The sequence below is a fragment of the Muntiacus reevesi genome, chromosome 6 (genome assembly GCF_963930625.1).
Source record: "Muntiacus reevesi chromosome 6, mMunRee1.1, whole genome shotgun sequence".
NCBI lineage: Eukaryota > Metazoa > Chordata > Mammalia > Artiodactyla > Cervidae > Muntiacus > Muntiacus reevesi.
In genome coordinates this window covers 4837292-5058022 of record NC_089254.1, presented here as the reverse complement: position 1 = coordinate 5058022, position 220731 = coordinate 4837292, and the positions used below count along the sequence as shown (strand labels likewise).

Genomic DNA, 220731 nt, shown 5'->3' with positions numbered 1-220731 from the left:
CAGCAATGCAGCAGAAAACCACCGATGTTATGAACGACCTTAGAATATACTTCAGTCCTCCCAGAAAATTCCATGAAGTCATATTTTATGTACAATAGGAGTAGTGCAATGACAAAATATTAATGTAATTTCACTTTTTGTACAAAATTTAAAAATGTTAGTTTCCTTCCTCCAATAAAAAATACACGAAGCATTGCATATTTTTGAATCTGGTTGGCTGGATGAATCCTCCACTATGCTTTAGTTCATCCACAGAAACTCCAACACTTTATCCAGATTGGTTTTGAATTAATGTCAAAGTGTCAAGAATGATCCCTGTGTTCCGTGTAATCACCGTGGACAAAGCCATCTCTGCGAGGTCCCACGTGGCTCTTTCTTACCCCTGCAGAGACGTGGCTGTCCTTTCAGACGCACAGCAACACAGTCCCGGTACATTGAGAGTCATGTATAAACACAAGCACTTTACATTTAGACATTAAAGCTACACTCAGTCTGGGGAGACGCTCACAGTAGGGGTGATTGTTTTGGGAAAAACAAAAGGTAGAGTTTCTACCTCTGGCTCACTCCAGGAGATCTGGTCACTGGATAGGTTGATGTCAAATTGGGAAGCATGAGTTTTCTCAGTGGAGTCTTGTTGGTGGGGGTGCTAAGTGAACATCACTGAATTTTGTATACAGTGTATGCCTATGATGTGAAACCATTCAACTATAATTGGAAAGCAAAGTGTACCCAAATAAACTGGAGACAGTGGATGGTGTCACCCTGTTCTGGCAAATGAGAAGTTAGCATTGTCTTACCCATGGGGGTGAGGCAGAGATGCCCATGAGTGCAGGCGCCCTCAGCCTTGGACCTGGCTTCGTTAATTCAGAGCATCACCCAGACACAGGGAGAATGATTCTCAAGGGCACTGCCCCCTCCTTCCAACCATCCATTCCCATGTCTATAATTTAGCCTCTCATTATGAGTCCCATAAGACCAGCTCTGTCCAACAAGACTTCCTGTGATGACAACGTCCTCTCAACTGTCCAGTATGGTGGCCGCTGCCACACGTGGCTATCAAGGACTTGAAATGAGGCTGGTGCAACCAAGGAACTGAAGTTTTCATTTTATTTTTTATTGCAGTTTAAATAATAGTCACACATGCCTAGTGCTATCGAATTGGACAACACACACCTGGATAAGGGCACATTCTCCATCCTTTTGTGCTCAGACCCACCGTTGTCTTCATTCTTCACACACCTTCCAGACGAATCCCCAAGCTGGGCCCAGGTCTTCCCTAGGAATTCTGTGCTATAGCCCTCGTAGACATCCATGCTCATGTGTGTGCACGAGTTTGTCTAAGAATGTAGAATTACAATAGGGTTTTTTTTTATTTTTAAGAGACTTTTTCATAATTTTTATTTCAAATGACAAAACTCCATAATTATCAAAAATGACATTGCATAATTTTCCATAGAACAATCAAGGGGGAAAAGTTGTTGCATTGCAAAATAATATGAAATCATATGGGGACATTTGTCTGGAAGGTGTGTGAGGCTGAATGAAAAGTCAGGTGTGACCCCAGGGAGGGAGGGGAGTTGGCTGGAAGATCAATCTTGATGACTAAAGTTGTCAAGGTCTTGGAATTCACATCCATGACACTTTGTGTTTATTGATAAGAAAGCTGAGTGCGGAAGAATTGATGCTTTTGAACTGTGGTGTTGAAGAAGGCTCTTGAGAGTCACTTGGACTGCAAGGACATCCAACCAGTCCATCCTAAAGGAGATCAGTTCTGGGTGTTCATTGGAGGGACAGATGCTGAAGCTGAAACTCCAATACTTTGGCCATCTGGTGTGAAGAGCCGACTCATTTGAAAAGACCCTGATGCTGGGAGGGATTGAGGGCAGGAGAAGGGGACGACAGAGGATAAGATGGTTGGATGGTGTCACCGACTCAATGGACATGAGTTTAGGTAAACTCTGGGAGTTGGTGATGGACAAGGAGGCCTGGTGTGCTGCAGTTCATGGGGTCGCAAAGAGTCAGACACGACTGAGCGACTGAACTGAACTGAACTGAGATAGCATTCATTTACTTTGTCCTGCTAGCATCAGGCACAATCCCTGCTTTCTTTACTACACAAACTTCCTATGAATGACTCAGTCAAGAAGAACCCACATTCTTCAAGGAACCATGAAGATGCCCAAGAGAAAAGGAGAAAAGAGTAGGAAAAAAAGGTAGTAAGGAGTATTCAGTAGAAATACATTGACATGGAGATTAAACTGGCAACCAAGCCTAATACCATGAAATAAAATAAAATAACAAAACAAAAATCAAAGCAATCAGTTCACCAAAGTGTAAAGCAGTGATGCAGGAACATATGCAACAGAAGCCAGCATGACTCCAAAGAGAAATGGAGGGAAAAGGAAACATGCTTGTAGAGGTGCAGGTTGGCGGTGGCTCAGGGAGTAAGCAGCCCGCCCAGAGACTGTGCGTGACCTGGGGCACAGACGGGATGTGCACGCCAAACGGGGTCAGCTAGTTTGAGAAAAGGTAAATCTGAGGAAAGGCAGGTGAGAGAGACCCAACACACACATTATTGCTGTCATTAAAAACAAGACCTGCAGTGATGGAACAAAACCAGATTTAGACGTGATTCAAGAAAACTTTCAGAGATCAAACCAGACTTGGATCTACTCACAGGCTGAAAGTACATGGCAACCCCGGGGTGGGGGAGGGCAATGACACCCATGCCTCCACGGCAAAGCCTCCTGTCCTCAAAAGGGTCTGCGGTGCCCGGCCCGCGGCCGTGCCCCCTGGAGCACCCTCTGCAGGCCTGGCTGAGATATGCGGCCATGGAGTCGCTGCCCGGCCTGGAGCCTCCGCCGGTCTGTTCTTGCAGAGGAAGCTGGGGAGGAGAGGCCGGTGGAGCCGCTCTGTGGCCAGCACGGGGCCCACCCAGCAGGGTCATCTGTCTGCACGTCACACCCGCTCGTCTGTAACTACCGTTTAGCCAGGTAAGAAGCACATCACTAAAATATCCCACATCATCTCCCTAGGTGTTTAGTGCCAGATCAGCCGGACATTTTTAAAATATAAACACACACCACAGGCAAAATGAAGAACACTGTATTAATGTTTATTTCTAATGACAAACAGAACATCAGTCCCTTATTGTACAAAAATACCTGAATGTTTACAATTAGGTTCGTGAGCCGAGGAGCTATGTACAGAAAGGAGCAAAGCACATGGGACAAAGGTTTTGTCTCTTCGGTTAATCCGTTCTGCTTTCCCTGAAAAAGTCTACACGTCGGGCGATGCCATGCTCACCACGCTGGCATCACAGCCCCTGCGAGCCAGCCCCACCCCGGCAGAGGTGCGTCGATTGGTCAAACCCTCAGGTATTCAGTGCAGAAAAGAGAAGACAAAACATCTAGACTGAGGCACATATTTCTCCAAGGTTTAGCAAACAGAAAAACATTCTGAAACTCTAACACATAAGGTCACAAAGCTCTCCTACTTAGCGTTATCCCCAAAGCATTTGGCGTTTTCTTTCTCAATTCAGTCCAGGTTGCTACATGGAGTTTCTGTTCACAACAGAAAATCACAGGAAGAGATAAAAAGTCAACAGGCTCCGAAATGACCCTGAGCTGTTCCGTTTACATTCATGTCATTTAAATACAAAAATAAAAGTCGAATGTCCTTCAGCCCCTGGCTTGCCTGCTGGACGCCCACCTCCTACAAGCGGCTGTCCAATGGCAGGTGGATCCCCAGTTGCCCGGTACAAGGGGCCCCGGGAGGGTCACACTCTGTGACAGTTCACTGCGGCCAGGAGGTACACACAGAACCGTGCGTCAGAGTCAAGCTTTAGTTCTCTTTTTAAATACAAGGTGTATTTATAAATACGCAATACTGCAGATACTAGCTGTCTACTGAGTGAGTCTCATCTCACTGGTGGAGACTGGTCTATGTAAACAGAAAAAAGAAACTGGAGAGGTGGCTTTTTTTTTTTTGCTGGATTTTTTGTTTTTGAAAGGCTTTACCTCCAACTGGTAAAGAGAAAAATGTCTACTAGTGTAACTGAAGCATCAGTCCCTCCAGGGGAAGCAGGCTGCCAGGTATGAGTTGAAAATTACCTAATTGTCAACTGTTGGAAAGATTAACAGGCTAGAAAACAACCAAAAAATCCCCCCAAAACAAAACAAAACAAAAAAAGCCATTGAACGTTCATGGTTAAAAACATATTTTACTAAAAATTCTTCATTTGTCTAAGTAGACACTTCATGGAAAATAAGTAGAGTGTGTCTTGTCAACTAAAATACAGTGTCTATACCACGAACTGAGGTACAGCGGGTACGCGTCACTGTGTCCTAGGCCGCACGTCTCCCTTGGGAAGTTCTGCAGTGGGCAGTCCAGGGATCTGGCAGCCAGCCGGTCCAGAGGGGCCAGGGAGGCGTGGCTGCTGTGACCTGGGGGTGGAAGTCATCTTCAGCAAGCGGCATGCATGCTGTCAGGGGAGCCCTTTCTGCTCTGCAGGGATCAAAGGCAGAGGAACGGCCGCCTGCACGCCGGAAGACTTGGCCACTGAGCAGGACGGAGGGTGGGGACATCTCAGGCCACCGTCTGACTCAGCTCCTGGAGCAGCACACAGCGCTGCGCTGCTAACCTGTCCATGGCCAGCCCCGCCGTGGGGGCCTCTGGACCTGGGCCAGTGGAGGAACCACCTGCGGCCTTGCAGGGGATGGCCCCTGGGCTGCCAGCAGGATGGAGGCCACCAAGAGAGACCGTCCCCTGTGGGGCTGCCCTCTGTCACCATGGAAACCCGGCCACGCAGGTGCCACCTCCTTTCAGATCCTCAGAGCCCCCAGGGCAGGAAGAGCAGCCCTGGAAGGCTGGCACCACTGCAGAGGGGTAAGGCAGCGATGGTTCTAGAGCAGGCTGGAAGGTGGGGCAGGCGGGCGACGGGCACTCGCTGTAATTAGGAAGGCTGGCCTGTGGACAACGAGGGGCCACCACTCAGCCCCTCCGTGTTGTGGGACAGCGAGTTTTCCAAAGAAACACGTGTCCAGCAGTGGGGAAGATAAGACGACACGTGGACGGAAGGTGGGCAGCACGAGTGGGGGATGGCCAGAGTGGGGGTGGCAGCCTGGGTCGCCTCTGGCCATGCAGCACACCATGGGCCTACCTCAAGAACACCTTTTATCTCAAAACGCTTTCAAGTATACTGGGGGGCTGGGTGCCTGCTGTCTGGGAGTGACGTGCAGAGCGTACGCACTACCCTCTGCAAACACGGTCAACCTCTGGGGGCCGCCCCCTTTCAAGTGTCTCCACATCTCGTACACACGGAAAAGCCACGGCCCCTCCTGCCATAAGCTGAATACAACATTGAAAACAAGGAGTGCAAAAAAGGGAGCAATACAAAAAGTAAACATATCGGTTTTAATTGTCAAGATTATTCCAGGGCAAGCGCTCACTTCCAATCACTTCTCTCTGGCTAGCGCTCCTCCATGGCCCAACCAAGACCATCATTCCAGTTTACTCTCGAATAATCTGCTCTCTCCTGCCCTCCCCAACGAGGCCAGGGAGAGAGGGGCAGCCCTGCTGCATCTGCAGCAGCGAACCACCGTCAAGTCCAACAGATGAGTCGATTGTGGTCAGCCGGCGCCAAATGCACCGTCTTGCTCCGAGCCCTAGGGTGCAGACAGACGTGTGCTGAAGGATGCACAGGCCGCTTCAGTCCAGTGTCAGCACCCAGCGGCCTGCAGCCAGGCTAGACCTGAGGTCATAAGGCCACTCGGATGCAGTGGTGCTTCAGTCTGCAAGGCAGGACCCCTTTGTTCAGCTGGTAAAAGTCAACAAGCTGGATCAGGTCAGAGAATTTGGTGTTCCCATCGTCAAGGCTGAAGAATGTCTGCCCGTCATCCTCGCACTGGAGAGATACAATAAGACCGGCTAAGTGAGAGGCCACAGCTCGGGGGACGAAACAGACCCCACCGTCAGGATTAGTGTTTTCCACCCCTGCGGAGGTTCTAGGGCGACACATGGAATCAGTGAGGTGCGCTCGAAAATAACAGGGCAGGAGGTCGCAGAGCGAGTTTTTTGTGTGGAGGCAGGTTGGGAGAGGTACTGCCGAGTACCTAAGGCTTCAGGGCACAACTGCTCCCCTACGTCTGAGGAGGGTCCCAAGCTCCTCCCAGTTCGCCTTGCTCATAAGGGCAAAGTTGGTTAGTCAACCTGTGAGTGTCCATGCACTCAGCACACCCCATGGAGGAGGGGGAGGTTGACCAGTTAACCTGAGTATCCATGCATACAGCATTCACCATGGAGGAGGCTGATCAGTTATCCTGAGTGTCCATGTGAGCACTCAGCACACCCCATGGAGGAGGGTGAGGTTGACCAGTCATCCTGTGAGTGTCCATGTGAGTATTCAGCACACCCCATGGAGGAGGGTGAGGTTGACCAGTCATCCTTTGAGTGACCATGTGAGTATTCAGCACACCCCACGGAGGAGGGTGAGGTTGACCAGCTGACCTGAGTATCCATGCAAATGGCACGCCCTATGCATAGAGGAAGCTCCTATAAAGATCTCACTAGTAGGCTTGAAACTGTCCGACATTTACTGTTCTCTAGTGTGGTTAGTTCAAAAATTGCATGAGGGACAAAACCAGAACACAAAAGAGTAAGAATGAGTGTGAAAATGTCAACACTTACAGGTAAGATCTGGAAATTTTTAATTTTCTGATGATGACACAGTGTGAGGACAAATGCCTTTGGATTACTCTGGCTGTCACGGAGGAGAAAAAGCCTGGGAAGGGAAAGAATTAATTGACTGTTAATTCCAGACTGAATATGCATGTCTTCTGCATACGTCAACATAGACAGGCTTCAGGAGGTGAAGTTTCAGGAAGCTTTGGGAGCTGAGTGAGCTGTCGGGCGAGATCACCCTCCACACCTAGACTGTGCTCTGGCTGGCACTCCCCATCAAAAGGAACCAGGGGACACGGCTCCTTGGGGACACGGCTGCCTCTAGGGCTGAGGCAGGAGAGGTACAGGGTGAAGCTGGTACACTTTGTGTCAGAAAGTAAGGAGGTACTCAAAGAAAGCTAACTTAGGAGGCAGTGTGGTCACACCCAGGCATCTAAGTGAATAACACTGGTGATTGATTATGACCTATAGCATGCAACAAGAATCCTGAGTCCACACTGGTGTGATAAATAAATGAACAAATAAATACCAGAGGAGAAAAAAAAGCTCTTACTAAGAGCAGAAGGCCAGCTACACAAGCAAAGAAGATGGATTAGAAAACTACCATCTATCTGGCAGTCACCAGATATCACCATTGATTAAGCAGATATTCACGGGATGCTGAAACCAGCATCAAAGTTTGATGAGAATAACAGTATCTCCATAGTCTCAAAGATCTACCCACTAATGTTTACGACAAAGGAACCAACAGTAACCTTCCAACAGAGAAACCAGTGGACATCACCTTCAGGTATTCGAGTGACCACCAACAGGAATGAGACAACCGCCCCAGCACCTCCCAACAGTGTGCGCTGAAGACTCGGCATCGCCTCCTGGGAGCGAGCAGATGAGCCCGCACCTGGCACTACTGCCCTTACGGCTCCTGCAGGTGCCGAGACACAAAGGAAGACAAGGCCTGTGCCGCCCAGGGTGGTGCTGCGGCCTGGAGTTCCTTTCCTTGGCAACAAAGGATACAAGTCAGACCCCTGGTAAAATGTGGGAAAGTGGCATGGCTGGGGACAGAATCGAATTTGTGTTAATTTCCTAATTTTTATAACGAGCCTGTGGTTGCCTAAAAGAAGTCCATGTTTTCAGAAATTTTATATTGAAATAATTACAACTCACTCCTAAACGGTTCTGATAAAAAAATGCAAGAGAGAACATGACAAAAGGTGCTGCAACACTCATGACTCAGGGCACCTGGGTAACATGTGTCCCGGAGTCTGTTACATGATTCACGCGACTCTTCTACAGTTTGAAATCACATCAGAAAGTCTACAAACAACCAGTGATGGCCAGGATGTGCAGAGAAGGGAGCACTGTTGGTGGGAATGTAAATTGGTGCAGCCACTACAGAGAAGAGTATGGAGTTTCCTTAAAAATTAAAACTCCCACATGAACCTGTAATTCTACTACTGAATATACATAAGTGGAAAAAAATGAAAACACTAATGTGAAAAGATACATGAACCTCAGTGTTCACAGCAGCACTAATTATAAGAGCCAAGACACGGAAGCAGCGCAGATGCCCGTCAACAGATGACTGGATTAAGCAGCTGTGGTACATACACACGATGGAATGCTACTCAGCCATGATAAAGAGTGAAGTCCTGCCACCTGCAGCAACATGGGTGGACCTAGGGAACATTATGCTCAGTGAAATAAACCAGACAAGCCCTGGATGATACCACTTATATGTGGGACCTAAAAAATAATACAAATGGATATATAAGCAAATCAGAAACGGACTCGCAGGTGCAGAGAACAACCTGTGGTTACCAAAGGGGAGAGGGAAGCGGGGAGGGAGAAGTCAGGGGCATAGGATTAACAGATCCAAACCACTGTGTATAAAATAGACAAGCGAGAAGCATTTACAGTGCGGCATAAAGATGATACCCACCATCTTGTAATGGAGAAAAATCTGCAAAAATGCTGAATCACGACGCTATACACTGGAAACTAACACAGTACTGTAAATCAGTGATACTTCAACTAAAAATTAGAATAGCAGGAAGAAGTGTAAATCATCACTTTTACGTGAACAAATCTGGAATCAGATGTTAAGACAGAGTTCTTTAGAAAGGAAAAGGCCCTAATTCCAGGGACAAAGAAGAAATTGGCCTCAGAGGAGACACGTTTTAAAGGCATTAGACACCAAACTGTGACAATCAGATAAACCATCAGTGTCTAGATTGTAAATTCAGATGGAAGGCAAGTCAATAAGCCTGGGAAATTCTGTTATAAAGGTGAAAACGCTTTATTTCCCCACAAGACATCTCAGAGCCTTTAGAATGTAGATATGCAGCGTGACTCCCTTAGGGCCCCCGCAGGTTTCCTATCTCACCTGACTCTTCACAGCATCTTTTGTTATAAACCAGCCCCTCTGACGGCATTCTGTGGGATGCATGCTCTGCAGGATACATTTTGGAGATGCCAAGCAGGATGGGACTGCAGCGTGGGGCTGGGAGGGCAGGAGGGGAGTGGCTGTGAAGCAGATGTGTGTGTGACGTGTTCGGTGCTGCCGGAGCCGGGGGGACGGGAAGGCCAGCTCCTCTCCTGGGCAGGGCTGTGTGCCTGTCCTTCCCGGGCTGTGCTCTCTTCTCCACGTGCTTCCCTAGAAGCAGCCCAGGGACTCGATCTTCCTGGAGGAGAAGCTGGGGCTGGGCAGTCTCAGCTGAGCTCTCAATGAGCCCTCAGCTGTTTCCTTCCGAGCACCAAGGAACAAGGCAGGTACGGATGCTGTCCGTCTGCGGCCCAGTTTGGGGTGTGACCGGGAGATGCTGAGGCTGCCCCAGCAGCCTGTGCCTAATGGTGGTCTACCTGAAATGACCTCTGACAGGGAGGCATGGGGGTAGGGCCCAGGAGTCAGCGAGATTCCTGGATCTCACACTTGGGAGCATCAGACCGTGATCTGCCACCTTCCCCGGCCTCTCCTGCAGGACCGTGCACGTGCTGGGAGCTGTGGTGTAGACGCTGTACGCACGGGAGGCAGTGCTGACTGCCATCAGCAAACTGCAGGCGCGGGGATTTCTGCTGGGGCTGGAGCATTGCTGAGACGGGCTGGGGGCCGCCGCGCCCAGAGACATCTCTGCTTGGGACTCAGGATGGAACACGGAGCGAAGGTGCTGGTGCCCAGGGCGTCCTAGCTGCCGTCAGGACTCAAATCAGGGGGCTCGCGCATCTATTCAGGGCCGAGCAAAGGGCTGCTCATGTCCGGGGCTGACGCAGATCAGAGGGACAGCACAACTCAGGCACGCGGCCCAGGCACGTGCACACCGCCTTGCTCAGGACTCAGGGCGACCCTGTCACTGTCCTCATTTTACAGCGAGGTGAGGGGGCCCAGAGAAGTGAGGCAAACTCCCCGAGGCCACACCACCAGCAGCAATCACAGGGGAGCCCGGGCACAGCTGGAGCAAGTGTGCAGGGGCTCCTCCGTGGCTGGCGAGGACGCTACACTCTGCTGAGGGTGCCGTGGCAGCCCTGAGAGCGCCCCACTCTGCCTGTGGGGAGAGCCGTAGAGAACACAAGTCTCAGCAGAGTCACGGCCTTCTGCCCAGTGGAGGGGCCTGGAGCGGAGACAGAGGGACCAGCTCACGAAAGGCACAGAGGCCAGGGCTGTAGATGGCAAGGGGGCAGTGGTGTGGACCCCAGTGTGGACACGGCAGGGGCAGGACAGAGCCTTGCAGGCTGCAAGTCCCAGCATGAGCCCCGGGCTGAGCCACAGCGGGACCTGCAGAGCAGGACCGGCCCCTGGGAAAGCTCCTTCCATCTTGGGCTCTGGCACGGGCTGCAGGCGGCAAGAGGGGCAGGAAGGAGGCAGCCAGGCAGCGCTGGGCTCTGCAGGGCTGGGGGTGTGAGTGCAGATGCACACGCACATGTGTGTACAGGCTCAGGTCCCGTGCGTACACAGGTCACCCGTGGGGTAGGGCGTGGGGTGGGGCCTGCATCCAGGTGGCTTCAGAGGCCCCTCTGGGTTGACTACAGGCTCCGCTGTCTCTTTGCACCCCCTATGTCATCCGTGATTGAGGCTGAAGGTCTCGGCAGCAGTGTTTTATAACACCTGTCATCCTGGCCTGCCTTTCAGGGTGGTTTGTTGTCAGACTCTAAATTGGCTTCCTCCATTACCTCTGCAGGGATTCATGACGATTTGGCATTGATTATTTAATTCACCTCGCTTTCCAAGCACATTTCCTCCCTAAACACGGGAGTGAGTGGATGATGTATACCACTGTGATGACACCTGAATGGGTCCCCAAATCCTGCCTTCGGTTTTTGCTAGAGCGCCAGCAGCCGGAGGCTGGGATTGAAGGATCTAACAAACAACCTTAGAGGCAACTCAGACCCGGGGAAGGATAGAGAGGAACACAGCCACTGGGGGTGGGAGGACAGCTGAAAGGTGTCCTCACTCCTCACCAAGGCTGGACAGAGGGAACCTTGCCAACTGGGGCTCGGCTCCAGAAAAAGTTGAATTGCAAGACAAATGGGGTTTAAAAAAAAAAATGAGCCGACACAGTGCTGTGGGCCCAGCATGCTGGCCCTCCCCACCCCGGGACTTCTCCACCCTAGGACCGCTCCTTTTAATGCAAAGTGGGCCGGCCTGTCAGCCTCTCAGGGATGCGGGTGCCACCATCACCGCCCTGGGCCCCAGTAAGGATGCACGGTACCCAGTGATGCCTCCCGTGGAGCCGGCACTTCTCTGGCAGTGCTGAGAGCAGCTCTTTCCTGTCTGCCCATTTCTGTCTCCCTCTAACCTTAAAAGAACCTAATTATAGGGATGAATCACTAGGCAATTGAAATTAACTCCTGACCTATTCTCTCCCGAACGAGTTATGCCTTGTCTAACCTGCTGATTCTTTTCCTAAATACAGTAAAAAGAAGTACAAATAAAAAGGGGAATTAAGCAGTTAAAGAATGGCTACCTCTCTACCCAAAACGGCCTCCCTAAGCAATCCTGCAGGCAGTCCATGTGGGCAAGATGACATTTCGAGTCATCCAGTCTGCACTCAGCGGAGAATGGTGTGAATCTAACCTCCTGCCTTCATGATGCACTGAGACCCTCAACCCCCACCCCCCGCCCCTGCCCCGTTGCCCTGTTTGCCTTTAAAATCTGTCATTGCTGAGCAGAATCTTCAGAGTTGGCCTCAGGACATGAGTTCACCTTCTCCCCAGGTTGCTGGCTTTTCTGATTAAGGAACCTTTCCTTTCTACTCACACTTGTCTCTTGAATTACTGGTTTATGAGTGACGAGTGGCTGAACCTGGCTTGGGTTACAGTAAGATGTCACTTGGCAAGGAAAACCACTTGACTTCTGAAAATGAACCCCACATACGAAACAGTAAATGGGGCCCCATGAGAACATTTGGGGGCTTAGTTTGGTTGGGGTTTAGGGCTGCAACAGGTAAGCATCCTATCCTTGAAGCCCCTGGAAAACACACAAACCTACACGCAACCATCACTAAGAGAGGAGGGTAGGCTTTTCTCTCTTAGGCAGAAAGTTCAGAGGAGAAGCATCTAGTCTGTAGTCAGGATGGGCCACTTCTAAGGCTGTAAAAGGACTGTTCTATGATCAAGTGACATTTCAGAAAAGCTGTCTGGAACAACTGTACACCCACATGGGAAAAAAATCAGATCCATCTTTACACTGAGAACTAGGATAAATAAATTCTGAATGTACTTGGGATCTAAACATGCAAACAAAAATGAGTAAACAGAAATGGAAGAAATAATCATGAAAAAAAGGAAGGGAGTGTAATCAATAATACAAGTTCTAGACTATAACATGAACAAACTCCTTTATGATTGAGGAGTGGAGAAAACTTGTATGACTAGGGCTCAAAAATCTAGAAAGATACAGGCTGAAGGACAGAAAAGATAAATGTGACCATATTTAGAAAAACTGTACAACCAAACCAAAAATCAAAACAAACCCCCCTCAGCTAAGTCACAAACACAAAGAACAACCTGGAAAAAAATGTTTGTAAAAAGTGTATAGAGAAAAATCCGGCAAAAGAGACATCAACAGTTCAGCATCACAGAAAGGATTAGAAGTGAAGCTGGTCCTTACACATACAGCAAGAGACAGCCTCCTGGACAAGGGACCCACAGGTGGCTCTCAGGCAACACCGGGGAGGAGAACCGGGCATGTTTTACAATATTCACTGCTCAACACTCCCTGTCTACGAACTCACGAGCAGAAACAGAAGATGGGGCACAGTGCGCCACAACAGAGGCTTGTAAAAATGAAGCTGGAACAATGTGTGAAAGCGAATACAGCAGGGGACCAGGAGGCGGCCCTCCTTCCCAGCCTCCTCAGGATGCAGCTCAGCTCAGGCTTGCTCCTCCATGGACGGCACACACCCTTGTTAAGGAGAGGCAGATTACAAACATAAATGTGTTTTGCTTATATTTGAAAAAGGAAACAACGGAAGGATAAAGAAATGCTGATGAAAATGTTTACCAACGGTGGAGTTGGGGAGAAGAGTCAAGTCACCAGGCAAAGTGCCTTTTTTTAGATTTTTGACTTTGGAATCAAGGCAATGTTTCAAATAGTTTTAAAAGCAGCATTAAATGGAAGAGAAAAGAAATCAGATCCATTTAACTAATAATCAAAAATGAGGAAGGAACCTGAGACATGGCAGTTTGGTGGTGGAACCACAGAGAATTACCTTAAGGCTAGTATTTTAACGTGGTCCTGCCTGGAATGTTCCTTAAGGATAAAAGGGTTATAAAGAAGTGTGAATTTAGTAATCTTACTGAAGTAATATTATGAATATTTTTATGGTGTGATATGGGATACAGCTCACAAATACAGAGTGAGCTAAAGCAAGTAGCTAATGACATTAGATTTTTCAGAGGAAGAAAAGAGAGATACAATAAAGTCTAAGATGTAGAAATCCTATAGCTTTCCATTGGAACTGGGATATCAATGTGGACCTGTAATCTATTTAAGCTAGGACATAGGCTTTTTAAACTGTAATCTATGTAAGTTAGGACATAGGCTTTTTAAACTGAAAAAGAGAATTCCAGAAAAATATCTACTTCTGCTTCATTGACTTATGCTAAAACCTTTGAAGTGTGGATCACAACAAACTGTGGAAAATTCTTCAAGAGATTGGACTACCAGACCACCCCACCTACCTCCTGAGAAACCCGTATGCAGGTCAAGAAGCAACAGTTAGAACCAGACATGGAACAATGGACTGGTTCCAAATTGGGAAAGGAGGACATCAAGGCTTCGTATTGTCACCCTGTTTTTTTAACTTATATGCAGAGTACATCATGTGAAATACCAGGCTAGAGGAAGCACAAGCTGGAATCAAGATTGCTGGGAGAAATATCAATAACCTCAGATATGCAGATGACATCACCCTTGTGGCAGAAAGTGAAGAGGATCTAAAGAGCCTCTTGATGAAAGTGAAAGAGGAGAGTGAAAAAGTTAGGTAAAAGCTCAACATTCAGAAAACTAAGATCATGGCATCCAGTCCCATCACTTCATGGCAAATAGATGGGGAAACAGTGGAAACAGTGGCTGACTTTATTTTTTCAGGCTCCAAAATCAGTGCAGATGGTGACTGCAGCCATGAAATTAAAAGATACTTGCTCCTTGGAAGAAAATCTATGACCAACCTCGACAGCATATTAAAAAGCAGAGATATAACTTTGCTGATAAAGGTCTGAGTTGTCAAAGCTATGTTTTTCCAGTAGTCATGTATGGATGTGAGACTTGGACCATAAAGAAGGCTGAGCACCGAAGAATTGATGCTTTTGAACCATGTTGTTGGAGAAGACTCTTGAGAGTCCCTTGGACTGCAAGGAGATCAAATCAGTCAATCCAAAAGGAAATCAATTCTGAACATTCATTGGAAGGACTGATGCTGAAAGCTTCAAAACTTTGGCCACCTGATGTGAAGAGCTGACTCCTTAGAAAAGACCCTGATGCTGGGAAAGACTGAAGGCAGGAGAAGGGGACAACAGAGCGTGAGACGGTTGGATGGCATCACCAATTCAATGGACATGAGTTTGAGCAAGCTCCAAGAGATAGTGAAGGACAGGAAGGCCTGGTGTGCTGCGGTCCATGGGGTCGCAGAGTCGGACACAACTGAGATGACTGAACTAGAAAATCAATGTGAACCTGTAATCTTTTTCAGTTTAAAAAGCGTATGTACTAGCTTTGTCCATGGAAAAGACCTAGGGATTTGGTTTCTAGACACCATTTTCCATTCCAAAAAGTTAGGGCATCTGAGAGAATGTGTCACAGTTAGAAAACAAACCCTATTAGTTTTGAATCAAAAGAACTCAGGAACCAACTTAAGAGAGGCACACCCCACGAGCCCAAAAGCAAGCATCCAGAAAATCAAGAACATTAAGCTTGGATTGAAAGAAGTCGAACACACAGCATCAAGCTCATCACCAGAGTTAAAATACAAAATACCACACCTCATTTGTCAGCCTTGGAAGATGGCAGGATACCAAATGATGACCCTGGGAATGGACACTGCTCTGTGATGATCTAGCGGGGTGGGATGGGGACGGGAGGAGATCCAAGAGGGTAGGATATATGTACATAAATAGCTTACTCACATCATCGTGCAGCACAAACTAACACAATTCTCTAAAGCAATTATATACCCCCCAAAAGAAAAAAAGAAAATGACAAATAAAAGGGGAAAACCAGGCTGCCCTGGTGGCCCAGTGGTTGAAGGTCTGCCTTGCAAAGCAGGGGGCATGGATACGGTCCCTGGTCTGGGAAGATCCCACATGCTGCAGAGCAATTAAGCCCTTGTCCCACAGCTACCGAGCCGCGTGCCCTAGAGCCTGTGCTCCCAACCAGAGAAGCCCCTGCGATGAGCCGCCAGCGCACCGCAGCTGGAGAACAGCCCCTGCTCGCCGCTGGGGAAAGCCCACCCCAGCAACAAAGAGCCACACACACAGCCAAAGTAAATAAATGGACATGTTAAAAAAAAAATCAAGCACTTAGTTACCTCTCCCAGAAATGCAAATATGTGACGGGGGAAAAGGTTTCATGGAAGGGGCTATGAAGGAATAACAGAATTAGAAAATGACGATTTTGTAACCTCTAATAAGACGATGACCCTGGGGGCTGGGAGCTGGGTTGGGGTGGGGGTGGAGGGCCAGGCTGACAATAGACACCCCTGCCCAGCCCAGGATCAGGGAGCAGGACAACTTGGGGCAAGGTGGGGGTGCGGGCCCGGGCTGACAGTACAGACCCCTGCCCAGCCCAGGATCAGGGAGCAGGACAACTTGGGGCAAGGAGTGCAGACACACAGCGACCGCAGCTTTGTCCCAGAAGGAGCCTCTGCCCACACTTCACAAGAAACCAGGGAGACAGAGGAACACAGTCAAAGAAACCACAAATACACAATTAGCCAGTGACCTCCTTCTTCAACAATGTGGAGACAAGGGAAAAAAAGGGGAAAGAAAATGCAGTGGCGGGAGACCTGTTCTATTTAGGGAGACTCAGAGACACAGCAACCAGATGCCATGGATGGCTCCCCATTTAGACCAAGTACATTAAAGGGCTTTGTGCATGAACATGACAGCACTTCTGAGGACACTAAGAAATTCCTGTTTATCTTAAGTGCAATGATGATATTGTGGTTGTGTCGAAAGACATAGAGACACTCACTGCAAGTTACTGGTAAAAATTCTGAGTGTCTGGGATTTCCTTTAAAAGACTCCAGAAGAAGAAGGAAGAAAAGTCGGAAAAGTTGGAAGAAGGAGGAGGAAAAAAAATAATAAAGATGTAGGAAGGGGAAGAGACAGGCTCAGGTGAGCAAGTTCTGAAGCTGGGCAAGAGGCGGATGTGATTTGTTATACTCTCCTCTCTCGGGTGAATTCTCAGATGTCCATAATAAAACTTTTTAAAGATGAAGGATTTAAACAACAAAAGGTGTGTTCTGAGTTGAGCAGCTTCTGAGGATCTGTTTTTTAAGTAGACTCAGTGAGAAGCAGCTCTGACGAGGATGGACCAAGGCCTCCAACCAGCTTCTCAGGGCCTCTTTTTTGGGGCATGGAGACAGAATTCTGGCTGAGCTCGGCAGGGACCACTCCCCTGGGCCCTCATGCATCTGTAGCCCCACTCTAGGCAGATCCCTGCATTCCCTTGATGCTGAGCCTGGCCACGTGGCTTGCCTTGTCCAAGCAGGTGTCAGCTTCAGAAGTGTTTGTGCACTGGGGTTTGACCTCTTACCCCCAGGACGCCCAGGATGGCCACAAAGTGCATGGAGCCAGGCTAGCATGCCAGAGGCCTGCACCCAGCCGCCTCATCACCCATCCACAGCAGCGCTGGCCACTGACCACTAAGTGCAGCCATCCTGGCCCCAGCACATCAGGCCCCAGTGCGACTAGCCACCCAGCCTGCCCCAACTGTGAATACTGACACAGCTGTGCTGCTTTAAGCCACTGAGGTTTGGACTGATTGGGGCAAAAGTCAAAGGACATAATGTATAAAGTAAAAGGTGGAGGCAAAAAGACAGTGTTCCATTTGCTTATTGCCTTATTAATTAGAGTGTGTTCTTTGGCTGTTCCAATTGCATCAAACAGGTGGAGGAGGATTATGGGGTCTGGACAAATGGACTGCCATTCTGTCCACTTCCTAGCCGTGCAAACCCTGCACTAGCTTCATACTCCTGAGCACATTGCTCCGATTTAAAACGAGGCTGCCGCACCACCCTCGCCCCCCCCACTCACACACGCACGCACAGACACACACACACATGCACACACACACACGCACACGCACACACATGGACACACTCATACACACGCAAACACACGCACGCACGCAAACACACGCACACACACACGCGTGCACACACGCACACACACGTTCGCACACACGCACGCATGCACACACACGTGCGCGCACGCACACACTCACACACACACACGCAGGCACACACACTCGCACACATGCACACACACGCACGTGCGCACACACGCACACACAGAGACACGCACACACACACACATGCACGCACACACGCTCACACACACATGCACGCATGCACGGCAGCACGCTCTGAGCAGCTGGGCCCTGCAGGCCCCCGCCCGGGCCGCGTCCCTTACCCGTCCACGAGTCCCTGCTGTCTAATGATCCGGTGCGACTCCTCCCTGGAGATCCTGCCGTGGAACCAGTGCTGCGTCCTGTGAATCACTGTGGGGACCAGAGAAGGAGGGCAGCCCCGGCTCCGCGCACGGCGGCCGCCTTGCCAAGCGCGCTCAGGTCACATGGGGCCCCGACTCCTGTGGTCCCGGCTTTCGTGCGCTGCACCCCAGGCCCGCCGTGAGGCCGGGGAGGGCGGGGAGTGCTTTTACGTTATTTACGTACAACAATACCAAGCCAACATGCCGTGTTTACCTGTACTGAGGGCGGAAGGGTGGAGGGGGCTTTGGCTACCTAGGATATTCATCCGCGTGCTTCGTTTCTGCAAAAGAAATCCCCGCGTCAGCGCCAACGGAGCCGCAAACACAATCACCGCGCCACCTGGGACACACGGGGGCAGGAAGCTGGCCGGGTGCACGACCCTTGATGGCGGAGGAACTGCCGCCTCGGTCCCGTGTGGTCACAAGGACCCCTCCCGTGTGACCAGGAGGGCAGACAGCTTATGGGTCGCAGCTGTTAAAAGCAAAACCAGAAGCGCCCCACCCCGGTGTATTGCTAACGATCCCAGTGCTGAAGCCGGGCTGTGTCTGTGCGCAGAGACTCGCAGTGCGCTTCCCGATACCCCTCAGGAGAAAACCAGGGAAGTCAGGCCTGTAGCTTTGGGGACATTCTCCTTTTCCGAACACTGAAGCTGAAGGATGGGGAGGCTTTCTCAGTCAGAGTTGCCTGGAAAGCTCAGAAAGGCTTGGAAGTTGGGTGAAATTCTTCCATCTGGAGATTAGGAACTTGAGTCTCAGGGTAGAGACTGTTCGAGGCTGGGAAGCTGGTCGGCGGTTGAGCCACGATGGAAACGACTGGCCTGGCGCTCTCCCCGGGGCCCTGACGACACGTCAGCAGGGACAGGGATGTGGGCGAAGAGGCCTCAGGGCTCTGCTCCTGCCCCTCCTTCCAGGGAGCCCCGAGACTGCCCGGAGGGGTGGCCGAGTGCCGGGCGTGGAGGAGCCCAGGCTAGCCACAGCCTCCCTCAGGTGAGAACTCAGAGCCGCGCCCCCTCCCTGGCTCCGCATCCCTGCCGCCAGCACAGAGCTATTTCTCTGGGGCAGACCAGGGATGGGACCGGGGCCACAGTCTTACCCTCCAGGCGTGGCCTTCTTCCAGGGCTGCGCTCTGGGCCTCAGCTGGATTCTCGATTACTCTTCCCGTTTGCCCAGAGAAATCCATTGCCACAAGGGAATTCTCAGAGACGCTGCGCTGCAAAGGAGAGGCCATGGATTCTTACGATGCAGGGAAGCAAGTGGAGCGGCGGGTGGGGACCGCGGTGTGGGAGAGCTGTGCAGACCCAGGGAGGGGCGGCAAAGGACGGGCAAGGACCCTGCCACCAAGGATCGGACAGAACACTCAGCATCTGAAGGGCCCTTGGACGAAAAATGGCTTTGGTTTTTCTCAAGAAGAGGAAAGAAACCTTCCAGTTCTCTCAAGATATTCGGAAGCTGCTGGTTGAGGCCACTGGGTCCACCCATGTCGTCGTCCACAGGGTCTCTAATGTGAATTAAAACTCATCAAAGGAGGGCACAGTTCTTGAGGACCTAGCCTGCTGCGGTCCCCCTTTGCCTGGCAAAGTAATAAAGTCATTCTTTCTTTCTCCTCCATTACAAAAAAACACCCACAAAAACTCATCAAAGAAATGGTAACATCACAGGCGAGTCAGCCCTCACCGGCAGCCAAATCCCTTCTCAGGTGTCAGTTCACAGAAACACGGGCACCCCTTCTGTGGGCACTTTGACATCTCTGAAGGATGGACACTGAGAGATTGTTAACTCATTATCAACTGGGGGATTTCTGCAGAAACGAACACCTGTGGTTGGTGATGATTTTTATTTTGACTGGCCAAAAAGTTAATTCTGTTATTTCAGTAACACTTTGCAGGTTATCACATTCAGTAGTTACCCCTGTAAAGTTCTCGAGCACTATGAGTTTCATTTTCACTCTCCGCATCAGAATCAATCAGTAAGGTTTTCTGTCTTTTTGTTGGCCTGATATTCACATCGTCTGAATCAGAATTATATTCTGAAGAACTACCATCTTCTGAGACACTAACATATATGTGACTTGGACAATCAGAGAAAATATCTGCATAAAATTCACCAAAACATTTTTCACTCAAAATTTCTTGATGTGTCATTTTTGAAATTTTCACATTTACAATACACACAGGGTGCAACAAAAACCTAATGTAGCAAAACCTGAGTGATAACAATAATCATAAACTGTATAATGAACCTTTGATCAATATTAAGATGTAACAACTTCTCACAGTGATGTTAATTCTATCACTTTCTAAAAATGTATTAATACTCCTGGCCAATAAACATTTGGATAACAAAAGACGTGTTAATACATCACCCAGTCAATAATGTGTTAAGATCATATTTGGGGAGGATGAAGTGTTTCTGCACCTCTGGGATATAAAGTCCATCCTGAGATGACAGGAAGACTCACTACAATCTCACTTTTTGCAAGGACTCAAGCATCATGGTCAACAGCACCATGGACCCCTTGGCTGAAATGGACAGAAGCAAAGGTGGTGAAGGCAGCTCCTCAGTAGACATGGGCACTGCTGTCAACATTTCTAAACACTAGAATACAGCTCTCAGTGGGAGCCATTCACCAAAGCAACGCTGCAAGGAGATGTGGGAAAGGGGAGAGGGTAGAGAGGAATCTGCTCCCAGCAGTCATACTGCTGAGATGACAAAGTCCATCTTCTGGGAAATGCATGCTGGTGAGATATTGATATTCTGGCTCCTCTGGGCAGCCTCATCTGAGAAAAGATGCCCACAGCCTATGCTGATGCAGCAGCTGAAGACGAATGTGGCTTCAGAGGTGCAGCTTGACTTACCACTGGAGTCGAGAAGGAGGACAGCATGGCCTTCCTCTGCTGTGGGATTCTGTAGTTCTGGTAAAGGAGCATCCCATACTGAAGAGGTAAGGAGGGCCAGAGTCAGTCACCAGGGCATCCAGAGCCCCCAAAGCCCCACACGGGGCAAACCCCTGGCACTCAAGAGCCACACTCATATAGAACAATGGCCACGACTGGGTGGACTTAAAAATAAACACCCAGCAGAGCCCTGTATCTGGGGTCTGCCACCACCAACACTCCACGGTCAGTTACCACTCTCTCTGGGGGTGCTGGGTGGGCAGGGAGCAGTCAAGGAAGTGACAACATAATAATGCGTAGCAAGAACAGTTAGCCTTCCTGAATGTTGCTGTGGGCAAAGCTCTGAGTGCTTTATGCTGCTCTTTTATTTAATCCTTTCCATTTTATGAAATATATACTTTATCCTGATTTCACAAACAACACAACACAAACACGTGAAGCAAGTTGCTCAAGGTCACAGTAAAGTAAGGATTTGGGTTCTGAATGTACAATCCTGCTTCCAAACCAGCACTCTTCCTAACCACTAGCCTCCCTGCCCAACCAGCTCAGCAGTTTGGGCTTGATTTCCTCGGTCAATAAGCACTGAGTGTCCTGCAAAGCCTCCTACACTCCTGATGTCTCAACCTGCATTCCTCAATTACACCTTCAAATCACACAGAAAAGAAAAAAGGAAGAGGAAACAGGCCTCAAGAGGGCTGCATCTTCCTCTTCACTGCTCTTCATGGATGTCAGCTCATTTCCAGCTCAAGGACCAGTGGTATGTGCTCACTTCTAAACTTAACATACTTAGAACATGACAAAAAGGTCTTCCATAGATACAATCTCACCCCAGTAAGACAGGAAGACAGAGAACAGATCAAAAGAAATGTTGGAGATATAGTTCAGTCACTAAGTCATGTCCAATTTAGTGACTCCCAGGCTCCCATCCTCCACTATCTCCTGGAGTTCATGCAAACTCATGTCCATTGAGTTAGTGATGCTATATAACCATTGCATCTCCTGCCACTGCCTTCTCCTTTTGCCTTCAATCTTTCCCAGCATCATGGTCTTTTCTAATGAGTTGATTCTTTGCATCGGGTGGCCAAAGAATTGGAGCTTCAGCATCAGTCCTTCCAATGAATATTCAGGGCTGATTTCTTTTAGGATTACCTCATTTGATCTCTTTGGATCACAGTCTTGTTGTGGAGAAGGGGCCTGTGTAACTCAGAAAAGTTAAGAAGCATGCTGTGCAGGGTCACTCAAGATAGATGGATCATAATGAAGAGTTCTGACAAAACGTGGTCCACCAGAGGAGGGAATGGCAAACCACATCAGTATTCTGGTCTCAAGAACTCCGTGAACAGTATGAAAAGGAAGTATGTTTGTGATGATGGCCAAGGATTTTCCAAACAAATAAAAATACGCCAAGCTACAGAATCTAGGTGCAGGATAAAAGCAAAACAAAAGGAACAAATAAACAAAACCAGCCAGGAACATCATGCAAAACAGAAACGGAGAAAATGTAAAAGCAACCAGAGAAAGACTTGCTATTTTCAAAAGAAGCAATGAGAAGGAGAGTGGACTTTCTTCTAACCTGCATGATGAGAGTTAGAAGACAATGGGATGGGAGACGCACAGGATAAAATAACCCCTAATCTGGGACTTGACCAACTGTGAAAAGTTCCTTCAATAATGAAAGTAAAGTCAAAATAAACCAAATAAACATGGAGAGATTTAGTTGTCAGCAGGCCCATATTCAAATGGCTGCTGAGTGGAGTTCTGGTCCCAGAGAGAAGAATGTGGACTCAGGAAAAACGAAATGCAATCTCTGTGGCCACATCTGACTGGTATCCGAAAGGACAGCACAGGCCCTGATGTATGAAGGTGACCAAAACTTCAGTGTACAGTGCTATTCCTGGTTCTGTTACAGTTTACACAGCACAGAGCTTGAATATTTCTCAAAGTTTAAAGGAATTCATTTTTTTAAAAAATGGGAGTTCAATTTCTCCCTCTGGGTTTTCCAGTTAATTTTAAGATTTTTCTGTTTTGCAAAGAATGTCCATTTCATCTTGATTTAAAAGTACAACGTAGGTAGAAATGCAAAGTCTGTCTTCACTGTTCCCATTTTTAAAATGACTGAGTTTTACACTTCTTCCTTCCTTTCTGCTTTCCATGTACTTTAATTCCTGTTTCCATCTGTTCATGTAGAAAAGACATGTGTTTGTAGCTCACACAGGCATGAACTGGGGCTGCTCACACACCATGCAGTGCAGCAGGTGGGCAAGAGGCAGGGAGGGATGGGGCAGGCAGGCTTTCAAATTGTTCCCAGGTGGAAATGCGCTGCAGAGATGCTATGAGTGGTGGCTGTTTCTAAAGAAAAATTGAAACTGCACCTGCGTGCTAGACACTGGCCTGTCGGCTGAGAGCTTCTGGCTCTGCTTTTGAGTCAAGAAAGGGGTTTGGCTCTTCTCGGAGAGACCAGGGGAGCAGTCTGGACCCTCGACTGTGAGTGGGATGGATACCTGTCATTTCTGTGGATGGGAGACCCCTGGCTCTGCCTCCCTTCCCCGGCAGTGATCAGAATGGGGCTGTGCCACCTGCCACATCTGAGCAGGATTGATCTTTGCTCTTATAGCTGCTGAGATTAGGGACTATTTGCCACTTAGCAATAACCTGATATGCCATGTAATCCATTCAGTCTTTTTATCTATTCCACATATTGAGGAATTATCCAAGATTTTGCCTGAGGAGGGAAAATAGGCTCTGCTACATAAAAATAAAATTTGGGAACCAGTAGACTTGAGAGATCCTCTTGCAGGGAAGAAGGTAAAAGGGAAGGTCTACATCAGGGACTTTCATTATTTTAGGTTTCATGAAGTAATCAGATTTTGGGGAAAGAAAAACTCCGTGACTGTCTTAAGCCCTGGCAACTAATTTTCCAAATAAGGCAATATAAACACACACACACCAAAAATTAATTGCTGATCTACCACCATATCAACAATATTTTATAAAATACTGTTGATATAACAGTAGATCAGACAATCAGAGTTTTATAGTTTAAATTAGCTAAGTTTACACAACCTCAGATTAAAGAATAAAGTCATCACCATGAACACAGCTATTAATATTACTAGCTTTGTGGAAAGCTGACTGCACTGTCCCCATTTGTTTTGTTTTGCTGTGCCCTAGAGAAGTTGTTGTTTAGTCACTAAGTTGTGTTCAATTCTGAGCCCCATGAACTACAGCCCACCAGGTTCCTCTCTCCATGGGGTTCTCCAGGCTGGAGGAGGTTGTCATTTCCTGTTCCAGGGGATATTTCTGGGGCAGGGATCAAACCTGTGTCTCCTGCATTGGCAGGTAGATTCTTTACCGCTGAGATACCAGGGAAGCCTGGCCCTAGAGAAGATGTTTCTCCAAATGCTCAGTAGTCAGAGGACTGGCTTTTGTGAACCATAGTTCTGAACTCTGGGATCCAAAGAGGCAGTGAGCTTGGCTGTGTGTGCTGGCAGGTGGCACCATCAGATGGGAGGCTGGAACACACCTGACCATTCTCCAAGGCCCCCCTGGGCTTCCTAAAAGAGTCCCCCAAGGGACTCGGAGCCTTGGCCAGCCCAGCTCCTAGCACTCTCTCCTCACCAAACTGTGAGGGCTGAACTTTCCTCCAGGTTCTTGTGATGATGAAATGGGGTAACATGAAGCTCCAGCCGGTGCGTGGCATGTGGTGAGCATGCCGCAAGCCCGGTGTTACCGCCAGAGCTGGGATGTTTTGCCTCGACCCGACACTTCCCGGCCCCTGCACTTGCGTTGCTTCCACGCGCTGTGAGCACCTCTGCTCCGGGGGCCTGTGCCAGCAGGAGGCACCTCGGCTGCCTCTGTGCCCAGCATCCACTCTAACCGCCTTTTCCACGTCAAGTAATTCATTACAGAATTCTGTGGCAGTTTTTGTTTTGTTTTGCTGTTGTTGTTTTAAAGCTTCTCTAAGACCTTCAGATTAAAAAAAAAAAAAATTATATGTATTTTTTAGCCCTGCTTGGGTGGCTTGCAGGATCTTAGTCCCCCACTAGGACTTGAATCTGGGCCCTGGCAGTGAAAGCGCTGAGTCCTAATCACTGGACCACCAGGGGATTCCCGAGAGCAGGGGTCCCCAACCCCTGGGTCACAAACGTGCTGGTTCATGGCCTGTTAGGGTCTGGGCTGCATGGCAGCAGGTGAGTGGCAGGCAGGTGAGTGAAGCTTCATCTGTACTTACAGCCACTCCCCATCATTACTGCCTGAGCTCAGGAAAACAAGCTCAGGGCTTCCACTGATTCTGCACTGTGGTAAGTTGTAGAACGATTTCATCATATATTTTAATGTAATAATAACGGAAGTAAAGTACACAATAAATGCAATGTGCTTGAATCATCTGGAAACCACACCACCCCGCCTCAGTCCATGGAAAAATTATCTTCCAGAAAACTGGTCTCTGGTGCCAAAAAGCAGAGGGGACCACTGCCCTACAGAATCTTGTGCTGATGAAGCAAGATCTCCCTCTTGGGGAAGAATTGCAATAGCAGCTTAAGAAGCTCCTAGAAGGTAGAGAGTCACAGGAAGGATATGGTAGGTAACTAACATAGTTTTCATATTCCCAGCATAGCCCCCAGAATCTCTATGAAGTCATTTAGGAAACACTGTAGTAGGAAGGTAGAGGAACAAAAGCAGATACTAGCCAGTTTTCTCCCCAAGAGGTTTGAGCTATATATATGTACACACATATATTTTAAAGGAGGCGTAACTGGGTTGGTACTTAGGAGAAACGGGAAAGTCCTAAGTTAACTCAAAAGAAGGCTTTCCTCTCAAAAAAAACCCTGGGATTTTTATACCATTCAAACTGCTGCTGCAATGTCACCCAAAGCCAGACACAGGTATTTGGGTCAGTTGCCAGTTTCATTCAATGCACATTTTCTGAGCATCTCTTATGTTCTGAGCACTAGGTCATCCCAGCTCTGAGGATCTGGGGGAGCCAGGCAGGATGGAGCCTGGACATGAGAGCAGATGCAAGGAAAAGTGAAGGGAGCCTCGAGCCTCTCCAGGTCAGATCCCTGCAGCCTGAGGGACTGGTCTCCCCGTGAAGAAGACAAGACTGACCACTGACTAAACCGCTGCTCACAGTCCAAAAAGTTGGTGACGCAGCAGGGCCAGGGGAACAGAAGGCGTTGGGGAAGGTTCCCCAGCACTTTTGAAGGGTGCAAGTCTCCAGAGCACAACACATCCTGTTCTCGAGGCAATGTGGGGGTGCAGGGTGAGGTCATCAAGGAGGACCTTGTCTTCCAATTATGCTTCCCCACAATGAGCAAGATGAACAGCCTCACACCAGAGGCTGACGGTGTCCACTGTGTAGAGGCAGGAACCCCAAGGTGTGACCAGCCAAGATGGGAGGATATGACCCCACTGCTGTCACTTGAGAAAGGCTCCGGCCACCACTGCCTTGCTGCAGTGACCGGGGCCAGGGCCTGCCTCCCTGCAGGACGGCGCTGAGGGATGTGAACTCAGTGGTTCCCTCGGGGCAATGTGGCTGGGACAACAGGCTCGCGTCTGGAACTGGATGGATCTCGGTTTCCCGGAGACTCTCAGGGATGCAGTGAGAGTGCCAGTTAGGGGTGGAGTTCTGGGGCCAGCGGGCTGGGGTCCTGCTGCTGGCTCGGCCCCATGCCAGCACCATGTGGGGCATGTCATGGGCTTCAGGTCCGTCACCTGTACTCTGCAGATGTGAGCAGTGAGGTCGCAGGTGTGAGGTGGTGCGTGGCCCGCAGTGGATGCTCCGGAACGTGCACACTGTACCAGCACACACAGAACGTGTCGTTGGCACTAATGACAGCCAGGCATCACGGCCGCTGCAAGCTCGGCCGCCCCCTCCCTGCACCTGGCTAGGACAGCACAGAGATGCCCACCCTCCTCACGTGTGAGACCGGGTCAGAGGCAGGGCCACATCACTGCCTGTCACCCACGGAACATGACGCCTTAGTATCACTTCCTTCTGCACCTCCTGTTTGCTTTTTCCAAAAGAGGTTATATTTTTGCAGAGAAAAACATAAGTGAAATCCCTCAAACACGAAACCTTGAAGGCCTCCCTGCACCTCTGCCCCGTCTGCCCCGCAGGCCCCAGGCTCCAGTGAGTGGCCTCCACCTTCGCCTGCCGCCTCACGATTACACACCAGCAAATGTGAACATGCACCTCCAGCCCTCACCCCACAAATGCAGTGATCTCTCTATACATCCTTCTGCACTGTACTGCTGAATTGCTAATAGTACATCCTGGAACATTCTCCGCTGCAGAACCCTGAGAGGAGCCTGTTGCTTCTCCGGCCACATGGGGGCTCTCTGCATGAAAATCCCTTAACTCAGGGAACCAGCTCCCTATCGAGGGACACTTGGCTTAAACACCAGCTTGTCAGGACAGAAATGGTACGGGCCTAACAGAAACAGAAGATGTTAAGAAGAGGTGGCAAGAATACACAGAAGAACTGTACAAAAAAGATCTTCATGACCCAGATAATCACGATGGTGTGATCACTCACCAAGAGCCAGACATCCTGGAATGTGAAGTCAAGTGGGCCTTAGAAAGCATCACTATGAACAAAGTTAGTGGAAGTGATGGAATTCTAGTTGAGCTATTTCAAATTCTAAAAGATGATGCTGTGAAAGTGCTGCACTCAATATGCCAGCAAATTTGGCAAACTCAGCAGTGGCCACAGGACTGGAAAAGGTCAGTTTTAATTCCAACCCCAAAGAAAGGCAATGCCAAAGAATGCTCTCAAACTATCACACAATTGCACTTCACACTCTTGCAAAGTAATGCTCAAAATTCTCCAAACCAGGCTTCAACAATGTGTGAACCGTGAACTTCCAGACATTCAAGTTGGTTTTAGAAAAGGCAGAGGAACCAGAGATCAAATTGCCAACATCCGCTGGATCATCCAAAAACCAAAAGAGTTCCAGAAACACATCTGTTTCTGCTTTATTGACTACACCAAAGCCTTTGACTGTGTGGATCATAACAAACTGTAGGAAATTCTTCAAGAGATGGGAATACCAGACCACCTGACCTGCCTCTTGAGAAATCTGTATGCAGGTCAGGAAGCAACAGTTAGAACTGGACATGGAACAGCAGTCTGGTTCCAAATAGGAAAAGCAGTCCGTCAAGGCTGTATATTGTCACCCTGCTTATTTAACTTTTATGCAGAGTACATCATGAGAAACGCTGGGCTGGAGGAAGCACAAGCTGGAATCAAGATTGCCGGCAAAAATATCAATAACCTTGGATATGCAGATGACACCACTCTTATGGCAGAAAGTGAAGAAGAACTAAAGAATCTCTTGATGAAAGTGAAAGAGGAGAGTGAAAAAGTTGGCTTAAAGCTCAACATTCAGAAAACTAAGATCATGGCATCCGGTCCCATCACTTCATGGCAAATAGATGGGGAAACAGTGGCAGACTTTACATGGGCTCCAAACTCACTGCAGATGGTGATTGCAGCCATGAAATTAAAAGACATTTACTCCCTGGAAGAAAAGTCATGATCAACCTAGACAGCACATTAAAAAGCAGAGACATTACTTTGCCAACAAAGGTTGGTCTAGTCAAGGCTATGGTTTTTCCAGTGGTCATGTATGGATATGAGAGTTGGACTATAAAGAAAGCTGAGTGCTGAAGAATTGATGCTTTTGAACTGTGGTGTTGGAGAAGACTCTTGAGAGTCCCTTGGACTGCAGAGATCCAACCAGTCCATCCTTATGGAAATCAGTCTTGAATATTCATTGTAAGAACTGATGTTGAAGCTGAAACTCCAATACTTTGGCCACCTGATGCCAAGAAATGACTCATCTGAAAAGACCCTGATGCTGGGAAAGACTGAAGGCAGGAGGAGAAGGGGATGATAGAGGATGAGATGGTTGGATCGCATCACCGATTCAATGGACATGAGTTTGAGTAAACTCTGGGAGTTGGTGATGGACAGGCAGGCCTGGCGTGCTGCAGTTCATGGGGGTCGCAAAGAGTCCTACAAGGCTGAGCGACTGAACTGAACTGACTGACTGTCAGGGAGCAGGGGGCTTCCCAGGTGGCGAGAGTGGTAAAGAACCTGCCTGCCGATGCAGGAGACTGGAGACAAGGGTTCAACCCCTGGGTTGGGAAGATCCCCTGGAGGAGGAAATGGAGGATCTCATGGACAGAGGGGCCTGGCGGGCCGCAGTCCGTGGGGTTTCAGAGTCAGACACGAGTGAGCGACTGAGGACACCACCGCGTCAGGGGCAGCCTGTGACACAGGACGTCCTGCACTGGCGCAGCACTTCCTCCTCTATTACAGAACAGTAAAATGTATATGTTAACTCTTCTCTGTTTTTCAGTGACAAAAAATAAAACAAAGTAAGGTTCTGGGACAGAAGAACACTGGCTGCCTCTCGGGAGTCTTCAGAGCTCAGTCTCCCCCATCTGTCTCCCAGGGACGCCACCCAGAGTCTCGGAGTAGCTGGAAGCCTCAGGACAGCTGGGGACTTCTCTAAGAGACGGTGGTTGCATGTGGCGGCCGCAGCTAAGCAGACACGCGTCCCTTCCAGCCCTTGACTTGGGCCAAGTCTGTTTTATCAGCTAACCTGTAACTCAGGGGGACTTTCTATACCAAGGAGTTTCCAGCACGTGGTGTGTGTGTGCGGAGGAACACTCTGCCACATTACAGGGCGGTGCACGGCCCTGCGCTTCTACTAAAGGGCATGCAAGGTCACCTGGGCTGTTTCTGTGAAATTGCTGTGGGGTGCGATCCCATGAGATGGTCTGAGCAAGACATTTCCTTTAGAATTATTGTCAGGAGACACTATCTCCCTTGAGACCCTGTGAGGAGCCAGACGATCTGTCATGTTTCCTGCAAGGCCCTGGCATTTTGGGAATTCCGGAGTGTGATGCTGTCAGGAAAACCATCAACCTCCTGATGGGGTGTGCCCACCCCACCCCCATCTGCTGACTCCTTGGTCCCGACCTTTTGCTCCCCATTTCTCTAAGGCAGTGGTTCTCAACCCACCCCACACACCCAGGGGACGCTTGGGGCTGTCTCAGCTGCGAGGGTGCTGCTGGCATCTCACGGGAGAGATCAGGGCAGGGCTGCTAAATGTCCTGCAAAGCGCAGCACAGCCTGCTCCCTCCCTAAATGCCACCAGCTCCCTCCCTAAAAGACACCAGCTCTAGGTCAGGAACTGGCTCCGGCTCCACTGATACAATGGCTCTGTGGGAGCTTCTCAGACTCTGAAAACACACGTGAGGACCCTCAACTCCTAGAGCCCAGTGATGGGACGCAGAGGGGAAAGGCATCATCCATGGAGAGGTGTGCACTGTCACACGCTATGACCTCGGGGTCTTATATGCAGTGACCGCCGCATGCATAGTGACCGTGGGCTCACACACACACACACACACACACACACAGAGTGACCTTGGGGCCGACACACCCAGTGACCAGGAGATGACCCACACCGTGACCTCGGGGCTGACACACACACACCCCGCAGCCACGGGGACCCACCTTGAGGAGCCTGCAGGCTGTCACCCAGCACGTCCGGCTCTGCTCATCCTCGGCACAGAGCAAGCGCAGCTCCTTAGCCTCGTTCCTGACTCTGTTTGGCTAAAGGCGGAGAAGAAAGACCTGTGAGCGTGACAGTGAGTCAGGACCAGCCTTCGTCTCAGGGCAGAGCTGAGCTCCACCCGCAGCACAGCCCAGCAGGTGGCAGAGGCGGGAGCACGGGCAGGTGTGTGCGTCTGGGCACTGGGCATCACTCACGGCGCTGTGAGGCACAGGCCGGGCCTGCTAGCTGGTTACACAGTGCTTAGCTGAGTGGCCAGTCCTGCTCCCGCAGTGGGTGCTGGGGACACAGACAGGGATGCAAACCACCAAGGTGGTGGGGCCCGGGAGGGCGGGCTCCTGGAAGGACAGCCACTCCTGGGTTTTGCAAGGAGGTGCCTTCAGTCACCTCCGAGGGAGAGGCAGCCACAGGAAGGACCCACAGGCTGAGCAAGGCAGAGAGAAGCCTCCAAGACTCAGGGCCGTGGAGACCAAGGACGCACGCTGTGGAAAGGTCCGGAGAGGGAGACCCACGTGGCCGCAGAGGAGGCAGAGGAGCTGGCAGGTGCCTGGCCAGGGGCAGGGCCAGCTGTGACGGAAGAAAGCCTGCAGGCACAGGCTGGGCTGGGCCCTCTGAGCCCAGACCCGAGGGGCCCCGCGGGGTCAGATTAACCCAGCTCTCTGCCCTGGGAACCTGGATGCAAGGAGGGTTGAAGGACAGCCCTCCGTGTGGCGGATACATGGGTGAGGCAGAGGCCGCAGGGCTGTGGGCTGGCGTGTGGGCCAGAGGAGAGGGGGTGGGAGGTGCCAGCCCGGAGGGCGCCAGCCCCTCCCCACCCCCCACCCCCCAGACGCTCTCCACCAGCCGCCTGTGCACCATGGCCTTCAGCAGGTTTGAGGTCGGTTCTTACCACTTGTAACCAAGGCAGCTTCACTAAGTCAAGCAGAAAAATGGTATTTTTGGATGGAATAGGCTCCCTGTGCCCTGTCTCCTCCTCTGGCTTAGAAGACAGCCCAGCTGGGGGACTACGGGCTCGCTCACTGATGTGGGCAACAGGGCTGGGCAGTTCCCACCCTGTGAGCACCCGGGAAGACCCAGGAAGATGATGGAGGTAGAAACCTCAGCAGAATATCTCGTGCACAGTGGGTAATTCAGTAAATATCTGCTATTATGATGACTGAATCACAGCCTCAGAGTAGGAAGGACTGTGTGTGTGTGCACATAAGTGTCCACACATATGTCTACATGTGCACATGTGTGCATGTGCTTGTTCACACAGGTGTGTGCAGGTACATACATGCACATGTGAGTATATGTGTGAGCATGTGCCCTCACACACCTGCACAGTGAGAAGCAGAGTTGTGGTCACCCCTAGTCTAATGTCTTGGTTACTGGAAGCCTACACAGAAGGCATCAGCTCACTCAGTACCCTGGAGGCCACTGAGGTAACAGGCTGGGGGGGGTCCCTAAGTCACAGGGCCCATCGTCCCTAAGCCATGTGGCGTTGTCTATCATGGATTCTGCTTTTCTCTGAGCATCTGAGCTATTCAAAGACTGACACATTGAAAGCACACATGAAATATTTTTATATCAATGCATAAATCCAATGTGAAATTGTTTGTTATTTTAAAAAAGCAACAACCAAGAGAGGAGGTCGTTGGTTTAATTTCAAAGTTCACAGTGGGATGCGGTCCATGAGTCTTGGGGTGGGCGGTACCTTTATGCAGAAGCCATAGTCTGTGGGGGCGCCGTACTGCTTCCTGCCGGCAATCAGGGAGAAGATGCTGCTGTCCTCCAGCTCGGCCAGCAGCTGCAGGTGTCTGGGCTCCTGCAGGAAGGTGGTCAGGTTTATAGGGGGGAACGTCTCAGCACTTGCCAAGAGCAAGTGTTTCCTGTCCTTGTCAGCAGAGGGCAGTCTACGCGCGCTCTCAACACCTCTCCCCTTTGACAGTCTACATGGTGTAACGTAAGTTCCAAGTTAAAATCATATCCCCCAGGGCCCGCTAAAAACCTCCCAATATTCAGACAGATGGATACAATGTATCTGATATTCCGCCTCATAAGGTAACATTCAAAGTGGTAACCAGGACATCTGCAAACCCTGGTGAAGGTTAGGCGCACACACTCAAATGCAAGACCCCCACCACCTTTGTTACGCTGAGTGTTCAGCGGCCAACTGTGCTTGCAAAAAACTGTTAATGGGAGCATCAATAGCTTGTCCCATCCTGTGCCTTAACTCTCCATCCTGCATCTTTTTCCTGCTCCAGGCGACAAATGACCTGGGGCTCAGCAGCAATGAGGAGGACGCATAAGCCACACAATCAGGGCCGGGAAATTAGGAAGTGGACCTCCCTGTGACCAAGGAAGACCTGCAGCCTCAGAGGAAGGGCGTGCAGCCAGGCCCCTCCTCTGGTGGCCACGCCCTTCCCTCCAGCTCACGCCCCCTTTCCCTGGTGGCCACACCCTCCTCTCTGGTGGTCACGCCCCTTCCCTCCAGCTCACGCCCCCTTTCCCTGGTGGCCACACCCTCCTCTCTGGTGGTCACGCCCCTTCCCTCCAGCTCACGCCCCCTCTCGCTGGTGGCCACACCTTCCTCTCTGGTGGCCATGCCCCTTCCCACCAGCTCATGCCCCCTCTCCCTGGTGGCCACACCCTCCTCTCTGATGGCCACGCCCTTGCCTCCAGCTCACGCTCCCTTTCCCTGGTGGCCACACCCTCCTCCCTGGTGGCCACGCCCTTCCCTCCAGTTCACGCCCCCTCTCCCTGGTGGCCACACCCTCCTCTCTGGTGGCCACGCCCCTTCCCTCCAGCTCACGCCCCCTTTCCCTGATGGCCACACCCTCCTCTCTGGTGGTCATGCCCCTTCCGTCCAGCTCACGCCCCCTTTCCCTGGTGGCCACACCCCTCCCCTCCAGCACACGCCCCCTTTCCCTAGTGGCCACGCCCCCTTTTCCTGGTGGCCACACCCTCCTCTTTGGCGGCCAGGCTCCTTTTCTCCTGACTTCCCAGAACCTGAGGCTGGGCCAGCACCCTCCCTTGGCGTCCCCAGCTCCTCCCCTCTCTCTCCTGCAAGAACAGAAGAGACTACAGCTCTTGGATAGTATAAGCATGGCCAAGGTCAGCTGGATATGTTCCCATGGCAGGTGCCCTCGGATGTTACAGGAAAATAGATCAGAAATGCAAAGACACCAAAAGAGACCCCAGTAAGGCCAGCCCACAATACCCCAACTCTCTTCAGAGGCCTGCAGCCATTTGCAATCCCTCACCTCCTCTTCTTAGTGTGGGTACACACAACCTGCAATTTATTCCATAAAATATCTACAATAACATTTATTAGACTGGCATCAGGGTGACAATAATCTATTGAATATCCTCATGGCTATCCTAGACACCAACGTCCAAATTACAGACACTAAGTCAGCATCTTCCAAGGGACTCGGACCGCCATGAGGTTCTGCTGCCAACCCACAGAGGGAGCGCAGGCTGGCCCGCTTGGTGGGGGGGGCGGCACACAGCCCCTGGGTCCCTAGGTCTGTCATCATCTGGCTTCCCAGGGAGACCTGTGCACCAGGATCTCTGAGTTTAGCGGCTGCACATTCAGCTTAATAAGTCACGAGCTGGGAGGCGGCCACGGTGTGCACCTTTACTCGGAACCCTCCCAGCCTTGTGACTGGCAGTTGCGGCTTTAAAACTCACCTTCGAAGCTCCCTTTGTGGAGCAATAGAGGCCAGATCTCCGCAAACACACATAAAGCTTCTTCCATGATTTCCTTCCCAGCTCCTTCACGTGCAAAAACCCTTGAATCTCAGGACAACTACTGGAGTTTAAAAAATTCTGTTGAAGAGCAAATTTTAAAAGTCAGGTAATACTGATGTGAAATTATGAGAACAGATATACTATGAGCATCATTGACATTGGGACATTTTATGAATTACCAAAATACTCTTTTTGTGTTAAATTGATTGTTTTCAAATGTTTTTCTTTTCAAAAGTCTTTAAAATTCCCATCTAAATTGGTGGTGCCTAAAATATAATTCATGTTTAAACACACACAAGCAAATAGATCTTTTTAACGTTGAAAAACAGAAGTCAGAAACCTCCTAATAAGACCATATGTTTAAGCATCCTGCCCTTTATTCTATTTTTCCTTAAAAATCCCAGTCTGATCCTCAGAGTTGGGGCAACAGAAGTGCCAGAAGCACTAATCAGGAGCGTGTGGGCTGAGAGAAACCATCTGGCCATCACTTTGACCACATGTCCTCTGGTGAAAGCTGCGTATCCTGTGTCTGTCCGTCTCCTGAAACAAGCACCCTGGTGGCAGCCCACTGTCCCCATTAACGCCGCCCACTGGCAGCGCCTCTTTCTTTGGGAAAGAGAGGGCAGGAGCCAGGTTTGGGGTGACCCTTGTAGGTCCCCTCCACTGAGACAGACACTTCTCCTCCTGCAAGTGGGACAGGCCAGCTGGACAGGTCCTAGTGCCCCCAGGCAGTGCTTCTGGGGTTTCCAGAGATCACTGTACCCACTCACCAAGCACCAAATCATCTCAAATCAGGCAACTAAGAAGCAGGAAATCATTTGCCCCTCATTGTGCATAAACCAGGATAAGTAAGTATTGACAACTCTAGCCCAGAGCAGACAGATGCTCTGGTGGGAGGGCCCAGGACAGAACACAGAGGCTCTCAGGTTCCAGAGGCAGAAGAAATAAAGCAGGAAAGGGAGGGCTCAGGGGAGAATTCTATAGGAACTACATTCTAGTACTTTCTCTCATATTTGGTGCCACCTAGAGAGTGCTGGTTCAGAGAAGGCAATGGCACCCCACTCCAGTACTCTTGCCTGGAAACTCCCATGGATGGAGGAGTCTGGTAGGCTGCAGTTCATGGGGTTGCTGAGTGACTTCACTTTCACTTTTTACTTTCATGCATTGGAGAAGGAAATGGCAACCCACTCCAGTGTTCTTGCCTGGAGAATCCCAGGGACGGGGGAGCCTGGTGGGCTGCCATGTAGGCAGTCGCACAGAGTCGGACATGACTGAAGCGACTTAGCAACAGCAGCAGAGAGTGCTGGTTGCGTTAGCGAATTGTTTATTCCCTCACTTAACACGCTGTTAAGAGATACCTTTTTAGGGGTGCAGAGGAATATTCTGGCCTCCTAGAAGAGCATGAGTCAGCACTAAATGTGGAGAGGCAGCTGGTGGGGGAGGGAAAGGCCAGGTGTAACTTGGAACAGACTTTAGGAAGTGAGGAGACAATGAAGATAGGTGTGTTGGTTTTTTTTTTAAGAGTCTAACAAGTAACTTGTTAAAGGTTTTAGAGCAACCTAATCAGTTCTGGGGGCTTCCCAAGTGGTGTTAGTGACAAAGAACACACCTGCCAAAGCAGGAGACTTAAGAGATGCAAGTTTGATACCTGGGTCAGGAAGATCCCCTGGAGGAGGGCATGGCCACCCACTGCAGTATTCTGCCTGGGGAATCTCATGAACAGAGGAGCCTGGTGGGCTACAGTCCAAGGGGTCGCAAAGAGTTGGACATGACTGAGTGACTTAGTATGCATGCGTGAATCAGTTTTTACTATGAGACAGACCCAATCTTTCTGTAGCGATTTCCAGGGCCTTGTGCTTGGAGGTTGGGGGTGGTACTCGCAGGGAACATGGGAACTGCAGCTTCTCTACCCCACCCTCCTGCTCTGATGGCCTCTGCCAGTTTATCCTGTTTCCAAGTGCTTGTTTTGAGGGAGCCTAGCTGCATGCATGCTAAGTCATTTCAGTTGTGTCCAGCTCTGTGACCTCATGGACTATAGCCTGCCAGGCTCCTCTGCCCATGGGATTCTCCAGCAAGAACACTGGACTGGGTTGCCATGCCCTCCTCTAGGGGATCTTCCCGACCCAGGGATCGAACCTGAGTCTCTTATGTCTCCTGCATTGGCAAGTGGGTTCTTTACCAGTAGCGCCACCTGGGAAGCCTGGCTATACACAGCTTTCCCAAGTAAGCATTTATTCCTGGATACTCTAAATTCCAACAGGAGCCAATGCTCATATTTGTGAGGAAGAGCTCAACTGATCCAAGTTTCTACCAGGCCCCTGGGACAGCCCAAGAGCATCTATGCAGAAACTCCAGCAGAAGCCTCTGTACCTGCAAAAGCTGGGTGTGACTGCCGTTGGACTGCTGGCACCACGTAACCATCTGTTCTGGGAAGAAATTCTAGGATGTGGAAAAACAAAGATGGTAAAGGTTAGCTTCCAAATGGGGAAAACATACTTACAGATATGCCAGAACAAAAAACATCCCTACAGGTACGATTATGGACAATTTGTATTTAAAATGACGGTCCTTTTAATTTCTTTATTACACAGTGGAAACACTGTCTTCAAAAGGCTGCATCTTCTGTTAAATGCAGGATCAAGTCTGAAGTCCGTGATGCCCTCTCTGACCCACGCCTCACAGTGTACTTGGGCAGCGGGTTGCCCCGGCCCCTAACTCAAGGACACAGGTGGGTGCAGAAGACAAAGAACTCTTGAAACCAGGAAATGAGCACAGGGACGTGAAGAAGCCTTTTCTGGTGCATTATCCAAAAGCAGTTCTCAAATCTCTTCTTTTCAATAAAAAAGCAGCTAAACTATCAGGACCAGAAGTAGGCACCGGGACTTCTCCCCACAGCTACCGCTGCTGTGACTCAGGATTGGGGCTCACGCCACGGCAGGTACAAGGTTCCCCATCCTGACATCCCACAAGGCACGGGCCCCAGCCCCCCAAATAGAAAACTCCAAGAAACTAGCTCATTATACCTGGATGTTGATTTCTCTACTGATTCTTCCCCGAATAATCCCAAAGCAATATTTGCAACTTGCCGAGAGTAATGAGTTTTTACTATTTGACCAAGTGGCTCCAGTTGAACTAAGAACTTCCAAAATAACTGAAGAAGCCCACCCCAGCTCTCTCTCTCCATTTAGAGACTGACCTCCTCACCCGCTGTTACTTTTGGGAAAAGGCAATGGTTACCTTGGTCAGAACAAAGGCATTCAGTTACGCATCACAAAGACAGTTTTGAGCCAGTATTGCTGGGTTAACTGATTCTCAAACCATCTGCCTCCCACTACATCTTAGTTAGTCATTTTGTGGTCAGCTACAATGAAACTCAAGAAGTTTATACTTGCAATACTTCCAGAGTTCCAAACCCCAAATCCAAAGGGATAAAACTCACCATGGGATTTTTGAAAAACTCGTATTTTGCATAATTCTTCCTGAATAAAAATTTACTTTCACTTGCCATGGTGCTCTCCACCTGGACCACCAGCTCATGGTCTTCCAAGCACCGCTCTGCAGGAGAAAGTATTGTGGGAGATGAAACAGGCAGAGCCTTCAAGGCAGCCTCACAACCAAATACAAAACCCGACTTTTCCATCCTTTAAGCATTGTGGTGAAGGTGAGACTGAGAGCTAAAGTAAACTGAAATCTCACTTTAGTGCATTATCAAGCGCATGAGAGGTCTGAGGACTCAGAGTATAAGGAACTCAGGTCAGTCTTTGCTTTTGCATACTTCTTTTCAATTTGGCATCAACAAAACTTAAGGAGAGTCAATAGAGACTCTTCATAGGACTTCCCTAGTGGTCCAGCGGTTGAGACCCTGCTTTACAATGCAGGGGACGTGGGTTCGATCCCTGGTCAGAGAACTAAGAGCCCACATGTGTGGGGCAACCAAGACCCATATGCCACAACTCAGACCTGGCATAGCCAAATAAAAACTATCTTTAAAAAGGACTCTTTGTAAATGGTTTTGCCTTTAAATTAAGCAATGGCAACTCTTGAAAAGAACAGGGACTCTAACAACTGGGAAATACCCAGAGACAGAGCGGGAGGGCTCTGAGCACGGAGGATGCACAGGTGCGTGGGCAGAGGGGCAGCACACGGGTCAGCACACGGCTTTGACTGCGTGAAACTCAGCCGCCGGGGTGAGCATGGGGCAGGGAGTGGCCAGCAGGCAGCCCGCGCCACACCTGCCTGAACGCCAGAGCCCACGCGAGCCACACGCATCCTGGAGCCGCTCCCACAGCTGGGGCGGGTTGCTGGGAAGGACACGCGCATCGCACGGCCCTCGTGCGAGCGTGCACACACACCCTCCTCGGCGCAGGATTCGGCCGCGCCATCAGCCGGGGGCGGGCTCTCCCGCGTCGCCTGAACTCTGGCTCCACGGGGCCATAAGGCAGCAGTCTGCTCCGTGGTCCGGCGCCCTCCGCGTGTCCACACGCAGCCTGCGACGGGGCGGCCGGGCACCAAGCCCATTCCCTAAGGCGGCACAGGGCCAGAGGGAACCCAGGGCAGCTTCGTGCGTGAGCCGAGGCCAAAGTGGTGGAGAAGCAGATGCTATGAATCGACCCCAAAGGGCCGTGTCAGCCCTTCCCAGCCCCCACCTCCTTTTACACTGCCAGCCGGGAAGCCCTAGAAAGTCTCATCTTCAAGGAAGGATGAAGTGGAGGGCGAGAGCATTCCGAGTCAAAGGCATCTCAGAACGTGGGAGAACTCCTGTCCATGAAGGACACAGTCACCAGGGCGCTGGCCTGAGCCAGGTATGATGGCATGCAGAGCACACTCAGCTTTGGTTTGATATCAGGGCAGGACTCCTTGGTAGAGACATACCCAAAGCCTGAATTTCCTCCCCCTGATGGACAGAAAGCTCGGGCACCTCAGCATGGGCCAGACCGGGCAGTGCCAGGGACCCACCCACAGGCCCCGGATGTGAGGGGAACTGGCCAGCAATTCAGGAACCACACGCACTGCGCGAGGTCTCCCCAGGACGAAGAGAAGAACCAGGGGCAGCATGGCTAAAATAGCTCCGTCTGCCTCCAAGACAGGGGTCAGCACATAGAATAAAATAAAGGTAGATAACAACAACAACAAAATAGGAATAAGCACATGTCTTCCATTTAAAACAAACTCATGACTTTCCTGAAGATTTTAATTCAGAGAAAAATATTTCTATAGTTATGGGGGGGAAACAACTACAACCCAATAGGCTGATAATGGTTGGTTTATAGAATGAAGGTTTTTTCCACCAGGTAAAATATGGAGAAGGAAATGGCAACCCACTTTAGTATTATTCTTGCCTGGAGAATGCCATGGACAGAGGAGTCCGGGGGGTTGCAAAGAGTCAGACATGACTGAGTGTCTAACACATGCACATAACAGGCAGAATAAGGAGAAATAAAACAGCAGGTGGCCATGACCTGGTCCTCCTGACACGAGCTACCAGCTGCATGGGGCACCCAGACGCCACGTCTGGGCAGGCTCCTCTCCTCCCGGCCCAGCAGCCTGGGAGAGCCACACACAACAGCATTAGCAGGCTGTGAAGGGTCCCAGCAGCAGATGCGTCTCTGCCCGGGGTCACTCTGCTGACTCCACGAGCCCCAGACACGGAAGCAACCTAAACAGCCATTGACAGAGGGATGGGCAAAGAAGATGCGGCACGTGTACACAATGGAAGAGTACGCAGCCATGAAAAAGAATGAAACTGTGCCATGTGCAGCGACACGGATGGACCTGGAGAGTACCATATCAAGTTAAGTAAGCCAGAAAGAGAGAAACGAATACCACACGGTATCACTTCTGTGTGGAATCTAAACTACGACACAAGTGAACGTGTCTGTGAAACAGAAGCAGACTCGCAGACACAGAGCGCAGACTTGTGGCTGCCGGGGGAAGCGGCTGGGGGAGGGAAGGGCTGGGAGGCTGGAATTAGCAGATGCAAACTATTCCATACAGGATGGGTGAACAAGGTCCTACTGTGCACCACAGGGCCTGTGACAGACCAGAATGGACAAGAATACAGAGAAGAATATATATGTGTGCATGTGTGTGTGTGTGTGCGTGTGTAGGACTGAGTCACTTTGCTGGGAAGCACAAACTAACACAATACTATAAATCAACTACACTTCAATTTTTCTTTAAAAAGCCTATTTTACTTCTGTGGCCATGCAGCAGACACAGGACTCCTCGGCAGAAACCTGCGCAGCCCCAGCGGGTGGGGTGGGGCTGGCAGACCCAGTGCCCAGCCGACAGCACTAGGAGGTGTCAGCATCCCACTTCGCTGACCCCCGCGGCCCCACAGCACCAGCACCGCCCACATGGCACAGATCAGAGCACCGAACCGCTGCCCAGGGCGTTGCCTGGCTACACAGAATTGTGAGAAGCAAAACAGACCCTCAGAAAGCATCCTGATGTCTAGATCTGCCCAACAAGCAGCTTCCCGCTAGGTGTATCCGTTAGTGGGGAAAGGGCGTCATTTGGTGCCTTTCAGATGTAACAGACACAGGGACAGAGACAAGGATCAGCCTGCAAAGGCAGCTGTGAGCACCAAGGCTGAAGGTGGGCAGCTGCTCCTCCCACGACCCCTGTCTGCATGTGCAGACGTCGGGGTCCGGATGCACTGGGCCCTCCAAAGGGCGGTTGCCATACCCTTCTCATCTGACCAGGAACATACCCAAATCAGGGAACTTGTGACACAGTCACCCAAGACCACGGATCACTCAGGGCTCTGCCCCAACATTTAAGCCAAAGTGCCGCAGGACCTGTAGGGGCTGCCAGTAGCACCAGGAGGTGTTCCTGGCTGCGGCAGCAAGTCCAGTTCAGGGGGAGGGCAGAGAGGGTCCCACCAGCCAGAGATGCCGCCCACTCATGCTGGCAGCTGCCCCTGCTCCTGTGCCCCCGTGAGCATGATGCTCTGCTGAGGGTACCCTCAGAGGCTGGAGACCCCACACATACGCATGGTCTCTGACTAATGGAAAGGAAGTAACTGTCCCACATCTCCTAAATCACCACTCATTTCTGAGTGTGAAAAAGTTTAGTACTGTTAAGGTTACCATAGCTTAGCTGCAAAGACTGGCACAGTAATTGTGGCTGAGCCTACACACTGACTCAGCCACTTGCCTTAGGGATCAGCACGCACCATCTCCCTTTGGCCTGAGCCCCCAGCCTTGTACACATGCAGGTCCCAGGAGCATTCCCGCCATACACTTGGCAAGATTGTGACCTTTTGAAGGGGGAGTCAGTGACCGGGGAGATGGGGCTGGCGGCTCTGCCCTGAGGATGGTGGGGCAGAGGTGGCAGATGCATGCGGCGGGGGTCCTGGGAACACAAGAATGCATCTAGCATAGAGAACATCTCATGTGAGGGGAGTTATGCTGAAACACCCCGCTTCTGTGAAAGGTGCTCCCATAGCCCTGCCCCACAGAAAGCTTGAGACAGGCTGCCAGACCTTCCTCTTCCCGCTGCTGGGCGTCTGACTGTTAAATGCTGGGGGATAAATGGTGAGAATAGGACTTTCACCTAAAGAGCAACAGGTCAGAAAGAAAATGATAGGCTCAGATTACAAAGAGAAGAACTGACAGGGACGGGAGTGGGTAAGCTCCCTGCGGACAGTGGGAGGCTTCCCCGGAGGCTGCTGACTTGGTGGATGTAAGCCTGCAGAACCATCTACAGAACCCGGGCACGAGGGCGACGGGCCCACTCACTGCTCCTGAAGGACCCAGTGGGAGAAAGCGAGGAAGAGCCTTCTGAGGGGACTTTCTGTGTCTGTAATTCAGCTCACTGACTTCTTTTTGTCAAACAGGGTCCAAACAGTCTTTGTCATTTTATGATTTTACTTGCTCCTCTCCTTCTTTGTCCCCCCTTTTTACTTGGTTATAATGAACTGTTGTTCCCTAAAGGGCAGTATGTCAATCCATCTGTGACTAAGAGTAAGAATAAAGAATAAAACTTATGACTATCACATCCCTGAGAGTACTGTGTATGTGAATGTCATTTCTTATTCCCTCAGAATAAATTTTCTTCATGTGAGGAATCATTTCCCAAGTTTTAACATATATCATGTCTCTACTATGTGATGTTACAGGAACCAGGTGCTATGAAAAGAAATACTTGAACAAAAATTTCTCAAGCAGTCCTTGAATGCGACAATGTTCTGTGTATCTGCATCCACTGCATATATTCTCTGTGTACAGTGACAGTCATGTATTAGAATATCTGCTGACGATGCTTTCATAGTTCCTTGTAACTTAGAGGTGGTCAGACTCTTGAATAGTCTTTCAACAATATTCATTATATTTGGATCTAATTATGCAGATACATCTTTAAAATTAATTCTCTGTGCATGTCTGTACACATGTACATGGATATATATGCACGTGTGTACATGCATATGTATACATGTCCATATACACGTGTGTGCAAACACACTGCAGGGTTCCGACACTATCTAGTTTCCAAATTGCTTGCGTGTCAGCAGATGCCTTGGGTGGCCCTATCAGAGCACCAGGGTCCATTCACTGATGAATCACACTGGGGCTTTCAGTCAGCTGCCCTGCTGAGCACCACTGAATGTACCCGCTAGGAGGCTGCTGGGGACGAAGGAAAAAGCCTCTGATGACACGCAAGTGCACTGCACATCCGCAGTGACAGGAAAGAAGTCAGAAGTTCGTAGTGCTCACTTTAAACCACACACCGTCTGTCTGACAGCACAGGGAGCCAGAACATGTGGCCTCAAGCAATGCCAACTCAAACGGACCTGGTATGACGTGGGCTTAGACTGTATAATATGAGCTGCACAAATGCCCGTTAGTGAAAGGAATATGCCAGACCTAGGTTTAATTTCAATTTATTAATTGTTCTAAAAGGTTATGAAAAGACTTTCAGCTGTGGGAAGAAGTTTGCAAGCTGTGCAGTTTTTCTCTCCTTCAAGACATGGAAAGAAAATAGAGCTCTTGACTCACAGAAAATTCTGGTTTTAAATACTTGCCTATGATTTTGGAAGCACCATCCATTATCCAGTAAGAAATTAAATGCAAGTCTGAAAAGCTTCCTTACCTGAAATAAGCCACCAAACAAGCAAACCCCAAACTTTAATAAGTTCTGGAAATAGAACACATTTCAAAATAATCTCTTGCTCTCTCAAATACCCAGAGACACTGCGGGAAACTCAAACTTAGGTGACATTGCCCCCTCGACTCCTGGGGGCCTCCTTGTGCCCTTCTGCAGGCGGTCCCCACAGCCCCCCGACCCCGTCGGGTGGGGGAACGGCTCTGCAAAGTGATGCCAGCATCTTCCAGGGCACCTCTGGCTGACCCCCGAGCACAGGCGTGCAGCAAGCCCCGGGTCTCTCAGCCCGTCGTCCTGGTGAACCAGAGGGACCCCCCTTCCTGCTGTGTCTAAGCCCGTGAGAACTACTGCTCTAAACATCCAAGAGCGAGATTCTGAAAGCACCAGAGGGGAGAGGGCCGGGAGCGAGGAAGCGGAGAGTTCAGAAGCAGAGCAGCAGCAGTAGCACGCACAGATCACCTGCTGCACTGGCAGGGGGCCCTGCAGGGACAGTCTGGCATCCGGGGGTGGTGGTCTGCAGCTGACAGCACCCTGAGCAGCCCCCTGCTGCTCCCCACCCGGAGCTGCTCCCCTTCCTGGAGCGCCCCCACCCAGAGCTGCTCCCCACCTAATCCCAGGTGTGGGTGGTGCTCCACCAGTGTCCAGCTGTTGTCGTCCACACAGTGACTTCTGTAAACCAGCAACTGGCACAGGTCCCTGGCCGTCATGTCTGCCAGAATCTCCACCACTTTGCTCGTCCCGTCTTCACTGAAGACTTTAACATCCTGCAACACAAGAAGGGGACACTTGCGGATGAACAACTATGGGTCTTCAGAAATACACTCTGATACAACATACAACGGGAAAAGCGTAGATGATGGCGCTCCAACATGTATTACTGCTTTTCCAAGCAGCAGGTGGCCGCAGTCTGCACCCATCAACACTCCCCTCTCATCCCCCTGTGGATGCATAGGGCACACAGGATTCCACCACAGGCTCTGAAAACACCCAGGAGATCTCGGGGACATACAGCCAAACCAGTGTATGAGCTGCACTGCCATGATCTGTCTCGGGAAGCGACAGAATTCCTTCTAAGTGATGCTGGTGGTCTTGGGGTTGGACAGGTTACAGCTGAACCGACTGGGAAAACAAAGCAACAGACGCCCTGCAGTAACCCTAACTCCGGTGCCTCCAGCTGTTCTCCCTCCCAAGGGTCCCCATGCAGCAGTTGGCACCCACTGCCTCCTCCTGTCATCCCCTACCCACCTCATATTCACTGTGGCTTCGGAAGAAGATGAGGAAAAGTAATATGCACATGCCAAAATTTAAACTACTAAAAAGGGCAGTCCCAAAACTCTTTGGCCCCTCCCCGCTACAAAATTCCAAGCCAGCTTCGTTTTCCCAGTGCCGTTCAAAGCCATGACCTAGGAACAGCTCCCAGACAGGGGGATGGCCAAGCAGAAATCCAGAGGATGAAACACTCTCTCTGCCCCAGCTGCAAAATCAATAGGGGTGTAGCCTTGACAGGAAACATGAGATTCTTAAAGAAATCTTACCTCAACAGCGTGGAAGAAGCAGTCAGAGGAACAAGATGGCATTTTAAACCGAGACTGCGTCTTCAAGGGCAGTGTGTCCCCAGCCTCTCCCACCGTGCCTGGCAGGCAGGACCCCCACTCCAGGCGCTGGCCCACCGACAGAAGCCTGCTGGGCAGGCTGTCTCTGGGCGCAGGGCAGCCGCTACCAGGCTGTCTTCGGCTCGGTCCTCTAGCTTATGAATCAAGCCACGGGGGCAGACCAATCAGGACCTTGCCTGGGCCTGATGCAATCACTCTCCTACTCAGCGATCCCGCCGAGTGGAGGTGATGACGACAGGCAACACGAGGCTCAGACCAGGGCTCCAGCAAAACCCCCGCTCAACCCCCCACGGCAGTGAGCGCCAGGCAGGATGCCTGGCCGGAGTGTGCCTGGCTGCCAAATCTCTCAGCAACCTTGAGCCCCGCAAGGCATGCTATCACTTGCAAGTTTGGAGCTGGAGCTTTCTGCGGCCTGGGTGTCAGCTGGCCCTGAGGGGCTGGCTCCACTCCCTCCCTCCTCGCTCCAAGGCCTTTTCTCGCAGTTTGATTAAGTGCAGACTTTGAACATTTCTCTCCACTGCGAGGAGTCCCGCAGGGGATGGTGAGCTGCTCAGATGAAGTCCACAGGGAGGGTGCGTTCTCCCGAGGACTGTCCACAGCAGAGTTCTCACAGCCAGAGGGCAGATAGGACCACCCCGGGGACTGAGTTGTCAGTGGGGCAGGGTCACTGTTCCCACCACCTCTCCACTAGCCCTCCAACCCGGGGTGGGGTGGGGGGGGATCAGGACCCAGTAGCCTGCTTATAACTCACATTCACCTTAAATGAAACCCACTCCACGTCTTTTCTGGAATTGATGTTTCACTGAAGGACAGTTCGACTTCTCTAAAACCAGTTAAATATTCAAATACAGATAACATGACTGAGTTTATGAAAACAAAATGGAATTTCAACAAAGAAAACACGTCTCTGGTGTACAGGTAAAAGCTTTGTAAGAACAAAGAAAAACAAACCTAGAAAAAGAATTCATACAACTGATATATATGCTAATTACATACAAGTACATATGTAATTATAAATATGTAAATTATAAATATATAAATCTTCCATAGCAGTGCATACATACAAATCACTATGTTCCTAATTTTCCTTCTTTCCTAAGTTTCTAAGTGAACTTATCTGTGATTACAACGAATATTATCTTCCCTAGGAAATTTACATTAGGTTGAAGTGCATTTCCCATCTCTCTCCAAGTCTTTTCCTGCCCAAATCAGCTGTAGCAGCAGCTTTTAAATCTTCTTTTCAGTCCTACAGCACTTTCCTTTAAACTCTTTCTTCACTTCCCTTTGCTCCAAGACCATGCTCCCAGAGGCCTAAATATAGACCTAGTATTAAAATCTAAGATGTGCTTTGTCATATGGCCACGTCCCCAGCTTTCAGATCCCCAGAGCCAGGGGACCTGCTGGGGGTGGGGTGGGCGGGCTGCGGCCTGTGACACAGACAGACACAAGGGTCACAGGCTGCCGGGACAGGGCTTCAGATCCCGTACTGCCAGCTCTGCTCCCAACACAGCGCTATCCAGTTATCTCTCCAAAGCCACCAGGGCCTGCGGACCAGATGAAACAGACCCAGAGACAGAAACCCAAGGAAGCCAGCATACACACCGAGTCTCACCCAGGGAGCATGGCGAGCTAGAGAGGAGAGTGTAACCGACACAAATGCACAAAGGAAGATGCTGTTGGAACTGCCAGCCTCTAACGCCAGCAGCTCTAGAAGGGGCATCTCGCCCTGTGCCCACCACCCCTCCAGTCAGCAACTGGGCAGGGCCGGGCTCATTCTGGAAACAAGTGAGGGTCTTCCATCTCTGCGTTTGGTGCAGCAGGCCTGGCTGAGGGATGCTGGGGAGCAGGCTAAGTTCCCAAGTGAGATGCTCATGGTCCTGCGAGGGCAGGATGCAGGAGCTTCTTCCCTGTCGCCCACCAAGGCCTCTGCTCCACCAACTCACAGTTCAGCCAGGATGAGACTGACGCCGAGGGCACACAGGTCTCTGGGGAACACACGGATCTGGGTCCTGCGAGGTGGCGGGGGGACTCGGGACACAGACCTGCAGCGCCAGTCCAGCCCGGTCACTCCTTGGCTCTGTGACCCCAGTGATGGAAGGGGAAGCATCACTCACGACCCCCTGACGAGGTGGGGGTTCTGGGGAGAATAGACCCACTGCAGTCCGGCCTCATCAGCAACTAGCCAAGGGGACTTGGCTGAGCCTGGCCTCTCTGTGCCTGTGAAGCGGGGATCTGGCAGCGGCAGCAGCCTCACGGGTCAGCCTGGCTGGGGCTAACGGGAGCCTCTTCTGAACAGCTCCTGGCTCCCTTTGCCTACCCCCGGGGTGCCCTCAGATGCGCTGCGGAGCTGGGGACAAGGCAGGAGCTCGCTCAAGGCCTGAGACACAGGCGAGGGGTGGGGGACCAGACCTGGACAGCCGTGACCGACTCCAGTTTGCAGTTAAGACAGCAGAACTCATGATCGCTGAGATTCAGGGGGAACAAGTCAGTCAGAAAAGCCAACTGCTGAGTTTTCCGCTTTTGCACTGCAAAGGAAATTAAGCAGCTAATTGCTTTTAAAGACAAAACTACCATTTATTACAGAATAACCTATATGGGAAAAGAATCTGAAAAAAGACTAGATATGAAAATGAAAGTGTTAGTTGCTCAGTCATCTTTGACTCTTTGTGACCCCATGGACTGTAGCCCGCCAGGCTCCTCTGTCCATGGAATTCTCCAGGCAAGAATACTGGAGTGGGTTGCCATTTCCTTCAGGGAGATCTTTCCAACCCAGGGATCAAACCCAGGTCTCCCACAATGCAGACAGATTCTTTACCACCTAAGCCACCAGGGAAGCCTGGAATAGATCCATGTATATGCATTAACTGAACCACTGTGTTTTACACCTGCAGTGAACACAACCTTGTAAATCAACTATATCCTAGTGAGAGGGTAACAGGCAGGAAGGCCAGGGGTCTCCACAGGGAGGAAATAGGCTGTAAGTGTCAGATGATTTTATCTCTCTTAAGTGGCAGGAGGAAACAAACTAGCAATACTTTTTTCCTTCTCTATACAAATTTAAAAGGAGGTTTCTCTTAAAATACTGTGTTGCCATAATGACACCTGGTTTCACCTGAAGCTAACTACTCTCAAACCCTGAGTTAACCCATGCATTTTTCTTATGGAAATGTTTGTCTTAAGCTATGTTAATGTGCCATGCATTTACCACAGACTCTGTCTTCAAGTCATTCAGCCAAAAGGCTCAGAACCTACTTGACAAACCAGTATGTTATACTCAGATATTGTTCCCCTAGTCTATGTAAATGAAACTATTTGTATGGTAATCTGCCCTTCTACAAGATTCAAGTCAATCATTTTATGGCCTGGGATGAATCATCTGGTGCCAAGATTATCCCAAAATGCATCTTATGGCTGAGGGGCCTGGTGCCATTCTGGGTTTTAAGACATTCCTTTCTTTTCATTAACAGACTACTAGTGACTATATAACATCCAGCTGAAGACTGGCAGGGGGATACTCTTTCTGCCCCCTTCTGATGCATATGTCAGAAGCTTTCTCTGTTTCCTTTATACTTTAATAAAACTTTATTACACAAAAGCTCTGAGCGATCCAGCCTCGTCTCTGGCCCCGGATTGAATTTGTCTCCTCCGGAGGCCAAGAATCCTGGCATCTTATCATTCAGCAACAACCTTTCACTAGTATATAAACTATCTAAAGTAAAACAATTTTTTAAATGTCAAAAAACGAAAAGAAGAGCAAATCATGTCCAACGTAACACCTCCTTATATACTCAGAAAATATGAGAACATATGCTATCTGCATGGCAGGATTCCGATTCTGAAATTTGCAATAAATTCTTGGACTGCATTGCTTTCTTGCTGTATAAATGATAAAAATAAACAAACTCTGAATTAAAAAATAATATTAGAGAGGGATAATTATGTCAACAGCTTGAGATTCTTTCATTTCAGGGTTAATGGGGGGAGGAAGGCTCTACCACATGCAGTCCTCCGACTGGTTTGGTGTTGCAGCCCGTCCTAAAAGCCTTGACGTGGTGACAGAGGTTCCATCTTTCCTGCAGCTCTGCTGACATCTTTCCTGCATTCATTTACAGAGAGGGGTGCAGGAGCTTGGATCTGTGCAAACTTGCAGGAAGGCGTTTAAGGAGAGTTGGGGTTGAAGCTACATCATGTCCGCAGCCCCCAACAGGCAGACAGATGGTGGACAGCTCGCTCCTGCCACCCTTATTTCTGCCTCAGGGGCCAGACATTCCCTGCTAGGGCCTTGCAGGTCGGAGTCTTGTCCGAATCCTGCAGACTCTTGACACTGGCAGAGACCAACTGGTGAAAACAGCAAACAGTGACCTCTTAGCACTTTGTCCCAGGGTCAGCAGAGGGGCTGGGCATCCCTGGGGGGGTCGGTGGCCTCTCAGAGCTGGGGCTGAGCCAAGTAGATAGACCATCCTTGGCATGGGACCCAGAGAGCCTGCGGGGTCTGAGCTGAGCACCTGTCTCACTTGTTTATCACCCAATCTTCTTCTCAGTTCAAAGCTCTCTGGGTCCTGTTTAAATGCATTTTCAAAGTGAGGATGAAAGCTGGGCTTCTCATTACACCTGAAGCCCCCTGTAAATCCTGTGGGTAAACCCTTAGGGAGTAGCCAGGCTGTACCCAAGGGCCACCGGGGCGTCCAGACAGGAAGGCCAATAGCAAAAGGAAGGCCACACCAGAAGACGCTCAGCATCGCCAATGATTATGTGAATCAAAACCACAGTGAGGGGCCACCTCACATGGGTCAGAACGCCAACATCAGAAAGTCTACAAACAGCTAACAATAGAGAGGATGTGGAGAGAAGAGAACCCTGCTATCCTGTGGGTGGGAATGTAAATTGTTTCAGCCACTATGGAGAACAGAATGGAGGGTCCTAAAAATATCTGAAAAGAAGAGCTGCCATATGATCCCGCAATCCCACTCCTGGGCGTGTATTCAGAAAAGATGAAAACTCTAATTTGAAAAGACACGTGCACCCCAATGTTCGTAGCAGTACTAGTCACATGAAACAACCTAAGTATCCATCGACAGAGAAATGGATAAAGAAGATGTGGTACATATAAACAATGGAATTCTCCTCAGTCATGAAAAAGTGTAAATAATGCCATTTGCAGCAACATGGATGGACCTGGATGTTGCTGAGTGAAGTAAGTCAGAGAAAAAGAAATATCACATGATATCACTTATATGTGGAATCTAAAAAAATGATACAGATGAGCTTGTCTAAAAAAAGAAACACTCACAAAGAAAACTTCTGGTTCCCAAAGGTAAAGGGGGGGGTGGGTTAATTAGAAGTTTGGGGTTAGCAGATACAAAGTACTCCATATAAAACAACAAGGTCCTACTGTACACCAGTGAACTACATCCAGTGTCTTGTAATAAACTAGAATGGAAAAGAGTCTGAACAAGGAGATACATGTACACCTGCATTCTGTGCGCTAAGCTGCTTCAGTCGATTCCATCTCTTTGCAATCCTATGGACTGTAACCTGCCAGGCTCCTCAGTCCATGGGATTCTCCAGGCAAGAGTACCCGATATTCTTGCCAGGCCTTCCTCCAGGGGATCTTCTCCACCCAGGGATCTTCTCGACCTTGGGTCTCTGGTGTTGGGAGGGGTTTCTTCACTACCAGTGCCATCTGGGAAGCCCATATTATACACATATATCCATATATATATACACACATATATCTACACACACATAGAACTGAATCAGTTTGTTGTATAAATGAAACCAACATATTATGAACTAACTATATTTCAATTAAAAAAACATCAAAAGGGAGGGAAGATGGGGGGATGAGGGTGGGAGGTGCGGAGGGAATCCTGGTCTGGCCCGGCCTGTGAGGAGGGAAAACGGCAAAGCCAGTGGCATCTGGGCAGCGGCAGGTACACCCCTGAGCATTGCAGAGGCCACAGCGGGGCCCCATGTGAACTCCCTCCAAGGCCAGCATCCCTCTGTTCCCACCAGACACAGGGTGGAAGCCAAGGACGGGAGGACTGCCCTCCCAGAGGGAGGAGATGGGGCCACTGGGTCCCAGCTCTGAAGCAGGGCCTCTGTATGCCTTTCTCTCTGTCGGCAAGAGGCCTTCCAGGAGCTACATGAGGCTGTAGACTCCGGGGGCCTCAGAGCCCCCACGTAGGGCAGGCCTAGCAAGTGTGGGCGAAATCAGACGTACTTCAGATTAGGGCAGGGCCAGGGCTGGGCTGGGTTTGTTTTAGTGAAAAGAATGTGATTCTACTGACTGCTGTTTTCAGTTCTATTCTAAACTGCTATTCCTTTGGGCCACAAGGAATGATAACTGAAGCTGCTACAGATGATCACATAGGCCCACCACACGCGGTAATGACATTAGCATCATTCTCTTCAACAACACGGACCCAAAGGGACTTCTAAAAAAACAGGAGTCTGTGTTATAATCTATTGATTTCAAGGTTTCAGAGACAATTAAAAATATTTTAAGTCCTCACAATCCTTTCTAAAGGAGTTAAAGTTCTAAAAACAACTCACAAACTAGTTCTGGAAGTCAGGCACAGCCCTGGAGCCCCCCACGGACCCCCTTGTTGCCTGGTGCTCACGGGCAAGATGCAGGGCGCAAGGCTGCCTGCTGGCACCTCAGAGTCACCATCTGGAAGAATTGATTTTGACTGGCTCACCTGTATTTCTTTTCAAGTTTTCTAGAATAGATACATACAGCCTATTACTTTGACAAAAGCAATTTGTACAGAGTGGCGTCTTACAGGAAACAAAAATAACAGCTGTTTTAAAAACATCCCAGGGACGTCCCTGGCCGTCCAATGGTTAAGACTCTGCCTTCCAGTGAAGGGGGTGTGGGTCTGATCCCTGGTCAGGGAGTTAATATCTCACAAACCTCAAAGGCAAAAAATCAAAACATAAACAACAGAAGCAATATTATAACAAATTCAATAAAGCCTTCAAAAATGGTTCACCCCTGCATTCTCTTCCCCCAAATCCTATTCTCCTTTGTTGAGGTAGAGAGGACCCAAGAGGCCCCACTTCCATGGAGCTGAGAGAAGATTCCCAGTGCTTCTCTGGGTGTCAGAGTCCCTGCACACACAGGGCTGCTCTGGGGGCCCCCCTGGCCCCCCATTAGCAGAGTCCTGAGCTGTCCTGGGAGCGTCTGTTCCCATCTCTTCCTCTGCAGAGCGCCTGGGGTCTGGCCAGGCTTGCTACTCTGTCTGTTCACCTGGGGAGGAGCTACCCCCTTCCTGCTATACCTGCCTCCCTTCTTCCTGGGCCCCAGAGTCCAGGTGAGGCTTCCACTCCACTGCAGTGACCTGCTGTGATTCTGCAGCCCTGCGCCAAGTCATTCTCATCTACAAGCCTCCCCTCACCGCGAGCTTCCAGGACTAGGCACCACGGCTGGGCTCCAGATCGTGCAGGCGGTATGGAGTCTGTGCCGAGAGATGCCCCGTCCCGCCTGCCCGCACTGTGACCCTGAGAGCTGTGGAGGGTGGCTACTTTACAACATAAAGCAGAGGACCTCATTCAGGGTACAGGCGGCACGGGTGTTCCCACACTCTGAGCTCTGTGTAAGGACAAGGGTATGCCAAGTCAGGAGCAGACGGGATCATATACAATGGACATTCCTGATACATACACATACATTTTTATTGTTGTTCAATTGCTAAGGCATGTCTGATTCTTTGCAACTGCATGGACTGCAGCACACCAGGCTTCCCTGTCCTTCATATATATGTATAAATATACACACATGTATATACACACAAATGTACACGCACAAACACACATGCACACACACACATACACAGTTGACCCTTGGCCAGCAGAGGGATTGATCTGAGTATAACTTTAGTTGGTCGCCCAGCCCCATGCCAGCGACAGTAGCGCTGTCCTGTTTGCACTGAAAAATGCCCACGTTCAAACCCAAGGCGTGCAAGGGAACACAGATACATTCATGTTTTCTTACAGGTTTTCACTGCAACATGTTTGGAAAACGCACAGAGGACAAAGGAGAGAAGGGGGCCATCGCTGACAACTCCCACATTCACAGTTGCAGTTCTCCATGTGTCCTTCCTGTCGTCTCCTGCACAGCTGTTATAAATAGAGGCATGCACACCACTGGGCTCAGATGGCGTCTGAGCTTTTGCAATCGCGGTGTCAAGCTTCACGTTACAGCAGCAACATCACGTTACCCCCAGGTCCCTGTGTTTCTCTGGCGTTAGTGCTGGGGGGGGGGGGTTTCTGCTCACGGCTGTGGGGAAGGTGGTGCTGCCCCAGGCCGCCCACTCAGTGGCTTCTCAGTGACCCTTCTCCTCACAGAGCTCCCTGGCACATCTTTGTACATGACTCTTGGAGTGTGGGATGAATTACTTTCTCAGGATAAATAGCTGAATGTCAATTTTCCCAGAGTCCCACCTCTAATAGGGGAAATATTTCCAAGAAAGGAGATGACATGTGTTTGGCAGAATGCGTACTATTCCTTCAAGCACAGGCCTCCTCTGAGCATCTCCGAACCTCTAGCCCCCATTGAGCAAGCACTCATCAAGCACACGCACTGTGCTGGCCCCCCTCTCCTGGATGTCCAAGTCACCTCACTCCCCACCCCCAACCCCACGCTGTCTTAAGTGCATCGTTACGGAGACTGTAGAACCTGCCAGCATGGGATTCAAGCTCCTGCTCTCCACTCCCTGCCCGAGCCATCCCACACCAGACTTTCGACATCCTCAACCCCAAACAGAGGGATATTACATAGGCTGATGGTGAGTGTCACTCACAGAAATGCATGCAGCTCCACAGCCCAGAGCAAACGCTCCATATATGATCATTCCAGACACACTCCTCTCGACTCCTCCTCCTGGGGCATCATGTGCCTAAAAGATCCCCTCCCCACGGGTTGCAGGACAGAGACTGTCTACAGCATCAGTTCAGGAAGAGGGAGCACTTGGCAGGAAGCTCACCCTGGGCTTCTGCTAAGCTCAGACACTTCTATGGGGCTTTCAACTGTGTCTGGCCTAAGTAGTTGAAAATCCAAGAATTCAAAGTTTGCTTTGTATTTCAAGCAGCTGAAGCCCACCATGAGAGGCAGTGATGGTCCTGAGAAAAGGGGCCCCTATCATGGCCCGTCCATCCTGGTGGGGTGGAGGCTGTGCTTTGCCCAGAGCACGGGTTGACCAGATGACCTGTAAGGGGTCTGCTGACTGGGTTCTGTCCCTAGCTCTGCTGGGTGCAGGCGGCCCTGCGCCATGAATGTGGTGCTGAAACTTGCAAGGTGGCCTGGGACTGGGTTTTTCAGTGTGGGTCAGAGCCCCTGGGGGAGCAAATTCCCATGGCCAAGCCCTTCCCTGGGGTGGCAGTGTCTTGTAAGGGAACTCATGGCACTAGGGTTGCAGACATGCAGTGTAAATGCAATTCCTACTTGAGGACAAAGTTTTTTAAAAGTGAGATTAAGGAATTAGGTGTCACAATGGTATTAACAGTGTTGTTAAGAAAACAGTCTGGATCTTTTATAGAAAGAGACTAAAAGATTTATAGAGAAATGATACGATGGCTGGACTTTGGGTCAAAACAATATAATATGTAAGGGGGTGTGGTTTGACAGTTGTGTGGTCTGGATGGGGGGGCATGTGGGGTTCACCACACTATTCTACTTTTGTACAGGTTGTATTCTTCATAGAAAAAGAAGGATAAAGAAAGTCACCAGGAGAAATAAAGCAAATTTGAAGACTTCTCCTGGCTAATCTATTTGAAGAACTGAACCCACGTTTTCTCTTACGAATCTTAAAATGTAGTAGAGAAAGCAGTACCCCTTCCCACCCTGAGTGGTTCCTGGCGGGGGCTGGACACTCCCCCACCCCCTTCCCCCCACTGAGGCACATGTGGCCACGTCTGAGATATTTCTGCTTGTCACAGCTGGTGTGCGTGTGGGGGGACTATTCTCTGTGGGCAGAGGCACGACTGCTGCTAAACATCATCCAGGGCCCGGGACAGCCCCGCATCCGAGGACTCTAGTCCCAAACGTCACGTATGCAGAGCAAGGGGAGTCCCGGGCTCGGCAAGGACGCACTCCGACGAGAGCATGTCACAAAGAAAAGGGGACAGCCCCAGCGGGACAGCGTGAGGTCAAACCAAACGAGGACTGCAGTGGTAGTGAGTCACGGAGTCCAGTGACAGTTAACCCGCTCTTACTGACAGCTGACCCGCTCCACACAGCTGGGAGAGAAGCACCACTCGTCCTCACGGCTGAAGGCCGCCTGGTAGACGCAGGATGACAGAGCGAGAGTCATCACACGGGAACTGGCAGTATTTGACCAAACCAGCCAGAGGAGGTTGGAGGAGGGAGCATGGGACGTGGTTCCAAGCTCTCTTCCTTTAAACTACTTTCTAGTTACAAGGGCAAGATGCAACGTCGCAATGGAGAAACCCAGCTGACAAGAGCAAAAAATACCAGCTTTAGTGAGAAGAGACACACGAGCATCACAGCGTCCTCAACTCCTGCCCCGAGAAGGAGGCAGCTGCCTGTGGTGTCCCCACCACGGGCAGCCTGAAGGGGCCCCAAAGAAACCTCCTACAGAGCAAAGACGGGGCTCTAGTAACCGCTTACGTGACGGAGGACATGGAGTGGTCAGATGGGGCCATTGGGAAGCAGACCAGAGAGGCTGAGACCAGTGCAGGGGGCTCCTGTGTCGGCTCAGGAACCAGAAGAAAAGAAGCCATAAAGGCCACTGGGAGGATGTGTGGATGCCGGGGCGGGGGGAAGGCAGGCGGGCGATCTGAACTGGGAGGCTGGACTGACACGTACACACTACGTATAAAACAGGTAACCAATGCGAACCTGTGTGTGACACAGGGAACTCTACTCAGCGCTCTGTGGGGCCTTAATGGAGAGCAACCCAGGAGAGAGGGCATATGTATAGCTGATTCACTTTGTTGTTCAGCAGAAACACAGCATTGTAAAGCAACTATATTCCAATAAAGTGTTTTTTTTTAAAGGACAATTAGAGACTCTGACTAAGGTTTGGATCCCTGCACTTACTAGTGGAACATCCTGATTTTGCTAACTGCTATTGCTACAGTGCGCCCTGTTATACACACATTTATACACAGTGGCAGACACCTACGGGAGCAAGGAAAACGGTTTAAACCGGGCAGCATGCGGGCGACTAGGGACTCTGAGCCAAGAGCTACAGGGGTGCAACTGCTCTGTAGGTTGGAAGTTACTTCAAAGCAAAAGTTTAAAAAACACATCGTGCGACAATGATGACACGCAGGTGCCTCCTCAGTCGGCATCTCATGGCGTGCCATCGCCGACAGGGGGCAGCGTCACAAGGACCGCGCTCTGCACGGAGGCTCCTCCCCCTTCCCCATTAAGTACCTGTCTTCACCGTCCGGAGCGTTAGGACCCCAAATCCGCAGCCACGGTCGGGGCCAGGAATATGTGCAGAATGCAAAGACGGCGCTTCGGTTCACAGAGGTGTGCGGCCGCACCTGCCCTCGGAAAGCCCACATCCCCGCCTGCGCCCCGCGCGGCACCCCCGGCGCTGCCTGTCCCTCGGCGCTGATGGCAGGGCAGGCCGCCCCACAGACCAGCCCCCCAGACCACCGGAGCCGCTCTGCCTATGGTGGCTCTGCCCTCGGGCCACTGTGCTATCTTTATCTCAAGCTGCGCAATGTATTTACCAGCATCCAGTTTCAGCGCACGTCCGGCCTGAGAGGCAGGGCAGGTCTTACGGGTCTTTAGGGGCGAGGGGGCCTCCAGCTGCGCCCCAAGCAGCATCCCCGGCTCCCTCAGTGAGGGCGGGATATCAGATTCTATGCAGACCTCGGCTGGCGCCTACCCGGCCAGCACAGGCGTCCCAGCCGCTGCCCCGGGAGTGCGGGCAGGGGAGGACTCACAGCCGGATGCAGAGAACACAATACACCTGAAGGCTGACAGATTTACTGGAAGTTTAGAAAAAAGTGAAACTCAAGGAACTGAGAGAGAGAGAGAGAGACATGAGTGTCTAGGTTATAAAAGGACCACAACCTCTAGACCTTCCTTGGTCCAGACCATGCAGACAGTGAGCCCCACAGTCTAGATCGCAGCCACGGGGCTGATGTGCCGGGTTACCTTTTTACTAAGAGTCAAGAATACGTATCTGTAGATACAATTCTCACTCTCAAAATCCCAACTCCCCTCTAAGACATATCTGCTAGGAATGACCTTATACGTATAACCTTTTAACGACCAATAACACTTTCTTTTTGGGAAAGTCAACTTATCTACCGTTACAGCGAGATTATATAGTAAAAAGAATACTGCTAAGATCAAGAGTTACTAACAGTACATACTGAGAAGTCCCTTAAAAAGCAGAACATGTTCATTGGTATCAGTGGGCATCCTTGTTTGCTGCATTTTCGTAACTAAAATCAGGCAACAGCAGGGAAACCCTTTGCTGAGGGCCGAGGCTGGACCCTTGGGCTGCAGCACCGTCCATCGGTACGACCAGCGGGGCTTCTCAGTTCTGCTCACCTTAGACCATGGATCCGCAGGGGAAAAACGTAAGCCAGACACCAGTGGGACCAACTCCTCAACAGCCAGGAAAGCACAAGGTTCTACCCAGTGAGGACTCAGAAGATGCAACGCCAAAGAGGGAAGTGCCTGAAAGCGACAGCGCGCACCTTATCCCGCCCTCCAGCCACCGGGGTCTCCAACTCAGAGGTTTCCAGGGCGACGTGTAAGCAAATGCCCCTGCTGCAAACCTCCCTTTGGGTCTGTCTCTTTGCTTCCAGACGGGCTCAGTAAATACCTTCTAGAGTTTCCTGAAGCTTCGGAAACAGCCAATGAAAATGACGGATTGCTTGGAGTCAGCTTCATCACGGGGGAGTGACTTAGCTGCTGCTCCGGGGCCAGTGAAATGAGACACAAGACACCCATACCGGGTTCCTCTGCTCCTTAAACAGGGGTCAGCCGGGCTCCAGGGCCTTCTCGTTCTACTATCAGGGTACACAGCCCTCTGATGGCAATTATAAAAATGAGCTTCATACAGAGAGAGAGAGTCATAAACACACGCAGCCTTTAGTCAGCAATTGCTGTGCTGAGAATCTATCTAAGTTTACGAGTATATCTATCTATCTACCTACCCACCTACCCATTATCTATCTAACCACCCAGCTCTCCACCATTAAGTGACCAAAGACCCATATGCAAGAATGTTCGTTTCAGCTTTGTTTACAATAAGAAAGAACTGCAAACAAGGACACTGTTTGTCATAAGAGGGTTAGGTTAAACCAAGTATGATCCCCACTCAGTGGAGCACCAGGAGGTTTTTGGTGGAAATGTGATTAACACAGGTAAATTCTGGACAAGATAGACAACATTCATCCACACTGCTTATGCCTGAAGAATGAGACGCGAGTTGGGAAATGAAAAAGGGAACCTTACTTTTTATTGTAGACTGCCTTGTACTATTTTTCACTTTTTGATCTTACTGTGAGCATGTGTTACTTTTTCAATTTAAAACAATTCACTTTTTGTTTGTTAGTTTGGCCCCTGGTTGAGCACAGGTGACTTGGTAGTAAGTCAGGCCAGTATAGGCCCTACTCTTACTTCTGTGTTCAACACCACCATTTGCCAAACTGTGTGGTCTATCTAAACAGACTAGCTTCTCTGGAAGGATGCAGATGGGGGAGAGAAGCTGCTTCTTTGTGAAGACCTTTGGGGGAAGGGAGTCAACCTCTGGTGGTCTCACTTCAATGCAGGACTTTTCTCCCATGGAGGGGATGGCTCTAGGATCAGCTGGAATAAAGACCCAAAGTCTCAAGCAAGGGGGTCTCAAGCAAGGGGAGTATCAAGCACGGGGAGCTCCCACCAGGAGTTGAAGTTTTATTAACAGTTTATGCCACCTAGAATTTATTTCAGTCTATGTACATACAAGGGCTTCCTCAGTGGTTCAGCGGTAAAGAATCCGCCTGCCATGCAGAAGCTGTGGGTTCGATCCCTGGGTCAGGAAGATCCCCTGGAAGAGGGCACAACAACCCACTCCAGTATCCTTGCCTGGAGAATCCCATGCACAGAGGAGCCTGGTGGGCTACAGTCCATGGGGTCACAGAGTCGGATGTGACTGAAGCGACTCAGCACACACATGTGCACACAAATGGGGTGGCTAACCCAGCAGTACTACCCTACAGTTCTGGACACTGGACATCACGGACAAGGTGGTCCCCTCTGAGCGTCATGAGTAGGGTTCTGTTCTATGCCTCTTTCCCAGCTCCTGGGGATCTGCTGGCCGTCTCTGGCATATAAGCATCACCCTGATCACTGCTTGCATTTTCAGGGCTTTCCCCTCTGTGTGCGTCCAAATGTCCCTTCTTTATAAGGACGCCAGTCCTACTGGGTTGGCCCATCTGCTCCAGCATTAGCACATCTTAATTTAACGACTAACATCTGCAACTACTCTATTCCCAGAGTTACAGTCAAAGGTCTCAGGGGTTTCAGGACTTCACCTCTGAATCGGGGAGGGAGGTGCCATACAGTTCACAATAACATGCAGTAAAGGATAAGACCCTAATTCAGCTCTTCCATCCAAAGAGCTGATAACTGTTGGAACACAGTAAATTAAATCATGATGCCTTGTTCACGATATTCTGGTGCCTGGAGTTGTTGGCTCTTTCTCTCAGTGCCTGCTGCAGGGCACAGAAGTCTCTGCTTAAAACCAGAACCACATGGTTTCCGACAGCAGTTTTATAAGGTCAAAACCACTCTTCTGAAGGGGGAAACTCTCACGCTCAGAGGTGAAATCCGGTTGGCTTCTTCTGGGTTCCCATAAAATTCAACCTTTCAGCAGCCTGGAACCCAGTGACAGCCCCTCGCTGCCCAAGATCCCAGGTGCTGAGGCTGTACTTGCTCTGACTGTGCCACCTTGGGGGTCTGCGTGAGTCTCTCTGGGGAAGGGACCCTGCCTATTCTGGAATCTTTACGTAGGAGTTTGGATTTCAAGTTTGTGAATCTGATGCATGCTCCTGGTTGCATATCAGGTTGATTCAGTGACTAAGACAATATAAAACTAAATTAAACCAAGCACCCCACCTATAAAAGTAAGTGGACTGGTATCCAGGGTAAACAGAAGACAGCAGCACACAGCTGGGAGCTCTGTAGACATCCTTCAGGTCCCCGAGACTTGGCCCGCTGGGCAGCAGGCCCCCACGGGGCCACCAGGGCCTCTGCCGCAGCAGGAGGGCATCTGTTCTGGTCTCTGTGACAGTCACCTGCCGTGATCACCTCAGTGTTACACGCGCTGCTTGTCTTTATTAGGGGAATTCCAAATTACTCCAGAGAAGATGGATACAGAGAATAAGAGATGAAGGGCCTTCAGGGGGTTGGGGTCATGGACCCAGCTGCTCCTGAAAGAACAGGAACAAGCAGCTCCTTTGTCTCTCAGGTGAGACAGAATAGCCTCGCCTGAGATCCAGAGAAAGCCACGCTCAGCAGAGCCCCAAGAACCCCCCAGAAGGGTGAGATGGATTTGGAGATTTCCACTGCTTCTGACCAAAACACCCTAAAAATAATCAGAAGTCATCGCAGCACGGTACCAGTGAAAACTGACACCAAAGAGGCCATGTTTACACTCTGCAGGTTTCTCTACCAAAATGGTTTTTCTTATGCATCGCCGACATTGTCTTTGCTTCTCACTCTGGCTTAGGACGCCTGAGTTAGTGTATGACTTGGAATTATTAGCACTGAGATGCTCCCTTTGGTTCCTGAAGGGCCCGCATCCCTTCCTTCCTCAACACAGTTCACAGTTTCATCATCACACGTCACAGGCTCATGACATTCTTGGTACATATGACAGTGTGCATGGAATCAAGTGAAGGCTTTTTCCCTGCTTGGTACCCGGTTACTAATGACAAGTATCTGCTGAGCTCAGATCACGGGTCCTCCTTAAACTCAGTCCTGGCAGCTGCCCCGAGCCAGGCCGGCTGGGAGGCCCTGGCGGCAGGCTGCAGCCGCCGTGGCTCGCCCTCCTCCAGCCGGCCACTGCCAGCCATGCCCTGGGCACCAGTGTGTGCCCCCAAGGGAGGCTCGGGCAGGACTGGAGAGGTGCCAGAGCAGGAGGTCGGAGCCCGTACCACACAGCCACAGGCCAGGGTCACCTCTCTGCTGACCTCTGGCCAGGAACCGTGTCTGCGAGGGCCACACGGGCACCAGTGAACATCCTGTGGCATCCAAACCAGGTCCCCTCAGAACCTGCTGAGATTGCAGACACAAAACTTCCCTTTCATAGAAGGAATAGCCTCCCCACAACAGCTTCAGTTTTGCATGGCTGCTCATGGGTTTCCAGGCAGAAAAGCCCTCAGCAGGAAGGGTGCTGTCTGCTGTCTGAAGTTCACACCCTGGCCCAACACCCCCCGAAAGAAAAAGAAAAACACTGGAGGCCACATGGCTGCCAGCTGCCTGCCCAGCTGGAGCAGCAGCAAGTCAGGAAAAGGTGCTACAATGTTTACAGAGCCTGCTGCTCAAACCCGCAGAGACCTGCACAAAGAATCTGCCCAGACGGATTACAGGCCAGAAGGGGGCATATAAAGTCAGGCTTCGAGCGGCACAGATGTGGTGACAAGACCTTCCTCCTGTGGGTTCTGGACATCCTGGTACAGAATCCCAAGGAGAGCAGTCAGTGGCATCCCTCCGGGGCTGGCGCAGCCTTGGAGGAAAGCGGTGTTTTACTTATGATCCTGCACGTTTTCTGTATGTGAGGACCCTTCACAGTTTGAGGCTCTGACACTCACACGGCAGGAATTTCTTTCCCCTGGTTGCGATTTATATGAATTGGCATCGAGGCTGAGCATGTAGAGACAGACCCGCTCAGCACATCCTGCTTTGCCAATGGGACTGAGGCTATTCCGTTCCTGTGAGAGGAAGGGAGAGGGACCAGTGTGTTCTCCCTGACGCTCTCCCAGGACAGGGCCGCGCCTCGCTTTGCCAGCAGCACCAGTCTGAACACTCTGATTCGGAGGTCGCAGAGAACCAGCTGGGGGCGGCCGCCTCAGCCCTCGGGGTCGCTGGCTGGGGCAGGAGGGCCAGAGGGTGTGCGGTTCGTCTCCCCTGGTCCTGCACTGCCTGTGGCCTTTTGGAGGATGAACGTGATGGACTCCTGTGATGTTTTCTAGGATGTTGCTCCTCTTGGGGAAAAGCACCCTACATAAATCTGTGCACAGAAGAGGCATATTTGAGTTTTTCACATTGTTTTTCTTTGTTCAGTATTTTATCTTGAGAACATGTCAGGCTAGTAGAAAATGTGTGAAACCTAGTACAAGGACTTTTCTACATATTTTCCATCTAGGTTTATCTGCTTCCCAGGTGGCTCAATGGTAAAGAATCTGCCTCCAGTGCAGAAGACGTGGGTCGATCCCTGGGTCAGGGAGATCCCCTGGAGGAGGAAATGGCAACCCACTCTGGCATTCCTGCCTGGGAAATCCCATGGACAGAGGAGCCTGGAGGGCTACAGTCCATGGGGTCTTAAAAGAGTCGGTTACAACCGAGCAACTGAACAGCAGCAGCAGCAGGCTCCCAATCGTCCCGTCGGCTTCATCATCTTCTCACCCTCTGTCCCTGCCTGCCTGTGACAGTGAGCTGCAGACAGCTGGCCCTGCAGCCCGGGACAACTTGATGTCTCTTTCCTAAAAACGGCAACTCTAACCACAGTTCAAGGACTGAAATCAGGAAATCACATCAATACATAACCATCAGCTGACTGCATACCTCAATCAAATTTCGCCGGTGTCCGAGTAGTGTCCTTTAAGGAGAAGGCAACTTCTAAGAACACACGTGTGTGTGTGTGTGTGTGTGTGTGTGTGTGTGTGTATGTCTGGCCGCGCCGGGCCTCACCGCAGCCTGTGAGGTCTTCGTTGTGGCACGCAGACTCTCTCAGCTGTGGTGTGTGAACGCTCAGCTGCAGCACATGGCATCCAGTTCTCTGACCAGGGATCAAAACTGGGCCCCTGCATCGTGAGCACAGTCTTAGCTGCTGGACCGCCGGGGACGTCTCCGAAAGGCAGTATTTGAATTTAGGATCCCCTCTGGGCCCACTGGCCCCCTTCAGCTGCCCGGCGTCTCCTTGGTCTCCATCAGCTGGACGTCTCCGCAGATTTGCTTGTACCCGAGCTCTCGTTTCCTGGGGCCTTCTGTGACCTCAACACCGTTGAGGAGCCTGACGTTTGCTGGAAGGTCCTGGGTCCTGGTTCGAGTCTGGCCGCACAGAAGTGGACTCAGGACGCCCCCCTGGCCACTCCTCGTGATAGCACCCGGGAACCCTTGGTTGGGAAGGTGGCCCCTGCCAGGCTCTCCACGGCCCCGAGTTACCCCCTTGCTTTTGCCCTTCAAGCAGCTCCTGGTTCCCCACGACAGGACCCCTGCATCCATCAAGCATCTGCTGTGTGGCCCTGCCTGCTGAGTAGAGAATGGAATTTAGGCGCTAACACCCAAGGACAGGGTTGGACATGTTTTTAAAGGAGTGAAGCAGAGCTGCAAGTTATAGAGACAAGAAAGCTACAGAAAGGCGAGAAGTCATATGCGCAAATCCACCCAGTCCCCCAACTGCAGCTCCTGCTGTGTCCTCGTCCTACCTGGCTGTCCCCACATCTGCCATCCTGGGCATAAAATGCAACATGCAGACTCTTCCGAGGGGAAGGGAACGGGGGCCAGGATGGAGTGGGGGCTGGAGTTAGCAGATGCAAACTGGTACTGGGTTGGTCAAAACAGTGATTTGGGGTTTTCTGTAAAAAAATCTGAAAACAAACTTTCTGGCCAACCCAATGTAGATAACATGGATAAACAACAAGGTCTGCTAACCCCAAGGTCTTGCTGTCTAGTCCAGGAACTATACTCCACTGCCTGTGATACACCATCATGGGAAAGAAGATGCAAAAGAATGTACGTACACGTGCATAACTGAACTACTCTGCTGCTCAGCGGATGGTAACAACATTGTGAATCTGCTATACTTCAGTTAAAGAAAAAAACCTGCCTCGCATCTCTCGGGACACTCGGTACAGTTTGCTCTGCAGAGATGGATCCCCGCCAGACCTCCAGGCCCCCCACCCCACCCTGTGTCCCTCCTGATCGCCTTCCTTCCCTCTTTCTGGAACATTCTTTGCCTCCAACCCAGCTACCGTTTCCGTGTCCTCCAGTCCCGGCTGCTTTGCTGGCTGCTGCCTTTCCGGCATGTCCACCCGCTGGTGACTCCGGGCCCTGAGCAGTGGCCAGCACTTGTCTCTCTCAGCAGTTCCTGGGCTCCTGAGGGCAGGGCTGTGGCGGTGGCCAGGTGCGAGGAAGCCTCCCAAATCACCCTGGGGAGTCGGTCCCTGAGACGGAAGCAGCAGTGCAGGCTGGATGTCCCGGGTGGACCCGTCCCAGATGAGGGCAGGCAGCAGTCAGCTTCCAGGGGTGCCATGTGGGGATGCATTTGCAAGGGCCTATTGGTCACTGTCACCAGGGCGCTCCCTCCTGGTCATCCTTCCAGACTGGAGACCACGTGGGGGAGGTTTGAGCGGGGCTGGGCTGCAGACCTGCAGGAGATGGGCAGCCTGAGCCTGGGCCCCCGAGTCAGGATGTGACCACTGGACTCTGCTCTCCACGCCTGCATCCATGCCGTGGTCCCGCACAGCACCACACATGGAACGTTCCTTACATCCAATGGACCAGAATCTCCTCCTCCACCTCAGCTCCATGAGCGCTGCAAGGCCACACACCGCTACAGGCCTAGAAAGAGCCTTGGAACAGCCAGAGCCTCGCTAGGGCAGCCGTGGAGTCTGAAGACCCAAGAGATAGGGCAGAGAACAAGGTGTGTTCAACCAGAAGGACAGGGCAGGCGGGACCAGCTGGCTCCTTCTGTGTCCCCACCACAGTCCTGGCCCTACAGTCCCTGCGGCCAGCAGCTGCCCACCTGGGCAGGGAGATCACCCAGGCCTCCAAAGACATCATGCGCTCACAGACAGAACACGAGGGGTCAGGGCAGAGAAATCAGGAAACTTTCTGACCGGAACAGAGGCCCTAGCAAACACGCAGCAATACACGGCTGGAGCCGCAGAACACCACAGACTTGGGCTAGAAACTGGCTTCTGGGGAAGAATTAACACGTGACAAAGGCTACATCACATCACTCAGGGAAGCATCACCCACAGCACAGCCAACTAACTGGAAACCACGCAAATATCCAGCCCTTGCCCAGGGTCTGAGTGCAGCCCCCAAACACACTCCTTAGCAACTTTCAGCTATTAAGAGCGCTTTCCGCAGGGATCACGGAAGAGACACACAAAACACTTGCGGAACAGTAAATATAAAGTGAAAGTGGCAGTGTAGCTGCTCAGTTGTGTGTGACTCTGTGTGACCCCATGGGCTGTAGCCCACCAGACTCCTCTGTCTGTGGAATTCTCTAGGCAAGAATACTGGAGTGGATTGCTATTCCATCCTCCAAGGGATCTTCCTGACTCAGGGATCAAACCTGGGTCTCCTGCATCACAGGCAGATTCTTTACCATCTGAGCCACAAGGGAAATCTAAACAAATATAAACATATATACAACTAGATCTGCTTTGTCTAGAACCAAATAAAATGCAGGGGCCGGAGTGGAGACGCTGCTGTCTGCCACCGTCACTGACCATGGTCTGCACGGAGCCAGTGGTTCTAACACCGAGGTCCGGTCGGAACAGCACTGCTGCCGTCTGGAGGGGATGATGTCCCCAGCACAGGGCAGCTGTCTCCACCTGCCCTTCCCATGGAGCTGTCACACAGGACGCTGCCATCTGGACCTGTGCAGCATTTCCTGATACCAATGAACCCTGAGGGTCTAGCGCTCTAGAATCAGGGTGCTGAGACACTGCTACTTTGATTCCCAAGCAACTCCGTGTGGGATTACAATGAGGAAGCTGTTCTGGGGCAAGGGAAAATAAACCACATTCATCATTAGTGTTCGGTTCTAAAATAAAATCTACCAGTGGAGGCTGTCCACTTAGACTCTTTCCCAACGAGCTCACATCTGTCTTCTTTCTTCCTAGAAGTGCAGAGACTTGGCTGCGCAGCAGTCACAGGAGGGGTGTGGGCGGATGTTTACTGAACTCTCTCTGGAGACACTCAAAACGCCTTCACTTGGTTTCCTCCAGTGATTCTCGTAATTTTATAAAAAACATTTTTTTATTGCTCACATTGCTTTTCCTTCATGCTTGTTAAGAGAAGGAAATGAGAGCCCAAGAAAGGGATGAAACAGCTAAGGCGGGGAAGAGAAGGGCAGACTCCAGGCAGGCACCAGGCTGCACCAGGAAGGGGGGCCCGCCAGGCCAAGGCGTGGGCAGAGTGGCCAGGAGAGACGCAGAGACAAGAAAGGCCACGGCCAGCCAGGGGACGTGAGTATGGGAGGCTCTGCTGAGCGTCCTGCATGATCATGGAAAGGCAGGGACCCGGTCCTGCCCCAGCAGGTGGAAGAGACTTCGCCAAAGCATGGAACCCCTTCAACCAAGACCGAAAAGTCTGATGGATACTTTTCAACCTGTGACTTCATAAAACACTCTAAACTGCAAAACAAGACACATTTAAAGACCACAGAATGGAACCAAAGTTCCCTCTGTGAATGCCCATGGACTTTTACGAAAGCACAGGTGTTCACGCTCCATGCATGTGGCAGTTTCTGCACGGGATGAACTGTGAGGGTGTTTAATCACATGCAATTTATGACAGAGCCATCAGAGAGGGTAATCAGGCCAAAAGTTCATCTTCTGATTCTTTACCTTTTTTCCCTAAAGAAATTGCAAGTCACAGCAACAGCAAGAATTAGCAGATTCGTTTGCCAAGGGAATTCACTTCTCAAACCAGCAAAACAGGCCACCCTTTCTGAACCTATGTGCAGACCCCGGCAGCTGTTTGCTCTGCTCCAGCCTGGCCCCTCATTATGCAGCAGGACCTGATCACAAACACCCACAGTGGGGAAGGCACACACTTAGATTTTCAGTAAAAGTATGGGCATTTCCCCCCTGAAAGACACAGATAATTTAAGTGTCCACTGTTCCAATACTTCTGACAGCTACAGATACCAAGAGATGTTCAATGCTGTCATAAACGATCTCAAGTTGAAAGAATTAATATTTAAAAAGGTATTTGTAGTCCAGAGAAGCACTAGTGGTTGAGATTTCATGGGAGGCTCCTTCGGCCCTCGAAGGAGGCCCGACCGTCGGGGTCTCCTTCAAGCCCAGAGGTTGCAGTGCCAGGCCCTGCAAGGGGCAGAGAGGACCCCAGGGGTGAGAGACTCATCCAAATAAGCCAAGTTCACATCTGCCACCGTGTCTGGCCATGCTACTGCAGCTGGTGGGCTGGGGTCACACGCTATGGAAACAGCCTGCCCCTTGCCGTGGGAGACGTGCTGTGACAATTAAACGTGCAGCAACCCCCCTGAAACAGATGCTGGAAAACCCGGCCTTCCCGGTGGGATGGCAGGACCTGCCTGGGACCACCTGTCAACATCACTTGGATGACCGGCCGCCTCTGCTTATCTGTCTCAGACGGGAGGGAAGTGATTCTCGCGCTTTCCAGTGATCCCACTACAGACACACCAGTGACCCTCAGAGGATCTAATTCAGCCTCTGCCACTCCACGGGTCCCCTCCATGGTCCACAGTCATCTTGACTCAGCACACTTGCAGTTGCGCATTTTCAGGAAGTGCTTCTTTGAAATGGCACCCGCCATCCTGACAGACAAGGGCTGGGTCTGTCTCTGGGGCCGACGGGAAGAGCTGCACCCACACAGCCCAGAGGGGCAGGGCTGCTGGGACTCCATGGCTGCCCAGTCCCCACAAGGGCAAACACAGGCCTGCACGTGGGGCTGGCAGGCCGTCCTGTGGGCCCCGGACCCCTTCCCCACCCCTCTCCCCCACTCTGGTCCCACCACCTGGGGCTGGTACCATGTTCCAGGTCCTCTGGCCACAATGACTTGGGCTGGAAGGCTCTCGTTTCAAGTGGCTGCTCGAATGTATCGCTCCTTCCACCCCCTCTGTCCAGTGACCAGAAAGAGGCGTCCAATGCCCCCGCACCCTGCTCCTTCCAGAAGGCTTCCTCTTTCCCTCCTGACTCCTTCTTCCAGCGAATGGAGTGGCGTCAGGTGAGTCTCCTGCATCCAACGCGCTGCGTCCAGGTTCAAACCACTTCAGAGCTCCCGCTGGCTGCTGATCCCCACTTCCCCCGACTCGGCAGGAAGAGAGGGGACGTCAGGTTTCTCTTGCCCTCAGCTAGGTGACAAGGGAGGGCCCCCACTCCCGTCTCAGCCTGACACTGAGCTGAGGCAGGTGGCTTGAGACTGTGAGGCATCAACACCAGTGGTTCCAACAAAAGGCATGCTTCAGGAGATCAAAAGTCAGGACCCACTGTGGCAAAGGGACCCCTTTGAGCCAGCTGGCCAGCAAGGAAGGACACCAAGTCTCTACAAGTAGGGCTAAGTGTGGTGCATCCTTCCTGCTTGCTGGGCCCAAAGGGGCCAGCTCTCTCGGGAACAGAAACAGAGGCACTGATGCCAAGTGCTCGTGGGGGAAGTAGCTCCGATCCCAAGAAAAACAGCAGGCAAAGCCCCTGGGTGTCCTGGTTCTGCTTACAGAGTTGGACAGCCCATGGGGTGGAGGCCTGTTTCCTTGCCAGCCACGGGGAGAGCCAGGGAATACTTTCACGGTCTTATTTTAGGATGGGTAATGTTGTAAACAGCCTCCATGCCCAGTCCACAGACAGCCTGTCTAGACCCTCATGTGAAGCAGAAGGTCACCTGGGAGACAGATGTCCCCGACAGACTGTGGGCATGTGACGAGGGCTGCAGCCCAGCCAGCACGGCCGCGGAGGGGGCGCTGACCTCGGGCCCGGGGGGGCTCACGAGGCGCGAGGCCAGCAGGCAGCAGAGCTCGGCCGAGCCCTGGGAGAAACGCCTTCCTCCCAAGTGCAGAGCCCATGTGGCCTGGAGATAGGTTTGCAGAGGAAGAGGACGTGTGGTGCACGATGCCTGAGGACAAGGCAGAGGAGAGCGGCTCCAGCGGGAAAGGCAAAGAAGGTTCTGAATACGCTTGCTGCAAAGCAGGAACAGCGAGGGCCCAGGGGCACCCAGTGTAGCGGCTAAAATCAGAGGCGCCAGATCCTGGGGTCAAGTCCTGCCCAGCTCCACCACGTACACTGGGGGCCCCCAGCCCTCCACCCACCCTGGGCCATCTCAGCTCCCCATCCACAGTGGGCCCCCCAGCGCCCCCATGCACACTGGGGTTCTCCACCTGCCCCATCCCACTGCCCCCAGCGCCCCCACCCACTCTGGAGTCCCCCCACCCCCACCCCCACAGCTTGGCCCCAGTTTCCCAGATGCAGTACACAGCTGCTACTTCCACCTAATTCTTAGGTTTGTTCTGAGGAGTAAAAGTATTGTAGATAAATATATAAACCACTGAGAACAGCACTTGGTACAGAAACCTTCCTCTGAACGTTAGGTGTTGCCGTCACCTTTGCTGTTACCGTTCTCATTGGTGTTGTTACTATTATTATACCCCACAGCAGAGTATCACAGGGCTCCCCAGGTGGCTCAGTGGTAAAGAAGCCGCCTGCCAATGCAGGGGGCACAAGAGATCTAGCTTCGATCCCTGGGTCAGGAAGAACCCCTAGAGGAGGAAGTGGCGACCTGCTCCAGTACTCTTGACTGGCAAATCCCATGGGCAGAGGTGCCTGGTGGGCTGCAGGCCATGGAGGCACACCGAGGTGGACACGACCGAAAACACACACTGCATACCCCATGGGAGAGCGTCGCTGGTCTCCCTCCCGAGCCTGCTGGGCACACTGGCCCAGGCCCTGCCAACCGGGAGGGCGGGGCTGCCGGCCCAGCCCTCTAAGGTGGTGACCGGTGATCTGACCCTGACTTACTGAGGCTCAGCCTGCGTCCGCCCTTGGGGTGATGTCTATAAAATAGGCACCTCCCAGTCTCACTTTACGGCAGAAACTGCTGGTCTAAAAGGTGGCTGTCACTTTCTGGGTCAAGTAGAAATCCCCCGGCCCTGAGCAGATCCTACTCAAAGTCAGGAATGTTACAGACTCTTCAACTACCCTCTGGCCCAGGTACCTGAAGAGCCCAGGTTTAACGCCTCATTTATCCAGATGAAGACGACAGTGGTGATGTTTTTTTCAAAGAATGAAATTCATCTTTCCGCACCAAATGATTAGTATTCTTTTTATCATTTTTACGGGACTCTTTGTGTAACATATAAACATCTAAAATGTCCCAAGTGTTGTTTCTAAAAACCTCCCAGACCTAAGCAGCATTTTGGCTGACAGATTAAAAAGGCTTGCCAGGCGACAAGTGTGGGAGCTCCAGGAGCAGAACGGGGAGTGAAGATCCCACAGCGTCCCTCCCTCCCTCCCTGAGTCACGGGCCAGCTCGTGCGTCCTCTCTCCACCCACGAGCGGCCTGGCGCTCCAACCAAGGTTGGGCTCACCTGCTTCGCGGCAGCCGGGCCAGGAGGTAAGGAGCCAGGTGTGAGCGCAGGGGGGCTCCCGGGGCCGCAGAGCTCGGGGAAGGGGTTGGGGATGGCTGGCAGCGACGAGGTCCTCAAGTGGGGGTCTTCCTCCTGCAGGCGCCTGCGGAGAGAGATGACGCCCATCAGAAGCTGCTGCGCTCGGGACCCTGCAGCCCACATCAGGGGATCTGCCCAGAAACCCACGGGGGGGACTCAGAAGGGTGTCTGGGCACCTGGACCCACACCACACCCCGCACAGCTCGCCACCATCCGCAGGTGGGCGTCACGGCGAGCGGATGACGAGACGTGGCATCAACAGGCAGCGGGGTGTCACACAGCCGCCAGGGAAGGGGCTTCTGACACAGGCGGCCCGTGGAGACACCCTGCTGAGTAAGCGCGGTACGAAAGACTGACCCTGCAGGCCCGCACTGCAACGAACCACCTGAAATGAGCACACTCAGAAAGGGAGTGGAGGGTGGCAGCAGGGGACAGGGGGACGGGGAGTCAGTCTCTAATGGGGACAGGGTTTCAGATTTGCAAGATGAAAAAGTGCAGCAGATAAATGGACTAGATGAAAACCCTTCCTAAGATCACAGGGTCACGTGTCAGGGAGCTTAGCTAACTATTAACAGACCCCACCCCTCTGTAGCAGCCGCACGGTGGTGGCAGGGCATCCACAGAGCAAGAGTGCGGAGGGGCAAGCGGCCAAGGTCACCTTCAGGACCTCCCAGCCCCCAGTTTCCGAACCAGTGACTCACCAGCGAATGTCTGTCTTTGTTTTGAATAACTGCACAAGAGGCTGGCTTTCTGACATCCTAGTTGTTCACAAAGCTTCTCTCTTGAGGAGACTGTTGAAGCATTTTTAAAAGTTTTGCTTTTCAGGGTGGTGAAATGACTCCATACAATACTCTAAAACTGGACCCATTTCATCACACATTTGTCCACAGAGCATAGACTCCACATCACCACGAGCTGGCGCTGGTGGAAGCAGGGGCTCTGGTGATGGACGGCGCTGATGGTTACTGGTGCAGCAAAGGAACTGCACGGTGTGGATGCACGCTGGGGAGTTGAGTGTACGCTGGGAGGGAAGACGGGGAATATATGGGAAGTCTCTGCATCTGCCTCTCAACCCTTGCTAGGAATCCAAAACTACTCTTACAAGTAAAATCTTTATTTAGGAAAATGATGCAAATTGAAAGAGATCAAACACAGAAGGTCACATATTTTACAATTCTATTTGTAAAAAATACCCAGGACAGATCAGTCCTCAGCATGGAAGGCAGATGGTGGTTGCCAAGGGCTGGGGCGGGGTGGGGGGAGGCATGAGCTGGGCTCAGTCGGCTGGAGGGTCTTGGAGGGAGATTCTCCAAGACCAATTAGACTGGGGTGGGGGTGCTGCAGTCTTGGGGGTGCCCTGCCTGCCACCGAACATGTGCTAGGTGGTGATTCAGTCTATGCAACGTGCATTTTACATTAATAAATTATTTTTTTTTAAAGTCCCGTGTTTCCTTTACAGCAGTTCACAAGCATCACTCAAAGCAAAAAACCAAGTGGCATTAGAGTTAGCTGAGAAGAATTCCACTCAAGAGGCCTGTGGCCACGGGGTCCATCCCTCTATGATTAGCTGTATCACCGGAGCTGGGATGCAGGGGGCGAGGTCGGGGACGGGAGGAAGAGTGGGGCTGCGCCTGTCCACCCGTCTGGTGAGAACACGCCCCCGGCCCTGCCGCTCACTGCAGTCCCTCCTCCTCCAGCTGTCACCCCTGCACTGGCTCCAGCTTCTGCTCAGCACCTGTCTCCTCCGAGCCCTCTCAGCAGCGTGACAGTCCCGTCACCCCCACCTCACCACGGTGCCCCCGACCTCTCCCCTCCCCAGGCAGAGACAGAGCTGAGGTGACCCTGACGCTGTGTCTCCCACCCCTCCAAATCCAGGAGCTGGCGGGCTTCTCCTCAGGCCTTCACCTGGCTCTGTGTCCAGGGTCCCCACTCACCAGGCGCGGGCCTCAGCTTCCTCACCTGGGAATGAGAAGCCACCTCACCGCCCCCTTGGTGTGGCCGCAGTGACCGTTCCATGAGCTGCTTCTACACAGGAGGGGCTCAGCCCACACGGGAGGTACTCGTGACCCCAGGGAGTCCTCACAGACCCGTTCACACAACGAGTCTATGCACATCCTATACTGGTCAACTTATCCTTAACAAGGCACCTGACGGTTAGAAACAACAGGACTGCTATCACTTGAGAAAAGCCTGGCCTGGAGCCAGCGTCCACTCTCCAGCAACGGGCATGCATCCGTCCCGTGGGACTCAGAACCTGCAGCCCCCGGGCGGAGGGCCAGGCACGGCCGGGGTCCCAGCGAGGGTCCTGGGCAGCTAGCTGGCAGGAGAGCAGACCTTCCTGTACCACCACCGCCCTCGGCCCGGTCTGGCCTCAGGCACCGTCACCACGGTGGCTATTCCATCCTGGGCCTCCCCGAGGCCACCACACGTGGGCGGCTCCAGACCCAGAGAAGCTCAGAGGAGAAAAGAATGTCTCCCCCCAGACTGAGCTCACCAGCTCAGAACACGAGGGTGCTGGTGGAGGGGGCAGAGCGGCCCATCCGCTGGAAGGACAGATGTGACAAAGGGCAGGAAGCCGAGAGGGGAGAAGGCGACCCCAGGCCACCCAGGCTGCCGCAGACAGCTGCAGACAGCCCTGTATTTACTTTGTTCCCCTCCTCGAGACAGACCTGGCCGCCCTGGGCCAAAGAGTCACCTGGCTGCAGAAGACTTAGGAAGCTGGGCTGGAAAGAAGGCTCACAGAAGTTTCCGGGAGCAGAGGGAAAGCTCCCTCCCCAAAAGGAAAGGAAAGGAGACCCAGAAGGGGCTCCAGCCAACAGGTGCCTAAGACACAGCACAGTGCACACCTTCCCTTAGAGGCCCAGAGAGGCAGCAGGTGTCAGCTCCTCACCTGCTCCCACCTGAAAACCCACCAGAGCCGGCAGGGGCCTGGGTGGGGTCACAGAGAGCGTCTTTGCTGGATTTCACGGAGGTCTGTGAGGCTGCCAGGGTTAATACCATGACAGGCAGCCTGGATTAAGTTTTAGCTTTCCCCGAAATGGTAAGATTTCCTACCCCCATCAGGTAACCTGGAGCCAGCCAATCAATATGCGCCCAGTAAGAAACAAAGGGAGAGCTGAAAAGCCCGCAAATGCCCAGGTTTGAAAAAGCCCGCGAAAGTCTGTACCAATAGAATTGCTTTGCAAACATGTAACCAATCTGCTTAAGCCAGCTACTAATTGCTTATGCATATCTTATAAATTTGCTAACAGCTTGGGCTCGGGGCTTTTCTGACCCTGCACCACTGTGATGGGTGAGGCAGAAAGCCCTGGCTCGAGTCAGTAATAAACTTCCCTTTTTGCGAGTTGCATTGTCTTGGAAGCCTTCTCTCTTCCCACTTGGGGATTCGGACATCGGGAATAACATTTGGGGGCTCGTCCGGGATCCCTTGACCGGGAGAAGAGAACGCTTGCAGGACAAAGGGGGAAGGATAAATAATAACACTGGTGCTCAGGAAGGATCAGAGTAAATTCAAGGCCTTGCTGGGGAGCAGGAGGGTACGTATCTGGCGCAGAAGGAAGGCTTTCTATAAAGGGGGACTAGCCGGCGTAAGGCCAAGGCCAGCGGACGCGCTGGGAGGCAGCCGACTCTGCAGGAAGGCTTTCTATAAAGGGGGGGGCCAGCCGGCGTAAGGCCAAGGCCAGCGGACGCGCTGGGAGGCAGCCGACTCCGCAGGGAAGAAAGTTCCTCTCCCGACCCTGAGTCTGGTGAACAGCGGACGCCATTCAGTAAGGTGAATCTGCTACCGGGAGGCAAGAGAATTCAGGGGGCCCGAAAATCCAGCGCTGTGTCGTCGGCCGACGTTTGTCTGTCTGTGTGTTTGTCTTCGGCTCTCCGTGTTTGTGTGTGTGCCGGCATTGTCTCTGGTCTCCCTTTTCTGGAAGCCCAGGGAAAAGTCCCGTAAAGCCTGGGTGTCTGCAGGTGGCAGGAGACGTCTGTAAGTCCACCCCTTTTGCCCCCTCTCCCGCCTCCTCCTCCTTCTTTCAACCTGGCTTCCTTTCCTCCTTTTGAAATCTTTGAAGACATCTGAGGTTTTGTGTCTCTATAGAAGGTTTTCTGAGAGACTGTATTCTTGTATTTAAGAGAGTGTCTGATGAGGACTGCCAGGTTTATATGTGTGTGTGTCTAAATATGTTTTGGTATGTCTTTGTCTCTGGAAAATATTTTTTAGGTTAATTTGTAAATGAGCTCTATTTAATTGGCTTTAAAAAAAGGGGTAAGCGCTTACAAATCAAATAATTCTAAAATAAACAATAAATTCCAGGTTTAGGTGAACTGGGAAATATTCAGTACTAAATACCTGATATTAATGTTTGTTTGTTGACCTATCTAATATAGACATGTCTTAGAGTAATTAACATCAAATAGAATATTTTCATTGTACCTAGGTTTAATATAAGTTAAATATTATACCTATTACAAGTTTGTCAAAAAGGAAATTACCTCGAGTGAAAAAAACTTCTAAAAAATGTAAATGAGGTATGAGTTTGTATATAAACTCTATTAAGAATAATTATTCTTTAAGAATATCTGTCTACAATGGTCTCCCCAGATTGGCATAACTTGAATTTCTAAGGGTTGTGCTAAACTAAGTATTGGAAGTCTATTAAATAATTAGGTCATTTCCAAATGAAATAAGATTTTGAAACATTTACTACTAAACACTAATTTCCTTTTACAGAAAAACTAAAGAGATTTGGGACTATAAATGAATAATGTTCCATGCCATCCTAAAATGTTTTAAGAAAACAAGAGTTTTAAAAATTATCACTGGTATTTATGCTCACCAATCTATAAAATGCTAATATAAAAGTTAGCTCTTGATTGCTAAAGGAAAGCAAGAAGTGTGCTTTCAGTAAAGTATGAAAAAAATAGTAAAAAGAGTTATGCATGATCAAGATTTTCTAAAATTGAATTACAATTAGTTAGATAAGTAGATTTTGTTAGGAATGACCTGGTTGTAAGAAAACTGCTTAGAACCAATTAGGTCCAAGTGGCTGAGCTGACTTTCACTAGACCTTGAGCCTTGGTATTTACACCCATTGTGACATATCAACAAGCTAAATGATACAGCCATCAACATTGACTAAATCTGACCACATGTTCTAAAGCTTTTAATTGATCTTTTCGATAAAACTTCCTAAATTGAATTCTTTTGAAGTTCCTTTAACGTCTAGCTAACTTTGGGGTGTTTCAGAGGGCCCCTGAAACATCCCAAAGAGGAATATTAAACTGTTTATTTGGTTGGTTAAATTACATGAAAAAGATTATCAAATGAGTAATAAATCTGCTCATGTTATAATGTATGAAAAATTACTAATACAGATATCCTAAAAAGTATATGGAGTTCTTAACATTCTGATACGTCTTGGTGTTCTAATGAAAAACCTGATGACTTCACAAAAGTTCACAAAAGGACTGAATGAACCAGCGAATATGCTTATAACTTTTATGGTTTCTATCTGAGAAATTACAGGTTTAAACCGTGTGTTTTCCGGGAATAGGAAAAACCTTCCTCTCAAACTAGTTATAAAAATAATTTGGTCTCTTAGGTTTCCAGCAAGTTTAACAAATGAGCTAAGAAGGTTATCTCACTAACAGGTACAAAAATCTCAAGGAATTTTTGAGACCTTAAAAAAGAGTTCACCTAGATTTGTTAGGCAAAATCTGTGATAAGCCTTTGGTGTGAGTTTCCCAGCCCTGTTTTATATTAAAAGTTCAGTCTGAGATCCAATAAGTGTTTCAGCAAAATAAAAAGTCTATGATCAACTATGGTTATATAAATCATCAGACCAAAATTAGTAAAAACAGACCTACTCTGCAAGCAAACTAGCCTTTATTTGGTTGTACTTGATAAAAATGAGGGTAACTTTAAAAAAAAAAGATATTTCAAAAAAATGTTAAATCCCAGTTTGTTAATGGAGGTCTGCATGTAATAAGACTCATTTCTCAGATAGTTCTTTGCTGTTATGTGATATTAATGTAAAAGTTTGTTTCTGAAGCTTATCTCAGTAATCTATCTTTGGATGAAGATCAGATGCCTCATGACCTGCAACCAGGACGGAAAAAAGACATAATTTAAGAGACTGTCTCCAACCTGGATGGAAAGACTTTTTATCAGGTACTCTTAACTAGCTCATGCACAATGAAACTGAAGAGAAATTAACTCTTAGATTAATTCCCACTTTCAAAGGCTCCTACACTGGATTAGTCTATAGAGAAGACAGCTGACCTGATCTCACCTTAAAATGATGCTCAAACAAAAGAAACTACACCAGGATGAGAAGACAGCAACATCAGAGGTAGACAGCTTGCCCAAGATGCTGGATATGCTTTGTATGATCATTTATAATGTTTTCTTGACTTGTTAGACCTTTGCATATAAATCAAATGCTTTTCAAGCAGAGGCCTGATTCTATGCCGGTTTTAGAAATCAATCCAATTGTTGGGTTTGTGGCCAATTACCTGTATCTAGTTCTGGGTTACCTTGGTAAATTTCTCCGCTACAAGACTCTTAACTGGTTGGCCCTGAGAAAATTTAGATCCCTTCACTGGGCCAATTAATAATGCCTACTCTGACTCTGGCCATAAATTTGAGCCTTTTTCTATTCCTCAAGCTCAATCAGAACAACAAAAAAGTTTCAACAACAACAACAAAAAAGTCTCCCACAATTATAAGAGGTTTAAAGTCTCCTCTGTGTTGAAAACAATTATATCATGCTAAAGATAATCAGTCTAGTAACAGTAAAAAACTGGGCTATGTGCCTTATAGATGGTGGTGCCAATGTATAATTCCCCTGAAAGATAAAGATTCGTACAGAATAGACTAAGTCAGACGACCTGGGATATATACTGGGCTACATCTAATGAAAGCTCTTAAGTCTTACTTGTGACTTTACTAGTACTGCTGGCTATGTTCTTTGTATTTCACCTGTTTTACAAAATTGCTATTTCTTACAGTGCCAAATGTGTGACTGAGGCCTCTGATAAAATAATATATAGTTCCCTATGAGATCAATGATGATGGCAGTGTAACTCTAGATATGAAAAAAAGCAACAAGAGGGAATGTTTTCCTGGACCAAGAGGCTAGTAAGACAGGTGGTCCAGAGAATTTTAGATACTGTTTTATGGCCTAGTCCAGTAACAGCACGTTGAGTGGCCTGTCAACAAAATCTTTGCCAAACCTGAGAATGGACATTCTCAGCACCGTGAGATAAAATGGTCTTGAAATGCCCCCCTCAAAATCATAGTCAAGTTTATGAACAAAAAGGGGCTCTGCCAACTGAAGATTGACACTTGCCATCTACATCTACAGAGATTAAATCACGGCCACTGCAACTGCTGACTTTTAACGGCCCTGAAAAGAGTTCAGGGTAAAGACCAGGAATGAGGCACTCCGTGCTCTGGAAAAAAACTGGCAGAACAGGCCTTCAGATAGTTAGATCTTTTCAGGAGATTTTATGAGTCCCAATTCTTGCATCTTCTCATACCTAGAGAAACACTGACAACATTAATGGTGCCATCTGCTTTGGCTATTAAAGAAAAATTTTACAATTAAAAGTCAAAATAGAGTACTCAGCTATGGTTCAGTCATCCTGAGAAATAACCAGGTGTTACTATGGGTATAATTTCAGATTAGACATTGTATTGCTAAACACTTGAGTTTTCTGAGTCGTGTCAGGCTTAGATGCCACCATTCTCAAAACAATGTCTGCTGAAAGCTAGTAACTTCTACCTTACTTCTTATAAAACTAGACAACTGGCCACCTGGCTACAAGTCTCCCTGAAGTGCCAGGTCCAGACTGGGTTTCAGGCCTATTCTTCTAAAAAAGGAGATTTATTTTGTCTATTAAAACTCCAGTTATCCCTCCTCTAGCTACTGCTAACTGGGTATGTTACAACAAAATGGCAGACCAAGGGATTGAGATTTTAATCATACAAGGCTCAAATCTAAGACTTAGAACTCAGGAATACTTCCAATTCAGTGTCTCTTCTCCAGGCTGAGGCAGTCCTATGCCCCATTTTGACAAGAGATTATCACAGTCATAGTTGCCCTGTTCCCTAAATTAAAGCTGAGCAAGACTCTGTGGGGTGGTGACTCTGGAGTACAGACCTGCTGTACTGTAAAATATAGGCTTTATTCAGCCTCCTTGACCTTCCCTGAGTTCCAAAGCATAGATTCAAACAATTGCTAATCAAAAAAAATATATATATATACAGAAACAGAGGGAAAACAATCAAATGGTGGTACAGCCTTGAGACAGGTCTTGGTTCCGACTCAAAAAAACATGCATAACAATGTCTTTTGAGTTCTTCTCCAAAACTGGAGCCCCTACCCAGGTAAAAGATGGTAACTTCAGGCTAAACACAAGATTCCTAGAACACAGCTCTGTTGCTTGACCACCAGCAAATCACCCCAAATGTTGCCTCCTGTTTCTGGAGACCAGTGATGACCATCCTGTTAAGTCTCCTGTTTGGCCCCTGTCTATTTTATCTCTGAGAGGCGCCAACAGTTTCAAACTAAGTTGCTGTTATTACAGGAATAAAAGCTGGTTTCAGATATAAGACACCCCAACTTAGGTCAGGTATAGAGAGACTTCTGCTCTGCTAGGCAGGCCTACGCCCAGGCACAGCAGGAAGAAGTTACAAAAAAAAGAGACCTCCGCCCCAATTCCCAAAAAGCATCTTGAGTATGAAGTCTCTCTCAAGAGAGAGTTGTTAAAAAAAACACACTGCCTGTCTGTCCACCTAATGTTACTCAGATCTCAATATTCAACTGCCCCCACAGATAGATGACCCATGATTGGGCCTTCCACAGAAACAAAAAGACAGGGGGGAATGTGAGGCTGCCAGGGTTAATACCATGACAGGTAGCCTGGATTAAGTTTTAGCTTCCCCCTAAATGGTAAGATTCCCTACCCCCATCAGGTAACCTGGAGCCAGCCAATCAATATGTGCCCAGTAAGAAACAAAGGGAGAGCTGAAAAGCCCGCGAACGCCCAGGTTTGAAAAAGCCCACGAAAGTCTGTACCAATAGAATTGCTTTGCAAACATGTAACCAATCCGCTTAAGCCAGCTACTAATTGCTTATGCATATCTTATAAATTTGCTAACAGCTTGGGCTCGGGGCTTTTCTGACCCTGCACCACTGTGATGGGTGAGGCAGAAAGCCCTGGCTCGAGTCAGTAATAAACTTCCCTTTTTTGCGAGTTGCACTGTCTTGGAAGACTTCTCTCTTCCCGCTCGGGGATTCGGACATCGGGCATAACAGGTCTCCACCCGGAAGGTCTTCCATCACCCCCACCTCACGGCCGCTGGCCCCGACGTTCCCCCTCCCAGGCAGAAACAGCCGAAGTGCACTGACACTCTGCCCCCACCCCCTCCAAATCCCGGAGCTGGCACCCAGGAGCTTCCGCCTCCTCTACCACCCCTGGTCGGGATAGCACCACTCCAGGCTGGTCCTGAAACGGCTTCTGAATCCCCCCCATGAACCGAGGCTGCTGCAGTGACCTGCCAAAACCCAAGTCCAGCCGCACTCGCCTTTCCCACCTCTGCCCTGGGAGCGGCTCTTGCAGGCTCCGGATCTCACCCCACCTGTTGGGATCTCTTCTAATCCACCCCTGAGGTCTGACGGATGCTCGAAGCTGCGTGTATTCAATGTGTACAAGTAGATAAGTTTAGAGAGAAGAACGGTCCCCGTGGTCTGGCCACCACCTCCGGACGTTCACGCCCACCCTCTTCATGTGCTTATTATCATTGTCTTGTGTGCATGTGTGTAACACGGACACGTCACGCAAGACCCAAACCCCTCGCTGCTATCTCAGGTGGCTCTGCATAGCACGTCTGCGGGCCTCATCCACCCGGTCAGACTGCCCCTCTGGCCCTCCCACCAGCACCTCCCGTCTCCACCCCAGCCTCCGGCAGCCCTCTCCACTACCTGCGTCCTTCTTCCGGACGCTTTCACTTCTCGTGGAAGTGGAATCACGTGGTAACTGCCCTTCTTTGTGGGTCCTATTTACTGAGCACACTGTCCCTGTTGTCAGTGATGGAGGAGTAGAAAGAGAAAACATGGAGTACACACGTGATGGAATATCACTCAGTCACAAAAAAGGAGGGGCCGGCCACTTTAGACACCAGGGATCATCTCTCTTGCTCAGGAAGTCTCTACCTCCACCCCCCCCCCCCCCCAGTTCCTACTTCCCCTTAACATCCAGTTCAGAAGTCTGCCTCTGTTAGGGAAATTAAATGAATAGTCTTGTTTAGGCTTCAGAGGCAAAGCGGAGCAGGCCTCTGGCCTTGCTTCTAACCTGCCTGGACACTGCCCTGACTGTGAGTGGCTGCCTGCTGTGAGTGCAAGACCTGCAGCATCTTAGATGAGATGGGGGAGGAATCTTGAGATTGCTGAGCCCCTGGGTGGGGCCTGGCCAGCCAAGCCCCAGGCTTAGCAGCTTTCCAAGTTTTACAAGACAAAACAAACAGCACTGACATGAAAGCAGAGCTGCAATTTGCTCCCAGATTGACTATGATATCAGTTTGAGTCCGTCCTAGGATTATAAGTGGGACCCCAAACTTCAATCTTTGAAGTCTCACCCAGGAGCAGACGTGCTGCCTGGGACCCTTTCCCAATTGTGACTCCAGAGGTGCTGTGGCACGGGACCTCCCAGCGCTGTTTGAGTCCGGATGTTGGTCAGAACCTGATTGGGTGATATATCCTCTGCTGTCTCTTCTCTTTTAAAGTTAGTGTATTGAAAGTAAGCTAGATAATTCTTTAATAAATACATAAGATTATTTATGTATATAACAAGTGGCTTATTTTGTTAACAAATCCTTTGAGCCTGAGATGAAAGTGAAACCTTTCAACGAAACAGCCTCCTCCAAGGAGCCCTCCTCCACTCCCCAGAGTCCTCTCCGTAAGGCTGAGCCTCTCCACGTCAGCCCCTGGGAAGTGTGACCAGGCTCGAGGCTGCAGGCTTCTGTCCCCAGGCCCTGTGTCCCCAGGCCCCTGTGTCCCCAGAGCCCTCCAGGGGCTGCTTGGCAGTTCATTCATTTTGGGCTTTCCTGGTGACTCAGTCGGTAAAGAATCTGCCTGCAATGCAGACCTGCGTTCGATTCCTGGATGGGGAAGATCCCCTGGAGAAGGAGATGGCAACCTGTTCCAGTATTCTTACCTGGAGAATCCCATGGACAGAGGAGCCTGACGGGTTATAGTCCATGGGGTGGCAAAGAGTTGGGTAGGACTGAGCAAGTACACAGTAATGTTCTTGGATGGTGTTTTTGCACACACCACCGACCTGGCACAGGGCAGGTGCTCATAAAACTGATCTGAACTGAACTGGGTACCAGGTCCAACCCCCAGTGGTCCTGCTGGGCAGAGGGAAAGAAGGGGTCTGCCAAGCAGAGCCCGGCACCGTGGCCCTACCACCTACCCTTGACCCCCAAGGGGAGGCGGGGTGGCACAGTGACCTCACCACCCACCCTCTGGTCCCCAAGGGGAGGCGGGGTGGTGCAGTTACCTCACCACCTACCCTTGACCCCCAAGGGGAGGCTGGGTGGCACAGTGACCTCACCACCTACCCCTTGACCCCCGAGGGGAGGCGGGGAGGCGCAGTGACTCCACACCCACCCTTTGATCCCTGAGGGGAGGCGGGGTGGCGCAGTGACCCCACCACCCACCCTTTGACCCCCGAGGGGAGGCAGGGTGGCACAGTGACCCCACCACCCACCCTTTGACCACTGAGGGGAGGCGGGGTGGCACAGTGACCCCACCACCCACCCTTTGACCACTGAGGGGAGGCAGGGTGGTGCAGTGACCCCACCACCCACCCTCTGGTCCCCGAGGGAAGGCGGGGTGGCGCAATGACCTCACCACCCACCCTTTGAGCCCCAAGGGGAGGCAGGGAGGCGCAGTGACCCCACACCCACCCTCTGACCCCCGAGGGGAGGCGGGGTGGCGCAGTGACCCCACCACCCACCCTCTGGTCCCCCGAGGGGAGGCGGGGGCCCACCTGACGGCGAGGATGCGCACGGGCTGGGACCGCTGCACCCTCTGCCTCGGGGCCGCCTGTGGCTGCAGGACCCTGGCTCCGGGGGCCGGGCCGCGGCTGTGCTGGCCGTTGTGCAGGAGGGGCGCCGTCTCCGAGGCTGCGCACAGGCTCTCCAGGGACGCGTCCATGTCGTTCACCAGTGCTTCCAGGTCCACGTCGTCCTCTGCGCATGGGAGCGAAAGACAAGCGTCAGCAGCGGTCAGCGGCCACGGCAGGCGGCGTCCCAGTGACCGGCTTCCGAAACTCCTGATGCTTAAAAATGAGGAGCAGACGGAGGCCAGTGCCTGAGACAGCAGAGCATTCTGGGAAGACATGGATGTGTCACATGTATAACCTGCTGATCCGCCAGAAGCAACCCTGTAATACAGCCCACCCACACTTCCTGTCTGTACAGAAGACGCTGTCAGGGCATCTGCTCAGCTCACACTCCCCTCGGGGTCGGGGAGCTTCACACAGCCTGGGCCCTCCGCCCCAACCCCAGCTGGTGGGTCCCAGGTGCACACGGAGCCCCAATAAGGCCAATCAGGGCCGCTCCCTTCCCCAAAATTCCAGAGATGGAGCAGAGAGACGGGGACAGGGCGCACCGACCCTGACCGCAGTCTCCCCTGCAAGGCCAGCAGCAGGGCCGCGCGCAAGGCAGAAGGGCTCCGAGGGTGAACACTTGCAGGGCTTGGGGTGCCCAATAACCACAGGAAGCCTGCCCGCATGCAAGAAGGCCTGAGGTCGTGAAGAGAGAGGACCACGGAGAACGCCAGAAAGAGATGCGCACGGAGGCACCCTGACAGGTGACGCTCTGCCTCAGCGAGGCTGACACTGGTCCACCATCATCCTGGATGTTTCTGTGAAGCTGTTTTCAGATGATAGTGACATGTGACTTTGAGGGCCCTGGATAAAGCAGGGCCCCATCATGTGAGTGGAGATAAGGCCGAGGACCCCCACAGAAATGGACGCAGCCTCCACGGGTGTGCATGCCAACTCCTCAGTCATCATGCGCAGATGCTCAGTGAGGTCCAACTCTGTGACCCCATGGACTGCAGCCCACCGGGCTCCTCTGTCCATGGGGTTGTGCAGGCGAGAATACTGGAGTGGGTTGCCATTTCCTCCTCCACGGGATCTTCCCTACTCAGGGATTCAACCTGAGTCTCCTGCATTGCAGGCAGATTCCTTACCACTAGCACCACCCAGGAAGCCCAACTCCCCACAACAAGCACCCCAAAGGCAGCAAAGGCACATCCTGCGCACTCAGTTTCTGGGGACCTGTCACTTTTTAACGATGTGGCCAACACAGCTGGGGCTGCCTCCAATGCAGGAGGTCACACGTCACCCGATTCACAGTCCATCTGCTCCCAACAACCCGGGGTCACCCAGGAACAAACCAGAGCTTAGGGCCCAGCACAGTCAGGCCTCTCGGCACCGAGGCGGCCTGTCCCGGCCCCGGCCCCGCCCTGCCCACATGGCTCAGGGCCAGGCCTTGGTCTCAGATCCCCATCTCCCACACCTGCATCTCTGACTGGAGCTCACAAGGGTACCTGGCCTGCAGCTGGGCACAAGGTCAGTGAGTGAGTACCCACTCTGCGACAGAGCCCGGAGCAGGGCAAACGCTCAGTCAGTGCTATTTATTTGCTCTATGTCACTTATTTGCTCTATTTATTCACTCTATAAGTGACAACAGGGCGGTGACTATTAACCTGGTTTAACAGCCAGGAGATGTCTGGGGCGGGTGGGGAAGAGAAGGTGGAGCTGGGCGGGCAAGTAACTGGCCCCAGATCACACCAGGAGGGAACCTGAAAGCAAGTTTGCAGCTGCTAAGGTGACCTCACCAGGTGTGCGCCTGATCAATGCACGCACAGATCTTTTCGGAACACTGATCTCCCCTGCCTCGCTGCCCCCTCCTCCATTCAGCCTCGCTGTCTCGCTGGGCAGGAGGGCACAAGGAGACAGAAACAAACCAAATGGAACAACAGAAGCCCTTCTAGAAGGCATGGAAGCTGCAGGGCATGGGGTGGGGGTGGGGGTGGCACAGGCTGGAGGAGGTTGGGTTGGGAGATGGAGGGCAGGCACGGGAGGCCCAGGCAGAGGTGGGAAGACCGCAGAAGAGCCTCCTTCCAAGGTTCCTTAACCTTGCAGGCAGTGGTGCCCAGAAGAGGAGTCTCGGGAGGGCCTGGGTCAGACGAGACGCTACAGGCAGCAGGTAGGGCCCCAAGGAGGACAGACAGACACACAGATGGATGGAAAGATGGGCAGGAGGCTGCTGAAAGAGCTGTGATGAGCATGCAGTCCTGCTGGAGCCAAGGACAGTGGCCCAGGCAGGGTGAACGGAGCAGCGTTGGGGGAGAAGGAGGGTGCTTGGGGGGAGTGCATTGTCAAATATTAATCCCAGAGCCAGATATTAGAGAGACAATATGCTGAATCAATAATTAATAATAACCATGAAATCAAAATGAATCCATCACAAGGGAGAATGTGGGAGTCAGCAGGCAGGGCTTCTGCACAGAGCCTGGGCAGCAGGAGGCTGGTGCAGGTGGGGAAGCACCCGGACAAATCAGAAAAACCCCTGCAGGGGGTCCCTGCGTGGCCAGGGGGCTTGGGTCCTCAAGGGTAAAGTGGGAGCAGCATCTGGCAGCTGGACAATGGCTGCTAAACAGCCAGCGCTAACTCTGCCGCTGCTTCCGGAGCCCTTGGCTAGACATCCGACAAGGAAAAGTGCATGTTGTACCGGAGTTCTCAGGTTGGAACTTCTGAAAGTCCTAGAACGTGTCCATCAGGGCGGCCACTCATCTCCTTCACTGACACGCACATGAACTGTAACCGCGGCTCATCTCAAACTCTATAAAACATTAAGTCCACGTGCTACCCTCACCTTATTAACAACTCAGAATTTCCAGCTTAACGAACCATTTCAGAATCAACAGGATGACATGCCACGTCCACTGGAATTACCGAATCAGCCTTTGCTGGGGGCAGCGGCCTCTGTCAAGGACGGGAGGCCCTGGCGTGGATGGGCAGCATGGAGCACAACGGGGATCTGATGGTATTTCATTACCAGCGGGGTAGCCGACTTGATTAACATGGGGAGGAAATCCACCAGAACACAAAGGCCACTGTTCTGCTGGCTTTCATCCTGCTTTAGAAATCAAACAAGAATAGTGTTCTCACTCTGACAGATGTCTGCCAAGAAAATCTCCCCTTAAGTAGACTTTCCTTCAAGTTATCATCCTTACACGTTTCCGAAATGACTTAGCAGTTGAACAACACTCTATTTCTGAAAGCCCTGGCTGTGCCCACCGAGGGCAGTTCTCCGAGAGTCCTGTCCTGTCCTTCCTGCTCCTTCCCCCACCAGCCAGGCCCCTCCTGGGCACCCCCTCCGTGAAGTCAGGGCGTGTGCTCTCAGGAACACACAGTGATTCTGACGTCAAAGTAAATATAAAGGTAAAATGATAAACACAAAGCTAAAAGGTATATGAGCAATGCATGCCCTTCAAGTGCTTTATCTCTCCTCCAAGGTCGGTTATTGATAAAACTGCTTTCTACTTTAATAGAATACATTCAACTGTGGATCTATTAGAGCCAGCAGCCTTTGCAAAGAGTCGGACACGACTGAGCGACTTCACTTCACTTCAGTCATTTAACAAAATACTTAGTAGGTTACAATTTTCATGAATAGACTCTAACTGGCATATTTCAAACTTGCCTATTTTCTACAGCCCAGATGAATGGATAAAGAACACATACTACATACAGTCAATGGAATATTACTCAGCCATAAAAAGGAATGGAATTGGGTCATCTGTAGTGATGTGGATGAACCCAGAGTCTGTCATACAGGGTGAAATAAGTCAGAAAGAGAAAAACAAGCATCGCTTCTTTAACACTCATACATGGAATCTAGAAAAAGGGTACTGATGGATCTATCTGCAGGGCAGGAACAGAGATGCAGAGGTACAGAATGGACTTGAGGACACAGTGGGGGAGGCAGAGGGTGGGACGAGATGGACAGTAGCTCTGACATTCACTCACTAATGACCATGTGTGAAATACACAGCGGGAAGGTGCTGCATCGCAAATGAAGCTTGGTCTGATGCTCTGTGATAAATCAGAGGGTGAGACGGGAGCGGGGAGGGAGGTTCAAGGAGTGGATACCTGTGAGCCTATGGTTGATTCACTACACTGTACAGCAGACATGAACACAACATTGTATAAAGCAACTATAGTACAAAAAAAAAAAGTCTAATAAAATATCCTAATCTAGGGCAGACTTCAAAATTCCCTCCAGGATCATTTATGAATAGCATTTTGTCTGGTTAGATAATAAAGTCACTTTGGGTTGTCTGATTTTACTTAAACTTTGTCCAACTCTATTAGAGTAACAATTAAGACTAACAATTAAATCTTCCAAGCAGGGGTTTTAAAGGATTGATTCTAAAGAGGATATGGCCATATGATATGGTACTTTTAAAAAAATAAGTACACTGAGATTTTTCTGGGTTGACATTCGGTCCTTTCGAACGTTTCATGATCCAGTCTGTTGTGAAGGGACGTGGCCCATGTCTCCTACATGTGTTGCAGCCTGTACGCATCCCTGGGGGTCAGCACTCAGCCATGTGAGGAAGCCTTTCTATAGGTCAGGCAAGTGGCAGAATCAAACGCCAGGGCATCAACAAAGTAGATGCTTCTGTAAAGGACGGTTATCGCTGCTAACTTGAGGCCGAAATACCTGCTGTGAGCCAGGATCTCTGAAAGAAATCCCACAAGGGGGACGAAAAACAATTTTATATGTGAAATTTCACTCCATTTAGATCTTTGAGGGTATATTTACTGGACAGATGCAGGTCAAACAATACAGTTTAAATCAAGTTATTAATATAGTTATTTTCCTTCCTTAAATAGCCCAGTCCTTAGCTGGGCACTGACTTTTGTTCCAGATGTCTGAGTTGATCATCTGATAATAAACTCACAGATACATCTGGTCTCACTGTCATTAGCAAACGGAGGCACAATGAGGTCTAAAATGAGTGCTAATTCAGTGAAACAAATTCATGTTCGGACTAATAAATTATTCTGGGGGAATATCTTCCAGAAACCAAGCCAGGAAGAGGCCAGGACGCCGGCAGAGGGGAGAGTAAGTCATGTGAGGACCTGACTGGTACTCCTCAACCTCCTCCCAGCTGCCCCCTCCAGCTTCACTGCCCCCTGCTTGGTTCACAGCACCCTCTGGTGGTTTCTTTAATTAGATAGTCAACATGACACTGGATCCACTTAAGGAAACCATTTCTGCACCTTAAAGAAATGCTATTTGTGCCTTGAGTACAAGATGCGTCCTTCCAGCCCTTCCAGGTCTTCCTCCCCGGCTCCTGGCTCCTGGCATGCAGCTCCTAAAATCCCTGTTACTTCCTAAGTGGCAACAGTAAGGGGAGGAGCATCTTTTCTTTATCTGGTCTTCTGCTGTCCTTGCTCCTGAAATAGCTCTCGAGCTACTATTAAAGGTGGAAGAAGTGCTTTTTGTTAACCTTAACAAGACCCCTTTGACTAGATCTGAGTTTATGTGATCAAGTTGACTTCTGGCAAGCCCCCAGACACCTGATGGAGACTGGCTGTCAGATGAACCAGCTGTGTGATTAGAGAGCTGGGACTTTCAGCACCACCCGTGTCCTCCAGGGAGGGGAGAAGGGATAGTGGTTATACAAACAGCCAATGATTTCACCGATCATGCCTGTGTGGTGAGCCTCTACAAAAACCTTAAAGGACTGGACCCTGAGAAGCTTCCAGGTCGGGGTGCAGGTGGGGTGCTGAGAGGGTGACCCGGAGAGCAGGAAGACCCACCCCCGCCCCCTGCCTCCAGGCAACCTGCCTCGCATCTCCTGCCTGGCCATTCCTGAGCTGTACCCTTTATAACTAGTCAGGACACTGTCTTCCTGACAGTAGGCTGCTTCAGTAAATCGGGTGGGAGATTCACTTTGAGTAATTCTGAGAACAAGGTATTCAGCAAGAGAAGAAAAGGAGAATTCTCTTGACAGTACTGTACCTGAAAATTCCCCAATGCACGTGCAAAGGCCAAAGTTCTAACCCATTTCGGCCTGGACAAGAACTAAAGGTCTGGCCTGCAAAAGCACTTTCAACTTAAATCATGTTCCCCAGGAGTTACTTCTGTTGACCTCTAAGCAATCAAAATCTTGTACAAATATAATTCAACATGCTGCTGAAATACCTTTTTTTTCATACCAATTCATCTTCAATTCCCATGTAATTCCAGTCACATGTATTTAATTTTTAGTTTGTAGAGTTGATTGGACATAAGTAAGCATAAAAAGAAAATCTAGTATTCCACCATTAGAGCTATGTAGAGCATTCTTTTCTGCTCTGATCATGATATTTAAAGATATTCAGCAAATATAAAAGCAAATCACCTAACCACAACTCCAAACAAAAATACAAGGGGAACTCCCAAATCCTATCACTTAAAAAACAAAACAATGCTTTATTTCAGTGGTTAGTATGGACAGGCGGGAAATAAAAACCCTGAGAATTAGTCTGTCCGGCATACACATGGAAATAAATATAAACACAGCATTGGAGTGATCCACAACTCCTCATGTTCTCTGTGTCAACAAGAGAAACATTTTCACAACATCTGGGACAAAATAGCTTCTTATTCCTCCCTGACCCTGCAGACAACAGTAATTGCCAAGTTCAATGTGTATTAATTGAGAAATACAGGTCAACAAATTGATTACTTTAACAAACTGTAAGAACCTGCATGGTATTTTTTTCATTGGGGTCAGATATACTCTAAAATGTGCTGCTTGCACGTCTAGGGCAGTTGTGGGGCTCAGAAGGCCCCCTCTTCCAGGACCCAGAGGCCATGTGGTTGGAACCATCACCCAGAGCATCGTCAGGATTAGCTGGTGACATGAAACTGGACAAATACACACACACGGACACACATCCTGGGACCAATCCAGTTAGACAGAGTGACCATGATAACACCCCTCCCAATCTGCTGATGCTGGGGAATCTGTGTCTCGCTTTGGATTGACAGCTGGGAGCCTAATGATTTTTCCTGGATAGTCTTTCCTTCTCCTAAGCCAGATGCAGGACTGTGCGCTCAGGAAGGAGGCACCATATTTAGTCGTGTGCCTGGCTCCTTGAGAGCTCCGGCCCTTTCTTCTGTTATTAGGAACTGCACCCAGAACCCTCCCTAGAGCACCCCGCAGCAAGTGAGAGTGCCAGCATCCACCAGGCAGCTCTGTCAGCAGACGACGCAGACCAGCGATCCTCTGCTTTCATGCAGTCTATAACCAGCTTTCCTCAAAGCCACGTTTAGGTCTACATAGTCCATCCAAGGGCTTCCCTGGTAGCTCAGCTGGTAAAAAAACCTATCTGCAACGTAGGAGGCCCCGGTTTGACCCCTGGGTCAGGAGGATCCCCTGGAAAAGGGAAAGGCTACCCACCCCGGTATTCTTGGGCTTCCCTCGTAGCTCGTATGGTAAAGAATCGGCCTGCAATACGGGAGACCTGGGTTGGGAAGATCCCCTGGAGAAGGGAATGGCGACTCTAGTATTCTTGCCTGGAGAATCCCATGGACAGAGGAGCCTGGCAGACTACAGTCCATGGGGTTGCAAAGAGCCAGAAACAACTGAGCAACTTTCACCTTCACATTCCATTTAAGGGGCTTCCCAGGTGGCTATAGTGGTAAAGAACCCGCCTGCCAATTCAGAAGGCATACGAGACGCCGGTTCAATCCCTGGGTCGGGAAAATCTCCTGTAGGAGGGTATGGCAACACACTTCAGTATTCTTGCCTGGAGAATCCCATGACAGGTGAGCCCGGTGGGCTACAGTGCATAGGGTCACAGAGTCACGCACAACTCAGCATGCACACATGCATTCCGTCTAAAGAAGCACCAGCCCTTAGGACTGCTTAAGTGTCTACAGCGGGGACTCGGATTCAGTACCATCAAGAAGTGATGGGCTTCCCCCGATGGCTCAGCAGGTAAAGAATCTGCCTGCAATGCAGGAGATGCAGGCTGGATCCCTGGGTTGGGAAGAACCCCTAGGGGAGGAAATGACAACCTACTTCAGTATTCTTTCCTGGAGAATCCCATGGACAGAGGAGCCTGGTGGGTTACAGTCCATAGGGTTGCAAAGAGTCGGATATGGCTGAGCATGCACAGTAACGATAACACAGATGAGAAAGTCTGTGGGCGCTGCTCATGGGTTAGTGACTGTTGGGAGCAGAGGCAGAATGATGAAGGGAACTGACCAGTCCTGAGAGCTTTGGGCTCCTCCATCCCAGAGGCCACTGCATTTACAGGGACCCTGGACTCCGTCTCTGCCTTGGAGTCCAAGGCTCTCTTTGCTCTGACCCCAGGGGAGACATTGTAAAAGACCGCAGCTGCACAAATCCCTCCATCTTCAGTTCAGTTCAGTTCAGTTCAGTCGCTCAGTCATGTCCGGCTCTTTGTGACCCCATGAATCGCAGCACGCCAGGCCTCCCTGTCTATCACCAACTCCCGGAGTCCACCCAAACCCATGTCCATTGAGTCAGTGATGGCATCCAACCATCTCATCTTCTGTCATCCCCATCTCCTCCTGCCCTCAATCTTTCCCAGCATCAGGGTCTTTTCCAATGAGTCAGTTCTTCGCATCAGGTGGCCAAAGTATTGGAGTTTCAGCTTCAACATCAGTCCTTCCAATGAATATTCAGCACTGATTTCCTTTAGGATGGACTCATTGGATCTCCTTGCAGTCAAAGGGACTCTCAAGAGTCTTCTCCAACACCACAGTTCAAAAGCATCAATTCTTCAGTGCTCAGCTTTCTTTATAGTCCAGCTCTCACATCCATACATGACCACTGGAAAAATCATAGCCTTGACTAGATGGACCTTTGTTGGCAAAGTAATGTCTCTGCTTTTTAATATGCTGTCTAGGTTGGTCATAACCTTTCTCCCAAGGAGTAAGCGTCTTTTAATTTCATGACTGCAGTCACCATCTGCAGTGATTCTGGGGCCCAAAAAAGTAAAGTCTGTCACTGTTTCTCCGTCTATTTGCCATGAAGTGATGGGACCGGATGCCTCCATCTTAGGCTCCCTCAATGCACGAGGGTTAACCATGGATGGAGAAAATCAGAATTCCAGGGATGAGTGGCTAAAATCATATCCCTCTCAGGGAAGATGAGGACTCCAGCAATCCCAGAAACCTGACACCCAAAACTCCTACGTCACCAGCAGCACCCAGGTGTACTGGGTCCCCTCCTCCCGCGCACAGCCTACCCTCAAGGGTTACAGCCCCATCTGGGCAGCAGGACAGAGTCAAGTTAACGCACTTCTTGCAACAGCTGATGGCAGAACCTGGACACGTGTCATGTGGGTTCCTGTTCGCTCCGTGAACCTGTTTCCAACATGCTGCACCTCCCTTCCCAGCACAGTGGGGGGAGCACCCCGGGGAAGCCTCCTGCGTCGTCTCTTCCTCCCTCCCCGACAGAGGGCGGTGCCATCCTGACTTAGCGAATTGGCGCTGGCCACGTGCCCTCACATCTCACATCCCTGACTTGTTTAATCCTCCAAACACTAGGGATAATAACAGCTCTCTAGCAGCGAGGCAAATAATCTGGCGTTCAGGGGAGTGAAGGTCCCCTGGATGCAGGAGACAAAGCCCACAGTAGAACTCCAATTTCTTCTCTCAAAAACGTCAAAGTGCTCATTCCAATTACACAGCAGCTGCTCTGTGACGCTCCTGGAAGGCCAGGCCCCGGAAACTCAGCCCAGGCGAACCCTACAAACAGGGTTCTTAGCTGAGAGCTTGGCACCTGAGCACGGCTCCTCTGCGCATCTGGCAAGTCTCAGCAAGCATCACTTTTTCCCAAAATTCAGGACTTTGAGAACTTCCTCTAAAACATGGACTAATGCTCCGACTGTATTTCTTTGGTGTAAATGGGAAAAGTGGAAACCCAATGAGAACAACAGCAAATGAAATTAACCCAGGGACTTGCAAACTCGGATAAACCAGGTCAAGATAGCAGCTGCTGCAAAACAAGTGCAGACACAACGTAGTACATGCATTAACTTTTGATGATGTACAAAGACTTTTCCGGAAACAGAAAAGGCACGAAAAATACAACCAAAAGTGGGAATTGTCCCTTTGTTAGGATGACATTGAGCCTACGTGGGATCATTGCTTTCTCATCAGTGTCACGAACCCTCTTCCACCCTTGACCAAAGGAGACGGATGGCAGACACGCTGTCTCCACCTTCCTGAGGGGACATGAGTGGGGTAAGTCCCATTTTGGTCCCAGAGCCCAAGGGAGCCCAAGTTAGCAAAGCTTCAGACCAAAATGGACAGAGCCTGGTGACCCACTCCAAGAGACATGGCCCTGGTCCTAACACCTGGACATCACTGCATGCAGGCAGAGGGGCAGGCTGGTCCTAGTCAGCCTGCCAAGTCTGGGCATTTCTGGGAAGACCTGCCAGCCGCGACCCTTCCCAACACCTCAGCCCCATGAGAAGCCAGCCCTGCATGGGGAGTGCAGAATCCTAGGGTGAAGACAGGAGGGTGACCACAGCTGAAGGAAAGCAGAACACTGCCCCCTGTCCCAGCCAGGCTGGCAAGATGTTGTTGACACCTCCTGGATCCATCAGCTGGGGCTCAGTACAGCACCCACTCACTTAGTGCTAGAGACTCCACCAGCTGACACTTGGGATGCAAAATTAAACACACGCAATGGCACACTGGGCAGTGGTTTTAAAGCATCATGGGTCATTGTCCTCTTCTATAACTTGTTTTCTTCTCCAGTTGAAAATTTTCTACATGAACAAGCCTTACTTTAAGTCAGAAATGGGTATTTACACTTGAAAATATATCTGACTCTGAGGCTGGACGGCTAAAGGAACTGGAATTAGAGCTCAATATAGAAAATGGTTTTAGTTTGTTTGCAACTATCACTGTCTCAGCCTAATCAAAAAGGGAGTCAGGGCAGGGAGGGGGTACTTCCTTGGTGGTCCTGCAGTTAAGACTTTACCTTTCAATGAAAGGGATGTGGGTTCAATCCCTGGTCAAGAGGCTAAGATCCCACATGCCTCATGGCCAAAAAATCAGAACATAAAGCAGAAGCAATATTGCAACAAATTCAAGAAAGACTGAAAATGATCCACATCAAAAACATCTTAAAAAGGGAAGGATGAGAAACACAAATCAGGTATACCTCAGTGCTCATCTTGCAATGAAAAATCTGGGTTTATTAATGTTCAATTAAGAAGCTTCAATAATTAGGTCAAATAATTTAGATAGAACCTGTTTTTTCTTCTATGAGCTGTTTATAAAAAATAAAAGCAGGTACAGTTCAGTTCAGTTCAGTCGCTCAGTTGTGTCCGACTCTCTGCGACCCAAGAATTGCAGCACGCCAGGCCTCCCTGTCTATCACCAACTCCCGGATTTTACCCAAACCCATGTCCATCGAGTCGGTGATGCCATCCAGCCATCTCATCCTCTGTCGTCCCCTTCTCCTCCTGCCCTCAATCTTTCCCAGCATCAGGGTCTTTTCCAATGAGTCAGCTCTTCGCGTGAGGTGGCCAAAGTACTGGTGTTTTAGCTTCAGCATCAGTTCTTCCAATGAACACCCAGGACTGGTCTCCTTTAGGATGGAAGGTTGGATTTCCTTGCAGTCCAAGGGACTCTCAAGAGTCTTCTCCAACACCACAGTTCAAAAGCATCAATTCTTCGGCACTCAGCTTTCTTTATAGTCCAACTCTCACATCCATACATGACCACTGGAAAAACCATAGCCTTGACTAGACAGACCTTCATTGGCAAAGAAAGGTCTCTGCTTTTTAATATGCTGTCTAGGTTGGTCATAACTTTCCTTCCAAAGAGTAAGCGTCTTTTAATTTCATGGCAGCAATCACCATCCGCAGTGATTTTTGTACACACCTCCCTAAAAATGGAAAGTGAGACTTCACAGATGTTCACACATCTGTGTTCAGAGCAACACGATCCACGAGAGCTGAGAGGTGAGAAAGTTCTCGAGTCCAGCTATGAGCAGATACACCAAATGCATGAGGCTGAGCCACATGACCAGACTGCACTTATTACTGAAGCAGAAGGAAACTGACACCCGCGACCACATGGGTGAACCCTGAGGGCACCACGCCGAGAGAGACAAGCCCGTGAGCACGAGCGGACAAATACTACGTGCTCGTGATCGAACTTGTATGAGGAAACTCATACAGTGCAACTCATGGAGACAGGAAGTAGAATGGTGGGTTTGCCAGTGACTGAGCTGGGGGTGGGGAATAGTAGCAATTATTTCCTGGGGGTAGAATTCCCGTTCTGAAAGTGATAAGAGTGCTGTGCATGAACGGTGGTGATAGTGGCATTGGGTGAATTTACTGAAAATTACTGAGTTGCATATTTAAAAATGGGTAAGATGGAGATTTTATGTTAGGCATGTTTTAACACAAAAATATAATAATAATAGAAATGTAAAAATAATAGTAAAAGCATTTTTAAAATTGGAATGTTTAATATTCTCAAATGGTGCTGGTTTAGTCACTAAGTCATGTCCAACTCTTGCAACCCCATGGACTGTAGACCGTGGGACCTCTGTCCATAGGATTCTCCAGGCAAGAATACTGGAGTGGGTTGCCATTTCCTTCTCCAGGGGATCTTCCAGACCCAGGAATCAAACCTGGGTCTCCTGCGTTGCAGGTGGATTCTTTACCACTGAACTATAATGTGGCCACTTAAGGTCTTTTTCCGGCTAATGCACTTGGGCGCCGTTGGGAAGTCCTTGACCCTAAACCTGCCTGCACGGAACCAATGTCCCATACTTGGACCTCACAGGCAAGGGGTCGTGGCTTACACCCTGCAACACACAGCACATTCCAGGGGACACCCGGCTGGCCCAAAGCCTCCAGCCCTGCCCCTGGTGGACAGACGCCCCTGGCCTCCATTCTGCGTACCTGAGGTCCTCACTTCTCCCAGCAGAAAGCCACTCGCTTCCTGCTCCCTGTCTGCATGCATGTGACTTCCTCCACCAGCAGAAAGACACGGCCATCACAGGGGTGGGCTCTGGAGGCCAGCGAGCTGGCCGAGGGTGACCAGTGGGGCCAGGAGTTTAGTGCGAAGAGTCCAGGGTCCATCTCAGGAGAGAGGTATTTCATCTAAGAGATGGAGGACCTTGCCAGGAGGTAAAATAAGATTTGGGACGCGTCCAGGCCGTGGAGGTTGAGGGCCATGTGGGAGCCCCTGGGGCTGGCTTCTCGGGTGACGGGTTAGGGAGACTGGCTCATGAAGGTACATTAATTTCCCAAGTTAAACGAAACTTGAACTCCTCTTTCCAATTAACACTAAACTTCAGTACATACTTGTATACTTCTCCACTAATGCTGCAGACTGTGACAGGTACGTATTCAACTGTATCTGTGCACATCCCCTAAGAAGGTGTTGGTGTTATGAGGGGCTCATGCAGAGCCCAGCCAGCAACAGAGGCTGAACAGACAGACCTGCAGAAACAGCCAGTCTGCATCCTCCCACACAGCCAGGCCTCAGCCATCTCACCGGAGCAGCCGGAAGGGGCCTGGATGCTGACTGCAGTGACTCTCAGGGAGAAGGCCAGGCTGCATCTCACCATCAGGTGTGTGCCACCAGGAGGCTGCAACACGCGGAGGACAAGATGTGCACAGCCTCTGGGGCAGATAAAAAGGCAAATAAAGACATCCTGGCAGCCGGACACATCGGCCCTACCACCAGAGCAAACAAGCAAAAAAGTGATGAGTGATTTGACCATTCTAGACTCTGACTCCTGTGAGATGCACTCATTCAATCTATGTCTTAGAGACTGCAGAATGATTCCATCCAAAATATAGATCAGGAGAACAAGGAAAGCTACGCATTCCACTCAGAGTTCCCACTCACTGACATCCCAGAGCTTGCCTGATTTTCCCTGAAGAGTGTAAGTTCCCTTTCTTTCTTGAACTTTTATCCTGCCATACTGTTGCCAGGAAGGGCCTGGACATCACACAAGTTTCTTTCAGGTCTTTTAAGACTGTTCGTGCTCTGCACCAAAAGGTTACACCTGCCACGCAAGGACCAAGGCCTCGGGCTACAAATTGCAGGGAAAAAAGTACAGATTCTACTGTGCAATCTCTATTTTTCCTAAGAGGACAACTGGGGGGTGGGGGTGGGGAGAAGAGAAACATACAAAATATTACACAAAAAGGGCAAATGATTAATTGTACCTTTCCCAAGTCTGCCTCAATGATTTGTTTCTTTTGAGCCTTCTGGTTTTGAGTCCCAATTCTTCTATTACATCATAAATCAGGCAGAAGCCTGGGTGCAAGAAATGATGCAATAACTTGTCATTCCGTAAGGTTCCCATTCTCCATTAATCCTAAAAATATTAATCCGAGAACAATGGAATTGAACAGGGAAAATCCAGGTCCCAGTCCAAAAGTCTGTCAACTCACTGGCACTGTACTCACAAACTGGGCAAAGTTTTCAAGATAAACTAAACACCTGGAGATCCTGATCCCACTTGACATTAACTCTCTATGATCCTGAGAATTGATCTCCATAAATGCAAATTTCCTTCAGGTTGTAACCCATGTTTTTCTTCATTCAACAAATATTCCGTGAGCACCCACTGTATCTCTGACACTGTTCCAGTAACTGGAAATACAAACATTAACAAAACAGACAAGAATTCTGCCACCTGAACATAGCACACACTCTGGAAAAGAATGACAGTGCAAAATACAAACTTGCAAAGAAAGAGCTGAAATTTCTTTCCGTGAAGAAGCTAAAACAAGCTCTGGGGTAGGGGGTGAGGGGATGGAGACATTCTGGAGACTGGGCTCCTCAGAGGGGTGACCTCAGTCCCAACAGAGCATCTCACAAGAGGGCTTAGGGACACGGGGGCAGCTGACGTGGCAAGGAGGGCAGTCCATCCTCGGGTGGAAACAGCCTTGGTAGAGTTAATGAACTATCTAAACCAGAGAAGGATCCCAGAGGCCAGCTGCTCTCCCAGGACTGTTGTGCTCACTACTTGGCAGAGAGGCTCTTACAATGAAATCCCAGTTATGTAAGACAAGACAGTGAAGAGGAGGGCACTCAGCTTCATGAAGAGGCCAACTTCTTGGGGATGGGGAAAGTCCTTTCAGGAGAACGTACTGGGTGATTCCAAGAAAGGGCACATCTCCCAGAACTGCAATGCCCAGGAGAGAGGAGCTGTCCTCCCAGGAGGTGATGGAAACGGGGCTTAAGTGGAAAAACGGGACATTCAGGATGGGGCAGGAGGGGTTGTGGAGATCCTCCCCTCTGGATTCTGTCTGATGAGCACGCCCCCGAGGAAGCTTGCTTGTGAGAACAGGTTCCTGGGACTCGCCTCGATTCATTCTGAATCCAAATCTCTGGAGTGGGATCAGGGGAATAGACAGAGTTCCTAAGTGAGGGCTTATGAGTCTTGTGGTAAGAAAAACAATAGCACAAGTATAAGCGGCACCTTCTGAACAACGTCCCAGGAGAAGGAAAACTCATGATGGTCTGTTTTGGAATTTGGGCTCGATGGATAGGAATTCTGGAGAAGCAATCCCAGAGAGAGGTTGCATGTACTGAACCCATGAGAGAGGGTTTTGATTTTTACTTTCTGCACATATACCATTGCACTTATTAATGATGATGACACACAAGAGCTAGCGTGCTTTGACCACCTATAAAGCCCCAAGTTTTATGCCAGGCACGGCTTGTAGCTCAAGCAATATTCAATCTTTCTAGCAAAACAGCCAAATAGGCATATTTAAGATTTCAGAAGAAGAAGCTGAGGTGCAGGGTCACTCAACTCCCAAGATGGAGTTAGTGTTAGTTGCTCAGTTGTGTCTGACTCTTTCATGACCCCATGGCCTGTAGCCCGGCAGGCTCCTTTGTCTGTTCATAGGTTTAATCAGGCAAGAATACTAGACTAGGTTGCCCATCCCTTCTCCAGGGGATACTCCTGACTCAGGGATCAAACCCAGGTCTCCCACATTGCAGGCTGATTCTTTTACTGTTTGAGCCACCATGGACGGACAGAGAGGTTAAACCAGCTTCAAGGGTGGACAGACCACTGCCCTGGTACACTGGAATTTTAACTTTCTTCAGCTGTTTTCCTATCAAACTTTAGTTTTAGCTTTATTTCTTAGTGACATCATTCTTTGTCACTAACCTTGAGTTTCTAGAGGCTGGACCTACATGGCCCCCTACCTGACTTCACAGTTGGCACACAGGAGGTGGTTAGCGGATGACAGCTGAGGATGTGGAGTGGAGTTACCAAGTCTCCATAAATCACACTACAGAACTCTACAGGTCAGACAGGCAGAGTTCCCAAACCCTCTGGGGTTTGCTGAGTCCCCAGTCCCTTCATTCCCTGGAGAAAGGCCTACCAGACAGGTCACGCCCAGGCCACCAGGTGAATAAAAGGCAGAGGCTATAATTCCTTTAGGGATGGAGGGCTACATGAGGCCTGGGATGTCCTGCAGGAAGCATCACCAGTCAGGTCAGGCCTCTGCTGTCCGTGTGAGCCTCCCTGACCACAGCAGGCCCGTCTGGCCATCCACAAAGTTGCAGGAACCACAGAAGGATCTGCCTCTCTCTCAGTTCAGGACGTGCAGCTGCCGCCATGGGCCCCTGGTGGGCACCTTTCTTGGCGCGTACGTTCTTCCTGGCACAGAGGCACTGCCCTGGGCAGAAGGCTCACTTCCCATCACTGCCGCTTCACTCCAGCACCATGTAAGCCAAGTATGGGTCCTTCGAGGTACCAGGAGCCTCACTCTCTCCTTAAACCACTGCCTTTAGTCCAAAGCTCGGCCCGCAGATCACCCTGGAACATGAGCAGCTGGCATTTCGTGGGATGCTGGGTGCTGCCTTGGGCAGGATTCCACTTACAGATGGAAAGTGGAAAAAAGGGAAGGTTTTATAGGTCCTGAACTCACTGCTCCCAGCTCCAAGTTCCCACATGACAGAGCCTAATTCAGGTTTTCAGTTCAGTTCAGTCACTCAGACAAGTCCAACTCCTTGCGAGCCCATGGACTGCAGCACACCAGGCCTCCCTGTCCATCACCAATTCCTGGAGTTTACTCAGAATCATGTCCATTGAGTTGGTGATGCCATGCAATCATTTCATCCTCTGTTGTCCCCTTCTCCTTCCTCCTTCAATCTTTCCCAGCATCAGGGTCTTTTCAAATGAGTCAGCTCTTCGCATCAGGTGGCCAAAGTATTGGAGTTTCAGCTTCATCATCAGTTCTTCCAACGAATATTCAGGACTGATTTCCTTTAGGATGGACTGGTTGGATCTCTTTGCAGTCCAAGGGACTCTCAAGAGTCTTCTCCAGCACCACAGTTCAAAAGCATCAATTCTTTGGTGCTCAGCTTTCTTTATAGTCCAACTCTCACATCCATACATGACTACTGGAAAAACCATAGCTTTGACTAGATGGACCTTTGTTGGCAAAATAATGTCTCTGCTTTTTAATATGCTGTCTAGGTTGGTTATAACTTTCCTTCCAAGGAGTAAGCGTCTTTTAATTTCAGTCACCATCTGCAGTGATTTTGGAGCCCCAAAAGATAAATTCAGTTATTTTATTTAATAACTATTCTCTGTCTCTGGGCTTCCCTGATAGTTCAGTTGGTAAAGAATCCATCTGCAATGCAGGAGACCCCGGTTTGATTCCTGGGTTGGGAAGATCCACTAGAGAAGGGATAGGCTACCCACTCCAGTATTCTTGGGCTTCTCTTGTGGCTCAGCTGGTAAAGAATCCACCTGCAATGCAGGAGACCTGGGTTTGATCCCAGGGTTGGGAAGATCCCCTGGAGAACAGAAAGGCTACCCACTCCAGTATTCCGGCCTGGAGAATTTCATGGACTATATAGTCCATGGGGTCATAAAGAGTTGGACACAACTGAGTGACTTTTGCTTTCACTTCACTTTCTCCATCTCTCTGTCTGAGCCACCAGGGAAGTTCAAAGCTATGGTTTTTCCAGTGGTCATGTACAGATGTGAGAGCTGGACCATAAAGAAGGCTCAGCGCCAAAGAATTGATGCTTTTGAACTGTGGTGTTGGAGAGGACTCTTGAGAGGCTCTTGGACTGCAAGGAGATCATACTAGTCAATCCTAAAGGAAATCAACTCTGAATATTCCTTGGAAGAACTGATCTGACGCTCTAATAACTTTGGACATCTGATGCAAAGAGCCAACTCATTGGAAAAGACCCTGATTCTAGGAAAGATTGAGGGCAGGAGGAGAAGGGCGTGACAGAGGATAAGATGACTGTATGGCGTCACTGACTCAATGGACATGAGTTTGAGCAAACTCTGGGAAGCCTGGTGTGTTGCAGTCAATGGCATTGCAGGGAGTCGAACACAACTCAGCAACTGAACAACAACAAATTCTCTGTCTGCTGTGACCAACACACTGCACAGAGGTCAGCAGAGTGATTTTCAGAAAGAGTTGGGGGAGTCACTACAGGAGATGTGCTGTGGCATCTCAGGTCACCCGTAGTACACCCCTGAGCTCTCTCTCCCATATCACAAGTTTAGACAGCCGAGGTCCAGAGAGGTTAAAAACACACACACAACCTCACACAGCTATTAGCCAAGTCTTGATTTTACTTCAGTTTGGCTAAAGAACCAACAGTTTCTTAGTTTTCCCCAAAGATTAAAAACAAAAACAAAAGATCCCTGATCTCAAGGAACCTAGAAATACATAAGAAAGACACATACGTGTTTGGCATGCCATGAAACAAAGGGTAATAAGTTTGGGCAAGTAAAAAGCCACAGGAGAAAATCCAAGAGGAAGCAGCTTATTTAAGAGGCAGGTGCCCTGGAAGGTGGTCACGGCATCTGAATCAGGATGGAAGGAAGGAGCAGGGTGTCAGAATGGAGAAGAACTGCTGGTGTTAGCAGCGGGGTGGGCTGAGGGTGCACAGACGGAGGGAGAGGCCAGAGTGGAACGTCTGTGCCGCTGATGCCCAGGCGACACGTGTGCAGGGACAGTGTGAGCAGAAGCCAGAGGGAGAGTGAGGTCTCGCCAGGCGGGTCCCTGAGTATTGCAGCAACAGCAGCTGGCCATTCATTCTGTAGCCACACCGGGATCCAAAAAGGCCAGAGAGAAGCCCAGCAGCCACACGGCAGAGCCAGATGGTCGATCAGGGAGAAAATGCACAGAAAATGCAACGCACACAAAGGCTCCCGACGCTTCATCAGCGGCACGAGAAGGGAGGGGCTGTGCTAACTGGTCTTTGTCGCTGCACATCTGGAATCAACACAACTCCCCATATGGGAGATTCACACAGGCATGGAGGATCCTTCTGGGACCCACGGGTGCCTTCGGAAATCCTTTAAACCAATATCTACAAAGTCCAACTATGGACAAAGCACTTCAGCAGAACCTTTGAAATCAGTAAGACATGCTTCCTGCCCTTAAGATGTGCATCATCTCAGGGGAAAGGGGAAAACTACGAGACACGAAGTAACACTTAGAAGGCGGCTTTTCTGTACAGGCCTGTGTTACGTTTCCCCTCCATTATCTCAAAAGGCAAAGCAGGAGAGACTTGTGTTGATTCCAGCTTCACTGCCGTGTGACTTCTCTGTCATTTCTGGACGAGTGCTGACCTCGGTTTCCCCTTCAGTGGCTTTGATGACTAGATGACAAAATGCGACATGCACAGGACTCCAAGTTGTCATCATCATCACTATTAGTAATTTTCACAATAATTATGCAAGATGGGTGTATGCAAACGAATAATCTATCCTGCAAGGTGCTTACTAACTTGCGCACTGTCACAGGGCAAGATAAACCAAGAGGCAGAGTAACTGCTTCGAGCCTGGCCGTCCCCATCATCTGGGGACATCAGAACGGTTCCTGAAGGGGAACATCCAAAACAAGATGATCTTCATGGATCTATATTACCAGCTCTGGGAAATGACAGTCTTTTTAAATTTTGGTCTTTTCTACTCAGCAAACAGACTACTCCATGACATACTGGGGTTTCTGAAATGGCCCCACTCTACATCTTTCCTCTGCACTTACACTGCCCCTAGAAAAAAGCAACCCACCAAATACAACTGTGCATTAAAACTGCACCCTAATAACAAGACTTGTGGTCTAAAGAAAACCCAGAGAAGTAACCAAAGCAGAAAAGAGCTTGAGACGGGGTGACAGGACCACTGGAAGCCAGAGTCCAGAAGGCATTCCTTGATTCTGGGAGACAAAGGCTGGATTTTGGAGTCTCCTTCTCAGTCAGGGAACTGATCCTGTTTTTGAGGTTCAAGACTCCAGGGATCATGGGTGATGTTTTGGTCACATCTCGGGAGGCTTGGCCGTGTGCACACATGGTCCCATCTCCAAAGAGAACGTGGTCACAGCGCACGTGCAGGTGGATATCAAACCTCTCTGCTCCTCAGGGCATTTCCGCTCATCTTCCAAGTGGAGCAAGACATGGCTGGACCACTCAGCTTCAGTGCTGGGCAAGTATTCTTGCTCAGACACAGCTGTTTAAAACGAGAAAAGGCCAAACTTCCAAAATGCATAATTTTCTGAAAACTCACATCTCAAAAATATTGTCAAGAAAGAGCTAAACAGAATCCCCATAGTATTAAGAAATTCCACTCCTAAGTATGTACCCAGAGGAATTGACAGCAGAGACTAGAACAGCTATCTGCACATCCATGTTCCTCAGAGTATTACTCACAGCCGCCAAAAGGCGGAGGCCAACCAGGGGCAGGCAGGCAGATGAGATGATAAATGCGTACAGTCTATAGACAACAAAATATGATTCAGCAAGAAGAACGAAATTCCCACACACGCTGCAACCAAGATGAACCCTGACAATATTATACTAAGTAAACAAGCCAGACACAGATGGACAAGTGAGCCCACTCACAGGAAGTACCTAGAAAAGGCAAACACAGAGCGACACAGAAGTGCCAGGAGCTGAGGGACTCCCACTTATCGGGTACAGAGTTTCTACTCGGGATGATACAGAAGTTTCCAAATAGACAGTGGTGAAAACTGCACAACACGATGAATGTCATGAAGGCCATTAAAACGTACACTTAAAAATGGTTAAGATGGTAAACGTTATCCTATGGATATTTTACCCTAATAAAAACATATTTTTAAGATACTGTCCAGATAGTAATTCCAGCTATTGCAAAACCACCCACTGTCCAAGGAAGAGCATCCCTTCTGTAGCCTGCTGCTGGGAAACGTCTGAATCGTGTTTAGCAACCCTCACACAAAAATAAGCTGCTTATGTTAGGAATGAGCTAACAGAAACCAGCACGTAAATCCTCTTTGCCAGAGGGAAGGAACAGGTCAAGGAAAGTCACAGCAAGTCTTTTAGTCTAAACATCAAGTCCCTTGCAAAGGGCCAGATCAAACACATCACAGACACCTGAGGCCCAGAGGCAGAGCATCTGGGTGCCTGAGGATTAAGGAAGCACCAGAGAACAGCGCTCTGTCTCTGTCACACGATGTCCTGGGCCCCGAGGCGTCTTAGGAAGAGCTTCTGGAGCGGAGGTACTAAGGGAAGGAGGGTAGGCTCAGGAACGCAGGAGGGGTTCCCCACAGGCAGGCTGCAGAACCACCCCATCTGGGGGGGCTCCACCTCTGTGCTGCACTGCATGACGGCTGCAAACCCCAGCCCTCCCCCTACACACACACACACACACACACACACGGCACATGCACACAGACATACAGGGCTGTTGGGGCGCTAGACGAATGCTGAGCATGTGGTACTGGGATGCACTTGAGAGAGAGAAAAAGAAAGAAAGCGTCAGTCACTCAGTCATGTGCCACTCTTTGTGATACCATGGACTATAGCCCGCAAGGCTCCTGTGTCCATGGGATTTCCTAGGCAAGAATACTGCAGTGAGTTGCCATTCCCTTCTCCAGGGGATCTTCCTGACCCAGGGATTGAACCCAGGTCTCCTGCATTGCAGGCAGATTCTTTACCTTCTAAGCCACCAGGGAAGCCCTGCCCTACTCCATATCATACGCCTGGAGAACAGGCTCCCTCCAGCCCTGCCAAGCCAACCTCCACGTTTCCATGTGAAATGAGAATCTAGCATCAGATACACAGCATGATGGCCTTTTCTGCAAACTGCTCTTGCTTTTTGCCAGTTTTTCTATTTGACTGTTTCTCTCACACATAGGACTTTTCTTTTTTTCTTTCTTTTTTTTACAGTAACGAATTATGGCCAACCTAGACAGCATATTAAAAAGCAGAGACATTACTTTGCCAACAAAGATCGGTCTAGTCAAGTCTATGGTTTTTCCAGTGAGAGCTGGACTGTGAAGAAAGCTGAGCATCGAAGAATTGATGCTTTTTAACTGTGGTGTTGGAGAAGACTCTTGAGAGTCCCTTGGACTGCAAGGAGATCGAAACAGTTCATTATAAAGGAGATCAGTCCTGGGTGTTCACTGGAAGGACTGATGATGAAGCTGAAACTCCAGTACTTTGGCCACCTCAGGCGAAGAGCTGACTCATTGGAAAAGACCCTGATGCTGGGAGGGATTGGGGGCAGGAGGAGAAGGGGACGACAGAGGATGAGATGGCTGGATGGCATCATTGACTCAATGGACATGAGTTTGAGTAAACTCCGGGAGTTGGCGATGGACAGGGAGGCCTGGCGTGCTGTGATTCATGGGGTTGCAAAGAGTTGGACACAACTGAGCGACTGAACTGAACGGAACTGAACCGTGGTCCACTGAAGAAGCAAACGGCAAACCACTCCAGTATTCTTGCTGTGAGAACTTTGTGAAAAAGATGAAAGGCAAAACGATAAGACACTGAAAGTTGAGCCCCCAGGCTGGAAGGTGTCCAATATGCTACTAGGGAAGAGTGGAGGGCAATTACTAATAGCTCTAGGAAGAATGAAGTGACTGAGCCAAAGCAGAAACGATGCTCAGTTGTGGATGTGTCTGGTGGTGAAAGTAAAGTCCAATGCTGTGAAGAACAGTATTGCAAAGGAACCTGGAATGTTAGGTCCACGAATCAAGGTAAACTGGACGTGGTCAAGCAGGAGATGGCAGAGAGTGAACATTGACATGTACTAAAACGGAAGGGAATGGGTAAGTCAATTCAGATAACCATCATATTTACTTACGTGGGCAAGAATCACTTTGAAGAAAGGGAGCATCCCTTATAGTCGACAAAAGAGTCCAAATGCAACACTTGGGTGCAATCTCAAAAATGACAGAATGAGCTCAGTTCATTCCCAAAGCAAACCATCCAACATTACAGTAATTCAAGTCTATGCCCCAACCATAATGACAAAGAAGCTGAAGTCGAATGATTCCATGAAGATCTATAAGACCTTCTAGAACTAACACCAAAAAAAGATGTCCTTTTCATCATAGGACATCTTAGTTCTCAGAAAACTAAGATCATGGCATCTGGCCCCATCACTTCATGGCAAATAGATGGGGAAACAGTGGAAACAGTGTCAGACTTTATTTTGGGGGGCTCCAAAATCACTGCAGATGCTGACTGTAGCCATGAAATTAAAAGACGCTTACTCCTTGGAAGGAAAGTTATAAGCAACCTAGCTGCTGCTAAGTCGCTTCAGTTGTGTCCGACTTTGTGCGACCCCATAGACGGAAGTCCACCAGGACCCCCCCGCCCCCAATCCCTAGGATTCTCCAGGCAAGAACACTGGAGTGGGTTGCCATTTCCTTCTCCAATGCATGAAAATGAAAAGTGAAAGTGAAGTTGCTCAGTCGTGTCCAACTCCTAGCGACCCCATGGACTATAGCCTACCAGGCTCCTCCATCCATGGGATTTTCCAGGCAAGAGTACTGGAGTGGGGTGCCATTGCCTTCTCTGTAACCAACCTAGATAGCATATTAAAAAGCAGAGACATTACTTTCCCAATAAAGGTCTGTCTAGTCAAGGCTATGGTTTTTCTAGTGGTTGCGTATGGATGTGAGAGTTGGACTATAAAGAAAGCTGAGCACCAAAGAATTGATACTTTTGAACTGTGGTGTTGGAGAAGACTCTTGAGAGTCCCTTGGACTGCAAGGAGATCCAACCAGTCCATCCTAAAGGAGATCAGTTCTGGGTGTTCACTGGAAGGACTGATGCTAAAGCTGAAACTCCAATACTTTGGCTACCTCATACGAAGAGCTGACTCATTTGAAAAGACCCTGATGCTGGGAGGGATTGGGGGAAGGAGGAGAAGGGGACGACAGAGGATGAGACATTTGGGTGGCATCACCGACTCGATGGACATGAGTTTGGGTAAATTCCAGGAGTTGGTGATGAACAGGGAGACCTGGCGTGCTGCAGTCCATGGGGTTGCAAAGTCAGACACGACTGAGCAACTGAACTGATTGAACTTCATCACAAGGGACTGGAATGCAAAAGTAGAAAGTCAAGAGATACTTGAGAACAGGCAAGTTTGGCCTTGGAGTACAAAATGAAGCAGGGCAAAGTTTAACAGCTTTGCCAAGAGAACACACTGGTCATAGCAAACACCCTCTTCCAACAACACAAGAGAAGACTCCACACATGGACATCACCAGATGGTCAAGACCGAAATCAGATTGATTATGTTCTTTGCAGCCAAAGAAGGAAAAGCTCTAAACAGTGAGCTAAAACAAGATCAAGAGCTGACTGTGGCTCAGATCATCAGGTCCTTATTGCAAAATTCAGGCTTAAATTGAAGAAAGTAGGGAAAACCAATAGGCCATTCAGGTATGACTTAAATCAAATCCCTTATGATTATACAGTGGAGGTGACAAAGAGATTTTAGGGATTAAATCTGGTAGACAGAGTACCTGAAGAACTATGGACAGAGGTTTGTAACACTGCATAGAAGGCAGTGACCAAAACCACTCCAAAGAAAAAGAAATGCAAGAAGGCAAGTGGTTGTCTGAGGTTTTATAAATGGCCGAGAAAAGAAGAGAATGAAAGGCAAGGGAGAAATAGAAAAATAAAGCTAACTGAATGCCGGGTTCCAGAGAATAGCAAGGAGAGATAAGAAAGCCTTCTTCAGTGAACAATGCAAAGAAATGAGGAAAACAATTAGTGGCAAAGACTAGAAATCTCTTCAAGAAAATTAGAGATACCAAGGGAACATTTCATGCCAGGATGGCCTCAATAAAGGACAGAAATGGTATGGAGCTAATAGAAGCAGAAGAGATTAAGAAGAGCTGGAAAGAATATATAGAAGAACTATACAAAAAAAGTATTAATAACTCAGATAACCAAGATGGTGTGATCACTCACCTAGAGTCAGACAACCTGGAGTGTGAAGTGGGCCTTAAGAAGCATTACTGTGACGAAGCTAGTCGAAGTGATGGAATCCCAGCTGAGCTATTTCAAATCTTAAAAGATGATGCTGTTAAAGTGCTGCACTCAATATGTCAGCAAATTTGGAAAACTCAGCAGTGGCCACAGGACTGAAAAAGGTCAGTTTTCATTCAAATCCCAAAGAAGAGCAATGCCAGAGACTGTTTCAGCTAATGTACAATTGTATTCATTTCACATGCAAGCAAGGTTATGCTCAAAATCCTCCAAACTAGTCTTCAATAGTAAGTGAACTGAGAACTTCCACATGTACAAGCTAGATTTAGAAAAGACAGAGAAACCAGAGATCAAACTGCCAGCAATCATTGGATCATGGAAAAAGCAAGAGAGTTACAGAAAAACATCTACTTCTTCTTCATTGACTATGCTAAAACCTTTGACTGTGTGGATCACAATTAACTGTGGAAAATTCTTAAAGAGATGGGAATACCAGAGTCCTTTACATGCCTCCTGAGAAGCCCGTATGCAGGTCAAGAAGCAACATAGAACCAGACATGGAACAACTAACTGGTTCAACATTGGGAAATGAGTATGACAAGTCTGTATATTGTCACTCTGTTTATCTAATTTTTATGCATCATATATCATGCACTATGCGGGGCTGCATGAATCACAAGCTGGAATCAAGTTTGCCAGGAGAAATATCAATAAACTCAGCTATGCAGATGATACCACTTTAATGGCAGAAAGTGAAGAGGAATTAAAGAGCCTCTTGATGAGGGTAAAAGAGGAAAGTGAAAAAGCTGGCTTGAAACTAAACATTAAAAAGACTAAGGTCATGGCCTCTTGGTCCCTCCCTTCCTGGCAAACAGAAGGGGAAAAAGTGGAAGCAGTGAAAGATTTTATTTTCTTGGGGTCCAAAATCACTGTGGATGGTAACTTCAGCCATGAAATTAAAGGACATTTGCTTTTTGATAGAAAACTATTACAAATCTAGACAGTATATTAAAAAGCAGAGATATCACTTTGCAAACAAAGGCCTGTATACTCAAACCTATGGCTTTTCCAGTAGTCATGTGCAGATGTGAGGGCTGGACCACAAAGAAGACTGAGCACTGAAGAGTTCATGCTTTCAAACTGTGGTGCTGGAAAAGGTTCTTAAGAGTCCCTTGGACAGCAAAGAGATCAAATCAGTCAGTTCTAAAGGAAATCAACCGTGAGTATTCACTGGAAGGACTGATGCTGAAGCTCTAATACTTTGGCCACCTGATGCAAAGAGTCAACTCATTGGAAAAGACCTTGATTTTGGGGAAGATTGAGAGCAGGAGGAGAAGAGGGCAGCAGAGGATGAGATGGTTGGATGGCATCACCGCCTCAATGGACATGAGTCTGAGCAAACCCTGGGAGATAGTGAAGGACAGGGAAGCCTGGCGTGCTGCAGTCCATGTCACAAACAGTTGGACACAACTCAGTGACTAAGCAACAACAAAGTCTTATTTAGAAACTTCCTTCTCAGCCTGAAGGTATAAAGATGCTCACTCCTCATTAGTTCTTCCTATTAGGAGAGATGTAAAAGTATTGCTTTTACTTTTAAAGAGTCACTGACCTGAAATTGATGATTGCAGATCATGGATGGCAGGGACCCAGGCGTTCCCCCAACTCCTGTCCTTGCTCAACTCTGGAGGAGTCTGGGGCCCCCTATCCTCAGGGATCTTCCACAATTTCTCTGTGGCATGCTGCTTCTGTAACTGTGTGGGTCTCCTTATGGGATGTCTATTTGTCCACCCATGACACAGCAACATGCTTTGCTAATGGTAATGCCTCATAAGCAGCCTTGCTGCCTGATGGTGCGAATCACCTTTTTCTGTCTCCATGTGCTTTGCTCATGTTCTAATTTGTCTCTGCTGTTATTGGCTTTCACTCGCCCATATTAGACAAAAGAACCATCTGTCAAGTCACACCAAAACGACTCAAAACTTGGTTTCAACTGCACTAAATTTAAAGATTAACTTGGGAAGATGTAATGCCCTCATAATTTGTCTTATGATTTGTGAATATATGATTACTCTCCACTTATTCAGGTCTTTTTTATGTCCTTTAACAATATCTTAAAACGTCAAGTAATCTAATTGAATTTATTTCTAGATACCTTAAATTTTCATAATTATGTAAAGTGGGATTTTTATTTGCATTGGTGGTGGTTTAGTCGTTCAGTTGTGTCCGACTCTTGTGACCTCATGGACCGTAGCCCACCAGGCTCCTCTCTCCATGGGATTTAACTAGGCGAAAATATCGGAGTAGGTTGCCATTTCCTTCTCCAGGGGATCTTCCCCAGTCAGGGATCAAATTTGGGTCTCCTACACCAGCAGACTCTACCAACTGAGCCACTGGGGAAGCTGTTGCACAAGGCATTATTAAATTTTATCTGTTGATCTCACTTATCTACCAGCTTGAAGAACTCTTTTGGTTTAAATGGGTTTTCTACATGGATAAGAGTAACATTTGCAGAAAGGCACTGATATCCTTTCTTCCTTTTGGTGTTTGCCTTCCTCGTTTTGTTTGTTTTATGACACTGGCAAAGACATCCTGTGACAGCAGTTCTTCCTGTGTCACTTCTGATTTTCAGGGACATACTCTGATATCTCTCCATCATGGATGCTGGCTCTATACATCTTCAACAAACTTTAAACAGCTTGCAGAGGTTTTTGAATTTCCTGAGTGGTCTACTGCTTAAGACTCTGCTCTTCCAGTGCAGGGGGGCCAGGTTTGATCCCTGGTCAGGGAAGTAGAAGGAGAAGGAAATGGAACCCACTCCAGTGTTCTTGCCTGGAGAATCCCAGGGACGGGGGAGCCTGGTGGGCTGCCGTCTATGCAGTCGCACAGAGATGGACATGATTGAAGTGACTTAGCAGTAACAGGGAAGTAGAATCTACATGCTACAACTGAAAGATCCCACATGCCTCAACTGAGACCCAGGAAAGCCCAAAAATCAGTTCAGTTCAGTTGCCCAGTCGTGTCCGACTCTTTGTGACCCCATGGACTGAAGCACAGCAGGCCTCCCTGTCCATCACCAACTCTCGGAGCCTGCTCAAACTCATGTCCATTAAGTTGGTGATGACATCCACCCATCTCATCCTCTCCTCCTGCCTTCAATCTTCCCAGCATTAGGGTCTTTTCAAATGAGTCAGTTCTTCGTATCAGGTGGCCCAAGTACTGGAGTTTCGGCTTCAGCATCAGTCCTTCCAATGAATAGTCAGGACTGATTTCCTTTAGGATTGACTGGTTTCCCAGGCCAAATAAATACATTTTTCCCAGGTCAAATAAATAAATAGATATTAAAAAAAAAAAAAAAAACAGGTCACAGAGGTTTCTTTCAGTACAGACAGTCCCCGACTTAATGTACTTCCACTTACTGGTTTTTGACTTCACCGTGGTGAGAAAGTGATGAGCGTTCAGGGGAACCTGCCCTGCGAGTTCTGAGCTTGGACCTTCCCCAGGTTAGTGACACGCTGTTTAGCTCTCACTTGTGACGAGGGTGGTGAGCCTCAGCGCCCAGGCAGCCCCTACAGTTACAAGGGGAAACCGTCGATACGCTTACAACCACCTGGACCGAGACAACCGTTCTGCCACTCACTTCTAAGCATTCAATAAATTAGGTGACACAGTTAACACTTCATTATGAAGTTGGTTTGTGTTAGACTTCGTCCAACTGCAATGCAACTCTTCTGAAAACCTTTATGGTGGATGAGGCTCAGCTCTGGTGAGTTAGGTACATTACAGGCATTTCTGACAGTGATACTGTCAACTTGCTATCAGTTTACAGGGATATGTAAGTTGAGAAAGATCAGTCCTGGTTTATATATAATAATAAGTGCATGGTTGTTATTGTCTGTTTCTCATTACATGAGTGGTGAACTTGGGTAATCTTTTTGTTTCCAGTAAGATGATCATTTTCTTTTCCTTTAATCTTTTTAAACGTTAAATGTGTTCAGTCTAATGATGGAAAGCATCCTTACATTATTATGATAAACCCAACCTGGTCAAAACATTTGTTTCTGTTTTATTTAAGATAAACTGCTAAACTCAATTCATCAATGGCATGCAGACTTTCTGGTTGTTTGTTAATATGCGAAATAGGTCTGTACTTGAATTTCTTGGACTGTCTCTTGCAAAGTTACAGAACATTATAAAATGGGCAGAAAAGCATGTACCGTCTCTCTTCAGCCACTGGCATAAATAAATATTTTCTTTAAAGGCTTTGAGACACTCAACTGCAGAACTCCCTGAGCATTTCTGAGGAGGTGGCAGTTCTTAAAGACTCCCTCTTTCAGGGTTCTTTCTTCAATAAAATTTTGTATTTCTCCAAGAGTCAACTATGTTTCTTCTCTTTCAACTCTCTTCACTATTTTCTCAGGATTCTCCATCTAAAACGTCTGAGTGCTGTCTACTCACAGAGCTGTATTTTTCATCAGGTCAATAATGTTGAATTCACATGGCACAGAAGAAAAAAGCTTGGTTTTCAAAGGTAATCTCTAAGCTATTTCTTCTTTCATATGTAACCAGTTCTGTTGTCTTTTTAAAGACTTTTCTCTAAAGCAGTTTCAGGTTTACAACAAAATTAAGAGGGTTACAGGGATTTCCCATTTATCTCTGACCCCCATACATGCATAGCCACCCCTCCATGATTCCCATCTCTCACAAGAATGGTACCTTTTTTACCAAGGATAAACCAACACTGATACATCATAATCATACCAAGTCTAGAGCAGACCTTAGGGTTCACTCTTGGTGAATTTTGGTGCACTCTATGGCTTTATATAAATGTGTCCACGGTGATGTGTTGTGTTTAGTCATTCAGTCACGTCTGAGTCTTTGCAACTCCATGGACTGCAGCCCAGCAGGCACCTCTGTCCATGGACTTCTCCAGGCAAGAACACTGGAATGGGTTGCCATGCTCTCCTCTAGGGGATCTTCCCAAGCCAGGGATCGAACTCAGGTCTCCTGCATTGAAGGCAGATTCTTTACTGTCTGAGCTACCAGGGACACTCAAGAACACTGGGGTAGGTAGCCTATCTCTTCTCCAGGGATCTTCCTGCCCTAGGAATTGAACCGGGGTCTCTTGCACTGCATACAGATTCTTTATCAGCTGAGCTACCAGGGAAGTGATGATGTCCAGCGTTATATCACACAGAGTATTTTCACTGCTCTAAAAATCCTCTCTGTTCTGCCTATTCATCTTTCCTCACAGTTGCCTTTGCCACCACTGATTTTTTTTTTTCTTTTAAACCATCTCCATAGTCGGATTTGCACTGCATGTAGCCTTTTTCAGACTGTTTCTTTTACTTAATAATATGCAGTTAAGATTTCTGCATCTTTTCATGGCTCTGTAGCTCATTTCTCTTCAGCCCTGAATAATATTGCATTGTTTGGGTGTGCCATGGTTTATTTTTCCATTCACCTACTGGGGGACTTCTTGGTTGCTTTCAAGTTATGGCAGTTATGAATAGAACTGCTACAAATATCTGTGTGCAAATTTTCATGTGGATAAAAATTTTCAACTCCTTTGAGCAAATACCAGGGAACATGACAGGCTGTCTCATATGGTAGGAGGATGGTTCATTTGCAAGAAACTTTCAAACCATGCTCCAAAGTGGCCACACCATTCTGCATTCCCACCAGCAACGATGAGAGGTCCTGTTGCTCTGTATTCTCTCCAGCATTTGGTGTTGCAATTTTGTTTGTATATCTTTGCAATATATTAATTGTCCATTTCCTGCATAATTTCACATTTACTGGCATAAAATCATTCATGGTTTTCTTATTTAACTTCTTAAATCTCTGATCTGCTCTTCACATGATTCTCCTGTACGTCCTTCTTCTCCCTGGGTAATTTTGGTAGATTTTAGGAAACACTGACTTTGGTTCTGGTACTGTCTATTGATATTTTCTTCATCATTTCAGTAATTCCTGATCTTAACTTTTGTAGTGACTTCCTTCTCTACATTCCTTAGAGCTATTCAGCTTTCATTCTTCTAATTTCAATTTTTCCTCCTTTCAAAGATCAGAAATTTAGTTTTAAACCCCATTTTGGCAGCACTATATAACTTTTCAATCTATAATAGATGTCCTTTTCATTCAGTTCTAAGCAACTGATGTTTTCAGTGATTTGCCCTTTATCCACATATTGTAGTTATGTGTACACAAATATTTTGTTTTGAACGTTTTCTCTTGACTTCAGATTTAATCATGCTGGGTTAAAGACCATGGCATGCATGAAATGGATTGCTTAAAATTTAGTTCAGCTTCCCATATATGGTCAACCTTTTACAGTTATACAGATTTTAGAGAAGAATCAGTTTGTCTCTTAGGTGCAGGGTTCTACATGTTTCTACTAATTTGAACCTGTCAATACTGTTAGAGGTATTCCTGGAATTACACCTCATATTTCATACCTTGTTTGACATCCTTTTTAGTTCATATCTTGTTTTTATTCCTTTTTTGCTTGATGTTGCTTGTTTTTTTAATAAAATATAGATTCCCTTATATTTTTTTCCTGCTAGGTCAGAAACTAGATTACACACATCTTCTTAATTATAATCAACACTTTAGTTGCACATAATATTGAGAAACCTAGACAACATATTAAGCAGAGCCATCACTTTGTCAACCAAGGTCCATACAGTCAAAGCTATGTTTTTTCCAGTAGTCATGTATGGATGTGCGCGTCAGACCATAAAGAAGGCTGAGCACTGAAGAATTGATGCTTTCAAGCTGTGGTGCTAGAGAAGACTCATGAGAGTCCCTTGGACAGCAAGGAGGTCAAGTCAGTCAATCCTAAAGGAAATCAACCCTGAACATTCATTGGAGGGACCGATGTTGAAGCTGAAACTCCAATACTTTGGCCACCTGATGTGAAGAGCTGATCACTGGAAAAGGCCCTGATGCTGGGAAAGATTGGGGGCAGGAGAGAAGGGGATGACAGAGGATGAGATGGTTGGATGGCATCACCAACTCAATGGATGTGAGTTTGAGCAAAATTCAAGGAGACGGTGAAGGACAGAGGAGCCTGGTCTGCTACATTCCATGGGGTCACAAAGAGTCAGACATGACTTAGCGGCTGAACAACAACAACAGTATTTTGAAACACATAACTATCTTTTTTTCTCATGTAGTCTCAACAACTTTACATTCTTCTTATCCTAACTAAAGTCTTATTAATGATTTGACCACACGTTTAAACACACAATCCCGTTGGCTAAATACCCAAAGTTTTAGCTTTATTTTGTTCGAACAATCCACATGGAATCCAACTTAAGGCACAGAATCCCTGTCTCAGCTTGTTACTGTTCTCATGCTCTGGGCCTTCCTCACCACTCATATTTCTTCTTCTGGAAGTACAACTTTTATTCACTTTTTAAGTGAGGATTACCAGTAGCAAACTGCCTCAATCTTCATCTGAAAGCTCTGTTTTGCTTTCACGAGATGGTGGTATAAAATTTTAGATGGACAGATCACTTTCCTTCAACAGTTTGACAAATTCCAGTATTGTTCTCTGGCTCCTACTGGGCCCACGTCACCCATCCATCCATCGGCCGTTCCCAGCTGGGAAATCTGTTGCTTCCCTTCAGATTTTGTCTTCCGTTTTCTGGAATAATGCAAAACGCTCTTGGATGTGGATGAATCTCCATTTTTCCTCTTAGTCTTCTGAGTGCAGCTGGGGTTCTGCCTTCTCAGTTCTAGCCCCTTCTCCACAAGCATCTCTTCAAACCCCACTCCTTCCACTCTCCTGTCCCTATGGGTGTCAGTGACTGTGTCCAGTGCTGGAGGGAGGTGACTCCAGCTCACTCATTCTCTTTAGACCAAATCCAGCAATTTGGAAATGGCAATGGCTATTCATCTCATTTCCCAAACTTCTCAGGGGCTCTCTCTCACACCCCCATCTTCTTGTTTCATTTCTTCCCATCGTATTTCATAGTATCTTGTCTTCCTTGGGGGATGTTATTCTTGTATTCATCTCCAGGGTGTTACAGACACACTTACTTGCGTGTGTGAAGTGGCAATCTCACCATCCCAGGAGCTGCAGTGCCTACTAGTAGACAGCTACCCATGCTGGGAATGCTGGCTTGCAGGGCATCTAGGCTGCACTGGGCTTGTGTGTTCCCCACCCATCCTCCTGTGTGCATAGGGTTGGGGGTGCTCAGGGGTGCTCCTTAGGGGAGTCTAGGGTGCTGTGGGTCTCTGTCCAGCACCATTTTCCAGGATGTCTCAAGAGCAGGCTGGGGGTACCCTGCCCTCGCTTCCAATGAGTTGTATAAGTTTGGTCCCTACTATTCCCTGGGACCTGAATTGCCCACCATCACTGGTGCCTATGGAGCCTGCAGTCCGTTGGGCGTGATGTCAGCATCACTCACTGCTCTGCAGACAGCTCTATCTTGTGTGAGCCAGGCAGTCTCCTTTTGGCTTTCCTGTTTTGTGGGCTGTGTCTGCAGAATGACTGAGGATGGGAGGGAAAGGTGGTCAATGTCAAGATGGGCCTGACCTCTCTGAGTTCTGAAGCTGAGTTCACCATGGAGTCACGTCTGCTCACTTCCCCATGCCTGGCTGCAGTTACTGAGTCAGGGCAGATCCCAGCTCACTCACTCACTGTTAGCAGTGAAACAGAATAAATTAAAATTTCCCTAAGTTCCAAAGCCAACATGATCAAATTGGTACTCCTACCCTTGCGTCACCTAGTGTAATGGTTTTCTGAAAGGGGACCCTACAATTATGCTTGATACAGGAATCCTGACTGCTTTTACCAGTCTTCTAATACTTGAGAAAACATCCTTTTAACTTCATGGTCACCTCCCAGACTTTATTATTGCTAAATTTCATTCTCTTTCTCCTTAGGTAATTAAAAAAATCTAAATATCTACTCCCTACCAGCTCTAAACCCTACAATTTCTGTTACTTAAATTCTCCAACAGGGACCTCCCTGGCAATGCAGGGGATACACTGGATCCAGGTTCAATTCCTGGTCCTGGAAGATACCACCTGCCATGGAGCAAGTAAGCTTGTGCGCCTCAGCTACTGAATCCCACAGTCCAGGGCCCGCGAGCCACAGCTACAGACACCTGCACACCTAGAGCCCGTGCGCTGCAACAAGAGCAGCCACCCCAACAGGAAGCCCACACACTGGGACTAGGGAGGAGTCCCTGCTCACTGCAACCAGAGAAAGTCCATGTGCAGCAATGCAGATCCAGCACAGCCACAAAACAAAGCGCTCTAATAATCTAAAGTGCCAGCCTGTCCCATCTCATGATCAGGCCCATTCTCTTCCTAAATCCTGAACTGCATCAACACTTGGGCTTATGAGACATAATTTACAAAGTCCTTGTATCTCTTTAAGACATTCCCACATTCCCCACGGTGAGTCCATCAGAAATTAACCAGAAGGAACAGAAGGCATCTCTACCCTAGCTGGGTAAACAGCCACCAAGTACATACAATCAAGACTATCAGATTGGTCAAAAAAATTCATTCAGGAGGGGGAAAATTCATTTGGTCTTAAATAAAGGACACATTTTTCATTTTCACTGAGAACCACACTGAACAATGAATTCAATAACCGAAAGAACTTTTTGGCCATCACAATAGTTTCACTGCCAATAAAAATGCCAAAAACTAAGAGGATCTCCCCATGGAGGAGCCCTGAATATGCCTTTAGGGTTATCCTTAAGTTGAATCCTGGGAAAACTCACATGAAATAGATTTTGAAGTTTCAATCACTGGAGTAGGCTCATTGAAAGAAAACTCTATGAAGATATAACCAAGTATCTCTCTTTTACAGAATGTGTTTTCCATAAAGGGGTAAAGTCAAGCTGAGGCCAGCATCTTCTTACATCAGTGCCAGGAGTGGATTCTTAAGACTAGGATGCCAAGCACTGCAGCACAATATAATGGGAACCACAGCCTGAGTCAGGGGAGCGCTCGGTTCCGTCCTCACCTTGGTGCCCCGCTAGCCGGTCGGGCGGCGCTGGGAAGCCGGGTCCTGCCAGGTCCCCAGGACGGTGAGGCGGTGTCTGCTCCACCTGACCCTGCAGAGATGGGCATGGAAAGGCTCCGGTCAGAAGCAGCACTTCACACCCGTCACACCCGCCACCTCACTTCACACCCGTCACACCCGCCACCTCACTTCACACCCGTCACACTGCCACCTCACTTCACACCCATCAGTCACCACCACACATCACACCCGTCACACCCATCACCTCACTTCACACCTGTCACACCCGCCACCTCACTTCACACCTGTCACACTGCCACCTTACTTCACACCCGTCACAGCCACCACCACACATCACACCCGTCACACCCGCCACCTCACTTCAGACCCATCACACTGCCACCATACTTCACACCCGTCACCCCATTTCACACCTGTAACCTCACTTCACACCTGTCACATCACCTCACACCCGTCACACCTAACACCTCACCTCACACCCGTCACACCCAGCACCTCACTTCACACCCGTCACACCGCCACCTCACACCTGTCACACCTGCCACCGCACTTCACACCCGCCACCTCACTTCACATCCATCACATCACCTCACACCCGTCACACCTAACACCTCACCTCATACCCGTCACACCCAGCACCTCACTTCACATCCGTCACACCGCCACCTCACACCTGTCACACCTGCCACCGTCACACCTGCCACTGCACTTCACACCTGTCACAACCGCCACCTCACTTCACACCCATCACATCACCTCACACCAGTCACACCCACCACCTCACCTCACACCCGTCACACCCAGAATCTCACTTCACATCCATCACGCCCGCGACTGCACTTCACACCCGTCACACCCAGCACCTCACTTCACACCTGTCACACTCAGCACCTCACCTCACATCCGTCATGCTTCACCTCACCTCACACCCGTCACACCCGCCACCTCACTTCACACCCGTCATGCCTGTCACCTCACTTCACACCTGTCACAGCTGCCACCTCACTTCACATCTATCACAGTCACCTCACTTCACACCTGTCATGCCCACCACCTCACTTCACACCTGTTATGCCCACCACCCTCACTTCACACCTGTTATGCCCACCACCCTCACTTCACACCTGTCATGCCCGCCACCTCACTTCACACCTGTCATGCCCACCACCTCACTTCACACCTGTTATGCCCACCACCCTCACTTCACACCTGTCATGCCCACCACCTCACTTCACACCTGTCATGCCCGCCACCTCACTTCACACCTGTCATGCCCACCATCCTCACTTCACACCTGTCACAGCAGCCACCTCACTTCACATCTGTCACACCTGCCACCGCACTTCACACCCATCACACCTGCCGCCTCACTTCACACCTGTCACGTTCACCACCCCCAGCACTGCTTTTCGTCCCCCAGTTCTTCCTTCCTTCCAGCTTCTACTTTTTTTCACTTTAAATGACAGTTGTTTAAAACACACTGTAAAAGGAAAATTAACCACGAAAATGGACAGCCTGCTTGGCAAGGGAGTTGGAAGAAAAGTTACTCTTGTTTTCTGGCTTAAATTGCTTTCCCTGAATAGCAATTCAAAAAGAATTACTGTCAATGGCAGGATTTAAGCCATGAATACAGAGAATTAGCATTCTGTGGAGCACAGGATTTTCTGTAACAATTACTGGTGATCAAGCCCTAGGCGGTCTGTCACCTGGGATGCAAGCACCCAGTGACTGTTTCATAACTGGACCCTCCACAAAGCATCAGGAGCTCAGAGGCATTTTTTTTAAAAATGTTCTTATATTAAAGATTTATTCAGACTAAAATTTTTTCTTACATCAGCTTTAGTAAGTCATACTTTTATAGGAGTTTGCCTATTTTCATCTAAAATTTCAAATTTATTGTCATAACATCCTCTCATTTTATTATCTGAAGAGATATCACTATAGTTTCACAGTTAGTAGTTGTTGGTGGGATTTTTCTTGATTCATTTCATTGATTAGTGAGATAAACATTTTATTGATATTTTCAGAGGATAACTATCGAGCTTTTTTGACCCTCTCTATTGTCTTTCGTTTGTATTCAGCATTTTCTCTCTTTAAAAAAAAAAAAAATTTATCAGAGTATAGTTGATTTACAATGCTGTGTTAGTTTTAGGTGCACAGTAAAGTGATGCAGTATATAGATATTCATTCTTTTTCAAATTCTTTTCCCTTCAGGTTATTACAGAATACTGAGTAGAGTTCCCTGAGCTACACAGTAGGTGCTGGTTGGTGATTTATTTTATACATAATAGTGTAAATATTCAGTGGAACTTTCTAGACCTCAAGTAAGGATAAGAATTTTCAGTAAAAGTTAAAAACAGCAACTTAAAACCAAGCCCACACACCACTCCAGGAAAACCCCTTCATAGGATTATAATCAATCCAATGAAAGGCACAGTAAGATGTGGAAAATGGGCCTGTAAACTCTTTACATGCTGAAAAGGAAATATTAGCAGTGATTAACCTGGGGTGAAGAGATAGCAAATTTCTCTGGCAGATTAAAGAAACTTTGGGAATTATTATAATGCACGTTTTACCACTGTAATTAGGTTTTAGAACTGTGTCAGAAAGTATAAGACCTTCATGGAAAAATCTATTAATATTAATAAAAATTAACATGAACCCAAGTAGGTACCTTCAGCAACCTCACCCTTCCTGGTACTGCAAAGCTCTGCAGGTGGAAAGTCCCCCCGATCCAGGAGTGCCAGCGTCCTGTGGAGCGTACTCTGCCAGCTGGACACAGAAGGTGTAGCCACCCAGTACCACCCCATGACTAGAGGCAGCCCTGGGACTGGAGCCCAGGCAGCCGGGCTTCAGAGCCCACATGCTTTCCCTCCCAAGCTGCCCGAGAAACTCCAAAAAAGCACATTATTCTGACAGATGCTTTAGGGCCTGAATGCCCCCTAGTCAGTGGCTTCTGCACCCAGAGCCTTTGTCTGCCTGAGTGAGGGGATGGTGGTAAGTCCACTCTCTGTCCACAGGGTGGGTCTGGTCCACAGTCTGCTGGGGGCCACCGTGGGGAGCACTGCACAGACAGTCCAGGAGGGACAGAAGATGCTTGCTCCCTGGGAAGGCACAGCTGCCTTCACACCTCCCTCCAGAAAACCTGGGAAAACCAGACAAAGACCTCTGAAGAAGAGAGACTTTCACTGGCTTCTCTCTCTCTCTGTTCTCTCCCTTCGAAAGGAATAGCTAGCTCTCTTTTGGTTTTTATTTTTTTTATTTTTATTTTTTTTTATTTTTTTTTTTTAATATTATTTTATTAGTTGGAGGCCAATCACTTTACAACATTTCAGTGGGTTTTGTCATACATTGACATGAATCAGCCATATAGTTACATGTATTCCCCATCCCGATCCCCCCTCCCTCTTTTGGTTTTTAAAATCACAGATGTAATGCTTGCCTGTTAGGAAAATCTAGGCACTAAGGGACTTCCCAGGTGACTCAGTGGTAAAGAATCCACCTGTCAGTGCAGGAGACGCAAGAGACCTGGGTTCAATCCCTGGGTCAGGAAGAGCCCCTGGAGGAGGAAATGGCAACCCACCCCAGGATTCTTGCCTGGAGAATCCCAAGGACAGAGGAGCCTGGTGGGCAACAGTCCATGGGGTCGCATCCAGACATGACTGAGTGACTGAGTACACACAGATGTTAAAGAAAAGAGTAAAGATAAAAATTAAAATAAACCTCTTTCGCTCACCCATGGATGTTATCCAATCAGTTTTTGGTCTGTTCTTTCAGAGGAAAAAAAAAAATGCACACACAGAGTTTGTGCGGTAGCAATGTTTGAATTATTTATGGACAGTATCTATGTTATATTTCAATCACATGGGGGTTACAACTGAGCCTGATAAAGAACGGACTCACCATCATGACACCCACTGCTGTATTTTAATGTATCTTTTCAAAAATTTCCATGGCAACAAACATTCCCCAACAGCCCTTTCAAAATTTTAGCATACCACATTAAGTAGCCGTGTAACACGATTTCTTTCATTAATACCCAACTGGCGAATGTACAATTTGTTAAGAAACTTAAGATTTTGATTAGGAAAGAGGGGAGAAATTGGTTTCGAGGACATGGTGTCTGGGAGCCAAAGGGATGCTGCTAAGACCCTCCCTGAGGTGCTGAGGATAGAGCTAGATTGTCAAGGTTAGAGAACCAAGTGGTCCCCGGCCCCCAGATTCAGCAGTCTCCCCATCTACTTTCTACAACTCCACAGCCCAAGGTTCTCCATTCACTCAGCCTTTACCATCTGAGAGAAATACTTTTCCTTTTTTTCCAAATTTTAAAACCACTCATATAAGTATTTGAAGACACAAAGTAGAATTAAAAATTAGCCTAAATCCTATGGACACGAACATGAACAAACTCCGCGAGACAGTGAAGGACAGGGAAGCCTGGCGTGTTGCTGTTCTTGGGGTTGAAAAGAGTCAGACATGACTGATTGAACAGCACCCCCTGGCAGTGGGGTAAGGCAGCATTCTTCTGAATTTTGCACCTTTACTACACACAGCTGGACACTGCGCAAATCATAGGCTGGAAACAATTTTCTCGGAGAAGGCAATGGCACCCCACTCCAGTACTCTCGCCTGGATAATCCCATGGACGGAGGAGCCTGGTAGGCTGCAGTCCGTGGGGTCGCTAAGAGTCGGACACGACTGAGCGACTTCACTTTCACTCTTCACTTTCATGCATTGGAGAAGGAAATGGCAACCCCCTCCAGTGTTCTTGCCTGGAGAATCCCAGGGACGGGAGCCTGGTGGGCTGCCGTCTATGGGGTCGCACAGAGTCGGACACGACTGAAGTGACTTAGCAGCAGCAGCAGATAATTTTCTGTTCTGAAAAAATGTAAATTTTCCCCCAATTTGCATCACAAAAGGTTCTTTTTGAAAAAATTGGTAAGTATCATTTTTCCAGATTCTAAACTACTCTCGGAAACACTTTCAGGCACAAATTTCAGGTAATATAAATACAATCCAACAAACACCTTTGTGCATAAAACCTGCCCACATTTCCGATCATTCTCTTAGAATCTCCAAAGTAGAAGGAATAGGTCAAAAGTTCTGTGCTTTTTCTTTTGGAGTCTGGATACACACCGTCAAGCTCTGGTTCCCAGGCTACCCTCCACCAGAAGCAGAGCAGAGCCCCCTCCCCAGCCCCCAGGTAGCCAGCAGGTGGAAGGCAACAACTCTGGAACTTTTTCTTGCCAAGCCCAGAGGCAGGCAGTGGTTTTCACAAGATCTTAAATAATGCAGTTGAACATTTTTTCATACATGTATCAGCCCTTTGTCTTTCTCCTTCTGGATTACCCTTTGACGGGCCAGCTGGAGCAGTGCAAGTTCTCCCAGTCCAGCCCTCCGTGAAGGAGCCTCACCCCATCATCCAGTGAGGGTTTAGGGCCAGTGTCTGGACTTGCTGGGTCTGGTGGCAAATCTCTAAGATGGGCTGCACAACCCCTGTAGGACTCCGGGGAGGTCCCAGCCCACCAGAAACATCAGTCTGCTTCTTAATTCTTCCAGGGTAAGCTCTTTAAAATAATAAGAAATAAAGCTTGATCCCCTTTGTAGCAAGTAATTTTCCCACCTTGTTTGAAATTTACTCATATTTTTAATTCTCAGAGTTTAACTCAATGCAGTCAAGTTTCCTGAACTTTTGTTTTAGGCTTATTATTTTCAGCTTGCAAACTGCTTTCACTCATTATAAAGAAAAATGAATAACATCCTTTATGTGTTGTCCTGGTTTCTTCTCCAACCGGAAGCATTCCCTTTTATTTCTCTGCTATTTACATGGCAGGGCACAAAAAGATGAGGCCATCAACTGACCTAGTCCATGCAGGCCCATTTATCACCCAGTCTTCCCCTGTGTCTGGCCCGGAAGGTCACTCTCATCACACATTACAATCTACACAGACAAGGGTCCAGCGTCCTTTCAGAGACATGACCTGCCCCTCGCTGGGTAAGCGCCCAGGCTTCCACACTCTCAGCTGCCTGGCATGTTCTTTATGAGCATGTTCCCCCTTTTGCTGATTTTACATGAACCCCTCAGCTCTTTTCTTCTAAGTAAGTAGTACCAAAAATAAAAAAAATAAAAACAGAACTACCATGTGACCTAGCGATCCCACTCCTGGGCACATACCCAGAGAAAACTGTAATTCCAAAAGACACATGCACCCCAATATTCACTGCAGCACTATTTACAACAGCCAAGACACAGAAGCAACCTCGATGTCCATCGGCAGGCGACTGGATAAAGAAAACATGATGCATATATACAGTCAAATATTACTCAGCCATAAAAAGCAATGAAATTTTGCCCTTTACAGAGATGTAGATGGATCTAGAGGCTGTCATACAGAGTGAAGTAAGTCAGAAAGAGAAAATCAAATATTGTAAATTAACATACATATGTGGAAATCTAGAAAAATGGTACAAATGAGCCTATTTGCAAAGGTGAAATAGAAACACAGACATAGACAATAAAAATATGGCCATCAGGAGAGGAAAGGTGGGGGTAGTGGGAAGAACTGGGAGACCAGGACTGGCAACAGACACTTGCATGTATAAAACAGACAACTAATGAGAAGAGAGTGTACAGCACAGGGGACGCTACTCAGCGCTTGCAGTGAGCTCGACGGGAAGGAAACCCCAAAAGGGAGTGGGGACATGTGTACATGTAGCCGATTCATTTCCTTGCACAGCAGGAACACAACTCTGGAGAGTAGCTATGCCCCAATAAAAATTTTCTAAAATAATAAATAAATAAAAATGAAGTTAAAAAAAGTGTCATAGGAGAGAACAAATTTGACCCCATATAAGACCTCTTTGTTTTACTTTTGTATTCTACTGCTTTTGCCTCCAGTTAAGAATGTTGCTTATAATCTGAAATACACAGGATAGCTCATTCTCAAGGCTCAGACTTAAGGGAATAACACTCTTCCATTAATATAGAGGCAAAACATTTTAGGAGAATAGCATTTGTCTTGCTGGAGGTTTACAGGAACATCGTGACCTGACCTACGTGGACAGCTCCAAGAACAAAGCGGTCTGACACCAAAAACTCAGCAACAGTCAGCCACTGCCCTCCCTCATCTGGCCTTTAAAAACGCTTCGCTGAAACCCTTCCGGGAGTTCGGGGTTTTGAAAGACGCGAGCTACTCGTCTTGCATAGTCCTGCAATAAACCTTTCCTGCTCCCAACACTCTGATGTTCATCCAGCAGATGAACTTGCATTTGGTAACAAAAGTTTACTTAAACTATTAAAACTTCTTATCTGGAATATTTCCTCACATTTAAGTAATTGTTACCCATTACTAATATGAATGTTGGGGGTGGGCCATCCGATTACAATCAGACCACACCAGCATAGAGTATAGACCAGGAAGTTGAGCCTCACCACCCCACTCCAGGCATCCCTGTGCTGGGCGTGACCCACTGCGTACATAAGTGCCTGGGTGTTTCCTGTGGACGCGCCGGTCTGAGACCCAGTCCAGTCACGCTCTGACATGCTGCCCTCCTGAAAACACCCCATTTCAGTGACAAGCAGACCAGACCCCGCAGAGACCTTGCTCCTAAGACAAGTAACCTTCCAACTTAAGTTAAAGGCAAACTTGTCTAAATAGTGTGATCAGATTTAGCTACTAAAAATACAGGATGTTCAGTGAAACTTGAAATTCAGACAAACAACTAGCAGTTTTTTTTGGTGTAAATATGTCACAAATATTATATGGGGCTTATCCAAAAAAAAAAAAAAAAGTTTGTGGTTTATCTGAATTTAACTGGGCATGCTATACTTTATATGGCAACTTTATACCTAAAGTACCATTGGAAATCTGGCAGGTTTGCATGACAAATTACAACAGTAAGAACAGAATCTTGACAAATGCCTTGTTGTTCATATATAAAACTGCCAGATCGACAGCAGAAGTCAACATAGAGAAGCTTCAGGCAAGCATTCTGTTATCTTGCAAAGCCAAGAAAAATGTAACAGTATGGAAAAACGACAGTGTTTATAAACTAAAGGCAGAACACGAAGGCAGCCAGGAGAAGCGCATCACGGTGGTAAGGAACAGAAACTCCCCACATGGCTGGAAGGTCAGGTACAGAAGAGACAGAGTAATACTGATAGAGGCTAGGATGAGGGGACAGGCTTCTTAAGGGGTTGGCCTGGTCTCTTCCAGGGCTGGTTGAGCCATCTCGGGTTGGTGGGCCTCCCTATGAGTCAGGAGGGCAAGGCAGCCAGGCCATGGCTGGAGGCCAGCAGGACACAGCCTCCTCATCTGCAGAAGGCCCGGGAGACGCAGAGGAAGGCGAGCATCCTTCTCTGAAGGTGGCTGAGAGCCGAGGATGAGCATTCTTCTCCGAACCAGAGCCTTGGCCACGGCGCTGATTCCTCTCGGACAGGTGGGAGGCTGGGAGCCCCTTCAGTAAAGCTGCACAGGCAACTTCACTATTTGGTGCTGGACCCCCAACCCACGTGCTTCAGAAACACGTTCCAAAGTCAGGAGTAAGCAAGGCCCAGAAACCTTACTGCTGCAGGTAGTCTCATGCTAAGTGATCTCACTCAAAGGTCATTGAGGCCGCGGAGTGATGGGGGTGAGTGAGGGTGTGATGGGGCTCAGGCGTGTGTTCCTCTAGAAAGTTCCTTAGCGAGCTCCACTGCTGGGGTCACGTGGACGCCCCCAGCCTTGCTCCTCCAGGCCTCTTGCGGGCCCCAGGCTAGGGTACCAGCCTGGCCAGCTCCTCAGGACCCGTGTCCCCCACCCACCAGGAGTGCCCACTGCCCACTGCTAAGGCCTCTGTCCATGGAGGCGCTGCAGGGGAATCTGCAGGTTTAAAGATCACATATAAAAAGTGACTCAAGTCGAGGTCAGGACTCTGCTGGGCTGGCAACAGGGTTCAGGCACCTGCCGATCAGGGCAGGGGCTATTAAAGTGCGGTCTGTCCCGAGAGCAGCAGGCCGGCCACACCTGGAGGAACAGGAGACAAATACTGACTCAGGCTCATGGGCTCTGCTGTCCTGACTGTGGGGGTGGGAGGGGAGGCAATTTACTCACTGGAACATTCCAGGGGCCACAGCACTTGTGCCTCACCCTCCTGCTCTGCATGGAGTCCTCACTGTCTGGAATATTCTCTGCCCTCCATGTATACCATCTGCATATCCTGCAGGTCCAGGCCAAAGGGCACCCCCTTCTGGAGTTTTCTGGGACAGCCCAGAGGAAAGTGGTCACTTTCCCCTCTCCCCGCTACCTGGCTTCAATTAAAGTGAGAAGTAAAAAGGGTGTACCCCTCCTCTCCTGGAGCAACGCCCAGGCTGTCTCCTCAGGACCCCAGCCCAACCCCAGCCTCACCCCTGACCTGGGGCAGGGATGCCTCTGCTTCTCAGGGAGGAGGTGCAGGTGGAGACCCTGGGATAGAAGGGGGGTCCTGGAAGGCTGTCTAGGGACACACCACCCCCTGCTGCAGGCCAGCAGGACCAGCTGCGCTTCCAGAAAAAGCATCACAATGCAGCCTGGGCACTAAAGACGAGAGGCAGGGGTCTGCCTGCTGTCAGCCGGCACCTGCGTCTCACAAATCCTTGCCTGAGCTGCTGAGAAACAGTACGAGATGCCCAAGAAGAACAGCTCCAGGGACCAGAAACACGCGTACTGGGCAGACAAGTGGTTTTGGAACCAAACGTGACTCGGAAGGCTGCTAGGGAAATCTGATGAGACTGGAGTGCAACAGTCAGCACAGCATCTGCTGGATAATAAATGGAACAAGCAGCTAAAGGCCAGTTTCCCACATGCTGATTAGCCTGTGACATTTGGCAACTTCTTGCATCGCGGTGCTTCCTTGGGGCAGAATGGCCTGCTTCACAGGCCAGCTGGGATGATTGAGCTAAAATGATATAAACGAAGGGTCTCTCCCTGACTAAAGCTACCAGGCATTCAGTGTTCAGAAAGCAACAAGGACAAGAACACTGTAAACAAGATCTCTCCAGTGGGCATCCCAAGGCTGTGTCCTTAGACCTGTCTGTGTACAATCTCTCAGGGACCTAAACAAAGACACAGAAGGTGCCCTTAATCACTCTGCTAAGGTAAACAAAGAACAACACTGAAAACAGAATGAAGGGGACCACCCGCCCAGCACCCAGCTCAGAGGTGGCAACCACCTTCACAGCCTCCCCCTGTCAGCTCCAGAGCACCAGCGTCTCTGGAGGGGAGCTTCACAGACTATAGGTACCCTGTTTCCTGGTCTGGTGCCCTGGTTTGCTTCCCAATGGATGCCACCTGGCCCCCTGACTTGGGCAGCCATATGCCTGCACTCCTGGCATTCACAAGACTCTGGCAATAGAAGAGATGGTTCTTGCAAAGATGCCACCCAGGGGCACCATGCTGACAGCAGACGGAGTCTTGACACTTGTGACTGCCACCCAGGGGACACCACCAGAACGCCGTCCAAGGGGACTTGTGTCTGGGGTCTCACAAGAGTGTGTATACTTACACACTTTTAAAAGCTGCTGTCTGAGCGTCTGGCTTCCTAACAGCCTCTATGCAGGTGCTGAGATCCTCCCCTTAAAGACAGTGACAGGTCTTGGTGGGTTCATTAATGACTAGCAGACATCAAAAATACAAGGGGTTTCAGGGAGAAGCACACAGGTTTGAGAGATGACCACGAGTTGGGGTAGGATTGACAAGAAAATGCTTGAAATAATAAATCTCACCAAAAAGTAAATATATAGTAGAGCTATAAATCAGTCAGTTATAAATAATTAGTTAAGGTATAACAAGATACAAAGATATAAAATACAACATCAAAAACTTAAGATATGGTGGGGGGGGGAGAGTAGAAATGTTGAGTTTTATTTAGAATGGGACCAAACTTAAGTTTTTATCAACCTAAAATACATTGTTATAGATACAAATTAATATATGTAAGCCTCATGGTAATCAGAAAGCAAAAACCTATATAGAAAATACATAAAAGCAAAAGGAATAAAAGCACCATATAAGCACAAAAGAAAGTCATTAATCATAATGGAGGAAGAGGAGAAGAGACAAACAAAGAGAAGCTACAGAAACAGCCAGGGAAAAAAAAATTACAAAACGGCAGCAAATTCTTACCTACCAATAATTAACTTAAGTATAAAAGTCTCTGATCAGAAGACATAGGGTAGCTGAATGGACAAAAATACGAGGCCAATCTGTAGGCCACCCACAACAGACTTAATTCACATATAAAGACACACACTGACCGAAAGTGAAGGGATGGGGAAAAAACATTTCACATAAATGGAAACCAAAAGAGAGCTACGGTAGCCATACCAGAAAAAACAGACTCGGTAATGAGAGACAAAGAAGAGCATTACATAGTGGTAAAAAGGTCAGATCCAGTAAGAAGATATAGCATTTGTAAATATCTATGCACTCAACACAGGAGTGCCTAACAATATAAACTAAATACCACTAGACCTAAAAGGTGAAATAGACAGCAATACAATTATAGTAGGGACTTTAATACTCTACTTACACCATTGGACAGATCATCCAGACAGAAAATCAATACGGAAACATTAGCCTTAAAAGATACATTAGAATGCATTCAGAATAGAAATAAATATAATATATATATATATATATATATATATATATATATATATATAAACATTCCATCCAAAGTAAGCAGAATACACAATCTTCTCAAGTACACATTGAACATTTCCCAAACTACACCTTATGTTAGTCCATAACACAAGTCTTAATAAATTTACAACAGAAATCAGATCCAGCACTATTTTCTTCTCACAACAGTATGAAACTAGAAGTTAATTACATGAAGAAAACTGCAAAATTGGCAAATAAGTGGAGATTAAATAACATGCTACCGAACTGCCAATGGTTCAGTGAAGAAATGAAAAATATCCTGAGACAAATGAAAATGGAAATATGGCAAACCAAAAGTTGAGGGACACAGCAAAAGCAGTTCTAAGTGAAAAACTCACAATGATACAGGCCTACTTTATGAAACAAGAAAGGTCTCAAATAAACCATCTAGCTTTACACCTCAAGGAACTAGAAGAAAAAAGACAGTAGAAGGGAAGAAATAAAATTTAGAACAGAAATAAATGAAATAGAGACTACAAAGATGACAGAGACAATCAATGAAACTATGATCCCATTCGTTGAAAAAAAATAAAATTGACAAACCTTTAGCTAGACTCAGCAGCACATAAAAAAGAAAACAAAATCAGAAACAAAAGAGATTTTACAACTGATACTGCAGAAATACAGAGAAACACAAGAATCTACCACGGACAACTATACATTAACAAACTGGACAACCAAGAACAAATGGATAAATATCTAGAAACACACCACCTGCTAAGACTTAATCATGATGAGACAGAAAACCAGAAGAAACTCATTACTACTAAGGGAAGTTAATCAGTAATAAAACTCCTCCCAACAAACAAATGTCCAGGACTGAATGAGTTCACTGGTGATTCTATCAAACTTTCCAAGAAGAAGCAATACCAATCCTTCTCAAATTCTTTCAAAAACAGAAGCAGAGGGAATGCTCCCAAATTTTATAAAGATAGCATTACCCTGATACCAAAACCAAAGATGCAACAAGAAAAGAAAATTATAAGCTAGTATTCCTAATGAACTTAGATGCAAAACTCCTCATCAAAATGTTAGCAAACCACATTCAACAACGCATTGAAAAGCTCAATCACCATGACCAGGTGGGATTTACTCTAAGGATGCAAGGATGGTTCAGCTTATGCAAATCAATCAATGTGTTACACCAAGAAAAATGATCATATGATCAAAAAATCATATGATCATTTCAATAGACACAGGAAAAAGCATTTGACAAAATTCATCATTATTTTTGATAAAAACTTTCAACAAACTGGGTACAGAGGGAATGTACATCAATATAGTAAAGGCCATATATGATATCCCCACAGTTAACATCACATTCAATGGTGAAAAGCTTAAAGCCTTTCTTCTAATATCAGGACAAGACAAGAATGCCCACTCTTGCCACTTTTATTTAATATAGTATTAGAAGCACTAGGCAGAGCAATGAGGCAAGAAAAAACAAAATGCATTCAAACTGGAAACTAAAAAGTGAAACTCACTGGAGAAACCATGAAGCTACATACAGAAAACTCTATGGTCTCCATCAAAAAACCATTAGCTCAGTTCAGTTCAGTTGCTCAGTTGTGTCCGACTCTTTGTGACCCCATGAATCGCAGCACGCCAGGCCTCCCTGTCCATCACCAACTCCTGGAGTCTATCCAAACTCACGTCCATTGAGTCGGTGATGCCATCCAACAATCTCATCCTCTGTCATCTCCTTCTCCTCCTTCAATCTTTCCCAGCATCAGGGTCTTTTCCAACGAGTCAGCTCTTCGCATCAGGTGGCCAAAGTATTGGAGTTTCAGCTTCAACATCAGTCCTTTCAAAGAACACTCAGGACTGATCTCCTTTAGGATGGACTGTTTGCATCTCCTTGCTGTCCAAGAGACTCTCAAGAGTCTTCTCCAACACCAAGTTCAAAAGCATCAATTCTTTGGCACTCAGCTTTCTTTATAGTCCAGCTCTCACATCCATACATGACTACCAGAATAACCATAGCCTTGACTAGATGGAAGTTTGTTGGCAAAGTAATGTCTCTGCTTTTTAATATGCTATCTAGGTTGGTCATAACTTTCCTTCCAACAAGTAAGCATCTTTTAATTTCACGGCTGCAGTCACCATCTGTGCTGATTTTGGAGCCCCCCCAAAATAAAGTCAGCTACTGTTTCCACCGTTTCCCTATCTATTTGCCATGAAGTGATGGGACCAGATGCCATGATCTTAGTTTTCTGAATGTTGAGCTTTAAGCCAACTTTATCACTCTCCTCTTTCACTTTCATCAAGAGGCTCTTTAGTTCTTCTTCACTTTCTGACATAAGGGTGGTGTCATCTGCGTATCTGAGGTTATTGATATTTCTCCCGGCAATCTTAATTCCAGCTTGTGCTTCATCCAGTTGAGCATTTCTCATGATGTACTCTGCATATAAGTCAAATAAGCAGGATGACAATATACAGCCTTCACGTACTAGCCTTCACAACCAGTCTGTTGTTCCATGTCCAGTTCTAACTGTTGCTTCCTGACCTGCATACAGATTTCTCAAGAGGCCGGTCAGGTGGTCTGGTATTCCCATCTCTTGAAGAATTTCCCACAGCTTATTGCGGTCCACAGAGTCAAAGGCTTTGGTATAGTCAATAAAGCCATTACAGCTACTTACAAAAGAACTCTTAAAGTTGGAGGATACACAATCAATTGCATTTACATGCATTAACAATGAACTCTAAGAAGGAGAAATAAAGAAAATAGTCTCATTTACAATTACATCAAAAAGAACAGAGTATCTAGGAATAAATCTAATAAAGGAGATGAAAGGCATATACATATAAAAAAAAAGGAAGATATTAATGGAAGAATCTGAAGATGCAAATAAAAAGAAAGATAATTCCACGCTTAATGATTGTAAGAATCAATACTGTTAAAAGGTCTGTATTACCCAAAGCAATCTACAGATTCAAAGCAATCTCTATTGAAATTCCAACATTAGTTCTCAAAGAAATAGAAAAAATATTCCCAACATTTGTATAGAACCACAAAAACCGCAAATAGCCAAAGCAATCTTGAGGATAAACAACAAAGCTGGAGGCATCATGTTCCCTGATTTCAAACAAAACTTGGTACATTGTACCCATGGGTCTCAAATGTGGGGATTCAATCAACTGTGAATCAAAAATATTTGGAAAACAGAATTCCAGGAAATTCCAAAAAGCAAACTTTAAGGGCTGCACACCAACACTGTAATATACTTACATTGCATTTCCAACATTTTAGATAGTGCCTACATTGTATTAGGTATTAAAAGTAACCTGCTGCTGCTGCTGCTGCTGCTAAGTCATTTCAGTCGTGTCCGACTCTGTGCGACCCCATAGATGGCAGCCCACCAGGCTCTGCCGTCCCTGGGGTTCTCCAGGCAAGAACACTGGAGTGGGTTGCCATTTTCTCTCCAATGCATGAAAGTGAAAGTGAAGTCGCTCAGTCGTGTCCGACTCTTAGCGACCCCATGGAGGACCAGGCTCCTCCGTCCACGGGATTTTCCAGGTGAGAGTACTGGAGTGGGTCACCATTGCCTTCTCCCAAAAGTACTCTAGAGATGATTTAAGTACATGGAAGGATGTGCATAAGTCATAAAAAAACACTATATCATTTTATATAAGTGACTTCAGTATCTACAGATTCTGACATTTGGGTCATAAATCAAGCCTCAATAAATTTAAGAAAATTGAAACCATATCAAGCATCTTCTCCAACAACAATGCTATGAGACTAGATATCAATTATAAGAAAAAACTATATAAAGCACAAACACAAGGAGGTTAAACAACATGTTTCTAAATAACCAACAGGATAATGAAGAAATCAAAAAATTTCTAGAAACAAATGACAAAAACAACACCTATGGGATGCAGCAAAAGCAGTTATAAGAGGGAAGTTTATAGCAAAACAATCCTACCTCAATAAACAAGAAAAATATCAAATAGACAACCTAATTTTATACCTAAAACAACTGGAAAAAGAAGAACACCCAAAAATTAGTAGAAGGAAAGAAATCATAAAGATCCAAGCAGAAATAAATGAAAAAGAAATGAAAGAAACTATAGTAAAGATTAATAAAACTAAAAGCTGGTTCTTTGAGAAGATAAACAAAATAGACAAACCTCTAGCCAAATTCGTCAAGGAAAAAAGGAGAAGAATCAAATCAACAAAGAAATGGAAAAGGAGAGGTTACAACAGACAATGCAGAAACACAAAGGATTATAAGAGACTATTATGAACTATATGGCAATAAAATGGATAACCTGGAAGAAATGGACAGATTCTTAGAAAAGTTCAATCTTTCAAGATTGAACCAGGAAGACATAGAAATTATGAACAACCCTACTACAAGCACTGAAATTGAAGCTGTGATCAAAAATCTCCCAAAAAACAAAAGCCAGATGGGTTCACAGAATTCTATCAAAACATTCAGAGAGGAGCTAATGCCTATCCTTCTAAAACTCTTTCAAAAAATTGCAGAGGAAGGAACACTTCCAAACTCATTCTATAAGGTCATCATCACCCTGACACCAAAACCAGACAAAGACAACATAAAAAAAGAAACTACAGGCCAATATAACTGATGAACATAGATGCAAAAATCCTCAACAAAATTTTAGCAAACAGAATTCAGCAACACATCAAAAAGCTCATACACCATCATCAAGTTGGGTTTATTCCAGGGATGCAAGGACTCTTCAGTATATTAAAATCGATCAATGTGATACACCATATTAACAAATTGAAAGATAAAAACCACATGATCATCTCAATAGATGAAGAAAAAGCCTTTGACAAAATTCAGCATTGATTTATGATTAAAACTCTTCCAAACATGGGCATAGAAAGAACCTACCTCAACATATAAAGGCCATATATGATAAGCCTACAGCAAACATTATTCTCAATGGTGAAAAACTGAAAGCATCCCCCTAAGATCAGGAACAAGACAAGGGTTCCACTTTAGCCACTGTTATTCAACATAATTCTGGAAGTCCTAGCTACAGCAATCAGAGAAGAAGAAGAAATAAAAAGAATCCAGATCAGATAAGAAGTAAAGCTCTCACTGTTTGCAGATGATATAATACTGTATATAGAAAACCCTAAAGATAGTATCAGAAAATTACTAGAGCTTATCAGTGAATTTAGCAAAGCTGCAGGATACAAAATCAATACACAGAAATCACTTGCATTTCTATATACTAACTATGAAAAATCAGAAAGAGAAATTATGGAATTAAGCCCATTCACCATTGCAACAAAAAGAATTAAATATCTAGGAATAAACTTACCTAAGGAGACAAAAGAACTGTACACAGAAAATTATAAGACACTAATGAAAGAAATCAAAGATGACTTAAACCAATGGAGAGATATTCCATGTTCCTGGGTAGGAAGAATCAATACTGTGAAAATGACTATACTACCAAACACAATCTACAGGTTCAATGTGATCCCTATCAAATTACCAAAGGCATTTTTCACAGAACTAGAACAAAAAAATTTCACAATTCATATGGAAACACAGAAGACTCCAAATAGCCAAAGCAGTGTCCAGACAGAAGAATGGAACTGGAGGAATCAACCTTCCTGACTTCAGATTATACTAAATCTACAGTAATTAAGACAGTATGGTACTGGCATAAAAACCGAAATATACACCAAAGGAACAAGATAGAAAGTCCATAAATAAACCCATGAACCTATGGGTACCTATTTTTGACAAAGGAGGCAAGAATATACAATGGGGCAAAGACAGCCTCTTCAATAAACGGTGCTGAGCAGCTACATGTAAACGAATGAAATTAGAACACTTCCTAACACCATACACAAAGATAAACTCAAAATGGATCAAAGACCTAAATGTAAGACCAAAAACTATAAAACTCTTAGAGGAAAACATAGGCAGAACTCTTGATGACAAAAATCAAAGCAAGATCCTCTATGACCCACCTCCTAGAGTAACGGAAATAAAAACAAAAGTAAACAAGTGGGACTTGATTAAACTTAGCAGCTTTTGCACAGCAAAGGAACCTCTAAGCAAGGTGAAAAAAGACAACCCTCAGAATGGAAGAAAATAATAGCAAATGAAACAAGAGGCAAAGGATTAACTTCCAAAATATACAAACAGCTCATACAACTCAATGCCAGAAAAACAAACAACCCAATCAAAAAGTGGGAAAAAGACCTCAACAGACATTTCTCCAAAGAAGACATACAGATGGCTAACAAACATATGAAAAGATGCTCAATATCGCTCATTATCAGAGAAATGTAAATCAAAACCACATGAGATATCACCTCACACTGGTCAGAATGGCCATCATCAGAAAGTCTACAAACAATAACTGCTGGAAAGGGTGTGGAGAAAGGAGAACCCTCCCGTACTGTTGGTGGGAATGTAAATTGATACAGCCACTCCAGAAGACAGTATGGAGATTCCTTAAAAAACTAGGAATAAAACCACCACATGACCCAGCAATCCCACTCCTAGGCATGTACCCTGAGGAAACCAAAACTGAGAGACACATGTATCCCATCACTCACTGCAGCACTGTTTACAATGGCTAGAACATGGAAGCAACCTAGATGTCCTTCGACAGATGAGTGGATAAAGAAGTTGTGGTATATATACACAATGGAATATTACTCAGCCATAAAAAGGAACAGAGCTGAGTCAGTTCTGATGAGGTGGATGAACCCAGAGCCTATTATACACAGTGAGGTAAGTCAGAAAGAGAAAGATGAATATCGTATTGTAACACACATATACGGAATCTGGAAAAATGGTACTGAAGAATTTATTTAGGGCAGCAATGGAGAAAGAAACATAGAAAAAATAGACTTATGGACTTGGGGAGAGGGGAGGAGAGGGTGAGATGTATGGAAAGAGTAACATGGAAACTTGCATTACCATATGTAAAATAGATAGCTAGTGGGAATTTTCTGTGTGGCTCAGGAAACTCAAGCAGGGGCTCTGTGTCAACGTAGAGGGGTGGGTGGGGAGGAAGATTCAAAAGGGAGGGGATATATGTATACCTGTGGTTGGTTCATGTTGAGGTTTGACAGAAAACAAAATTCTGTAAAGCAATTATCCTTGAATAAAAAAATAAATTTTAAAAAAACGAGAAGAAAATCTGAACAGATATTTTCCCAAAATAGATATACATATGGCCAACACATACACGAAAAGATACTTAACATCACTAATTATCAGGGAAATGCAAATCAAAACAATGAGATATTACCTCACACCTGTCAGAGTAACTTTTATCAAAAAGACAAGAAATAACAAAAGAGAGTGGATGAGGAGAGAGGAAACCCTCTGGCATTGTGTAGTGACTAAAATATAAAATGATGCATGCAGCCACTATGGAAACCAGGTTAGAGGCTCCTCAGAATACGAAAAACAGATCTAAATGCAATAATCATTAAGCCTCAAGAATAACAGTGGTAATATTTATTAATGTTTTGAATGGCTTAACATTTGAAAATTGTGCCCCAATGGAAAAAAAGAAAAATCCAGATATTCTATTTCCAAGCATCAGAAGAAAGCAAAACACTAATTTGAAATGATATATGCACCCTATGTTCACTGCAGCATTATTTACAACAGCCAAGCCATGGAGACAACCTACATGTCCACTAAAGGATGAATGGATAAAGATGAGGCATATAAATATGATTATATTTACATTTTTTAGATGTGGACTATTTTTTAAATGTGGAAATTATATATAGATGTGGAAATATATATTTTTTTAGATGTGGAATATTATCCACATCTAAAAAAGAATAAAATCTTGCCATTTGTGACAAGGGTGAACCTCAAGAGCATTATGCTCAGTAACATACATCAGACAGAGAAAGATAAATACTATATGATCTTTTAGTCTCTCATATAGGTGGAATCAAAATAATAAATAAAAGTAAAACCATACAGATACAGAGAACAGATTGGTGGCTGGTACAAACAGGGGATGAGGGCCAGAAGGAATGGATGGAGGAGGTCAATAAAAATGTTTAAAAAAAGAAATGGAAGCCTTCTAGCATGACTTACTTGTGCATTCCTAGAAATCATCAATTTCTAGACGATTCCATGCATTCTCATCTCTGTTCTTTCTTTAATAGGTACTGTCTTACCCCCATTCTTACAGATGAGGGGGAAGGGGACAGGCCCCCAGCAGCAGAGCTAATTACCTTGTGGGCCACATACAGTCTGATAGAAGAGCTCATTCTCGCCAGTACTGAGCTACACACACAAGCTGTGACTCTGCTAACCAACCATGCCAAGTCTAAAACATCAGAGAATTTGACAAAAGAGCAGCACTCTACATTGTGCAGGTTGATGGCTCTACACAATTAGCCCCTGCCCTCCACGGACAGAGCAGCCTGGCAGGCTACAGGCCACGGGGTTGCAAAGGGTCAGATGTGACCGGGCACACACATGCACACTAACGGAGATACACTCATAATCCATGACAGAGGGTCAGCTTGTGCCCCAAATGGCACGCTGACCGGTTATCCCGTGCATGAGCAGAGAGAACGAGAGGCATACATCACACTGACCACATCACACACTTGACTATATCTAGGTCCGAGAACCTGCAATGAGCATGTCCACAAAAAGCTGATCAATAGCCTACCTAAGAAGGACACAAAAAGTTTCATTCGAGCCAACCTGAGGATTAGAACCCAGGAGACAGTCCTTCAGAAAGTTCCAAAGACTGTTCCATCTGGTAGACGTCAAAGCAAGGTTGTGTAAGTTTTTGAGACAAAGCTTTATACATCAAACGAAGTGCTACTGACAGTTTACACACGCCAGATCGCCACGTACAAAGTGAGTCATGCGTCATCATCGGCCCCTCACAAGATTATGAAAGATTATCTCCTAGGGAGTAGTGACCCTTGATGAGATCAAGAGGGAGTTAGCTCCGAAGGAGGTCTGGTTCATGGAGATGCATAACCAACACTAAAGGTGGGGGAGGAGGTCCAAACGGGCAAAGAACTTAAAGCTTCCTTGCCTCACCATAACATATAAACTATTTCATCAAGAAAAGGGAAAGTAGGGGACTTCCTTGGTGTTCCAGTGGTTAAGACTCTGCCCTCCAATGCAGGAAGTGTGGATTTGCTCCCTGGTCCAGGAACTGAGATCCTGAGCTCTGTGGCCAAAAAGCCAAAACATAACACAGAAGCAAATTGTAACAAACTCAGTAAAAACTGTGAACACAGATACTGACTCTGACAGGCAAACTCCTAGACCATCTCTGATCAAGATAGGTACAAAAAAACTCTCCAAAACAGGAAGATGCCACCTAACAAATTCCTTCCTCATATTGCTTATTCTACCCCGATCCAGGACAGCGCCCATCTCCTCTCTGGCACCCCAAGGAAACAGGACTCTTGCACGATTTGAGGGCTGCTAACTATATCCAAGCTCTTAATTACAGATAGAAGTTAACATGCAAATAACACCAGGAGAGATAACATACTAACTAAAACTCAGGGCTGGGTGACTAACAGCAAAGACCAGACTTTGCTTCAGATAAGGGGCAGCCGTCCCTCGGAAATGCACATGAACGTCGGTGGTTGGCAAATACCAACACCTCCCAACTGTATACTCTTACAATGGTTCTGTGTCTCGGGATCTAGGGAAAGGTGAGGAATTCCTGCCAAAACACTCCCTGTGGCTCAGGAAGGCGGCCAAAGAGCTCACGTAGGTGAAACGGTAACTAACCAGAAACGTGATGTCACAAACAGCCCGCTGAGTGAATGACAGCACAGGGCTCCCCTCACTCACTTCACTTCTATCCTTGTCTTTCAATGAGGTGGGAGGGTTTCCAAGTTACTAACTTATTGATTGTAAGCGCAAGCATTGGGCTCCGGTCATAAACTCTGCCCTGGGTATCCTGGCTGTTCTCGAGGGCCCACAGAGCTCTCCTGATGAAGATGATGAGCTGGAGGCCACCTGGCTCTCCCAGAAGAGGACCCCCGGCTGGGCTGCTGGTTCTCAGCCATACCAGGCTCTTCGCCTGGGTCAGGCGTCCGCGCTCCCAGTCTTTCTCCTTCCCCTCCCGGGAGGGACCAGTGAGTCAGAGTCAGGCAGCACTCTCCTGATGACCCGGTCACTCAGCCCTTCTGACAGTTCACTCGAGATGGGGCACAGCTGCAGACGTGACCTGGCCCATCGAGCACGGAGGGCCCCGCCCCCAGCCTCCTGCCACTGATGCCGCCCGGCCCGGGAGGCATGAAGTCACATCACGCCCCACTTACAAGACTGCTACGGGAGGGGATGCTGGGAACGTGACAAGCGTGAACACCAGATGCAGGACGGGAGGGCCTGCACGCCGCCACCCACTGTTTGTCCGCTGGGATTCTCCTCCCTTGAGAAAAGGGAAATGAGTCAGGACCAAACGTCCATGAGGGCTAACACAATACATATTTGTCAGAAGGGTCGGCAAGCAGCACCTGGGGCCGCTTTAGGCTGGAGAGCCACTGGTCTGAGAAACAAGAAGCCACGGACGCTCTGATTTACCCAGCCATGTGATAAACAGCGGAGTTTCAAATGGAGGCAACCTGTGTCCCGACTCTGCCAGCATCGAGCGTCAGGGAGCATCGAGGACCAAGCCAGGTGTCACCCACGGGCCGAATCCCTCCAGGAGGAAAAGGCAGTCAGGTCACTCGCCCACACAAGCACCTCAAACGGCAAGGGCTGGGTAAAGAAGCTGGGTGACACGAGCCCAGCTCTAAGGTCCGGGAGGCTGGTTCAAGATGCGGGTGCGCAAGCCGGGGGATGACCCCTTGCACCCCGAGCCGCAGCTTCCAAGTCTAAAGTGGGGACCCAGTTCTGAGGTCCCCCTGGTGGAGTGCACAAGATCAGGAGGCCCCAGGTCCTTGAGCGAAGCTCTGCACATTCTCCCAGGCAACTGACTCCGCCCCATGTCTACACTCAAGCCTGGCCCCAGCACCTGCCCCTCACCACTGGATGCTGCCCGGTCAGCCAGGCAGGACCCCCGCCCCACAGAGCACCGGCGCCCCACTCCCCAGCCCCGATCAACAGCGTGAGCACACACCTCTTCCTTGAGCTTTCTCAACAACAGTCTCAGAACTTGGACAGGGTTCTCACCGCCCTGGGGGACCAGGAAAAGGCCCCAGGGCTGAACATGGTATGGTCCCCGAGGGGGTTCTTCCTCATCTCCCTGTCCCTCTGGAGAGCAGAGAGCAGGAGGCCGGGGTGCATGGCAGCCCCTGGCGGACGGTTTGGCGGCGGAACGAGGGAAGCTGGGTTCCCACAGCATCCAACCTGCATTCCTACGCTGCACCTGGGTCAGGAGTGACAGCTCCCCAGAGGGCAGGTCTGGAAGCACGGAGAAGGGCCCGGCTGACAGGTCAGGTGATGCTCTCCTGAAGCATGCCTTCCATGGAGCTTCGTGCCAAGAAAGCGGCCAGGACAGAAGTGAAGGGGCAGCATAGGTCCCCGGCACAGCACACTCGCTTCTCTGTCCAAAGGCTCCTCGCCTCTGTGGGACTGGACCTGGCCCGCCCTGCAGCACGCAGGGTCACGGGGTCCCAACCTCAGCACCGGCCAGGAGAAGCACAATGAAAAGTCTCATCGTGGTGTGAGCCAAATGCTTGTAAACCGCTGCTCTGACCAACTCTCTGATCCTCAGCAATAACTGTACAGGCCGTGCCTGGTTCCTCATCGATAATGTGACATCTCTGGACTACATGGCGCCTCTACACCTTTTCCGCTCTGAAACTGATTCTGTATATCACATACAAATGTACCAAGCCTGCTCTATTCCTAGAACCGTGGTTAAAATAAATTATGGAGACTTCTGTGCTTCCAGCCAAGATGGACAACAAGGATTACATATACCCTCTCTTCTGAAATAACCAAAAAATGGAACCAAAAACAGGCTGCCTGTGTCTTATACTGGACAACAGGAAGCACAGGATAGCAGCTCCAAGGGAGGGGAAAAAGAGGTGGGGAGCTCGCCCAGGGCTCCCCAGGTGGGCTCCAGTTTCCAGTCACGTGCCAGGCAGGGATCGCACACTGTCCCTGGGGGTCCCTCTAAGGAGGATGAATTCAGAGCTCAGGGAGGTGGGCAGAGTGGAGGGGACAGTCCGGAGGAGGGTCCTGGAGATGTGCAGAGGGTGTCTGAGAGCAGGCACGGCCAGGAAACACCCCCCAGAAAGCAGCAGGCAAGGAACGTTGGTGTACACGGGTCTGAATTGTGTTTCCTCAGGGTATAGGCCCAGCAATGGGGTTGCTGGGTCATATGGTAATTTTATTCCTAATTTATAAAGGAACTTCCAAACTGTTTTCCATAGTGGCTGTATCAATTTACATTTCCACCAACAGTGCAACAGGGTTCCCTTTTCCCCACACCCTCTCCAGCATTTGTTTGTAGATTTTTTTGATGATGGTCACCTCATTCTGACCGTATGAGGTGATACTTCATTGTAATTTTGATTTGCATTTCTCTAATAACAACCTAGAGGAGTGTGATGCAAGGGGAGAGAGACGATATACATATAATTATGGCTAATTTCTGTTGCTGTATGGCAGAAACCAACACAACATTGTAAAGCAATTGCTGTTTTTCACTCAGTCCTGTCTGACTCTTTGCGACCCCATGGACTGCAGCAGGCCATGCTCTTCTGTCCTCCACTATCTCTAGGAGCTTGCTCAAACTCATATACATTGAGTCAATGATGTCATCCCACCATCTCATCCTCTGTCGTCCCCTTTTCTTCCTACCCTCAGTCTTTCCCAGCATCAGGGTCTTTTCCAATGAGTCAGCTCTTTGCATCAGGTGGCCAAAGTATTGGAGCTTCAGCTTCAGCATCAGTCATTCCAATGAATATTCAGGACTGATTTTCTTTAGGATTGACATGTTTGATCTCCTTGTTGTCCAAGAGACTCTCAAGAGAATAAAGCAATTATCCTCCATTAAAAAAAAAGAAAGAAGCGGTCAGAACACGTCCCAGAGCTCACACAGAGCAGGGTAAAGTCTGCATTTGTGCCAGTCAGGTGGGAAATCTCTTTATACATGAGACACTAAATAACGTCTTCAGAAGCGTCTTGCCTTAACCGAGAGGACAAATTATGCCTAGACCCAAAGTGATTCTAGGGCCAGCTAACATGGTTTAAAAGCAAGGTTCAAAAGGATCAAACTGTTTTCAAGAAGCCTAACTGTTCCTGCAACAAATCCCCCAAATATTTAAAGGAATGCTGCTGCTGCTAAGTCATTTTAGTCATGTCCAACTCTGCGACCCCAAGGACTGTGGCCTGCCAGGCTCTTCTGTCCATGGGATTCTCCAGGTAAGAATACTGAAGTGGGTTGCCATGCCCTCCTACAGGGGATCTTCCCGACACAGGGATTGAAACCCTGTCTGTTATGTCTAGTGCCACCTGGGAAGCCTCATTTAAAGGAATACCCCTAGAAAGGAAAAAAAAGTCAGCACTCAAGCATGTAAAATTCACAATGCCTGACATCCAATCAAAAGGGGCCAGGCGTGAAAAGAAAATCAGATCTACCATGATAAGAGGAATCAACCCAGAGAAACAGACGTCGAAGTGTCAGATACAACAGCATGAGAAGACAGGGGTATTAAAACAACTGGGGGGAAATACAGTCCATGTGCTCAGGAAGGGAAAGGAAAGCGTGACCTGGTCAGGAAAAAATGACAGACATACAAAGACCAAATCTGATCTCTGGAGATGAAAACTACACTGATGGGATCAACAGCAGACAAGACGCTGGCCCCCTTCCCCCCTCTCCCTCCACCCCAGTGCCCGACCGACCTTGGAGGAAGCACCAGGGAGCTCCCCCCAACAGAGGGCTGGAGTGATGGGGTAGTGGAGCCCCCATGAAGACAAAGCAATGGAAAGGCTTGAAAATAAAGCACAGAGGAGACAAGAGGAAGGCTGTGCTCAAACCCCTCCCCCCAGGCTATGCCCAAGGTGGGGTGACGGGGAAGGACGGGCTCTGGGACAGGGAGAGCGGAGGGTGGAGCGACCCCTGGCACGCTCCAGCTGCTGGGTCTGAGCTGTTACATCCCCAGACATCCCCGGGCTGCGGTGTCACCTGGACAATGAAACTCATTTCACAGGGTTAGCTGGGAAGACCCTGTGAGATGAGGCACAAACAGTCCCCGCACAAAACAAATGCCAACTCCTTTCTCGACCCCCAGGGAGGTGGCGACCTCCTGTATCCCAGCCTCACGTGTATGGGTGTGGAATGCATGGAGGGCCCCCAGCTCTCTCAGAGCCACACACACCCCATCACCCTGGGAAGGCAGCTGTACACGATGAACCCCCAGGAGCGGTGGGGCTGCCCCAGGCTTGGCTGATGGCAAGGACATCAGCCAGCCGGACTGTGACTCCCGGTCCTGTCACCGAGGGAGTCACACCCATGAAAGCAGGCAGACACGTGTGTGTGTATTAATGGCACCACATGTGAAAACACAGCATCACAAATTTAAAATGCACCCAGGCAGAGAGAACCTAGAGACCCTGCAAGAGCCCTTCTATACTCAACACCAAGGTTATAAAACACTCTTCATCCCAACGCTCCCTTCAAGTCCCAAGTCCCATTCCCCGTTAGCAGGCCTGCAGGGCTGATCCTCTGGCATCAGCAAACCTCGCCCCAGCATCTGATGAAGCCTTTTTTCGACACCACTGCCTGAGGTCTCCTCCTCTAAAACCAAGTCCTGGGCTAACAGATGCCGCGGCGACAGCTCCTGGCAGGACCCAAGAGAAGCAGGCACAGGCCATGCATGACCACACACCACACAAGCTCCAAATGGCCAGGACGACCCTGCAGGGAGCCGAGCCACCCAGCCCAGAGCGCCCAGTGCACCCATCCCCGTCACCCCCCAGGGGAGTCCAGGGTCTCCAGGGAGCCTGGCAGCACGGGGCTTCCCCAACCAGAGCCAGGGCCACGTGCAAAGAAAAGGACGTGATGGAGGGGGGACACGGGAAGGGCCCAGGCCTTCTGCGGGGGAGGGGGCCGGGGACGGCACTGACACAGCAGAGGGGAGCAGAGGCCAGTCTGGGCAACAGGAGGATGAGCCAGATTTGAAACATCTTTATTTTGAAATGCTGGCCCCAGACATGCTTCAGTGAAGGCCGCTCGGCAGTCCACCAGCTCGGTGCCTAAGCCAGACATGAGACAGAGCCTCAGACACTGTCTAATCCACCCTGGAGATGACCCCGAGCCCGGCAGCCCAGCCTCCCAGTTCAGTGTCCACCCAGGCTCTCCCTGTGGTCACGCAGCACCCCAAGGCCAGGCCGCACCACGTCCTGCCCTGAACCGAGGCTGCAGGGGAAGTTGAGATGTGAGCACCGTGCACGTGTCACACACCAGGAGGGAGAAAGAGGACGAGCCCAGAGACCCCATCCTCACTCTGCGCCCCTGGTTCAGTCTGAGAACTTGCTCCTTACGAAGCAGGTTTTATCAACACATCCACACCCAGTCTGCTGGAACCCAAAACATACCACACCCACTCTGAAGGTCAGCCCTGGAAACCGCTCTTCGAAGCTCACAGGTAGAAAAGAAGTCTGTGATGTGTGACTGATGTCTTTAAGTTCATGGAAATGAAAGAATCCTCTCCTGGGTGACTCGGTGACCAGGGCAGCAGTCACAGTGCTTCAGAGATGAGGCTGCCTGACCACCTGGCCACCTGAGCATCAGAGAAACACAGTCCATCTTCAAAGAGACTCAACCGTTCCACAGATACGCCCCGAGCTTCTATCATAAGGCCAGCGTGTCAGCACCGAAAGCAAAGACCCTGCCTCTGAGTGTTTACATTTTATCTGGAGAAGATAAACAGTCAGCAATAAACATTCAGTGCAGTTTACTTCTTTATAACTGATGAGGGTGGCACCAGGGAAAAGTGAAGTGAAGTCACTCAGTCGTGTCCGACTCTTTGTGACCCCATGGACTGTAGCCCACTGGGCTCCTCTGTCCATGGGATTTTCAGGCAAGAGTACAGGCAAGAGGTTGGCATTTCCTTCTCCAGGGGATCTCCAGGATTGAACCCTGGTCTCCCGCATTGTAGGCAGATGCTTTGCCGTCTGAGCCACCAGGGAAGCCCCAAAAGAAAAACCTAGAGTAGGTTAAGTAGGGGAGTGAGTTAGTTGCTCAGTCGTGTCCAACTCTTCGTGACCCCATGGACTGTAGCCAGCCAGGCTCCTCTGTCCATGGGATTCTCCAGGCAAGATTATGGGAGTGGTTAGCGGTTTCCTTCTCCAGGGGATCTTCCCGACTCAGGGATCAAGCCCAGGTCTCCTGCATTGCAGGCAGATTCTTTACCGTCTGAGCCACCAGAGAAGTCCCTGAGTAGGGGAGGAAGCTGCAATTTGAATAAAACTGGAGGGAAAACCTCACTTTCTAGAAAGGGACCCTGAACAAAGACTGCAGGGCAGAAGGCACAGGTGTCAAGGGCGCCATGGACCCACGATTTCTGCCCAGGCCAGGCGGCAGCCTGGACAAAGTACACTCAGTATCTTCATCCTGACGGTGACCAACCTTAACACCTGCAAGGAAGGCTGGTTTCCCTGTGAGATAAACTTCAGATGCAGCTTCTTACATTTCTATGATACTTTACAAATTTCTACCAATAATAACATTGTCTTTTTGCTATGAGCTTATGGTCCTTTTACAGTTTTTTTTCTCTTTTAATTTATTTCTTAAGCCCAGTCTCTTTCTCCTAAGCAGGCTCGTGGGGCCCTGGAAGCAACTGGTGGAGACAGTCTGCTCCCTCTCGGCCCCAGTGGCGGGGGCACGAAAACCTTCATAGAACTTCCCTCTGTGTCAGCAAGCCCAGGAGAACGCCCCAAAAGCTGAAAGCCAGAAAGAGAAATGCAAGATTCCCTATCGCCTTTCCAGAAAAAATAAAGCAAAGTGACAGAAAATTCAGTAAGAGTTTTTCTTAAATATCGATTACAGGAAAATCTCATAGATGTTGATAATGCTAATCTTAATTAGAGTAACCTCAAACACTTTTCGCTTCTCCCTGGTTTATAATATCATAATAATAATAATTTTTAAGAGACCAGTTGCCACATTCCTAGAGTCTCTTTCAAAACACGCAAAGTATCTAGCATATGCTGAGGAAAGTGACAAGGTGAGTGTGGAGTGTCTGTGAAGATCGTTGGTGGGTTACTAACTGGTGGCGGCGGGAGCAGGGGAGGCAAGGCCCAGGGGCAGAGGACACTTTTGCAAAAAGGAAGAAGTAACCAGGAGCCAGACAAGGACTCATGCAGGCCACTGTGAGGCTCACTGCAAGCTAAATACCCCACAAGATGTAAGAATGTAACTTAAACTAGCTACCACTTTGGCTTCCCACGTGGCACAGAGGTAAATAAACCTGACTGCCAATGCAGGAGGCACAAGAGATATGGGTTCAATCCTTGGGTTGGGAAGATCCCCTGGAGGAGGAAATGGCAGTCTGCTCCAATATTCTTGCCTGGGAAATCCCATGGACAGGGCATGCTGGCAGGGCTCCACTTTAAAGACCAAACACTTAAACAGGAAATTGTGTTAAAATTATCCATATGCTTTAATAAGAGTAATTTTAAGGTTCTTCCTGCTGCCCAAAGGCGCCATTTTTAAAAAACAGTTGCAATTGTCAAAATTTCCGTCCATCAAAGCACTGTCCGCGTGCTCACAACCTACCTACATCCTCTGACTGCTGGGCTGATGCACCTGCAAAAGTAACCAACTTATTCCTCCGTTCGCAGCCAAGCAAACAGAAGTTCTTCAGCAGTCAGAACTCAGCCGGGGAAAGTACCACGTCACTCCATCACCTTCAAGACTGGACAGAGAGACACATCGCGCTTCATCTCCAGAATAACCAGTAGTTAACAGGACCGCCGTGTATACAACAGGCCATAATCAGATATTATAATGCAGTGTCAGGACCCGCCCATGGTCCTGTCTTCAGACTAGTCAGAGTCACAGAAATCACCTGCAGCCTCGGTGCCCCACGAGCCCCCTTCACCAGACAGGCCCCAGGAGGCAAGCATAGCCTCTGATCAGCAGCCCCGGGGAGGACACCGCTGGTGGACACGAGGGCCGCGGTCTCCCTGCAGCGGCCGGAGCCTGCTTTCACACTGGAAACCAAGTGCATGGGCAAGCCTGGAGCCAGCCACCCTGCCTCCAACACAGCCAGCCTGCTCCAGCGAAAGAGGCCTGAGGTTCCACACGGACGTGGACACAGGTGAGGCCAATGCGGGGCTGGACGTGGAGGTCACGGGGGCAGAATACGGCGATGTGGACCAAGGCAGAGCAGCAGGTGGTGCTCAGGTCTGTGACGGACAAACCGCGACCCCTGTCCACTCCGCTGGGGAGGTCTGGTCCCCTTTCCTGCAGAGATGGCGCGTTAACCTGAGACCAGAGGGACGTGTGAGGAAGTAGGCATGCTCACCGGGGTCCAGGTCCATCCACAGGGACATGTGAAGAAGTGGGGTGCCCTGACAGCCAGCGGGTGGCAGCTGGCGGGAAGGTGACTAAGGCCAGGAGAGGACAAGCCAGGTGGGGCGGCGGGCCACACCCAGCAGGGCCGCCCAGGTCCCACGGGATGATGCGGATGATGCTGACAATCCAGCTGACCCCAGAAAGGGCAAGTGCCGGTGAGCAGGCTCTGTCCTGGGACAGCAGCAACCACACATCAGGGGAGCAGGTGGCTGAGGGGCTGACAACAGAGACCAGGCCACCCCAACACTGAGCAGCCCGTGAGGACCCAGGGCCCCAGCATATCGGTCCCCAAGCAGTCCTGCCCTCTCCCTGACAACTTATCATTCTGCTGGCCCAAGTCCCAGCCCTTCAGCCTTTCTGTTGGACTGTGAAATCTCATATGACAGAGTATTAATTAAGTTCAGCCCCTCAGTCAGTCGATCAGCCTATAGGCAGGCATCACACACCTGTCCAGCCAAGCACAGGCGCCCAGGAGAAGCAAAGCAACAGGGCAGGGAAACCCTAACCCACAGACCCCACCCCAGTCTACCAGGTACCAGCGGCATGAGCTGGGAGCTGCTTTAAGCCCTGGTCCCCTAAACAAAAGAGAAGCCTAACCCAGGCACCATGCTTGCCATGCACCAGACAGAGAACAGCAAGAACACAGAGAAGGTACTCAATAAATACAGCTCTGTGAGTCCTTCAGAAGGAATATAAGACCTGAAGCCAACGCTCTTCCAGAAAATAAGGTTTAGGTAAAACAAACAAAACATTCAGAACAGAGCAAGTCTGTCCCTCCCTGATAAAAAGTTTTTCTTAATTTTTATTTATTATGTACTTGTAGTATTTCACTGATTCTAAGAAACCCCTCCAATTTTACGATTTTGAAATTCAAACATTTTCCAACCAATCCATGTTAAGGAGGATATATGATAACCTTTACTTTGAATGAAAAGTTGTCATTAAAACTGATCCTTTAGGGACTTCCCTGGTGGTCCAGTGGCTAAGACTCCAAGCTCCCAATGCAGGGGGCCTCGATTCAATCCTCGGTCAGGGAACTAGATCCCACATGCCACAACTATGTGCCACAACTAAGACCCTGATGGCACTCACAATCTTATCTCATGGCACTTTAGGACCACGGAAGGTCAGGGAGTGCAGAATCCCAGGACACAAACAGTCGCGTCACTGCAAGGCTCTGCAGAGAGTGGGACGCGTGTGGTCCCCACAACGTGAACACTCACAGCCCCCATCGACAGGAGTGTTGAGAAAAACACACCCGTCACCTGGTGGGGTAACGGCCTTCCCTGCCTCACAATCCTCATCTGCAAAGGGGAGAACATGAAGGACTCACCTCACAGAGCTGTGGCAAGACTCCTACTTAGAAAATTCCAAGTAAAGTCCTTGGTTTGACAACCAGTGCACAGTGAGTGAGTTGGTTTTCTAGTCTGTAAAATGGGCATCCTGAAGCTGTGAAGGTTGGGTCTCCAGTGGTTGGTGGAAGGTAAAAGAAGAGAACCCAAGACAAGTCAACAGAAGTGCTGAATCCTTTCCCCATTACCTGGCCTCCACTGAGGGGTGAGGGTCAGGTTCCCTGAAGAGATGATGCAGGGTTCCCACCGGTCCAGCCACTCAGACTGTATCATCATTGCATTCACCAGTCGCCAGCTTCCTCTCACAAAAAACATCTCTATTAAACAGTGGTTGTCACTAAATCCAGAAATAATCTCCAAAGATTTACAAAAACCACTTTAGATGAAGGCCCTATCTACTGGAAGAGTCTCATAAAATAAAAATAAGTGAGGTCTCAAGTCAGCCTTGCATCCGTCTCTCCCACCATGGCAAGTGGAAGGAACTGTCCACAGATTTCTTAAAGAAAATATAGTCCAATGAAACGATCTCTTTGCCAATACACGTGTGTAGGCTAAAACACAAAGAAGCCACAGGATGACTCTGGCTAAAAAAGATAGTGACACTGACCAACTTTGGGAACAGAGTTAATTCCAGAGAACGACCCCAAATCCAGAGCATAACAGATGACACTGCCCGGCTTCTCCAGAGGCACGAACCGGATGTGAACACAGCCACAGGCTCAAAGCTGTGTGACTGGCAAGCGAGGGCTCAGGCTCAGGCTCACGCTCAGGCTCACGCTCACGCTCACACTCAGGCTCACGCTTACGCTCAGGCTCACGGCTCATGGCTCAGGCTCACGCTCAGGCTCAGACTCAGGCTCACGCTCAGGCTCACACTCATGCTCAGGCTCATGGCTCAGGCTCACGCTCACGCTAAGGCTCATGGCTCACGCTCAGGCTCACGGCTCACACTCACACTCAGGCTCACGCTCACGCTCAGGCTCAGGCTCACGCTCAGGCTCACGGCTCACAGCTCACGCTCACGCTCAGGCTCACGCTCAGGCTCAGGCTCAGGCTCAGGCTCACGGCTCACAGCTCACGCTCAGGCTCACGCTCACGCTCAGGCTCACGCTCACGCTCAGGCTCACGCTCACGCTCACGCTCAGGCTCAGGCTCAGGCTCAGGCTCAGGCTCAGGCTCATGGCTTACGCTCAGGCTCACGGCTCACAGCTCACGCTCAGGCTCAGGCTCATGCTCACGCTCAGGCTCAGGCTCACGCTCACGCTCAGGCTCACAGCTCATGGCTCAGGCTCACGGCTCAGGCTCAGGCTCAGGCTCACGCTCAGGCTCACGCTCACACTCACACTCAGACTCATGCCCACGCTCAGGCTCAGGCTCAGGCTCACGCTCATGCTCAGGCTGTGTGCTGCTCCTGCTGCCCCCACACTGAAGGGGTTCGCAGGTGGGTACAAGGGGGCCCACTCTGGTCTCTGTCTGCCCAGAACTCCTATCACTAATCACCGTCCTAAAACAGGAGTTGCTTGGGAGGGCCAGGCTCTGCTCAGCTCTGCTGGTGAGGCCCCAAAGCAGCCAGAGACAAGATGTAAGCAAATGAGTATAGCCGTTTTCCGATAAAACTTTATTTACAAAAGCAGGCAGGGGCTAGATATGACCCATAGGCTGTGGTTTGCCAACCTCTGCCCTGCAAAGGGAGGCGCCTCGTCAGAAGGCTCAGGAATGTACGACTGAAATGGGGCCAAGGAAGCAATCTGCAGAGACGTGGGGCTGGGACAGCATTTATGAAATTACCCTACAAACAGAGAAGGAGGGGGAGAGAAGCCATCACAGAAGGCTGCTTTTCTTCTCTCTACTGACAAACAGGGGCTTCCCTGGTGGCTCAGTGGTAGAGAATCTGCCTGCTAATACAAGAGACACAGCTTTGATCCCTGGGTCGGAAAGATCCCCTGGAGGAGGAAATGGCAGCCCTCTCTAGTATTCTTGTCTGGAAAATCCCACGGACAGAGGGATCTCGTGGGCTACAACCCACAGGATCACAGAGTCAGACACGCCTTAGCGATTAAACAACAACAACTAGCAAAGAGAGTCTTTGGAGAAAGACCACAGGGACAGCTTCTACAACATTTTACTTCTAATACAGGTGGATGTGTTTTCAAATCAAAAATCAGGAAAAAAGTTTTAAAATAAACTTTTAGAAATAAATATTTGGATTAAATATCTGGAGATGTGCCAATAATCTTAACATCTTATCTCAAATTTACATTTAAGAATCCTGTTTCTACATAACAGCTCAACATTCTATTCATTCTATTTTCTAGCAGTCTTTTGTGTGTGTGTGTGTGTGTGTGTGTGTGTGTTTTGAAGCACAGCAAATGTTTTTTTGTGTATGATAAATAAATAAAATACATCTCATAATAGGTGCATAACCGCTTTATCAACACCCTGGAGGATACAGCTGGAAATTAAGAATGGTCTGGACTTGAGAAAGATGACACAGGGTTCAGGGCGGCCGTCACCAAGCCCTTCACGTGCCTAAGGGACCCAGTCCTGACTGATCAGGCTGGATTCTCTGAGACATGAGAAGCAAAGAAACTTCTTGGTTCAGAGGTTTGGAGATTTCAGAATTGCAGGCAGTGGGCTGTGGACCTTTACTTAAAAAGCCTAAAAGACCTCTCAGGCTTCCCTGGTGGCTCAGTTGGTAAAGAATCCACCTGCGATGCAGGAGATGTGGGTTGGATCCCCAAGTCGGGAAGATCCCCTGGAGAAGGAAATGGAAACCCGCTACAGTATTCTTGCCTGGAGAATCCCAGGGACACAGGAGCCTGGAAGATTCCATGCGGTCACACAGAGTTGGACACAACTGAGCCACTAAATCACCAACACTGAAGACCTCTCGTTCCTGAGTGACAGACATCCATTCCCGTCCCTGGCTCTGCAGGCCAGGTGTGCTGGCCCCGGAGAGGCTCTGCCAGGCCAGAGTACCATCCCCAGCTCCAGGCACACCCTGGCGGGGGGCCTCCCTGACCTCCTGGCATCTTTCCCCCACTGTCCTGTTTTACTTGCTTAAGAATCACCATCATTACTCACATGGATCTCATATACCAGTTTCCCCGGGACTGTCTCCCTCACCAGGAGTCAGGAGCCCCAGGAATGAATCTGCTGGAGGAGAGCTGGCGCCCAGCACTGACATGGCACCCGGTTGGTGTTCAGTCAACACCAAGGAATTCTGGTAACCACCCTGGGTGGGCACCTAAGATGGGGCTGGCCCCTTACTGGGTATTTCCCACACCCTTCCTCCAGTCCCACAGCACCCTGACGTCACTCACCCTTGTTCACCAGCAGGGCCCCTGAAGCATCCCATCATTCCCCGGAGCCCACAGAACTACAACACCACAGCTCAAAGCCTTGCGGAGAGAAGCCCTTCACCTCCCCTCCATCAGGCCCCCCCCAGTCCCACCAACCTGCTGCCAACGTCTTTGAAGCAGGAAGCAGGCTAGTTAAATACACAAAGTCCTCTTGGTGCTTCTGGGTCCAGAAAACACTGCGCAGCGGCTGACTTACTGAAGCCGCACCTAACCCAGAAGCCACAGTGATGGCTGAGCAGCCAGAATGAGAACATTGCTTGTTTGCTGAAGATCGTACAAAGAAACTCTTCTCTATAAAAACTTGGAGATTTATCTCTTTGCTGTAACGACATATTACTCAAGACTGAACGCACTGTAAATCATTCCATGTTCTGAGAAATTCTGGAACTGTCAGCTGATTTTCCAGGAACACAGGATAAGAGCTGCCAAGCCGGCCTGCCGGACTCCACAAGAGCGCGACAGCGCCCACGGAAGCCGCTCAACAGTGTGACCGAGCACTTCTCCCCGGGGCGACAGGGTCTGCTGGCAGGCCCACGGTGCGGCCGCCTCCTTCTGGCTCCTGCAGAGAGCCGCGGGCAACAGGGACGCTGACTACAAACACCTCACAAGTCTGAGAAGCCGGGCACCAGCTGCAGCTGGCAGCGCTGCGGTCTCCGCCTGGACCAAAGGAAGTCTGAGATGCCAGGGCGATGAGCTAAGCGGGCCTCAGGCGGCTCCTTCCCTGTGCCTTGTTGAGCCCTTACGGTCTGCTCGGTGACCAGTGGAGAGAACACTCAGCTAACTTTCAGGCCTATTTCCCGGGGGAAGGCTGCCCCTGAAGATCCCATTTTCCTGGGAGCACTGGTGCCAAGTGTAAGGAAGTAGGCTGGGTGACAATCGGCCAAAGCTAACTGGCCAAGTGAGGGTTGAAACCATGACCCGCGGAGGCAGTTCAGAGTGTCAATCAACAGGGTGAGGCAACCCGGCCTTTTTAAGACCAAGCAAACAGTCCCGCAGGAGGCGAGGACAGGGCCTGGAAAAGCTCACCCACTGGGCACGCCCGGGGTCAACAGCACACGTCACAGCTCTACTGAGGCTTGAGCCTCTCTTCTCACTTGAAACTGATGGTGGCTTTGTCTCAAATCCAGTGATTACAGCGGACCCTGTTCCCAGTCTATTCCTAGTCTCCAGTCTCTCTTCCAAGACCTGTTTCTCTATGACACACACAAGCACACAAATCAAAAAGACACCTCTCTGCAGCCATGATGCTATATGCAAATAATCATCACCACAGCTAAACAGGATGTCACAGACGAAGGGAGAGAGAGACCAGCTCAGAGAAGTGCAAACATCGGATCAAGGGACTTCAAAACTTAAGACCCTGCTGGGAACTGGAGGCCAAGAGATGATTCAAGTGCTTCATGTGCTGCAAGGCTCGTAAGGAGAAATGCAAATTCTCTTCTTCAATCCAAAGATCTAAGGACCCAACGTGCCCATCCGCACCATAAAGCAAAAGTTCCAGGGGAAACCTGCCTCAGGAGACACATACAGGAGACTGGCAGAGCCCCTGCAGAGGGGCCTGGGGGACACCCACTCCCCCACGAAGACTGCCCGACGCTCTCAGGGTGAGAAGGGCCCCATCTGTGACAGGCAGGTGGTCACTGCCAGGCCAAGAAGCTCCTCCGTCCCACTTCCCGCCCCGTAAGCTCCTGTCTCTCCTTCAGCAGCCCAATGCCTGCCACCATTCCCAGTCGCCATCTGGAGTTTTAGGGCCCAGCAGAGAACAACACAGGGCCTGCTTCATTGTGGGCAAGTGTGCACCTCAATGAAAACCCTGCAGAAAAGGAGGCCGTGGCCTTAGAGATGGACCCTCCCAGAGCAAGGAAGCAAGGCCGTGCAGACGTGCCTGACGCGTCCACAGCCCCACCCAGCGCCTCCTCACGCATCTGCCAGTGATGGGCGGGCAGGTGATGAGCGCTGCCTGCGCCCTGGCCCTCGGCCAGCGCCCCTGTCAGAGTCCGCCGTCCGCGCCCCCCCTACCTGGTAGTATGGATGGTGCAGGAAGGAATCTGGGCCGCCTGCTAAAGCCATCGGTTCCTTCCCGCGGTCTTCAAACCACATGGACTGCACGGGACCTGGAACAGAGACAGACTGTGAGAAACCCAGACAGAGGGCAGGCCCACTGCTCTCCAGGGGCTCAGGGGCAAGGGGCTGACCTGGATCCTGCATCCTGGGCGAGTCAGGGGACTGGCCCCAACTCCAGAAGCTTGACCTGTGGTCACAGGGCCTGTTGGGCAGAGGTGCTCAGAGGGTGAGCCCCACAGAGAACTGAGTGCCGCCCACTTAGCAGGCCCCATGAGTCACCTGACTCTTCTTCCCCGGGCAGTTATAGAGCAGCCTGAGGACTTTCTCATACTGTGGGCAGCACAGGCTCAGCTGTCGGGAGGCAGGGCGGGTGTTACTGGGGTCTTCTGAGCACCACCCATGTAAATGCTGCCTTGACCAGCCACAGCCTAGAACCCTACCCCTAACCCTAGGAGGCACCCTCTCAGCAGCATCAAACCACCACACACAGACCCAACACGCTCCCTGCAGGGACCGCCTGGGAGAACAACACTCACAGCTGCGGCCTCTGGAACGGATGTGAGACGTGCCACCTCCTAGGAGTGCCAGAGCGACTTCAGCTCCATGAAAGTGCACACTCGGCTCCAACAAGGAGCCCCAGACAGGCAGGGAAGTAAGACCCCAGCTTTCTCTTTAATCTCCTGCGGCACAGACCATAGGTTTGATCCATACAGGATGGTCCACGAGAGTTCCAGAACTGACCCCGACAAAACCCACTCCCCTCAAGCAATGCAGAGGATGGGGGTTGGGGGGCAGAAGGGAGGCGGGCACAGCAGCTTGGTCTGCACGGGGACCCACCACCTGACACCCACAGAACAGAGGCCATCTAACACAGCCTTCTGCAGCACACATCTCATCTTCCACATCTCAGCAGAAGTCAGAGTTTCATCGCCATGAAGACAGAAGACTGTTACAAGTCATACTCTGGACTGCAGCAGGAGGAGAGAGGACCAGCGCTCGGGTCAGAAAGATCCCTCACACCATTCTTCTCTCTCAGAAATCATCAGAAGTAAGAAGAGTGTCGTTCTGAGCTCTGTCAGCTGCTACAAGTGTTACGGCCCTATAGGACTGAGCTCAGGGGTCACCTCCTCCAGGAAGGCCCCTTGGACTGTCCCTCACCAATCACCATCACCCATGATGGTTCAGTCAGTATCCACTCTGGGCTCCTGGGCTCACAGCCTTCTTTCCATAAACCACACAAAGCTGTAAATGCCCCTTCTTGGTCTCACTCCCCACAAATGAACCATGTGCTTGCTAGAGACAGGCGTGCTCTGCGGCAAAACCCTCAGGAAGCGCCGGCGGAGAGACACTGTCTGACTGTGCAGGACTTGAGTCCCCAACAGGCTTTCTGCAGCCACATCCACAGAGACAGGACTCCCAAAGGGGTCCTCACCCCATCAGATGAGGGAAAGCCAGACAGTTCCAACAGCCACCCTTGTCCTGGGCCACCTAGAAGGACCCTTCTGCCCACAGGTCCCCCGAGGCACGGGCGGGTGTCCGGCGTCCCCTTCAAGTAGACGGCTCAGCGTAGGCTGCGTTTCAGTGAATGGCAGCCAGAGCCTCAGTGACCAGCAAACCAGGAACCAGAGCTGAGAAACCATTTTCTCCTCTAATCCTCTGGGGCCTGGAAGGACTTATTTCCCTGAAGTGGCTTTACTTTGAGAGAAATGAAGAAAAATTTAGAAAAGTGGTTCACTCATCTTAATAAAAAGTTAGAAAATCAGGAAAAAAAAAAAGGGGGACTGGAAGAAAGACTGCAGGCAAATCTACCCAAGACAGACAGACAGATGCTGGGAGCCTTCAAAGATCTACCCAAGACAGATGCTGGGAGCCTTCACATCAGAACTGACATGTAGGAAAGAAAACCCATGGAAAAGAAATTACAGAAGCACCGTAAACAGCCCACAGAGAGGGTGAGCCGAGACAGGAAGGTTAGGACGGAGCGCAGGACACAGAGGACAGACTGGGCAAGACCAGAAACCCCAGAAAGCCTCCCAGGACAGAGCTCCTCACATTTCAGGTTTCTCCTTCAACTCACAGGCTCAGTCTTCCAGAAGTCAGAATTAAAAGACTCACAGAAGCTTCTCAGAGGAAAACTGAACGATTTAGGCAGGGCATAAAATTAGGGATATTAATTTATTATAGTTTAGTCGCTCAGTCATGTCCGACTCTTTGCAAGCCCATGAACTGCAGCCTGCCAGGCTCCCCTGTCCATGGAATTCTCCAGGTAAGACCACTGAGATGGGAGCCAATCCCTTCCATTTGACTCAGGGATCGAACCTGCATCACCTGCATTGCATTTGGATTCTTCACCACTGAGCCACCAGGGAAGCCCTAGGGATATTAATGCCACCAGTCAAAACAGCAAAAAACATCAAGGTAAGATGCAGTTATGGGCCGAACTGTGTCCCCTGGCCCAAAGTCATATGTTGACGCCCTTAACATCCTGGATCCTCAGAATGTTGCTGTTTTTGGAGGAAAGGTCTCTAAAAAGGTAACTAAGCTAAAGTGAGGCATTACTGTGGACCCGAATCCAACAGAAGAGATGAGGACACAGATGCACACAGCGGAGGACCACAAGAGGAAGGGGCGAAGACGGCCACACACACGCCAGGGGGAGGGGAGGGAGCGGCCCCGCCCCACCTTGACCCAGGCTCCCCACCTCCAGCTACGAGAAAACAAAGTCCTGTTGTTTAAGCCACCGAGTCTCTGGTTCTTTGTTATGGTGGTTCTAGAAAATAATCACAGATCCCAAATTCTTAAAACACCAGCAAACTGTCATCATAGCTAAGAGGAACAGAAGCATCCTAAACCTGTAACATTTACCACCAGTCATTTATGTTTTCCCCAAGGTCTCTGGGATTCTTTAAATCAGCACAGAAACGTAAGAATGACCCAGGAGAGGCCGCTGGGCTGGGGAGACCTGGTGATGACAAGATGGAGCAGGGGGAGAATTCGTCCCCAGAGCAAGATGGGTGAGGCTGGCGGCCTGCCGGCAGCCTGCGCAGGAAACCACGGCCTGCAGGCCTCCAGGCTCCCCCAGCTCCGTGAGTCAACCCGCCCCGTGGTAGTCAGTCTCACGTGCCCTTCTGTCCCGGCTCTACCACCCAGCCCTTTGATCAGACTCCAAAGTGGGTTTGTTCCAAAGGCATTCTGGAGACATGGTAACATCTGCAGTCACTTGGCCTGAATTCCCGAGCACAGCGGGGTGGCCCTCATCCCATCTGCTGGAGGCCTTGAGGGCAAAGACCGTAAAGGAGCAAAGACTCCAGGTTTCCAGGAGGATAAAGAATCTGGCCTCAAGGCTGCAGCGAACGACTGCCCCACGGATCTGACTTGCCCATCAGACTATCAGTGGAGCCAACTCCTTCCGTCTCCTTATACACACACATACATGGGCAGTGTCACTAGACAGCCGTGACCTCTTCACCCCAAGCACTGGCAGCAGGATCCCCGGACTGTCCCACGATGCCTCTTCGGGCCTCCCCACCACAAACACACGGCCAGAGGGGTCTGACGGCTCCATCGGCCGCCATTCAGCCTGCCCACCTCCCGGCCCTTCCCCAACACTCCTCCCGCCTTCCACCCTGACTGCAGCCTCACCCTCCTGGGGTCACCCACTCCCGATAGCCGAGGGAAGGGGTCAGTGTCCTCCTGGCCCCTTGAGGACCCTCTCTGCACCCTCCACCATCAGGCTGTCCCACGGCCCCTGCCTTCTCGTGCTGGTACTGCCAGCTCTCTCCCCAGCTCACTTGGTATGTCTTGCTTGCCCTGCTGTGCAGGCCTTCAGGAACTGGATGTTTTCAGCAAACAGAAACATATGACTTTCCCCTTAAGTCTCAAATTTAGTGGGTGTTAAGAATGCTGAAAATTTTAAATATGTCAGTTTTATTACCTAAATGTCACCTTTGAAAGTCTCTGCCAGATGGAATTGCTTCTCAGCCAGAAAAATATATATTCCATAAGCTCTGTCGAGTAGGTTCTTAGGGAAAAGAAAACCATATTTAGACATAGCAAAAGGTTTGGATTAACTGGCCTCCGATAAGATGTATCAAACCCAAAGCTAACATCAAATTCAGTGATGAAAGATGGAAAGCTTTTCCCTCTAAGATCACAAACGAGGTACATATGATCCTTTCATCACTTCTATTGAGCGAGCGACAGGAAATTCTAGCCAGGGCCATCAAGCGAAAAAGGAAAACAGGAAAAGAAGAACTAAAGTTATCTCTGTTCACAGAGGACATGATCTTATCTGCAGAAAACCCTAACAGTTACAAACACTTACAAACACACACACTTACAAAAACACCCCTCTAGAGCTAATGAATAACTTCATCAAGATTATAGGATACAAAAATCAACATGCAAAAATCACATGTGTTTCTAAATACTAACAATGAAAAGGAGATCAAGGAAACAACTCCATTCAAAAGAGCAACAATAATAATTAAGAATAAATTTAATCTAGGAGGCAAAAGACTCAACAATTACCGAATGTTGCTATAAGAATATAAAGATGCTGTGAGGAAAATATTATGTATTCATGGGTTGAAACATTTTATATTGCTAAGATGAAAACACTATCCAAAGCAATTTACAGATTCAATGTAATCCTTACCAAAATCTCACTGGCATTTTTGCAGAGATCAATATAATCTTTCTACAATTCCTAAGGATTCTCATGGGACCCCAAGTAACCAAAAACATCTTGAAAAAGAACATAGTTGGAGGATTCACATTTCCTAATTTCAAAATTTACTACAAAACTGTGGTAATTAAGACAGTGTAATACTGGTATAAGGTCACACAGACTAATGGAACACAACAGAGAGACCAGAAATAAAAACTCACACACATGCTGGACTGATTTTCAATAAAGGTCCCAAGACCGTTTAATGGGGAACAGGACAGTCTTTTCAAAAACTGGTTCTGGGAAACTAGATATCCGCATGCAGAAGAATAAAGTTGGACTCTTACCTTACCATACAAGCAAAAATTAATTAAAAGTGGATCAAAGACTTAAAACTATAAAATTCTTGGAAAGAAACATAAGGAAAATTTTTTATGATACTGGATTTGACAATGAGTTCCAGGACATGACTCCAAACGCATATGCAAAAAAAGGAAAATCACAGAAACTGGACTTCATCAAAATTAAAAACTTTTGCGCCAAGAACATTCTCAAGAGAGTGAAAAGACCCACAGAAAGGGAAAAAAAAATAGTTACAAATGATATATTTGATAAGGGCTTAACATCCAAAATAATACAACCACAATACAGAAAGGGCCAAGGACTTGACACTTCTCCAAAGATGATACACAAATGATCAGTACACATGAAAAGATGCTCAGCATCATCAGTCATTAGGGAAAGGGAAATCCAACCACAACAAGACACCATAAAAATAAATACGGTGAGGATGTGGAGAAATTAGAGCCCTTCTGCATTGCTAGTAAAAATGTAGAATGGTACATCCTCCACAATAAAGAGTATGTCTATTCCTCAAAGAATTAAACATAGAATTAGCATAAGTTCCAGCAATTCCATCTCTAGGTATACACCCTAAAGAATCAGAATTACCTGTATACCCATGTTCAAAGCATTTTCAAACATGTTCAAAGCATGTTCAAGAATGTTCAAACTATTTACAAGAGCCAAAAGATGGGACTAAACCAAATGTCCACTGACAGATAACTGACTAAGCAAAATTACCATAAACAAACCATGAGCTATTATTCAGCCTTGAAAAAGAATGATATTTTGATACATGCTACAACACGGATGAAACTTTAAGACATTATGGTAAGTGAAATAAGCCAATCACAAAGTCCAAATACTGTATGATCTTACTTATATGAGTTAATATCTAGTTTGAAGACAAAAAATAGAAGCTATCAGGGTCTAGGAGGTGGAGGGTTTGTTTAAAGGGCACAGAATTTCCATTTGGGATAATGAAATGGTTCTGGAAATAGCAGTGATGTTTACACAACATTATGAATTCCACTGAGCTGCACACTTAAAAACAGTTGAAATGGCAAATCTTGTTTTTTATATTTTATCCCCATGTTGCAAAAAATTACTGAAAGGTTGGTTATTCAGTGAGCCTCCTTTAATAAAATTAACAACTTTCACTAATTTTTTTTTTTAATATAACCAATAGAGTTGGCAGAATTTCTTAGGATGCTAAAGCTTGGGGATGTATAAAGTAGTGATTGCAAATACTTCTTTTTTTAGTCAAGTTTTTACATTTCCATGTGTCTCGACCAACAATACACTTTCTCAGTTCTGCAATTCTGTATAACCCAGCTGTCTGGCAGGTGAAATGAAATCCATTCAGCAAGTCCTGCATAAAAATTATCTTACCACCCATACCTGACAAAGACTAAAAGTTCTAATATTATCCTATTTTCATGGAGACTGAAAAGCTTGTACCACCTCTGGACAGGCAACCTCAATCTTCTTTTTTCTTTTTTAAAGTATAGTTGATCTTTCATATTGTATTGATTTCTGCCGTACAGAAAGTGATCCCATTATACATATTTATATACATTATTTTTCATATTCTTTTCCATTATGGTTATCACAGGATATTGAATATAGTTCCCAGTGCTATACAGTAAAACGCTGTTTATCCATCCTATATATAATAGTTTGCATCTGCTAACCCCAAACTTCCAATCCATCCCTCCCCACTGCAACCCCAAGTCTGTTCTCTATGTCTGGGAGTTTGAGAAAACGTTTCTTCTAAATGTCCTACAACAGCACAGAAATTCTGATAGACTGTGCTACATTAAAGAATTTAAATTTTAAATCATCAGTGGATTTAATAAAAACAGTGTGTTTATACAGATAAGCAGGAACAACTTCCGAAGCAGGTTGATGTTGCAACTGTGTATCTATGATGATAAAAGGCATTCTCAACAACAGGTGTAGAAGGACTAAGAAACTGTACCAAATTCTTGTCTCACTCTTTCAATTCAAGGGGTTCACTGGCAAATTTTGCTCACTGTCACAGTTCCATACAACCCTTTAATTCTGAAAGTTAAGTTCTCTTTTGCACGAACTCCAATGTAAATAATGTACGCCACATTTTGACTTAGTTTTGAACTTGTGATAAAAATTCAAATACTCTTCTTCATACAACTTGCACTTTTTCCCTTATTGGACTGTAGTTCAGAAAAACAGTTCAGGCAAAGTCAAAAGTTTGCTGATTCCTGAGTCAACATTTTTCTTAATACTGTAAATATTTACACTTCTGGATGAACCCAGCAGCTGAACTTGACCATGACTTTGTTCTCTGCATTTCATGTTTATTTTTTTTCCACTTTAGGGCAATGTGTACTAAATTAAAATGATACGATGGTCATAAACTTGAAAAACGCTGCACTCAACAACACGTTTTCTGAAGAGTACATGGGGCATTCCCACCAGAAACTCTGGAGACTCCGGCAGATGCGGATGAAGTGATGATTCACGGCTTTCAGGTCACAACTATTCGTGATGCTCACGGGAGAGGTAAGGTGTTCTGTGCTCCCCTGCCGTAAAGGTGACTTTGACACGAGAAGGTCGACTGTGGGAGACACTGGATGGCTCCTGCAGCGCCCAGACACCCTAGCTCAGCCAGCGCGGAGCCTCCACGCAGTCCACCCTGATACTTCTCTTCTGCTCTGTTTTCCTCATTAAACATGCTTTTCATCTTGACTTGATTTTCAGGCACAACGATGGGTTGCAACCCAGAATGTGAAAACGGGTCAGGATGGGGCCTGTGGTCAACGCCCACCTCCAGCATCCATGGGCTGTCCTTTTGCAGCTTGGAGGCAGCTGCCCTCTGACTGCTCCATCCCCCCACCCCAGCGCCTCTCCTTCCAGGCATCAGCTCCAGAAATGTTCACCGTGTCTACCTCCATCTCCGACCCATTCCTAGAAAAAGACCACGACACCTTCACTTAAGGCAACCGGCCACTCCCAGGACCCCTGAATCCCGACTGTGTAAACGGTCCCTTTCTATGTTTAGGTCACCACACATTCAAGATGTGCATTTAATACTGTGGGGAAACTCTGCTACATGTCCACAAGAAATGTTTATACTCTCCAGAGCATCTGCTTCATACATTCTCTTCTCTCTCCCCAAACGCTACCCCTCTTGCAGGACCCTCAGAGAACAGTCAGCGTGCCTGCCTCTGCCGACCCCTCAGCACACGGTCCAAGTTTACTGCCCTGTTGCCTTCGGCCACAGTGACAGCCAGCACTGGACATTCACCCAAAACTCCTTGTGGGGCGTTATTAAACCCCTCCTCATTCAAGAATTCAGCCTGGAATTCTACCACACCTAGACAGCACACGGTAGGGCTTCAAGGAGGATACGTCAACTGTTAGTTGGCTAGGTGACAAAAAGTGAAAGTCGCTCAGTCGTGTCTGACTCTTTGCGACCCCATGGATTACACAGTCCATGGAATTCTCCAGGCAAGAATACTGGAGTGGGTAGCGGTTCCCTTCTCCAGGGGATCTGCCCAACCCAGGGATTGAACCCAGATTTCCCGCACTGCCCGTGGATTCTTTACCAGCTGAGCCACCCGGGAAACCCACTAGTTGGCTTTTAGAAGGTTAAACAGCATCGTGATCTGATGTATATGATAGCATAAAACTATATAGTATTAACTGTAGTCATCATTTCATAATAAGTCAAATAACTATATGGTACAACAAACTTAGACACTTTTATAGGTCAATTATATCTCAGTAAAACTGGAAAAATTAAAAAAATTTTTTTTAAATCGAAAAGAGATGCTTCAAATCTTAAAATAAATCACTGCAGGATTTGTTAAAACGAAATCTGTACCTCACATGAAAGCCTGCTCCTTACTCGGAAAACAATGTAACTGAGCAATGTTCATGATATATTAAGATAATCACTTGCAGAACTGAAAGGAGAATATTTGCATTTTACATCATAATAAGAGGATAAAAGGGAACTAATAATACTTGAAACATCAAAGGGAAAACAGAAAATGGGCAGATGAAGAAGCATTCAAACCAGAAACAACTGGTTCAGAAGATGGAGGACATGCAGCAATAAACGTCAACTGTCCAACTCCTTTCTTTTCAAACAAAAATATTCCGATGTAAAAAAAAATAAAAAAAAGATACCTAGGGCCAATTGAAATTGAAAAGCTTTAAAAAAAGAGCTAGAAGGGAGACAGACAGACAGAGCAGGCAAAGATACAAGAACAAAACACGCACTCAAAACAACAATGGTGACGGCAACGATAGAGGTGTATAATTAAAACGAAGAGACACCAGTCCCCAAAGGTAAAAGCATAATAAGCAATACACAAAGCAGTGCTAGGTCTTCACTCTCCAAATAACAAATCCACACAAAAATGCATCTTAAATTATAAAAATGGATGCTGTGCTTCAGTAAAAAGTTTACGTTAAAAGTCAACAAACCAACCAAAACTCTGACACCTACAAGAAGAAATGGTGGAAAAGTGTTTGTTGTTTGACACGTGTGCTCATTTCTTCAGGCAAAAAAAGGAATCAAACCGGGATAAAAAGAATATACAACTCTGCATCATGAAAGAGAATTCATGAATATGTATGAAAAGTGGGCATCTGCAAATATTTACAAATACCAGTGAATTCTAAAAAATACTAAGCCACAAGGAATATCAGTGCATTTTGCTAACACGTCAAGATCTCTGAACTAAGGGTCACCTGTGCTGAACTCCTTCCTCCCAGCCACATAAAGGCACAGACCTGACTCCACCTGTCCCAGGGCAGACACAGGGAGGGCCAACCCCCATTCCAACTTGCCCAGAGCTAGAGCCAAACACAACACAAACAGAAATTTAAAAGTACGTGTAAAAAAGCAACAACTCAGCCACTCGAAAATTAAAAACAATCCCTGGCCTCAATAGCTGGTCGAGGAGGAAATTAATATAAGAACAGTCTCCGGACAATTAGGTCAATGAATACCATCCGTCATGGAGAGAGGTAACAGGAAGTAGGAGAAACAACTGGAGCAGTAAGGCCATGATTCTTGCACCATCCACAAAAGGAAAAAGAAATTTAATGAAAAATGTGAACCCAGTCTTGAAGTAGAAGCCAGGAAATTTGGTCAAAAAAAAAAACCCAAAAAACAGAAACCAAAGCATGATGAAATTTATGAAAATCCAAGAATTTATTATCCAAGAAAGGTAATAAAAGACAAATCTCTTAAGAATTTTTAAACCCACCAAAAATTAAAATAAAATTTTAAAATTTTAAATTAAAATAAGATTTTAATTGGAAAAAAAGGACTGTAATGATTTCTTTTAATCATACAGTAATTCTATGGACATTAGTAAAGATATCTGGTGGCACAAAGGTAAAGAATCCACCTGCCCATGCAGGAGACATAAGAGACACAGGTTCGATCCCTGGGTTGGGAAGATCTCCTGGAGAAGGAAATGGCAACCCACTCCAGTACTCTTGCCTGGAGAATCCCATGGACAGTGGAGCCTGGTGGGCTACAGTCCACGGGGTCGCAAGAGTCGGACACGACTAAGTACATACACATGCAGGCAAAGAAAGAACTCTGGTAATGACAGTGAAATTATAACTTTAATTTAAAGTACACACCAAAATCAGAATAAACTAAAAAATAAACCTTAAGATAGAAAACATCATAGATGCAATTACATAAAACCCACCCTCCTTCCAACATACGTTTTTCCAATATAAACAGTGCCATGAACGTGTTTAGACCAGGCTCTGGGCTAAGCATGTCTATGAATTTGTGTGTGTATGATTACCATGGTTTACATGAGGAAACGAAGCAAGATGGTCAGGGTCCCAGAGCGAGCGATGGGAAGACCTGAACGCAGTAAGACAGTTTGGTCCAGAAGCCCACTTTCTTAAGTAGAACCTTATAGTCCCATGGTTTTCAATTATGAGCAGACAGCACAGGCATCGCTTGGGAACTCGTTAAAAAGCGAATTTTAGCCAAGACCTAGATCAACTGAATCAGAGACTCTGGGGTCGGGGCCTGCAAGACCACGTGTGTTTCAGGAGGTGCATATGGGCCAACCTGGCCCCACCATGGGGCTATGCAGCAAATCCATTCAGGGAGCTCCTAAAACTCCAGGACTGGGCTGCACGCCTGACCAGAGAAAGCGCCACTTCACAGCAGGGGAGGGGCACTGTTTTAAGCTGCCAGAGTATTTCTGACATGGAGAACCACCACTCTCATCTCTTTCTTTTACAATTATTATACCTTTTTAAATAATGTCTGCAAGGGGGTTAAAAATGGAAGACAACTGCAAGAAAGCTTTGAAGAATTACACCTCTCCTGGGGCTGGGGAAGGGGAATCTAAGGCTCTGAAGCTGTTTGAAGTAAAACACACACTACACTCTATTTTGGAAATGCCATAACTGAATGCTGAGGGCTAGATTCCCAACTGGAAGCTTGTACCTTGGATGTTTTTGCCTTTTAAACATCTATTACTTTTTCCTATGCAGATATAAAGAATTCCTTTTAGAATGCCAATTTTAGCCTTTTTCCTCCAGGCATCGGTGGAAGCAGGGCAGGACGCAGGTTAAATAGCTGTCAGAACCACCTGCAGCAAATAATGACTCCATCATTCAAAATTGTGTGTCCTGAAAGACAAAGGTCTAAAGCAGACCCCATGTGTGTGACCAGGACCTAGGACTTCATCTTTTCAGTACTTTGAAAGAGACTTGTCTGAAATATGTTTTCCTTCCAGGGAGCAAGCATCTTTTAATTTCATGGCTGCAGCCACTGTCTGCAGTGATTTTGGAGCCCAGGAAAATAAAATCTGTCAATGCTTCCACTTTTCCCCCAACTGCTTGCCATGAAGTGATAGGACAGGATGCCATGATCTTAGCTTTTTTAAGGCTGAGTTTCAAGCCAGCTTTTTCACCCTCTTCTTTCACCTCATCAAGAGGTGCTTCAGTTCCCATCAAAAGAGGAATGGATAAAGAACATGTGGTATATATACAATGAAATATTATTCAGCCATAAAAAAGAACAAAATAATGCCACTTGCAGTAACATGGATAGATCTAAAGATTGTCATATTGAGATAGAGAAAGACATTATATGTTGCTTATACGTGGAATATAAAGAAAAAGTACAAATGAACTTGTTTATAAAATAGAAATAAACTCACCCCCCATAAAAAAAATTACAGTTATCAATGGTGCAAAGGGGAGAGAAATAAATTAGGAGCTTGGGATCAACAGATACACATTACTATATATATAAAACAGATGAAAACAAGGACCTACCTACTATACAGCACAGGGAATTATATTCATATCTTGAAACAAACTGTAATAAAAAAGAATATATATAACTAAATCATTCTGCTATATACCAGAAACTACTACAACATTGTTAATCAACTATACTTCAACTCGGTTCAGTTGCTCAGTCGTGTCCGACTCTTTGTGACCCCATGGACCGCAGCACGCCAGGCCTCCCTGTCCATCACCAACTCCCGGAGTTTACCCAAATCCATGTCCATTGAGTCGGTGATGCCATCGAACCATCTCATCCTCTGCCGTCCCCTTCTCCTCCTGCCTCAATCTTTCCCAGCATCAGGGCTTTTCCGATGAGTCAGTTTAAGCACATAAGTAAGTAAGCCAATCAACACGGCATTTCCCCAGGGCGCTGCTCTAAGGTCCCGGGGTGACGAGGAGCGGAGAGAACAAAGGCGGCGGCAGTCCTGCCACGGGGGAGGAGGCCTCTCAGCAGAGTGCTGACAGCCTCAGCACGCTGCTCCTGGGGGCTGGAAACTAGGGTGGGCGTGGAGGCTCACCTTTCCATGGAAGCCCCTTTAGACCCGTAAAATGTTGTGTGGGTGTCTGAACCACCTACCCCTCAAAACAAATGAACACAATTTCTGTATTTAAATTCTGGAAAGAACTGATGCAGTTCGAGCTCCTGAAACCTTGCTATGATCTGTGGTGAACTCAGAAAGGTGTATCATTCTTTCCAGCTCTCATCGTATCAGACTCACATTCACCATGGGTCAGAACAGCAAGCCTCGCTTCTGCTCGGTCCACGGGGCAGCGAGGTGCAGCGCTGAGGATCTGCAGAGTGTTTCTGAGAGGAGTCTGGCGTCCGGTCACCTCGAGGGGCCCTGGGCAGGCCAGCTGTGATGATGCCAGCCAGCAGCATGTCCCGTGTTTGCCTATCTCTGTCAGCTCTGGCCAGTACAGATGTGTGACTTACTCTTAAACTTCACGGCCTTTCACTGCATCCGGTGGTAGAAAGTGTGTGATTCTGTGGTCTAACCCTACTCCCAAGACCTGCTTCGTCCACCACCTTAACCATCTGGGGGCACACAGACTATCTTATTTTTAAATCTATTAATTCAGTGTTTCATGGAGTCACACTTAGCAAAAAGCCCTGACATGTGAAGGCCTTCTAAGCTTGTCACCTCAGCCTAGAAATGTGTGGGGGAGCTCTCTGTCACAGCTCAGCCTGGAGACCCTAAGGGACCATCACACAGAGCTTCTGCTTCTGAGTTGTGTTACCCCCAAGAACCCCCTACATGCCGATCCACCAAACACAGGATTCACACCTCCTAAGTCTTTCTCCAAGGTGGAGTTAGGCGTCCGCTCCTGTTCCTGTAGGAATGGACACGAGTTCATCTAACAGCGATGAACCGGGGGCTGGCATGGAGGATTTCCTCCCCTGTGCGTCCCGTCCCTGAGTCCAGGGCTGAGGCTTCCAGTCAACTTCTGCCCACAGTGCTCACGATGAGCACACAGCCAGGACTGCACGCCACCTCACGTCACTCTCGGGCAGGGGCACGAGGTGAGAGGTGACAGGCTACAAGACCAAACAAGTGCACGGTGACCGCCGTCTAGGTTAACTCAGTGTCACGACGCTAGGAGACCCTGTAATTCCTGGGGTCTGGCTGCCTCAAGCTGGACTCCGTAACAGCAGCCCTGGAATTCTAAGCTTCATCACGGTGGGTTTCCCTGTTGCGTTACTGTCTTAAGGGTCCCAGGGCATAAGACTGGACGGATTAGATCCAGTTTAGCCACAGGAAGTGTCCACAGCTTCAAAATAATCCAGATCTACTCACTTTAAATGTATCAGTTTTAATTAAAGACTAAACTCTTTGCTGATAAAGAATAACAACACTTTGTTCCAGGTGTGACTTGATCGCTCCCTCTGAGGAAGAAGCCACAAGCTACAGTGAAACATCAGTTTTCTAACATTCAGGGCACCCAGATTCCAGGAAGAGTCGACATTGTAGGGCCACAAGAAAACGGAGACCACGGCAGAGTGCTGCTTGCAGGACCTTTCCCAGGGAGCAGAAAGGGTAACATCAGTCGCCAAGGCGCAGCAGAAAGGGTAACATCAGCCGCCAAGGCACAACCTCAAGGGACCTCCCTGAATCCCGGATTTGTCTTTCAGCCTGGGTCATCACTTTCCCCACAGCAGCAATACTGACTCATTTTCTGTGACTCTGAACCTCCCTTCAGGCATCCTGCTGCCGCCCCCTGCAGAGAGTCTAAACCCCTGCAGGGCGGCTGGGGGACGGCCAGCTCTCTGCTCACTCCTGGCTCCGGACCCTCCTGCCCCTAGGTCTCAGAGCTCTTCCATCCCACTGCCACACTGCTCCTTCCCAGGCCAAGGAATGTGCCTATTCATTTCCCATATTAGGAGGAGTGGAGGGAGGAAGGGGAGAAGGCGGGAGGGAAGGAAGGAGGGGGCACTCAGCGGTCTCAGCTTTGCTGTCTCCCTGCATCCATCCGCAAATGTTGATACAGTAGCTTCTAAAGCCACAGCCTGGATCCCCCAAATCAATGCGTTGCCTCACCACCGAAACTGTCTCAACAGTCTTCCAAACCCTGCCAAATGACTCTCTTCTCTGGGTTCCTCTCTGGGTTTGACTTCACAGTGGTTCTTCCTGCAGGTCACAGAGGCTCTCTGACACCATCATACAGGAGGTGTGTTTCCAAGGGATCTCACTGCCCCTCCCACCACCCACCCTGGCTTATAGCTCCCTGTGGATGTGGATTGTGCGTCATCTCCCAGCCCTACCCTTGGCAGAGCACCTGCCCGCAGCTCCCACAGCCCAGAGCTGTCCCCACACAGGTCAGCAGCCCTCAAAAGCTGAGTGACGCCCTGTAGACCCACTCCACCTGCGGTCCCCACTCTGGTTAATGAGTCAGTAGGTGCCTCCCCATCCCCGCCCCTCCCCAACTAAACAGACCCCCCCCCCCATTCCCTTCCTCCTTCTGCCTGTGCTGGCCGTTTTCAGTACCCCATCATCATCCCCACAGAATCCAGGATCTTAGCTCTGCCCTCACACTAGAACCCCCAGAAATGAAAATGAAATGATAGTTGCTCAGTTGTGTCCAACTCTTTGCAACTCCACGGACTGTATCCCACCAAGCTCCTCTGTCCATGGCATTCTCCAGGCAAGAATACTGGAGTGGGTTGCCATTTCCTTCTCCAGGGGACCGTCCTGACCCAGGGATCAAACTTGGGTCTCCTGAATTACAGGCAGATTCTTTACCACTGAGCCATGAGGCATTTCCAAATCCTGCTCCAAGCCCCACATCCATCCGACTGAGGCTTGAGTTGGGCACAGAGCCTTTACCTAAAGAACTGTCCAGGTGTGACCTGCAAGGGGAGGCCACGCAGAAAGGCGGCAGATTCAGCTGCAAACTGCCCGCAGCCCCAGAGATCTCCAGACAGCTGCCCTCGCGCTTCACCAGTGTTCTTAATCCAGGAGCCTCAAACGGGCACACAAGTACCTTTTTATTCCAGTACGGCTGGAAATAACCTAAATGCCTGGCTCTGGGGACCTGCGTACAGGTTAGCGTGTGCACATATGTACAGGTTAGTGTGTATGCACGGTGTACAGGTTAGCATGTGCACGTATGTATAGGTTAGGGTGTGCATGTATGTACAGGTTAGCGTGTGCACACATGTACAGGTTAGTGTGTGTGCACATATGTACAGGTTAGTGTGTATGCACGGTGTACAGGTTAGCATGTGCACGTATGTATAGGTTAGGGTGTGCATGTATGTACAGGTTAGCGTGTGCACACATGTACAGGTTAGTATGTGTGCACGGTGTACAGGTTAGCATGTGCACGTATGTTCAGGTTAGTGTGTGCACATGTGTACAGATTAGCGTGTGCGCATATGTTCAGGTTAGTGTGTGCACGGTGTACAGGTCAGCATGTGCATGTATGTACAGGTTAGTGTGTGCACGGTGTAGAGGTTAGCATGGGCGCATATGTACAGGTTAGCGTGTGCACGGTGTACAGGTTAGTGTGTGTGTGTGTACATACAGGTTACCGTGTGCGCGTATGCACACAGACCCCACACACTCATGCAAGTCATGGGGGCACTGGGCTGTGGGAGTCGTCACTCCAGGGTGGCCGCCGCCCACAGGGTGATGCTTGCAAGTTTCTACTCTTCGGGAAGATACCTAACTCTCAAGGCCGGTTGTATTTTCTACCCTGCAAACACCTGCACCTCCTTATTGATCCACAGTCTGCCTGCTGGGCTTCTGCCCCCTACGCCCTCCCCAGGCCACGGGCACAGGTCAGCTCCGGGGCCCCCCCACCATCATCCGTCCCCTCCCCGGAGCCCCCGAGGCCGCGCCCCCGCTGCCCTGCTCCCTCACCCACCGCTCCCAGTCCCCTGAGCAGTGGCCTCCCAACTTCCAAGTCCCCTGAACAGTGAGGGTCCCAGCACCCACTGCTCAGACCTCACCCTCCCTCCCTCCCCATGGGCTCACCCACCCTCACCGTCTAAATACACCAGAAACTGCAGGCGCCCTTGACCCTCGCCGCGAATTCTAAGGACAAGTGCACCGCCGCACTGTGCGCTTCACTCCGCTGTCCCCTGGCCTCTCAAGCCCAGCTGTCAAAGTCCTGGTCCTCTGGAGGTCACCACTTCTGGGCCTCAGCAGAAACGCCCCGTCCACGGGCCCGGTCAGAAGACCACGTGCCATTGACTCCACTCTCTCCCCCACACCGCCCACGAGGGACCCAGGCACTGGCTGTGCCTCCCCGACTGGACCTTTGCCAAGCACAGGGCTCCGCGCTGGGTTTCTCGACGGCCGCTTCCCCAGCAGAGAAGCCAGCCCGCCCTCTCAACCCCGAAGCCCCACAGTGCTGCTCAGCCCCTCACACGCCTCCAGGGAGCCCCATCCCTCTCAGAGTGAAAGCCACACCGCGAAATAGGCTCTGCATCCCCGTGGGGGCGGGGAGGACACGGGGGAGGGGTCAGGGCAGGGGCAGAGGCTGGCCAGAGGACCACAGAGGAGGTCAGACCAGGTCTGAAAAGCGCCCCAAATCCCTTCTGCTCACGAAAGCCGCTCTGCTCAATCAAAGGCTCCGAGAAGCACAGGAGGAAAAGAAAATCACCGAGCTTCACATAAAATGCATGGGTTTCACTGTGAGGCCTTTTCACAGCAAAGGAAAGTGGGGCGCCAGGAACCTGCCTCCTCCCCACCAACCCCATTAAAAAGAAGGGAACCTGAGCAAAGCAAGGCCAGTGCAGACTAGTGCCCGCCGCCACGGCCTGGAGGAGGCTCTGGTTCCCACTGAGCAGGGGGCCACCCCCAGGAGTGACCACTTAGGCCAAGGACATGGCTGCCCGCTGCAAGATGTGGGTCTGACCACCGCTGCCATGCGCTGCAAATCCCATGAAAGATCAGATCACTCACTGCCTCCTTAGACCATTTCCCACTGTTTAAAAATAAAGCCTATATCTACCCCAGTTAAAGTCCTCCCACTTTAGATATAAACTAGCCCCAAATGTCATAGGAAAAGTTGTCTGAAAGGTTTAATCTATAAGAGATGTTGTTGGTCAGCCTGTCCTACTCTGCGAACCCATGAACTGCAGCCCATCAGGCTCCCCTGTCCTTCACTATCACTCAGCGTTTGCTCAAACTCACATCTGTTGAGTTGGTAATGCTACCTAACCATCTCATCCTCTGTCATCCCCTTCTCCTTTTGCCTTCAATCTTTCAATGAGTCGGCTCTTTGCATCAAGTGGCCAAAGGACTGGAGCTTCAGCTTCAACATCAGTCCTCCCAATATGTACACAACTTCCAGAAAACAGGACCCAGGGAAGGTCCTCTGGCCTCGGTGTGCAGATGTTAAGAACCTGCTACCTGGGGCGGGGCGGGGGAGGAGATGCTGAAAGCAGATCTGCTTTAAACACACCGCCCTCCCCACCTTCAGGGGTCCCAGGGATCTGGATTAATTAACGAAGCCCTGTGCAGAAATGACCGTCCACTCTGCCTCCCCTGGCAGGTTGGGGGTGGGGTGGGGCAGGGGTAGGAAGGGGCTATCTGGAGCAGAGTCTGGAGGGGTGGGGGATACACATCCAGGAGGGGTACCCAACAGGTCCGGGATGCCCGCCTAACCCCCTGCCCCACTCACTCAGTAGGAAAACACCTGAGCACAGGCCTGGCCTCGCAGGGAGGTGGGGACACCCTGACACCACAGTCTGGACGTCACACTCGTCCTGGCACCTGAGCCCCAGGCACCCTCGGGAGCGGTGTGACACTGGACAGTCCACTCTGACCTGAACGTCATCCCACAAGTGGGCTGCGTGGTATCAGTGGACACGGACAAGGGCCATGGTGGGTGGGCAGGCTAGGCTGCCTGGCTGAGCATGGCAAAGTGGAAGAAATTAGGCAGAGGTGGGCCCAGCTGGTAGGGGGCAGAGGAACAAACTCCAGAGATGAAGGAGCACGGATGGAGCCCAGATGGCTGACACTGGTCCAGGAAAACACAGTGGCATCCGTTCTGGCCAGAGAGTCTAGTATCAGACAGCTCTGCTTTCATGGACAATGCAAAAGGGGGAAAGCTACTGCAGCATTTCTTTCAAAAACATCCTGGATAAGTGCACCTGTGGCTGATTCATGTTGATGTGAATGGCAAAAACTATTACAATATTGCAAAGTAATTATCCTCCAATTAAAATACATTAATTTAAAAAATCCTGGGAAAATCACAATTTCTGCTTTAAGAAGACTACAAAATTAAAATTTTTAAAACATCTTGTCTTCTCACTTAAAGTAGGTTGAATGGGTCCATGCTCTACAATCTAGATGATGCTGAAAATTCTTAAACTCTGAATATCTAGGTATTTATAAACATATTCATCTGTTATGTATGAAATTTGACTTTGTATTACAAAGTTCTTTTTTTCTTAACTATGAAATTTTAAACTATGAATTTTAAATTGCTTGGTTTCCAAAAAGATTTAAAAAGATGTTGTATCTACTTGGTCACAACACTTCCACATTGTCAGAGTCACTAAAAATATCCACAAAGAGTTTTTCTTCTGGAGTTTGCATAACTCGCAGGATCTGTCATTTTCAAGGCAATATTGTCCCCCATGGTTCCAAGAACTGCAGTAACTAAGAAAGTAATAATCTCCTGATGAAGTCATCCACATCCATCACACACCTGCTGGACCTCACACACCAACTAGCGTGTCTATGGAGTAATTTGTCAAAATACTCCTTGACAGTACAAAGAAACAGCACCTTTGAAATGCTACCTATTTCTCTCCTCCATGCCATGTTCAGGCCAACTGCTGTTATTTCTGAAAGCATGCAACACTTTCAAATGGAGCTCTTTCATCCGTTTGTACTTATCATAAATCTCATTGCATGTTATTACATCCTTCCATCTTCCTTTGAGACTCTAACTTAAAAAGAAACAAATCCTCCTTTCAACTAAGACTGGACTGTCAAGGCCTGTGGATCCAGTGACGCTCTGACTCATATTGCCGTTGGTTGTCCTCACTCACAGGAAGAGAAGAGGAAAATGTGTTTCTTGACAGCAGTTGAAATGTCTGGCCTGCAGACCACATGGGAGCCTGTGGCAGCCCTCCATGAGGAAGATCCCTAGAAAGAGCCCCCTCTGCTATCCCAGGAGCCAAGATCCATTGGGAGGTACCAAAGCAGGAAGTCCATTGGGAAATCACAAAGTTGGCCATAGGTAACATCTCAGGAGATGTATCATGTGAAATGTGAGGCTGGATGAACCACAAGCTGGAATCAAGACTTCAGGGAGAAATATCAACCTTAGATATGCAGATGATACTACCCTTATGGCATAAAGCAAAGAGAAACTAAAGAGCCTCTTGATGAAGGTGAAAGAAGAGAGTAAAAAAAGTTGGCTTGAATTCAACATACAAAAAACTAAGATCATGGCATCTGATCTCATCACTTCATGGCAAATAGGGAAAAAATGGAAACTGTGGCAGATTTTACTCTCTTGGGCTCCAAAATCACTGCAGATGGTGACTGTAACCATGAAATCAAAAGACACTTGCTCCTTGGAAGGAAAGCTATGACAAACCTCGACAGTGTATTAAAAAGCAGCGACATCAATTTTCTGGCAAAGGTCTGTATAGTCAAAGCTTTGGTTTTTCCAGTAGTCATGTACAGATCCATACATGAGTTGGACCATAAAGAAGGCTAAATGTAAAAGAATTGATGGCTTTGAACTGTGGTGCTGGAGAGACAGTTGAGAGTCCCCTGGACTGCAAGGAGATCAAACCAATCAATCCTAAAGGAAATCAACCCCAAACATTCAATAGAAGGACTGATGCTGAAGCTCCAGTATTTTGGCTACCTGATGCAAAGAACTGACTCATTGAAAAAGACCCTCATGCTGGGAAAAACTGAAGGCAGGAGGAGAAGGGGGTAACAGAGGATGAGATGGTTGGATGGCATCATCCAGCCAATGGACATGAGTTTGAGCAAACTCCGGGAGATGGTGATGGACAGGGAGGCCTGGTGTGCTGCAGTCCATGGCATTGCAGTCAGACATGACTGAGCAACTAAACAACATCATCATCAGGAGACGCAGCTCTAACCATTTATCAGACCTGTTTGGAAAGCTGAATGTGCTACTACCATCACTGGACCAAAGACTAAGAAAAACAGCTTTCCTTACTGCATCTCTTCTTGTTTCTACCTGAGCAGGTGCGCACGCAAAGGCTCCCATCATCATCCTTCCTTGTGTCTCCACTGTGGGGCAGCCCTGTCCACCGGAAGCTTCCATGACCACAGACAGGTCAAGCTTGGCAAGAGTGACTTGTGGGGTGAGCAACGGAGCCGTGCTGGGGTAGCTACCCTTAATTTCAAACAACCAACCGCAGGCAGAAGGACATACATCGTGACTTCCCCGGTGGCCCAGCGGTTGAGAATCCAGCTGGCAATGCAGGGCATATGGTTCGAGCCTTGGACAGGGAACTAAGACCCCACAGGCCATGTAGCAACTAAGCCTGCATGCTGAATTACCAAGCCCACGCTCTGTGGCTCTTGCCACTCAACCACAGAGCCCGTGGCCTGCAGAGAAAGATCCCCCAGACACAACCAAGGTCCTGTGTACCACAACTAGGGCTGACGCAGCCAAATAAATACAATAATATATTGTTAACAAGAAAGAAAGAAATACACAGGCAGTACTCAGGCTTAGGGTCTGCCCACTCCCCAACATGTGAAGCCAAGTCCATCCCAATGGCAAGGCAAGACAGGCAAGTTTTTATATCACAAAGATCCACAAGATCCCAGTCTAAATTTGCTGACCACCACCCTACGAGGACAAAGACAGCAAGCACCTTAGATGATGATCTCCCCAGACTGCAGATTCAGCCTGCAAGGACCTCCAGGTCCTGTGATAACTCGCTGCTAACCAGGACGGGACCTCCCAGACCACAGCCTGAGCTATCTGAGGAGAAAGCTACAGTGAGCTCCCTATGTTTCCAGGAATCATCTCTAACCATTCCTAACATGAGTAAAAGCAGCAAAATAAGGGCAGATTCACAGCATCCACAGTGGTCTGGTCGCTGACACTATAATGAGGCTTGGAACGAATTAGCAAGGTGGGGTCCACATGTGTCCAGACCTCTGTCTTGGTGCCTGTTCACTGCCTTGGCTGGCCTTGGAAATCATCTCCCTGACCAGCCCTACCCTTGCTCTCTCCCAGACCAGAACACAGATGAGCTGTGTTGGCAGACCCACAGTCACACCCCAAACCAGAAACTCCTCACTTGGACAGGAGAAAATGAGGTCCAGAAAGGAGGGTGGCAGAAGGGCAGGGCACTCCTCGAGAGAAGGCCCCAGGCAGTAAAGAAATACCAGCTGTATCGAAACCACAAGAACCTGGAAACAGCCCAAACGACTACCCGCAGGTGAACGGATAAGCTCGCTGCAACGGGTCCACACAAAGGAATGCTACTCAGCATTAAAAAAGGAACAAGTTCTTGCTGCAACACAGATGCATCTCAAAATAACGATGCCGAGGGCAAGAGGCCAGACAAAATAAACCAGGCAGCTTTATGTGACACTCTAGAAAATGCAAACTCATCAACTGTATTGGTTTGAGGTTACAAATAAACTTGTTTATAATTATTGCTTTATTTTCATCAAGCGCACATTAACGTTTCATTTATTTATTTTTGCTGCACCATGCAGCATGTGCGATCTTAGTTCCCCAGCTAGGAATCAAACCTACACCCCTGGCATTGGAAGCACAGAGGACTAACCACTGGACCACCACTGAAGTCCCACAAATAAACATTAGTGATACGGGGTGAATAAAGGGGATGAGCCGTCTCTAACTTACTGGTGCCCTGGTGCCCTCTCTGTAAAATGGGGAGAGTTTATATTCACTTCAGAGGGCTGTTGTGAAGGTCCGATAATTTAATCCACAGAAGCACTTACTAGAGGCCCCAGCACACATACACACAATGTACTTCTTACAGCCACTGTTCTGGGTGTCACCGCTATCGGGTCTCTGCGCCTCCTCCCTCCACAGAGCACGTGCTCTGCAAGGCTATCTGCTGCCTGCAGCTCCCATATCCAAGACGGTACAGACCGAGCCAGGCATCCCTTCACCACGTCCGGTGACACTGGGGGCGTCACACAGGGGTCGCGTCTGAGCTGAGAATGATGGGTTCAGATCCTATGACTTATCTTAAATAACACGCCAACTGCAAGCCTGCAGTGCACTTTGTCCAAATTTAACTTTGACATTGATTGTCACTGCTTACAAGCATGAAGCTTTAAGGAAAAGAGGGGGTATATGGATAGCTGGTTCACTTTGTTGTGCAGTAGAAAGTGACAGCAGTGTAAAGCAACTATACTCCAAAAAAAAAAAAGCTACAAGGATACACTGTACAATATGCAGAACATAATCAATATGTCATAATAACTATAAATAGAGTATAACTTTTAAAAATTGTGAATCACTATATAGTATACTTGTAACATAGAACATTGCACACCAACTATACGTCAATAAAAAGTTAAGATTTGAAAAAAACAACAACAAAAAGAAATAATGGCTATTCAGTCATAAAGAGAACGAAATACTGCCATGCGCAGCTAAATGAATGGATCTCAATGCATGAATAAAGTCAGAAAGGCAAGTATCTTATGATCTCACTTATATGTGGAATCTAAAATATGACACAAATGAATGTACTTATGAAACAGAAACAAATTCATGGACACAGAGCTCTAACAGACCTGTGGGTGCCAAGGAGTAGGGGGAGGGGGGAAGGACTGGGAGTTTGGGATTAACAGGTGCAAACTTATCCATTGCTGTCGTTTAGTCATGTTCGACTCTTTGTGACCCCAAGAACTGGCACACCAGGCTTTCCTGTCTTTCACCATCTCCCAGAGTTTGCTAAGACTCGTGTCCGCTGAGTCAGCGATGCCATCCTGCCATCTCATCCTGTCGCCCCCTTTCCCTCATGCTTATCTACAGGATGGAGCAATAATAGGGTCCTACTGTCTAGGCAGGGAATTATACTCAATTTCCTGGAATAAACTATAGAGCAAAAGGATATGAAAAAGAATATATTTATATATATCAAAGAAAAGCAAAGCTCCAAGAGTGTCTGTTCCTACCACCAAAGAGCCAAGAAAAGAGCCAGAGCCTTCCCAGTGACCCCACCCCACCCAACAGAGCCAGAGCCTTCCCACTGACCCCCACCCTACCCCAAAGAAAAAGCCCAACAGAGCCAGAGCCTTTCCAGGAATACCCACCCTACTCCAACAAAGACCAGTGGTGAAATGTTCCCACCCACCCAGGTGTCAGTTTTCACCTAACTTCCCACCCCCTTGGCCCCCGGGCCTATGGGTAGCTGGTGCTTAGGCTCAGACCCCCTGCCACTGTGCCTGCTGCCAAGAAGACCTGGTCTTCTTCCTCCCACCTGGAGGAAGTAGACACCCAGCTCCCCTGTAGGGGCAGGGCAGCTTTGCCTCCAGACTGATGGCGTCAGGAGGGGATCAGGAGTGAGAGGAAGGGTGAACTGGCATTTTGCCCCCTCCTGCACGTCCCAGTCCAGCAGGGTCCAGTGGGAGATCCGTCCCACTCCACAGTGAGAAAGCTGAGCTCGTGGCCCTGCTCTCAGGGGCCCAGGGGAGGCAGTGCTCCAGGAAGGCATGAGAGAGACTGGAGAGGAGCTGCGCTCACCCACGCCGACTGTGGTGAGCAGCGTGGCGCACCCCGCAGAAACACAGACCCCAGAGCCGCTGACGTCCACCCCACAAGGACGCATCTACACTTCAACAGTGAAACTCCCTGCCAAGAAGGTTAAGACAGGATCCAGAGTCCCCCAACACAAACCCAAGATGTCCAAAACACAACTGAGAACCAGGCTGATGCAGCTGGACTGAGCAAGGACTGTTGACAGAGGCAGCCCTGGAGACCCGTGTCCAGAGCCTCAGCCCAGCAGTCACAAACACGCTTCCACAGGAGCTGCAAACCCTCTCAAACAAATGCAAGCCAAAAAGCGACACCTCCAAGTTCCTCCTAAGCAGAGAGAAACATTATTTCTCCTCCTTTTCTCTTTAAATTCTTGTTGGAATAGAGCTGCTTTATCACCTTGTTAGTTTCTGCTGCACAGCACCGTGAGCCAGCCACGCACACACATACATCCCCTCTTGTTTGGACTTCCTTTCCATTGAGGTCACCACACAGTGCTGAGCTGAGTTCCCTGTGCTGTTCAGTGGGGTCTCATTAGTTACCTGTTTTATACATAGCAGTGTATACACGTCAACCCAACCTTCCAATCCAGCCCACCCCGTTGTCCTCCTTGGTGCCCATATATTTGGTGGTTTACACCTGAATCTCTTCTTCTGCTTTGCAAAGAGCTTCATCTGCACCATTCTTCTAAATTCCACACATGTGTGTTAATATACAGTATTTGGTTTTTCTCTGTCTGACTTGCTTCACTCTGCATGACAGCCTCTAGGCATTTCTCTTCCTTCAATCTTAAGTGACTTTTAGGTTCTTTTCATCAGAGAATAATTTGCTAAGATACAGCTTCAACATATCTGGACCCAACAGAGCTCATTAGGCATTTACTGAGGTCCCGCCATGTGTGAGGTCACCCGGCCCTGCTCAGGCTTGCTCACCTTGCTTCTGGGTTTAACCCAGTGACAGTGACAGGCATGGGCAACATCACCAGCTCAGGGCAGGAAGGGCAAAGTCCCCAAATGAGGCAGAAATAAAACCACATGGGAGCTCTGCCGGAGGGTGCAGTCAGCCCAAACAACGTGAGGATGCCCTCCGTGCAGAGATGACAGCAGACACAGTGAACAGGGGAAGTGATGGAGGAGAAACGGGAAGCAGACACAGAAAAGTCAGGGGAGCACGCTGATCCAGAAACCGAGAAACAAGAGAATGCCCAGGAGGGAAGGAAAGAAAGCACATGTCAAAGCACACGGGCGTCTGAAAGGCCTGTTCACGGTGAGCTGACACAAGGACCAAACAGCCGGGCGCACGCTGTGATCTTCTGCCCTTGAAGAGAGGAAGGCAGAAGCCGTTCCATCTTTAGTGAGATTCTGAGGACACTTTGGTTCAAACGATACTGTAAATGGGAAGGAACGACTGATCCGTGCAACTGGGCAGAGAAGTAGGCTCTACCCTTAGCCTAGCCCTGCCTTGCTGTAAGTTAAAATAACTGCAATAGCAAAAACGAGCTCTCTCCTGCCTGCACCTCAAGGGCAAACAAGCCAGCGAGAGAGGCGCTCTCCCACCAGCCACCCTGCAGGGGCAGGACCGCTTCTATGGGCCATGGTGGGAGGATGATCGCCAGAGGCTGGGCCGCCAGTGGAGCCGCGGCAGGGACGCTGAGCCTGGGGTGCAAAGCTCTGACCCAAGTGAGTTAAAAGTTATCCAGTGACAGCAAAATAACCAGCCAAAACACAGGGCCCGAGGATGGCGAGGCGGAGGGAAGCACTCAGCGGCCTCTTTGGGACCTGGAGTGGGAAGACAGAAATCGGATGATGAAAATCATTTGCACCTTTCTGTCTCTCATCACCATGACCCCGAATCAAACAGGTCTCCTGAGATCCAGTAGACTCTGCTGCCATCCGATCCATCCCACCCCATTTCACCACCCATGAATCCGTGATTCCCACATGGAGTTCACCTAGGTCTGGGCTGGGTGCCCTGGCGGGAGTCACTGTATAAAAAAGCCAGAGGTGACATAACCATTTCCCTAACTGCCTTCCCACTGGGCCCCCTTGGACCCCCTTACTTTGTGATACAACATCTGTCTGGACCTCCAGCGGGCTGGCTTCCACCTAACTCACATATCCAACAGAACAAGAGTGCTTAACGGAATCATGCTACTCACGTGCGTTTCATGCTTGCAGACCAAGGTACCCCCAGCACCGAGAACAGACCTGGTATCACACGGCTGCTCATGAGGAACTTACAGAGTAAGTTGATCAAAGTCAGGAAAGTAAGAACAGATCTACTGATGGTTTCAACCAAGCATGCTATTTAATGTGCTCAGGTGAGCTTAACTTGGGTCAAATGTGTTCCCTGTACTTCAGAGGCTCATCAAGGATGCCAAGGATCCCCACCCTGCACACTAGTGGGCAGGCAAAGTCCACACACCCTGCAGTAATGGTCTGAGCGTGGAGTTCATGGACCTGTGCGCCCCCCACTCCCCGCACATCCCACCAGCATGCATTTCAGGAACTGGCCAGGGCGAACGGTGCAGTATGCAGCCACGGAATACCACAAACTGGCTTTAGAAAGCCAAAGACTTTCTATCTGCTCATCCCTGCTGAGGCCCATCACGAGAACGGTCACAAGGACACAGAGAAGCAACAGAGGCTCCCACAGCCCTGCCCCTCTGGGTCAGCGGGCGCTCCAGGCCCCGTCTCAGCCGTGGGTTCCACGTGGTGCTGGGACAGGGCACCTGAGCAAGAGTCCCGGTCAAGGAAGGGTACTGGGGCTGAGAAGGTTTTGGAAAGTCCCCACAGGGCACTCTCTGAGGTCACTCTTTAGTCAGTGCACCTGCTGACCCTCTGGGGACCAGGGCTAGGTGGCCACAGACACAGCTCCCCACTCTCGGGGGTCAGTGGGATGGATCCCATGCTGTGCCTTCCACACCAGTGGACCCACTGCCTAAGCTGCATTGATAATTAGATTTCGAGCCCAAACAGGAGGATTAACTGTGAAACAAGGCTTCATTTCAATGCTGTGTCTGTGCCAAGAAGTGCCTGGCCAGTCTGTCAGAAGCCACAGGTTTAAGTCTTTTGTGTTTGACCAATCTGACAGAAGAAGGACGGGAGGTGCAGGCTGGTCAGGTGCGCTGAGAAGTGGGGGCTCAGGAGGCTCAAGGGTGTATTCTTGCCTTTTTCAGATGTGTCTCTTCCACACTATGAAGGCTCAGCAGAAACACACACAGTCCCCATCCTCCAGGCATCTCAGGACAATTCAGAAGGGCTTCACAGGTGAAGGGGAGGCAGGACCGAGGAGCAGGGGACCAGCCTGACAGCATGATGGGACCCCGGCCCCACAGCACCCCACACAGTCTACACAGGGACAAGACAAGCCCCAGCACCTGGGGCCTGTGCCCTGAAGCCTCGGACTCCAAAGAGCTGGCACTGCCATCAGCCACAAAGTGCATTTTTTTCAATATAATTGATTCTCCCAGGAGACAAGGTGCTTCTGTGATCTTCATACACCTCTGCTGGGAGGAGAGGTCCCATGTCAGAGAAAGTAGTCTGTCTGAGGGCACAATCTGTCCACCACGAGGGCCACGAAGGTTCAGGAAAGTTCGAGAAGCCTCACTGACACCCAGGGAAGAGCATCACACTGCAGGCAACATCAGCCGTCCTGCCCACTGACTGGAGGGGAACAGGAAAACGTCACACGTGCGCTTTTTGAGCTCGGAACAGAACATGCACCATGTTAGCCTCGAAGATAAGGAAGACACTCGGGAAGCATCTACTGAATGAACCCCAAAGATTAAGAACCCTTCTCTTCTGCTCTATGGACCACAGAGGAAACCTGGAGGGGAAGAGCAAGGTCAGCAAGGAGGCAGCAGAAAGGAGAGGTGGAGAAATGAGATGGGAAGGAGAAGGACACAAGGCAGACAGAGTACAGCCTTCCTGCCAAGGGCTATGGGCCCCAGCCCCCAGTCCCTTCAGCCACTTGGCCTGGGGGGCGGTCCCCGATGTTAGGGGATAAATTCAGACACAGCCATGGTAAAGCCTCAACCTCCAGGATCTCAGAATGTGACTGTGCTTTAAAGACATAATCAAAGTAAAATGAGGACTTCACAGAGGCCTCATCCCATATATGACTGGTGTCCTTCTAAGAAAAGGACGTAGAAACACAGCATGTGAGGTCACAGGGAGAAGACGGCTGTCTACACACCCCGAGACAGCCCTCAGGAGAGGTCAGCCTGCACACACCTTGATCTCTGACTTCTGGCCTCCAAGATCGCCAGCTGGAGTGTGGTTTATGCCAGCGGCTGAGATAACTGATAAAAGTCTGTCTAATCAAGGTTATGGCTTTTCCAGTGGTCATGTATGGATGTGAGAGTTGGACTGTGAAGAAAGCTGAGCGCCGAAGAATTGCTGCTATTGAACTGCGGTGTTGGAGAAGACTCTTGAGAGTCCCTTGGACTGCAAGGAGATCCAACCAGTCCATCCTAAAGGAGATCAGTCTCGGGTGTTCATTGGAAGGACTGACGCTGAAACTGAAACTCCAATATTTCGGCCACCTGATGCGAAGAGCTGACTCATTTGTAAAGACCCTGATGCTGGGAAAGATTGAAGGCAGGAGGAGAAGGGGATGACAGAGGATGAGATGGCTGGATGGCATCACCGACACAATGGACATGAGTTTGGGTAAACTCTGGGAGTTGGTGATGGACAGGGAGGCCTGGTCTGCTGTGGTTCACAGGGTCGTAAAGAGTTGGACACGACTGAGCAACTGAACTGAACTGAGCGGGCTGATACAGTCTCCACTACCCACTACTCTTTCTGGGCAAAGGCTCCAGCAGGCGCACGTGCAAAAAGACAATCCAGCCTCAGTGCTCTAGGGGACACCTCAGACCCACCAACAGCATGGTAAGTACCCACAGCCAGGCCAGCCGGAGTGAGAGAGAAGGTCCGTCGCCAGGTCAGCCTCCCCAGGAGGCAGAGAGGCGGAAGGGGCCAGCACCCGCCCTGGACGTCACGGTGCGCCCGCCCTGCACCGTCACTGCGCGCCCGCGCCGGACCGTCACAGCACGTTCACCCTGGACGTCACGGCGCACATGCCCTGGACCGTCACAGACCGTCACGGTACGTTCACCCTGGACGTCACGGCGCACATGCCCTGGACCGTCACGGCACGTCCACCCTGGACGTCACGGCGCACATGCCCTGGACCGTCACGGCACGTCACGGTACATTCACCCTGGACGTCACGACGCACATGCCCTGGACCGTCACGGCACGTTCACCCTGGACGTCACGGCACGTTCACCCTGGACGTCACAGCGCACATGCCCTGGACCGTCACGGCACGTCCACCCTGGACGTCACGGCGCACATGCCCTGGACCGTCACGGCACGTCCACCCTGGACATCACGGCGCACATGCCCTGGACCGTCACGACACGTTCACCCTGGACGTCACGGCGCACATGCCCTGGACCGTCACGGCACGTCCACCCTGGACGTCACGGCGCACATGCCCTGGACCGTCACGGCACGTCCACCCTGGACGTCACGGCGCACATGCCCTGGACCGTCACGGCACGTCCACCCTGGACGTCATGGCGCACATGCCCTGGACCGTCCTAGTGCACCCGCCCTGGACCGTCCCGGCGCGCCCGCCCTGCACCATCAAGGCGCACATGCCCTCAGTCGCAGTGCTACAGGTGGGCAGACCCCCAACAAAGAAAACAGGGCCTCAGCAGGGCCCTCCACCTTGGCTCTGTTCTGGTCCAGCTCTAAAAAACAGCTGCCAACTCCTGAGGGCTCACCGTGGGAATCTCAGAATAACCTGGGAGCATATCAGCACTCAGGCCTTTCCAGGTGGCCCAGTGGTAAAGAATCTGTCTGCCAATGCAGGAGACACAGGTTCAATCCCTGGGTTGGGGAGATCCCCTGGAGAAGGAAATGGCCACCCTCTCCAGTACACTTGCCTGGAAAAATCCCATGGACAGAGGAACCTGGCAGGTTACAGTCCATCGGGTGGAAAAGAGTCAGACCCGACTGGGCAGCTGAGCACACGTGCAGATCAGCACTCACTGCACAGAACGCAAGGGGCCTGGAGCGGGCGAGCAGCAGGGATGGTGGCACAAAGGCTGGGCTGCAGGGCCTGCACCCAGCGCCTTGTGCTCTCCCATCCCACCCACCTCAGCTCAAAGACGGGGAGGGGGGAGGCCACCAAGCAGGCGAGGCTCCCAGCAGAAGCCCTGGAAGGAAAGGCCCAGTGGGACGTCTCTGCCCACACTTAGTGATTTGCAATAGGATGCATTTACTAATGTCCCCGTCACCAACAGTGAACAGACCCACGGCCTGCAAAGTATGCAAAGAGAGCTTACCTGTCGGGGGCTTTCTGGGGCTCTGGGCGTCTGGGGGCCAGCTGGCTGGAACGTAGAAGTAGCGACTGGTCTCGGTCACAGGTCACGGTCACAGTCACAGTCACGGGGCCGTTGCCCCCTGCAGCCCCCTCTTCAGGCTCAGCATGATGCCCAACTCCAAAGCTGAAAAGACAAGGAGGCCTTCACTGAACATGCTGAATTTGCACAAGTGTGAATTTTACACCCTGCACCCAAGTATACAAGTTTTAAAACAATTTTAAACAAACAGAAGTGTTTTTTTCTTTTTTTTCAAGGAGACTGTTTAAAAGACAGACTTCGAAAGGAGTCCACAAGCAGCAGGCTGCTAGTCGCCATGGCGCTGACCACAGGGACAAAGGCCCACAGACACCAGAAAAGCCTTGGGAAGCTGCTGGTCCCAGGTCACTGCCCGAGTGCTTCCCCTACCAAAGCCAGGCAGGTAAGGACTGGACAGGCCTCTGCTCTCTTGCAAGGCCAAGTCTATACCTGTAAGGCATCCGTGGCACCTAGATCACAGCCCACATCCTTCCCAGGTCCTGCCAGGCTACAACCCTCACCCCATCCCCTGGGACCATCCTCATCTGAGACCAGGTTCTGGCCCATGGTGTGCAGTGCCTGAGAGGCCCTGGGCAGGGCCCACGTGTGTGCCATGGTGGGGGCGGGAATCCGGGCTGTTTCTTCTGATTCAACACTCTCACTTCTATTGTGAGGGCCAAGACCCTGCTCCAGGGTTGGGGGGTGGGGAACAAAGATGAAGGTTCCCCCTGCCAGAGGGCAGCGTCTGGTCACCAAGACAGCTCTGCACTCCGCCCCTCTGCAGGGCGGAGGGGAGAGAGAGCCGCCTCCCAGAGGGTCCTGGCACGTGACACTCGATGCCACGGAATCTCTGCGCTTTACCCCTCTGCAGGGCGGAGGGGAGAGAGAGCCGCCTCCCAGAGGGACCTGGCACGTGACACTGGATGCCACGGAATCTCTGCGCTTTACCCCTCTGCAGGGCGGAGGGGAGAGAGCACCGCCTCCCAGAGGGAGGGCCCTGGCACATGACACTGGATGCCACGGAATCTCCCCAAGTCCAGAGGAAACACTCACTCGACAACAGGGAGATCGGCAGACAGCACAGGTTCCGTGGACAAAAGTCCCAAGCACCGCTGTGCCTGTGTCTGCGGCGCGGTGTCCTTGGGTGGGGACATGTCACCCAGGGATGTTGAACTAGCTCACCCTGACCACTCAATGGCAGAAACAAAGCCTGCCCTGCCTCCAACCTGACGTGGGAGAGGCCAGTGTCGAGGATTTAGAAATCCCTGCAGAAGGTACATCTGGGCACTCAGGCTAAGAATCTGGTGCGGGAGCCAGACAACGTCCACCACCCCCTGACCCCATTCCCTCTCAGCGGGTGATCTGTGGGTGGATCACCCCACTCCCTGAGCCTCAGTGTCCCCCACCGTGAAGATAACATCTCCCTCCAGGGCTTTTATGAGCATGAAGTGAGCAAATGCATGCCAAGACTTAGGATACAACATACAGTAAATGTTAGACAAACACTAGTTACAAGCTAGGACTCAGCAGGCAAGTCCCCTGCTGTCAGATGCAGAACACAGTGGCTTCCTGCAAGCTGTAAAGGCTGCTGGTGTTTAGAGGGAACGCTGAACTTCTAGGATCAAAAGGGGAGAGACCCTGATGCAGGATTATCTGACTGCTCAAAGCTGAATGTTACCCATGCGTGCAAAGGCATTTGATGAAAGGTGCCTGCTTTCACCCTCAAAGAATGTGTAAGCCTGAAAAGTGTTACAATGTTTATGTCCAGTGGAACAACTCTAAATTCCAGGAGCTAAGTTGACTCCAAGTTTAAAAATCTTAAAAGAGAAAACAAAAAGGCGAATGGTCACACAGGCATGAGGGTCTTTGAACAACTGGCTGGCATGTTGGCAAGGGCACCAGGTCATACGACAACAGAGTACCACATGCCCGTCATCACCTCTAACCCTCACATCCTGAGAGGTCTCCCTTCATTTCCAGAGGAAAAATCTTTCCTTGGATGTCACCCAAAAGCCCCAGGACCAATTCCAAATGCATCTTTCATGCCTGTGACCTTCAGCTGACAATATATGTTCGGGAAATTTCCTTTTTATACTAAATTTAAAAAAAAATGACAGACATAATTGCCTCTCAAGCTGTTCACCACTTTAACCATTTTCATGTGTTTTTAAGAAAGTGGATATGTAACAGATAAAATAAAGACATGATTTTTGAACCTGATGAGCTGAAAAGAAAGATAACAGCACCCTCCCCAGGAACAAACGTACAGGTGCTATTTCCAGGGCCCCATCACTTGGACCCCCACCGGCACAGACCCACAGGCTTCCTATAGGAACCAGACCAGCTGCACCCAGACCCACAGAAGAGACGGAACTTTCTGGGTGCTGATCACCAATCAGGTGGTTCCATAGGCAGACATGACAAAAACTTGAAGAATATACAAACTTGGGCGAAAAAGAAATGTCTTCACTTACTTCCAAAATGTTTCAGAAACAAAGGACCTCTTGATTTCTGTTGAGTGCCGCTGATCCCTTCCAGAAATTCCTGAGTTAATATAAAGTTTTCTTTCTGTCTAGCTTTCTCACACTAAATATTTAGAGTCATAACAGTGACTATTTAGACACTCAACAAATCCCAAGCTTCATGATGAGGCGGTTCGGCCACTTTGGAATGAAGGCTGGGGCTTCTCAAGAGGGGACAAAATACCTTTCATCAAAAAAATTAAACTCAGGATTGTACTGACCTCAGAGGCCATTCTGTTTTCATGGCCTAAGAAGGTGCTTATAAGACGAACTGAGAAATACATGAAAGAAATGGAATTGAAGAAAAGGCAACGTTTTCTAAGTGATCATAAAAATCTCAGAACCTTTGGACGGCTGAAAAGGAACACAGTTAAAGCTGAGAATCTTTGCTGTCCCTCACTGCCGTCAGGCGCACCTAGACGGGACCTGCATTCCAGTGATGCTACAGCTACTTCCAGGGTAGAGAAGCTAGAACGTGAGGATGCTGGCAACACAAGGAAGTTCAAACCCAGGATCGTTCCCGTCCAAATGCCGACATCCTGCTTTCAAACCACACACACAAAGGAAGGGTCTGGAAACAACTCAGCAGTGACACTGACCCAGTCTAGGAAGCGCCTTCCCATGGTGGCCTTGGGACCATGGTCAGCAGACACCCCAAGCTCCAGAGGATGCAGAGCAGGGCCCAGGACCGAGCACTCGTGTCCCAGAAAGAGCTTCCCAACTGGATGCCGTCACGGAAACTTACCCCAAACCTACGGAAGGGTCCAGACCCTACCTGGTTCTCAAGTTCAGGGTCAAGCAGAACCAAGGACACTACCAGTCCTCACCACGGGGCTTCTGGGGGACACCACGCAAGGCTGAAGATGGGTTGTCCAAGGAAGCCTGTCCAAGGTCAAACAGGACGGAAATGCAGCGGGATGAGGGGACTGCCTCCCTGAAGAGGCAGGACTCTTCTCCCCAACACGAATCCGGAGTCCGCAGGGCAGTGAGGGGCAGGACACACACAGACACACATGGTGAGTGACCAGAAGACAGACGGAAAATAGCCCCTCTCCACAGCTGATAGGCATACACGCCTGTGCCAATCCAGTCCTACGACCAGCCCAACAGAATAAGGAATATCACCACCCTTCCATGAGAGAGAAAAGGCCTAGGTGTCTGGAGACGCAAGTTCCTAAATGGGAAGACTAACCGTCACAAAGGTTTTGATTGTCTTCAAATAATGAACTTAAAAATTAAAATTAATTTTGTCAATGAAAGGCAGTATCTCATGAAAACTGACAAAATACAATAAAAGGTAAGACTGTCCATCATAGAGTATTAAGAGAACAATCTGCTCATCACAGAAGATGATGTAAAAGCAAAAGTAATTAAAACAGGGTGGTGCTGTGTAGAAATCCTTCTAGCACCACCAGAAGGGCTGGGCTTAAAAATATGAACGCTACCATCACATTACAGCAGCATGAACTATCCTAACGGGAGACTGTGCTGAATCCCCAAGCTTCCCCACAACGCGCACACAGGACCCGTGGGATGGGGAGCCCTGACTCCCCTCTGCCCTGACTCTCCCGATGATGCTACCCAAGATAAAGATGACACCATGATGATTGAGGAGGTGGCCATGACCACCCTTCAGTGACAACCTCTTGTGTCAGACACCCCACAAAACGCTTTACAACCGTTCTAGAAGATTAAAAGGAGTAAAAGGACATGAGACTCATAATAAGGCACAAATGAGTGGTTCTTAATTAAGAATAATGAAATATTGCCAGTTCTTGAGGTAGAATTATGACCCCATTTTATAGGTGGAGAAACCAAGCCTGGGAGGCAATATGCTAGCTGTCGAGCTCACACAGCTAAGAAATGGAAAAGGTGAGATTCAAATCCATAGATGTTTGAATCCACCCACCTGCTCTAGCATCTTGCTGATAAACTGTCATTTGCATGAGAAGAAAATAGACAACCTTTGCACTTATTTGTAAGGCTGCTCTTCATTTTTTTCCTTTCAGTTACTTTTTTTTGGAGCATAGTTTATCTTTTTTCTTTTAGAGAAATAGAAAATAGTCATAAAGAAGAGCCTGAAATTCAAAGCACAGAGGATGGGGGAGGGGGGGCCTCCTGCTTGCAGGAATCAGTATTTCAGTGATGGGCATAAAATAAGGAGCCTTCTTAACCTTATAACAGGCACCTACCAGACACCTCCTGCAGGCAAGTGGCCGACACAAGAAACAGGCAGCAAAAGGCATACAGACCATCTGGAGAAAACCATGGTTCCAAAGGATACGTGCGCCCCAGTGTTCACAGCAGCATGATTCACAACAGCCAAGCCCCGGAAGCCACCTGACTGACCGCTAACAGAGGAGTGGGTAAGAAGATGTGGTTCATGCACGCAATGGAAGAGTACTCAGCCACGAAACGTGGAACAGTGCCATCTGCAGCACCATGGCTGACAGAGGAATGGGTAAGAAGATGTGGTTCATGCACGCAGTGGAAGAGTACTCAGCCACGAAACGTGGAACAGTGCCATTTGCAGCACCATGGGTGACAGAGGAGTGGGTAAGAAGATGTGGTTCATGCACGCAGTGGAAGAGTACTCAGCCATGAAAAGTGAAACAGTGCCATCTGCAGCTACATGGATGAACCCAGAGATGATCATCGTGAGTGAAGTAAGTCAGAAAAAGACAAGTATCATATGATATCACTCATATGTGCAATCTAAAAAGAAGGATACAAATGAACTTATTTACAAAACAGAAACAGACTCACAAACATAGAGAACAGACTTACAGTCACCAGGAGGGAAGCATGGGAGGAGGGATAAATTAGGAGTTTGGGATTGACAATATACACCCTACTATATATAAAAGAATCAACAAGGACCTACTGAATAGCACAGGGAATTCTGTTCAATATTCTGTGTAACAACTTAAATGAAAAAAAGAATCTGAAAAAGAATGGTTACATGCATATGGTTAACTGAATCACTTGCTATATGCCTGAAACTAACAACATTGTTAATCAACTATACTCCAATATAAAATAAAAAATTAAAAACAAAAAATACATACCAGACTCAAGTTCTTCACCAGGAGGCAAGGAAGGAGAAATCAATTCATCTATAGTCAAAGATCATCTGTGCAAAGTCCAAAGGGAAGCAAAAAGCCCCGAGAGAAACTACCATGAACACAGGCAACAATCTGCACTCAGTAAATCTCTCATTTATTAAAATAACACGGGATGAGAAGCCCAGTGTAAGAACAGGGAGAGGACAGAAGCAAACAATTCGTCAAACACACACATGAAACTCAACTTCCCAAGTAACCATGGAAACACAAATTATAGAAGCAATGAACGAACTATAAATTTTGACACATCTGACTGCTGAACATTTAAAAAACTGAGATGACCCCTGGGAGTTGGGGATGGCCTTAGAGCAAGGGGGATCGCTTAAGCCATAGGCGGGGCTCCTGAACAGGCTCTGGGCAGCCTAGCATCTCCCAAACGTCAGTGTTAGAAGCAGGAATCTCACTTCTTGTAACTTATTGTCACCTGAGTGTGCACACACACACACAAAAAGCAATCACTGCCACATCTGGGAACACAAGAAAGCTGGAGCAACCCAGATACACCTGCTCACCACCACCCCCCTTCAGCTCCCAGCAGTGGCTCCCGGAAGGAACGCGTGGAAGAAACCCAGCGGCTGCCTGTGGCCTCCCTGACCTCCTGCCCATGCAACCCACAAGGCCACTTAATTGTGGCCAAAGAAGCATTTGAAATCCATCCACTGCCTTCAGGTGCCAACACCAGCTATCACTCCCATCTGACCTGGACCCAGCTCCCTCCACATGCTGCACCTTCACCCCTCACAAGTCAGCTGGGGGCTTGGGATACACCTTGGGATACACGGAACGCCCACCAACAGCCCTGCCTGCCTTCAAGCTCCTGCGAAATGGCCGGCCCAAGATTCACGCTCCATGCCACTGGCCTGCCCCAAGTCCTACCGCTCCCCTCCTGTGACCCCTGTGTCCTCTGTCCGGGATGATCCCCTTTCTTCTTCCTCTCCTTGAAACCAACTTTATGATTAACCTCTCCATCCAAAACATGATTCCCTTTCTTGTCCCACACCTGGTCCCCTGGGGACTGAGGACTGACAAAGAAAAAAGAGGATGGAAACGGAGCAGGACCCTGTGGAGCCCCCCGCCCCGGCACCAAAGTCCCTCTTTATCCCTATTTCTTGCTTGTAGAAAAAGGCTTTTGTTTCCTATGCTTTCCCTGAGTTCCAAAGAGCAGACCCAAACAGTTACTAACTAGGGAAGCGAGGGAATGCAGGAACAGAGGAAAAGCAGGAAACTAATGTCCAGCGAGGAAACTAGTGACAACAGCTCAAGGATAAAGCAGGGTCCCAGCGCCTCTGTAAGGGATCAGCATGACAACGTGGTGCTCATCTGTGAGCTGTGCTGCAGAAACTCCCCAGGTGGAGGGCGGTGACCACATGCTGACTACAAGCGTGGAGACCTCAGACTGGCTGGAACCAGAAGGCTCATGACTCAGATTCCTGTCACCTCACCACCAACCAGTCAGAAGGTCCAGGAGCTGCACCTCTCGCCCCAAACGTTGCCTTTAACAACCGTCTGCTGGAAGCCACCGTGGATTTCGGGTCTTTTGCGTACGAGCTGCCCCTTCTCCTTGTCTAGCACCTGCAATAAACACTGCACTTTCCTTCACCACAACCCATGTCAGTTGATGGGTTCTGCCGTGCCCCAGTGAGAGAACCCGAGTTCAGCTTGCTGACACCCTGCAGCACGCATCCTCTCCTCCCCATTCTGGCCCTACTCGCCGCTCTAGGACCCCGCAGGCCCTGGAGACCCATCCCGGGGGTCCACGGCTGCCTTCCTGCTGCTGACTCCGTGTCTGCTTCCCCACCGAGGAGCCACTCAGCAGCTGGGGCCCAGACCCATACCAGACACTGCAACAGCCTCAGCTCTTAGCACAGGCCGAGGGCGCAAAGCTTTGCTGACAGTGTGGAAACACCTCCCGATGGGAGCCTGGGGAGGTCTTCTGGCGCAGGGACTCTGCAGGCTGGCAGGTGGTCCCGCGGGGAGGACCCCACCAGTGAGGTTAATAGCCCCAGCCAGCAGCGCGCTCCCTCCAAGGCCACAGCTTCTGGGTCCTGGGATGAGATGACCCAGTCCTGACCTCACGCGAGGACGCGGTGATGCAACTTGCAGAGCGCTTTTCAGAGAACTGGCAAAGGGGGCTCTTGACTACCAGTGACTAAGATGAAGGAGGAAGAGAGATCAGGACTAACAGTCTTGCAAAAAGGGGGAACTGACAAGAGTGCACGAGCTTGTCTGGAATTCCACATGAAAAAGACCCAGAAGAACCCCAAGCATCTCTAATGGGAGGGAGGCCGCGGGGAGGAACAGAGAGCGAGAGGGACTCAACTCTGCAGACTTCGGGGGCTGGAATTTTCACAGGAAGGCAATTATGTAATAATATCATTTATCTTTCTAGGAAGAACTGTCATCAAGGTTCAGAGCAGTGGTCCTGCCTGCTCCTCCTCCCTCCACACCCCTCACCCTGGATCCTGGTGACTCCCAGGCATCTATCTCCTCCCTCTGCCCAAGCAGCCTCTGACCATTCTAGGAATTCCAGAGAATTCACTGCCCCCTCCCGCCAACAATGAGGCCATTAAATGCTTCCGGGAGGTCACATGAAAATGATCTCAGGGTTCTTTTGTACAGGCTGTTTCTAGAAATGCCAAGGATTTGCCTCTATTTTCTTTTCCTTTCTTTTGTACTTTCTTCTCTTTGGAGAGAAGAGAATGAGAAGAGAAGAGAAAAACAGAATGAGGAAAAGTAAGCAAAGACTCTACCTCGTGGAGGAAGCACAGTTTACTCTTCAGGCAGCAACAGTTTTGCAGAAGGGGGACCAGCTAGCAGCTGGGTAGGGCTTCTCCCCTGCTCACCAGATAAACCGAGAGGAAACAGACTCCATCTTGTTCGGGCGCTTTACTGCCGCTCTGCAAACAGCCCGTACCAGCATGCGCTAGCGCACAGGGCGCACCCCAAAGTCCAGCGCCCCCTGAGCCTCACACTTTATTTTCCAAAGAGAAGCACACCTTTTCTTCCTCTGGACCCTTCAGGAGTCATGGCTGTGGGTTCTAGGTTTCTAGGATAAAGTATGACTAGCTGGTCCTTGGCTCAGACAGAAGTCAGCATTTGAGGAAGAACGGCAGACACGGAGGATTGCCCAAGGCAGCAGCGCTTGGAGCACGATGACCCACGGCTCTGAGACGGGCTATCGCACACGGAGGGCGGGTCTAGCAGGGCTGAGCCCAGACCCAGCGTGGAGGCATACTCCAAACTACCGCAGTTAACCACTTCCTCTGCTGCTGTTCAATGACTTTCGTCTCCAAGTGACAGTCCTCTTCACAGTCCTATCAGTGGCTACCAAGTCCCTGCTGGCCGGGCCGCTCAGCCCTCCAGTAGCCGGAGAACAGCACCAGCCCGCCCAGCTGCTCCCGGTGCTCCACCCGCAAGCCACAGCGGACTGAAGGGGCGGCACAGGCAGGAATGGGGCCCTGAGAGGCTGCTGCTGCTTGCATTGCTGCGTGCCCCCCAAATCCACAGGTCGATGCCCAGACCCCCAAGGTGGAGGGGCCTCTGGAAGGTCACTAGGTGAGATGAGGTCATGAGGGTGGGGTTTCCATAATGGGATCAGGACCCTTAGAAGAGCTGAGACGTAACGTACAACATGGTGAATATAATTCACATTGCTCATGTTATATGTGAAAGTTAACAGAGTAAATCCTAAAAGCTCTCACTGTAATAGAAAAAATTTTTCCCTTTTACTTTGTATCTATATGAGATGATGGGTGTCCACTATACATACTGTGGCCATCATTTCATGATGGATGTATCAGATCAACATACTATATATCTTACAGATATTCAGTGCTGTATGTCAATTACATCTCAGAAAAACTGGGAAGAAGCCAAAGAGGAGAGATCAGAAAGTGAGTGTGTACTGCGTGTCCACCACGGGAGGACAGGGAGAAGCGGGCGTCTGCGAACGAGGAAGGTGCCCTCGTCAGACACTGGCTCTGCCGGCACCGTGATCTCGGCTGTCCAGCCTCCAGAGCCGTGGGAGGTGCGCGTGTCGTGCGTGACAGCAGTCCCCGCAGACTAGGCGGGGTGGGCACCTGGAGGCCGCCCCCGGCACAGCTGCTCAGGAGGGACAGGAAGACTGCTGCTCCCTGAGCTCAGAGCATGAGGGACCCACAGCCCGGTCCCGGCACCGTGAGTCACCAGCCCTCGGAGGATGGGCTCTCCCCTGCCACATGGCCCTTCACTTGGACTTGCAGGCTCTGGGGCCACGCTCCAGCAAGCAAAATGTTCTGGCCTGGCGGGCGACCCAGGCTCTGGTCCTCGGGATCCACGTCTGCTAGTCCCACAGGTGTCCCAGTGTGGCAGCCAAGACAAGGGGCCTCTCCCACTGACCCTGCAGCCCTCGGGTGCTCTGCAGGCATGGCTCAGGCTCCAGGGTATCCACTGGGGCCTGGGAATGGTCCATATGTGGTTCTGTATCAACTCATCTCCCAGATGCCACCTCGCAGTGAGCCCATCACGACAGGGCCTGGCCGCCCTGCTCTGACCCACCGTCAGGTCATCGAGTATTCAACCTGTTCACACTGTGCCTGGGGCAGGGCTAAAGCTCTGACCAGCGGGGTGGCTGGACAGGGCAGGCCCTCCCGCCACGCGTCGCGCCTTCCCATGCTCCCCACCGCCGTCTGCACACCTGTCACGCCCCGGGGATCCTGTTCTGGGCGCTGGGCCTCGGGAGCTGGGTCTGCGAGCAGAATGCCCAGGACACTCTGGATCTCAGCCTGCTTCTCTGTGCAAGGAGGGCATCTTCTATCAGGATGCAGAGTAAGGGTGTGCACAGAACAGAGCTGGGCTTCCCAAATGCAGAGGCAGCCACCGCGTCACTCACGGCCCTAGGCTCGCACCTTCTCCTCGCCCAGCACACGCTCCCAGCGACTCAGGAGCGGCTGTGTAGGACAGGGCAGACGTGGAGGACTGGGCCCTTCTCCTAAGGTGACAGTCCGCGGTAGCACACATGGTCTGGAAAGCCAGTGGGGCGGGGGCAGGAAACACAGGCTCAGGCAGTTAATTCTCTTTCTACAGGGATCTAGCACTGTGTAGAAAACGTGAGGACTCATATTGCTGCCTCGATTCCCAAGTAACTCTCATCCAGAATCAATTCCTGTGAAAGAAGAGCATGTTCTTTAGAAACCAGTTGAAAGGTTCCTGCTGCTGAAGGCAGCACATCACACTGAGGCTCTCAGCCACCCAGGAGTTCCCAGCCAACCACTGAACGGCTGGTACTATCGTCCTTAACCACCTCTTTGCACGCTCATCTGAGCCCTGAAATTCATCATTCTTCTCCTGAATCCACTCCACCAATATACATGGGGCATTCACTATGTTCTCAGTCCAGCATGGGAATCACAGAACAATCAGATACGGTTCCTAAGCTTGTTTTCAATGCAAGATACAGGTGTGAGGCCAAATCTTGGTCAAGACCCTGGAACGATAACATGGGGAGAGAAACAGCCTGCAGCATGCATGCCCAATCATTATTTTTGTCGATGCTGCAAAAGTGGCTTGCACATGCTTGAAGCACCTTCTGCATGAACTTGTTCTCAGGAATCCAGCAGGGGACTCTCAGTTACTGATAATCCCCTTCGGTAACATCCCTAAATAACTGCTAACTTCTTTAGGAATCCAACTCACTGACACATCACTGACCAAAAATCAGGTCCCCCCAAGTCTGGAGAAGTTTACTCCCTGGACCAGAGGAAAGGAAAAACAGGAAGACTATTCACCAGTCAGACAGCCACTGAGGGGCCTGGTGTCCCAAGCAGACTACTTGGAAGCCCACCTGCGTTAGGTGAGTGCCCCTCAGAATACTCACTGTCCCTCATGTGGATGGTGTCTGGGGGGGCTGAGTCTCCTACTGCAAAGCGAATTCAGACTTCAACTCAACATCAAAATTCAAACTTAACATCTCATTCTCCATCTGCCCATGATTTGAGCTATGGAAACAGTCAAACAAACTTCAAATGGTCACCTATACAGATGCCTAAAGTTCACCTTCACCTTCCTAGAATTCATTCTCTGCCATCATCAAGATGACAGTTCAGTTCAGTTCAGTCGCTCAGTCATGTCCAACTCTTTGTGACCCCATGGACTGCAGCATGCTAGGCCTCCCTGTCCATCACCAACTCCCAGAGTTCACCCAAACTCATGTCCATTGAGTCAGTGATGCCATCCAATCATCTCATCCTCTGTTGTCCCCTTCTCCTCCCACCTTCAATCTTTCCCAGCATCAAGGTCTTTTCAGATGAGTCAGCTCTTCGCATCAGGTGGCCAAAGTATTGAAGCTTCAGATTCAACATCAGTCCTTCCAATGAACACCAATGACTAATCTCCTTTACGATGGACTGGTTGGATCTCCTTGCAGTCCAAGGGACTCTCAACAGTCTTCTCCAACACCAAGTTCAAAAGCATCAATTCTTCGGTGCTCAGCTTTCTCTATAGTCCAACTCTCACATCCATACATGACCACTGGAAAAACCATAGCCTTGACTAGACGGACCTTTGTTGGCAAAGTAATGTCTCTGCTTTTTAATATGCTGTCTAGGTTGGTCATAACTTTCCTTCCAACAAGTAAGAGTCTTTTAAATTCATGGTTGCAATCACCATCTACAGTGAGTTTGGAGCCCAGAAAAATAAAGCCAGCCACTGTTTCCACTGTTTCCCCATCTATTTGCCATGAAGTGATGGGAACAGATGCCATGACCTTAGTTTTCTGAATGTTGAGCTTTAAGCCAACTTTTTCACTCTCCTCTTTCACTTTCATCAAGAGGCTCTTTAGTTCCTCTTCACTTCTGCCATAAGGGTGGTGTCATCTGCATTTCTGAGGTTATTGATATTTCTCCCAGCAATCTTGATTCCAGCTTGTGCTTCTTCCAGCCCAGTGTTTCTCATGATGTACTCTGCATATAAGTTAAATAAGCAGGGTGACAATATACAGCCTTGAGGTACTCCTTTCCCTATTTGGAACCAGTCTGTTGTTCCATGTTCAATTCTAACTGTTGCTTCCCGATCTGCATACAGATTTCTCAAGAGGCAGGTCAGGTGGTCTGGTATGCCCATCTCTTTCAGAGTTTTCCTCAGTTTATTTTGATCTACACAGACAAAGGCTTTGGCATAGTCAATAAAGCAGAAATAGATGTTTTTCTGGAACTCTCTTGCTTTTTTGATGATCCAGCAGATGTTAGCAATTTATCTCTGGTTCCTCTGCCTTTTCTAAAACCAGCTTGAACATCCGAAAGTTCACGGTTCATGTATTGCTGAAGCCTGGCTTGGAGAATTTTGAGCATTACTTTACTAGTGTGTGAGATGAGTGCAATTGTGCAGTAGTTTGAGCATTCTTGGGCACTGACTTTCTTTGGGATTGGAATGAAAATTGACCTTTTCCAGTCCTATGGCCACTGCTGAGTTTTCCAAATTTGCTGGCATATTGAGTGCAGCACTTTCACAGCATCATCTTTCAGGATTTGAAATAGCTCAACTGGAATTCCATCACCTCCACTAGCTTTGTTCGTAGTGATGCTTCCTAATGCCCACTTGACTTCACATTCCAGGATGTCTGGCTCTAGGTGAGTGATCACACCATCATGATTATCTGGGTCATGAAGATCTTTTTTGTACAGTTCTGTGTATTCTTGCCACCTCTTCTTAATATCTTCTGCTTCTGTTTGGTCCATACCATTTCTGTCCTTTATTGAGCCCAACTTTGCATGAAATGTTCCCTTGGTATCTCTAATTTTCTGGAAGAGGTCTCTACTCTTTCCCATTCTATTGTTTTCCTCTATCTCTTTGCATTGATCACTGAGGAAGGCTTTCTTATCTCTCGTTGCTATTCTTTGGAACTCTGCATTCAAATGGGTACATCTTTCCTTTTCTCCTTTTATTTTTGCTTCTCTTCTTTTCACAGCTATTTGTAAGCCCTCCTCAAACAGCCATTTTGCCTTTTTGCATTTCTTTTTCTTGGGGATGGTCTTGATCCCTGTCTCCTGTACAATGTCATGAACCTCTGTCCATAGTTCATCAGGCACTCTGTCTATCTAATCTAATCCCTTAAATATATTTCTCACTTCCACTGTATAATCGAAAGGGATTTGATTTAGGTCATACCTGAATGATCTAGTGGTTTTCCCTACTTTCTTCAGTTTAAGTCTGAATTTGGCAGTAAGGAGTTCATGATCTGGGCCAGTCAGCTCCCAGTCTTGTTTTTGCTGACTGCATAGAGCTTCTCCATCTTTGGCTGCAAAGAATATAATCAGTCTGATTTCAGTGTTAGCCATCTGGTGATGTCCATGTGTAGAGTCTTTTCTTGTGTTGTTGGAAGAGGGTGTTTGCTATGACCAGTGCATACTCTTGGCAAAACTCTATTAGCCTTTGCCCTGCTTCATTCCGTACTCCAAGGCCAAATTTGCCTGTTACTCCAGGTGTTTCTTGACTTCTTACTTTTGCATTCCTGTCCCGTACAATGAAAAGGACATCTTTTTTGGGTGTTAGTTCTAAAAGGTCTGGAGAAGGAAATGGCAACCCACTCCAGTATTCTTGCCTGGAGAATCCCATGGACGGAGGAGCCTGGTGGGCTACAGTCCATGGAGTTGGAAAGAGTCGGACACGACTGAGTGACTTCACTTCACTTCACTTCTAAAAGGTCTTACAAGTCTTCACAGAATCATTCAACTTCAGGTTCTTCAGCATTAGTGGTCGGGACACAGACTTGGATTACCATGATACTGAATGGTTTGCCTTGGAAACAGACAGAGATCATTCTGTTGTTTTTGAGATTGCATCCAAGTACTGCATTTCAGACTCTTTTGTTGACTATGATGGCTATTCCATTTCTTCTATGGGTTCTTGCCCACAGTAGTAGATATAATGATCATCTGAGTTAAATTCACCCATTCCAGTCCATTTTAGTTTGCTGCATCTCCTGTTTGACCACTTCCAATTTGCCTTGATTCATGGACCTAACATTCCAGGTTCCAATGCAATATTGCTCTTTACAGCATCAGACCTTGCTTCCATCACCAATCACATCCACAACTGGGTGTTGTTTTTGCTTTGGCTCCATCCCTTCATTCTTTCTGGAGTTATTTCTCCACTGATCTCCAGTAGCATATTGGGCTACCGACCTGGGGAGTTCATCTTTCAGTGTCCTATCTCTTTGTCTTTTCATACTGTTCATGGGGTTCTCAAGACAAGAATACTGAAGTGGTTTGCCATTCCCTTAACCAGTGGACCACATTCTGTCAGACTTCTCCACCATGGCCCGTCTGTATTGGGTGGCCCTACATGGCATGGCTCGTAGTTTCATTGAGTAAGACAAGGCTGTGATCCATGTGATTAGATTGGTTAGTTTTCTGTGATTGTGGATCATGATGACAAATGCTCAGGAAAGATAAGAGCCATCACTCCACACAGGGGGCTTCACGGGAAGAAAGACAGTATCAAAACCCAAGAAGGAATCTTCCATTGTGACCAAAACTACCTGCTTTAGCTACTAGATAGTCCTCTTTGCAAATACACAGCACATATTCCTCCCAGCCCGTGCCCTGTCTTCACGCTTTCCAAGTTCACTAGTTCTCGACACCCCAAGGATGTGCTTTGAGGCTTGCACGCGTTACCTGGATGGTAAACAGATAAGTATCTGGTCTTGTTCCAGTTCCTGGTACAATACCCCTGAAACTCATGGGATTTCCAGAGTGGTGAGTGTCTTTTGTATGTTGATGAGGTGACAGACGGCTGGGGGGCTGGGGTTCCCTAAACAGCCTCAGAATTGGGGCTCACCAATAGGCTGAGGCATGGTTTGAGGGCTGGAACTTGCAGCCTCATCCTATGACCTCTGAGGAGGGGAGAGGAGCTGGAGACTGAATTAATCACCAATGGTCAATGAGTTAATCAATCACACATAAGGAATGGAGCCTCCACATAACCCCTGAAGGACAGGGTTCGGGGAGCTTCCTGGTTTGGTGAACACTCTGGGGTGCTGAGAGGGATGCACCCCACCCCTATACCTTACCTTATGCATCACTCCCATCTGGCTGTACCTGAACTGTGTCCCAGGGCCATGTCAGGCCCTTTAACCTATGGGGTCTGGTTCTAACTCCGGGCAGATGGTGTCAGAGCTGAGCTGAGCAGTAGGACACTCAGCTGGTGCCTGAAGAGCTGGAGAAATGATGTTGGGAGGAAACACCTTACATTTGGTGTCAGAAGTGTTGTGAGTAAAAACAGCTCAACCTGACAGAGAAAAACAGGTCCTGTGGCTAAGGTCTGTCCTCCCACGGAGCTCAGGTCCCAGGTAGGGACCCTACCCCCGACCCTGTGCACTCAGAGGGGCCCTTCGCGCCCTCGGGAGATTGCATGCTTCCTGGCCCTTCAGATCCACCAGCAGAAAGAGGGCCAGAAGGAAAAGAAGGCAGGTCCCTCTGCTCCCCCATCACAGCTCAGCTTTTCTGCATCCAATAAATAGAGCACCCCCTTTGCCTTCTAGGTCTCTACTTATTCACCCTCCTTAGCTCCAAAGTGCTCTTTGAGGCACCTGAGACCCCCATCTTAACCATGACGTAGGACGGGGCAGCCCATACTAGGCAGGATACGGGCAGGGTGTGCTCAGCCAGTGCAGCCAGACTAGATGTCAGAACCGCCCTCCCACGGCAGCCTGGACCATCCTGCAGAGCTTCTCCCCACCCATGGAGGCTGCTTCAAGGCCCCCCACCTGACTTTCCCCGACCCAGCCTAGAAGACAGGATACCTCAGCTGACTGGTGGCATGTGGCTCCTGCCATCATTTCCACTTTGCACCCATATTTTAAACCCAAAGAGTCTGAGAATGCCTAGAGACCGAAGATCCAGACTTCCCCTTACGTGGCCTCAGTAACTCTGGACCCAGAGACTTCTTCCTTAGGGAAGATTTTCTTAGAAATGATGCTGAACTTCAGAACTCTTCATCCGAGACATGGCCCTGCAAACAGCATCCCTTGTCAGAGCCCACGTGGGCTCCACTCCAGGTGCAGAGGAGGGGGACCCAGGGCGACCCCTCAGACCTTGGCTGGTCCCCGCCCTGCAAGACGCAGGGCTCTGGGTCACTCAGCACCCTCCCCTCTTCTCCTTTGCCCCCAACAAATAAGCTACCAAAGGGGGCCCACAGCAGAGGGAAGATGTCACACGTCCAGTGTTTCCAGAATGGCTGCACCGTTGGAAGGTGGGGGCTCCCCCTCCCCCGGGGAGCCAGACACAGACCCAGAGAGCAGAGTAGACGGCGACAGTGACAATGTACCTGCGTCCCCATCAGAGCCGATCCCGAAGGTGCTTCCTTCCTGGGGCCTGGGAGCTGCAGCCCCCAGCGTCTCCCGCCTCCTCGGGTTTCCTCAACAGATTACTACCCCCGGGGCAGCACCCGCGCTTAAGGAGGGGAAAGAGGATCTATTTCTGACCTGAGAACGTGAGATTGACTCTGCTAAATAGGGCAAGGGCCTCCGTAATACCCGTCACCTCTATCCTCAGGTGCCTACTCCCCAGGGAGCCGAGAGGGACCAGTGCCTACACGCACGTCCTCACCTCCGGCAAGCCCCAGGTGACCCTGCCAGCTTAAAGAAGGCCCTGTGCACTCAAAGAGCACCCAGGCACCCCCAAACCCAGCACTGACCTACCAGAGGCTACGTGAGACGGCCCTGAGGATGGAGCTCGATGCAGGAGGACTTCTGCACCCTGGGAACCGCCCCCGTGACCACCAGGGGCTCAAGAAGTAAAGAAAGGACAGAACTGTGAGCATGATGGGGGCACGAGCAGGTCCCACCTCCAAAAGGCCTCAAGCCCTGGGCCTTGGCTGCGACACTCCAAGCCACGACGTGACCACCCAGCCGGGAAACGGGGAGAAACACAGCTCTGCCCATAGACGTAACAGCCCCGAAACTCCTGAGCCCAAGGGTCCCGGGACTCTCAGGAACACATCATCTTTCCTGCAAAATTTCCCCAGGAAAACGGAAATGAATGAAGACCTACTGTGTGTCGGGCACCGTGCAAGGCTCTGACTTGCATTTTCCTTTAAGGTTCACAAATCCTGGGAGCAAAGAATCCACATCCTGGCAGGGTCTGAGTAGGCAGAAACACATTCCCTCGCCCTTCCCCCTTCCTCCTCCCTGGTGCCACCCAGGGGCACAGAGGATGATGAAGCTGGGGTCCTTGGAGGGCAATTCTAACCCTAACACCAACACACACTTGACCCTGAACAAGGCGTCTGTCTCTGAGGGCGCCCGTCTCCCCAGGTACCGGGGGAAGATCCTCTCTCCCCCACCAGCAGGGCTATCCTGAAGATCACACGACAAACTCAGCTTCACAGAGGAAGGAGTCACCCCTCACCCAGTCAAGCGCTCGCTCTGCTCCTTTCCAAACTGCCGCACAGGATGCCGGCCCACCGGTTCTAGGGTCCCGCAGACACGGCCCCATCACCCCACCCAGCAAGGACAGGACTAGGATATGAAGGGCCTCATAACAGCCGCCTCAAGCTTCCGTGTTTCATACGGCATTCTCCTAAAAGTCACTTACGCTGTGACTGTCACATCTTAATTGTCTGAAGCATAAAGATCATTCTAAGAAGAAAGGCTTCTAGAGAAATAAAGGACAAAAAGCTGGAAGAGATGCACACCCTCAAAAATTGCAGATTGGTAAACTTCTTCCTTATCAGTAATTAAATGTAAAAAGATTAAACCCTCCAATCAAAAGGCAGATGATTGGCAGAATGGAGGAAAAAAAAAAAAAAAACACATGATCCAACAATGTGCTAAGACTCAGTTTTAACCCAAAGACACAATCAGGTTGAAAAGAAAATGATGGGAAAGTCTATTTCATGCTAATATTAATAAAAAGAGACCTGGGACCACTATACCAACATTAGTCAAAATATACTGTAAGTCAAAACTGTTACAGAAGACAAAGAAGGACATTGTATGTTGAGAAAAGAGCCTCAAAATATATGAAGTAAACGCTGACACAGCTGAAGAAAATAGATGTATAGCACTACTGGCTGGAGACCTTGACATCCCACTTTAGTAATGCGAGGAGCAACCAGACAGAAGATCAGTAAGGAAACAGAAGACCTAGACAACTCTATAAACCAAACAAACATCACGGACACACCCGGAACGCCCCCTCAGCCACAGGAGAATACACATTTTCCTTACATGTACATGGAACATCCTCAAGGATAGACCATATGTGCAGCCAGGGAGAAAGCTTTTCGAACATGAAGACCCACAGCCACCATCTCACTAAATAGTGAAAGACTGAAAGCTTGCCTCAAAGATCAGGAAAAAGACAAGGATGTCCACACTCAACACTTCAATTTAACACAGCATTGCCAGAGCTATCAGGCAAGAAAAAGAAATGAAAGGTACCCCAATGGGAAAGGGGGCTTCCCCAGTGGCTCCGGTAAAGAATCTGCCTGCAAAGCAAAAGACGCAGGTTCGATCCCAGGGTCGGGAAGATCCCCTGGAGAAGGAAAATAGCAACCCACCCCAGTATTCTCGCCTGGGAAATTCCATGGACAGAGGAGTCTGGCAGCCTATAGTCCATGGGGCCACAGAAAAGTCAGACACAACTTAGGGACTAAACAACAACAAACTGGAAAGAACTAAAATAATCTCTGTTTGCACATGAATCTTATATGCAGAACACCTTAAAAATCATACACACGCAAGAAATTATGAGTTAATAAATGTATCAAAGTTATAGGATATAAAATCAACATGCAAAAACTAGCTATGCTTCTATACACTAACAATGAACAATCTGAAAAGGAAATTTAAAAAACAATTTTATTTACAATAGCATCAAGAATAATAAAATAATTAAGAGGAAATTTAAACCAAGAGACAAAAGACCTGTACACTGGAAACTACAAAGCATTTCTACATGAATATAAAGAACACATAAATAAAGAGTTATCTTGAGTTCATGGACTGGAAAACTTAGTATCAAATGTCAAGACAATCTACAGATTCAATGCAATTCATCAAAATCCCACTGGCATTTTTACAGAAAGAGAAAAACTCATCCCCAAATTCGCATGAATTCTCAAGGGACTCTGAATTGCCAAAATAATCTTGAAAAAGAACAAAGTTGGAAAATTCACATTTCCTGATTTCAAAACTTACTACAAAGCAATCAAGACAGTGTAACATTGGCATGAGAACAGACACAGGCTAATGGAATAGAACAGAAGGCCCAGAAACCCTTACATATATGGTGAGTAAATTTTCAACATGATGCCAAGAATATTAATGGGGAAAGGATAGTGCTTTCAATGATTGATTCTGGGGAAACTGGATATCCATATGCAAGAAAATGAAGTGACCCTTTACCTTACTGCATAAACAAAAACTAGCTCAAAATGGATCAAAGACCTAAACACAAGAGCTAAAACCAGAACTCTCAGAATACATGGGGGAACATCTTCATAACACTGGATTTAGAAATGACTTCATGGATACGGTACCAAAAGAATAAAATACATAAATTGAACTTCAGAATTACAAACTTCTGCATATTATTGAGACAAGGGAATGAAAAGACTGCCTACAGAAAGGGACAAATAGTTACAAATCATGTATCTGATAGGGGGTTAATATCCACAACAGATTAAAAAAAGCCTACAACTCAAGAACAAAATGCAAATCAAGACCACAATGAGATATCACTTCATGCCTATTAGAAAGGAAGGAAGGAGGGAGGGTGGGATATTGGAAACTACCAATTATTAGTATGGATGTGGGAGAGATTGAAACGCTTGTGCAGGGTTGATGGGAATGAAAAACGGAGCAGCTCTTGTGGAAGAGTCTGGGTGCTTGGTCAAGAATAATAGCTCTTGTGATACGGATTAACCTTTGAGAAGCACTACCCACTCCAGTACTCTTGCCTGGAGAATCCCATGGATGGAGGAGCCTGCTGGGCTACAGTCCACAGGGTCGCAAAGAGTCGGATGTGACTAAGCGACTTCACTTCACTACGCTGTGCGGCATCACCATGATACCTGATGAGCGATGACAAGGGAAGAGAGCCCAAAGCCCCGTGGGGCCCGTTAATGCACACGCTGACCAAAGAGGCTGCAAGAACACAAAGCTCCCCAGACCCCGCTACAGAAGGAAGGATATTGGTGGTGGAATTTTTCAAAAGACAGAATGAAGAAGTGACTATGTAGAGTGAAGACTGACACAGAAGGCAGCTTCCCGGATGAAAAGAAGACCAGGGCAGCGACAAGGTCACTTTCTTTGATGGGAAACGCCCCACGTGCCTGCACAGGGCAAAACTCATGCTGACAGCATAATATGAACAGGCTCCAAGCCCAGCCGGGCAGCCTCCTGGGGACACAGGTCTGGTCTTTCTCCACCGACTGAGGTCACCTGAGGTTCTCACCTGATGCTAAGATGGGACGGAGCTAAGCAAAGCCTCAACAGCCACGAGGGACTGCAATGTATCCCTGTATCTTACTGCATCATTATACAATAAGTAGGCAGGGTTTCCAGACCATTCAAGATCCAAAAGCCTGCAAACCTTTCTGAAAGTGCCAAACAAAAAAGAAACCACTGAAAACAACCTACAGGAACCCAACTAAATGTCAAAGCAGGACTCTGCACGTTTTTATAAATGGAGTGAAGTATAAACATATTTATGAATACAATGTGTGAATGGAATACTACTCAGCCATAAAAAAGATGGAAATAATGTCATTTGCAGCAATGTGGATGGATTTGGAGGACATTATGCTAAAGTGAAATAAGTCAGACAGAAAAAGACAAATACTGTATAATATCACTTATCTGTGGAACCGAAAAAGAAACAAAATCAGAGAACACAGTAGTGGTTACCAGTGTGCTGGGGGCGGGGCAGCAATATAGCAGTGGGGAGGTACAAACTACTGGGCTTAAGACAGGGTCTAGAATGTGTTATACAACATGGGGAATTTAGTCAATGTTTTATAACAATGGCAAATTGAAAGTAATCTTTAAAAAAAACTGTATAAAAATTTAATTTTTTTAAATGGTAAAAAAAAAGAATGCCACATATAACAATATAGAGCTAATCACTAAAACCTGTCAGCGAAATTCTCAAAGTAAGTAATAGCATCAGTAACAATAGCTCTTACAAGGAAGGTAAAGTGTCCTTTTAAGAGAATTTCTAAAAAAAAATAAAACAAAAATAAAATGAGAGGAAATGCATGCACCTTAGTACACAAAAGGAGGCCCTGGCCAGCAGCATGCACGTGACCTGTGGGCTGGACAGTCTGGCCCCATGCAGCTCACTGAACTGGAACCTGCATGATAACAGCATCCCTCAGAGATCTGTGGGCATGCTGAAGTTTAACAAGTACCATTTTCAGACACCATTAATACTTAACATGTCCATACAGAAATTTTCCAGCTCCCTCCAAAAAAATAAGTGAAACACACACACTTTTTTTTTTTTTTAATGGCTGTTATTGTTCAGTTGCTAAGTTATGTCCTACTCTGCGACCCCATGGACTGCAGCACACCAGCTTCCTCCATCCTCCACTATCTCCTGAAGTTTGGTTAAATTCCTGTTCATTGAGTCAGTGATGCTACCTAACCATCTCATGCTCTGCTGCCCCTTCTTTTACAGTCAATCTTTCTCAGGATCAGGGTCTTTTCCAATGAGATGGCTTTTCACATCAGGTGGCCAAAGTATTGGAGCTTCACCATCAGTCCTTCCAATGAAGACTCAGGGTTGATTTCCTTTAGGATTGGTTTGATCTCCTTGCAGTCCAAGGGACTCTCAAGAATCTTCTCCAACATCACAGTTCAAAAGCATCCCACTTCCCCAGCTGGCTCCCACACCCACCGCCTGCCACTTGGCTTAGAGATAGTGGTTGGGTTTATCTGGGCACAGTTACTACTTGTTACACATTAAACAATGAAGATTATAAATGGTTACATAACACCACCCCAAAGCTAACGTCCACAGAGGCCGTGGGATCCCAACTCTGGGGACAGGATGGCCAGAGACCGGTCCAGGATCCCGGGTTCTGAGAACTCCCACCCCTGGAGCCCCTCTGTGCCAAAAGCCACAGCTAGGAGGGTGCGCTGCTGACCACCAGGGCCTGAGCAGGTGACCCTGGGCTGGCCCCTCCCGGCTGGGGCGTGGACCAGAGCAGGGACCACTGTGGGCTGGTCCCCGACGCATCCTGGTGTCAGCCCACTACGGGCTGTGCTAGAGCCAGTGTACGGGGCCGCTGCATGCTGGCAGGCAGGGCGCGGGCAGGGTGCATGTGACTCCGCCCCTGGTCAGGAACCGGGTCCTGGGTTCTTTGGCACCCCTGTGCTGTGTTTAGTCGCTCAGTCGTGTCCGACTCTTTGAGACCCCATGGACTGTGGCCCACCAGGCTCCTCTGTCCATGGGGATTCTTCAGGCAAGAATACTGGAGTGGGTTGCCATGCCTATCAACAGAGGATCTTCCCAACCAAGGGATCAAACCCAGGTCTCCCCACTGCAGGCATTCTCTACCCCTAGACACCCCTAGATATAGCCAATGTGCTCTAACTCAGAGAAGCATGGAAGGCTTTCCGCGAGCGTGGGTATCACCCTGCCTCACAAATGTGCTGGATAGGCCTCACTGCGTCATTCCACATGTGCGCACAGGACCCTCCAGCAGAACCCTGGCCCGCTGTCCTAGGCACACTCCTCTGCTGCAGGGGGAGGGCACTCCCAAGGAAAGTACAGAGCACAGCCGGTCACGGTGCACCACGAGAATCCAGGACCAAATCCTGTGACAGTGCAATGGTCCAAGACCTTGCATCCCCTGGATCCCTGGTTCTCGAGGCTATTCCAAACAACCCATTCCTCCCTTGGTTATCCCATCTGCTTCCCTCTAGGCCACCTCCACCCTGATGGACAAGGACACACTGGCCACTGTCAGATGCCAAAGTCCTCCTTCAGTTCAGTCAGTCAGTTCAGTCGCTCAGTCGTGTCCGACTCTTTGCGACCCCATGAATCGCAGCACACCAGGCCTCCCTGTCCATCACCAACTCCCGGAGTTTACTCAAACTCATGCCCATCGAGTCGGTGACGCCATCCAGCCATCTCATCCTCTGTCGTCCCCTTCTCCTCCTGCCCCCAATCCTTCCCAGCATCAGGGTCTTTTGCAATGAGTCAGCTCTTCGCATCAGGTGGCCAAAGTTACCCACCCTCAAAGCCCTGCAGAGCCCCATGCGTGGGTAAATCCGAGACGCACCGTCAGTCAGACACACGACTGGGCACCTCGACTCTCTCCTCATACCTCTAGGGCCCATGTGACCAGCAAGGTCAGCCACTTCTAGTTTTCCAGGGTCACACCCGCCCCCCAAATGTCAGAGCAAGAATAGCAGGGATGGGAAAGGCTATTTCTTGAAGTCACAAGCATAAAGCTACTGGATGTCATGGAGAAAGCAGGGCTCTATTTTAAAACGATCAAGGGACTTCCCTTGTGGTCCGTCCAGTGGCTAAGATTCCCTGTTCCCAACACAGGGGGCCCAGGTTCAATCCCACATACCACAACTAAGAGTTTCCAAGCTGTAACTGAAGATCTTGAGTGCCACAACAAATGAAGATTCCACATGCCAGTAACTAAGACCCAGTGCAGCCAAACAAAGGACCATTAAAAAAACAGAAAGATGCAAAGAAAATAACACGCTACATGTGAGCAGGTCGTGTGCTCATCACTTTATATACATTTGCACACATGTAACTATATACACACAAATGCACACACAACCCTGACACAAAGGATGACGGAGGCCGAGAGTAAGTGACTTGCATGAGTCCAAGCAAGTAAAGATGCCACAGTGCCCCTACCAGAGCACGCGGCAGGGAGGGCTGGGAGCTGTCCTTGGCCCTTAGAACACGGAACGCAGATGCGGTGCCACATTCACAGGGACGGGGAGCAGGGAGGCCCACTGGGGTGCCGAGCTCAGATGCAGAGAAGCCACCCATGTGCAGCTCCCGGGACGAGCAAAGGAGCAGAACTTCACCCAAGGAGGATGGGCTCCATGGTGATCAGACTCTGTTCTTTCAATATTTTAAAGCCAATCCAGTGAAAGCCGTGGAGGCTGGTTCTGCTCTCAGAACCAGCAGGGCGGCCACCCTCAAGTGCAGGACCTCGAGCCCTCCTCCCAGTCTGCGCCGGCCACCACAGCTCGGAGGCAGAGACACTGAGGAGGGAACCAAGGCACAGGGCCCAACCCGAAGAAGCCAGAAGAAATCAACGTGCACAGAGATGAGCTGGCCACGGTCCCAGGGCCAGTCCCTGGAGGAGAGACCCAGCTTTCCTCTGGGATCCTCACGTGTGCCGGCCTACCCACCCCACTGCTCTCAGCCTGGATGCGAGCTCCTGGAGCTGATCACATGCGCCCTGCAGCCTCGGGAGCAGAAACAGAGGGCCTCCAGAGGGGATCTTTTAAAAGGCATAAAGCTGGGGGGAAGGGGGGCTCACTCACAAATGTAAGAGCAGAACACCCAGCCAGGAGAGGAGATGGAGACCCACGCACTGCAAAGCCCAAGCATCAGGGACAAGGAAGCAAGGGGGGGGCCCACGGGAAGCTCAGGGCTCAGTCTGGTCCCTCGAAGCCCCACTCTCGCTACAGGCGGGTGGGTTGCTCTCCTGAAGCAGTAACAGGGCTCCCGGTGCCACTCTGAGCACCAGAGGCTCTGCTGCTGAAGCCACACCTTGATGGCCCAGACTCCCACTGACCTCCTAGTCACGGCTGAGAAGAGGCTTCTTCAGACCGTCCGGCTGCCAAGGCAAGGAGACCCCATGCAGGGGCCCCAGGGTCTCCCCACACAATGGGGGCCACCAAAGGGCCATACCCTGAGGCCCACCATCAGCCTCCCAGTGACATCTTTGAACACAAGCAGCACAGCAGGACCCAGACATCGAAGCAAAGCCTTGAGCCCTGAAGACAAAGGTCACACAGAATGGGTCAGACAGCACCCTTCTGCCTCACCTGCCTGGGCTCCTGTGTGGCCACTGCTGGGTGGCCCACCCAGGCGCGCACCACCCTGTGGGTGCGGGCAAGACAAGCCCCGAGGCCAAGGACCATGTACCATGTGGCCTGCACCCACAGCTCCGTGGAGGGAACGGGCAACAACCGACAGCTCTTCCTCTCCCCCACCACCCCCAGGACTGCCTGGGGATCACAATGGTGGACCATCAGCTTCTCTCAGTGGCCCAGGCGGCCAGCTGGGGACCAGCCTCAGGGCCCACCCTTCCTCCCCTCACACTGCCTCCCTCAGTAAAGAAAGAAAGTGCAGTCGCTCAGTCGTGTCCATCTCTTTGTGACCCTATGGACTGTAGGCCCCCAGGCTCCCCTGTCCATGGGATTCTCCAGGCAAGAACACTGGAGTGGGTTGCCATGCCCTCCTCCAGGAGATCTTTCTGACCCAGGGACCAAACCTGGGTCTACCGCATTGCAGAGTCTTTACCCTCTGAGCCACATATAACTTCTTCCTTGTCATAAACTCGGCTTTCTGGGTAAGCCAAATGTGCAGAAAAAGAAATAAACTAAAAATTGGAGAGAAGAGAAACTATGGAAGAAATTGCACCCCCCCCCCAAAAAAGGAAGTATATCCAAAAAGAAGTTTAAAAAAGTAGTGCATCTGTGAAACAGGAGTGCTGTGCATTAAAGCAGGGGTAACGACTCGGGGTAGTGATGCTCTACGGCAGGGCCACTGACTATAACAAACTTCCCTGGTGGCTCAGCTGGTAAAGAATCTGCCAGCAATGCAGGAGACCTGGGTTCGATCCCTGGGTAGGGAAGATACTCTGGAGAAGGGATCAGCTACCCACTCCATATTCTGGCCTGGAGAATCCCCATGGAGAGAGAAACCTGGCGAGCTACAGTCCAGGGGGTTGCAAAGAGAAACGACGGAGCGCTTTCATTCACTGGTGGGGGATGTTGACAGTGGGGAGACCTGGGGGCAGTGGAGACAGGGAGTGTAAACAGTAAATCTCCGTATTTTCTGCTCAATTTTGCAGTAACTGTAAAACTGGTCCAAAAAGTAAAGTCTAAGTAAAGTAAAAATAATAATAAAGAAATAAAGAGGTCCTTAGAAATTAACAATGAAAACAAAAATCTTAAATCCAGTTAAAAGTCAAGTTGATATACTCTGCAACTTAGAAGAACTCAACGAGATAAAAGATAATTAGAGAACCAGTCCAGCAGCTAACCATCAACTAAAAGTGATTCTAGGAAGAAAGAAGAGAAGATTGGGGGAGGGGAAAGAAATTAAAGAACTAATTTAAAAAATGGTCCCCAAGGATCTGAGTCTCCAGCTTGAAGGAGCCTTGATGTGCTCTGCACAATAGATGTAGATGCCCAACAAGACACAGCTACAAGGGATTTCTGAATAAAGACACAAAGAGAAAATCCTACAAGTTTCCAGACATGGAAAAAATAAATGAATAAAAGATAAATAAAACACTGAAAAGTGAAGGGTACAATAAGGACATTTTTGGACAAGCAAGGTCTCAAAAAATTTGCATGCATCTCTTCTTTGGAAGCTCTTATGAAATGCTCTCCATCAAACTGCGGGAAGAAACCACGAAACAGGAATCATGAGAGCCGAGAGAAGAACAAAGGGCCCGCCAGGACCATGGAGGAGGAGACGGGATAAAGCTGAGCAGGCAGGCTGGAGGGCAGCCAGGCCCCTGGGGACAAAAGGCACACGAGACACTGTTTCCCAGAGACGCCCCTGGCTGGATACCTAAAGGTGTCCAAGAGAGTATTTGCACACCTGTGTCAGCTTGGAGTGGGGGCTGGGGTAGGGAGCAGCAAGTACATAAACTACCAAGCAAAGGCAAACACAACTCCAGAAGAAAACAAGACGTCCTGGAAGACAGAGAAAGTGATCCCAGCACACGTGGCTGGACCACAGGCAGCCTTTCGAGCTGTCACCACGGCAGCCGCAGAGTGTGCTGGTCCAGAGACGACGGGAGACAGGAAGTACAGGTCAGGATGCGAATGAGACAGAGGCCCACTCCTCACCTTCCAAGAAGGGGACTAAAAGAATCCTACTCGAAGCTGAGCTTTGGGTGGGTCGGGGAGAAAGACAGGTGGTAAGGAACTGCAGTACATTACTAAATATCTGCTTAGAAATACTGAGATGAATACAGAAAATGTTGATAAGCCTGGTTACTTCTGGGGAACTGACTCTTCAAACTACGTACATTTATTGCTCTGATTAAAAAAAAACCACTAAACTTCAAAAGTCTGCCTGAGGTATTGAGGGATTAGAAAGCTACTGACCCTTTAAATGGGCAGAACTTGTGTGGGAAGGCCAGGCCAGCGAGTGGAAGACAGGGCCCCACCTGGGAATAGGAGGACACGACCCAGGCCAGGGGTGTCCACTGCAGCACTGCAGGTCCCGGAGTGCGGGGGCCAGGCCAGGTCTGCAGTTAGGTAATGACCCAACCAGGGAGCAAGAAGCCGTCCTGACGTATCCCTCCTCCACTGGGGACAGGCTGAGAGGTCTCATGCACTCCTTTATCTATAGAAACATCCTGGTGGGGTCCCACGAAATCTACACAGTTCTTCAGAGGAACCCAACAGCATTTTGGAACAAGACACCCGGAGGCTTCGGGGTGACACACCCACAATCTGTGCTGGTCCATGCAGGACATCACCCAGCTCAACCTGCCAGCCCACGGGAAGATTCCCCAAGCAGGGTCCCAGATTTCACGCAGGCATCACCCTCAGGCCTGACGAGACCTCCTATGTACACGATGCGTTCAGTTGCTTCCGTCATGTCTGACTCTTTGCAACCCCATGGACTGTAGCCCGCCAGGCTCCTCCATCCATGCAATTCTTCAGGCAAGAATACTGAAGTGGGTTTCCATTTCCTCCTCCAAGGGATCTTCCAGACCCAGGGATGGAACCTGTCTCCTATGCCTCCTGCACTGGCAGGCAGGTTCTTTACCACTGAGCCCCCAGGAAGCCTGTGTGCGTGATGCTACCGTACAAACCCCTGAACGGAAACACTCCTCATTTGTAGCAGCTTTTTGGTCAAGGTGAGTTTCTTGGAGCAGAAAAAACCTAAGATTATTATTGATATGGGATATAATTAAAGTCTTCGTATTAAGGTGTGCTCACAACTCATAAAAGACTGGGAGAAAACACTCCCAGGGATGAAAGTTTCCAAAAAAAATAAACCAAAAGCCCAGCAGGTGGGAGAAGTGAGTACTCGCAGGGTCTCTCCCCTCCAACAAGCATCTCAAATTTGATCCAGGCGGCTGGGGGTCCCTTGCTGTTGGCACCCATGTGACAGGGGATCTTCAGGTACCTTCTGGGTTCTCTCCTGCAGAGTGAGACAACAGTGAGCTCGCAGCCAGGGCCAGCCAGGCAGGCCGCCGGGCAGTGCCAGGGGCAGCGCGAAGACAGCTGAAGATCCCAGCCACCCAACGTAGCTTCAGTTGCAGTGACGGTAAAGAAGGCAAAACACAGCAAACTCTTTTCAGGCCAAGTGCGTTCTGAGCCTGTGCTAACCAGGCGAGATCGCGGCTGTTGGTACCCGGGCCCACTGACCTGGCTCCAAGACCCAGCCAGACTTCTGGGGGATGCAAGGCTGCCCGCAGCACCGCCCCAGACACAGTGCAGGAGCGCCTCAGGGGCACAGGCAGCCCATCAGGATGTGCCATTCATGTGTGTTTCAGTCCCAGCTGGGCTAGGTGTCTCTGCAAACCCCAGACACCGAGCACCCTGGGGTCCTAAGGACAGAGGCCACCCGGCCCCGTGTACCTGCGCCCAGAGGGCTCATGCAGGCGTCCAGCATCACAGCATGTCTGAGCGAGTCTGAGCCTGTATCCCAGCCGCTGCAAATGTCTTGTTCCTGGTCACAAAGAACCAGTTTATGATGTCTGCTCTTCCCCACAGTCTGGTTCAGGTGGTCTGTGGCCAGGCGAGGTCTCCATCCCACCATCTACCTCTGCTCACAGCATCCTACCCATGGGCTGCTCAGGCCAGGAGAGGCTTCTGCTCACAGTGACTGGTGCTGAAGGCAGATTTCAGCCAGTGACACAAGATTTTGTACAGCTAATGGGTCCAGAGACAAAAACACCAAAAAAAGTAGTCTTCTTTCTAATTAACTGAGAGAGACCTTGTCAATTAACAGAAAGCAGCATAACCCAGCATGCAAGCTGTTCTAAGGCAGGCTTAGGGTCACAGATGCAGCATCTCTGAGCTCTCGCCACATACCAAGGTGCACACGAACCCAGAGGCACCCCACCTTCCCTGCAGGTCGGCACCCCTGTGACTCACATTTTACCAATGAGCCAGTAAAAGCTAGCTCCATAAGCTCACCCAGCTAGTTAAAGAAGACCAGGGGTCCAACTGAGGCAGAGTGCCTGGTGGTGTCATCAGTATCATCTACCCACCTGGGCAAGAGCAGAAAAGAGCAACACGGCGGCACAGGAGATGCTAAAACACACAGTCCAACTTGGCAGAGGAAGCCCAAATGAGAAGTCCCTCAAATCAGGGGTCTGAACAATCCAAGAAAATCATGCCCCAAGCCAGATGTAAAGTCACTGGTGGAAAAACAGGGATATTTGAGTTTTCCCAGGGGCATCCAGTCATGACCCACTAACTTCATCCTATGTGTCTGGGCAGGGATTCTAAAGCAAGACTATGACTTAAGTTATTTCTACCTCAACATCCACCCCTTTCCCAAATGAACAAAAGAGCACTCAAGCAGGCCAGGCTCTGCTTATTCTCAAGCCCACCTCTCCCACTAGAGGAGCAAAACGGGGTATCTCCTCCGGGCTGTTTTATCCCCAAAGCAGAAAGTCATGAGCACTCATTTCTAACTGTGGGGTGATTTTTGATGGCTTGTTTTGGTCTCAAAAACAGCCGTCCCATTTTTCCTTACGTTGTTACAGAAAAGCCAGCAGACTGGTGATTTTAAGCTTTACCTGCTTTCATCTTCTTACAGTCAACAAGACATGATCATCAGGAGCACGAACACTGAACAGAAAAGGTGGGAGAACAGATAGCTCCCCAGAAACGTGCCATGAAGCATTAACACAATGTAAACGCCAGCCAGCACGTGAGTGGATGCAATCGGTTATACACCCATTGGTACAAAGACCTTGTAGACGGTTCCCAGGTCCCCAAAGCACCCATTTGCCCACCAAGTCGCTTGTCTGTTCTAACATCTTCCTTAATGTCCCAAATGCCCAGTTAAGCAAAAGATAAAGACAGGTGAAATACAGTCTCAACAAGCAGAAAAAGTTTTAGTTAAATTATGAACATATGACTGACTACATACATGAAAAGCAAAACAAATGTTTTCTCTTTATAGACTCACACAATTCCACCTTGGGTTAACAGTATGAGAAACTGACAGAGGGATCACACCCCAAGTCTTAAACACACACACTTCCTCCCATGAAGTAGGACACAACTGTCTACGGTCAGTGTCAGAGTTCTGACAGGCAGACCGGCCAACCACCATGCATGGTTCTTTTCACCGGTGGTTAAGAGTTGGGCAGAATTCCAAGGAAGTAAGTTCCTTAAACTATGTCATCTTGAAAAGTTTTATCAGCTATACCAACCTAGAATTCCTAAAGCTGTAAGAGGAAGGTAAAGGCACAGTGGATGTCTTTGTTCAGGCAGGAGCTTGGTTTCTATACATTGTCAAGTCTTAGAACAGCCTCATCCTCCAAATCAAAAGGTCCAGAGTCTGGCTTTGGTTCCTCTTTCCTGTGTGAGGGTCAATGGCCACAGAGATGATCCCTGCAACTGGGCCGGGGCTGTCCAGGTTCCGATCCTGGCAGCTACCACCCTACAAGCCCTGGCAGGAACCTGCCCAGCTCCAGGTTCCTAGTCCACAAGGAAAGGCATTTAGCCCAGTCCAAAAGCTGTACAAACCACAGGCAATACCCGGTAGATGACTTTAGCGGGGCACAGCTTTTATTAAAACACAATTCTAATTACAGTAAACATAACCACCATATCAGACTCATGACTTCGTGGTATCAAAATTTCCTTTCAAAACAAAGGCGTATCTAAGCACAAAAAGTGATCGGACAAAAGAAAACATTGATAATAGGCCAGTGAGAGGGCAGGTATCCAGGAGCCACGGGAATGGGAACAGAGCCTGCTGGTTCTCCGGGTGTGTGACTGGCCCAGGGACGCTCCTAGGGCCATTTCTCTTTTAGATGCACAGAAGCATGAGCCACAGAGGACTGGAAAAAAAAAAAAAAAAAGAACCCAAAGCTTAGGATCTGGTGATAGCTCTGGCATTTGCCAGCCATGTGACTGGACATGCCAATTAACCTCCTGAGGCTGGGTTTGTGCGTGTCTGATTCTTTGCCACTCCAAGGACTATAGCCCACCTCCTTGGTCAATGGGATTCTCCAGGCAAGAATACAGGACTGGGCTGCCATTTCCTACTCCAGGGGATCTTCCTGACCCAGGAGCCAAACCTGAGTCTCTTACATCCATCTCCTGCATTAGTTGGTGGGTTCTTTACCACTAGAGCCACCTGGAAGCCCAAGCCTCAATTTCCAAACCTGTAAAATGGGGAGCAGGAGGCTGCAGAGGATTAAAAGTAATCTGGCTTTGAACGTGTCCCATAAACAGTGAAATGCCACACAAGTATCCCTTGCTGCTCTTCTCAGTTACTTCTCAGTTGCTGGGTGTGTGACTGTCCTCAAATTCCCTCCCTGCGATCCGGGGATTGGCCTGTGTGGCCTTCTCTTTCAAATGTTTCCAATAAAACTCAAATATTATATGCAATAATCCTAGAGTTCTGATTTTTAACCGCAAAACCTAGTCATCTAGAATCATTCCTGGAAACACGTTGGCTTCAGAGCTTTTTTCCTAACAAAATACTAACCTAAAAGACACCACCATTGCCAGAAGTCAGAACTTCTTTTGCTAGAGAAACCTAGAACCTGTCTATTTTTCCTTCTGGAAAGAACGAAGGAATCAGTGGGTCAACTCCTATGAAAAACGTCCGGCTTGGTGCTGTAACCCCAGTCAACGCCTGTTGGTGTGCTAACATGTGTTCTTAGTAAAACTGAGCGAAACGTTAGAGAAAGCACCACTCTGGAGACTCGGGGGCTCCGAACCGCTGAATCAGCATTTTCAGAAACAAAGTGTTCTGGGTTAGGCCTTGTAAACAGCAGCAAAGAGAAAGTTGTGCAATAACGCGTGTTTACTCACGAGCGCTACTTGTTTGGGTCTTTTCTTTGCATCTCTTGAATGAAGCTGGGGACAACGTTTGCAAGAAAGCTTTCTCTCCAACGAATGCATCAGAAAGATCCCTGCCAGGGCAAAGTCACCTGTGGCTCCCCTACGTGACCCACCGTCTCGCCAAGACAAATGACAGAAAGTTGGCCTTTCTTACAACCCCAAGGCAAGAAAAACACAATAAAAAGTACAGAATGTCTCATTTCCATAACGCACATGCTTCAGGGCCGTCCTCAGGCAGACGCCGGGAGAGGCGATCAGGAGGCCGAGAGTTGCATCAGAATCGCCTTCGGAGAACCGCACGGCTCTTATCACGTTTCCCCGGCTGGCCGGCCGCTAACCCGCGAACCCTCGACTCGGGGTTAGGCCCCGGGGGCGGGGAGCAGAACCAAAGGGAAAGATCCCAGGATCGGGCTCGCTCCGACTCCGGGGGTCCGGCCCCACCGCCCGAGCACGGGCGCACCGGGGGCTGCAGGGGCGCGCGGCGCCCACCCTCCAGGCGATCCGGGAGCGCGGCCTTGGCCCTGACCGCCCGGCGGCGCTGCCCCCACCCCGGCCCGGCCCGTGAGCCGCCGGCGTCGGACAGGAGGGTTCCAGAGGGCGCCGCCCGGGCTCCCCGGCTCCCCGGGGTCGCCGACGCCGAGCGCCGCGCCCGGTCCCCGCCCTCGCGCGCCGCAGCCCCCGGCCCGAGGCGACGCCCTTCCGCCCGCCGCGCCCCCGCGGCGCCCGGCGTCCCCGGCCCGAGCGGCCCGCGCGCAGACAATGACGCCGGGACTGCAGCCCTCCCGCCCGCCGGCCACAAAGTAACTTGGCGCCCCGCTCGCCGCCCAACTCCGTACCTGCCACGGCGCCGTTCCCGGCCGCCTCCGCCCGGCCGCCCGCGACCCTCGGCGCGGCCAGGGCGGCGCCCGTCCCGCGGGGCAAGGGCGGCGCGCAGGGCGGTCCCGGCCCCCGCGTGCCGCCGCCCGGGGACCGCGCGCAAACTTTGGCTCCGCGCGGGGCTCCGCGGCTTCCGAGCGCCCAGCCCGCCACGGCGCGCCGCTCGCGTCCCTTCCTGCCTCCTCCCGGTCTCCCCACCCCCTCGATGGGCTTTAAACCCGCCCGGCCCCGCCCGCCGCCGCCGCCGCCTCCACCTCCGCCGCCTCCGCCTCCTCCCCCGGTCGCTTTTCCTGCTCCTCCTCCCGCCGCCGCCGCTGCTGCCACCGCAGCCCGGACCGCTCGGGGCCGCCAGCGCGGGCAGGGCCGCGGCCTGGGCGCAGGGCGGGTCGCGGAGGGAGCGCGGGGCGCTGGAGGGGTGCGGGGCTGGGCGCTACAGGAGGTCGCTGCTGCCGGGGGCTGGCACGGGAGACTGGGAGCCGGCAGCTGGGCGTGGGCGCCCGGACCCCGCGTCCCGCTCCCGGGACTCCCGGACGTGGACCCGCGACCACCCAGCCTGGAGCGCCCTCGAAACACACATCAGACCTCTCCTGGAAGACAATTTGCAAGCGAATTCTTTGAAACTCAAGTTGAAACTGTGCGGCCCCATTCCCCGTCCCGGGCGCAGCGGGAAGACTGGACGGAGGAGCCTGAGGAGCGGCTGCTGCACTGGCTGTGCCTTGGTCTGCGGTCCCGCCTGGGACCCGGGAACCTGGGCTTCGGCGTCCGCCCGCCGCTGGCGGGGTCTGGACCCTTGATTGTCCTAGTCACAGTTTCCCTGTCTGCGTACCCGCCCTGGAGCGCGCGTGGAGTGGGAGGCCCTGCTTCTTTTATTTATACCAGCAGGCCTCAACGTCCTTATCTTTGCAATTGGCTAATAAGCCCGCCTACGAGTAATGTCCTGAGGGTTAAATGAGATGTTAACTTGTAACATAAAGCGAAAGATAAGAAGGAACCCCTCCCTTCATGGACACCATTGTCATTAACATGATTATGAATGTCTCTATCGAATCAAAATTATAATACAAATAGGATAATAACAATAATTATGTCTTTTTCTGGGATTTGATATTATAAAAGCAGCTGCAGTAATAACTTGCCTTCATTGAGCGTGGGTTTTGTGCCAAATATTCATTAATCCTCTGATTTCACCCTTTGAGCTTGTTACTAGGAGATGCCCGCTGCACAGACTAGGAAACCCAGTCTCCCAGAGGTTAGATA

The 220731-nt window shown here is 49.2% G+C and overlaps 1 protein-coding gene across 7 annotated transcripts; it reads right to left on the bottom strand.

The window, feature by feature from the left end:
- Positions 1 to 3094: 3094 nt before the first annotated feature.
- On the bottom strand, positions 3095 to 219654 carry GRB10 (growth factor receptor bound protein 10). Of its 7 annotated transcripts, XM_065939818.1 has the most exons (20): positions 219435 to 219654; positions 185639 to 185800; positions 167056 to 167098; positions 158662 to 158748; positions 154683 to 154777; positions 117747 to 117837; positions 82444 to 82645; positions 70321 to 70462; positions 43819 to 43975; positions 37546 to 37661; positions 36477 to 36545; positions 34047 to 34184; positions 32068 to 32178; positions 30314 to 30412; positions 20742 to 20819; positions 18980 to 19096; positions 18101 to 18167; positions 17809 to 17896; positions 6688 to 6781; positions 3095 to 5905 (listed from the first exon to the last, which is right to left on the bottom strand). In XM_065939818.1, exons 5-20 carry the CDS (start codon positions 154761 to 154763, stop codon positions 5759 to 5761), a joined length of 1797 nt encoding a protein of 598 aa, XP_065795890.1. In that variant the 5' UTR covers positions 154764 to 154777; positions 158662 to 158748; positions 167056 to 167098; positions 185639 to 185800; positions 219435 to 219654; the 3' UTR covers positions 3095 to 5758. The 7 variants fall into 7 exon arrangements, with proteins under 7 accessions (XP_065795890.1, XP_065795895.1, XP_065795889.1 ...); XM_065939823.1 differs by lacking the exon at positions 117747 to 117837; XM_065939817.1 differs by lacking the exon at positions 158662 to 158748.
- Between the last annotated feature and the right edge of the window lie 1077 nt (positions 219655 to 220731).

Bases quoted from the DNA above. Each gene is read 5' to 3' on its own strand.
- GRB10 (XM_065939818.1), bottom strand. From the start codon at position 154,763: ATGTGGTTTGAAGACCGCGGGAAGGAACCGATGGCTTTAGCAGGCGGC. The intron at 70,463-82,443 runs GTGGGCCCCCGC...CTCTCTCCGCAG, and splicing joins GTGCGCATCCTCGCCGTCAG to GCGCCTGCAGGAGGAAGACC. The intron at 34,185-36,476 runs GTACAGAGGCTT...GCTCTTCAACAG, and splicing joins GTCACACCCAGCTTTTGCAG to AATTTTTTAAACTCCAGTAG.